This window comes from Vulpes lagopus, chromosome 1 (assembly GCF_018345385.1).
Source record: "Vulpes lagopus strain Blue_001 chromosome 1, ASM1834538v1, whole genome shotgun sequence".
Lineage (NCBI taxonomy): Eukaryota > Metazoa > Chordata > Mammalia > Carnivora > Canidae > Vulpes > Vulpes lagopus.
Window position 1 is genome coordinate 183,971,070 of NC_054824.1, and position 275,499 is coordinate 184,246,568.

A 275,499-nucleotide genomic window follows, 5' to 3' on the forward strand; every position below is an offset into this window, starting at 1 on the left:
CCCTACAGCAGTTTTTAAATCCCATTTCTGCCTCTCCCCTTCTACGGCACCAGCTCTACCTGCCACCTCTTCATCCTCCTGTCCCGTGTGTTTCAGATGCAAACTACCAAATCCGTATCCCTCCGTAGCTCTCTCCGTGCGAATGATCCTACACCACCATCTCTTTGGAGCTGGGTGCACGTCTTACTTTTAGCCTCTCCAGCTCCCCTCCTCGAGGATGACGGAGGAAAACCTGGGGTGATGAATGAATGACCTTTGGGATGACGGAGTGTGAAGTTACCTTTCTGCTAAGCTTTGGCCTCTTTACCTGTCCTTCCAAATCCTTAGGAACATTTCTTTGTAAAAAGATAGGAACCTAGACTCAAAGCCCTGGGGATTTTTGTTCTCCTTGCCCATCACTTCGGTTTTCGTGGTCTCCTTTTGCCAGCTGCTCCAGTGCCCAGGTGTGGTGGCCACAGTGGATGAGGCCACGGCCCGCGTCCTGGCAGGCTGGTTCCAGTATGAGGAGCCCAGCACGGTGAAGCTGTTGCTGCAGGTGGTGGGGATCTTTGCAAAGCACGGGAACATGGTGAGGTGGGGCGGGGGCCGGAGGTGTGCCCCCAAGAGATCTTGTCACGCAGGGAAGCAACCGGAAGGTCCGGAGGTCCCGGGTGTCATCATAGACATAGTGGGGTGGACCCACTCTTGGGGTCAGACAGAGAGAGCCCTCCGGAAGCCAGTCCTCTGGACACAGGGGTCAAGGACTTGAGCCGTTCAAGCTCGCGCTCGGTCCCGGGAGAGGAAAGAGAAGGTGTCTCCGTGGGTCATTTCAGGGTCGAGGCCAAGCCAGTTCCCAGATCCCGGGCCATCCAGGCGTCCTAGAGACCGGCGGCATCACCAGGGATGCTAGAGGCCACGGCGAGGAGAGCTTCTGGGGGTAGCGGGAGGAGGGCTCTCCTCTGTCTCCTCCCCTTTTCCCACGAGGACAGAAGGGCCTCCTGAGTAGCCCCGTCCGACTGCCGCCCGCTTCTGGGCTGGTCCCGGCCCCAGGATGACCACGTGGGGCCCAGGTCGGGCTGGCCCTCATGTGTGTGGATCCGCTTGAACGCCCGCCCGTCTCCTGAGCCGCCCTCGCCCTGCAGGTGCGACAGCTCCGCATCCTGCAGCCCTACGTGCTCAACTGCTGCTACTCCCTGGACAGCGACATTGTGATGGAGACCTTCGCGCTGCTCAGGTGTCTCATGGAGCACCTCACCTGGCAGCACTCCTCCTCCTTCCTCATTCAGCTCACCTTCACGCTGGGGCCCTTCTTTGAGGAGGTGAAGCCCTCCGAGGGGTCATTCCCCTCTCCGGGCATCCAAGGGAGCTGGGCGGAATTGTGCCGAGAGGCCCTGGTAGCCTGAACGGGATGCCAGTCGGTAGAGGACTGTGTACGTCCTCCCGCTGACGGCTGTAAAGGGCAGGGGACGCCGCGACAGCAGACGACGGTGACAAGGGAGCAGGGGGCACCGTGGGGCGGGTGGTGTACATGGGGAGCCGGGGCCACTGCCCCTACGGGGAGGACAGAGGTGGACGTGTCCTCCCTGGGTGCGTGTCTTCTCACCAGGAGCCCGACCACCTGCGCTTGCTGGCCTTTGAGATCTACAGGGCTCTCTTGGCCAAGGTCAGGAGGACGGTGCTTGTCTTCCCCTTGAAGCACCAGGTCTTCAACCTGACAGTCCTCCTCGTGCTCCACCTGGAGGATGTGAATGCCAGCGTGGCTCAGGTGAGAGGCCCCGGGGCCTGCGCTTCCGTCTCCAGTCGTCGCGGGAGGTGAACGCGGGCAGGTGTTAAGTACGAAGGAAGGGGCTGTGGCAAGACCGGGGGATGCAGGAGGAGTCGCTTTGTCGCTGGCCTTGGAGGTGGCAGTGAGGAGCCAGCTGTGACCAGAGGCTCGCAGCAGGGTTTTCTGCCCCTGCTGGCTCTCTCCAGTCGGCCGCCAGCCCACGGTGCGACGCCGTGGGTGGGAAGGCTCCAAGGAGGAGGATCCTAGCGTGGGCACAGTGCCTCTCCCTGGCCCTCGGCCCTTGGCGCCATGGCCTTCCCTTCTGCACTGAATTGAGAGCCCCCCATGCCCCCCAGCAGCGAGGTTCCCATGAGGCAGCGTCATGGGCAGGACAGAGCCTGGAACGGGCCCGTGTTCTGGGGGCCCGGGGGCGTGAGCTGCAGCCCGGAGCTTGTCACAGGACGGGGGTTCCCGATGAGCCTCCTCGGGTGGCAGGGCCCCTGAAGCCGCTGGCAGCCCGCCATGGCTCGGGGTGTTGCCTTTGTGGGGTGGAGCCCGTGAGGTATGGTCCAGAGGGGCCCCCCGTTGGTGTGTGGGAGGCCACGTGGCGGGTGCATGCGGCTGGGAGGTGGCCGCGTTCGTGGCTCTGACTCTCCTGGTGCCGCGGCCGCCGGGTGTCCCGACCGCTCCTGAGTGGGAACCAGGGTGGCACAGCCCAGCTGCCTAGAGGCCCCGCCTGTCTGTCTTCTCAGCCCCGGGTCCCTCCAGCTCCTCCAGGCCCAGACTCCGCGCCATTCGTGTCCCTCTTGGCGCCGCTCCGAGTCTACTCCAGTCCTCCCGTGACGTCCCGCGCTGAGCCCTCGTGTCCCTCCAGGTCTGCCGGTCTGCCCTGTGCCACACGGCCGCCGTCCTGCGCTGGTCAAGGCTCAGAGTGGTGTTTGCCGAGAAGGACGTGTGGACCATCCTCCGAGCGCTGGTAAGGCGGCGCGGACTCCCGGCTCCGCGGCTACGGGGGCGGTCGGGGGGCAGCCCGCGTCGTGGCCCGCGCCGTCTGGGGGCTGCGACAGCTGCAGCTCCCTGAGCACCGAGACCGCTTCCTCCTGCCCGTGGCTCCCTAAGCTGGGGGCCGGGCCCACGACCGACCGGACACATTCAGAGTGCGGCGGTGAGCGCTGAAGGAGACGGCGTCCTTCATAGCACTAGGGGGTGCCCGGCCCAGTCTGGGAGTTGACGAAGGCTTCCTGGAGGCGGTGTCATCTGGGAAGGCGGGACGCGGAAAGCAGGCTATCCCTGAGGCAAAGAGAAGGGATCAGTGGTGCGGGCCGAGGCTGAGAGGGTGGAGAACCAACTGACGGAGTCTACGGAATGGAGCGGCCTCAGTGTGGCCGGATTTTTTTACTTTGTTAAGAAAGGCAGGAAATCCCGACTTTCGGTGAAATTTACCACATTTTCTCGGCAGATAATTTACGTTGTTTAAAACATCGTGCGGAGCAAATGCAAAATCTCTGCAGGCTGGTTTTGGCTTCGGAACTGGAGGTGTGCAGGCTTGGTGGGGGCGGCAAGCGGGAGCTGGGGCCGCACTGTGCGCCGAGGGTTCGGGCACAATCAGCAGCAGGACTTGATGCCGTCGGCATCCGGAGCCACCGAAGTGCTCTAAGCCAGGGGGTCCCACGGTTGGATGATGGGTTCAGAGAGGCCGCCTGGATGCAGCCTGAGGAGATGTTCACAAGGGGCAGGACGGGGGCCGTGGCTGAGAGGGTCCAGCGAGAGGAGACGAGGTGACGACGACAAAGACACGGAGGCTCGGCGGGGACTGGAGAGCTAGCTGATGTGGGGTGTGAAGGGAAAGGTCAGCTCCGGGTCTCTGAGCTGGGTGAGAGCTGGTGTCACAGCCGGGGTCAGGAATGCAGAGCGGGAGACGGGTGTGGGGGGAGGATGGCGCCTTGATTTTGTCCCTGTGGAGTTCGTAGTGCTTGGGAGACCTCTCCCATCGGAAGTCGATCTCATCACCGAGCGGTGCTGGGGATACGGGTTTGTGGACACTGGGCCCACGGCTGAGTGGTAGACGGGAGCTGCGAGCGGGTCATCTAAGGGAATGGTGCAGAGGGAGAGGGGTGTGGCTGGACATCGGGATCCCAGGCCACATCGGTTCCAAGCATCCCACGAAGGAGGCTAGGAAAGGAAACCAGGCCAAGACACGGCAACAAGAGGACAGGGGGCCGGTGGTCACTGAGGAGGGAGACGTTTCAGGAGCGATGCGTGGTCATTGGACAATAGCACGAGTCCAGGGACATAAAGACTGGATGTGCCTGTTGGGTTTGGGCCGTGGAAGCCACGTCTAGGTCAGCGGGACGGTGCCAGCAGGCCAGGGTGGGTGCAAGATTCGAGGGTTTCTCAGGGGGAGATGAGCAGTGAGCGGGGCTCCGTCCACACCCGCTTCGACCGGAGCCGTCTCACTTCTGTTGGTTCAAAATATCAGGTTTCTGGTTAGGACTTTGATTTGAAGAAAGGATTTTCTACCAGTTTGACCAGCCGCAGGATGTAGCCTCTTCATTTAAGAACTCGGGCTGCAGGGGGCGTCTGGGGGGCTCTGTGGTTGAGCGGCTGCCTTCAGCTCAGGGCCTGATCCCCGGGGCCCTGGGATCCCTCTCCCTCTGCCTGTGTCTCTGCCTCTCTCTCTCTCTCTGTCTCATGAATAAATAAATAAAATCTTAAAAAAAAAAAAAAAAAAGAACTCGGGCTGTAGTGCAAAGGGGGAGCAGGAGAGTCTCCGGGAAGGAAATGCAGGGGATGCGGTTAGGTCTTTGCAAAAGGCAGAGCGTGTCATCCCCCGAACCTTCTAGGGAGGGACCTGGATGAATGCAGAACCGGCTGCATGCCAAGGCAGGGAAAGGTGTTGGGACATTTCATGACATTTCACGACATTAATCACAAGCGGCCCTGCAGGCTCTGTTCAATAGGATGGCGTAGACACGACTGGTTCTGCTGCAGCCGAGGGCAAATGACCTCGAGATTGAAGGTTTTAAGCCAAGACATAAACAAATCGTAGTGAAACAACCGGGTTCACTCCCCTGTGGTTGGGAGTCGGAGGGAAGAGATGGGCGCGCAGAAGATTGGGGTAGATCTCTTCAAGTTTCGTGCCTCCCCGAGGGAAAGGGAGCTCCCTGTCGATCCAGGAAGGCTTCGTAGGGGAAACGAGACTTCAGGAGCTGCGGTGGGAGCGGATGGAGATGTAGAATTTTTAAAAAATTGTTATTTTTTAAAGGCATCTCTGTACCGATGGGGGAGGGCTCAGATTCATGACCCCAAGATCAAAGGGTCACATGCTCCACCAACGAGCCGGCCAGGCACCCCCAGAACGTTCGGAGGGGGGTTTGCACTGGGGAGCTGGGTCCCGGCCGAGCGGGGCAGGACGGCGCAGGGGGCGTCTTACCTACTCCAGCTCCTCCTCCTACAGCTGCAGCAGGAGGCAAGCAAAGCCCTTTGGTTCCTGAAGCAGTGTGTGACTCTCTTCAAGAGCCCCCAGGCCGCCATCCGCCAGACAGCAGTGCGGTTTGCAGGTACCCCCGGCCCTCCTCTGGGAGCCACCGTGTCCTTGAACCGCCCGAAGACCCGGGACGCGAGGCTCCATCGGAGGGTGGAGGGGCCCCCGTGGAGCCCCCAGGGCGGCTCCTGCGACGATCCACGTATTCTCCACCCTTCCCTCGGCCTCCACCTGGCCCCCACCCCGCAGAGGCTCCGGGTTGGGTGACCCTTCCTACAGCAGAATGGGCCGGGTCCCGGCAGGCCAGGCCAGCAAAGCTCCCCAGGGGCGGGGGGTCGGGTGTGGATGCCGCAGCTCACAGGCTGGTGAGGCCTGCTTCACGCCACCCCGAGGAAGAGCAGAGGGGTACGCGCCCCTCCCCTGCCCAGTGTGCTGGTGGCCGCTGGAGAAGCAGGGGAGGTAATTTCCACGTGTGGGAAAAGTCTAGACAAGGCCGGTTAGGGGGTGCGGAAGACAGGAACAAGGAGGTGTGTATTCTGGGAAGAGACGCGAGAGCAGGTGCAGCCCGTGTCCTGAGGTCCTTCGGGGGGCCCCTGAGGCGCTCTGTGTGCTCCTGTAGGCCAGATCATCCAGACCCTGGACGCCGAGGCCGATGACATTGAGGAAGTATGCACAGGTGAGTGGCAACCGGTCGCTGCCCCTCACATCGGGAAGGGTGCTGGTGCTGGCGGGCCACCGGGACGGCTCCCGCTACACGGCCCCGTAGTGTCCACGCGTCCCCCGGGACTCGCCAGCCGGCACCTAGCCCTTCCCTCCCCTCTGCCCCCCTCGAGCTGCGGGCCCCGGTGTGCTGACTGCCTGGCTTGGCAGGTGAGGCCTTCGCTCTCAGCTCTTCTCCGCGGGCAGAAGCGGGCGGAGGGGCCCCAAAGGGTTGGTGGGCCGTGCAGGGCGGGGGCAGCTCCCGATGCCGGGCGGTGCGGCGTCCCCCTGTGCCCGAGCCGTGCACCCAGCGGGAGGCTTCCGAAGCTGCCGGTCCCCAGCCTGTCCCCTGTGCCGCTGGCCGGGCCCCAACCATTCCTCATCAAAGCTCCTTAGCGGTCCCCATGTTGCAGCCCTAAAGAACATGCAGGAGGACCCTGACCCCATGGTCAGCTGCCTCGCCACTCAGACCCTCTACATCCTGGAAGCCAAGGAGAAGCTGCTGGCCAACACCTCGACCTCCTGCTTCTGCGGGCGGAGGGCTCGGAAGAGCTACTCCTGAGCCTGCATCCCTGGGGCCTGGCCAGGCAGCTGCGACCGTGACATGACGGCCGCTGTGACAGTGGGGCCAGGCCCCCAGAAAACGACGTGTGCCCCTCACAGCCTTGTAATAAAAGGAAGAGGCACGAATTTCTGTGGAGTAGGTGCTGCCTGCCTTTGCACCGAGGTCTGTGGGGCCGAGCCATTCACCGGAGCTGCGTCCCCGCGGCAGCCACCCGGTCCCGGTGGCTCTGTCCCACGTAGACAGGTGATCAGAGGCCCGTGCACCGAGGCATTTGAACATCAGCTCCAACTGGAGCTGGGGGGACGGGGATGCTGGGACACGCGAGGCGTCTAGACCCCAGCTGTACCTGCAGGGCTCCCGGCGGCGAGCGCGGGTCTAAGCAGGGCGGCGACTTTAGTAAAGGGCATCTGTCAGCTCATGACGCATCCCGGGAGAGCAGAGAGCTTGGGAACCACCCTCAGGAACGGGGCGGCCCTGCAAAAACAGCAGTGTGGCTGCGCGAGGGGTGACAACAGCCCAGGTGACGACACTCCAGCCTGAGTATTGGGAGCTCGGCCACCGTTTGTCCCAAGAGCCAGATGTTCGTCCTCCCATTGCGAGGGTTGAGCGGGGTGAGGACCATCTCCCGGGGCTCCAGTTGGAACGGATCCGACCCAGGGCCCTAAGCTTATCCTCAGGTCTGTGCGGGATCGGGATCGTGTGCTGCTCCCCACCCCCACCCCCACGCACCCTGGAGTCACCTGTCACCCCTGACCTGCCAGGCCCCAGAGCCCTGGGGGCAACGACAGCAACCCGATGTCCTAAAATGCAGGCTCCCCTGAGGTCAAACCTGCTCTGAGCGGGGCGCGGGAGCTCAGGCCACAGTGGAGCAGATGCTCAGGTGTGGCCTCCTCTGTCACCTGCATCCAAGCACCCAGGGCACGCGGGGCTCCCCCGTCGCTCGCCCTCTCCACCCCCACCTGCCTCCCTCTCCGAGGGCCCAATCTCCTCAAGCAGCATCGCCGCCTGGTGCCGAGGGGCGTCACTAGGTCCTGCTCACAAACCAGCCTCCCAGGCAGTAAAGCCCACGCGTGTCTGCACGGGCAGGGGCTCCCCTCGCGCCTTCCCCCGGCCTGGGCTCTGGGTCCCACGCCAGCGACCGCCAGCAGCTGCTGGGGCCTCGCCAGCTCGTCCTCTTACCGATGGAGGTGAACGGGGATTGGCCCAAGACAGCCGTGTGCCAAGGGCCCTTCCCTGCCCTCGGAAGCACCATGGGGTCGAAGATGCTGGTGTAGGACGCGCTGCAGAGACTGTTCCGGTGCCCGCACAGATCGCTCCCCTCATGTTGGTCAAGCCCAGCTGAGGGGCACGATGGGAAGAGACCACATGGGGGAAGCAACTGAAGTCCGTGGGGCCATCTCTGGCCTGTCCTGATCCGGGGGTGGGGGGGGGATCGTGGCCACCTGCTGGCGTCTCTGGGCCTCGGTTCCTCTCCTCTGTAAACCGAGGGTCGGAAAAACCTGTCCCTGATGACGATGCCACCCAGGTTGACAATGAATGGCCCCCAGCGGCTTCGGAGAGGTGCCATTACACCCCAAGTACTATTTCTCTCCTTCACGCTCCTGTTTCCAAATTTCCTATAATAAGCAGATGCTATTGTTATAATTGGGAAGGAAAACCAAATCCTGCAAAAGAACAAAAGAACGATGTCCCTTAACCTGGTGTTGCTGCCTCCCTACCCCTCAGGGCTTTGGCACCCTCAAGACACAGCGTGACCTGAGTTTGCAAAAGCCACCTTGTGTGGCAAGCCCTCTGCAGGGCACGGGGAGGGGCAGGGCCGCCGGGTGGGGCCGGTCGGTTCCAGGGCCCGGTTCCTGGCAACGTGGGTGGCTCCCGGGTCCCCACTTTCTGGTTTTACCCACACCCCCCCAGGCCTGCAGCTGGCCACACCCGTCACTTGGCACCGTCCACAGTGGACTCTGGGGGGGCGTCCGATGCAGAGGGGCCGTGGGGAGCCAGGGTGGGACCAGGTGGGAGGGTGGGGCAGAGAGCGTGGGTGGGGCATGGGAAAGGCTGGTCAGCCAGCCCGAACCAGCCGCCCTTAGAAGACACCCCGCTTCCCAGGGCAGGGAGGCCCCAGCCCCTGCTGGAGAGCCTTGGGGGGATGACGGCGACTCCTCGCACCTGTGTCCCCCACCTGAGGCTCAGGGTCCCCGTGCACTTGCCAAGACCAGCAGCCTCTTGGGTAGAAGCTCCCTTGGGAGGGGCCTCCCACCTCCCACCCACGAGGACTCCTGCTCTGACAGACCCATAGTCATTAAAAATGTTTTCTTGGGCAGCCCGGGTGGCTTGCTTTAGCGCTGCCTTCAGCCCAGGGTGTGACCCCAGGGTCCTGGGATCGAGTCCCCTGTCGGGCTCCCTACATGGAGCCTGCTTCTCCCTCTGCCTGTGTCTCTGCCTCTCTCTGGTCTCTCATGAATAAATGAATAAAATCTTTAAAAAAATAAAATAAAATAAAAATGTTTTCTTGAGAGAGGCGCCTGCCAAACTGGATACTTGCACGCAGCTAACAGCCACGGGCCGCACGGGGGCCTCGGGGACGCACTGGATTCTGAATGAAGCAAAATCTAAAATTATGTGGGAGACCTGGATTCCTGAAAAGCAGGGCTAAGAGGCCAAGTATACCGAGTTCTGAGCAGGAGAGCAGCTCAGCTGTCCAGGAACAGGCCTGCGGTTCCAGGGCCACGAGCACATGGTAGGTTTGCTTGCATCCTCCTAGACCTATTTTTTTTTTTAATTTAAATTCAATTTGCCAACATACAGTGCAAGACCCAGTGCTCACCCCGTCCCGTGCCCTCCTCGCGCCCGTCACCCAGTCACCACCCCCCCACACCTTGTGCAGCCCTTTGAGTGTTTCCTGGAGCTCTTACACTTACTTATGTTGAAAATAATGGGATGCATAGGCGGAGACATTTTTAGGGCCTTAGGGGAAGAAAAGGAATATGAGGTTTTTAAAGACTGAAAAGCACTGATCTAGAAACAAAACCCCAGACGGCCGTGGAGCTCTTTTCCCATCTGAGCTTCCCATATTTCTGTCTTCTCTTCACAAGTGGCAAGGGAATGGACTGGGTCTGGTGTGCAGCACGGTGTCCTCCAGGCTCTAGAAGAGGCACCTGCTCTGTCCGTGAAAGGAAGCGGGTGCCGTGCTTGGGCGGGTCTCAAGGTCCAGCCCCAGCTCCGTCCCTACTAGCGCTGCCCCTGGACACGGCACGTCCTCGCCGAGACGTCCCCCATTTCAGAAATGAGACTACGACCTATCACACGGGGGGTGGGGAGTGAAGACCCTTCCCCAAAATGCCTGAAATAGTGCCCGGAATACAGTGGGTGCTCAGTAAGTGCTGGTGCCCTCCCCAGCTAACGTGCCCGTCCCGGGAGACAACACACAGGGTCAGCGGGGGACGCAGCGCTCTCAACTCTGCTCTGTAACTGAGCAAGCCCCAGACTCGGAGCCCGGGAAACTCTCACCAGGCCGGCCCCCCGCCCCAGAGCCCTGTCCCCCCCACCCCCACCCTGCCCCAGAGCCCTGCCCCCCCACCCACCCCCCACCCTGCCCCAGAGCCCTGCCCCCCCACCCGCCCCCCACCCTGCCCCAGAGCCCTGCCCCCCCCCCACCCCCCACCCTGCCCCAGAGCCCTGCCTCCCCACCCCCCAGAGGAGGGCCACCAGCCCAAGGCCGGCAGCTCTCAGGGTCGCACCACGACCCACGATGGTCATTCGGGTTTTATTTAGGACAACTTAGAACACACACACATCCGGTCTAGGAACAGAAATGTACAGCATGAGGCTTAAATAACTTTCGTACACTATGTACAGTCATCAGCAGAGGTACAAAACATATGTACAACTTGTGCTAGCCGCGTAGCGAGGAGGGCGTCAGCCGGGTGAGACCCCGCAGCCTGGGCAGGGGGTGACCCCTAGAAAAGAGCTGGTGGCAGGGCAGGGCCCTGATTCACTTCGGGGGTCTTCTCTGACCGTCGGCTCCTCTTGGAGTTGTTCCTACTTCCCTGCAAAGCCCTCGGGACGAGGCCTGGGGGCCCACCGGGGCGCTGGGCTGGGCGGGGGTGGGGGTGGGACGAGGACGCCCCGGGAAACAGAGCTGTCCTCGTAGGTTCTGTCCTGGGCGTAGGGCTGGGGGCCCGGGAGCCCGAGGGCAAGGCCAGGCCCAGGAGGCCTGTGGGGCTACAGCCTGGGCCGGGCCGCTGGGCAGATTCCTGTCTGGGTCGGCAAACGGGCCGCGGCGGGGCCACTCGGGGGAGGTGACTCGCCGCTCTCCCGCAGCAGCACCCCAGGCGCAGGCTGGGGCCCGCAGCCGGGGGGGGGGGGGGGTGCCCCAAGGGGCGGGAAGAGAGCAGGGCCTCCCTGAATCCCAGCGGCGGCCGCCTACGTGGCCACCACCGTGGGGGGGGCGTGAGAGTCGCAGCGACAGTCTGCCCTCTACGGTGGTTTTGTGCTTCAATGGTCCTCCGCCCGGCGACACCGCCCCGGGGAGGCATCAGGGCCACCCAAAGGGGCCACCCCGCCACCCCAGGCTGAAGCCGCCGTCCAGACGGCTCCCGGAGCCACGGGGTCCCTCCCGAGGGCCTGGACGGGGCACCCGGGCCACCTCAAGGCCTGGGCGTGCCTCTCCTCGGCGATGCCCAGGCCGCGGCAGGTGCCACCTCGGGGACGCGATCACAGCCCAGGGCCCAGCCGAGGCACCTGCCGGCTGGGGTGTGCTGACGGCGCTGGCCACACGCAAGTCGCCGATGGGCAAAAAGCCAAGGACGACGAGCCGCGGGCGCAGGACAGGCCGTGCTGGGCCGGGTCTGCGCGAGGAGCTGCCTCCCCAGAGCGGGGGTGTCCGGTGGGACCAGCCCGGCCCCGCCACCCGCCACCGCCACCGCCGCGGCCTTGCCGTCTGTGCTCGAATCACAACCGTTTTGTGCTTCCGACCTTGAGGATGCCGGGGGCCCGCCCCCTCACCGTGTCCCTGGGCGTCCCTGTCCCGACCCCAGCGCAGGACGCAGGGGCGCGGGGCTCCTGGAGCGCAGCTTCTGGAAGAGCTCGGGGCTCCCGAGGGACTTCAAGTTCAGAGTCCAAGGTAGTGGCCCGGACAGCGGAGCCGGCCCGCCGTGAGGTAGCTGCCCCGTCGGACCTCCCGCAGGCCGGGCACCTCTCGCTGGCATCGCCGTGCGACCCCCGGGGGCCCGGCCGCCGCGTCCTGGGTCTCGCAGTCTGTGAACAGTCACGCACACGGGGTCTGTCTTACAGGTGTGGGGGGGGGCGAGGCGGCTGCTCCCACGGGGGCCGAGGAGCGGCGAGCACCCCGCAGGGCTGGGAGGTGGCCTGGCCGGCGCAGGCGACTGTCCCCGGGTGCAGGAGGCCAGGCCTCCAGGCTGGTCCGACTCCACCGCCGGGTGCCAGGGGCCACAGCACAGCGTTCTCAGCCTCGGGGGCAGCTCCGAGCCGGGGGTGGGGCGGGGGCTTCCCGCCGGGCCCAGCAGGGACAGGCACGGAGGACACACAGAGCTACCCCCCGAAGGCCCCCAAGTCACTGAACATCTCAGAACACAGGTGGGCTCCTGGCCCCCCGGACGGGGACAGGACGGGGACGGGACGGGGACAGGAAGCACAAGGGCGGGCAAGGGCTGGGAGAACACGGGTGGGGCGGGGCGGGGGGCGCCGAGACTCCTCCCGAGGCCCGGCCTGTGAATGCAGAATTGCCCCAACAGGGGGCACGGGCAGGCGGCTCTCCCCGCACCCCGGGCCGAGGCCTGCGCCCCAAGCGAAAGGAAACTCCAGGGACTCCTTCGTCACCGCCATCCGGCGGGGAGGGCCCGCGGCCCCGTGCCAGCTTTAAGGCTTGAAAATGTGTCTCCTGAATAACCAGAGAGAAAGCGGCCGGAAGGACCCCTGCTCTGTCGGGGCTGAACATCCAGGGGAGCCGGGGGGAGGCTGGGCCGTCCGCACCGTCCCGGCCACCTCCCGGCAGACTCGATCCTCTGAGCTGCTTCCTACGTGGCCCCAACAGGACTCGGGGAGGGGGGTCGCCCCGGGCCCCGGGGTGCAGCTCCCCCGCCTCCGAGGGGCAGCGGGCACATGTGGTGCCGCGGGCACGGCTGCTGTAAGGCTGCCCGGCCCGGGGTGGACGAAGGCACTGAAGCGTCAGGCGGCCGAGAGGTCGGGGGGCAGCGGGACGGTCCCTGGGGGCAGGGCTGGGGAGGCCCGAGCTGCGAAGCCAACAGAGGAGGGGGCCCCGGAGGGCTGGCAGGGCTGTTCCCTTTGGGACTCCCGGCCCCCCCAGCCCCCCGCGAGTGCTGAGGGAAAGAACATCCGGGGAGAAACTTCAAGTCAGTTTCCAGGAGGCAACAGCAAAAACCAAAAATTAAAAAAATAATAATAATAAATTAAATAGCTGAAGTGTTTCTGACCATCTCCCCCAAGGAATTTTTTTTAGCAGCTCAACCTCGGCCCCATCAGAAAGGGACCCCAAGGAGTTGCCGGGGTCAACTGGGGGTGGCTGTTGGTGGCCAAGGGGCTAAGGGTCAGCTGCAGGGCCCAGCTGCCTACACCTGGTTTCCGTGGTTACCTGAGGACTATCGTTTTGGGCTCAGAGGCAGGTGCAGTGGCTCCAGAGGCTGGACGAGGGGATGTAGGGGGAGGCCTGTTCTGTCGGGAGGGGCATAGCAGGGGCTGGGCTGCCTCCCCTCTGCTACGGGTCGCCAGCCCTGGGCCAGAGGCTTAAGGACGCAGGAGAAAATGTGGCCAGAGGGACGGCGAGGGGAGCCCCGGGGGCTGCGGGGAGAGAAATGAGAGGGGGAATGAATGCCCTTTGGCTTCACAGCTTAAATTCCTCCCCAACCTCCTTCTCTCCCCAAGAGGCAGGGGAGGGCCCAGGGGAAGAGCATCCGTAGGAAGGTCAGGGGAGAGGCCGGAGCAGGAGAGCGGCCTCGCCAATGCCCACACCCTGTGTCCCCAGGGCTGGGGGCCCCGTCAGACCACAGCTCCCCTCTGTGCTGTCCAGGCTCCGGGGGGGCCGAGGGTCTGGGGGCCGTCCTCGGAAAGGCAGCCAGGGTGAGGACTGCTGTGTGCTCCTAGGGTGGGCCACCGGGCAACCGCCGTACGCTCCAGAACTTCACCGTCAGGTCACTGGGGTGGAGGACAAGGGGGACCGGTCAGCTCTTGCAGGGGGCCCGGCTGGCTACCCCCAAAAGTCAAGGATGGGCCAGAGCCTCCAAACTCCCCAAGTGCGGCTGGGCCAAGGGGCAAGCATCGCTGGGGATGACGGGCAGGCCGCAGGGGTGCAGGGCTGGCTGCTGGGCAGAGGGAGAGGGCCTGCGGTCTCTAAGCCGCCAACGCAATTCTCGTCGTGGGTTTTCGTTGGTGGGTTTTGTTTTGTCCAGGCCTGGACGCTCCCCCTCTGCCTTCGGCCACCTGGCACCCCTCTCCTGGGGAAGAGGGCGGGTCCATCCCCCTCGTCATGCTCGGAAGAGGGTGGGAGGAAGAGGGGCAGGCGGGCATTCACTCCGGGCCAGGCAGGGCATGGAGGGAGCGTAGGGAGGAGGAGCAAAATAATCTCATACCGTTGAGAAGCAGCTCAGACCGAGGCGGAGAAAGAGAGGGAAGAGGAAAGAGGGGAGGATGACAGAGGAGACGGGAGGGGGTCAGGGCAGGGTGGTGGCTCGGCCCTTTATGGCCAGGACTCGGCGAGGAAGGCAGGGGGTGAGTCCGGGGACGTAATTCCACACCTTTACCCGGCAGTCACTGTTGGGGGAGAGAGGCAGACAGGCAGAGAGAGAGGAGAGGCAGGAGGAGACGGGGAGGGGGCGCGGAAAAGGAAGAGACCCCTCTGAGGGGCTCCCCCGTGGGCCGGGGGCCTGGGCGTCCCCTGGGTGGGGACGAGGGCTGGGGCGGGGCAGGGGCGGGTCCAGGGGCGGCGGGGCTGTCTGTGGTCTGAGCTTGGCGGGCGGACGGAGGGACGGACAGGGGGCAGGATGCCAGGCCGGGGGCTGCGGTGTGAGCGGCAGGAAGGGCCTGCAGACAAGGGGGCGAGGCCTGGCCCGGACCCAGCACCCTGCGGCTCCCCCGCCCCTCGCGGGCACTCCTGGAACGGTGGGCGCCGGGGCCTCTGCTCGGCCGGCCAAGCCCGTGGGGACACCTGGAGGGCCCCGAGGCGCCCCAGGGAGAGGGCCGGGGAGCCCGCGCCGACCCCCCTCCCGGCACCCACCTGGAGGCGGTGAAGATGTGCTTGGCGTTGGTGCAGATGGCGTTGATGGGGCTGTCGTGGCCCCTGATCTCGCCGATGGGCGTGAAGTTATCCACGTTCCAGACCTTGATGACGCCCGCGCGGCAGGCGCTCAGCAGCATGGGGCGGCCGGGGACAAAGGCCAAGGCGCACACCCAGTCCTTGTGCGCATTGGGGATTTGCTGTGGAGGAGCCGCGCGCGTGAGGCCTGGGGCTGCTGGGGGGAGGCCGGCGGGGGACGCCGCGTGGGGACAGCTGCCGGGCTTCCCTCTGGGAGGCGGCCCACCCCGGCCCCACGCAAACTGAGATCCTGCACTGGCGGAGAAGCCTCCCGCCCTCCCAGGTGGATGCTCCAGGAAAGGGGACACGGGGATGGAGACTTTGAGTCAAACCCCGCGGCTAAGAGCAGCCCCCTCCCTGAGAGCAGCTGCAGGAGGTGCAGGGGAGGCTGCGGGGGAGGCTGCGGGGGAGCAGGGCACTGGACACACGGGCATGACGGTGGGGAACAGGCCGGCGGGGGGAGCTCCAGGACCCCGGGTCCCCAAGGCCCTGCCTGGACTGAGGCCTGGCCTCACCCCCCCCACCCCTCCCCTTCCGCCCACCGCACCTGGATGAGCTCCTGCTGCTCCAGGTCCCACTTCTTGATGCCATTGTCCCGGGAGCCACTGAACAGGATGTCTCCCTGGATGGCCAAACACTCGATGCCATCGTAGTGCGGGGGCTCGAAGTTGTGGGTGGGCCCTATGGTGCCCGTCGCACACTCCCCCAACTCGAACATCTGCGGGAGGAAAGGCCGGTAGGGAGGGCCCGAGGGAGGCAGAGGGGAGCCGGGCCGCCCGCCCACTCCACGCAGCAGCCCCGTGGGCCCCGGCGCCTGGCCCAGGAGGGGCTCCTGGAGGGGCCACCGCTTCTTCCAGGACGGCGGAGTCCGAAGCCTGGGTCCTGACCCTCCCCAAGGGGCCGGGGGCAGACTGGCCTATGTTAACAGCTCAACGTGCAGCTCATATGGAAAAACATGGGTCTGGGCTGGGAACCTCCTTTTAAGTTTCTTTTTAATAAATAAAGCACTACTTGTATTTGGAATATGGACATTATAATGCCCGCCACCCGGTTTCTCGGCTTCCCGGTTTCTGACTGTGGACGTAGGGTCTTCAATGACACAATCGGGGAGCAAACAAAACTCGTGTTGTCTGGTATCCTTTGTGTTTTGCTCGCCTTCCATCATTGTAGTAGGTACAGGGCAACCTGTTCAGTGGGTTTTCCCTCATTTCTGTGGCTGCTACTCCGCCCTTCGATGCTGAGGTCACTAAGTTCTTCACCATTTACCAAAATACGGCTGCAGTGTCCTTTCTGCACGCAGCTCCTCCCTCTTTGGGGTGCCTCCCTCAGCGTGAATCTCCCCAAGGCTCCCGAGGCCCGGGGGTGGGTGGGGGGAGGGCAGGAGACACGCAGAGAACGCTCCCCGCCCCAGGCCCCGAGGGAGGTACCTTGACGTAGTGGTCCTTGGAGCCGGTCACCACCAGGTCGTGCTGGCTGGCGGTCTGGGTGACCGTCAGGCACATCACGGGGCCGATGTGGCCAGTCAGCTTGCCCACCGGCTGGAACCTGCGTGGGGAGAGGCCGGGCCGTGGGGGGACGCCGATCGGAGGGAGCCCGGGGTGGGTGCATGGCTGGGGATCGTGTGCCCCGGACGAGCTGGCCTGGCCAGGGCGCTGTCTGCTGCCCCGGGGGCCTCGAGGTCAAGGGGCCCCGAGAGGTGAGCCCCGGCACCCCCCACCACGCCCTCCCGCGTCCCCCGCACCTGCTGAGCTCCCAGATGCGGACGGCGTTGCCCGAGGCGGCGTACAGCATGGTGCCCGAAGGGCTCAGGGCGATCTGGTTGATCTGGTGCTCGCCCTGCGCGCTGGTGATGGCGCGCGTGGACGTGGCCGCACAGGCGTCCCCGGAGCTCACCTGGCCCGACGACCTGCGCAAGCCAGGAAGGCGAGGTCAGAGAGCAACGCGTCCGTCCGCGCGGCCAGGGGACCGACCAGGCCTCGCTCAGGCCGGCCCGGTAGCCCCGTTCTTCCAGGAAGCCTTCCCTGACTGCCGAGAGGCCCAAAGCCCCTCCTGCAAGTGTGGGCTCGGACCGGGGACAGAGGAAGGCGGGAGTGCTGCTCCCGGGCCAGCGCCGGTGTCCCTGATCCCGACCTGGGCATGCGACTTCCCGCCCCGTTTCCACCTCTGCGAAAAGAGGTGGTCATTTCCCTTCTGTTCGCTCTGCTTCTTTGGTTTTCTTTCGCTTTTTATTTTTTTGCTTTAAAAAAAAAAAAACTACTCTTCTAGAGCAGTTGTAGCATCACAGCAGAATCGAGGGGACGGTTTCCCACATCGCCCTATCTCCCACCTGGTGGCTGGTGACACACGGTCATTATGCTCTCAGGGGAGCTTCACTGCCCTGAAAATCCCCCGTGTTTACTCCTTTTTAAGGAGCAAGTTAACAGATGCAGCTCATGATGGAAACATCAGGATGAAGCACGGTTTCGGCCGGGAAACCGTTTCATTTTGCGGGGCCCTTGCCTCACTGTTGTCTGTCTGCCTCACACGGTCAGGATCAGGGATGAGGACCAGCTCGGGGGCCCATCTAGACAGATGGGGGGCCAGCGAGCCCTGGGAGTGGGTGGCCGCACACCGGCCCCACGCTGGCTCCCCTTTGGGACTCACAGGGGGACACCCAGGATGTGCCAGGGCCAGGGCCTGGGAGCTGAGATGAAGCAGGGGGCCAAGCAGGCCACAGGCTGACCCAGGCTGCTGCCCTGGATGCCGCCCCCCAGCCCCGGGATCCCACCTTGTCCCTCAGAGTCCGGTCGGATCCCATAAGGGCCTCTGTGCCCACGTGGCCCGCCTGGGCGATAATCCTGAGTAGGTCACCTGGGCTGGGCCTTGGTGCCCAGCCCACCCCTGCGAGCCAGCTCGGCGAGCACCTACGTGAGGGTCCGAATGCACTTGGCCGAGTCCCGGATGTCCCACACCTTGATGTAGGAGGTCGACACGGAGAACACAAGCCCGGAGTGGCTGCAGTACTTGATGGACACCACGTTGTTGGGGTGGCCCTTGAGGGCCGCGATCTCCTGGCCCGTGACCAAGTTCCACATCTTACAGCTGCGGTCTGCGGGGGACAGGGAGGGAACCACGGGAGGGCAGATGCCGGTTAGCGGGGGCCGCGGGGGTCGGGAGAGACAGTCCGGGGGCATCTAGAGGGAGCAGCCCCAGGTCCGAGGGAGGGAAAGACGCGCTCGGGGGTCCTCAGGCGCTGCGCGCAGAGAAACCCAGGAGAGGAGTCGGTTAGAACTCCAGAGCCGGGGCTTCTCAGGCAAACTGGGTACAGACTCAGGGCGCCCCGGCTACCACGGAACCTTCAGCCTTTGCTGTCTGTCCCCACAACTGCTAATCGCTGGCACAGTCGGTGGACGCACGGCCAGCACATGCTACGGGGGAGACTTGGAATCACAGATCCGCCCAGATGCACAACTCGGCCCCCTGCGCCAGGCCAGTACAGCTAGCACGGCCTCTGTCAGCACGTCTACGGGAGAGCCGTTCTTCCTGCAGGTAAAACATTTCTGATTTTGTTGCTGAGATTAAGTCATCATGACTTTGTGGAGTCCTGCTCCAGATCACAGGGGTTTCTCGGCTACAGGGGCTGGAGTGGATGGCGGTGGGCAGTGGGCAGTGGGTGGGAGGGTAGGAGCGCTGGGGGGGCTACGAGTGTTGGGGGGGTAGGAGCGTTGAGGGGGTAGGAGCACTGAGGGTAGGAGTGTTGGGGGGTAGGAGCGTTGAGGGGCTATGAGTGTTGGGGGGTAGAAGCACTGGGGGGTAGGAGAGTTGTGGGGGTTGGAGCGTTGGGGGCATAGGAGTGTTGAGGAGGTAGGAGTGTTGGGGGGTAGAAGCATTGAGGGGGTAGGAGCACTGGGGGTAGGAGCGTTGGGGGGTTGGGTTGGAGCTTTGGGGGTAGAAGCATTGGGAGGCAGGAGCATTGGGGGGTTGGAGTGTTGGGGGTGCTGGAGCATTAAGGGGGTAGGACTGTTGTGGGGTAGGAGCATTGGGGGTTAGGAGTGTTGGGGGGCTAGGAGCATTGGGGTAGGAGTGTAGGGGGGCAGGGGCACCAGGGGTAGGAGTGTCGGGGGCAGGGTGGGGTGTCGGGGGGACAGGGGCATCAGGGGCAGGGGAGTGGGGGCGCAGGAGCATGAGGGGTAGGAGCGTCAGGGGGCAGGGGCGTCGGGTGGGTCAGGCGTCAGGGGGGCACGGGTGTTGTGGGGCAGGAGTGTGGGGCGATAGGATCATTGGGGGTGTAGGGGTGTTAGGGGTTAGGGGTGTCAGGGGGCAGGGGTGGCAGGGTGGCAGGGGCGTCGGGGGGCAGGGGTGTCGGGGGTCAAGGGTGGGGGGGGCAGGGATGTCGGGGCAGCAGGGACGTCAGGGGGCAGGGGCATCGGAGGTCAGGGGTGGGGGGGGCAGGGGAGTCAGGGGGGTCAGGGGTGTAGGGGGGGCGTCGGGGGTCAGGGGCATTGGGGGTCAGGGGCGTCGGGGGGTCAGGGGTGTGGGGGGCAGGGGCATTGGGGGGGTCAGGGGCGTTGGGCGTCAGGGGTGTGGGGGGGCAGGGGCGTTGGGGGGGTCAGGGGTGTGGGGGCGCAGAGGCATCGGGGGTCAGGGGTGTGGGGGGGGCAGGGGCGTCGGAGGGGCAGGGGCGTCGGGTGCCGGGATGAGCACACAGGCTGGGGCACCTGAGAAGCTCCCTGAGGTTTCGAGGGAGGTGGGCAAGGGAGCGCTGGATGAGCCACAGGGGCAGCTAAGGGACGTCGTGCGGGCGCCCAAGATGGGGAGCGTGGAGCCACGCAGGAGCCGCGAGACAGGGTGGCGAGCACCCTGACCCCACATCCTGGCGCGGGGCTGGTGTTTTCCCCTCCGCAGCCGCTCCGCCAGGGCAGCGGGGTGCGTGGGAGAGCCTGACCCCCCCAGGCGGGCTCCACCCACCTTTGGATCCCGTGAACAGCAGCTCATCCGTGGCGTCCAGGCAGAGGATGGGCTTGGTGTGGCCCTCGGCCATGGAGACGCACTGCAGCGGGGCCGTCCTCGCACCCTTGGCTCCTCCGACGGGGGTGATGATGCCCCTTCCCGGGAGAGAGGGAGAGAGGACACACCTGTCAGCCGGGAGACCGAGGCCAGGCCGAGGCAGGGAAGGGGACAGGACAGACGGGGGACTAATCCAGAGAGCCGGCCAGATGCCGTGACGTCAGAGGGCTGGAAGGGTCTGCGCCGGCGGGGAGGGCCTGTCTGGACAAGAACCTGTCAGTCACCACCCGAGCGTTCCTGGGGAGCAAGCCGCGTGCTGGGCACAGCGGGCAGGAGGGGGCTCGCCCCCCGATGTTGGCCTGACCCAGAGCCCGAGGCAGGAATGCGCGGGGGCCCCAGCCGGGCAGGGCACAGGCCCGAGGGCCGCGCTGGCTCCTGCAGGGAGCCAGGACGCCGGGTGCCCCCTCCAAGCACCTCGGTGCCCATATAAGCCTGTGGGTGACTTCCGGGGCAGGCGGGGACCCACACGTGCACACCCACGGGCCCCTTTGGGACCCGTTAGACCCGTGACTGTCGTTTACAAAGGCCCAAATCCCTTTCGGGACCACCCCCCCACCATGCTCAGCTCTGAGTTAGGGATGTCTAGGGCCCCCGGAGGCATGAAGCCGTCTACACCTGCGGAAGCACCTCCTTGCCGCCCACGGACACTCTGGGCGGGAGAATGAGGCTTGTCTTCAGCAAGCAGGGGGGTTTGTTACACCGGCCTCCTGGAGGTTCCGGGGAGCGATCTTTTCTGGGTGAGGGGCCCTGGCCGGACTATGTGCAGGTCTGAAAATGTGTCCTCGTTCTTTGCCGGAGACAATGCTGCTCCCGACAGTGACGCTGTGGCCTGTGGTCTGCTGAAATGACCAGCGTGGCACCCACGGGGCTTCTCACGGCCCCATGGACTCAGCCGGGGCCCCCGCAAGGGCTGACAGGGCCAGCCGCCCGCTAGATGTCACATGCACGTGAACTGCCCCCAGGCTGCCCCAGCTCCCCGCTCTGACACTGCTCTGGGCCCAGCCGTGCGTCTGCAGGAAAAGCCCAGGCGGCGGTGGCAAGCATAGCCCCAGGTAACCCTCCTCGTTGGGGGAGGCTGGGGGGTGTCTAGCTTCCGGAGGCGGCAGTGCCTTGCTCCCCACCAGGCAGGGTTGCAAAAACGTCACCGGCCGGGCCAGGAGGCGCGGGGAGCGGTGGGCACTCTGGGAGAGCTGGGGGGGGCCTGAGCCCAGCACGGACCACCTGCCCCTCGGGAGCCCAGGCCCACCGGGTCCCAGGACATGTTCCTCGTCATGGGGTGCTGTGCTGTGGCTGGGGAGGTGGCCCTCTGGTCATCCCAGCAGCTGGGAAGGGTCCGCGAGCCGAGAGAGGCGGGCGGCAGGCCCCAGCCTACCCCGGGCTCATCTAGAGGAGCCGAGCAGCCCCCCGCCGCCCTGCCAGCTGGGCCCCGCGGGCCCCCACGCCGCGGTCCACGGCCCTGCCCCTCACCCAACCCCTCGGCAGGGCTCGGGGTCCCAGCCCCGGCACCCCCCAGGCTCCCATGCTCTCCCCCTCCCTGCCCAGGTGACAAGGAGAAGAGAACAGCGCCTGTGGCAAGCAGCTGTGCGCCCCTCCCCAAGCCCCCAGCTCCAGCCGGGCCGGGGCCTGGCCGCCGTGAGGCCCGCGGCCACCCCGAGAGCGAGGAACCATGGGGGGGGGAGGCAGGCAGGGGGGGCCGCATGCTGAGGACACAGGTGTGCAGGCGGGAGGGGCGGTGCAGCGGGGGCACAGGGGGGACAGCAGAGAGTGGGAGCTGGGGCCAAGACGGGAGACATTCTGTGTGTACCTCAGGACCTCCGACAAAGAGGAGTCGCTGTCATCAGACCTGGGGAGGGCAGAAAATTAGCTGGATTAGGGGACAGAGGAAAACACACGAAGGGAGGCAGAGGCAGCAGCAGCTGGGAGGTCAGAGGGCGGGTTATTCTCTTCAGGGGCAGCGGGAAGAGGCGGGGGTGGGGTGGGGTGGGGTGGGGTCGGGACAGGGCGCTGAGGGGCAGCAGGAGAGGAGGGGGCGGGCCGCACGGGTTCCCCCGGCCGACAGGGCAGGGGCGAGGAGGGGGCCGCGGGAGATACGGGAGGGCCGGCCCCAGTCTCAGGAGAGACGTCTCAGGTCGTGGGCCGCGGCGGGTTCCAAGCCCCTGGCCGCCCCCTCGTACAAGCTGGGGGCACCCTGCCTGCCCCCCGCAATGCCCCTACGTGCCTGAGGCCTAGGAAGCCACGCCTGCGCCTACCCTTCCCTGGGGGCTGGCTGCTTCCAGCGATTCCCCGGGATCTACTTATTTGCAAAGCCCACTGTCCCCAGCAAGCCCCCTGGGAGGTACCCTACGGGCCCCCAGACCCGGCCCCGGGATAGGACCGAGGTCCGTAAGCCCACGAGGCTGGAACGGCCAGAGCGCCACCTCAAGGCTTCTGGGGAAGGGGCCTGTGCTTTGCAAGGGTCTGGTGGGCGGGCGGCACGCTGGGTGGCGAGCTCCAGGTGCGGCGCCCTCCTCCCCAGGTGGGCACTGAGCCAAGGTGGGTCTGAGGAAGGGGCAGTATTTGACCCAGGGAGAGACGTTTCGCTTGGGGGAAGGGCTGCTGTCAGGTACCAGGTGCAACAACGAGCACCTTCTAGCCTGGGCCCCCCGAAACGACAGCACTGCACGCCTCCCCCCGCCAGGGTAGAGAGAGACGCCGTGGGGGAGCCAAGAGAGGAGCCCTCTCCGAGGCTGCAGAGTGGGAGAGGCCCGAGTGGGTCCAGGGAGGAGCACGTGCGGGACGGGATCCCCGCTGTCCCGACAGTCCCACTGGGGGGACACAGGAGGGAGCAGTCAGGGGCGCCCGGGCTCAGGGCCCAGGTCCTGCACTTTCTAGGTGAATGTCCTCGGGCCTCCTGAGGCCTCATTTCCTCCTCTGTAAACGGGGAAGGCAGTCGTCGTGGCTGACGTGGAGCCCACACGAGCCACGTACGGAAGCAGGTGCACAGCGAGGTGCCTTCCGGAGGCGCGGGCTGCTGGAAGCCCCGCTGACGCTCCGCGGGCACAGCAGCCCCACGGGAGCCGTGATCGTGGGCTGCGAGCTTCCTGCCGCGTGAAGGCAATGGGGGGGCCTCGGAGCGCGTGGGGCAGGAAGGGAGCAGCTGAGGGAAGGGGCTTCAGGAAGGATCCAGGAGCCAAGGAAGCAGCAGGGGAGGATTCAAGGCGCAGTTCCGGGGAGTCCCTGGGGGGCCTGAGCTGCACGGACCTCCCCCCGACTGCCCCCATCCCTGTGCCTCCTGAGGTCCCAGCATGCTGGGGCGGGGGGGGGGGGGGGGAGGGTGCACAGTTAGAGCAGAAAAGGCAGAGATGCCGGGGAGGCGCTCCAGAGCCTCGTCCCTCAGAGAGGCTGGACGGCGTGGTTCGGGGCGCCGGCTGCCCCAGGAGCAGCCCACCTCGTCAGCACCCCCCCGGCCCACCCTGGCTCTTACTTGTCCAGTGCTGACCCCTGGCTCTGATTACTGGTGAGACGAGAGAAGACGTTGCGGTCGTTGCGGGGCCGGGTAGGAGGGGATGAAGGGGGCGTGAACCCGTCCGTGGACCTGGTGAGCGGGACAGAGCAGCATCCGTCAGGGGTCAGGGAGTGTTGCCGCTGCCCGCGGGCTCCCACGGGGCGGGGGGGGGTAGGGCCGGGCAGCCACGAGGAGGAGCCGGATGCCACACCTGGGAATTCATTCACCTGCTCGGACCGCCTACCAGGAATCCCAAATTAACTCTCTCAGGGCTTTGGGGGTCACTCCCAGACCCTGAGCGGAACAGCGGAAAATTCGAGTCCCCAAATGCACAATCTCCCAGCGGAGGTCAAATGAGGCGAACCTCTGCCTTCCTGCCCTCCCGCTGTCAGCAAGCGGCCTTCCTGTGGTCTATTTAGGGCCACGTTTTTTGCATCTTTGTGCTTTTCGCCGGTGATTCGCTGTTTAAAACGCCCCCAAAGCCTAGCGCGGCAGGGCCGCCTGGCACACGTGTAAGCACGTGAGGGCCGTGACGCGTCTTATGGAGAAAACACGTGGGTCAGAAGAGCCTCATTCAGGTGTGAGCCACCGTGCTGTGGGCTGGGGGTTCAGTGTTCGCGAGTCCACGGTATATATTAACCGAGGAGTCTCGGGACAGAAACACGCACAAAAGACAGTTCTGTGTCGACGGGCTGGCGCAGAGCCCCCGGGAACCTGACTCCGACAAGCCCGGGAGCTGGTCCGTATCTGCTCGCTCAGTGTTCACAGCGACTTGACAGAAGGCAGGTGCCGCGAACATGACGACCGACCGCATCACGAGGGGAGAGCGGAGGCGTCACGGCGCCGGCCCGCTCCAGGCGCGCACGCCCCTCTCTTTGGGAAGCTGACATTAGGTTTGGCCTAGATCCCCCCTTCCTTTGATGAGTCTTCACGAGCGCGACCTAAGTCCCTCAGACTGCAGCTCAGGTGTGTTCTCTCAGTTGGCGGGTGAAGAGACGGTCTGTGAGGCCCCAAGTACACAGACATCCATGCAGCGCCTCCCCACCAAAGGCCCCCACCCCGAGCCACTGGCCCGGGCATCTGCCCAGGCTTTGGGCTTTGGGGGCTGGGAGCTCGAGCAAGTCCCCCTGTCTCCTACCACGTCGGGATGCAACAGGTCATCCTGAGCCCCGGCTCTTCTACTACTTAGTTGTGTGGCCTGGAGAAAGCCATCGAACCTCTCTGAAAATGAAGTGTACAGACCTGATGACCCTGGAGGCATCTGGTGATCTGCAGACGCGCTGCGGGCCCCCATCCTACGGCGGCTGACCACTTAGAGCTTTGTCCGCCTTCCGCAACCATCTCCCGGCATTTCTTTAAACATCTACACTCCTCTTACACGGCAAGAACTTAGAAAGGGCCGAGGCCTCCCAAGGAGCCACGGTCACAAAGAGGAGCTGAAGCACATCGGTACGAGGACTAGTTTAAGCCACTACAAAGCCACCAGCGTTGAGCCCCCGTCCGCCAAGGGCGTCTGGCAGCGGGCTGAGCCGTCCAGGTCAAGATGCTAACGGAGATGGCCTCCCGAGCCCACACCCGACAGGATGGGGAAGGGGCCGCTGCGGGGAAGCGGAATGACCCTAGTGAGACTGGCCCAGATTGCAGTACGCACGATGACCTACAGGGTGGAGCATCCCAGCGATCCCTGCACCCCAGGACGAAACGAGTCGCCGAAACTCTGAAACGTGCTCTCACCTAATGGGCTGCCCTCGGTCATACGACTTCCTTCGGGTCAGAGGGGAGGTCTCCGTGCCTCGAGACTGCCGGGGGCTAGAACAGAAGGCTCCAGTGAGGCCCAGACCTAAGGCCCTGCCCGCCCTCCCCCACACCTGGCTCCCTCCTCCTTACAAGGTACTGCCCCTCGTGGGCAGGCTGATGGTTCGCGAGACCTTGTCCCGGTAGTAGGGGTCTCGGACGGAGAAGCCCACTCCGTCTTCTTTGATCTCAACGAGGGAGGCCAGGGACTTGGTGATGTTCTTGGTGGAGATGTCCAGCGGGGGACCCAGGCACTCGGCCGACACGGCCTTCATTTGGGCAGACAGCTTGGGCTCACCCTGGGAATGGAAGGACTGGGGTGAACCAACCTGCCCGGACATCAAGGGGAAGCCAGGGGAATTGTAATGAAGGAAGTGATGCCTCTTGGCCTACGGTAGAGCCACCGACGGAAGACCCAGGCGGAGAGCACCCAGAGGCATCTCTCAGGGCTTCTGGAGAAGCCAAAGCAGCTAAGACGGTTTTACTACCCTTATCCACACTCTGCAAACACAGAATGCCCAGACTGACCTTTTTGCTGGTCACCACCGGTCGGTCTGTCCAAAAACTATGCACAGTCCGCTGTTCCCAGCATGCAGCCCCCCCCTTCCCTGTTTCATAAATCCTGATCTTGGTTCAGACGACTAACAGATCATCCGGGGGGTGAACTACCGCACTGCTGATTCCCATACTGTTGAGTCCATAATCTGCATGCCTCGAGGCCTGGACTTACTCGTGGACTCAGCACATGAGGCAAAGTCTTAGGTGGGGGACGGGGAGATTTCTGAAAGCAGGGCCTCTGGCTCTGGTCCCATCACCAGGCAGTGACTCCAGCCATTTCTCCCGCCTTCCCCCCACCTCAAGAACAATGGGCGATGACTGGATATACATGTGGGCACCTCCCAATTCCAACCAGGGCAGCTCCATCCTAGCTGGAGGATGCTGGGGAGGGCAGAGGCCCAGGACGGCGGACACCAGGCTGTGGGGAGTCCGGCCCCGCTGCGGCCCTGCGGTCTGCCTTCCCGTGGTGCTCACCTTGAGCTTGAAGTCGTCGTGGCTGGTGGAACCTTTCATGGTGAAGGACTGGGAGAAGCTAAGGAAGAAGCAGAGGGAGTTCAGGATGCTGAGAGCCTGGGCCCTGGCTCCCCGAGCCTTACACTCGTGGGTTCCACAGAGCCCCCAGACCTAGGCTTAGCTCTGGAACCCCATGCCCCTCCCTGGCCCCGGCCCCAGGTTCATGCTGTAAGCCGACCTCTCGCTCTCGACTTGGACACTCACCTCCCCTCGGAGAACTCGGAGATCTCCTCATCGGTGCTGGCGTAGCCATTCTCTGTGGGAGGCAGGAGGGAGGAGGGTTGAGAGGGTCCAACAGAGCGAGGGGAGAGGGGACGGCCTCCCTCCCACATCTCACCCACGGGGACCGGATGGGGGCTCTGAGGGGGTCCTGGGGAGGTGAGGGTCCCCCTAGGGTGGGAGCTGGGGAGCCTGGGAGGAGCCAGGAGCTCCGAGGCCTAGGCCACAGGTGCCATACCCTGCTGCACGTTGTAGATGAGGGCCTGCAGCTCAGGGTGTGCCTCCGCCTTCTCTCGCAGGGCATCCAGGAGCAGGTGGTTCTGGGAGGAACCCGCTATGTCTGTCTGCCTCAGCCGCCCCTCCAGCAGCCGGATCTGGGCCTCCTTCTGTGCCACTTGTAGCCCCTGAGGGCAGGGAGGCAGGCCTGGGGTTACCCTCCCCAGCCTGGGGCTGTAGGCACCCTCATCACCAGCCTCCACATCCTGCGCCCAAGACACTACGGGGGGGGGCCCTCCTGTACATCACCCTCGCACCCACCCCAGGGTGGCAGAGGATGGAGGCGCCTGTGAGCCTGGGACTGCACCCCGGGGGTGAGCGGCTGGCCCACCTTGTCGATGGATGCCTTGAGGAAGTTGTCCAGCAGGAGGCGGGCTTCGGCCAGGGAGCAGGAGCTGATGACCACTGATGTGTCCGTGGAGTCCAGCTCCTCCTAGGACGGAGAGGCAGAGACCCTGTCACTGAGGCTGCCCCCGGCCCGCATCTCTCCTGCCTCCGCCCAGGCCAGGCCCGCTGGGCACCTTGGTCTCCTCCAGCTGCACGATGGTGGCCTGGCAGTCGGTGATGCTGTCGTTGATATAGTCGATGTTGGCCGCCAGCACCTCGATCTCCTCCGCCAGCTCCTGCAGCCCCTTCTCCTCCTCCGGGCTCTCGGCCTGCAGCCGCTCCCGCTTCCTCCGCAGCGCCTCCTGCAGGAGGAACAGCTCCTCCCTTTTCTGCAGGGGAGGGTGACGGAGAGGCCTCAGGTGGCTGCCCAGGCCTGCCCACCGCTCCCCTCGGGCCGGGTCCCCGGGTCCCCCCTGCGCCTCGGGATTCCAGAACGGACACGAGGAGCCGGGTGGAAAGGGGATGAGGCGGTCTGAGGAGCCAGAGAAGGCAGGAGGGCCAGAGCGGAGATGGGACGGAGGCGCAGGCGGGAGCCCCGGGCTCCTCGCGGCCAGGCCCACCTTGATGAGCCGCTCCATGTCAGCCTCTAGGTTGACGATGGTCATCCTCTGCATGACGATGTCAATGATCCTCCGCTCCAGGGACTGCCACTTGAGCCTTGCAGCCTTACTGAAGCTCTGGCTCGCCCCCTTCTTCTGGAACTTCTTTCTGGGAGATAGAGGCAAAGGGAATTGGTTGGGAGCACTCCCTTTCGTAAACATTCTTTTCAGGTTTTCCGTATGTATTTTGTAACTAAACACTGTTAATAAAACACGTTCTTTTGGGGGAAACGCATTTTTAAAATCATTTTATTAACGTTTTTCATCACGATAAGTGTTCTCTTCAGTCCCCATTCCCTGTGTCCCTCATCGCCCCTGCCCACCTGGTTAGGAGCACCCTCCACCCCCGCACCCCTCCCCATCCCCGGAGCTGACGGCCACGGGGACCCTTCACAGGACCACACTTGCCCTGTGCTCGCCTCTCCCCGGTCCCGCCGCCAGGGCCCCACGCCCTCTGCCCACACCGGCCTCACCTGGCAGGACGGGTGCCGTTGACAGCAGGCGCAGGGTGGTCCCCCAGGAAGTGGTTGATTTTGCGGTTCCACTGGCGCACGATGCTGGAGACAGAGCGGGCCCCTGATTCGGCCTCAGAGGAGGTGGTGCTGGCCGACACCTCGGCCCCCGAGTCCAGCATGGGTGGCTTCCGTCCCGCACGCCCGGCCACCCGCTCAGACATGGGCTTGGCCAGGCGCCTCAGCGCTGAGACCTAGGCCCAAGGAGAGGAACCCAGTGAGCAGGGTGCCTGGAACCCATGAAAGGGCCCCAGTTGGGGGGTGCCAGATAGGGCGAGCACAGGGGCTGCTCCGTCCTGGCCCGAGCTTGGGCCTGGGCAAGAGTCAGGGGCTCCCTGTTTGATGTGAAACGAACACAAGACACTTCCTCCACCTTCTTAATTAAGATCTCAGGCCTCTGGGACCAGAGCCTGCAGCCCGGCCCAGGCCTCGGCCCTGCAACAGGCCTCACGCACGCTCTGCTCCGCCGCGTGCAGAGAGCAGGAACAGCCAGAGCCACCGGCGGGACTTGCTCCCTCCCGGCCCCAGGGGGAACTCAAGATGGGCGCAGGGTCTCATCACCTCCTGGGTCTTCCTCCTCAGGACCATTTCCTGCTGCCGCTTCTGGGACTCCAAGGCTCGGATCTGGAACTGCGGGTGAGAGAAGGGGGTGGGGTTCCACGCTTCGGCCCCACGGCCTGGTCTGCCCAGCTCTGGAGGCGAGAGCCTGGCTTTGGGGCTGATTCTCACTCGAGCAGCCAAAACTTATTGATAAGATGGGGGCCTGAGTCTGGGTCCCCTTCCCGGAGGTCGGGGCGCAGGGTGTGCCCTCAGCCTCTTGTCCACACCACGCGTGGCTCTGGCTGCCTGTGACCTGGGCGAGGTCCTGCCTCTCTGGGGCTCGAGGGCCCCCCGGCCCAACACGGAGGACTGCCGTGTTGTGCCCTTCCGGGCCCTGCTGCAAGTGTGACTGTCACCGCTATGGTCGCGGGAGCCAGGGCCCGCCAGGGCTGCCCCTCACCTCCTGTCGCCGCTGCTCCTTCTTGAGCTGAGCAATCTCCCGGTTCCTCTTGGTCTCCACCAGCCGCCGTCGCTGCTGCTCCTCACGCATCTGCTTCATCAGGGCCACCTGGGAGGGGCGGGGTGGTGGGGGTGAGGCGGGGCCCACACCGCCGGGGAGGGCCTGGCTGGGAGGACGGAGCAGCACTGGCGTGGGGCTCAGGGTCTGCCCCTACTCCTGCGTGGGACTTGAGCTGCACCCTCCCGCCGACCTGGGCACCCAGAGGGGGAAGGGGGGTCTCGCTGCTGGCCTGGCTGAGCAGGTGTGACCACTCGGCAAGCTTTACCCCTGCCGCTTGCTCGCGCACGTCACGGCCCCTGGTGGCCCTTTCCCAGAGCCACCGTCCTGTCCTGGGTGTGGTCATTCGAGGACCAGCCCGGGGTCGCGGGAGGCAGGTTATCCCGCCTGGGTGGAGCACTTCTCTCTCTGCCATGGACAGCTGAGCGCCAGGCAGGGCTGAGGGGACGGTCAAGCCACATTCCAGGGCCAGGCTCACACGACAACGGTGTAAGCCACCAGCGCGTATCGAGAATCTGCTCTACTCCAGGCAGCGCTCTTGGGACAGTCATGGGCGGGGAGGCACGGCTGTTCTCATTTTATAAACAAGGAAAGGAACCTCCGGGAGACAAACAAACGACTTGAGAGTCACAAAGCCGATTGGTAAACGGTCAGAATTTGGTCCAGGTCATTTTGCCCCTGAAATCTAGCTCTTACTATAGCCCCCGAGATGCCAGCTGGCCGGCCCAGAGCAAAGCCAGTGGTGAAGCGTGGAGAGCCCGGAAGCTGGGGTGGGCAGAGCTGTGGCAGGTGCACAGAAACACCAGCAGCGTGGCCGGAGACGCCCAACCCGACAGACAGCTGCGCACCCGGGGCCCTGCGTCTGCCCCTCTGGCCACGTCCTGGTGCCCAGAGTGCGACAGTGCAACGTACGCAGCAGGGCCTGAGACACTTCCCAAGTGACAGGGAAATGAGAGTCACGCGGAGATCGGTCCTTCCCCGGCCACTGGACCTCAGATGCGACCAGGAATGTCACCAGCCTGCGCTGCCCTGAGGACAGTCTTGAGACAACGCTGCCTGGAAGGGAGGCTCTAAGGGGGTCAGGCCTGGTGGGGAGGGCTCCTCGCTCGGAGCACAGGCTCTGCAGGGGTGAGTCTACAGAGAAGAGGAGGGCTTGCCGCTGCCGGGTCTTCAGGGTGTTTTCCCAAAGGCCTGGCAACAAGCGCAGCCGCCCAAGCCTGAGCCAGAACTGCGGCCTGCTGGAAGCTGCAGGCGACCTGAGATGTGGTACCCACTGGGGCCAGGCTGGGGCCAGGCTGGGGCCAGGGGTCAGAGGCTCCTGGGGAGGAGTGGTGTCCCCCTAGACGGGGGGTGGGGGGCATCCGCCCAACTTTGCATGCCTCACGTTCCCATGCACAAAGCAGGGAGACGAACAGGACCTGCTACACTCACGCACGTTAGGCAACCAGCCTAGAGCCCGGCGCAGTGAGCATCCCTACGGTGCTAACCGCGGGTATCACTGCCCAGGCAAAGGCTGCCCCCCACCGGGCCCCATAGCTACCCGGGGTCCCACCACAGGGCGCGGGGGTGAGAGCGGCCCTGGAGCTCCTCAGCTGGCAGGACAGGCTGAGTCACGCCACGCGGCTGTGTCTCAAGAAGACCGTCCACACTCGCCGCGATGATTATTTTTTAACACGGTGAGTGGGTTCTAAGAGGACATCGCACAGCCGCCCTCGGCCCCTACCTTGGCCTTCTTCATCTCGGCCACCTCGGCCTGCAACTTCTTCAGCTCCCTCTCGTAGCGGGACTGGTTTTTGAGCAGCCTCGCGTGCTCCTTCTGCGCGGCCTGCAGCTTCTGCAGGTCCCGATTCATCTCCCGCAAGCGCTTCTCGTAATCCGCCTTGATCTTGTTGGCCTTCTCCTCCGTGTAGCACTCCATGGTGCCTGCGGGCGGCAACAGGTGCCTGTCAGCCCCAAGCGCCCCCAGATGCTTCGGGCTTGGAGGGTGGGTGGCGGGGAGCAGGCGCCTGGCTTCTAGTGTCACTGCAGGCCTTGGGGCAAGTCACAGCCCTCTGCGCGCCCGTTTCTTATTATGCAATGAGGGGATCGGACTGGAAGATGCCGAGCTCCCTGCTCCGACAGCCTAGTGGACCTAGACGGGGTGTTTTTATCTCAAGGTCTCTGGGCCCCCCAGGCACCAGCTTCCTACGAGGGTCCCGTGGGTCACTCCTGCTGGCTCGGTTCTGATCCATGACCGGAGGAGGAAAGGACCAGGCCGGCGGGGAGGAAAGAGCTAGTAAGAAGGCAGTGACGCCCGCCAGAGCAGAAGCAATAGGCTGTTCTCTGTCCTTGACCTTTGCTGCCCAAAATGCCAACAGGTGTCTCCATGGAGACGTGTAGCAGACATCTCCGGCTTAACAGGCACAAAACCAGACTTTCAATCTCTGTCGCTGCCCGCAGCCCAGCAGGTTTCCCCATCTCCCAGACGTCACCACCATCCTTCCAGAACCTTGAAGCCTAGAGACATCCTCGGCTCCCCTTGTATCCTCCACCCCATCGATAAAAACTTTTGTCTCTACCTTCAAAATGTGTCCATTACAGGGACAACTCCCCACCACCTCCAGTCTTACCCTCTTTCACTAGGATCTGTTCTTTTCTTTCTTTCTTTTTCTTTCTTTCTTTCTTTTTTTTTTTTTTTAAGATTTTATTCATTTATTCATGACAGACTGAGAGAGAGGCCGAGACACAGGCAGAGGGAGAGGCAGGCTCCCTGCAGGGAGCCCGACGTGGGACTCGATCCCCCACCCCTGGATCACACCCTGGGCCGAAGGCGGCGCCAAGCCACTGGGCCACCCGGGTTGCCCTGTTCTTTTCTTTTAAATTCTTTTCCCTAATGATTCACCAGGATCTCTACTGACAGGTTCCTAACCGGCCTCAAGCCACCACTTTTGTTCCCCCAGCAGCCCCCAATTCTCCCCATGTGCTTTTAAAACCTACATCACCTGGGCAGCCCCGGTGGCTCAGTGGTTTAGCGCAGCCTTCAGCCCGGGGCGTGATCCTGGGGTCCCGAGATCGAGTCCCACATCGGGCTCCCTGCGTGGAGCCTGCTTCTCCCTCTGCCTGTGTCTCTGCCTCTCTCTGTGTGTGTCTCTCATGAATAAATAAATAAAATCTTAAAAAAAAACCTACATCACCTTCCTCCCTCAAAACTCCACACTTGCCCATCTCCCTCAGAGAATAAAGCCACGTCATCATAAGGACGGGCATGACCTGGTCCTGTAGTTCTTCCTTCCGTCATCCCGTCTCCTGCCACTGTCCCCTTTCACTATGTTCTGACCATCTGCCCCTTATCGTCCCAGCAACATGCCAGGCACGATGCTCCCGGCACTGGCTCTCGGCACCTTCTGTTCTCTGCCTGGAGGCTCAGCCTGTGCTCACCCCATGCCCGCCCTCTCTCACCTCCCTCGGGCCTGCTCACGTGTCACATGTCTCCACGACATCCTCTGCGACCACCCTTTATAAAACTCCAATCCTCGGGCGACCTAGCTATCTTACAAATATACCCTACTGCTCCTAATACAGACTGAGGGCAGCCCGGGTGGCCCGGCGGTTTAGTGCCGCCTTCAGCCCAGGGTGTGATCCCGGGGTCCCGGGATCGAGTCCCATATCGGGCTCCTGCAATGGAGCCTGCTTCTCCCCCTGCCTGTGTCTCTGCCTCTCTCTCTCTCTGTGTCTCTCATGAATAAACAAATAAAATCTTAAATAAATAAATAAATAAATAAATAAATAAATAAAACTCCAGTCCTCTCCCCACCACGCCCTGTCCTCCTTCCCTGTTCTGTTTGTTTTTTTTTTCATGCTATTTATCACCATTGGGCACGTTACAGATTCTGCTTACGTATCTTACTTATGTCCATCTCTCCCCACCAGAAGGAGGCAGGGATTTGCTCCCCCACCTCCTCGAGCACCTACGACAACGTCCGCTCTGTGAGATGGAGTCAACAAATGTCTGCTGAGTAAGCGAAGGATCGAATCGGTCCTCGAACGCGTGTGCGCAGAGCAGTGTGAAGACGATAGAATGTGACAAGTCAGGTTGTAAATGGGTTTCAAGGAAAATGCAGGAAAATGCTCAAGGGACTCAATGCAGGAAAAAAACAAAAAAGCTGAGGAGGGTGGTGCCCATGTGCCTAAGGAAATAAAGGGCTCTGATGAATAATAAATGGAAGATTTGGCGTAGAAGTAGACTTAGACACAAGGCCTCGTTGACAGTGGGTCAAAGGGCCCCAGCCCATGCCCAGAAGCCTGGGGTAGGTCCCAAAGGTGCCAGCTGCTGGGCGGGGCCTGCAGGAGCGGAGGGGCCTCGGGGGAAGGTGAGGGCCGGGGGGGGGGGGGCTCACTGAGGTTCTGCAGCACGCGGTCGCGCTCCAGCTGCGTGTCTCGGATCTTGTTCTGCAGCAGGATCAGCTTCTCCTCATACTGGTGCTTGAGAGTCTGCAGCCGCCGCTGGCTGTTCTCCAGCTCATCGATCAGCTTCTGCTTGATCTCGATCTCGCACGTCAGGTCGGCCAGGTCTGCCTGGAAGTTCACCTCTGCGGGTGGGGGTGGTGGTGGGGGTGGGGGGCACAGAGACAGGCTTAGTCCAGGGCCACGGGCTCAGGGCAGGGCGGGGCTGCTGGGGGCTTCCCTGCGGCGAGCCGTGACCGGTCAGTGACCAGAGGCTGCGGGAAATGGTACATCCCAGGGTAGGTAAGGGCCGCCAGGCAGGGGGACACATCAGAAATGCGAGGCGGGGAAGGGGGGGTCTGGGCATCCCAGCAGCCCCGCCGCGCCAGAGCCACAGAGGCCAACGTCTCCGTGTCCTAGATGGCTCGGGACCCAGGCCGGGTGAGGAGGGCGGCGGGGCAGCAATGGCAGCAGGGCACACTGACCCTCTGCCCTGACGGCAGGTGTCCCCATTTGGAGGAGTGGGTGGCGGCTCCAGCCAGACCTGCATTCAAGGCCTGGCTCTGCATCGGCCACGCTGGGGAAAGTCCCTAGACTTCCCTGAGCTTGGGGGAGCTCCGGGCACCTCTGCACAGGGTCGTGGGGAGACCTGGAGGCCCCAGGCCGTGTGGAGGACAGCTCAGCAGCGCCCAGCGGATAACGAGCGCCCCCACCCCTATCGCTGCTACTGTGATTCGTGCAGGGGTCAGGCCTGGAGTTCCAGGCCCTGGACGTGCACATTCACCCTCGCCCGCGGGCACCTGGCTCAGCACCTTCTACCTGGAGGGTCTGCGCAGTCTCTCTGAGCCCCGTGCGAAACGAAAGCCCACCCTGAGCACGTGCCGCTGGGCGTGTCACCCCCCCGCCCCCCGCCCCAGCCTGGCACACGCACCCTTCTCGTCAGGGTCCGAGTCCGAGTCCACCAGGCTCTCCTCACTGCCCGAGTCCTCGTCTTCGTCCTCACGCCCCTCCTCCTCCTCACAGCCACTCTCGTCTCGCTCCTCCTCCTCCTGGGCACCAAGCGCATTAGGGGTGGCCAGGGGGCCCCCTCGCTCAGCCTGGGCCTGGCCTCGGGGGAGAGCCCAGAAGCGGAGGGCGTCTGGACCCGGCCTCAGGGTGTCAAGCGGGCGGGGACTGGAGCAGACCAAGGTCGGCGCCCCTTGCGCCCACCCCTAGTCCCGAAAGTGCCGCCTGCTGCCCCGACAGCCTGGGCAGGGCCCCTCGGGGACAGCCTCCCCCCCAGCCTCGCCCATTCGGGATGAGGTGGGAAACAGGGGAGATCGCCGCGGCTGCCCCCACCCCCGTCGGCCCTACGGGGAGCCCGGGGACCAACTCAACCGGAGGCAGACCCAGCCGCGCCCCTGCTCTGCCCCTGCTCTGCCCCTGCTCTGCCCCCGAGGGGAGGGCACAGGCGCGGTCCTCACCTCCTCAGCCTCGTTCTCGTCCGTCTCCTCACTGTTTTCCTGTTGCAGTTTCGCCCTCTTTTTGAAGGCCTCCTTCTCGGGGCTGCCCAGGGGCAAGGGTAGGCCAGGTCAGCCTCGAGCGCCAGGCAGGGGGCGGTGGGGCCCGACGGAGGAGGGGGCCGGGGACTGCGCAGAGAATCCTCTGGTCCTCTCCGCGCCCATCCCCATGAGCCCTGGGTCAGCCCGTCCCTCCCTGGGGGATGGTGCAGCGTTGCAGGTGGCTGGCTCCCGCCCAGGAGGCTGAGCGGAGGCGCTCGGTGCGCTCCCAAGTGGCCCCCAAGTGGCCCCCAAGTGGCCCCGGGCAGCGCCGCCCAGCGCGGGAGGCGGCGCGCTGCTGGGACCCCCACCCGGCCCTGGCGCACTCGCTCACCTCTTTCTCCGCTGCCTGACCTCCTTCTTCTTGAGCCGCTCCAGGTCCTGCTTGGCCCGGCGGATCACGTCCGAGGCGTCCTCCATGGAGCTGGCCGGGCTGCCCCCGAAGGCCGCGGCAGCCGGAGACGCGCCCAGGGAGTAGGGGCTCCGCGCCGAGGCCCGGGACAGGCTGCGGCGCAGGGACTCATTCATGGCCTCGCTCTCCAGGAGCTTCGTCCTGCGCGGGGTGAAGGGGAGCCAGTGTTGGGGGGGCGGCCCTCGGCCCCCCAGGCCCCGCACGCGCCCAGCCGGGGGCTCACTCACCGCAGCTCCTCGATCTCCCGGATGTAGTTCTGGATCAGAGCGCCAATGGCTTCGTTGCCATCACCTGGAGAGGACAACACGGAGGCTCAGGGACGCTAAGCTCTGCGGCTCGGAACTGGTGGTCTCGTACCACGGCCTCCCAGAGGGGAGCACAGGGGGGCGCCTGGGGGGCTCAGTCGGGAAGCTGCCGCCTTGGGCCCAGGTGGTGACCTCAGGGCCTGGGATGGAGCCCCACATCCTGGCTCCCTGCTCAGCGGGGAGCCTGCTTCTCCCCCTCCCTCCCTGTCTTGTACACATACTCTCTCTCTCAAATAAGTAAATAAATGATTTTATTTTATTTTATTTTTTTAAAGATTTTATTTGTTTATTTATTCATGAGAGACAGAGACACAGGCAGAGGGAGAAGCAGGCTCCACGCAGGGAGCCCAACGTGGGACTCGATCCCGGGTCCCCAGGATCAGGCCCTGGGCGGGAGGCGGTGCTAACCCACTGAGCCCCCCCGGGCTGTCCCAAATAAATTATTTTATTTTATTTTATTTTATTTATTTTATTTTTTAAAAGGTTTTATTTATTCATGATAGACATAGAGAGAGAGAGGCAGAGACACAGGCAGAGGGAGAAGCAGGCTCCATGCAAGGAGCCCGATACAGGACTTGATCCCGGGACTGCAGGATCGTGCCCTGAGCCAAAGGCAGGCGCCAAACCGCTGAGCCACCGAGGGATCCCCCAAATAAATTATTTTAATAAAAAACAGAGGGGAGCACACATGGGCCTTTCCCCGAAAGGAATCTACATCAAGCAAACCCTCGTCCATGTGACAGGTATACGTAAGCACTGGCGGTGACGGCAGGATATCGGAGACTACGAAGCCCAGCCAGCGAGGGCTGCGAGCGGTGTTCACCGTCGTCACCGAGGGAACCCTCTGCAGTTTGCAAGAATGGAGTAGATTTCTACGTTTTCATGATGGAAGGACCTCCAAGGCATAATGCCAAGGGACAGTGGGAAGTCACAGGACAATACATATCATCTCATACGCAGAAAAACAAAGGGCGGCAGGTACTCACACACCTGTGTGCGTACGTACATATGAACACACATTCACACACTCACACTTGGAGCAAAGGAACCGACAAAGGTGTGGGAAATGTGCACGGGGCTACTTCTCAGTAGGGAGGACGTGGAGCGGAGAGTTTAGCGAGAGGGCACTTTAACCTTTACGGTATGCACGCACGTTAAGCAAGGAGGATGCATCATTTATTGCTTGTGGTCATAAAAAAAATGTTTAAAATCAATTGGGGGGGCACCCGGGTGGCTCAGTCAGTTAAGCATCTGACCCCTGATTCTGGCTCAGGTCATGACCTCAGGCTTAGTGTGGAGTCTGCTTCAGATTTTCTTCCTCTCCCTCTGCTGTTACCCCCCACCCCAAAATAAATAAATCTTAAAAAAAAATCAATTGGAAAAAATTCATAAATGCATTGATCTGTGAACTGATTGGCTGGCCCACCCAGCTTGCCTAATATCCTAGGGTGGGTATGGGGAGGTGGGGGGTCCCGAGCTGGCCCGGTGCACCCCGACTCACCGGCCTTGGCCAGGAGCAGGTTGGCTTCCTGGCTCATGAGATGAGTGACGCGGTTGTTGATGGCGTCAATGGCCTCCTGCATGGCCTTCACCCGCAGGCGCAGCGCCCCGTTCTCCTTCTGCAGCATGGCGTTCTCCCGGAACAGGTCGCTGTAGCCCTCGGCACCATCCTCCCCGATCACCCTCTTGCCCTGGGAAGAGGGGCGGGCGGGGGGCAGTCAGGTGCCAGAGCTCACGGTGTGTGGGGGGGTTAACGATGCACCTAGCAGCACCGCCGGTCTCCCCCCGACTCCACGACTTCTAGAACACGGCACCTGTCTCCAGGGCTCTCCCTGACAACCCCAAGTCCAAGTGTCATGACCAGCCATTCCAAGCCTCCCCCAACCCTCCCTTCCCCTACCTTCCCACCGCCCACCTTCGTACTGCCACGAGTGTAACCCAAGGGCCAAAACCCTGCGGGCCCAGGGGGTCGGCACAAATGAGTAAACGAGCCTCAGTACGAGACAACAGGGAGTGGTGGGGACTGGAGCCAACAGAGTCCCAGACTCTGTCTAAAGGGGTCAGCAGCTCCGCCCTCCCCGGCCAACCTAGTGCTAATGTTAGATCTTGAAATTCTTCAGGAAAGAAATTCCCGGACTTTCAGAAAGGGAGGCAGCTAAGTTGCATTCTTGTAGAACAAAGGGCAAGCCAAGCCCGATCCCACTCACTTGTGCACCAGCTTCACATCGGGGGCCCCTAGCAGCGACCGCCCTTTGCCCTTTGCCTTAGTCTATGGAATTAGACTCTTCCCCAAGAAGCACCCCCGTTCCCCAGCTCCGCTCCTACGTGCCCGGCTTGTTTGCGTCCCCGAATGCCTGCTCCCCTGCTCCGCTTGCTTTGGACGGTATCTCATTCATTTTTCAGGCTCCATATAAAAGGCCCGCTCCTCCATGAGGCCCTCCCTGACTGAGCCCCAGTGGATACGGCAGCTCTGTCCTCCGCCCTGCCCCCGCCACGCTGGCCCCACCAACTACTCTTCTTCTGCACCACAGTCTAGGGGTCTCGTGTGGCCCAGCGTAGCACATCCAGCACACGCGAAACAGGTGGAGCACCGGGCACCCGTCCTGGTCCTGCGCTCGAGCTCGTCCTGGTCCTGCGCTCGAGCTCGTCCTGGTCCTGCGCACGAGCTCGTGCAGGAGAACACCCGCCTCCCCTCCTTCCCCTCAGGGCACCGGCGGGGCGATGCCCCCAGGCGAACCCCGAGTCGCGGGGCGGGTGGGGAGGTGGGGGGAGGCCAGGGAGCTGCATGAGGAGCGCCCGGGGACGCGCTCACCGCCTTGTACTCCATCAGCTCCATCTGCAGGCGCGCGATCTCGGCCCGCAGCGCGCTGATCTGCTGGCTCGTCTTGTCCTGGTTCACCACCACCTTGTTCTTGATGTTGCGGGCCCGGTTGGCGTACTTGAGCGTGTTGAGCGTCTCCATGAAGTCCCGGTCGGAGGGGCTCACGCAGGCGATCATGATGGTCTGGCTGGGGGCGGGGGGGCGGCAGGGGGTGAGGTTCTCGAGGGGCACAGCCAAGCCCCCATAGGCGTCGCTCCGGGTGGAGCTGCTGCTCCCCCCCATTCCCCTCCGGCCTTAATGCCCGGGGGAGCTGGGCGCCCCAGGACACGGCCCCCGGCCCCCTGGCCCCGGGGTGCCTCCCGACAGTGGTAACCCACAGACATGTCCCAGCTCTGTATCTCCTGAGCGGCTCCCCCCCACCACCCCACTTGGCCTCTACGTCTCCCAGCATCTCCCAGCGTCTCCCAGCGGTGCAGACAAGGGAACTGAGTCTGATCACACGGGCCGGAGGTCAGGCGGCCTCTCAAGGCTCCCGCCTCCCAAGCCCACAGCCCGCAGCAGGAAGGCCTCGTCCACAAGGCCCTTGTGAACCAAACCCGCACAGCAGGATCCTCCAGGAGGTTCCTGCCTTCCCTGTCCCACCCCCGGATGTCGGCCTTAGGGTACCTGTTGCCCCCCAGCGAGTCCTGGAGGAGCCGAGTGAGCTTGGAGTCCCTGTAGGGCACGTGGACCACCTTCTTGCTCTGGTCCCCCAAGGCGCTGATCACGTTGCCCAAGGCCAGCTGTGGGAGACAGAGCCCGGGACTCGAGAGGCGCTCGCGGAGAGAGGGAGTCGGGACAAGACAGCCCCCGAGCCAACGGTTCCTGCCTCGATGACCCAGCAGCCCTCAAGCTCCCTGAGCGGGTTTACACGCAGATGTGATCACTTGGTGAAGCCAGGAAATTGGGGGCAAGGGTGAGGGCAAAGGACCAGTGACCTAACAGCAGTGACACACGGGGGCCCCGGCCGGCAGCCAGCAAGAGGCCCAAGGAGGACGGGCCGCCGTGGGCCCGTCGGGTCTGGCAAGGGTCTGAGACTGAGCTGGGCTGGCTGCCGGGGCTGGTGGCCCGCTGTGTGCCTACCAGGCCGCAGTTGATGGAGATGCCCTCCTTGGCCCGCTCGCCGGTGGCCCCCGTCCTCTTCAGCCGCTCGGAGCCAGCCAGGTCCACGAAGTGAAACTTGGCGGTGAGTGTCTCATACTCACTGGTGGGAGCGGTGCCCTCAGGAAGCCCAGTCACCGCCTCGTTCACCTGCAGCAGAAGTTGGCATCTGACTCACCTGGCCCCCGGCCCGCCTCGCCGCGCCTCTGCTCTCAGCCCTTGTGCCTCAGTGATGCTGTCCGGGGGGGTGCAGGCTGCAGGGCGCCTCTCCCCTGGCATGTGAGAGCACGTGACAGTGCGCATCGCGCTTGCACACGCCTGGTTCCCGTTCAACCCTCCCAACCTAGAGGTTACCCCCATTGTACGGGTGGGGAACTGAGACTTAAGAAAAAAGAAAAAGAAAAATCAGTAAGTGGCAGAGGCAAACCCCACACCCAGATTTGCTAGCTTCAGATCCGTGGCTCCTGCCTCCTCTTGCCCTCCTGAGAAGCCCCCCCAGAAGCACTAGCTCCTGGGCCTCCGAGGGCTCCTTACTGGCTCAGGCTGGGTGCACACGCGCATCTGGCACACATGGATGGTGAAGATGGCGTGTGAGCGGGAGCTCTGCACGTTCATCTGGGTGCTGGCCGTGGTGCGGGACAGGGCCCCCTGCTTCAGGCACTGGATCAGCTGGGGAGGGAGGTACAGGTGAGGACACCGGACCGGCCACTGAGCCGCCCCTGCCTGCCCCGGACCTCCAGTGAGTGCTCACCTCCTCCTGGGAATTGATGAGGCGGGAGGTGACACCTGTGGTGTAGATGCCACCATTGCCATCCTCGTGGATCTTGATGTTGGACCTGCGGTGGCGGGCATCAGGGTCACGGGTGCTATCGAACAGGTCAAGGATCTCCTCATTGTAGAGCTGGGGGGCGGGCAGAAACAGCTGCTGGGTGCGTGTGGCACATGGCACAGGGCCCCAGGAGATGGGGGGGGCTTTCCCATGTTTATAAACCAGCTCCGTTCTGCAGATGCGGACACTGAGGACCCGGGAGGCGAATGTGCCGACCCTGGTCCCCTCGGGGTTCTGGATTCTAGGATCTCTCTCCTGAGCAGGAGTGGGGGGCAGATGGGTCCTGGGCAGAACTATAGTGAGGTTGTGCTCCTACTCCCCAAGGAACCTGTGTTCAGCAGCTTTCATCTTGGCAAGGGACTGAGGACAGAAAGGGGACAAGGGGACTCAGGTCCTAGATGTCGATGAGGATGATAGGACCATACTTAGGGCGGAAGCTATTATGTTCCTAAGATGGGAAAAGATGAGGGAGGGGACAGTAGAGGCCGTGCCTTGATCCCATGGTCCCTAGGGGTTGAGGTGATGGAGTGAAAGAGGAAAGTGGCCAGGAGTGCCTGCCCGGGGACCTGGCATCCTGGGGAAGGGCTGGAGAGACCACTGGGGGAGGTGGCCCGGCCGGGAACAGCCACTTTATTTCACATGGTTTCAGCCTTGGAGATTCTTGTGCTTGGAATCCAGGGCAGGGAAAGCTTCACCTGCTGAGGGGCTGGGATATTCCCCAGGCTGGGAGCCAGGGGCTGGGGGCTGGGGGCTGGGGGGCTGGGACCTGGGGCGTGTGCTGGGGGACTGGGGGGCTGGGGGGCTCGGGAGTGTGCTGGGGGCTGGGACCTGGGGCTGGGGGGCTGGGATGTGTGCTGGGGGGCTGGGGGTCTGGGAGGCTGGGGAGTGTCCTGGGGGGCTTGGGGCTGGGAGCTGGGGCATGTGCTGGGAGCTGGGGGGCTGGGGAGTGTGCTGGGGGGCTGGGACCTGAGGCTGTGGGGCTGGGGTGTGTGCTGGGGGGCTGGGGGGCTGGGGAGTGTCCTGGGGGGCTGGGGAGTGTGCTGGGGGTCTGGGAGGCTGGGAGTATCCTGGGGGGCTGGGGGCTGGGAGCTGGGGCATGTGCTGGGGGGCTGGGGGGCTGCGGAGTGTGCTGGGGGGCTGGGAGCTGGGGCTGGGGTGTGTGCTGGGGGCTGGGGGTCTGGGAGGCTGGGGAGTATCCTGGGGGGCTGGGGGCTGGGAGCTGGGGTGTGTGCTGGGGGGCTGCGGAGTGTGCTGGGGGGCTGGGGCTGAGGAGTGTGCTGGGGGAGGGGAGGGCAGCTCCAGCGGTTGCCAGCAGGATCCTGTGGGGGAGGGGCGGGCTGCAGCCCTGACATCCGACATCCGAGGCTTTGATGCCTTAAAGGGACAGAAATACTCCACAGGAAGGGGAAGGGGAAACGGAAGGGACTGGTGCAGACGCGGGTGCCACGGTGTCTGTCTGTCTGTCTGCTTGCCCGTCGGGACAGGCATACTGGCATCATTTAACTCCTTGTGGTTCACCCTTTGGCATGAGTTTTCTAGGAACTGCCCTACTCTTTGGGGATCCCCATGGCAACAGGATAGAGAAAAGGAGAAAACAAAGAGATGGAAAAGCTTCTAGAGATACACAGCGCTGGACGCGCACACCACACACTCCTACACATACACAGAGGCAGTCACTTTATCGGAAGCAAAAGTCCAGGCAGGACAAAGAAAAACTCTCAAGTCTAAAATACAGGGTCCCCGAAGGGGAAAGCAGCCACTCTGAGAGCCCAGGAGGGAGCAATAGTGGTGCCGTGGGCAGGGTGGGCCATGGAACACCTAGAGAGGGCTGGAGCCACATCCTCCTCCAGAGGACAACCTGGGTCCAGTCAGAGCCCAGGGCAGCCCCATACCCGGCAAATGCCCCCGAGCCGGGACAGGGGGTGGCCTACAGGCTGGGGTTTCAGATGCTGAGAACTGAAGCCACCTGCTTCAAGAGCCCTAGAGGCGGAGCCTGGGAAGTCAGGCATTCCTGAGAGTGAGACGTATCCAGATGCACCTGTTTTCTTAGAGACCCTTCTGAGAGATGTCTTGATAGGCCAAAGAGTCCCTCCTCTACCCGCCCCCCCCAAAGTCCCCAGATGCCAAAATCCTGGCCTTGGCACGCAGACACGCTCCCAGAGAGAGGCAGGACCAGTTGCAAAAAAAGAAAAGAAAAAAAAAAGGCTCCTTCTGGAGGAACTCCATGTGCTGACGTCAGAGGGTCAGGAAGGACGTCGGCCAGAAAGGGATAGGACAGGCTGCTCTGAGGCTGGGGAGCACCCTCAGAGGCCAGAGGATGGGCAAGACCCAGAGTTCTCACTGTGTGCCAGGCACATGCTTCCGTGCCAGCTGCAGAAACCCGAAAGGAAACAGATACCACAGCCTTTGTGCAGAGGTGACATGACGTGGCCGAGGTCACCCGGCTAACGAGTGTGTCAGAGCTGACAATCAGTCAGGGTTTGAAGAGATCTTAACGGTCCTCGTTGACTCAGCCCTTCTCTCCAGAGTGTCCCACCAAGGGGTCTGCTAGTCTTGCCTGGATATTCCAGCAGCAGGACACTCGTCAGCTGCAGACGCTGCCATGGCTCCCCTAGGCCCATGCCACTGTCCAGGGACAAGCCCAACCTCCTGCCACCCCCGCACCCGCCAAGGTCCCAGTACCTCTAGGAACTGAGCGCTGACTTTGAACTCAGGCCCAGCCACACCCTGCTCCTGTGCCCGCCGCTTGCGCTCAGCAATGCCCCCAAAGAGGTGTGCGATGGCCCTGGGAATGATGCCCTGCTCCTCCTCTGACGTCGCCGTGTCGAAGCCGGTGCCCATGGTGTATGTCTTCCCGGCCCCTGTCTGCATCGGCGGAGATGGAAGGTGGCTGTTAGCACCCTCCAGGGGGCACCAGCAAGGCCTGGACCCCGGGCCAGGCCCAATTCCCCTGCCATTTGCCTCCCAGACTGGGTCATCCGCCCCTCCTGGTCCCAAAGCCACACCCTGGAGAAGCCCCTGGGGTGGACAGCCTCCCTGGGGTCACCAGCAGTGTGGCGGTGGTGGTGGCAGCGGCACGCTCCACCTCAGGTGTTCCGAAGGGGCGGACACGCTCTCCCACCAGACCGGGAGACCAAGGCTGCAGGGCCGTGGGGGGAGGCGGGCGGCCTACCTGCCCGTAGGCCAGCACCGTGGCATTGTAGCCCTCGAAGCAGCCCTCGATGAGCTTGCTCACGCAGGTCGAGTAGATCTGTTCCTGCCAGGTGTCCAGGTCGAAGACAAAGTCATAGGTGAAGGCCTTGTCCTTCCCCAGAAGGACCTGGGGCTCCCCGGGGGTGACAGAGGTGCAGATGTGACAGCCCTCAATCTTCTCCTTTGACAGTTGGGGCCGAATCCTGCTCGGGAGGGGACAGCCCTGGGTCAGACCCGCGGCACCTGCAGACCCCGCGGGCCAAGCTTCCACTGCCTGCCCCCTCCCGCCCCCCCAAGCTGGAAGACAAGGAAAGCAGCTCAGGAGCCTCCCCAGAGGACCAAGGCAACTTTTGTAACGACACAATAATAATGACAACCGTAGTCCTAATATCTACTCCCGCAGACATTTATCGAGCAGTTGCCAGCATCCATCAAGCGCCCCACCCATCGACTGTGACAAAAGTAGTTCACGGGGACGAATGCAGGTCCTCTTCACTGTGAGTCTGTGGGGTACGTATTATTTGCCTAATTTTACAGATGAGATAACGGAGGCCGAGAGAGCCACAGTGACTCGCTTGGGGTTGTAGTGTGGGACGTGACGGGGCCAGACCCGGGTCTGCTGTCAAAGTGCACGCTCCTGATTGCACGGAGAGCCCTAGAGGTCAGTGTCCCCAGATGGGGAAGAGAAGGCAGCTTGCCCCCTTTTGGGAGGTGAGGCCCAGGCCCCTGCCCCCCCAGCATCCTCCCGCTGCGGAGCCCCCCTTAGATGCTGCAGCTCGGGGTCCTCCCCAGGACCCAGGGGGCCAGCCCGCGCCCCCCCCCCCCAGGCCTGGAGGGCAGGCACGTCTAGAAGGAGGGGCTGCAGCCCAGATCCCGCTGGGCTCCCTTCCGAGGGGAAGAAAAGTGGCAGCAGTGGGGGCCAGCCTGGGGGCCAACCACAGTAGGGCTACCTCCATCCAGCCACCCTTCTCCCTCTTCTAAGCAACCCCAGCAGGGTCCCCATGGCAACCAAGTGTGCAGGGCGAGCATGCGCTGTGGGGACAGGAAAGCACTTCCCAACCGCCAAAGGGGGGAGGTAGGCACTAAAGCTCCTGGGCTCCCGCAGGCCAGCCCTATGGGCCAGGCGCTCACAATGAGCTGCTTGTCGGGCTCCCTTCCCCAAAGCCAACATTTACCAAGAGAAGAAAAGAGCGAGGGGGCCCGGCCAGCATGCATCCAGGGCCCAGGGGCACCCAGCCACGGAGCCAGGGCCACCAAGTCGCCATCCTGTCCGTCTGGGGCTGCCCCAGCCCCCAAGGCCCACTCGGGGCTGCAGGCCAGCGGAGGTGTTCCAGAGCCCGTGGCCTGCGAGAGAGCGAGCCGGGGGGAGCTGGGCGGGGTGTGGGGTGGCGAGCCTCACGGGCCACGGCCACGCCGTACACGCCGGGTAGCCCGGGTTCCTTCAGGAGTGATTGCCCTCGGGTGTCAGCAGGTCCTCCAGGGCAGCGGCTCTCCCCAGCCAGGCTGACGGGAATGGAAGGGCAGCACCCTCACCCCCCACCCACCCCCCGCCTGGCTGGTGCAGCTCAGGGCGAAATCAGAACCCAGCTTCTCAGCGTCCCCCCCCCGCCCCCCCCCCAGCTGGTTTCTGACCCGGAAGGGAGCCGCTGATCCTTGCTCACCCTCCCCGGACCTGCAGACCAGAACCTCGACCCGCCAGCAAGAGGGGGCGCGGCAAGCGGGCCGCAGTCCTCCTACCTCGGCCACCAGCTCAGCTCGGCAAGTGACACAAGGTCGTACTTGCGAATGTCAGGGAGGGATAGGCACGGGCTACACCAGGTCCCGGACGGCGGCTGCGCGAGTGGTGCCCTCCCCGCGTGTGGACGAGGCATGAGGTGGCACCCGGGCCACCGAGGGGAGCAAGGGGAGTGTGTGCCCGGCCGCTGCGGGAGGAAGGCCAGGCTGGGGGGGGGCAAGAAGGGCTCCTCCAGCTGCAACCCGGGGGGGCGGGGGCACCAGGGAGGAGGAGGAGGCTGGAGCTCTGGGCCTGTGGGGCCCAGGACCGCAGACGTACTGCCCGGGGAGTCCAGCGGCTCCCAGGTGAGCCAAGGGGCTGGCCCGGGCGGCGCTGGGGAGCCTCCAGCACTGCCGGCGAGCACGAGCACCGACTCCGGAAGACACCCTCCCTACCATGTGGGCTGCTTGTGATAGGATTTCTGGATCCAATTCAAATACCATTTAATTACCCCAGGCAGATGGCAATGCTGCTGATTGGAGGAAATCGAATCAGGATCCCTGGAGACAGAGGGAACCAGGGAGGGGGAGCAGCAGCCTTGCCTGTCAGAGCGCATCAGTGAGAGGGGCAGCCTCTCCTTCAACAACGAGCCCCAAGAGCACGAGGGGGTCGGGGTTGGGGTGGGAGAGAGCTCACAGAAGAGCAGTCTGGGAGAGAGGATGTAGAAGAGGGGCTCCAGGGTTTTAGGGTCCGGTCAGGCATTCACCCTGGGCCCCCCGTCCTGGGATGTGAGACCCAGCGCATGTTGGCGCAGGGGTCCTCTGAGGTCAGAGGGAGCCAGCCAGGCCCGGGCTGGCCCATCCTAAGCACCGGGGTGTTTTCAGGGTACAGAGGGGTGAGCAACGTGACCCCGAGTTATGGGGACCTGGGAAACAGAGGATGCGGGTTCAGGGAGAGTCACTAATTCCCAAAGCAACGACCCGCACGAGGAGGAGAGTGTGAGTCCCTGGAAGGGGACTTGAATGAGTAACTAGAGGTAGAAGACCGAGGGAATTCAGGTTTCAGGTGTGCTTTCCATGTGCTAGCGGGGCCAGGCACCCGCCACGACCTCACTAGGTGATGCAGCGAGCTAGGCACGTTGATGGCCACTTTCCAGAGGAGAGAGCTGAGGCTTGGGGTGGTTAAGTCCCACGCACACAGTAAGGTCACGAAGGTCGGCCTCAGTTCCTGCTCGCCGGGCCACGAAGCCTACAGGCTCTCCTGCTTCTCCCGCTACCTCCTGCCTGGGAAGCTCTCCATCCCCAAATCGACAGATAAGCTTCCTCCCACAAAACCACCATCGGAGCCAGGAAGGCGCCCTGGAAGCAATCCTGCTACATCTGTCCTGCGCGTGTCCCGGGCCGGACACCCGGCTGGCCCTGCCCTGGGGCTTGCCATCCGGCAGGGGCAGGGGCAGGGGCAGGGAGCGTGTCCCAGCTATCCTGGGGCTCACTGCCCACCACCCTCCGCCCAGTGCAGCCTTCAAACCCACACTCCACAGGTAGGGGACCAGACAGCCGACTTGATGTCGGGGCGGGTGGGGGGGGCCCTCAACGAACCTCTGCCCCCACCCTCTTCTGCTCCGTGAGCCACTGCTTCTCCCGTGTCCTCTAGATGATCTCTTCCCAGTGTTGACTTTCTAAGAACTGCATCACCTTCCCCTCTGGCAGCCTCCTCTCCTGGCCCCACCCCGGTGAGGTCACTTCTGTAGGCCACCCTCCAAGCAGCAGCGGCCCAGCCCGCAGACAGATTAGGGGAAGGAGATGGCTTCCTGCTTCCCGTTAACCTTAATGCAGAGCAGAGCGGCAGGGGGCACCTGGGGGGGGCTCAGGGGTTGAGCCTTGGGCTCAGGGCATGACCCCCGGGTCCCGGGTTCGAGTCCCCGAGTCCCGAGTCCTGCATCGGGCTCCCCGCATGGAGCCTGCTTCTCCCTCTGCCTGTGTCTCTGCCTCTCTCTGGGTCTCTGGTGGATACATAAATCTTTAAAAAAAAAAAAAAAGCAGGGTGGCAGGGAGGGGAGCCAGTCACAACCAGGTTTCTTTCTGGGGGCATGGGAGGTGGGGTCAGGGCTGGAAACCGGGTTCTGGGGTCTTGCAAGGAAACCACAGAACCCCGGGAGCTGGGGACCCGGTCCAGGACTACGCCGAGGTATTCGCCACCAGTGCCAAGCGTAATGGGGTGTGAAAAGACTCGGTAATCAAGACAGATTATAATTTAATGTAATCTTTGAAAAACTCAAATCGCAAACTATGGCCCGCGGGCCGGCGACGCATTTCAGCAGTGGTTTTGGGGGCCACACATCCGGAGTCACTTGGGTGCCGGGACCTCCGGAATCTCACCCGGGGACGCGTCACCCCGAGCCCGGCCGGAGACGTCTGCCTCGGTCCCTCCAGCCGCGGGCGGGGAGGCCTGGGCTCCCGGAACCTGTGGACAGGACAGAGCCCGGCTCTGTGCACTTGGCACCGCGGGCGCCGCGCAGAGGGAGGCCCGGGCCTTTCAGAGGCAGGATCTGGCACCGCGGCCCCAGCTTCCTCCGCTCACAATTGAGCGGCAGCGGGTGTGATGTGGGGGTTATTTTACTATCCCCCCACCCCGCCCCTGCCGGGGAAGCAGTGGGCACCAGGCCAAGGGACCTGCAGTGGCTTGGCTTCCCCGCCCAGCCCCATCGCTGCCCCCCTGTCGCTGTCCCCCCCCTCCGCAGGGGAGGTTCATGTCCCATGGTGGCTCGGCCTCCCTGCCCCGGCACCCCCCCCACCCCCCCACCCCCCCCCCACCCCCCCCCCCCGTCACTGCACCCTACCCCTTGGGACACAGGCCCCCGCAAAACCCAAGCCCTGAGAGCAGCTGAGCTCAGCAGTTCTCCTCTCCTGGGGAAGTGGGGAAGATGGGGCAAAGGGGGAGGGGGACGCAGAGAGAGAGCCGCTACCCACGGCTCAGGGCTGGGGGCTGGGGGGCTGGGGGCTGGGGGCGTGGGGGGATGGGGTAGCTCCCTCACCCCGCCCCTTCCTCAGTGATCTCACACTACCCAGGGGCTGGGCCCAGTGACCTTGGCCTCCTAAGGGTTGGCCCAGCACCTCAGGTGGAACCGGCTCCTAACCTGTCCCCCAACCTGTCCCCCGCCCCAGTTAGTTAGGAGCTCACGGGGCTCTTCCTATTTGAAGAGTCTTGTCACTAAGAGGCAACAAGCTGGGAGAGTAAAATAACCAAGCACGAGCCGTTCCCGAGTCCTGGAAAATTCTTAGAACTATAATAACACGGTCTGTGATCCCTGACGCCTGTCCTTGCGAGCACCTGGAGCCCCCTCACATCTCTGCGCACTGGGCTCCCCCACTGGGGAACAGCCCCTCGCTGGGCGACCGAGGCTGCCCTCTGCCCTCTTCGCTGGACCCTATGCGGCCAAGCGCCGCTTGTTACATCACGACGCGAATCCCTTCCTTCTAAGGTGCTGTTTTTGCTCCTAACTTACAAATGAGAGTTCAGAGGAAGTCAACCGGGCTCAAGGTCACATAGGTAATAAATAGCAAGGTCATCTAGGGAGACTGCCTTTCCTGGCCATCGGCCCCAGGGGTTCAGTCCAGGAGAGCCGGGGAGAGCTCGAGGGCACACACAGCTGCCCACCCGTGAGCAATGTGCCCGCTGGGACTTCCGGGCTGGGAGGCACCCTCACCAGGCTCTCCCTCCAAGGCTTTGAGAAGAACCAGGGACTTGGACTGGAATTACCCCTCCGGCGGCCAAAATGACTAACCTAACAAATGCCTTGGGGGAAGCCCCAGGGGGTATAAGCCTATCTGCTCTTTTTTCTTTTCTACAGGACCCTTCGTGCCTTGATGGGCTCCTGGAAAGGGGCCTCAGAGGATAGTGGAACAGCCCCAAAGAGAAACAGTAATGGGGAGGCTCATCGCTGGCCCCCAGGTGTGCTGCCCCAGGCCGGAGGTGGCCAGATGCCATGACCTCCCTTCCAGCCGGCCCCAAGGGGTTTGCAGGGCAGCAGGGCTCACCTGGAGCTGAGCTGTTGTATGGAAGTGCATGGCGGGGTGGTTGGGGGGCAGGGCAGGGGACACAGAGAGGAGCCTCATGACCTCCAGCTGGCCTGACTCAGAGTCACTTAGGCCAGTGACCCTCCTCCAGGGACCAGCTCTTCCTCCCCAGTGACAGAGCCAGATCAAAGGGGAACTCCGCTATGGCAGGAGGGATTTAGATAAGCTAGCAAAAAGAACTTCCTGCCTGCGAAGATCTCGGATCTGGGTAAGCCCAGGAAAGGGGAGCCCGGGAGTCTGCAGAATCCTTTTGCTCAGAAATCATAGCCACCGATACCACTCTTGCTTCTTCTGTGCATCCTGCACTCCGCGGCCTTGTCTGATCAGGGCCATACCTACCTCACATCTTCTGGGAACCTACGCGTCAAGCTCATTCACACACATGGACACGCGTCATGCGTCCTGACAAGCCCAGGAAGCAAGGGGCATCTCCCCCATTTTACGGAGGCTGGGGAAGCTGAACTCTCACCAGCCCGAAGTCGCACAATTCACAAGAGTGGAAATGAAATGCAAGCCAAACCCGGCCCTGCCCAATCCGGCCGCGTTGTGGCCCGAGCGGCCCTGCGCCGGGGCAGGAGAGAGTCTGGCCTGGAGTAAAACGATCCCCTCGATCCCCTCGGAGGATCCCTGGATGGATCCTGCCCACGGCTGCCGGCAGCGCCCCGAGCACTCTGTTGGGAAAGCATTTTTCCCGTTTTGTGGAGTTGAGAGAGCCCAGGCCTGGAGCATGGAGAAGCGTGGAGCCAAGAAGCCGGGAGGCTGCCTCCCTGCCCCGGGAAGGGGAAGGCGGCTCTCCTCTGCAGCAGAAAGAGGGCGTCCACACCCCCACCCTAATGAGCATCCTCTCCTCCTCCTCCCCGTGGCAGCCTGCCAGCTCTGGGGAAGGCGGCTGGAAGCAAAATCCCTGCTCTCTCAGGGGAGTCTGGCTCCCAGACACCCGGGGGCTTTTAGCTGACTTAGCCCAGAGAGGCATCTTCCCATAGATGCCTCTCCAGAACAGGGCGGTGAGACCCAATTTGGGGGGCTGGCTCTTTCAGCCGCAGGGATTCGGAGCGGGGAGCCACCGGAGACCTGTGATTGCCAGAGGGGCGTGCAGCCCTGTCACTGGACCTTCTCAGGGCCTCGCATACCCTCCCCCAGCACAGTCCTCCTGAGACTGCCTTCAAGGAAAAGACCCGGGCTGGCTCAGAACCCCCAAACAAGGAGGCTTTGTACTGTGGGGTCAGAAAGCATGGGTTTATGAGGCCCTAGCAGAACTGGTGGAATGGGTCAGTCAACGCTCTGTGCTTGACTTCTGCCCTCAAACATGTTCCCAAGTGCACAGGGAGAGGGTGCAGACCCTCCAAGACAACCTAGGGGAAGCCTTAGGGGTGTCAACTCAGGGCACCTGGCCTTCCACCCCTCTTCCCCCCTCAGATGCCCTTGACCTTTCTCTTTCAGTTTATCCAAGTCCTGGCCAGTAGCTTCTGAGTAGCCACCAGGGACAGGAAGTCCGACAGGAGAGGGAACCTAGGGTAGGGTCTTGTTCGTGGCCCCTAGGCCATCAGGGTCTCCCCTGTGCCCCAGGACACCCCCTAGCGAGGCTGAAACCAGGCTCAGGAGGAAGCAGGAGGCCCGGCGGAGTGCAGGGAGGTGGCGGAGGCTGGGGAGCGGAGACGCTAGGAGAAGCTAAGGGAGGGGGCCGGGCCCCGTCCCAAGCTGGAAGGCGCGCAGGCCTGGCTGTGAGCAGGAGCTTCCCGAGCCCTCGCTGGACTCTGCTGCAGGGAGCCTGGGAAGAGCGCGAGCCTGGCTCGGAAGCACAGCTCAGCTGCGCTGCAGCACGGCCCTCCCGTCCCACTGGCTTCTCGGGGCAGCTGGCAGGGGTTTCCCATGACCTCCCAGGAGACGGGAGACTGTGCAGTGGGGCCGAGCGGGGAGCGCCCAGAGCTGTGACGGCATGTGCATCATGCGGGGACGGCTCAGTGGGAACTGGGCCCCGGGGACGCTCCCCTGCTGAGGAATGCAGAGCAACAGGCGGCCTGCCTCCAAGCAGCTGGCCCCGGCAAAGCCAGCGAGCCTCTCCCTGCACACTGGCCCCGGCCCCTGGTCCTCCGTCCTCTGTCCTCTGTCCCCATCGCCAAGCTCTCCTCTGCACACCTGGACTCCAGTCTCAGGTGAAAGGACCAGCGGCCTCCACCATGCTCTGATGGTGGGCTTCCACCCAGCAAGGCGGACAGGATAGGGACGCAGGTATTTGGGGATGGGGGACATGGCACTGCCTCCCTTCCACACCCCCAAGCAGCCAGAGGTGAGAGAGGGACTGTTCCAGGCGTCAGGACACTGCCACCTGCCACGGGGCTTCACAGCCCCCACAAGCTCCACCACCCCAGCCTCGAGGGATGGAGGGATAGCTCGCTGGAGCCTGGCTCCCCTCCCAGGGCAGGGAAGCGTCCTCTCCTCCCCAGCCTAGTGGCCTCTCAGTGCCCCCTCCAGCTTTCCTCAACAGGCTGCTATGTCTAGAGGGCAAAAGGAGAGGTGGGGACCCAGGACACCCGGGGCCTGCCCTATAGCTGGTGTGGGGGCCGTCGGGATGGAAGAGGAGACTCAGCTACCCCCCACCCCCCAGCTTCCTTTCCTAGGGAGTGGCAAGATGGAACTCGGGCAGGAAAACAAATTCCTGGGGGCAGGAAAACAAATTCCTGGGACAGTGGCGTGGATCTAAGGAAAGAGTGAACAGTTGGACTTCTACGCAGCCAGACGGGGAGAGCTCCCCAACCCGAGAGCCAACGGCCCCAAGGAGGAGCTAGGACCACGGAGGGGACCGCAGCCCCTTGCTAAGCAACCCCAGAAAGGGACATTTAGACACATCTCCCCTCTGCGGAGCATCCCCGCTCTGCGTGGCACCCGACGCCTTCCTGAGTACTTCTCGCACGCACGTTGCTGTTCTGGGGACCAGGGCGGGGTGGCATGTGGAGAAACTGAGGCAGAGAGACTCTCACAGCAAAGAGCTACTTAGAGCGGCACTGGGGTGGTTTAGAGCAGTCTGAGGAGCACGTGCTCGGAGGGAGAGAGCCCTGGGTTCAGATCCAAACTCCTCCATGTACGGGCTGTGGGCGTTTGCTCCTCCGTACAGTGGGAATAACCCCACTTAGCTGGTGGGGCTCCGGTGGGGTAGAGTGGGACGGCGTAGGCAGGCTGCCTGGCACAGGGCAAGGGTTCAAGAGGTAACAGTGCTCAGCCACCCCCTAGTTCAGTCTTCTTTGTATCTGGGCATGCTTTGTGCTATAAAGAAGTGGAAGGAAGGAAGGAAGGAAGGAAGGAAGGAAGGAAGGAAGGAAGGAAGGGAGGAAGGGAGGAAAGGAAAGGAAAGGAAAGGAAGGGAAGGAGGGAGGGAGGGAAGGAAGGGAGGGAAGAAGGGAGGGAAGGAAGGGAAGGGAAGGAAGGGAAGGAGGGAGGGAAGTAAGGAGGGAGGGAAGGAGGGAAGGAAGGAGGGAAGGAGCTTAGCTGGAGAGGAACCTTCGACCCTTCGTTGTATCTGACCTCACTGCGCCCCACACCAGACACACCCCTCAGGCACACTAAGTTAGGGCTTATTTCTCAAGCATTTTATTCCCCTCAAGCCTTTAGGGGCCCTATGGCTTCTGCTCCCTCCGAACCGCTGCTCTGTGACAACAGGCGTCCGGCCCGCTCTGCGCCGGGTGAACCGAGGCCCAGAGGACGAGCAGACAGGAGGCCCCACGACGCAGCCAGTGGGCGAACCGCACTGGCCCCAGGCCTGCCCTCGCCCCGGAGCTGTAAGAGCAAGGGTGCCGGGCTCCTGTCACCTCTGCCACTTCCTCAGCCCCCGCCCCGCCCCGTCCCGTCCCCCCCCCCCCCCCCCCCCCCCCCCCCCGAGGGTTTCAAGGCTGAGCCCAATTGGCTTGGGGCTGGCGGGCAGGCAGGCTGGGTGGTGGCAGGGTTTCCGGGGCCTGTGCTTACTACACTCCACTTCCGTGTGATGACATAAGTCCTCTTTCTGCAGCAGGAGGCCACCACCGGGACTCTCGGGCCTGGGGAGGGCCTGTCTGGGCCTCGGTTTTCCCACACCTGGAAACCGGGGAGCACGGGACACCACTGGCATTTGTTTGGCCCTGGCTGGCCTTGGGCTCCCAGAGGATGGGCCTCGGAAGGCACCCCCACCCCCACCCTCGCACGGTCCTTTTCTATCCTCTCCAGTCTCTTTGCCCCGAGCCACCAAGTCTTTTGATTCAAAATTTAGACAGACGTTGACCAAGATCGCCGAGTGGCCAGAGGCTCTGGAAATAACTACAGCTGGAGAACCCAGATGAGCGGGGGCAGGGGTAGGATCTAACACTGTCCGTGGGGAGCCCCTCCGTCCTCTTCCCGCCGCTGCTCGCCCCTGGAGTGTCCACGGATAGATGTGGGACCTGTAGAGGGACTGCCCCACCCCAGCCAACTAAAGGATGGAAGCTTCGGGAAACCAGGCAAAGATATCGGGGCCAGGGGTTAGGCCCCACTGAGGGCTCCCCTCGTGGCAGGGATTCAGAAGTGGGGGCTTGAAAGGGTCTTAAAGAAACGTACCATGTGACTTGGCTTCCTTCCCCAATTTCGCCTTTGCCAACTTGCATTTCTTAGCAGCCACCCCTTCCCCTTCTACCCCCATCAATCAGGCCTGTGTTGCAGCCCAGGGCAGGGCACAGCTCAGCCTCACCTCTCCCAGGCATCGTCCCCCTGCCCCCCACCCATCCCCAGGTAGAGAGAGGCTGGTTCTAGGCCAGCCTTGGGCCCAGGGAGCTGAGTCCCTACCTACAGGGGATTAATGGATAAAGGGATCACAGGGCAGGACGGACAGGGGCTGGCCTGGGAATCTCAGAGCAAAGGCAACTAGCCCGGGTTCAGGGGGCAGGTGGGCCAGACTGCAGGGAGGCCTGGGGTAGTGCTTTTGGGGTCTGCTGGTGCCTAGACCTTCTCCCCTTATCTCACAGCCCCAGGTTCTGAAAGTTTCCTCCCCTGGCTCTCTCCCAGCCCCCGCTGGCCTGTGGAGATTTGCACACGGCCAGCTTTGATCCTCTTCCCAAGGAGATTATAGGGCCAGGAGCCCTGAGCCTGGCACTGCTCACCTAGTCTAACAGTTCCTGCCAGGACCTCCCCACTCACACAGGCGTGCATGTGCACATGCGACACACGCACACGCACACACACACACACACACACCCCAAACCAAGTCTGTCTCACTCCTGGCCCCCTTGTCCCAAGAGTTGGACCCAAGACTCGCCATTTTATTCTCATGGGAACTCAGACAGCACTTGAGTTAGATACAAGAAAGCACTTCCAGGAAGTCAGACAGCTGAACCTGGCACCAGTTGGGCCCTTGACAGCTCCAAAGCCCCGGCCTTTCCCAACTCCCATACTCTAGCCTGCCACCCAGTCCTTTAGGTGGGACAAGTGACTCCTGGAGACGGGGTGGGGGGTTGACGGGATCCAAAAGCATGGGGGGCTCTCCCCTACAGCTCCTCAGTGGCACCATCTGCTCCCTGTCCCGACCCCAGCCCTAGTCTGGCCCTATTCTCAGCTCTTTGATTAGAAACTGGGTTCTGTCCAGGCATTGTCTGCCTTCCACGGCCGGCTGCCCATTGAGGTCTGGCGTGTGCCAGGCTGGGCGCTCAGGCTGGAGTGGGAGGGGACAAGTGGGCTGGGCGCTCACCTTCCAGAGGCCCCCTAAGGCCTGGCTCTCCTGATGTTCAAATCTACCCACCCCTCCATCCGAGATCAGCAACTGGAGGCAAGGAGGGGGGGGGGCATGTGGATGCTACTAGAGCAGTCTGAGTGGGAGGCAGAGATGATACCCATCACCCCCAAAGAGCTGGGTGCCGTGGGCAGGCACAAGCCCTTCTCCGGAATGGGGCTCAGAAACCTTCTGCTGGTCGTGCTAAGAAGGCAACACCAGCTTTTCCTCACTCCTCTGCACAAAGTGCCAATCCTATGGGGTTTTCCCACACTTTACTATGCCCCAGTCTAGCCGGGGGAGGCTTGGCGGTAGTAGAAGGGGCTTTCTTTGGCTCCCTCCTGTAAGATGGAGTCTAAAGGAAAACCCTCAGGGGAGGAGCGAGCACCCTAAGTCCCTTCCTTCCCAGCCCTGCCTGGTTCACAGTGACTGGGGCCTGGGTCATTTCCCTTTTATGAGGTACTTGGACTCTCCCGGGCTGCTGCAGATGTCATATTTACATTTCTCACTACCCCCACCCACCCACCCACCACCACTTGTACCTCCCTCCCTCGACCTCCACAGGATCCTGCTGCAATGTCAGCCCCAGCAGCAGCCTGGCCCCGCCCCGGCCAGCCCACCAGGCACCTGCTCGGCTCCTCTTTGTCTCTCTGGCTGCTCAGGGCCAGAAAGGCTGTGTTCAAGTGATGCTGAGGCTGCACGATGCCTGGGTGGGAGGCACCTCAATCTCTCTTCCTGGACCCCAGAGCTGCAACCAAATGCCCACTCCTCCTCTCTGGGCTGCAGAGGACTGGCCAGATGCCTGGGGGGGGGGGGCATCCGCCCTGGGGCAGGAGGATGAAGCTTTTCCATAGTCATCCCTGGTCCTGTCTAGAGTGACTTCCATGGACTCTTGGAATCTGGGTCACCTACAACCCAGGGAATCCAGAGACCTGTCTCAGAGACCCACCCTAGCCCTGGAGCCAGTACCCCCACCCCCATCAGACGGGGCTGGGGCACAGATGGGTGCATTTCTCCACCACCCCTGCCTTGGTGACCAGTCTCAGACTGGCACGCTCCCGTCGACAGACCCCTCTCAAAGAGGAAAAGCCAAAACAAAAACAGGGAGAGGTGGTGCGGGGCGTAAAGCGCCTCCACCCAACACAAAGGGCTCAACTTTACATGATTTCCTGCCTCACACCTCTGTGTACCCCTCCCTGCAGAAGCCCCCTAGCCTGCTCCTCTCAGTCCCTGCAGGTCCCAGGTGAGACCATGCAACCCCCCCACCTCCATTTTATCTGAGAGCCTGAAGATGAGGTATCAGCGGCACGCCCTCCGACCGGCCCCCTCCGAGGTACAACCTCAGCACCCCGCTTCCTCCGTGCCCTGGCCCCATCTCCTCTTGGGACAGGGCCAGGAAGGTTGTCTCCAAAAGCCCTAAGTGCCCACAGCAGGCCAAGGCACCGGCCGGCCCTTCCATTCGTCCCTGCACTCAATCCATCTTTGTCTGCAGAACCGGATCCGGGCCGGGCGTGCTGCCTTCCTAGCCCACCCGGGAGCAGGGAGCTGGCCCACTGGGGCGGACTGGGGTGGACTGGGGTGGACTGGGGTGGACTGGGGTGGACTGGGGGCAATCACCCCCTCCTCCTCCATACCCCAGCATGAGACAGCAGCCCCAAGGGGAGGCAAAGAGGAAACACACAGACGCTCCGGCCTGGGCCAGGGCTGGGGCTGGGTGTGAAATACCGGATTTCCTTGTTTATTCGATTTTCTGATCATTAAGGGCTCCCAGGAGGGGCCCGAAATTACCACCCCAACAAAGCCAGCTTCCAGCAGCCCGCGGGCCGCGCATCTCCCGAGGCAGCCGCCCCGCTCCCTGGAGCCGGCTGCGCGGTGCAACGCGGCCCCACGCCCACGCGAGACAAAGCCCCGCGCGCGGTGCACGGCCCTACCTGACGGCCACCTTGACGCAGCAGTCCCCCTGGCCGGCCATGGTCCTCTGGCTGCGGGGTCCGCGCGCGGATCAGGGGCGGGGGCCCGGGGGCCCGAGCCCCGGGCTGCGGCTGCGGCTGCGGCTGCGGCTGCGGCTGCGGGAGGCGGGGGCGCGGGCACGGCTGGCGGGCTCTGCCGCGGCGGCCGGAGGGGGCATGCTCGCGGGGGGCGAGCGCAGGGGCTCAGCCGCGGCCGGGGCAGGCCCCCCGGGGCTCGGCCCGCGCGCCTCCTCGCGCCATCGGGCGGCGGCGCGCAGCTCCCCACGGCGCGGACACGCGCGCACACACCTCCCGCCCTGCAGCCGCCTCCCGCCGCAGCGCGAACAAAGGGGGCGGGGGCCCGCCCGGCCAGGCCCCGCCCCCGGCCCCGCCCCTCCGCGGCTCGGCCAATCGGAGGCCGGGGCAGCGGCAGGGGGCGTGGCCTGGGCCTTTAAAGGGCCCTCTTGGCTCGCGGCCACGCTCGCTGGGGGGGCCGGCGGGATGCGAGCGTCGCGGAGCAGGAGGAGGAGGAGGAGGAGGAGGAGGAGGAGGAGGAGGGCGCAGGAGCCCCCGCCCCGCCCCCGCCCCGCCCCCGCCCCGGAGTCGCCGACCTCAGCCTCGATGGCACCTCCGTCTCGTGAATGAGGCCACTGGGTCGCAGAGAGGGGGCACTCCCCAAGGTCACGCCGGCTGGGTGGCTAAGCGAGGGGGGAAGACCCCAGGTCCCCCCCCCACCCCCCCACCTCCGGGCGGAGCCCCGAGCTCCAACGCATCGCGCAGCGATTAGCGGTTTATATTTCGAAAGCGCCTGGGAAGCTTCCCTTCTGATTTATAGCAGAATTTGTCACCTTTTACTGAAGGAGATTCTTGCTGGTGACTAAGGAACATTATCCGGCCCCCCCCCCCCTCCACCCGGCCGCGTTTTAAAGTTCGTCTTTGGGTTGATTCCTGGCTATAGGCTCCTCGCCCTGATGGGCCCCTCCCTGTGCTGCACCGAGGAGGCTCCGTTGACCTTTATGACCCACAGATGACCCTTGGGGCCTGGCTCACGCCCCGTTGTGGCCCTGGGGGGCAGAGGGTCAGGGTTGGAGGCCGGAGCTGCCCAGGGAGACCGGAGAACAAAGGGGGCGCTGGAGGCTGGAGCCGGGAGGGCGCTTGGGTACAGAGGCTGGAGGGGCGAGGGGCGGGGTGGGGGGAAGGGGACCGAGCAGTACAGCTGCCTTTGCATGGATATAAACGACAAGGGGGAGCCCTGGAGCCTTTAGACACAGGGCAGAGATGGAGAAGAGCAGTGCTCTGAGAAGTGGCAATTCCCTCTCCACTCCACCCTCCCTCCCCCTGAGCCCAGACACCTTCTCCCTGCCCCGCCCCCCAACTCCCAACATTGGGGCCATTCACAGGGCCCTCACCCGCCGGCCCTCCCTTCCCACACTCCAAACAGCTCCCTCCCCTGGAAGGAGCCCAAGAGGAGGACCCAGCTGCAGCTCCAGATGTGGATGATGCTCCCTGGGGGAGGGGGAAGGGGACTCAGACTCCAAGCCTCTTGCATCACCCTCCAGGGATGATGAAACTATGTCAGAGATTTTGGCAAGGGTGTGGGGTAGGGTCTGAGGACTTATCTGTTGGTGGCATCCTCCTCCCTTCCCTCCCCTCCTCACCCCCACGGATAACCGCTCCATCCAGTAGTCCAGATCGCTGCTAGCCTCAAACCAGAACAATGATCACTTCAAGGGCAAATTTCAAGGGCAAATCAACATCGCTCCCCCCCCCAACCTGATGGAAAACAGGGCACCACCAGCCGTGCCCCAAGGGTGGAGGAGGAGAGGCAGGCAGGCAGGCAGGCAGGCGGCACAGCTGGGATCCTGCACCTTTTATTAGCATTTGAACCTAGAGGAAGCTCTCTGGGGGCCAGTGGGTCACCCCTCCCAGAGCAGCAGGCCTGTGGAGTGTTGAGTCAGATGCTGGACACTCTCTCCCCATCTTCCAACCAAATAAGGGATGGGGAGGCAACTAACATTTAGGGACCACCTATGAGAACCGGATCCGGGCCGGGCGTGCTGCCTTCCTAGCCCGCCGGAGAGCAGGGAGCTGGCCGGCTGGGGTGGACTGGAGATGGAGCCCTATGAGAACCAGGTGTTTTACATGCAGAGTCTCATTTCATTCTCCTAGCCTTGTGAACTGGGCCTTATTATTTCAGTTTTGCAGGGATGGAGGATGAGTCTCACCCAGCACATAAGCGACAGACCCAGGATTTGGACTCACAGCGTCTTGTTCCAGACTTCCCAGATCACCTCTAGGCAGCTGCCCCAGGGGAGGACGATGGGCTGACCCAGGCTTTCCCTTCAGGTCTAGCCCTCCTGGATGGTGGTGCTGCATTTTTTGCAAAACTGCTCTCACGAGAAAAAAAAGAAAAAGAACTGCTCTCACGCCCACCAGAGGCTTGACTTGACTTCTCTGGGGCTCATCTCCCGCTTCCTGTCTCTAGGAGGTCCCCCCTGACTTCCGAGAGTAGGTGACCCTTCTGACTCACAGCTTCACTGCTGGGAAATGGCGCCAGAGCTGCTGCACCAACCTCCCCCACCCCCCATCCCTCCAGGCTAAAAGATGTTGAGCCAGGAGGAGCAGGGAGGCACTGGGGGCTGGAAACTCAGGCCACCTCAGCCGCTCTGTCCTGGGTCCCCAGGGAGCAGCAGGGCAGCAGCGCCCAGAGGTGAGGCCGGCAACTGGGCACAGAGGTCAGAGGGGGATCCACGATGTAGCAGGAAGAGGCTTAAGCTGTGACTCGGGAAGATTTAGGTTAGATGGGTCACAGGACGCTGGGGACCGTGCTGTCCCTGCCCTCTCAGCTCAGCCTCTACTTCCTCTCCCTGGTTTGTTCCTTCCCACTCCTTCCCACCCCTTCCCACTGCTTCTCCCTCCTCCCCTCTCCCTCCTCCCCTCCTCCCCTCGGCTCTTTCCTTCCCAACCCTGAAGTTAATCTTGCCTATATGCCTGTCTCCCCCAAACCCCACCCCTCTCCTCTCTGCCCGACAGAAACAGGCAAACACATGTGCACTCTACCCGGGTTTGGCCCCGAGTCCCCCAGTTGGATAGGGGTTTGGGCCCCGGTTCTTGTCCTGAGCTGGGGCCTTTTCCCACCAGGTGTCTAGGGGCCTCCATCATTTCTCTTGACAGGAGCCGTGGGCGTCTGGGCAGATGGGAACGTGGGGGAGCTGAGGAGGACCCTCTCCGAGGCAAGAAGCTCCCACTCCTGTAGTTAAAATACTGCAGCAGCAACTCAAGGAAGCCATCTGGCCCGGATCTCTCAGGCACGGCCTAGCTCTCCACTGGCGACCCTCGAGTGACAAATCAGTACACCGAAGAGATGCCCTGAGGCTCTGGAGAAATGTCTCCAGAGGTGGCCTGCACCACCTGCACCACCTCTTGAGTCCTGATCCCTTTTATCTCCTTTAGGGTTAGCACCAAGCATTGGCATTTGCAGAAACTATCTGGGCACCGTCCTGAAGTTCTGGGGGTGGAAAATAGAGAGTTCTGGACCTCCGGTCCTAACGGCCGGCCCCACCCCGGCAGCTGTGCTTGGGTCCATGGGAGATCAGGCATCAGCCCATCCTGCCGGCCAACGGTCCAGCCACACACCGCCCAGTGCCCACCTGGAGATAGAGCCCAGCTCTGCCTGCCAACGGGAGCTCAGAATCCCAGAGAGGGGCTACTGGGTGCAGATTCAGAGGTCTGAGCTCAGCCTGACTTCCTCTGTTACAGAAGGAGGCAGACTTCGCCTTAGAGGCAACCAGACTTCGTTATAAATAGCAGGGAGAGAGAGAACTGCTGTGGATTATAAACACCCTGTCAGTCCTAAAAAAAAACCCAACTATTTTTGGTTCCAAATGTTAATGACAGTTTAATTAATACTCCACATAACCTCAGACATGGGCTTTCCATCCACTTTCTACTTTCCCATGCTTCCCAGAGGCAGGAGGAGCAGGTGTGGACGAATTCTCAACGTCACAGAGCCCGAACGTTGAGAAGAACCCTAAGATCATCCAGTTTTACAGCTTCATTTTCAGGTGAGGGAACTGAGGCCCAGACGGGTAAAGATACTTGTCCACGGTTGCACAGTAAGCTACTGAGCAGGGACCAAAAGCAGGGTCCCCTGAGTCCCAGAGCAGGCAGCTCCCACAACGGCATGGAGGGACCCAGAGGCTAACCACTCAAGACTGGGCTGCATGTGAGGTTATGATTCGGATAAAAGCTAAGACTGTGCAAAATAACCAGAGGCAGGGATGCCTGGGGGGCTCGGCGGTCGACCGTCTACCTTGGGCTCAGGACCAAGGGATCGAGTCCCCCATCGGGGTCCCCGCAGGGAGCCTGCTTCTCCCTCTGCCTGTGTCTCTGCCTCTCTCTGCGTGTCTCTCATGAATAGATAAATAAGATCTTAAAACAAAACAAAACAAAACAAAACAAAACAAAACAAAACAAAACAAAACAAAAAAACAGAGACGGCCTGGAAGCCCGAGTGTGGCGCTCTGAGTCAGAGATGTGGGTTCAGATGCGGCGCCGCCACTCACTAGCTGTGCAACCCTTGGTGAGTCCCGGAGCTACTGCAAACATCCGCTCCCCCACCTCAAAATGAGGGTAATCCTACTCGCCTCATCTCAGGACTTGGACGAGGGGGAAGTAAGGTAACCTGGACCGAGCACCCAGTACGGTGCTCGGCACTGCGCAGGTAGTCCTGTCCCTCCCGTGGCCCGTGGATTCTCCGCCCCCTCTTAAGCGGGCCTCGGTCCTCGAAGTGGACATGAAGGTCTAAGATGAGAGTGGATGAGGCTGGTGTGAACAAGGTGATGCGGTGTGGCTGGCCTCCGTGCTCGCCGGTGGTCCAGGCAGGTGACCCAGGCAGGTGATCCAGGCAGGTGCCTCTGCTGGCCGCTCCGTGGGGAGGCCGGGGGCGGGGCAAGTGTTTGCAGATGCAGGACGCAGGATCCCTTCTGTCCACAAACACTCCTGCTCTCGGCCTCGCTGGTGGTTACCTGGAGGGCATCCGAGCTTCATTTTCCTCACCCCATGTGCTACCCTGGGCCGAGGATGTTACGTAAGATTTCTCGTGTAATCCTCACGTCTAATCCTCACGGCGATCTCTAAGTAAGTACCGGCATTGTCCCCATTTTGCAGAAGAGGAAATGGGCTCGAGGTCACTTGGCTAGGGTAGCAGTCATCAGTGCCGTGCACCAAATACGTCCGGCTCTCTGCCTTCTGTCACAAGGCAGGACTGCGCGTCCTCTGATGTCAGCTGTGGACGTGTGACCGACTTTGGCCAGGGGCACGTGGGCAAAAGTGACCCGTATCACGTCTAGGTGGAAGCTTTATGAGCTTCCGGCGCCCTCACACCGCTTCAGGTTGTTTGTCGGGTTTGAGTGAGAAATAAACTTTTATTGTGTTAAGCCGCTCAAATTATGGGCTTGGCCTGGCCTAGCCTAGTCGGTAAAGGGGCAGAGCCAGAATTCAGACCCCAAAGGGCCCAAGGGCCTCCCAGGACTCCACCCGCCTGCCCAGGACACACGAAGCCCCTTGTGGATTCTGATCTGACCACTTGTGGGGCCGCAGAAAGGGCCCTGCAGCCTCTCGGCCTCCGCTTATCTCTACTCCCTATGATTTGACTTAAGATTTTTTCCACGTTTCCAAATTGTTGGGGCCCACGTGAGCATGGCTCCATGTCAACCCCTTGGGGGCCCAGGGTCTTGTGGCAGCCGTGCTGAGCCAGCCCTTGGGAGTCCTCAGGAGCCACTCTGAGAAGTAATTAGAAAAAAACCCCAAGGGACTTCGGGTGCTGCTGCCTGTCGCTTGCCTAGGAAACCGTCCTCAAGTCTGATATCAGGATGTATCTGTGGGACCCCCAGCTCCGAGCTCCTAGAAGAAGCCGACTGGGGGTCACATGGATCCCCTCGCCACTCCCCTGTCTGATCCTTGTGCTGGGCATCGTGTAAATGCCGCAGCCCCATACTGTCACGTAGGCCTCATGACGCAGGAACCGTTATCAACCCCGTATTAACAAAGGACATCAAGACTTGCCCAAGGTCACGCCACGCGTGATGGAGCAGGACTCAGAGCCACCCAAGCAAGCCGGATTCCGGTTTCATCTTGTGTTGGGTTACAGTGAAGAGTGAAGACGGGTCCTAGGGCATCTTTGGCGGCTGCTGAGCTGAGTGAGCAGAGCCCCCGAGAGGCCACCTGCTTCACAGGGTCACACAGTGACTGGCACACGGGTGTTCACAGAGAATTTATTTGTCCTGGCTCCAGACTGGAAACAACCCAAATGTGCATCAACAATGGGGGGTGGGGGGTGGGGGTGCGGAGAGGAGGGAGGCAGGGGCCGGGAACAGAGCTGGGAGGGACGGCGGTGTGGGGGGGCACTAATAGGCATCAGGAAATTCGGGGGTGCTGGTCGATCTGTCATCTTGATGGTGGCGTTCCTTCCGCGGCTGTGTATGCGTCCTTCAGAAACGGTCGAATGGGGCCCCTGGAATCCGTGCGGTTTGTTACATATTAATGATAACTCAATGAACTGTTCTTAAAAGGCAACTTGTTCCAACTTCTTTGCTCAAACAAGGATGCAGAGCACCTTGCCTGGGTCCCGGGGACAAAGAAGGAACAGGAGTCCCGGCCACCTGGAGGGAGAGCTCACTGCCCTGCCTCATGTGGCCTGTGGGCTCGGTGAGGCTCCCGTCTCCCCCAGAAGGGACAGTGGGGGGGATTAGGGAGCTTGGAGAGGGGAAGGACACGCGAAAGGAGAGGGAGCAAGCAGGGAGCCGAGCTGGCAAAGCCAAAGGGGGGCGGGAAACAAAAGAGAGGACCAGGGGGCACCTGGGGGGCTCAGTGTTGAGCGCCTGCCTCCGGCTCAGGGTGGGATCCCCAGGTCCTGGGATCGAGTCCTGCATCGGGCCCCCTGCTGGGAGCCTGCTTCTCCCTCTGCCTGTGTCTCTGCCTCTCTCCCTATGTGTCTCATGGATAAATACATAAAATCTTTTAAAAGAGAGAGAGAGAGAGAGAGAGATGCCTGGGTGGTTCAACAGTTGAGCATGTGCCTTTGGCTCAGAGTGTGATCCTGGGGTCCTGGGATCGAGTCCCACACCAGGCTCCTCTCAAGGAGCCTGCCTCTCCCTCTGCCTGTGTCTCTGCCTCTCTCTCTCTCTCTCTCTCTCTCTCTGTGTTTCTCATGAATAAATAAAATCTTAAAAAAAAATAAAAATAAAAAAATTAAAAAAGAGAGAGAGAGATGACCAGGAAGGAGGAAGGAAGGGGGCAGAGCTCCTGCCCCAAACCTGGTGGTGAGGAGGGGGCCTCTGAGGCAGTCCTGGCCAGGACCCCAGAGAAGCCACGTCCTCTTGCTTCAGATGCGACCCCGTAGGTGCCTTCCCTAAGCCCCACCCTCCCCTAGGAGCCAGTGATTTCCAGTCTCCAGGGATGCATCATTTCCGTGGATTTTAATAGATATTTGCTACAGCCAGACCCTGCAGAGCAAAATGCCAGCAAACAAACATTTAACACTTTAAAAATAGGAGGGGATGGCGGGGGCGGGGGGGCAGGTGTTGGGGACTTGCGGGGAGAGGTGGTAGGGGGAGATCACACAGGATCAACCTCTGAAGGGCACTTTTACAAAAATACATCAGATTGAGAATTTTATGGGGCGGTAGTGAGTGCCTCCCCCCAGGCTGTGCGCGTGTGTGCACGTGTGTGCACGCGTATGCATGAGTGTGCCGAGTCTCAGGGGGTGGTTTTCAGAGAATTTCAAAGGCCCTTTGACCGTGACAGCCTCCGTTGGCCTGAGGTGACATAATCTTTTGAAAACTCCATCCCCCCCAGCCATGTACTTCCTGACACCTGTCCGGTTGGCAGAGGGACGCTCCGCCTCCAGGAGAGGATGCAGAGAGCACGCAAAGAACTTTTTCCTCCTCTTTAAGTTCCACACCAGGTTGGAGGCTCCAAAGAAGAGTTAGAAGTCAGGACGCAAATCTGAATGACCTCAGAGGGAGAGGCTACAATCTGTCTCCCCACCCCAGCCCCACGATGATGACGACGAGGGCTGGCCAAGCGGATCCAGGAGGAGATGGGGGTGGGGGTGAGACTCCAGGCCCGGAGGCCCGGACATGAGGCACCTGGAGAGTCGGCCTCCCATAGTGGCCAGCGCCAGGGCAGCAGGACCCCCTGGCAGACGGCTCCTGAGGGTCGCTGTGCTGAAGGCCCACCTGCCCTCTGAGCCATGACAGGTGCTGGGAGCCCCGTCCACCTCCGTCTGCCCCAGAACAGCCCCGCTCAGCGCTCAGGACGGGATCCACCTGAGTGAGCCTTCATCCCCGCCACACCGATTTGTGTAAACTGCCCAGAGCAGGTGGGTGGGGTCTCTGCACCCCCTTCACCAGGGGCACTGGTGGTACTGGGATGCCCCGGGGCAGTGGGGAGCCCACCCTCGTTATAGTAGGTTACATGGTATAAAATTGCTGTTTTATAGGCAAAAGGGATGGGATGTCCCTAACCTCAAATGACGCTGCTTGGCAGTTGACGGGTGTGCTGTCCTGACTTCACCCGTCCTCCTCCCTCCTCACTCCTCCCTCCTCCCTCCTGCCTCCCTCCCTTCCTTCCTTCCTTTGCTCCTTGCTGGGGATACACACTTGATAAACTCACTGTCCTTGAGGGACTCTCAGGAGAAAAAAACCAGCTCTAACCGCCTAGCCACCCTACAGGGTAATAAAAGCCCTAATAAGAGTTCACACTCACTCACAAGGGCACTAGGGGAGAGGCGAGGGCAGGATGGGGGGGCAGGCCATGGGGAAGGCGCAGGGCGGCCTGGGCCAGCAGGGGCTGCGCCGTGGCAGGCTGGGGGAGCCTTGGGCCAGGTCCGCGAGGGGTTGAGGTGGGATGAGGTGGGGACTGGGGGCTGGGGCCTTGTCGGATCCCAGCGATGCGAGACGTCAGCGGCTGGATGTGTCCCCTCCACTTCACTGCGCGGCAGGTGAGGAGGGCAAGGGCGCCGGCCTTTTAAAAATGAGATGCACCTGCGAGCGGTGCTGCCCCCAGGCCAGGCCTTGGACCCTTGGGCCCTTGTACCTGCACAGTGCGGGGGTGGGGTGGGGTGGGGGGGTGGGGGTGGGGGTGGGGGGATGGGGGGGTGCGGCCCCTCCTGGCTCCTCCGCTGGCTCTTCTCAGTCCTGGTTTTCTTCCTCTGGCTGGAGAGCGCCTCTGCCCTACAAGCTGTTGGCCCCACGATGGGTTCTTGGGATCTGAAGCCAGACAAAGGGGGACAAGGCCAGCCCTGGGTGGGCAGGGCCTTCCCTGGCGGCTTCTCTGGGAGGCGGGAGTGGCCTCTCCACCACGGGCTGTCCTCTCCGTCCTGGAGGCCTGCGGGGGTTGCCGTCTGAGGCTGAGCCCCCCGGCTGCGGGCACTCGGCCTTCCATGGGGCCCAGGACGCCCTAAGCCCAGCGCCCACCCGGAAGGGCCTGCCCGCTCGCTGGAACCAAAGCAGCAGCTTCTTACCAAGGGCCGGGGCTTTACGCGGTCGCCTCCCCACCTTCGACACCCTGGAGGTGGGACTTCACCTTTCACAGAAGGAGGAGCGGAAGCTTGAGAGGACTGTGACCTGCCTGGAGGCTGGAGCCTGGGACCCAGGTGCCCGAGGCTGCGCCCTGGAACACGCTGCGGAGGGTGCCATGCGCTTCCTTCACGGACCCCTCAGCCCTCCCTGCCCCGACCACGTCCCACTAGGCCCCAACAGCCACAGCCACCCTCACTGGTTTTGCAGGGGGCCTCCCGCTGCGCTTCCCACAGCCTAGTCCGCTGCCGGCTGTGGCCCTGTGCCCTCCTCCCTGTGCCCTCCTCCTCCCGCCGCTTCTGGGGGGCCCCAGGTCTGCAAAGGGACAGGCAGGGACAAGTAGGGGGGCCAGCACACGCACACGCTGCCGCTGGCCGGGCCCGCAGGGACAGAAGGTGCCCCCCTGGGGCTCTGTCAGAGGGCCCGGCTCCCCGCACACGGCCTGCTCCCCTTGGCTCCCGCCTCAGCCCTCCTCCTTCCACACTGTTCCTTCCAGGTTTTATCGAGCAGCCCCGCAGCAGCTCAGTAGGGCTGAGGTGAAGACCCGCTGTTGCCCTGGAGGCACAGCGCCTCCTCCCTGCCTCCAGGGCCTCCACAGACAGCCAAGGGGAGGCTGCAGAACCCAGGGGGTGCCCGGGCCGTGAGCGGGTGAGGGGAAGGCCGTGCTTCTGCCCCTTTCCCTGCATGTGTTGAGCAGCTGTGGAATCACTGGGCTGCGTGGAAAGGTGCTCAGCTCTGGGGGGTAACTTTGAACAAGGTGGACCCGCTCCTGGCTCCGTGATGCAAGCCCCTGGTGTGGGTTGATCCCCAGTCCCCGCCCCACTGGGGGGAAAGGCACCCGTGTTTCCAGGCCAGGCTCAGGGGGCTGGTCAGGGAGGGCTCGCTGCAGGAACCAGTGGCGAAGCTGAGATTTGAAAGACGACTCGGGAGGGATCCGTGGGTCTGAGGGTTCATGTGGTTTTGCAGAGACAGCGGTGGAGCAGTGAGAGGTGAGGGCAGCTCCCCCTGAGGGGCCTGCAGGACAGCTGGACAGCTAGGGGCCCCGTGTGAAGGTGGGGGGGAGCGGGTAAGCAGAGGCAAGGGCTTAGTATGATATTCTGAGGGTTTCGGGGTGCCTTCAAGGCTTGTAAGCAAGGGAAGACAGAGGGGAAGAGAGGAGGGGAAGACAGGAGGGCAGTTCGGAAGCTTTTGCCATAGAAGGTGCATAACACGGGGCCTCTTGGTGGCTCAGTCTGCCTTTAGCTCAGGTCTTGATCTCGGGGTCCTGGGATCGAGCCCTGCAGCCTGGAGAGGGGGTGGTCCCTGCTCATCGGGGAGCCTGCTTCTCCTTCTCCCTCTGACCCTCCCACCCACTCCCTGTACTCTCTGTCTCTCTCAAATAAATAAATCAAAATCAAAAAAAAAAAAAAAAGGAAGAAAAAGGGGCCTGAAATATTGATTGAACATGTCAGGAAAGTCATTGTGGACATGAAGACAGGCTTGGGAACCACTTAGGTGGGTGAGACCATGGGGGAAGCTGGGAGCCCAGGATGCACCAGAGGTCTGGTTTGAACAAGGTGGGAGGGGGGGTTCCTGGCGATCAGCAACCTATGGGGAAGGGACAGTGAGGCTGAATTTGGACACGATGCACTTTGGGCACAGGTAGGACATACGTGAGGACTTGTCGGGGAGAAGGACACGGAGATGCGAGTTTCGCTGTAGCCATATGGCCATGGGAATCATGAACGCCGCCGCCGACGCAGCTGAGAGCGAGTGGCTGAGAGCATCCAGGGACGCTTCCCAAGAGGAAGAGGGATCAAGGACACCGAGCCCTGAGGAATCGCCCCACAGGGAGAGGTAGCTGGGCCAGGTGAGCACTCACAGGGAAGCCTTGGTTGGGAGCACTTGAAAGGTAGGGGGGATTTGGGAGAGCCAGGGGTGCAGGCAGGTCAGGAAGGAGAGAGGGGTAAGTCCTACCTAATGCTGCCTAGAAGTCAAGGAAGATAAAGACTCAGGGCCCCCTGGATGGGCAACAAGGTTGTGGGAGACACTGGTGAACGTGGGGCAGAAGGCAGGCTGCGTGGGGATGAGAAATGGGAGCTAAGATGGAAATGTGGATGAGGAGACACCTCAGGGAAGAAGTCCGGTGTTCAGGATCGCACTAGATAGATAGACCGGCCTCAGGCAGGTGGACAGGACGCCTGCAAGGACACGTTAAGGTGGAAACACCTGGAATGTTACCCACAGATAGAGGGAGGACAGGGCGAGGGGGAGACGCGAGACGGGTGGAATCGGGAAACTGGCTGGAGGAGGTCCCAGGCTTCCACGGGGTCAGGGCAGGAGGAGGTGAGCAAGAGACCAAGGCCACCACGTTGGTCAGTCTGGTAAGAGGAGCTGGGTGGGCAGGACGGGGGTGGGGAGCCCCATGGTGGCTTCTGTTTCTCCGTGGAGGAGGACAGCAGGCTGTCAAGGGGAAGAGGGGGAAGCGCTGGTGTTGAGGTTTGGGGAGGGAGTTACAGTCATCCGGGGCCTCAGATGTGCAGGTCCCCACGGCCTGGGGCCCAGCTGGGGCTGTGCAGGGGACTGCGGGGCATCCCTGGTCACCGTGGCCCAAGCCAGCACTGGGCAAGCTCCTCCCAGGAGTGGCAAGGGGAGGGAAGAGCATCCAGGGAAAGGCACGGCTGGGACTCCACAGGCCTCACTCCAGCCTCCGTGGCCCCGTGAGCACAGGCACCCCGTGCCACCCCCTGGGCCTCCCCTGCAGCATCCTTAAAACCCCCTTTAAATACTTAAAAAAGCCCCACCTCTCAAGGCTGGGACGAGGACGAAATGGACTGCAGTGGACATGCCCCGAATGTAGGACATAGGACGTAGGACGAGGGGAGCGTCTGGCTGCCGCCTGGGAGCCCCCTGGTCAGTCTTGTTGCTCCTCCCTCCTGTCTGGTGTGGAAAAGAGGAGCCTGGGAGCTGCAGGTCTTTGATATGCGGGGGCACAGGGATCTAAGGCCCATGTCAGCAGTGGACTCTGGCCAAGAAGGTCGGCTGTGGCCGTGACCTGGGATGTGGGGCCGTGGCTTGTAAGGCCACCAGGCCTTCCTGGGCTACGGGGCCCCAACCAGTGGAAGCGGCCACCGACTTCCAGGAGCATCCACATATTCTCCATGACGGGCCCCTCTTCCCCCTGGGCCCAGGCTCCCAAGCCCACCATGAGCGGGGCTCCTGGGAAATAGAATGGGGAAGAGGGAAGAATAAGGAGAAGAAGAGTAGGACAAGTTTCACCCCCGCCCCCAAAAGAAAAAGACAAGCAGGGGCCAGGTGCCAACGTCCTGGGCCTGGAGACTTTAATGTCCCGCTGGCGGGAGTGGCCCTCCGCCAGACACACTGGCAGGGCCTGGCCCTGTTTGAATGACATTAGAAGCTCCATCCAGCCGGGCCTCTTGCTGGTGGGGGGAGGGCCTGTCCACCCGCCTCCTCCTGAGCACCCCTGCTCAGCCGGGGCCGCCGGGAGCCTTCTGGGCCCAGCACCCCCTCCCTCTCCGGTGGTCATGGCAGCCCTAAGCCACGCTGCTGCGGCGTGGGCCTTCACTGCCTGGGGGGCACCAGGGTCTCCCGGGAGCCCAGATGCAGGTCAAGGCTGCCCAGCGAGGACCCGGGGCTCTGGCGTCCCAGCGCACTGGCCCGGCCCTCTGGGGACTCTTGGTTCTTGAGCAGCTCTGTTGCCGCCACCTCCACGTCCTCGGGTTCCATCCGGCAGGCGTCTGCCAGGGCCTGGCCCGTCGCCATGACGAAGCTGACATCGGCTGCCAAGGTGTCCAGGCCTCCTCGGACCAGAGCCTGCGGGAGGATGAAGGCGGGGTGGGCCCTCCCGGGGAGCGGGCGCGGGGGCCGCCTCTCCTGGCCAGCCCGGGCCACCCCCGAGTGCAGCCCATGCTCCGTCCCGTCGCCCCCCTCACCTCTCGAACCAGCCGGGCCGTAGCTGGGGTCGGGCACCTGCAGCTACTCTCCGTGGGCCTCCTGCTGGGGGGCGCTCCCTGAGGCAGAGACCCCGGCGGGGGGCAACTCCGCTCCTCGGGCAGGGGACGCTCCGGCCCGGCACACTGCTCCGAACGCACGAAAGCAAAGACCCAAGGGGATGCTGGAGCCCACTGGCATCCAGGGAAACTCCAGCTCTTCAGAGGAAGCCCGAGCCAAGGCCCACGGGGAGGGCACGAGCCAGCAGCCCGGCCGTCCCGTTGCTAACGGCAAAGTGGCACCCTTCCTCCCTGGAGACTTCCTTCCCAGGCCTCTGCCCCGTTACCTGGCAGGGGGCGGGAGACGCCTGGGGTCTGGGCATTTCTCTCTGGGTCCACTGTCCTTTCAGCTTTTCCACACAGGGCCTGCCGTGGGGTCCTGTGGGCAAGATGCCGCAAGGGCAAGAGGGGCTGCTGACGGCCGCCAGGGACCCCGAGTCCACAGGGCTCTGCTCAGCCCGGCAGCCAGGCCCCGAGAGCTCGCGGAGGGCCGCGGAGGGCCTCAGGGCGGTGGGAGGAGCAACGGGGGGGGTGTGCACACTCTGAGACCCAGCCACCCCTGGGCCGGGCAGGACCCTGCGCTGTCGCCTTGCACGCACGCCCCCCCGGGCAGCAGGGCCCTCCTGTCCACTGAACTCGAGCATCCTCCAGGCTCCTGGTCACACCCAGCAGTCTGAGGCCTGCTGGGACACTGCCACCATCTCTGAGGGGCCCGGGCCCAAGGGGTCAGTGTGTCCCGGGGTGGTCCTTCGGGATGGGTGGGGTGCAAGTTTCCTGGCGTGCCCCCTTCCCACCTCACTCAGGTACCTAGAGGGCACCTCTGTCCTCTGCCTGGATGAGGAGGGGGCCCTGACGACTCGTCCATCCCAGCCCAGCTGGCTCCCATCACGACGGGCGCCCAAGCCTCAAGTGTAAGAAGAGAGCGAGGCTCCCCAGGCCTCTCTGGGGGGAAGGCTCAGCTTGTAGGGTGCACAGGAAAGACTGACCCAGGACCCTCCGGGGTTGGCCCAAGGCTCCTCCTCTGGCAGCAGGCGGCTCTGGCTCTCCTGGGATCTCCCTCTCGTAGCGGATGCTGAAAGGGAAGCCAGGCTGGTGAGCCAGAGCAGGCCTGCGTCTCCCGCCATCCTGCCCTCTGTGCTCCCAGGCATCCTTCCCCTCCGGGTCTGGACCCGTCGTGGGTGTCGTCTTGACTCCAGGGCTGCTGCTCCCACCGCTCTCTGCCCAGCCGGTCCCGGCTCTCTTAGAGAAACAAGGCAAATACATCCCCTCCTCCTCTCCTTTGCTCGACGGATGCCCTTCCCTGTACCCTTCCCACATTCTGTTCATCTTCCGAGGCCCAGCCTCACAGCCCCTAGGACGCTGGCTCTCAACCTCGGTGGCACGCTGGGTCAGCTGGGGAGCTTTAAACACTAGCAGTGGGTGCGTCCCATCCCCGGAGTCTGCGGTGAGGCCCCCGGGAACTGCAATTTTGGAAGCTCCCTAGATGCTCTAGTGCTCAGTGGAGGCTGAGAAACATTGCTTAGCCCTCTTCTAGGCCTTTCCAGCACCTGGTGATCAATACTTCTGCATTCCCAGGGCACCTGCTCTTTGTGATTATTTGGTCGCAGTCACATCACAGGACAACATCTCCCAGAGGACGACAGTCCTTTCAGGGTGGGGCTCAGGACTGATGCCTCTGTGTTCCCAGAGCACCTGGCACCACGGGGTCCCGGGGCACAGGTGCCCTTCCAGCCCTGTGGGTCTCTGAGGGGAAGGGGGTGCAGGCAGCCCCGGCCGCGGGGAGTAGGGGCTCGCCGGTGTCCGCCCTGTCCTGCCCGTGTCTGACGGCGCGTGACTCTTGCCCTTGCAGGTCTCAGAGGCCTCCCGCCACCTGGCCTCCTCTCTAGAACAGAAGCTCTGCTTGCACCTCCGTCCACAGGAGCTGGTTTACGAGAAGCTCCCCCACGCATCCTGCTGTTTTTCACGATACTCATAATCACAGAGTATGTTTCGTCTACAGCTCAGGCTGGGAGAGAGAGGGCCCGCTCGGCAGTGAGATCTCCCCGGAACCCAACTGCAACAGCTCAGCTTTAATCTTCACAGTTTTTCACACCAGCGCCCTCTTCCTAACCTACTTCGTTCCGTAGGTCCCAGCCCCTAGACCGGCGGCAGAGGAAGGAGAGGAACCCAGGGCATTTGTGCCGCTGCTGCTCTCTGCCGGCCAGAGGAGTCTCTGCAGTCCAGGCCTAGCCTCTTGCACTTAGGTGCAGGATGGATGGATCCAGAAGGACACAAAGGCAGCCAAGCCAAAGACAGTCTGTGCATTTTAGGATGCCCCATCCAAGAGAGCCTGGAACCCCCTAGCCATGTTTTCCCAGCCCGACCCCAGTACCTCGCCATCCAAAGCTGGCCGTTGCTGCCCCTACCTGGAAAACACCTGGCTGTTGCTATGGTCACTGTTGTCATGGGCAACGTTGGCATTGGCATTGTTGGTATTGGCACGAGCAAGGGGGTTGGTTCTAGGATCTTGAGGGAAATCCTCCAAGAAGACGGGTGATTCCAGCTCTTCCATCTCTATCTCAGCAAACTGGAGGGGTCTTTGGTTGGCCATGACAGGGGGCAGGGAGTTGGTCCTTTCCAGGAAGTTGTCCACCTGGCCAAAGAGGCCTCCGGTCCTCTAGGGGCAAGGAGGAGAGTGTCAGGGCTGGGGACAGTGACTGGGGGATGAGAGCTGAGCATGCACGAGGACTGCCCTCCTGGGAACGAGTGATGGATTAGAAGACAAATCCCGTAAGGCCAGAGGAGAATGGACTGGGCTATAGGGTCAGAGAAGAGATCATCCCCCTTCAATGAGTTCTCAGCTGAGTGAGGTAGACAGGACGCATCTAGGGAACTACACAGGAGACACAGACATCCAGATAGGGAAATCCCTTCTCATGGAAAGAACACCGGATTGGGAGTCTGGGGACCCCCTAGTTCCAGTCCCACCTCTAAAACTAACTTGCTGAGTGATATTGGATATCTCATATCATCTCTTTGGGCTGCCATCTCCTCAGGGATAACCCAAAAAGTTTTAACTCATTGGTCTTAAAGACCTTTCGGTTCCATAGTGTCGTAAAAAACACCAGACAGAGCTAAGGATTGAGGACCAGTGTAACTGGAAGCAGGCAGGGCATGGGGTGATGAAGGGATTCCAAGAGGTGAATGCCGACCGGGGCTTAAGGGGTGGTGAGGACAGGCGTGAGGCTTGGTGGAGGGAGGGAGGAGGGTACGATTGTATTTGACAACTGCAGCAGGTTGGGTCGTTGACCCTGAGTCCCAAGAGATGTGGGCTGTGGGTGTCTTTGGTTTCCAAATTCCCCATCTATAGGGCTGGGCTCCTGGCCCTTGTTTCTCTGGGCGGTTGCTGCTCCCTGTGCCTAGAACACGTGGCACGGTCACAGCCTTCACTCACCCGGAATATCCCTTCCTCCATCGCAGCCTCCACCATGGCTCTCTCCAGCTCCTCTTCAGCTGTCAGGTCTCCTGAGATGGTACGGCGGATCTCTGGGGCTGCCTCTTCCTCAATGGTCCGCAGTCCAGCCTGGGGACAGAGGCTCAGTGACCCCTCCAGTCTAGTAGGGGAGACCACACTGCTTCCCACGGCCTCGCTCTTTTCTAGCCCCAGCTCCAGCCCCACTCTCTCCGGGATATTCAATGTCCCAGGGCTCCCCGAGGCCAGCAGGTCCTGCTCTGACCCCTGGCATGGTCCAAACCCTAATGGCTCCCAAGGAGTCTTCTCTCAACCTCATGGGTGATTTTACACCCTCCCGGGCCTCCAGGTAGAAAGATCTTTTTACTCAGCACAGTCTTCTAGACAAGTGATCTCTTTTGACTGGTCATGCCATTAATATAATTTTTTGAGTTGACCGAAGCAATGGGACGATTTAAGACCAGCGTCATTTGACAGCAATGAGAACACAGCATCATTTCTGTCCGAGACGTGTGTCCTAAATGTATCACGAGGAAACATGACATGAACTCAGACTGTAGGATCCTGGTGATAATCTTCAAAAGGGTCAAGGTCATGTCAAGAAAAGCTGGGGAACTATTCTGGATGGAAGAGTCTAAAGGGAAATAAAAACTAAACGCTTTGCGTGAACCCGGATTGGATCCTCTTCCTACGAGGGACGTTACTGGGACAGCTGGTGCAATTCATATGAGGCCCGAGGATTTCATGATAGGAAAGTCCCAACGTTAATTTCCTGACTCTGGGGCTTGCCTTGCCCAGAATCATGGTCATGTAGGAGAATTATGGAGAATGTTCTGGGTTGATAGAACATTATGTTGGGAATTACTCTCAAATGGTTCCCAAAAAAAGGTGTTTGTCTTACACATGCAAATTCTAAACCCGTGAGATTATTTTAAAGCAAAAACTGCAACTGAAATACGTTTTTGAGCACACAGCCCAAGTGCATGTATATTTTTGAATTAACACCAAAAAAACAGAAATAAAAAACAGAAGAGGTGAAACAAAGTTCTAAATTTCTTTGCACACCAGGGGATCATTTTAAGGGCTCAAATCTCTCTTTCGAACAAATCCCGTTTCTTTTGGTCCTATTATCTAGAGATGGAGGAGCACCTGGCTCTTCTCCTCTCACCCTGGCTCCCTCCTTCCCTCTGTGCCTCCATCACTGGCCTTCAAGGACATGGAGAGGGAGCTGGAGCCTGGGGACCTGGCTCAGTGGAGTCCCTTGGAGTTCAGGGTGGGCTTACCTGGATCTGTATGGTGTCCTTCTTGGGCCGATACCCGTAATATTCTTCCTGGCGCTTCATGAACTTCCGGAAGTGCTCCTGGATGAGAAACGTGGCGTAGAACTTCCCTACAGTCACCTCATCATCTGCAGAGGAGCCAACAAGGGATGTCCTGAGGGTGGGCGAGAGTCTGCCCCGGGTTCCGAGTGGGAGCCAGGGGTGGGCAGGACCAGGCCAATCAGGACTCTCCTCTCCTTGCTGACTTGGACAGTGGGCGCTTTGCATGCTAAGGCTGGTTCCTGCCCTGATGGCCAGCCTGGGGTCTATCCAAGGTATTTACAAAGGGTTGGGGGCCATTCTCAGATTCCCACGGGGCTTCCCGGAGCAGTCCCTGGTCCCCTTTGCTCAGCTGCTCCGGGACTCTGGTCTCCCAAAGCAGTACCCACCTCCTATTGGAGGAATGACCTGGTCCAGGAGCTTCATGCTGGTTCTCTTCCAGATCTTCTTGATTATGGCCCTCAGCTCCTCGTTGGCCTGCTCAAAGTTACCTGGGGGCAAGGGACGGGCAGAGGCGGCCCTAAAGTCCCCCAGCCCAAGTCAACGGCACTTGACAAAGCCACCTAGGCTTCTCCGAACACCTCCCTCCACAAATACTGCCTGAGCTTTTGTTTGTGTGGTGCGTGGGTTTTGGCAGCTGCTGTGCTAAGCACCGGCAATGGCAGGGGGTAGGGGGGCATCACCGTAGCCCTGGGGCCGCACAACCCCGGGGCCGTGTGGCCACTCTCCACGAGCCTTGGCTTCCCGTGGTCGCAGTGGCTGCCTTTGTGGGCTGTCTACGGCCCCCCCCCCCCGCCCCATGATCCTTTCCAAGGACCCCCAGGCAGCCGTCCTGCTGCCGACCTCGGTCCCTCCAACCCTGCCCTTGGCCCTCCTCTCCTCGCCCCCCAAGGGAGCCTGCCCTGTGGCCCCTCTGATGCCTTCGGGACGGCTCTGAGATGGCCCAGCCCTCGGTGAGGGCCCGGAACACGCCCAGGACCCCGCGGCTGCTCCCCGCTCCCTGCTCCCAGCAGCCCCAGGCTTCCGGCTCTGGGCTGGGTACCGGGGCCAGGGGAGCTGGGCGCGGCCTGCCCGGGGCAGCATGGGGGGCCCTCTGCTCGGGGGGGGCCCACCCCTGCGCTGTGCTGCTCCGGCCCCAGGCAGACCCCTAGGGAAGCTCCGAGCCAGCCTTGTCCTCCTCCACTCTTCCTCTGAGGATCCGCGTGGGCCCGGGTGCACCCCCGGGGACAAGGGGCGCGGCCGCCCAGCCAGCCCTCACCTTCCGTCTTGATCTTGAGGGCCGTGCGGACCAGCGCGAAGAGCGTGGCGTTGAAGGTGACGGTGCCGTCGCTGTTCAAGGGCATGTTCATGCCCACCAGCCGCTGTGAGGGGAGCGCAGGGCCGCGCTGCAGACCGGGAGGGGCTGGGCCGGGGCTGGGGTGCGGGGGATTCGGGACGCCCTCGGCGAGGGGACGCGTGGGGACTCCAGGCCCTCAGCCAGGGACCCGGGCCCGGGAGCGGACGGCTTGAAAATGACTCCTCGGTGGGCCTCAGCCGCCCCCAAGGGCCCCAGGCCCCGCCTTGCTCGGGGGCAGCGCTGGTTACCTTGCAGGCCACCCGGTGTGGGCAGAACTTGCCAAAGCCCAGGGGGGGCTGGATGCGTCTCAGCAGCGTCACCACATCCAGGTGTTTGATTCTGCCCCTGCGGGGGGACACACAGCCGAGGGTCCCTGCAGCCCCCAGACCTCGTCCCGCTCAGAGCAGGGCCCAAGGGGGGCAGCCAGGCCGCACGGGACGCTGCCTATTTACTAAGCGGGTTTGGGAAGTAGAAGCTGAGCCCCCTCTTGAAAGAAGGAACAATGTTTGGGTTCATAGGTTGGTGCGAGGGTTAAATGAGATGTCGTACGCAGTGCACAGCGCCTGACACCGGGCCAACATCCGTCAAATATGAATTGTTACCTCTTTAGAAAGAAAGTAAAGCAATAGCGCTTCCCCAGGTTTAACCCCCAGGCGAACGCCCCGGGGACGAGCTCAACAGGCAATGCGGATCCTGATTCGGTGGGTCTGGGGTGGGCCGGGTGGCTCTGGGTCTCGGTCAAGCTAGGACGCTGTTGGTGGGTGGCCTACAGCTCCGGTCAGCCAGGGCCTGCCGACGTACTGGGTTCCTTGCTCCTGGATGGTCCCAGCAGAAGCTGGACGACCATTTCCCAGGAAAGCCAAGGGGTTTTCAGCCCTGGGGGGCTTCAAGGGTGGGCTCCCTTCCAACCCTAAGAGACTCCCAATTTTCTGATCTGCGACCTCAGATAATACAGGGAGAAGAAGCCCACTCATTCTTGTGAAGCTGGAGAGGGACTCCCGATAGGACAGTAGGGCGGGGTGGAGGATGGAAGAGGGGACAGCTGCGGGGGGCCCTACACAGAGCTGGTGCAGACCGGACTCACTTGGCTTCCGGGTCATACTCTGCCCAAATGGCCTTGAATTCATCCAGGTGATGAGGGCCCAGGATGGACCAGTCCCGCGTGAGGTAGTCAAAGTTGTCCATGATGACAGCTACGAAGAGGTTGATGATCTGCAAGAGGAGAACCGAGGGCTCCCACCGTGGAAAAGCAGGGGATGATGGGAGTAGGGTGGGGGCTGGGAGGTGTCTACTGGGCAAGGGGGCCAGAGCGCCCTCCTACCTGGGCCCTTCACTGCAGCCCTTCTGAACCACCTATGTCTCCCCCAAGTCCCTCCGTGTCACACCCCCGTGCTCCTGCACAGTCAGTGCCTTCTGCCAGGGACCTGGGTGCTCGTCCTTTAAAACCCAGCTCAAGGGGTCCCTGGGTGGCTCAGTGGTTGAGCGTCTGCCTCGGGCCCAGGGTGTGACCCCCGGGTCCCAGGATCGAGTCCGGCATTGTGCTTCCTGCATGGAGCCTGCTTCTCTCCCCTGCCTGTGTCTCTGCCTCTCTCTCTGTGTCTCTCATGGATAAATAAATAACATCTTAAAAAATAAAAAAAATAAAACCGAGCTCCAGCGCCTGCAATCTCAGCCTCTTGCCCCCTCCCTAGAGACATGATCCCCCTCAGTGTCCCACCGGGCCGGCCCCATTACTGCTCTTGCCTTTTCTGTGTAGAGCGAGTGCCCCTTTGAGCGGCAAGACTGGCTTGCACGGACTCCCCCAGGTACCCAGGGGGCTCCTTCAGGGCCACGTGGGGTCTTAGCGTGTTGCCGCCCTCTGCACTGAGCCCAGGGCCGCACGGGCGCTCACCCAGCAGTTTTGACCACATACAGGAAGGAAAAAAGAGTGAAGGAAGGACAGACCCATGGATGCCACTGGCTCTTTGCCTTGCACAAGGACAGACAGCCGTCCCGGAGTCTCAGAACCGTCTGTGCTGTTTCCAACCCCATAGGGACGCACCCCCTCAGTGGGGCCACCTTCTCTTCAGATGGATAGGGAGGGGCAGGTGGCTTTATTGGGAGCCCCTATCCGTTTAGGACAGAGCCCCACTCTGGTTCTTTTGGTTTCTAATCGCTAGCCAACCCCCTGGAGCATGATAAAGCCCTCAAAGCCGGGCGCCACCCAGGATGACCGGAACGAGGGCCCATCTAAGCGGAGTGTCCCGTCTCCTGCGTCCCCCAGGCCAATCCCCGAGACACAAGCCGAGCGGGAAGGGGAGGGCGGACCCCCCGGGGGCCGGCTCACCAGGAAGGCGCACAGCATGTAGAAGCTGATGAAATAGTAGTAGGCGAAGTTGGTGCCGCACGTGTACTCCTCGCTCGGGGCGTAGTCTGACTCGGGGTCGCACAACTTGCCGTAGCTGCAGGCCAGCAGGATCTCCTGCCACGCCTCCCCTGTCGCACACCTGGACGGCACAGGGTCCCGGTGGCCTGTCCGCTCTCGGGGGGTGCCCCCAAGCCCCTCCGCACACATCCCCGTCCCCTGCCCGCCCCCGAAGGAGGCAGTGCAGGTCCCTGGGTTCACCAAGCAGCTCCGAGTGAGGCGGCCCTCAGTTTCCCCTCTGTGCCGCGGCTCCACTGCTCCCTACGGGGCACTAGGAGTAGGAGCTAAACTATAGGAAAGCGGTTTCTTAGCTGCAGGGACAAAGTCAACCCATGCCTCATGTCACCAGTGGGGGACCGCAAGGGAGGGCTGTGCCACCCATCGCCCCCGAGAAGGGATGTGGGGCCCTGGCTCCTCTTCAGGGAGATGCGGTCGGGGCAACACGCCATACCCCACGTGGGGACCTGTGACGTCATTTTGGAGCCCGGGGGGGGGGGCAAAATGAAGATGTGGGGCCACTTGTTCGAAAATGATTTTAAAAATGGCATCGGTTGGGGTGCCTGGGTGGTGCCTCAGTTAGCGTCTGCCTCCGGCTCGGGTCATGATCCCGGGGTCCTGGGATCGAGCCCAGCATCGGGCTCCCTGCTCCACGGGGACCCTGCCCCTCCCTCTCCCTGTCTTGTGCTCTCTCTCTCCCTCTGTCAAATAAATAAATAAATAAAATGTTTTTTAAAAATGGCATTGGGTGCAGAATGGTGAGCACAGCTGACTTCCATGAGCGATGGGACATTTCGAGGCTGCACAGGCCACAGGGCCAGGAAGGGGACCCCACCTGCAGGGCCTTGGGGGGTGGGGGGGTGGGGACGGGGTGGGGGCAGCCGGAGACGCTACCTGAAGAGCAGTAACACAGCTTGTGGGAAGGTCTGGAAGTTGTTGTTCCGGTTTATCTGGGTCCCGTCCACCATGGCGATCTTCCCAAACATCTGCGAATCACCGAAGGCTCCCACCGCGGCACCTGGACCAGCGTCCCCTCCGCCCAGGCCCCGCCATCCTCTCCCACCTGCCCTGCTCCCCTCCTTCCCCCCTCCTGCCTCCAAACCCCCTTCACCGAAGGCCACGGTCGACCCGAAGCCAAATTAATTGGATTATTTTCAAGGCTGGGTGAAGCTCTTCCCATCAAGCCAAAGGAAAGCAGGGCGGACAGGCTTTCCAGCACAAGCCAGCTTAGGGACTCAGCCTGGGGAGTGGGGGAGAGGCTGGCCAGAGGGTCGACTGAGACCACCTGAGGCTCTTATCGGGTGGCCCCTGCTGTCCACCGCGCCCTGGGTTGCTCCCAGCTGACCAGCTGCAGCCCCCGGGGGTAGGGCACCCATGTCCTTCCCGTCGTGCCTCTGACACCTGGGTAGCCAGGACGGGGAGGGTCTGGCCTCCATGCTGAGGAGGCCTCCCTGGGGTCTGCAGACACCCCCCTCTCACTTGGCCAAGATCCCTCCCTGACCTGGGCCCACCTGCCACTCACCTGCATGCCGATGACGGCATAGATGAAGAAGAGCATGACGATGAGCAGAGCCACGTAGGGCAGGGCCTGGGGGCGAGGAGGGAGGGTCACCTTCCTGCCCCCCTCGGCCCCGAGCTCACTGCGCCCTGTGGTCACCCCGGGGCGCTACCCTGGGCCAACCCAGGGGTGAGTCCAGGCCCTCAAGCCCCTCTAGGCCACAGTGGGGACTGGCCGGGACCCCGGGCCAGGTGGGCTGGGCAGACACACCTGAAAGGACTTGATGAACGTCCACAGGAGAGTGCGGACTCCCTCTGCCCGGCTCAGCAGCTTGATCAGCCTCATGACCCGGAACAGGCGGAAGAAGGCGCTGGAGATGCGGGCGCTCTCGTCTGGGTCCTGCGGGCCAGCAGCCCCAGAGGTCAGTCTGGAGGTGGCCCCTGGGAGGGGTTGGGAGCGGGCGGGGCGGGAGGGGCGACGTGTGTGTGTTGGGGCCGTGTCCCTGGTGGGGGGCCAGCCCCGCTCGTGGCCCCTGCTGCGCACCAGCGCCCCATCATCCTCGGGCCCGGGAGGGAGGTGGGCCAGGCGGGCCGCAGGCCCCTTCTCAGGAGAGGCAGCCGCGGGGGAGGCTGCAGCCAGGCCCCTGCCTGCCCTTCGGGGGCTCCTGCCTCCTCTCACCTCCTCAAGCTGCCACTGAGCGGAGGACACTTTCAAGGCAGTCGCCCTGGAGCGAGGCTGCTGTGTCACCGTCTATTGAACACGGCCACCCGCCCCCCAGCACGTGGCTGTCCTAAGCCAGGCGAGCCTCGCCCTCGACACCCGGATAACCCTGGGAGGGGAGAGCCCCGCCAGGCTTCCCGCGTCCCCAAAGACCTCGTGCCAGCGAACTGTCACTGAGGTCCTGCACCGGCCAGCAGTCGCGGTGCTCGCTGGGCGCTCCCATCTGGGCAGAGGGGGCCAGCGAGACCCCTCACCCCCTGTCCCACGGTATCCATGCACCTTCGGCCCCGCAGCCCCGCCCCCGCCCTCGGCCGGACCCTCCGGGGAGCCTGCTCTAGGGAAGGAAGCCTCGGTGCCGGCCCCCCATGCAAGCCATGGCCAGGCGAGAGCATGCAGGCTGCAGGGCGGAGAGCTGGCGGGCGTGCTGGGCAGGCTCATGCAGCCCGGAATTACAACGTTCCCGCAGCCTCCACCCAGGCAATACAGTCCTCCGCTGGAGGCCAGGAAAGTCTGTGGAGAGAAGAGACCAGGGGAGGGGCAAGGGAGGGGAGGGGAGAGGAGGGACACAGGGGGAGGGGGCGGGTGAGGACAGGTGTCAGAAAGGACACACAGAAGAGTTAAAAGAGAGAAAAAGAGCGGCAGGGGATCGAGACCCCGAGGGGCTGCCAACCGGGGGCGGGTGGGGGGTGTGAGGACGAAGCTGTAGGGGCGGTGAGGCAACAGGCTGGGGGCAAGGGAGCACGAAGAGGAGGGAAGACCAGACGGGGACAGGTCCCTGCCGTGTGCGGGACGTGCCCACAAGGCCCGGGGCTCGGGTTCCTCCCGTGTCTGGATTAGGTGGTGCTGGGGGCGTCCCTGGGGGCCCGCTCATCACTCACACCCCTGCACCCCTGGGTCCAGGGAGCCCGCCAGCCCCTGCGCCCCCGAGGCCCTCAGAGAGGTCTGGGGCCCCCACCGCAGCTGTTTCTCCAGCACCCCCGGCCCTCGAGCGTGGCCGAGGCCTCCCCCCGGTGCCCAGGCTCCTAGGTCCGGTGTTGCCAGTGCAAGAGCGTCCCTGTTTCTGGTGACTCTGAGCTTCTCCCCTGGGCTGCCTCTCAGGAGAGACCTTAGTTCGGGAGTCGCGGGACAGGGGACGTCACTGCTCTGTCTTCCAGCTGTTTGTGGGTCGACTGGTTCCCGGGACACCGGCTTCCCCACCAAGCAACACCGTCTTGGGGCAGCTTTCCCCGGGGCCGCTGCTTCCCAGGCCCGCCGGCATTATCAGAACCACGCGGAGAACTTACTAGATTCCTTCGCTGGGTCCCCACCCAGGCCAGTTAAGTCAGCTTCTGGGGCGGGGTGGGGGTGGGGGTGGGGGGCGGCTTCCAGACCTTTAAGTGCATCCCAGGTGATTTTAATATGCGGCCCAGGATGACAACCAGTGTCATAGCCCTGACGGCCAGGACGGCCGCGTCTGAGTCACGGCGGAAACAGAATCAAACCAGAAACTCATTGCCTCATGGGTACCAGCCACATTCCAAGTGACCGTGTGCACGGGGGCGTCTGGAGGCCACTGTCCTGGACGGGGCAGGTTCCTGCCGTCGCCGAAAATGCTACCCGAGTGTGGCCCCTACTCAGCTCCCCGCGACCATAAACCAATATTTAAACTGTAAAGCCCTAAGGTGACTTCAGGGAAGCGTCGCTGGTACACCTGCTTCTACAAATCGACTGACGACCGACAGCCTCTGGGGCCTCCACCAACAAAGAGGTGTTTTGATGGATCCAGGCCTCCCCCGCACAGACCTCAAGCCTCTGCAGGTTTGGGCTGTTTATGTGCGTTCTCTCTTCTAACTGAGCTTTCCGGCCACGGGGCCTTCGGGATGCTCTTCCCCAGTGGAAGCTGGACGTCCACGGGAGTACGGGACACCCACGAACCCACCCGGGCTGGGCTGGTTTCGCCAGGACCCGCCCTCGCGGGATCGGAGCGACGGGTCTTTCCGTGGCCTCGGGGTGAAGAGGACTCCCAGGCCAGGCCCTCCCCGGACTCAGCCCGGCAGCCAAAGCCCCGGAAGGTACTGCTCCCGCCAGGGCTCAGAGCCTAAGGGAATCCCAGGCTGAGGGCCCCTTGCTCTCGGGTCCAGACTTTGCCTCAGCCATACCCCCGGCTGCCCCCACCTCCCTGCCCCCTTTCAGGCGTCCCCAGGGCCACCCCCCCACCTCTCCACCCACCATGGGGACGTGGGGATCGCCCCTGGCCTGGCTGGGTCTGAAGCGCCCATCATCATCATCGGGCAGCGGGCAGCTCAGAAGGCAGCCTACACCCAGGCGAGGCCTCCGGCTTTGGGGCTCGGCCCCAGCCCCCGCCCCCGACCAGAAGCCCGTGTGGCCGGCGTGGGCAGCTCAGAAGGCTGGGTGCTCTTCACGGCGCCCCTCCCGCGATACAATTCTCGGATCTCTTCCTCCCTGCCCCGTGCCCCCCTCTTTCACTCCGCAGTGACCCCCCGCCCCCCGCAGCTTCAAATCTGCTGGCCTCCAAAGATCTCCAACGTGGGGACCCCTCTGGCTGCACCCCCTTGCTGCCCTCAGTGCTGTTCCTCACCCCCCGGGCACTCACGCCCCTACCCCACTCCTCCTGGTCCAGCTCCTGGGGCCACACGCCTCCCCGCCCAGCCTGGGCCCTCGTGTGCCCCTTTCCACAGCGCCCTCAATGCCCTTGCTCTGCCCCAGGCCGCTCCACCCCGTGTGCCAGCCTCAGGACCACGCCCGGTGTCCGGTTTCCTCCCGCAGGCTCCCGGGGTCACCGAGCATGACTCCAGGGTGAACCTGAGCTCACTAGGCGCCCCCAGACCCCGTCGTTCTTCCTGCGATGAGCTCATCACCTCGGTATTCCTCGCGGGCCAGTGCCCGTCCTCGTCCTCGAGGGTGACACCCCTCGAGCCACCCCCGTGGCTGCCCGGGACGAACCCCTCGTCCCTCCTCCCAGCCCCTGCTCCCTTGCGCCCTTCACCGTCCGTGCGGCCTCTGCTGACGCTCTTCCCCTTCCCGTGGTCTGACTCGTGTCCTTCGCTGTCGCCCCCGAACATGGCCCTTTCCTCCACAATCTTCTCTCTCGCGCTACGAGTTTCTGCGCCTGCGCTGTCCGTCGTCTCACTTTCCCTAAATTAATCAACACGCGCCACTGCCCAGCAGCTACCTCTGCTGAACGCCTTGCACAAGCTCCTTTCCTGTGCTCACGCCCATTTCCCCCCACTTTCTGCTCACTGCTCCATCCTAATAAGTGGCTTCAACCCCACAGGCTACCGATGTGTCACCCTGCTCGCGGAGGGCTTCCAAATCGCAAACCGAGTGGCCTTGCTGCCTTGAAGTCTGTGGGATCGCAACCCCTTGGCAGCTGGCTCCCCCCCTGCACCCCTCCCTGGGCTCCGACCATCCCCTCCACACATCGGGGTCCAGCCCCTGCAGATGCAGCTGCTCGATGCAGAGTGACCCTGGGCTCCCCTCCTGCATTTCCAACGACTCGCTACCCATTCCCGCCCGTGCACCCGGCCGCCAACCCACAGCCTCGGGGAGTGCGTCCCCCCCAGCGTTTCCATTTGGGAGCTACTGAGCCACCTTGGACTCCTTCCTTCCTGCGGCCCCCGGTCGCCGTCACCAAACCCTGTTGCCCCCGAGCTTTTCTGTTCCTCTCCTGCCACCAGAGCTCCGACTCTCATTGCTTTATGCCCGCTGGCTTTGCGTCCCCTCTTGCTACCGCGGAGGGACTGCGGCTTTCTTGCTCCAGCTTCTCCCCTGGGACACGGGTCCTAAGCCCTTTCGTTTATTCAAAGACTTTGCTCCTGTAGCTACTTCCTCACTACCCGACATTTGCAGAGCCTGAGGATATGCTGCCGTTTCTCGAGTCTTCAAGCCCCCTCCCCTGCGGCCCGCCCCAGCTACTGTCCTGTCTCTCTCAGCAACAAGACACCTCCAAGGAACTGTGCCTCTTTGCATTCTTTGCTCCCCCTCCCTGGTCTGCGGCAACTGGGCATTCCTCCCCCTAATTCCTACCAAGGTCCCCGTTGATCGCCCCATTGCCAAAATCAAGTCAACGTCCAGTTCTCCTTGACTCGTCTGCTCTCCTTGATCTCAGGGCACCAATCTCCTTCGCTTCCCGGGCCTCCCAGACTTTGGGCCCCTCTCTCTGGATACCCCCTCCCTTCTCAGCAGATGTCGTCCATCCTTCAAGATTTTATTTATTTATTTTTTAAACATTTTTTTAAAAGATTTTATTTATTTATTCACGAGAGACACACACAGAGAGAGAGAGAGAGAGAGAGGCAGAGACACAGGCAGAGGGAGAAGCAGGCTCCATGCAGGGAGCCCGACGTGGGACTCGATCCCGGAACCCGGGGTCACGCCCTGGGCTGAAGGCGGCGCTAAACCGCTGAGCCCCCCCGGGCTGCCCCCTTCAATACTTTAAATACTATCTTCAAATCCGTACCTACCGCCTGCCCTAGGCCCTGAGCTCCAGACTCAAATCCCAGCCTACTTGGTGTCTCCATCCGGACACCTTGTAAGCCTCCTAAATTCCCATGCCTAAAACAGAAACCTTGGTTTCTGCCCCACGCCTGCTTTTCCAGCAGTTTCCATTTCTCAGTAAAGGGCAGCTCGACGGCTTGGACAAAAATCCTTGTAGTCACCCTCAATCTGTTTTCTCTCTCTCACTCTAAAACTCAAGGCCATGTGCAAATTCTGTTAGCTCAACCTCCAAACGGGTTGGATGTGCCCCGACCCTTGCTAGGTCCACAGCAGCCCCCGTCACCTGTCATGGGTGATCATGCACCGCCCTCCCTGAGGACGCCTTGTGTCCCCCACAACTTGCTCTCGACACAGCAGCAGCCAGAGGGATCCTTTCAGAACGAAAACAGACCAGATTTCAGCCCTCGGAACGGCTCTCCTCTCTCTCAGAATAAAACACAAGCCCGTAACCACGGCGTCCGAGGGCCTAAGTGACGTGGCCACCACCTTCTGTCTCTGACCTCACCTCCACCCTTCCCCACTCCAGCCACAAGGGCCTCCTGCTATTCCGCAACCTCTGGGCCTTTGCATTCACGCGTGTTTCTCTCTACGATGCTCTCCCCCTTGCTTTATTTAGGTTGTCGCCCAAATACAATTTTTAAAAAGGATTTTATTTATTTATTTGGGAGAGAGGGCAGAGTTAGAGAGAGAGAGAGAGAAGGAGGGAGGGAGGGAGAGCACAAGTGGTGGGGGAGGGGTGGGGCGGAGGGAGAAGCAGGCTCCCCCCTGAGCAGGGAGCCCAGTGCAGGGCCTGATCCTAGGGCCCCGGGATCATGACCTGAGCTGAAGGCAGACGCTTCACCGACTGAGCCGCCCAGGCCCCCCTCAGGTATCATCTCGACACCAACCTCCCTTCTAAGCTTTTATCCTGCTTTATTTTTCTCTGCGATGCCCACGGGGCATACCTGCCTGTTAGACATTTTTTATTGTCGGTTTGCCCCCATGTTCCTTGCTGTGTCTCCAGCATGGGTACAAGGTGCTTGATAAGTATTAGGTGGCAGTTAAACACACGACTCACTCCCTAGCTGGGGCCCCTCATTCTCGTCATTCTTACCGCCTGCCCCTTGCACCCAGGTTGACTTTTTAGAAGAACAGCTTTAATCCTTGTACTGCCCTGATCAAAAACCTCCTGTGACTTCCCATTGCCTGCTACAGAGAGTTCAAGGCCCACTCCGCTCTCCTTACCTCTCCAGCCGTACCTCCGCCCGCCCCCCACCGCCCCCCACATGCTCACACGCTTCTGCTAGCCCAGGCCTCTCAGTGCCCGGAATCTTCCATCATTCATCTCCTGCTCCATGCCTCTCCCACAGCTGCCCTGCCTGGGGTGCTTGCTCTTCCTCCGATCCCCAGCTCCCCCTCCTTCAGTTTGGACCACCTCCAGGAAGCCTTCCCTGACCGCTCCACCCTGAAAGACCTCTCCCTTCCACAACAGCCCTTGCCGTGGACAGCCTGGCACATGCATTACGTCCGCCCGGAATCTGAGTTATTTGTCCGCTCTGTGGGCCTGTGGCTCCCGTCATGGCCATCTTTGTAAACCCCCGGGGCACCATGCTGCACACACAGTGGGTGCCCCACACGTTCCCAGGGACTGAACAAGTGCTTGCACCCCGCCCCAGCGGTGGCTCTGTTTGCCTGGTACTCACATCAATCTCACTGAGGATGACGTCAATGATGCTGCCGATGACAATCAAGAAGTCGAACACGTTCCATGGGTCTCCAAAATAGCCCTGGGAAGGACGGTGATGGGAGAACCAGGGGGTGAGCTCTAGCGGGGAGAAGCATTGGTGGCCAGCAGAAGGCGGTGGTCCCCGGGTGAGGTAATGCAGACCCATCAAGCCAGGCCAAGGCGGGGTGTGCATGGCGCTACCTTCCATTAGTGCTCCTGAGAGCCCACTCACCCCGCTAGCCCCCCCCCCCCGGCTCTGCATGATGTGGTTGGAGGGGAGCGAGAGAACAGCTGAGAACTCAGATTTGGGGTCCTGGGTCGGGTGGGGGACTCTTTCATCCTCCCCAGCTCGAAGCCCTGTCTGGGGCGTCATAGTGTGGACCTGCCAGGGCGTGGCTGGGCTGGGCTGGGCTGGGCTGGATTGGACGGGGCTGGATTGGGGTGGGAGTGGACTGGGGGACCAAAGACACAGCAAAAAACTCCCCCAGCCCTGGGCCTCTTCTTCAGAAGCTTAAGGGGAGGCAGGGAACATGGGATACGTTCCACAAAGGGCACGGGGAAGAGGCAGCCTGAATAGCTTCATGTCCTGTGTCTGAAGGTGGAGGTAGGCAAAGGGCGAGCACGGTGCCAGATGAAGGGGGCCCCCACGAGAGCGGGTGGGGGTGCTCCATGAGCAGGCCCCCACGCCCCAGCACTCACCCTGGCCTTGAATGCCATGAGTTTGAGGACCATCTCCAGGGTGAAGATGATGGTGAAGGCCACGTTGAGGATATCTGAGATGTGGTTCATCTCCTCTGACTGGTTGTAGTGCTGTGGGGGGTGGTGGGGGGCAGGAGACGGGTCTGGAAGGGCCCAGCTTCCCCGCCCTGCAGGCTGTGGTTCAGAGATCCGCGCTCTTCCAGGCTGCCCCCAGCATCTTCCTCAGGCTTCCTGCTCACTTTTTATTTATTTATTTATATTTATTTATTATTTTTTTTCCTGCTCACTTTTTAAAATAATCTCAGAATACGAGGCGCCTGCTGGGGCCAGCCCCTGAACTCCACCAAGTCTGATGGATCCTCCTTTCCCGCAAAGAGACAGTAAAAGGAGGAGGAGAGGGTCGTGCTGAGCACGCTGGTCTACACGGGGGCCACAAGGCCAGAGCTCACTTCCAGATCTGTCATGGGATGACCAGGAGGGCAGGCCCCCCAGCAGAGCTCTGGCTGGGACAGGCTCCATCTGGTCATCTGAGCTCAGGACTCGGAGAGAAGATCGCTGGCTCTACAGCGGCTATTATCACCAGCCGCAGGTGCACAGGTGGGCCTCCGAGCTCACCTAGCTGACCCCATCTGCACTCTGCCCCCCGCCCCGTGACGGCGAGGGAGTCGAGTGAGAGCCACAGCCCCCTTGCCCCACCACCGGGATCCTCCTTCAACCTACTTCCTTACACCGTTTGCTAAGGATCTCTTAGTTTTTTGGGAAGTTGGTGAAATCCCACTTAACTCCCCAAAACCTTCCCAGGTAGTTCAGAAGGATCTGGTGGCTGCCCCCACCCGGCCCTGTCTTGGCAGGACCGTCCAGGTTAGACCCAGACTTGAGCCACTGCTCTTGATGCTCTGTATGACTTGGGCCTGCTGCTCTGCCATTGCGCTTCCACGTCCTCATCACCTGGCCATAGAGCCCCGCGGTTGGGTGCGTCTGAGGCGCCTCGGGCCAGGGAGCGTCGCCCGCAATTCTATTTATACAGGCCTGATGGGATCTGATGCTTAATTAAGGTCTGCTAACGCCGCTGCTGATTATGATATTGTCTATAATGTATGCTCAACTCCCAGGAGACACCTGTTCTGTGAATATTAAGCCCATTTTTCTGGAGGCTGGAGCCAAAATTCCAACCAACTCAATCACCCACATTTGCAACAGCAGAACATAAGCCGAGGAGGCACTTTCTACTTCCTACGCTGCCTCGTCCTTCTGCTTAGCCGTCTCCTGTTTACAGAACCGCGCAGCTATTTGTAGGGGCGAGCTCCGCCTTAATAACCATTGGGTGCCGGGCAGCAAGGCCTGGGACCAGTGTAGTCCTCTGTCCCCCGCAGCACCTCACCGCACAGCGCCCGGCACAGCAGGGGTCTCGGGGGAAGGAGACAGGAACCCTGCCCCCCCCTGCCCTGGGCCATCAGGCCTTGGGCCACGAGGCCCTTGTCTCCCGGGGGCCCTTACCTGCATGCCCAGGCAGATGGTGTTGAGCATGATGAGGGCAAACATCAGGTATTCGAAGTAGGAGGAGGTGACAACGTACCACACCTGGTACTGGTATGGATTTTTGGGGATATAGCATCTCAGCGGGCGGGCCTTCAGGGCGTACTGCACGCACTGGCGCTGCGACACGACACCACAGGGCCGGTCAGCTCTGAGGAGGGCCCGCCCTTGCTCCCACGCCCCCCTGCACGGGCTTGAGGGCACCCCACGCTGTCCTGCTCGGCCAGGAGCAGCTGTGGCCGGGAGCTCGGGGCTCACGGGCTCTGCTGGCCTGTTCGGGGGAATGAGCTCCCCCAGCCCATTTCCATCATGGCTCTCGCCCCACCCAGGTCTCTGAGGGGCTTTCTCTGGGCATCACGGGGTCCCACGAACAGACGGCCACACCACCCCCTGGTGCTGCTTCATGGTGGGGATGGGTTGGAGATGGGGAGAGTGTTGGAGGCTGGGTCTGGGCATGCGATGGAAGGTCTGGGGTCATCCTCGGCCACACTGGCCACAGCCCAGGGCTCAAGCTGGCGGAAGGCCCGCGGGGGCTCTGCTCCCCACCTCGGCCCAGGCACCTGGTTCTTGTCCAGCTCACAGTTCTTGTACTCAGTCTCCCCCTGCTCCTGGAAGGTGACAATGACGAAGCCCACGAAGATGTTCATCATGAAGAAGGCAATGAGGATGATGTAGATGATGAAGAAGACGGCCATCTCCACTCGGTTGTTGTAGACGGGGCCCATGTCCTCCTTGTAGGAGTCTATGGCCTGGTAGAGTAGCCTGGAGGCGGGCAGAGAAAAGGCTGGGCTGATGGGGGTGCTGAGGCAGGCAGCCCGGCCAGGCAGGGTGGGCTTTATCCCGGTGGGCGCGGGGAGCCGAGGGAGCTTTCTGAGCCGTCGAGCCACAGGACAGAGGCTGGCACAGGTCCTGCGAAGGGCCTGCCTCCCCCCGGGATGCCTCACCCACCCTCATCAATCAGTGGGGCTCCCCATACGGGCCGAGGCCTACACCTGTCGGGGGGCCGTAGTGTCCGTGGCCCCCGGTCAGGATGTCTTTGGAGTGGCCAGAGAGCAGACTAGTCCTCCAACCCTCCGAGCCGGTGGGCCGTGGAGCGCTCACCACGGGCCCGGCACAGAGCAGCAAGGGCCGCAGACGGGCAAGACGGCTGCCGGGCACCGCCCCGACCCTGCGGGTGTTGGGCCCAGGCCCAGCCCTCACTCACTGGGGCCATCCCTCAAAGGTGGACACTGTGAAGAGTGACATCATGGCGGAGAGCACGTTGTCAAAGTGGAAGTCGCTGTGTATCCACTGGCGGGGACGCAGCTCCATCTGCGTGGGGTCCCCGTCCTTGTACACGTAGTAATAGCCCCTGAGGTGGGGACGGGCGGTCACTCACTGTGCGTGGCCAGGCTGCCTCCTCCCCACCCGCGTCCCCTGGGCCCCGGGCCGTGGGCACAGGAAAAGAGAAGGCCGAGGCCGGGGACCGAGGAGACACTGCTGGGTCCTCCCTCAGCGCAGCTACGCAAGGCAAGGCCCTTCAGAGCATCCTCCCGGGCCTCGGGGCTCAGGCTCCCAGGTCCCCCTCACGCAGGGCCCCGTCCCGGGCCGTCCCCCGTGCGCCCTCGCCAGCGGTGCTCAGCCCACCTGCACTCCTGCTCTGTCATCTTGGATAAGTCATTGCAGCTGAAGAACTTCCCCTGCGCCCGAGGAGGGAGGGAGAGAGGGAGGGACACACATCGTCATGGAAACAGGACTGGGGCTAGGGACCCAACAGTGGAGCGGAGGGAAGGGGGGCGGAAGGAGGAGGAAATAGGAATCGCTTGGCTCTGCTCCTCCCTCAGGGCGCCTGTCCCCCCACTGCTCTAGGAGCCCTCTTGGGGCCTCCCCGCTGTAGACGGAGAAGAAGGGTGGCCCCAACCTCCTTGTCCTGCCCGTGGGGTGGCCACGGGGCTGCTGTGGGGACAAGAGCTACAGCGCTGGAGCCCGACGGGGCCGCGGCGGTGCGAACTGTCCCGGAGGGGACCAGGGGTCCCGCACGCCCCTGCCCGAGGGCCTGAGAGGCGGGCGCCGTGCCCCCCAACACCGATTTCAGCCAGGGCAGTCTCTCGTCTACACCACGTGCTGGGCACCCGCAGAGGGTTTGTCTGAACAAGAGTTGACTGCTAGGTCTCCACGGGCCAAATTGAGTTTGAGGCCCCGGAACGTGGCCGGGTTCCCTCAGAGGCCCACGGAGGGAACTGCCCCGGCCCAGGACGCGCCCGTGGGAGGCACAGCAGCCCCTCGTGGTTGCGGGGCGGTGCCGTCCGCATCCCCTTCCAGGTGCCAGAGCAGAGGGGCTGGGGGGCAGGTGCCGCTGGGGCAGGAGCCGGGGTCCACGCAGCGGCTGCCGCTGGGCAGGTCTCCGGGCTCTTGAATGCGGGAAGCAAACTCCTGACGTAACGTGGGACGTACGCGAGGAGCGTCCACGGTGCAACGCGTGCATCTTGTCCCTGATGTTGGAGCATTACTGGAAGGGGCAGTACCTGGGGGTCCTCCGGCCAGAGACCGAAGCACAGGGGGCGTGTGGGGGCTGAGGGGCGGCTGCTCTTGCTTGGACGGGACACGGCAGCCCAAAGAAGGGGCCGCTTCCCCATTCCTGCAGGGAGCGTGTCCTGAGGGCCACCAAATGCCAGGCCCAGGCCCAGGCCGGGGTCGGGGCGAGTCAGACACAGACTCTGCCCTCAGGAGAACCCAGGGCCCCTGGCCTGACGGGGTGGGGGGGCGGGGGGGCGGAGGAAGGGGCCAGCCCTGTGCTGGCGCCGGGAGGTCACACGCAGGGCACGGGCAGCCCGGTTCAGAGGCTGAGCTCTCAGCCCCCACGCGGTTTCCTAGGTGATGCCCCGTCCACTTCTCCAGGACAGGACCCAGCGGGTCCAGGGAGCCCCACCCTGTCTCCCCAAAGCCTGCTCCCTGCCCACAGGGAGGGACTTGGGGGGTTTGCTCAGCCTTAGCAGGGACCCCGGCTCAAAGAAAAGGCCCCGTAAGGGTTGTTGAACCACTGAGTGTCCTTAAGACGGTGCATGGCCTAAGTCTGGCGGCTGTGACCTCGCCATGGGTACAGGGGCAGGAGCAGATGGGGTCCTGAGAGGCAGTGTCAAGAGGGTGGGCTGTAGTCAGACACGATTTCCACGTGGAAGGCAGGGGCATCCGGGGATCGGCTGGGAGGGAGGGGACACCCTTGCAGGGCTGACTCCTGCAGAGGGACTGCGAGCCGCGTGCCCCCAGGGACGTGGGAGCAGAAGGAGGCGGCTCCGGGGGTAGGTTGGCGGCATCCCTCCCTCAGAAGCTCCTGGTAGAGACGAATGATGCCAGACAAGCAGCCGGAGCTGCGGAGGAGCCCAGCTGACTGAAGAAAGGGGAGGGCATGGGGCTGGGGGGGGAGCAGGTTTTGGGCAGGCCTGGGGGGTGGGGGGCGGGGGCGCTCACAGGCCCCGTCCTCACCGGGACGCCTTAGAGAGCCCGGAGGACAGCAGGTGCCACGGCCCTGGTGGTGGGCAGAGCCAGGGCCTGGAGGGGCGTCACTGAGGCCACCTCCAGACCCCGGATGGCCCGGCCTCACAACTCCGGGCCCTCGAGGGCCACTGTCGTCCCGGGTTTGGGTTTGGGGCTCCCTTTGCTTGGGGTGGGGCCTGACGGCGGCGGCAGGTGGGGAGGGTGGAGGGGGGGCCGGGGGGGGCTCACCTTGAAGAGCTGGACGCCGATGCAGGCGAACATGAACTGCAGGAGGGTGGTGACCAGGACGATGTTCCCGATCGTGCGGATGGCCACGAACACGCACTGCACCACGTGCTGCGGGGGGAGCGGGCACCGTGGGGGGGCTGCCCAGCCCTCCCCCCACGCCCCGAGGCCCCGCTCCTGGGGCCCCACCTACGCCGCTCACCTTCAGCCCCTTGGCTCTGTTGATGGCCCGCAGGGGTCGGAGCACCCTGAGCACCCTCAGGATTTTCACCACGGAGATGGCGCTGGACCTGGGGAGGCGGGCGCGGGTGCTGAGGGTGAGCCTGCTGCCGTCCACACCGCCGGCTCCCCGGGCGCCCTCGGCACCGTGAGGGACCCCTCCCCAGCCACAGGCCCCGTTTCTCCCCGCAGACTGGGGGCTCCCCCGTGCTCCCCACGGGCCACCCCGCCACTGCCTTGCCCTCTGCCTCCCCTCCCGCCTTCCAGGACACTGCTCGGCCCACGTAGCACGTCACTCAGTCCAGTTGGTGACACCCCAGGGGACCCTGGGCCCCCTCAGCGCCCCGAGAACCGCCCCCTTGCAGCTCGGCGCCCACCGACAAGCCGTGGGTGGGACTCCGTGGGGGGGCCCAGGCCCTGGCACTGCTCACTCAAGTCCCATGGAGATGAGGGACACGGCCACCACCACCAGGTCCAGGATGTTGAAGTAGTTGCGGCAGAAGGAGCCCTTGTGCAGGAAGGCGCCGTAGGTGGTCATCTGCGGGGAGAGGCGGCGTCCTGGGTGGGGGCCTCGGCAGCAGGTGAGCCCCCCGGAGGACGGAGGGCCTCTGGAAGGAGCGGCCGCCTCAGTCAGCCCCGAAGACGGTGTCCGTCCCTCCTTCCGCTGCGGCTCGTGCTCCGGGCTCTGCTTCCAGCTTTGCTCGTCTCCGCGGGTGCCGGGGCGCCCAGGCCCCTCCCGGGGCCGCACACCGGGGAGCCCCGGCCCCCTCTGCCCCGCACCGCGCGCTACAACTCCTCCTCCTCCTCCTCCCTGGGAAGCTCCTTCAGGAGTCCCCTCGCCCGAGGCCTGCTGAGTCAGGCTGAGCAACCCGCTGTCACCTGTCCTCCTCGCACCGGAGGCCGTCCCCGGCCCGACCCCTCCTGTCCCCGTCCCGCAGCTTCCTCCTGTGCCCAGTCATAATCTCCCAGGCCCTTTGCACAAACACATTCTGCCCTTGAAGTCTGAGGAGCTTGGAGCCTTTCCTGGCGTTCAGGGTGATTCCATCTCAACTCGCCCTCCTGCCTCTGAGGCCAGGCCTCCTGTGCGACCTGTGCTGCGTCCCCACCCAAAGGGACCCCTTTCTCCTCTTGGAGCCCATCCCGGACACCCTCTCACAATGCACGTGCCATTGTTCCGTCCTCCTGGACTGCTCCTGCTGTCTCTCAACCTCAAGGCCTAACTCGAATGCCACCACCTCCAGGAAGCCCTCCTGGACCTCAGGGAAGCCACCATCCCTCTGCGCAACTGCTTTAGCAGTCAAGGGCCCTGAAATAAGGAGCCCTTGTGATTTCCCGTAGCAGCCTACTCTGGGCTACTCCTCCTGCAAAGCTCCTCTCCCCTTCCTCCTCCGTGAAGGTGAGGGCACCGTGACACGGTGGTGTGAGCTCAGTGTGTCCGCCTGACAACGGGAGAGCAGCGACGTGCTGCGGGTCAGGGGTGCGAGGGCCGGGACGGGGCGGAGCTGCCAGAAACCCACGGGGGCCAAAGGCCCTTCCCTGGGGACGCCCGGAGAGAGGCCTTCCGGCCATGTGTCAGGAAGGCCCAGGAACAGTCACAGCTCCGGGGTCTGTTCCGCGGCTGACTGTGCCTCCCCCTGGAGGAAAGGTGCCGAGGCTTCCTAGAAGGGACCGTGCGCACCGCGAGGTGCCGGGCGGGGGGGGGGGGGTGCGCAGGCTGCCGTTGGCTGTGCCTCCTGTCTCCACTCCCACCTGCTCACCTGCTGGCCCCAGCTTAGGAGCAACAACCCCATCTGCTCTCCCGGCTCTGCCGAGTCTTTCCCTGCTGCTCCCTGCCTTCCTCTCCCTTCCCTCCTCCCCGGCACCCAGCCTCCGAGTGAGAGCCTCCTGTGTAAGTGGGAACCCCAACCACACTTGAGGTGCGGTTTCCTGGCCTGTAGACACTGCTCACCCGGGCTGTCCTACAGCCTTCACTTACCTTGAGGACAATCTCCACAGTGAAAACAGAGGTGAAAGCGATGTCAAAATACCCAAGGATCTGGTGACAGGGCAGGGGGGGCAGAGGTCGGTGAGAAGAAGGGCCAAATAATATCATTATTATCTTAAACACCATCCTCACCACCATCACCTCCATCACCATCACCACCACCATCACTATCACCACCACCACCACCACCATCATCACTATCACCACCATCGCCACCACCATCACCATCACCACCATCACTACCACCATCATCATCACCATCACCTCCATCACTATCACCATCACCAACATCATCACCACTGCCATCATCACCACCACCACCACCACCACCATCACTATCACCACCACCACCACCATCACCACCACCATCGTCATCACCATCACCACCACCACCAGCACCACCACCATCACCACCATCACCACCACCACCACCATCATCACTACCACCATCACCACTACCACCACCACCATCACTACCACCATCACCATCACCACCACCATCACTATCACCACCATCACCACCACCACCACCATCACTATCATCACCATCATCCTCTCACTATCACCATTATCACTACCACCACCACCACCACCACCACCATCACTACCACCATCATCACCACCATCACTATCACCACCATCACTACCACCACCATCACCATCACTACCATCACCATCACCACCATCACCATCACCACCACCACCATCACTATCACCATCACCATCACCACCACCATCACCACCACCATCCCTATCACCACCACTATCACCACCACCACCATCATCACTACCACCACCACCACCATCACTATCATCACCATCACCACTACTACTACCACCACCACCATCATCACCACTATCACCACCACCATTACTACCACCACCATCACTATCACCACCACCACCATCATCACTATCATCACCATCACCACCACCATCACCACTACTACCACCATCACCACCATCATCATCATCATTAAAACTAGGCAGCAAGAGCCTATCTGTGCTGCACGCTATGACAACACTGTAGAGGAGTGGATTTGGCAGTGTTGGCCCTCCAGGGACTTAGACTCTAAGAGACTCTGATGCCTACGGCCACTTAGAGCATACATTGGGCACCAGAGTGAGGTGTGAGGGAGGCTGAGACCTGGGGGGTGCTGAGCTGGCAGGGGGCACGGGTCTGCCCTCACCTGATTCCTCACGGACTCAGCCCGGATGGGGTCCTCAGCGGCCAGGGCGGCGCTGCTGAGCAGGATGAAGAGCAGGATGAAGTTGGTGAACCAGGTAGCATTGACAATGCGGTGGCACAGGACACGGATCCTGCGGGGGGACAGAGAGGGAGGATCAGGACGGCTGTGAGCTCTTGGGCATTCAGGCCTCCTCAGCCTCTGACCGGCAGGGACACACCGGAGCCCCCTCCTGGGTCAGCGGGACGGATGGCCTGCCTCTGATGGGCCTGCGTCTGATGGCCCACCCCTCCGTGTGTCCCCGCAGCCTTCACCCCTCTCCCCCCAAACCCCTCCCACCACCCGCTCCAGGACGCCTCCTCCTCCTGCATCCCGTGGTTTCCAGCCAGAGGAGCACGGTAGGCGGCCCCCCGTCTGTGAGGCGGGCAGGTGGGCCCCATGAACACTATCGTCTGTATATTTTGAAGGTGCAAGACTGAAGCCAGTAAGGACGGCCCTTTTTGAGAGCGCCCTCAATCAGTCACCCTGCTCGGCAGCCAAGGGGCCACCCACTTGTTGGTGGGGCTGAAGATGAAGAAGGAGCTGGCTTCTGGAATGGGCACTGCCTTCTCTTTCAGCTGCAGCTCAGCCAGGGGCCGTGGTCGGGGGCTCACTGGGATCTCAGGCTCGTCTTCTTCATCATCGCCTGTGGGGACGGGAGAGAGAGACGTCGGGGGTGTCTTTATAGACCTTATCCCCCCGGGCTTCTGTGCTCTGAAGGCGGCCACGAACCCCGGGCCAGCGAGGGACGGTGCAGCAGGCTGATGCCGGACGCAAGGACGTCCGCAGAGGCCAGCCCGGGCACCTCCCTTTCCCCTTAGGTTTGAACTGTCAGGGAGCACTGTCGGTCCCCGAATCCTCCAGAAGTGGGGCCAGCAGCCGCGTCAAGGAGCCTTGCTGTTTCATCGTCTGTCCCAGGGCTGGACTCACACCGTCTCGGGGGCTCACAGCTGGGAAGGGGAGGGGGGACCCCGCCTCGGGTGACCCCTGAGCTCTGCCCCCAGCTTGCTGTGCCTGCTAGGCAAGCCCCGTCCTTCCTGGCCTCCGCTCCCCAATTTGTGAAATCGATTAGGGGCAGGGGGCTGCTGGAATAAGTAGACGCTGCTTCCTCTCCTGGGCTAGGATTCTAGAAATAGTCATTCCAGGGAGGAACTGCCAGCCTGGAAGACGGAAAATCAATATTCCTGGAGCTTCAGCCGGTCCCCAGTAGGGAGGCAGATCCCGGGGTGGGAGGGGTCGAAGCGGAAGAGATGGACCGTCTAGGCTCATCGGCTAGGTCCCCGGGCCTCGCGAGACAGCCCACGACCTGAGGTCCTCAGCTGGGGGCGGGGGGCAGGGTCTGGTGATCAGACTGGAGGCCACTGTGCCCCTCACTGTGCCAGTCTCGCCCAGCCCCTTGCTGCCCTCACCCCGTAGCCACCTCGCCCTACCCCTACTGGCCCCTTGACGGAGCTCCTGGGGGAAGCCAACACAGAGCCCGCGGACCGAGCCATCTCCACAGTGTCTGTCTGCACCAGCCCCCAGCGTCCCCCTTCTCCCTCCTTACACCCAGCATCCTGATGGGCGCTTCCCGCCTTGCCGGGGCTACCAAGGACCCCAGAACGCAGTTTATGCTTAAAGGCAGAAGCAGTTCATTCTTGGAGTTAGTACAACTGCTTTCTCTGTCCCCTGGTCTATACGCCCGTTTTGTTACTTCCGCCGTCCGTATCTTTGGTCCCAAAGCCATTTGCAGTCATCTTTGGAAAGAAGCAGGATGAACATACCCAACCTCCTTGGTCAGAACTCTTCCAGCTGCCCGCAGCCCCTCTACCCTCTGCCCTCCCCCTTCTCTCCAACCCGTCCCCCTTTCCTCATCGACAGCGCCAGTTCTCTGGGTCAGCCACGCTCATCCGCTAGGTGATGGTCGTTAGATGGAACAGCTTGACAGGAGTGTTGGTAAAACCCAAATACTCCTTTCTGGCGGACTTCTGCAGAAATATTATTAGTTCTGTCTCTATCTGCTCCGTTCTCCCCACATGTCACATTGTCAAATCCTTTCGTGTGCTCATTCATTCTACTGATGGGGCCTATGCTGTGCCCTTTGGAGCATGAAGTGTCCCCCAGGAGATTAGTAAGAGTCACTGGGGCAGGGGCGCCCCGGGGGGCTCAGTGGTTGAGCATCTGCCTTGGGCCTAGGGCCTGATCCTGGAGTCCCTCCTCCCCGCATGGAGCCTGCTTCTCCCTCTACCTGTGTCTCTGCCTCTCTCTCTCTGTCTCTCATGAATAAAAAAATAAAATCTTAAAAAAAAAATAAAAGGAGTCACTGGGGCGAACAGATGCAAATCAGCTGATTCCACAAATAGCCGTGAAATTGCACCAGTGACCCAGGGCTCCGAGGACCAGTGGGGGAGCTAAGAGAGAACCCCAGGGCTTTTGGGCTCCAGGGCCCTCCCAGTGGCTTTTTCGCCTTCATCCGGCAGCCTGGTTCTGCTCTCCCAGGGCCCCCCTTGGCACGACGGACGGCTTTCTGCGGCAGCCACTGGTTACTTGCATTTGCGAGACGCTTGTAGTTTATCTGTGGCTGCGTGTTGCCCTCCCGCCCGCCCTCCCCTCGTCTCGTCGTCTCGATTTACCCGCAGTGCAAGTCACAGTCGCGTATCCATCCCCGTATCAGTCCAGCCCCCAGCCCCGCCAGACGCCGGGTGGTGAGTGACCTGCCCATCTCGCACGCCACGCGGACAGACCCGTGCCCCCCCGGGGTGTACTCTGTGTGGCCAGCACGGAAAATCTGGAAGTGGAGTCCTCAGCACCGAAGTAGCTAACTGGCCCTCAGCAAACACTGGCTGGATTCAGTGAAAGTAGAATGTGTCGTGTGTTGTAGGGCGAGGCAGGCCGGCAGGCGGCTTACACGCATGACTAGGTCCCAAGGGATGTCTCTGTGACCCCGTCATGGCAGGGCCCAGGTGTCGGGGACAAGAGAAACCACCCCCAGCGTACACCCGGGCAGTCCCAGGACCCTCACCTGGGAAGTCAGCCGAGGGGTAAGGATCCTTCACTTCGTTGACATTCGATTCAAACTCATCGATCTTCAGCTGTGGGAAGGAACGCGACAGAGACAGAGACATGAAGGCAAAGCTGCCGCTGCCGCTCACTGAGCGCTTACTGGAGGGTCGGTGGGGTCCGGTCGGCGGTCGCTCAGGCCTCCCGCCAGCCTGGGGACAGGCAACGTCAGGATCATCCCCCTCCCCCCCCTTTTTTTAGGATCATCCCCTTTTTACAGATGAGAGGCCAGGCCCGGGAAGGTCAGACGAGCTGCCAAGACCTCAGCCGGGCACCTCCGGCTTGGTCCTCGGGGGCCCCGCTCCCCGACTCATCGGCCTCTGCTTCCTCAGCTTCCAGGAGGGCTGAGCGGGGCCAGGCGGCCGAGCAGGGAGTGGTGAGAAGCCAGCCTGGGCCTCGCTGGAACAAGGGACGTCAGGTGGGGCGGGGGCCCCTTGACGGGGGTGGGAAGCTGGGATTCTGAGCAATTGCGGTCCCCAGACTGGGGCCACCGTGCCTCTCACCACAAAGGATTCCTTGTGGGAGTGTGGCCATTGGCTTTCTCCCTAGTGGAGCCGGAGGCCCTCACCTGGCCGATAACCAGGCCGATAGCCCGTCTCCACCTCCCTCCCCACCCACCCACCAGCACCCTAAGGCGTGGGGGTGACCCAGAGGACTCGCAGAGTCCCTCCCCAGCCTGCCTCTGAGATACCGCTCACGGTAGGCTCACCTTGGCGGTGGTAGGGATGCCCTCACCCTTGGGTTTCTGCTCTGGCTTCTTGGCCATCACGGACTTCTCCTCCTCTGACTTATCTGGGAGACCCCTGAGTTAAACAACAAAAACAAAAACAAAACAAGGAGCCCACAGTGGAGACCTAACTAGAAAGTTCTCAGGGACCCGCTTAGCCTGATACCAGGCATCCTCAGGAGGGTCTCACGCCCAGGGCTCAGGGGCTGGGTGGAGGATGGAACGGTGCGGGCCCCATAGGGAAGGGCTGTGGGCCTGGGTGGGCGGGGTGGGCTGAAATCCTGCCACCCCCCACGGGGTGCCCTGCCCCGGGGTGCCCGGCTCTGCGTCATGGCGCGTCCTGAGGTCTGTGGGGAGGCTGACGGCCTCCAGTGCCGCACCCAGGGACACCTCGTGGGACTTCAGGGCGGGTGTCCCTGCGGTGACCCTGGGCTCAGCAGGCCCCTCCCCGCGGGCAGCACTCACTTGGACATCTTCCTGCGCTTTCTCTCCTCCGCCTTGGCCTTCTGGGCAGAAGTCAGGCTCTCTGCCTCCGCCAGGTTGTCCACGGCGATGGCCAGGAAGACGTTGAGCAGGATATCTGAGGGCGTCTGGCTAAGGAGTCTTGGGTGGTGGATGAAGAGAAGCCTCTGGGGTCGCCGCCCCCCGTCCCCGGGCGCTGGCAGGACTTAAGCCTCGGTGGCCTTGTTGGCGGGCCTCTTGCTGGAGTTAGTCCATGGGGCAGCGCGGGCCCGGGACGCGGGCAGCACCCTGAGGGGGGGCCCACTCGCGCGGGGTGCCCGGGGGCCTCCAGCACCTTGCATTCCCCGGGGGGCTCCGTCAGGGAGGGCCCTGAGCGCGGGTGCACTGCTTCCTTCCTCCCCGCTGCCAGCTCGCCAGGCGCCTGGGGCGCGGACCTCAGAACCTTCGGGCTCGTCTGCCCCCCCACCCCACCTGCCTGCTCCCCGTCTGCCTCCCAGTCCCCCTTAGGCCTTCGGACCAGGCCGCCCGGCACCTGCAGGCCCCACAGCCAAGCCTCGTCCTGCCCCTGCCCGCTCCAGGGGAGGCCCTCCGGCCGTCACCAGTCACCTTGTGCTCCCCGAACCTCCCTGGCCTTCTCGAACTCTCCCGGCGCTTGCTGTTCGCCACGTGCCAGCCCCCACCTCCACCCTGAGTCTGGGGGCTCCCTTGCGGCCAGAGGGCCTTGGCCGGGTGCGTGGGTGCCCCGGGCCCTCTCCCGCCCCTCCCGCCGCTCTTTGCCAGGCCCCCCCACTCCGGGGGATACAGTTGCCACAGACGAACAGAATGATGAAATAAATGCACACGAGCACCCCCGGGTAGGACGGGCCGCCGTAGGCCATGATCCCGCTGTACATCATGGAGTTCCAGTCCTCGCCCGTCAGGACCTGGGGGGACGGCGCAGCGGCTTAGAGGGACCCCGGCCCACCAGGCCCCTGGGCCTCTCTCTGCACCCGCGGCCCTCCCTGCTCTCCCCGTGGAACCCCTCCCAGGCTTGGGCACCTCACCGTGGCCTCTCCAGGGCCAGGGGGGTCGACCCTGGGCTCTGGTGTGATGCTGGGGTAACCGGGCTGCGCCCACCCAGGCCTCCCGGCACCCCAGCCCCAGGGTCCCACACAGAGGGGCGCTTCTCTGCTCTCCGCTAGGGGGGCTGCCCCGCGAGGCCCAGGCTCCGAGGCCGCAGGTAAGTCACAGCGTGACTCTGGGTGGCCTCCAGGGAGCGCCGGCCGAGCCGGGTCTGCTGGGGAACATCTCGCCGTCTAATCCTGTGCTCAGGGACCAGAGCAGGGATGGGGCCAGAGCAGGCCCTGGGCTCCCTCGTGCAGTCTCAGCCTGCCGGGGCCAGCGCGCTGCCCGTGGGTCCCGGGGACAGAGACAAACAGGACACACGGGGCACAGCTCCCAGCCCTCAGGAGGGTGGAGGGGGAAGCCCAGGGGAAGGGGCCCGGAGAGGGGCCTCAAACTCCAGCCAGCAGGTGAGAGAAGGCTTCCCGGAGGAGGCGATGCCTGCCTGATCCTGAAGGAGCAGAAGCGGGCGGAGCCGCCGCAGCCCGGCCTACCTGGAAGACGCTGATGAGGGCCTGCGGGAAGTTGTCAAAGTTGCTGCGCCGCACCTCGGTGTCCTCGAAGTCATACCTGCCCCCGAAGAGCTGCATGCCCAGCAGGGCGAAGATGATGATGAAGAGGAAGAGCAGCAGCAGCAGGGAGGCGATGGAGCGGATGGAGTTGAGCAGGGACGCCACCAGGTTGCTCAGGGACGTCCAGTACCTGAGGGCGGAGGCCGAGGTGCAGAGGAGCCTCCGAGCTCCGGACACCTGGGGCAACGCTCCAGCCCGCGGGGCGCAGAGAGAGCAGGGGGGGGGACTGGGGGGCCTGGGGTGGGGGGCCTGGGGTGGGGGGCCTCGGGGGGCCCAGGTTCGTGCCACACCCCTGCTCTCCCGTCCCTCCAGCACTTCTCCTGCTTTGTCATTTCATGTTCCTTAGAACCACAGCCAGTCCCACCACTGGGCTGCAGGCCCCACGAGAGTAAGGGCCACTTCTCTCCCACGCCCTCCGCACCCCTGCACCTAGCACAGCCCCGGCGCGGCAGGTGCCCCATAAACCCGGGCACCAGGGAGCCCGCCTCTGCTCTGTCAGCAGCGCCTCCCTCCTTATTCTTCGTCCGTGTCCTCACTTCCATCCCCAGTTGGTGCGACTTCTCCTTCCCTCTCATCCTCCTCCCCCTGCTCCCCCTCCTCCCCCTGCTCCTCCTCCCCCCCCTGCTCCCTCTCCTTCCCCTCCCAAGCTCGGCCCCTCTCCATGCCCCCTGCATCCCTGCCCTGCCACAGGATGGTGAGATGTAAGGGAGAAAAAATAAAGGAGTGAGGGCAAAGGGGAAGGTCATTTCCCTTGAGGACGGAAGTCCTGGGCCAGAGGCCTCCATGAGCTTGCCCAGCCGCTGAGCCCAACCCCGACCCGGGGGCATGTGCCCCGCACGCTGTCCCCTGTCCCCCTGCATGCTATCTCCCTGCACCCTGCCCCCACTCCCTGCCCCCTGACCCCCTGTCCTCTATCCCCCTGTCCCTGCCCCCTGCCCCCCTGCCCCCTGTCCCGCCCGGAGCCCCAGGCCCCCCCACCCCGCCCGCTCTCACTTGGTGATCTTGAAGATCCTCAGGAGGCGGATGCAGCGCAGCACGGAGATGCCCAGGGGGCTCATGGCGCCCGATTCCACGAGCAGGATCTCCAGGAGGCCGCTGCACACCACGAAGCAGTCGAAGCGGTTGAAGATGGACATGAAGTACTGGCGCAGGCCCAGCCCGTACATCTTCATCAGCATCTCGACGGTGAAGAGCGCCAGCAGCACCCGGTTGGCCACGTCTGCAGGGCGGGCGGGTGGGTGGCCCAGCCTCAGCCCCCTCTTCCCCCACCTCCGGCCCCTGCCTCGGCCAGGCCCTCCGCTCAGGACTCCCTCGCCCCGTTTCCAAAACATCGCCCCTTTCCCCTCTTGACCGACGTCAGCGAATCCCCGTGCGTTTCTGCCCGTGGCGGGAGCGCTGCCGCAGACTTCTCGACAGCTCCACCAGGCCATACGCAGCAAGTGTGTTTTACTGCTTTTGGTTTCACTGAATTCAGCTCTGCCGCTCTCACGACTGCCCGAGTCCGTCTCCCTGGGAGGGGCACCCTCCACCTACCTAAAGCCCGCCTGCCTGCCCACGCTCTGCCCACCCAGCCCACCCCTCCCCACTGCGTGAAGTCCACGGTCAGGGATCCCTTCTCCTTCCTGTGTGTTTGACTGCTCCTGTCAACTGGATTCGCCCATCACCACTTTTCAATCCCACTTCCCCGTAGCCCCCGCCCTAGCTCTCCTCCCCATCACAACCAAACTTCCCAGAGACTTACCTACCTGACCCCCTTCACTTCCTCCGACGCTGCCCTGCCCCATTGGCCCTTCAGCTCATACCTAACCGGATCCACCTGATCACTCCACCAACAAGCTCCCTCAGGTCACCAATGACTTCAGGTCACTAAACCCAATGAGCATTTCAGCCCTCGCTTCTCCTGACCTCCCCAGGAGCACTGGGTACTGTTGACCAGCCTCGCCTTCTCAAATACTCTCTTCCCTTAGCTTCTGTGACACCACATCCTTCTGGATTTCCTCTACTTCTGCTTCTCCCAAGCTTCCTCTGCAGGTGCAGTTCTTTACCTAATCACTGGATGCTGACCTTGAGCTGTATACTTAGTACATGCAATCCCCTGGTGTGGTCTGGTGATGTCTTCCAAGACCGTAGCTTCAGTGGCCACCTCCGCCAATGACTCCCAGATTTTAATTCTTCAGCTCAGACCTCTCCACTGAGTTCCTGACCTATTTTTCCATCTGCCTCCTGGACATTCCCACTGGGATATCTCAAAGGTCCCTCAAACTCAACATGCCCAAGATTAAGTTGGTGAGTACTGCCCATCCTCCTCTACCCCCAAATATACCCAGCCGCTGCTTGTCTTCCCCCCATAAGTGGCATGACCCACCCACTTAACTGCAGGAACCTCGAATCTCTGACTCTTTTTTGTGGGCTGTGTTCACACCTTATCCACATTTGGTCACTGACGATGCATCCAAGGGGCCCTCAAGAAGATGGGTGGCAATGAGTGCACACACGCATCTGGTCGATTGCGTTTTTTCCTATCCCCTTCTCGTAGAAAAGGACAATCTTATTTTCTAGTTATATTCCTTTTTTTTGTCTTTTTCATCATTTTAAACAGTGTCTATTGTACTGTTTTAGCACCTCAGGCTCCTGGGGTTGCTAACTGCCATCGGTTGTGCCTGATAATTCTTTCTTAGGGTGGCCTCTTCCTTGTTTGGTTTGTGATTGTTGTATTGTGAGCTCATCTTTGGGAAACACTTTTCCCTGCAGGAATTCTGTAGGCCCCGGGTTGTGAAGCATCACTAAAGAGTGGCTTTTGTTTGCTTCTGCTGGGCCTCCTACTGCAGGGGTTTCACTTGCCTGTGACTGGTTTTTTGTGTTACTGTCTTTGCTTAGGATCCCTACACCATGTGGACAGTGCCAGCTGGACCTCATACTTATACAGGGTAGAGATTGGATTTCGATTTTTCACCAGAGTTTTTCCTTATTCCCAGAGCCTCCGGTGGGGATGAACTTCCACATTCCTTTCCTGTGGCCCAGTGTGAGGAGACTCTTGCTTCCCTTACATAGGGGTAGCCCGAGGCTCTGGATCTAGGCCAGTGGTCAGTTCCTCACCTCACCCGGGCTGTGGGCCCTGTGTCCTCTCCCTTCATTGGCATTAAGAACCCAACCAACACCCTTTAGGGTCTAGCTCTAGGTCTAGAATGTTCCTGGAAGTCAGCTCATGAGCTCAGTGCTCCTGCTTTCAGTGGCTTCCTCATTTCTGCCACCCAGGGACTTCCTTGGCTCTCTTTGAAATACTGTCATTATGGCTGGGGTAGCATTGCTACGTGTCTGTGGTGGGGAGGCCACTTACTTTGGTCCACTCGTCTCCCTGTTCTCTTAGTCTCTGTCTTTTTACAGTCCAGAGCTCCACATGCAGAGGAACATCTACCCTGGGGATGAGGTTGACTTGCCTTCCACCAAAACTGATCTTCCAGAAACTCAGGTCTGGTCATGTTATATTTGTCCTGACAACTTTTCACTAGCTCCTCGTCACCTAAAGTTTAAAGTCCCAACACTTTACCCAAGTATTTCAGGGCCTCTCTGTGCGACTCTTAGTCACATAGGAAGTCCTTATAGATCCCTGAATTCACCATACCGTTCTGTAGCTTCGCCTTGTTGCCCACACTGTTCTTTCTGTGGGAGTCCTCCCCTCCCTTTCACTGCTTGGGGGCATGTCTGCGTATTCCTTAGGATCCTCAGAGCTTCAACAGTTCCTCCCCTGGAATCCTTCTCTTGCTCCCTCATATGTGCCTCTGTTGTCACCCTCCCTCTATGGACTTGACATCATTTGTTAGCATCTGTCTTCTCCTCTGGCTAAGTTCGTTCCTGGAAGGCCAGGGCAGTATATTCATTCTCTCTGCATCCCGAGTCCTTTCTCCACGCCCTACATATGGCATGCATGCAATAAATAGTCAGTGAAAGATTGCTGTTCGATTGGGTCGAATTTGAACTCAAATGCTTGGAGTTCTAGGTCGCAGGTCAACCCTGTGCTCAGGACCCGAAATGGCAATCACTCCCCAGACACCCGGGCTTCCCGACGAATTGATGTTATCGCCCCTTGATAATGCCATGAGGACCAAAGCACGACCAGCCTATGATTTCTAGAAAACAATGTGATTAGCTACTGGACGTCTTCTGTGAAACCTGAGGGGCTCCTGCTGGCTTTGGCCACTGGCCACGTCTGGCTTCCCCCTGCTCTGTCTCACCTTGCAAGTGGGTCAGCCACAGAGGCTGGTTGTGGTGCTCTGAGGCGATAGACAGGGTGTTGAGGGCGACGACCAGGATCACCAGCCAGTAGAAGACCCTGGACTTGATCACATCATGGCACTTCCAGCGAAAGATCCGGTTCCACTGCCTCCAGTGGCGGCTGGGAGACGAGACACGGGAGGACGGAGGCAAAGAGCTGCTTTACTCTGAGCCCCCGCCTTTCTGGGGCTGCTTTCCGAGGGACCCCAGCTACCGAGTCTGCAACCCCAGGGACGCCGAGGGCGGTTGCTGCAGGCCACTGCTCTACGACCTTGCCTCTTACTAGCGAGGGTCCTCCTCTTGCAGAGGAGAGTGATGATGACGCCGCTCAGAGGCACCGCGGCACGATGCTCGGCGCAGGGCAGGCCTACTACAGGCGCCCCATGCACTTTAATCTTGATTTACAGCCCACGGGCGGGGAGGGGGCTCCGTGTGGCTCATTAGAAAAGCAATTCTGCACTGGATTAATCGTATCTGGCGCTGGTGAGGGTGCGCGGAGAGGGCACTGCTACCGTCATCGCGCCCTGCTTGGAGAACACTTTGGCAGCACGGACCAAGGTTTAAAATTATACACCCTTTGACCCAGCAATTCCATTTCTAGGACTCGGCCTGGTGGAAATGGTCATCCTTATGCGCACCTGTTCCTGCGGCGCCTTTTGTGCTGCCGAAAACTGCAAAGATTAATATTTTATGCTGTATTCATACTGCGGAATACTTTACACCCAAAGGCGACGCCACACGAAGGTGTGAGAGCCGTCCAGCCGTGAAAAGGCACGGAGGAAACTTAAATGTCTGTCGCCACGTGGAAGAAACAAGTCTGAAAAGGCTACATGGTGTATGATTCCAAGTAGATGACATTCCGGAAAAGGCAAAGCTATGGAGACGGTAAAAAGATCGGTTGTTCGTTGCTAGGGGATGTGGGGAGGGATGAGTAGGCACAGAAGAGAGGATTTCTAGGACAGTGAAAACACTCTGCAGGATGTTCTAATGACGAATCCGTGTCACCACACATTTGTCCAAGCCTGTGGAGTGTGTAGCACCAAGAGTGAGCCCCGAGGTAAACCGAGGCTCTCTGGCGGCGGTTGATTAACGGGCTGTGCCTGTGAGGTGGCCGGGGGATACGAGAAATCTCTGTGCCTTCTGTTCAATCCTGCCATGAACCAAAAGCTGCTCTAAAAAAATCGAAGTCTTAAAAGAAGGACGTGTGTGTAGGTACAGAGTCGCCCTCAACAGATAAATTTAGATTAAAAACACAAGTTACTAGATGCTATGTATATCCTATTCAAGGATTCATCAAATATCTGGCAGCGCGTCCCGTATGCTGGGCACGCTCTGGGTTCTGTAGGGACGGTAGTCGGCAGAGAGAACCCTGTCATGTAGAAAGCCGAGAAAACAAAAAACCTGGTGGGTGGGTGTGTGCGTGTGAGATAAACCCAGTGCAAGGGTCTTGGAGGAACACACATCTGTTACCATGGTTACCTCTTTGGAGGGCAATGGGGACCTTCATCTTCTCTTTGATGTAGTTCTCTATTGTTTGATCTTTCAAAAATCACAATTATGTATGAATTTGTTAAAGGAGGCAGCCAACCAAGCAAACACATCTTCCTCTTGAGCCTGGAGCGTCCCCTTGTCTCCAAATTCCGGGGGCGGCCAGCCTCGTTCCTGCAGACCTCTCCGCGCTACCTCCTTGTAGCACACGCCTTCCCGCTTCCCAAGCAGAGGTTTCCAGAACTAATTAGCCCACGCACTCTGCTCCAATCACAGGGTGGCAGCCCGGTTCTCTCCTTGCCCCCGGGCAGGTCCCACCGTGTAACTGGGTCATCGGCTGAGTGCCCTCCGATTGCACGGAGGGATGCGGAACGTGACTTAAAGCCAGCAGATGGGCTCTAACGGTGCGTGGGCAACAGCAAACGGGTTCCAACTCCGGATCTCAGGGAGTTCTGAGGCCGGGAAGACCCTGGGGAGAAGAGCAGATACTCACACGAACTGGATGATTTTGTTCAGGCCCTCGATTTCGTACAGGCTCTCTGTGTCGGAGCCTCCTTCATCCAAAGACAGCTTCCCTGGGAACAAGAGAGAAGGATGGACCGGCCTTCCGGGTCCTGCGCTGGGCACACGAGGGAGAGGGGCCGCTGACTGCAGACACCCGTGACGGTGGCCCCCGGGCGGGCCTGGACCCCGTGCACTTTCCCGAGACGCCCAAGAAAGAGCCCACAGCTGCGGGCGGTTAGGGGCTGGCAGCATGGTACCTCGTACCTCGGCCCCCTGGATGCCATCCTTTCCAGGCGGAAGGCTCTAGGCAAGTCACCGACCCTCTAAGGGCCTGAGTTTTCTCACTTGTAGATGGCAACCTTAGCCCTGCTCCAGGGGCCTCCCAGGCCCCGGGAGGTTACCTGAGCCCCCTCCTGGAGCCCTCCCCTGGGGGGCAGCTCAGGGGCTGGGAGGGCATGCGGACCATGCCTTTGGGCCCCAAACCTTCTCTCAAGTCCTCGACGTCCATGACCTCGCCCTGTGTGATCCAGCTCATGTAGCCGCGGAGGTCCTCCTCCAGCTGCTGCTTCTCCCGGAGCTTCTGGAAGGTTCCCCTGGACTTGGCTTTCTCCCGCTCCTTAGTGAATTCCCTGACAGGCAACAGGGGAGATGGGGGAGGGAGGAGAAAAAGAGAAGGAGGTGGAGGAGGACTGGGCTGCCCAAGGGCAGGGAGCACACATTCTGGGGCTGGGGGTGCCCCTGCCTTCTGGGGAGGGGTCGCCTGGGGTCCAGGTGGCCTTCCGGGTGACAGGGGCAGCTCCTCCCGCGCCCCCTCACCACGCCCACCTTCAGGAGCAGCTTGGAGCGCGGCCTGCCTTTCCCACTGCTCCCGTCCTCCCTCTGATACCTCGCCTCCCTGTCCCGGCTCGCCAGTCCGCTGCCCTCACGTCAGCCTCGGAGCCTCGCATCTCCCCTGCTGCCCTGGCCCGTGAGGCTGCCCTAGGAATGTAGCTGTGCTCACGGACCTAAGGCCCGGGGGACATTCTCCGGAGTCTTAGAAGAAACCGGTGGCAGGATCAGAAGGAAGGGACTGGAGGGCCGGAGGGGGGGTCTTCGGGGACAAGCGGGGCCGCCCTCGGCCACTGAGCAGGTGGAGAGAGAGTGAGACTCTCGCATAGTTACTGGCTGTGCCACGGGAGCCTCGGCCTCAGCTCTGGGCTCGGGCACCAGGGCCCCTCTGCCTCTGCCCGCCGTGGATCCTTGGAAGTCCCACGGAACCTATGGGCACCTCTGCAAAATAGTGTTGAAAATACACAGAACTGGGCAGCCCGGGTGGCTCAGCAGTTTAGCTCTGCCTTCAGCCCAGGGCGTGATCTGGGAGACCCGGGATCGAGTCCTGCATCAGGCTCCCTGCATGGGCCTGCTTCTCCCTCTGCCTGTGCCTCTGCCTCTCTCTCCCTCTCTCTCTCATGAATGAATAAATAAGTAAATAAAATCTTTAACAAAAAATACACAGAACTAGACAAAGGAATCCATCATATTAGAATACAGTTACTAAAATATAAAGAAACTGGGATAAAGTCACCCGCGTGCTTCCTATTAATTCCGTAACTAGCAGGGTCCCGTTGCAGACCGAACAGCTGCAAAGTCGCGATGACTATGAGCTAGATCTGCCTTAATCGTAGTGTTTCGTGTGGTTTCTACTGGGACAAGTCACAGGCGGCACTAACAGCACCACTGTGGCATGTTGTAAGCAAACGCTAAATTTCAGAGTTAATAAGAAAAAGAAAGACGAGTGTTTCTTCTTCAAGTTCACGGGCCCCCTGAGTTCTGTCCACGTGCTGCCTGGAGGGAAGTTTCTGGGCTGGGGTGACGGGGTGATGGCACCGGGGAGGGGGTGGAGGGCGCCTCTAGACTGCCCACGGCAGCTGGGGGAGCCGTCCCGGAGAGACCAGCTGTCGCCCACGGTGCCCAGTCGTACGCGGCGTTCTGCGTGCTTTCTACGCCTTAGCCCGGGGAGTCCTCCCAACAACCTATGAGATTATTCCCATTTTATAGACGTGGACCCTGAGGCGTGGAGACGTTAGGTAATTGGGCGCAGGTCAGGCAGTGCAAGGATTTAAGCTCCCAAGTGAGCTCCCGAGTCCGAAAGCCTCACCTGAAGGCTACCCTGGCTCCTAATGCCAAGCCTCAGCTCATGCAGCTCGGGGGGGGGGGGGGGGGCTGGGATCTCAGGGGCTTCACTCAGAGGGGGTGTGAATGCAGAGGGACAGAGGGGGAATGATGGGAGGATGCTTGAGGACAAGGGAGAAAGGGTTAAAAACGAAGGGGCTCCTACCCGCTCCTAGCTCTGCCTTGCGAACCCGGGAGCTGCTCTTGGCAAAGGGCACACGCGGACGCTCTAACACCCCGCTCGTCCTCCCCCTCTCGCTCCTCTTCCTTCTCTCTGTCCTACTCTTCTCACTCTCCCTCTTTCTCTCTTCCTGTTTCTCTCCCCCGGGCACCCCCCACCTACCCCCTCGCCGCCCCTTCTCCCTCCCACCCTGCAGCCCTCTCCTCCTCTCCCCTTCGTCCCTCTCCTCCCAGCAGCTTGTGAACTTTCTTACCCGCTCAGGACACCCAGCACCAGGTTGAGAATGAAGAAGGATCCCAGCAGAATGAGGGTGACAAAATAGATCCAGGGCCACTCGTTCCCGATGGCATCGTTGACCTGGGCCAGACAGAGGTGTGAGTCCCAGCCACGGGGCCGAGGGTGCGGGTCCCCCTGCGGACTCCATGCACTCATGCTCCACCTGGCCCTGGGGGACGAGGAGAGAGGCCACCTGGGCCCAGTGAGGGGACCTTCCTCCCCCCGGAGACGTAGGACCTGGAGTTGGAAGGACTCTCAAAACAGGCCTTGCTAACCGTCCACTTGGCCCAGACAAGACCGACCCGTTTCGCCCTCCAGTCATCGCCTCCCTGGCTGGAGTCTCTCTTCCACTCTCTCTCCAGTTGGTTTCTTTACAGCTAAGATTTTTCCAAGTAGAAGAAACACTAAAAAGTCTTGGCCTGAGCTTGGCCAGCTCCTTCGTGAACAAGCTCTGTGACCCTAGACAAGCCACCTAACATCTCTGAGCATTATCTCATCTGTCTGTGGGGATAATGCCACGCACTTGCCCCTCGTAGGCTTGTAGTAGCGGTGAAACGACACATGTGACAGCCCTTTGAAATGTTTGATAATTTGCTCCCATAATATGAGCTTACACGAACTATTCATACTAATCCTTTATGTTTGCTAAGCATCTGACAGTTTGACGACAACCTTTCCCTCAACAGGCGGTGTCACGTTGTGGTTACGGGCTCTGGGATCAGAGCCAGACGGATTAAGGGTTCAATTCCTGGGTTGAACTCTTGAATTGCTCCCTAGCTCCATAGCTGTGGGCAACTCCCTGAACCTCTCTGAGCCTCAGTTTACTCATCTGTAAAGTGGGAACGATGCCTACCACGGTTGGAGGATTAAATAAGACACGCAGCCTAGCTCCAGATAGCACCAAATACACAATATACTCCAACAAGAAAACGGATATAGCATTGCCCGTGCTGCGGGCACCACCACACTTCAGTTAACCTGCCTAGTAACCATCATAACTACCCTATGATGGGGGTAGTATTTTTATTTTATAGATGAGAAAACTGATATCTAAGAATATTTATATGGGGAGGCAGTCTTGCCCAGGGACAAAAAGAGACTCAAAGGGCCCTTCGTCCCTCAGGAAATCTGAGATTCTAGGTCATCGGGAGTGAGTCACTCAAGGGCAGGCTTAGGGAAAAATTAGAAATTGAGACCAGAACCCAGGGAGCTCCTGGTTTCCATTCCTCACCCACTTCGTAGGCCCTGCACAGACACCTTACACCTTAGGGGCTGCCCAAAGGATGCTGGGACACACTCCTGGGGACCAGAAGGGGGCCAAGCCCCCTGTGTCGGTTTGCCCGGGGAAGGGTGAGAAGGAGCAGGGGCTACTAGAGGCAGCGACTGTCAGGCCCCATCCCTGCCCCTGGTGAGCCTGCGGATGGAGGGAGGTGGCTTTGCAGCCACGGGGCCAGACCCACCCAGTAGAGGACATCGGTCCACCCCTCCATGGTGATGCACTGGTACACGGTGAGCATCGAGAAGCCAAAGTTGTCGAAGTGAGTGATGCCGTGGTTGGGCCCTGGCCAGCCACCCCGACACTCGCTGCCATTGATGGTGCATGGGCGCCCCGAGCCCGTCCTGGCGCAGGGCGAGGGCTTCTCGTTCTCTACCGTGGCCACGATATCTGGAGGCAGAAGGCCGTGGGAGAGTCAGGTGAGAGGAGTAGGTGGACGGGGCGGAGGGGGGGGAACAGAGTGGTCTGCAACCACTGAGTAACAGGTCTAGAGCATGCACAGCTGGAAAGGCGAAGGGGTGCTCGCCCCGGAGCATCTCATGCTAGAAGGAGCCCTCTTGGGCCCACGGGCCTGGCGGTGGACATCCGCAGGCAGCCGTGATCATGTCTCAGGCCCCGGGGCCTCATGGGAGGGCTGGCTTCAGGGATCCCTGGCCTATGAAGTGCCACCTATGTAGCAGGTGCAATGTGAATGTCATGTCTCCCCACGGAGCTTTAAAAAAGAGGCAGCCGTCTGGCCGGGGCGGAGGCGTGGGGCGGGCCCCGTGTGCTCGGACTTGCGCTCTTTCTGGGAGCTGACATGGGTGAGCCCCAGCACTCCCGAGACAAGCTGCACAAGACACGAAGCTTTGGGAGCAGGGTCTGCTCTTAGCAGGCGTTCCCAGCAGGCCGCAGTCCCCTCTGTGTCCCCGACGGTGCTCTCATTGTCTCTAAAACCCTCCAGTTTGGATGACATCTTGGATCCCCTTTTATCTTAGGATGTTTTCGTCCCCTACTGTATTCACAGACTAGATCAGCTCATCAGAGCTGGAAGGCCCCACCTTACCCAGATGTACCGTGTTGACTCGGTCGTCTGGAGACGGGACAGGAGAACATCGACGGTTCTGAGCCCTGAGTGGGTCCCTGACCCGTCAAGTCAGGTCCTCCCATCCCAGAAAGGTTTTAGAGCACCACTGGCCGGCACTGGTCAAGAACGCCTGAGAACACCAGATGAGACCTCCAAATTTGGTTTGAAGGTTGTGATGGGAAACCTCCTCCTCTCTGGGTCCGTAACGCTCATTATAGGACCCAGATTGTTACAGGAACAGGAGGAGGCTGAGCCGGGAGAGGGACTAGGAATGGAACCACCAAAAGCTCTATCACAGTGCACTGTCTTGAGCCTTGTGTTGTTGCCTGTCCCCTTGTCAGGGGGCCTGGGGCGGTGAGGCGTCTCCTGAGATACTACAGATATCGGTGGTTTTGTCCATCCCGGGTTATTCTGGTGAGTCAGATTCTGGGCTTTTGGTAGAAGTCCCACCTCTTTCTTGTGCCAAGTCCAATTCCTGTAGGCCCCGTAGAAGTCACGCTCTACCCGAGACAGACTGACACGGCCAGCTTGCAGCAGTGAGTCTTGGAGTGTGGGCAGGGCACCCACCTGGTCAGAATTATTTTTAATAAGGATGCCAAGACATTGTTTCATCTCCCCATCTTTCCACGAATGCAGAGTGGAGTTTGCTAGAGCCTACGTGACATGCGATTTCACGATAGGCTGAACACAGGCGTAGCTCTGAGAACCCAGCAGATCCTAGTAGGCCAAGGCAGTAAGAGATTTAGATAAAATGCAAGGCAGTGCCATGCTTCTCACAAAATGGCCTTGGTTTGGGAGAATATAGTTATTTTTTGCAAGATACGTTATTCATGTTCATAAGTAATGGGCTTATCGCTGTTCTTAAAGATGAGTATTATGACATTTTCCTCAGTTGTCATATCTAATACCATAAATATCAGTGTATAAAACCCACAGCAACACAAGCTCTTTAGGGTCCTTAATAATTTTAAGAGTGTAAAGAGTCCTGAGGCAGATAGTTTGAGAACTGTCGTTTTGGAAGACTTGGCTCAAGTTCATTCCAGCTTCAAGATGTGTTGTTATCTCTGATAACCCTAACCCTGGGGCTCTCGGGTGCTTTCTTGAGATCCCCTTTAAACACTGCTCTGTGGGCCCCTACTCAGACCAAGGCCATAACGATGGCTGCCGAGCAAAGGACAAATAGAAATCCAGGCTTGTCATGAGCCCGCATCTCCATGCACAGCTGGCCCCAAAAGCCCAAGGATACCCCGTTTATCTGGGGTGGGAGCGCTCAGAGCAAGCTAGGGCCCAGGCTTCGGCCCTCGTCCCCTGATCACCGACCCTGGCAGACCCATTTCCTTGTCCAAGAGAGACCCATTCCCCAGGTTAACAGGTGTGGGAAGCGGCAACCCCTCTCTGGGCCTTCCTCACGGCTGCAGTAGCTGACCCTTCTGAGTTGTCCTAGGGCCACGCCCCCTCTCCAGTCCCCTGGGAGCTCACCTGTCCCAATGAAGTAGCAGGTCTTGTGCATCTTGCCCTTGAAGAGCTCCAGCCCGATGATGGCGTAGATGATGACCATAAAGAGGACGAGCAGGGCGATGTGGAACAGGGGCAGCATGGCCTTGAAGATGGAGTTGAGGACCACCTGCAGGCCTGCAGAGCAGGGAGGAGAAAAGAGGAGTCATCTCCCCTCTTGGTCTCCTGGCCCTCCCGCTCTCTATATCCTGGGAAGCCTCCAGAACACCGAGGTTGGAGTGGGGAGGACCCAGAATTGCACAAGGGAACAGGTTGCAAGAGGAGGAGGGGCGTCTGCAGGGACACTGGCACCCACTCGGCACCCCTGACACCAGCCGGAGGGGTCTGAGCACACGGAAGGCTCTCAGGGCCTTGACGTCCAGGCCGGCCCCTTTGCTGCTCATCGGGGCTGTGTTGCTTTGGATGACGTTAACCTGTTCCAGAATCACGGTGAAAACCCTAGAGTGGAGAAGAGGGAGAGAAGAGGGCCCAGTGGTCAGATAAGCCACTGTTCCATGGGGTCTGGGGCCCCGTGTCCCATCTGTGCTCAGGGGACCTGCGGGAAGGCCAAGGGGAGAGGTGACAACTTTCATCAACCACTAACTCGGATTTGGTGACGCCTGTCAGGAAGATTTTATTAGAAAAGATTCTGAGGCCAACCTCGGACTCAGTGAAGAGTGGACCCATCTGAGACGTCTCCTGGGTGCCCAAGGGGGGTGAGGCCCACGTGCCACAGGCACCCCCGGCCTGGGTGCTGAGTGTGCCCCACGGGGGCACTTGCACTCAGTGGGGACCCAGAGCAGGAAGCCCGGAGCCGGCTCCCCGCAGCTTTCCTCGCGTCTCTCCTGCCCCTCTGCTCGGTCTCTCAATTTACCCAAAGCCCCGCTGTCCTTTGAAGTCCATCTCCAACCCTCCTTCATGAATCCTTCCTTTGACAGCTCAGCCCCGGGACGCTCTGCGTGCCCAACAATGGTGCACTGTGTGGCGGCGTGTCCCCGCACTCCGTTGTTCCGTGTCCACTAGTGTTGGCCTCCCACCAGGGCAGTTCATTAAGAGCGAGGCTGATTCACAGAACTGCTCTCCCCAGCGCCGAGCCAGCGCCGCCTAATTAGCAAATAATCAGCATCGTGTCTACTGAATCAAAGGGGCGTAGTGGGTAAGTGGCAGCCGCTGGAGCCGGCGTCCCTGGCACTGCCGCGGGCTCGCTCCGTGACCTTGGGCCCCGTGCTTGACCTCTCTGCGCCTTAGCCTCCTTAAGTGGGGAAGATTGAGATTGTGGAAAAAACTAAATGAGTTGTTACGTGTAAAACATAGTAAGTGCTTGATAAATGCTCCTGTGAGGGGTGCCTGGGGGGCTCAGTGGCCGAGCGTCTGCCTTCGGGGTCCGGGATCGAGTCCCGCATTGGGCTCCCCGCAGGGAGCCTGCTTCTCGCTCTGCCTGTGTCCCCGCCTCTCTCTGGGTCTCTCGTGAATATATAATAAATACAATCTTTAAAAAATACTAATAAATGCTCCTGTTATAATCAGGTGGGGGTTGCTATGTTATGGCCTGAACTGTGTGCCCCTCAAATTCATATGCTGGAGTCCTCACTGAGCTCAGAACCTCACAATGTGGGTGTAACGGGGTCTTTCTAAAGATTTAAGTTAAAAGGAGGCTGTGAGGGTCGACCCCAATCCAGTCCCACTGGTGTCATCGGAAGAAGAGGAAATTTGCGCCAAGAGGCCCCCGGGGTGTGAGGCCACGTGGTCGCGGGGGGCAGGCACCCACCGCTCCAGGCCTCGGGAGGAACCACGCCTGGGAACACGGATCTGGGGCCTGCAGCCCCGCCACTGGGAGGGGGCACAGCGCTGTTGTCCGGCCGCCCGCTCGGGACCCTGCTGGGGCCGCCTCCCCGCGGGCAGATCGGGGTTTCCAAATACCCGTCTTTGTGAACCCGAATAGCAGGGCCTCAGCACGGGCCCGCGGAATGGATGAGCCGTGGGTAAAGGCTGAGAAAGGCGCGACGGTGCGGCTCCCACCCGCGGGTGACGGGAAGTGCACCTGCCCCGCCGCCTCTGTGCAGCCCCGGCCAGAGTGTGCCCCGGGTCGGCGCCCCGACCTCACCCCCCGCCCCGGCCTCACCCCAGGAAGACGATGATGAAGTCCAGCACGTTCCAGCCGCTGCGCAGGTAGGCATCCTGGTGGAAGAGGAAGCCGTAGGCGATGATCTTCATGGCCGCTTCGATGGAGAAAACAATGAGGAAGAAATACTCCAGCTTCTCCTGCGGAACAAACAGTCGCACCTGAGCTCGGGCGCCTGGAGCCCCTCACCCTCCCCGGGGCACACTGCTCCTCAGGGCACCTGCCTCAGGACATTGGCACCGCCGCGCTCTGCCTGGAATTCCTCTGCTCCCGTCGCCCACGCGCCCCACGCGCCCCGCCCTGCCGCCTCCCGCCCTCCCCACGGGGCTGCACTCAGCAGTCGCCCCCCACCCAGGCCTTCCCTGGCCCCACAGGTACAACTGGAGTGACCTCGGGCACTTTCTGATTCTCTTGTGTTTCCGCTGGTCATCTCAGCGCTTATTCCAGCTGAAAACACCCTATATGTTTCCCTCTTGTTCCCTATCTCACTCACTTGAATACAAACTCCATAAAGTGTGTGGATTCTTGTCATTTATTTCTTTTGTTTTTAATAATTTTTTTTTAGGGACGCCTGGGTGGCTCAGCAGTTGAGCGTCTGCCTTCGGCTCAGGGTGTGACCCCGGGGTCCCAGGATCGAGTCCCGCATCGGGCTCCCCCTGCCTCTCCCTCTCCCTGTGTCTCTGCCTCTCTCTGGGTCTCTTACAAATAAATTAATAAGATCTTTAAAAAAATTTTAAATATGTTATTTATTTGAAGGAGAGCAAAAGCAAGAGAGCCCACAGAGGGAGAGGGAGGAGCAGACTCGCCCACTGAGCGGAGAGCTGGATGCGGGGCTCGAACCCAGGACCCTGAGATCAGGACCTGAGCCCTCCAGGCGCCCTGTTCATTCCCTGCGTTACCGTCCCTCCAGGGCCTAGGATGGGGTGACTACATGAACGGCCTGGGCGGCCCTCAAGCGAAGGCCCCAGGTGGCCTCTGGTTTGGGCTCCTTTCACCCCGCACCACCCCGCGGCGGAGAGGGGAGCGCTGCTCAGACCCCAGAAGGCCCGCCGGCGGATGTCACCAGGGTCTTCCCGTCAGCTCCCCCTGCGGTCCCCGCCGCCCCACGCCCGCTGCCTGCGCAGCCACTGGAAGGGCAGCGAGGTCATCGCGCAGGGAGGCCCGGGCCCCCAGGGGCGGAAGAGGCCCCGTGGCTAAGGGCTGGGGGGGTCGGCGCAGCCCGGCCTGCAGAAGGCATCGCGGGCCCCTCTGGGGTCGCCCGGTGCCCTGGTCCCCTGCGCCGCCCTTCCCCCTCCTGGGGCAGGAGAGCATTTCCAGCCTGAAGGCTGAGTCCCCTCTGCCAGGACTCTCCAGGCTGAAGAGCTCTCCTTGCAGTCACCTGAACCCCAGCCTGGTGGCTTCCGAGAGCCTTGCACCCCGTCCCCCCCCTTCCTAAACAAGCCAGGCTCCCCGGGGGGGCGGGCGTCTGGCCAGCCGGCTGGCCGCACGGGGCTGCAGCCCTGCATGACCTGGGGAGGCACAGAGAGCCGTCGGGTGGCCCCCCGCAGTCGCAACCCGGGCCCCATGCCCACCCCAAGCCGCCATCACCATCAGTCACCGCCACCCACCCCCAGGAGAACCCACGCCCCCGCCAGGGCCTCACCACCAGCACCCGTGGAGGCATAACTGGTGCTAGGCCCTCATAGTTCCTACGTCGTGGATGGACCCAGATCGGGAAACGGGCCACCCTACTGATGATGGGGAAGACAATCTACTTTTACTTCCAAATGGTAAGTGTGGGAAGCAAGGGAAGACGTGGCCAAGTGGCCCGTTGGAGAGGTTATGGCCCTAGAAACCTCCCAGCTTGTCATTGCCCCTGAGGCCACTCTCAGCCTCAGTCCTGACCCCTCCCGCCAGTTTGCAATCCCGAAGCCCCCTCTTCCTTCAGAGAATGTGTGGTCACAACGCCAACCACAGCGCTCTACTAAGGGGCCTGCTTTGCTTTGGTTGTTTTAAGATTTATGTATTTATTAGGGAGAGAGGGAGAGAGCGAGAGCGCACGAGCAGGGGGAGGGCACAGGGAGAGGGAGAGCATCCCCGAGCCCACTCCCGCTGGCCGAGGAGCCCAACGCCACAACCTGAGCTGAAACCGAGAATCAGATGCTTGGACGACGGAGCCACCCAGGGGCCCTGACGGGCCTGCTGATGGGACTTGTGCTTAACGACCGTGAGGCAGGAATCGTGGGGCCCTGGGCCCCGGGGAGCTGCGAGGGCCAGTGTGAGCACGTCCCGTCAGCGCAGGGGGAGGCTGTCCTAGGAGTGGGCTGGGCCCCTCCCGTCCTGGGCGGGCGGCTTCCTGGGCCTCCAGCGCCCAGTGAGGGAAAGGTGTCGGGGGGGGGGGGCGGGGTGCGGGGGGAGTCACATCTTTACGCGGCTGCACCCCAGGGGCCCGATGGTTGGAGTGCGGTTGAGGGAGGGGAAACCAGGGCCGAAAATAGTTGCCGCGCTCAGAGGCCGGGCGGCCGGCCACGTCCCGGGAGGGCTGCATGCACCTGCCCCTGCCCGTCTGGCCGCCAGACCCGGAGGGAGCGCCGGGCACTGCCGTGTGCGCCTGGAATGTTCTTCCCAGGTGACCTCTTGGCTCACCGTCTTCCTTCTTGAGGATCTCAATTCAAATGCCTCCTTATCGCGGGGCCCCCCTGACGCCCCGGCCCCTTGCCCCTGTCTGTCTCCTTGCCCTGCTTTGCTTCCCCCTGCAGCACTGATCACCGCCTGCTGCCCCTTATGATTCTTTCTTTCTCTGAACCCTTTCCCTTGCCCTGAATATCAGGCCCAGGAGAGCGGGGTCTTGGCGGGGTCACCGCTGTGTCACCTGCACCCAGACTGGTGCCCACCGCACCGCCGTGGTGAGCAGGTGAACGAACCCGTGTCCTCAGCGCGCTGCTTCTCGAGGGTCCGCCCGGATATCTGCTGTGATCGCTCTGAGACAAGGCCGGGCCTGGAGGGGAAGCTTCTGGAAACTGCTACAGCCATTCGCCTCAGCTTCCAAGCGTGTGGGTGGACGACGGGCTCAGTTTGCACGTGGCGAGTCTCACAGGCCCCCAAGCTGGGATGTGGCCTCACCACGTCGGACCCCCTGCCCGTCCGCAGTGGGTCGCAAACTGAAAGCAACACACAAATCTTTGCCCACATGTCAACCGAGAATCCCTGCTCTACGGCATATCATGCGGCCTGGTACACAGCGAGCGCTCGGGAGATGTTTGTTGAGTGAATGAATAAAAAAAAAAACAGTCAAAAATCATCATTGTCTCTCATGCGGCGTTATTTATTTATTATTTATATTATTATTATTATTTAAAGATTTTATTTATTTATTCATAAGAGACCCAGAGAGAGAGGCAGAGACCCAGGCAGAGGGAGAAGCAGGCTCCCTGCGGGGAGCCCGATGCGGGACTCGATCCCGGGACCCTGAGGTCACGCCCTGAGCCCAAGGCAGATGCTCAACCCCGGAGCCTCCCAGGCATCCCTCGTGCAGCGTAATTTAAAGGGAGGTGATGACACTACATTTATAATGTGAAATACAGTGAAATGCGTATCTGGTGCTGACCCCTGCTAATGGCACAGAGCCCCTAGAGCACTTGGCGTCTTTTGTTCTGTGAATGCGGCCGTGACTTGTGGAACTCTCCTGAGGTTGGGGACTAGTCACCGGAGGAGCCACCCCTGTAGTTAGAAGGTTGAAACGTGGGGCGCCTGGGTGGCTCCATCGGTTGAGCATCTGCCTTGGGCTCGGGTCATGATCCCAGGGATCCCGGGCTGGAGCTCCAGGTGTCGGGCTCCCTGCTCAGCGGGGACGGGGATGCTGCTTCTCCCTCCCCTCCCTGCTCGTGCTCTCTCTCACTATCTCCATCTCTCTCCCTCTCAAATGGATAAAGATCCTAAAAAAATAAAAGGTTGGGGGTTTTGGGTCCCCCCCCTTAACCTCCAGGGAGGGGCGAGGGGCTAAAGGCTGACTCAGTCACCAATGGCCAATGATCTGATCGATGGTGCCTGCGCGATAAAGCCTCGTGAGACCCGCAAGGACAAGGGCCAGAGGGTTTCTGGGTTGGTGAACAGTGGAGACGCAGGGGAGTGGTGCCCTCAGCAAGCCTGGAAACCTCGCGCCCTGTCCCCGCCCGCCGACCTTGAGGGCAAGGTGTGCCTGTCTGCCATCTGGCCGCTCCTGGAGCCAGTGGTGTAGCAGGGGAAACGTTTCCTGAGCTCTGAGCCACGCTAGCGAGTTAATCAAGCCCAAGAGGAAGGGCCCTGGAACCTCCCCCCACGGCCCACCAGTGGGGGCGCACAGAACCGCCTGGGCTCCTATGGGCACCTGAGGCCGTGGCGAGAGGCGGCGGGGGCAGGGAGGGGGCGGGTTGGTGTCAATCCTGCAGGACTGAGCCCTTAACCCGCGAGATTGGATGTTCTGTCTGCGTAGACAGAGTCAGAATCTATTTGAACTGTCAGACACCCAGGCAGTGTGAGAGCTTCGCCCGCTGGGTGGGGAAGCCGCCCACATGCTCCTTGGGACTGGGCGCAGAACCGATACAGGTGTAGCCTCGGGTCTCTATTCCTAAGAAAGGGACACGACCCCCAGGCTCTGAACCAGGGTGGGGGAGGTAGCTCTGATCCCCTGACTGTCCTGACCTCATGGGGGGACCCCGAGCCCGTCTGACTTGGTGAGATGAGCTTTGTTAGCAGCCTCAAGGCCTGCATTGCCGCGCGGCCCCTTCCACCCACGGGAGTCGTTGTGTCTCCACAGACAGACCTCTCACCGGGCTCCCGGGGGCCCCATGGGCCGGGGAGGGCGGCCTGGTGCCCGGCCCCGACCCGCAGGCCCTGCACCTGCTCCTGGGGGCGTTAGAGCCAGACACTCCCAAAGTCCTGGGCTGAAAGTGGGGGTGGGGCTGACTGCGCTCCCCTCGCCCTCCTACGGCCTCTATTTTCGGGCTGTCTTCCGGCCATGAGGGTCACCCTGTCCTGGCTCGGGGCTGCTCCTCCCGGGGCAGGTCCTGGGCGGTGGGGGCAGAGGGCAGGAGCTGGCTGGCCCCTGTCTGGGCCGCAGGGGCAGGAACCCCTCCTCCTCGCCATCCTCACCCCAACACTGCAGCCTGCGGGAAGGGAAAGCCGGGCTGGATTCGGCCTCCCAGGCCCCCAGCGCCCCCACCTCTCCGCCCAGGGCTCAGGAAGCAGCTGAGCAGCCGAGGGCAGCGCCCACAGCCCACAGACGGCCCGTGGCTAAGAGGACCACATCCTCCTGTCCCTGGGCCCCTGGACCTGGTCTCCTTCCTTAGGGTCAACTCCTTGGGATCTGTTAGGATGCACATCCTATACTTGTTAACTCTTTAAGGCACATTCGCTTCAAGGAGGGAGCCCAGGGCCAGCAGAGGGCTCGGGCTGGGGGTGGCCCAAGGGCATCCCCACCTCCCCCACACGGTTGCTCATGCTTCGGGGCCTCCAGGCGGGCTGGCTGGGTGGGGCTATTATGAGGTCGGTTCATAACCTTCGTGATTGTTTCCTCCTGGCTTCCTCCCCTTTCCTGCTCCCTTGGGCACCCGGCAGTGCTGGGGAGGTTTGTGCCAGGGCCCCAGGCCTTTGTTTTCTAAAGCCTTGAACCCAGGATGCCTGGGGGTGCTCAGTGGTTTGTTGAGCATCTGTCTCCAGCTCAGGGCGTGATCCCCGGGGTCCCGGGATGGAGTCCCGCATTGGGATCCCCGCAGGGAGCCTGCTTCTCCCTCTGCCTATCTCTGCCTCTCTCTGTGTCTCTCATGAATAAATAAATCAAAATCTTAATTAATTAAAATTAAAATAAAGCCTTGACTCCACCAGGTGGAAACAGGTTGAAGAAAGAGGGCTTAACAGAGGGCTTAACAGATTCGCCCCAGGGTTGGGAGGCCTCTAGGGTAGATCTGCTGTGGGGTCTGCTCCCTCATTTTGCCCTAAAGATGTAGCAGGGGCTGAGAGGGGCCCCGGGGGCGAGGGGGCAGCTTGCCAAGGATTCCTGCACCTTCGACTTTGCATGGAGACAGTGGAGGGGGGGCCTGAGGGGACCGAGACACAGGAGCCATGTGGCCTCATCCAGGGAGGACAGAGCACCAGTGACCCCAGGCCCTTAGCGCTGCCGGAGCCCCGGGACGGGTGCTGGGAGTGCCAGGGCAACTGTAGCCGAGGTTCTCCCCATCCAGAGGGACATGGGCTCAGAATCAAGATAAAGTTGATTTCTAGGAAAAAGAATGATGTTGCCCGAGCACCTGGACGTGGAGGACGGGCCGTGCCGCGCAGCCCTTCCTCCTTCCCGGGTGAGGAGAGCGGGGCTTCCGAGGGGTGCGGGGTGCCCGTGGCCAGCAGGCCTGTCCCGCCCGCCCTGGCTGCATCCACAGCTCTGCTCCTGCGCCCGCCTGGCGGCCACACCATTCCCGGGGTATCCTGGGCCCTGGCGTCCCTCCCCATGGCCACCTCAGCCTCCACGTTTGGAAAGTGACCCGCGGCGGGATGAGGCACGCGGCTATGTTTAGCCCGACGGACTGGCACCGGGATGGAGGTCCCTGGCCCGGCACCTGCCCGCCCTGCGCTCCCCAGGCCTCCCCAGCAGGACTGGGAATCTGCCTTCCCGAGGGGCCGCGCCGGGCCGGGGCCGGGGCGCGGGGTGCCCCAGCCAGGAGGGCAACGGCCGCTGAGGTGGGTACAGCACCCACGCACGTGCCAGGGCCTGTTCGAGCCACTTGCGTCCATTCAGGTCTCACGTCACCCGCGAGCAAGAGCACCGAGGGGCTGCGGGGGTTCTCTGGGGCCGCACCCCGGCGGGAAGCCGGACACGCAGTGAGGGTCCACAGGGTGTCAGGCCCTGCCCGCCCCACCCCGGCCTCCCCACGGCTGGGGGCTGGGACGCTGGGCAGGCAGGGAAGGGAAAGAACGGCGCCGACTCCCATGTGCCAGCCGGGCACGGTGTCACCGTCCTCCTCCACGTGAGCCTTCCCAAAGGGTGGCTCCCGCGGCCCGAGAGCGCACGGAGGCGCCGAGGGCTCAGGAGGCTGCCTGCCGGCAGACGTGCACGTTGGAGGCAGGGTTGTCCGACGGGAAAGCCCCGAGTCCCCACGACCCCCCAAAGTCCGCGTAGCTTGGACAGGGCGTCCAGGGGCGCTTCGAGGCCTCCGTGGCCCCCTGCCCCTCTGTGACTGCGCTGCCCCGTGCGAGGGGCGCAGATGAGCGCGGGGCCGGCTAGGCCCCCGGAGCGGGAGCTGAGGCCCTGCGGGGGGAGAGGCCAGGCTCCCAGGGAGGCGGGAAGGCAGGCTTTCCTTCCACGTGGCCGGCGCCTGTAGGGTGGGAGACCCAGGCTCCTACACCGGCGCCCGGCAGGTCCCGGATCTCCCTAGCGGAGGCCCGAGCTGGGGCCCGTCTGAGGCCAGGGCCTCCCCAGATGCTGAGGCTAGCGGGCGGCGGGCCGCAGGAGGCGGCGGGCACATTCCAGACCCTATAAAAAGCCAAGTGCCCTGGATGCCAGAGGCTTAGGCTGCAGCCTTGTGCAGAGGGCCGCGCGGGAACCTGAACCCCAGGAATGTCCTGGGGCCTGGCCGAGTCTGCTGACACGGGAGGGCCGGCAGGGCGGGCGCAGCTCTCCCAGCGCCGGGGTGGGGAGCCGGGGACCAGCTGAGAGGCTGAATCCCGCCGGCCTGGCCCTGCCCCTCCCGGGCGGCACTGGGGCCCACCTGACCCGTGTGCCAAAAAGCATCCAGAACTTAGAACGTAGGCGAAGGGAGGTCACCGTTTCCTTATGATGTCGCGCGAGAGCATTTTATAAAAGGCCTGGCCAAGGACCATGTCCTTACCTGGGGCTAAGTTTATCAGCCTCACCCTTATTCTCATTTCAGGCTGGAGAATTCTCTGTTGGTGGGAGGGGGCCGTCCTGTGCTTGGCGGGTGTCGAGCAGCATCCTGGGCTTCCAGCTACTGGACGCCAGCAGTGTGGACACGGTCCCGACCAGCTTCCCAACATCGCTAAACGCCCCTTCCCTCCCCGGCCGTGGAAAACCACTGACCTGCGGGAAGACCTGTTCAAGTCTCAGGGTCCCGTCGAGATGCAAGCGCTGGGAAAGACAACCCCGACAGGCCACCGCTGCATTGCCCCGAGGGACAGCGGCCGGCTTGGTGTCTCCCCTCGTGATCTTACATCCATCCTTTGTCCCTCCAACATCATACACTTCTCTGTTCCTCCAATTCTCTTCGAATCAGCTTTCCCCTCCTGCCTGTCCTCTTAGCAGATGCGTTCGGTGCGGACGCGCGTTCCTTCTCTATTTTAATCAGAGTCAGGTCTGCACTGTTTGAGAAGCGTACTTTGACACCAGGCAGCTTTGAGGACGAAGGGAGACAGTGTAGACAAAGCAATCAACTCCCCGTCTGTGCCCAACAGTTAGTAACTGATCCTCGTGGCCTTTCCACACGGGTTCCCTCAGGCTGATGGAGGCCGGAATGACGACCGTCCCAAGTCCCCTTTAACTGAGTCAGGGGTACCCCCTGGGGGCAGCGGCCCTGCAGACCTCAGGGAGCGAGGGCTGGCTTGGGAGGGTCTTGGTCTGGGGTGGGGGCTAAGGCCCTGGGTGCTGGTCTTGGCTTCCAACGGCCCTGGGGCATCTCACTGCCCTTTGGCCGGCCCCCGTGGTGACTCGGTGTCTGCTCCATTTCCCTGCTTCTCTGACAGACGGTCCCCCTCGTGAGCTGCACCCCCAGCCTTCACCCTCCTGGGACAATTCTGGGACAGGGGTGTGTGAGACACAGGCCTCCCAAGCCTAAGGCAGGCTTCTTTCTTGGGCGATGGAGCCCAGCCCAGGTAGAGGCTGAGCCTGGACGCTCTGAGCGTCCGTGCTGGTCTGGGCAGCCAGCAGCTTCACTATCAGGGGAAGGCACCGGTACAGGGAGGGGCTGGGGTCTGCTCGCGGGGTCGCCATCCTCTCCTGGTACCAGGAAAACCACATCAGGATGCCCAACACAGGGTACAGGCCTGCCCACGAAGCCGGCGGGGCCTGTGCGGTGGTTTAACCTCTCTGTGCCTCAGTTTACGCTTCTGTAAAAATGAGAAAAATAATACTACCTGCCTTGTGGGCAATTAATGACATAATGCATGTGATAGAGCGTTAGAATAGAACCAGCACAATTGTGAGTGCTCAACAGTTGGTGATGGGAGGAGGAGGAGGAGGTGGAGGAGGAAGAGGAGGAGGAGAAGGAGGAGAAGGAGGAGAATTTGCTGGAGGATGGGGTGGGGGTCGGGGGGTGGCCAGGAAGGCCATTCAGATAAGTTGGATGTTTCAAGGAGTGAAAATGAAAAATCAGAGAAATCGGGGACAGATCGTGCGTGGGGTGAAGATGGATTTTTTTTATCTGGTGCCTTTTGGTCATGCTCTGTGCTGGGGGCTTTGTGACTCTGGAGCCCGCCCTGAGGCGCTGCGGTCCCTGCATAATGGAACGGCTTATGTGGATAGAGGGGGCACCCCAGCACTGAGGGCTTGGCTCCTCCTGTAGCTTCTCTGAAGCGAACGGTGTCATCCGCATCTTCCAAGGGACAGGACTGAGGGCGCGGAGATGTCACTAGCGTGTCCACGACCACACAGCCAGCGTTCGAGCGGGCCCGGACTCCGCAGCACACCTGTGAGTCCAGAGCCCACGGTTACCCAGCATCCGGCTTCCCCACCCCGGGGTGCTCCCGGCTGGCAGGGCTCCGCGTCCCCGCCCTGCTCCTGCCCGGCTCTCCCCCGCCGCGTCCCTCCAGGGCGCCCCTGCCCGCTCGGAGCCCCGCGTCCTCTGTGCGGGGCGGACCCCGGACGGGCAGGGTCGGGGGGGGCTCAGCACCGGGCCGTCACCTGCAGCAGACGCTGAGCAGGGAGCACAGAGGGCTCCCGGGGGCACCCAGACCTGGCAGGGGCGTGTGCTCCTCCGACGGCCGTCGGGGCTTCTTCCCCACAGGCCAGGGTACTGGCCGCATCCCGACTCTGCGCGCCCGGCAGCTGCCGGAGCCTTTCCTGGCCCCGACCCGCCCTGCCTCCTCCCTGTCACCCATCAGCCACTTGCCTGGTGGCCGCCCACACGGCATCCCAACGTGAGGGGGGCGGAGAGCCCTGCACCCTCCTCCCTCCACAGCCTGCCTTCCCCTCCCCCTCACCGCCTGTCTTGGTAAGTGATCCCCCTCCTGCTCTGTCACCCACGCTGACACCGCCACCGGCGTCATCCTTGCCTTCTTCCCCTCCCCCACGCCTCCGTCCCCACGGCGGGTCCCCTGGGCCGCCTCCCCACTGTCTCTCAACGTCATCCTGTCACCCATCACGCCTCAGTTCCGGCCTCCCATTGCTGCCTGGACAACTTCACGGCCCCCCCCACCCCGCTCTCCCCGCCTCCCCCCTCCCCCTTCCCAGGCCACCCTCTATCTACCCGGTTCCAAGGCCCGGACTCCTTTCTCAACCTCCTGCCTCCAGCACTTTGCTCGCGGGGCTCCCCCCGGCGGCTTCTACAACCTCTCCCCTGGTGCCCCAACCTGCCCTCCGGGACCAGCTACAGAATCGATGGACCCAGTACCAAATGAAAAATTGTTCAAAAAAGTAGGAAATAAGTACCATGAAAGGTATTGAAATATAAAGCTTTTCCTTTCTCAACCTGCCGTGGTGTTTTTTTATCACCTATTTAGTGTTGTGCGGGGCATGTGCAGACCCTCACGGGCACCCCGTCCCCCTTCATGACCCGCCCCACACTCACTCCACCCCTATCCAGCAGCCAGACATCCTGACCCTTGGCTACAGGTGGGGAAGTGGAGGCAGGCATCTCCCATCCCATCGGCTTCTGCCTCCAGCCGAGGTGGACAGGCAGCGTATCGTAGCCTTGGCTCCGGGGGACCCCAAGTACCTGGCTGGGGGATGAGCCTCAGGCTCCACCCGGCAATCACTCACTGAGTGGCTGTGGTCCTGTCGGCCCAGGGCGGGGACAGCCACTGCCATGCCCTGACCCACGCGTACCCAACCCTGACCCTGGCCCAGGGCACCAGCGGGGGAGACTGAGCAGCGTCTGTCCTTCGAGGTGGGGGCTGGAAGGAGGTGGCCGAGGGGGAAACCGTGAGTGAGCCATGGCTCCATGCTACTGGCACATGTCCCATTATTGTCCCATTGGTCTTCACCCACAAAGTAAGGATTCAAAGATGAAATCATTTCAGTTTTCAGTACTGTAATCACAGACCATTAAGGCCCACGCGTGGGGCCCTCCTGAGTGCAGGCCCCAGAGGGACTGTAGGGGTCACGAGCCCATGAGGTTGGCCTTGTCCTCATCCTTCACACCTCAGGGGGAACATCTCACCCTCTGGGAAGGACTAGGTCCTCCTCCAGGGCAATATCATAGCGTCCCAAACCTTCCCATTTTAACTACATGTGTAATTGGTTTAATTATAATTACGTATTTAATTGGTTTAATTAACTAAGCCCTGTGAGGATCGGAACTATGTCTGTTTGGAACCCAATTATGTCCCCAGCATGGGCCTGGGACACAATAGGCACTAAATAAATATTTATTGAATGAATGAGAAAGTTAATGAAGAATGGGTTCCTGGGCCTCCCTTAAAAACTATGGGTTATTTTGCATGACCTGAAAGTGCCTCCTCACCTTTCTCAGATACTACAAAGCAGCCAGTAGGGTAAGAGAGAGATAAATGTCGGGTCTCCCCTCCTTCTGGTCTAACTCCCCTCATTTCCCTCCTGCTGGATTGTATGGAGGGAGCATGTCACTGGCTAGCGGGAAGGAAGCGGCGGCTGCTGGCAGCTGGCTCCGAGACCCTTGAGGTGCCCCTGGGCTCTCTGGGCTCCCCCCAAGGGCCCCACGAGGATCCCTCACTGATTATGCTAACAGTCTGTCCAACTTTGACGTTTGCGGTGATATTCACCGCTTTGGGACGGCTTCCGGTCAGGTTTTCCCCTCCCAGGAAACTCATCGTCCTGTGCCTGTGGGCCTAGGCCTTCCCCAGGGCCTTGCGAGCCAGCCCGGAAGCTAAGGGCAAGTACCCAGGACCCGCGAAAGTTCCATTTTGTTTCAGTGGAAGACGACAGACCCAGTAAAGTGTCATTCAACGCCCCCCAGGGGGCGATTCCTTTTGAAAGGAGCCAACCTAAGGCGTTGAAATGGAACGAAGGCCCCGAAATACAAAACCCTGGAGACTGGGCTGGACCCAGAGCCCTCGTGGATTCAGGGACATGGAATCCGAGGCCTGTCTGAGGCTCAGCAACCCCCCCGCCCCCCGCCCCGCCAAAGCCGCGGCTGTAGGGGCCCTGCCCACAGTTCATCTCGCTCTCCTTCCGCACTCAGGAGCTCACAGTTTTTTCTGTTTATAGCCTAACACACACTTTAAAATCCCAGCTTCTTAGCAGCTCAAGATAGATTCCCATGGAAACCGGCATAAAGGAGAAGCAAAGATAAATACCTTTTTTTCAGGCCCCGGATGCATGTTAATTGGTCTCCCCCCTCCCACCCCTGTGGTGCAAATGCAGGAAAAAGCCAGCTGAGATGGTGGGCCCATTGTCCTGTCCCCCGGGGCCTGGACAGCACATGCCTGAGAGCACTGTTTCTAGGAGGGCTTCCCCTGGAGTCCTCGCGCTGTCACCGTGTTGGCAACGGCCGTCACAAGGGCAGGTCCTAAAGTCAGAGAGGCCTGAGTCGGAGACCCTCTTGCAGGACTTGCATGGGGCGAGGGGGTGACCCTGGGCAAAGTACTCAAACTCTCTGAGCCTCAGTTTCCTTCTCTTTTACACGGATTTAATGGTGTTGCCTCCCGGGGGTAGTTATGAGGATTAAATAAGACAATAACGTAAAATATTTAGCACAGAACCTGGCGCCTTGGAAACGGTCACCGTGTTTACTAGGATCTAGCTGCTGGGTCGGGTCAGCGCTTCGCCTGCGTGGGGCTCGGGCTCCTCATCTGGAAACCAGCGAGGCGGGGAGGGGATGGGACCACGTGATCCCAGGGATCCCTTCCAGGCCTGGCATTTTGTGGTCTGTGTCCCCGTTATTGGTGATGGGGCGCAGAGAGCGAGGCACAGAGAGCGAGGCACAGAGCTCTAAAACACGCGCTCTCTGGGAATTCCTAGATCCCACTCTCCCAGGAGGCCAGTTCCTTCTGGACCGTGTCCAGGAAAGGGAAAGCAGCAGTCCGCCTCCCTCGCTCGGTAGCTGACCTTACAAGCCTCGCTTCCCGCATGTCAGATGGCGCCGCTCTACAGGGTGGCTGTGAGCTCTTTCTGAGCTCAGTCTCATAGGTGCTTAGCACGGTGCCCAGGCCCAGTCTCATAGGTGCTTAGCACGGTGCCCGGGCCCAGTCTCATAGGTGCTTAGCACGGTGCCCGGGCCCAGTCTCATAGGTGCTTAGCACGGTGCCCGGGCCCAGTCTCATAGGTGCTTAGCACGGTGCCCGGGCCCAGTCTCATAGGTGCTTAGCACGGTGCCTGGGCCCAGTCTCATAGGTGCTTAGCACAGTGCCCGGGCCCAGTCTCATAGGTGCTTAGCACGGTGCCCGGGCCCAGTCTCATCAGGTGCTTAGCACGGTGCCCGGGCCCAGTCTCATAGGTGCTTAGCACAGTGCCCGGGCCCAGTCTCACAGGTGCTTAGCACAGTGCCCGGGCCCAGTCTCACAGGTGCTTAGCACGGTGCCCGGGCCCAGTCTCATAGGTGCTTGGCACGGTGCCTGGGCCCAGTCAGACAGAATCCAGAATTAGCCAGTTTACCTTGCAGAGCTGAGGAGTCACTCGGCCAGCCCTGCAGGTAAGTCGGAAGCTCTGGTACTACCACCAGCAAGCAGCCCCCCAGGGGGCCTCCCCCGGCCGGGGCTGCAGGCCCGCACGAGGCGCGTAGGAGGACCTATCTTACCAGGCCAAGGTTGAGAGTGTTGTTGTCGTCTTCCGGCATGGGCAGGTACACAGCCAGAGCCACGCAGTTGGCAAAGATGGTGAGCAAGATGATTGTCTCGAAGGGTCTGGTGTCAGGGTCAAGGAGAGCCCTCGAGTGAGTCGTGGGGTTGGGACAGGCAGAGGGTGGCACGGTACACACCGGGGGCCCACGCTGCTCCTCCCCGCTCCCCTGCGGGGTCTCCCCAGGAACAGCTAACTTGGCTCAGCGGTGATGGGAGTGCGAAGCTCGGGTCCTGGCTCGGGGCTGCTCAGCTGTAGGGGCCCTGAGGTCTCACTGGTCCAGGCCCTGCCCATCCCCAGCCCTGCCTGCCCTGCTCCTGGGGGCCGTGACTTTCTGAGGATCTCGCCAGACGACTTGGGGGACTCAGAGAAATGGCAAGGGATGCGGGGGGCTGAGCATCCGCGGGAACAGGACCGGGAAAGGGTAAGCTGCGGGTGGAGCCTGAACCCCCCAGCCCAAGGAGGAACGCATATGAGGCGACGAGTCAGCCGCCCACCCTGCCCCTCCCCAGCCGTGCTCACAGGCCGGGGTGTGCACCGCACACCTGCACACGCCTCCCTCCCAGGCACACGTGCCCCTCACAGTCGCTCCCCAGGGCCACCCCCGGGCCCTGTTCCTTGTGCGTGAGCAGTGTCCATGCATCCATGGGCCGAGCCATTGGACAGCGGCGGGTGGTGGGGACAGGCTGCGGGGTGGGAGGCACACTGTGCAGAAGGTCTGGGCTTGTACCCCTTCCTCTTCCACCCAGTGATTTCGAAGAGCTGGGCCGCGGGGCAGAGGCCTGCCGAGGAGAAGTTGCAGAGGAGCAGAGCACGGAGAAGCCACCCGGGGAAACCCGATCCCACAGGCCCGACGGAGGCAGCGGTGCAGCTGTGGGGAACAGGGCTGACTCTGCCCCCAGCTATTCCAATGGGTCCCCTGGTTTTCTCATCCTCCCAGTGATCCCGTATTCCCCTTTCTTCTAGGGAACAGCTGGTGGGAGCCCAGTCTTCCAGAACCCTAGAGAAATATTTCAAATATTCCTGACCTCTCTCTGAGAAGACGCTTGACACAGCCCCTCCCCCTAATCGCCTTCCTCCCTTCCCCAAATAACCCAGATATTTTCATCCTTCTTCCTCTCAGAGCTAGTGCAAACGGAGAAAGGGACTGCTGGTGCCTGTCCCCAGGGTGGTATGTGTGGGCGAAGACCGCCCGGCGTCTGGGCCCGCGCCCCCCCGGAGCCCGTCACAGCAGCCCTTTGTCCCAGGCCTTGTCTCCCTGGACTCCATCCCCAGCTGGACTCCCCTCACTCACCGGCAAGCTCTGCCCTCACACCCTCCCGTCAAGGGGGACAGTTGTCTTGCAGAGGCCCCTGCCTCTTTCTCTCCCCTCCTGTATCAAAAGGAGACTGTTGCCTCAGACCCCTCAGTGGAGCCCCCGGTAATGGGATTTGGGGACACCTGCGGACCCTCCTCCGTGACGCATCGGGCCCCTTCTGCAGATGGCTGTCACCAGGCCTCGGGCCCAGCACTCTCAGGCCTCGGTGGCTCCGCTCCTCCCGCTGTCCCTGTCCCCCTCGGCCGCAGCCTTCCTTCCTGAGCAGCCCCCGGCCCCCAGCTCGGTGATCCGTGACCCTGCCCCCTCCCTGTCCCTGATGCCCTGCGGGTCCTGAAGGATACTTCCATTCCACGATGTTGATGCAGGCCTTCCTCAGGGGGTTCTGCAGGGTCAAGCAGAACAGGGCCCGGGGCGGCCTCGGCAGGATCTCTGGGACCGGCTTCTTGGGCTGTTTCTTCCTCAGGCCCTCGTCCTGGGGCGAGGACGGCTCCATGGCTCCCCTGGCAGTCCTGCTGCCCTCGCCTCCCTGCGTCCCCAGTGCCCCCGCCGTGGGGACTGGGCCAGTGGGGCCAAGCGAGCCCTGCTGAGCCAGCCCGGGGGCGGGGGCAGGAGGATTACTGTCCCCGCTCCCAGCAAGTAAAATTAGCCTCCGCTGGCTCCCCGCTGCTGGCTCCCCGCTGCCTGCCCGGCTCCGAGGCCAGGCAGCTGTCATTCCCTCCCAGCCCGGCCAGTGACAGCCCAGCATGTCCCTGAGGACATTGGTAGGGGGTGGCGGAAGGAGCGTCCCATGGGCCTGGGATGGGGGCAGCAGGAGACAGGACGGGAGGCTTCAAGCCTGGGGCCACAGAGAGTTCAGGAAGGGGGTGGCCTCAAACTGCAGACGGGCTCCCCTGTGCCAAGACTCGCTGCCCCCACTCCCTGGCCCCATGACACCCCCCCGAGAAGGTGCTGGGTGGCCTCGTTCAGCACCCTACCCCACAGCCCCATCCGTCCCCGGACCTGCGGCCGGCTACCAGGCCAGACCCCCCCACCCATGCCCACCGCACGGCAGGGAAAGCTAACCCCTCCTCAGAAGAATCTTGAACGAGCACACTTCAGGCCCAGCACCCGCCACACGGTGCAGCGACCGTGTGCCTTGTACCCTGTCTCAGCCCCTGCAGCGCCTAACGGGACAGGGGCGGGGGCTTGACCCGGGACTGCGGCCCTCCCCGCCCCACTAGGTACACGAAACTCTCCATAAAGGTCAGTGGGACGCAGAGCTAACAGCGCCCCACAGCCTCAGCAAGGGCCTGAGCTGTGGGTGGGAGTCTCCAGGGGCATCGGGGAGTGAGGTAGACGACATCTGGGATCACAAAACTCAGCAAATCTTTTATTTAGGCTCTTGGTACAAACAGTGCCCCATGGTCCCACCGCCCACAGAGGGGACACAGTCTGAGGGGAGACACGCAGTCCTCGAGCGACCGGGAGGGAAAAAGGATGAAAAGTCTACATGGGGGTGGGGGTGGGGGTGGGATGGGGGGCTAGGGGTCGCGGTGGGTGATCGCCCCCATCAGGAAAGCCAGAGGCACCACCAGGCACACACACACACACGGCCTCTCCCGGGTCAGAGCTGGGTGGAGTGCAGCCTGGCCTCCTGGCTCCATGGGGCGTCTGGGCTCCTTGGGGGCGGGGGCCGGCGGCAAGCAAGCTCCCAGGGCCCACTCTAGTTAGTATCTGAGGCCATCTCAGGCCATCTGGGGTCATCTTGGGGACAGCAAGGGCCTGGCTCATCCAAACCAAAGACCTCTGGCCTCCGGAGGGAGTCGCAGATGCGGGGCTGCACCTGCGGCGGGGCTGCACCTGCTGCGGGGCTGCACTTGCAGTGGGGCTGCACCTGCTGCAGGGCTGCACTTGCAGTGGGGCTGCACCTGCGGCGGGGCTGCACCTGCTGTGGGGCTGCACCTGCTGTGGGGCTGCACCTGCGGTGGGGCTGCACCTGCGGCGGGGCTGCACCTGCCACGGCGCTGCACCCGCCATGGCGCTGCACCTGCGGTGGGGCTGCACCTGCGGTGGCGCTGCACCTGCTGCGGGGCTGCACCTGCGGCGGGGCTGCACCTGCTGTGGGGCTGCACCTGCGGCGGGGCTGCACCTGCCACGGCGCTGCACCCGCCATGGCGCTGCACCTGCTGCGGGGCTGCACCTGCGGCGGGGCTGCACCTGCAGTGGGGCTGCACCTGCTGCGGGGCTGCACCTGCGGCGGGGCTGCACCTGCTGCGGGGCTGCACCTGCGGCGGGGCTGCACCTGCAGTGGGGCTGCACCTGCTGCGGGGCTGCACCTGCTGCGGCGCTGCACCTGCGGCGGGGCTGCACCTGCGGCGCCCGAGGTGGGAGGTTGGAGCTGGGCGAGGGCCCCCTTGTCCTCCCCCCGGGGCTGGGGGGTGGCGCGCAATCCGCAGCGGGGCTCCGACGTGAGGTTCCGCAGCGCGGGGCGGGGCCGTCCTCGGTTGCCCGCCTGGGGCCTGCGTCCTGGGGCCTGCGGCAGCGGTGCCCTCTGTCCCCCTCCCCGCCCCTCGCCCCCCCCCCCCGTGGCCAGGCTCCCTCGGGAGTGGGGCGGCCCCCGCGGGCCCCCCGCCCGGCCGGTCAGTGGCTGGACTCCTCCGACTCAAAGAAGGGCGAGGAGGAGAAGCAGGGGCCCTCGGAGGCCTGGGGCGCGCCGTCGGGCGCGGGGGCGGGCGCGGGCGCGGGGGCGGCGCTGAGCAGCTCCTGCAGGTACTTGATGTAGCGGATGGCGGCGCGCAGGGTCTCCACCTTGCTGAGCCGCTTCTCGGCCAGGGCGCCGGGCAGGTGGCCCCGCAGGCGCGCGTAGCCCTCGTTGACGCAGCGGACCCGCTGCCGCTCGCGCTCGTTGCGCTTCTGGATGAAGGCGGGCTCGAAGGGGCAGTCGTAGCCCCCGAGGGCGCCGGGGAAGGGCACGCAGGGCAGCACGGCCGCGTAGGCCTCGTAGGCCTGGAAGCAGCGCGGCTCGGCGCCCGGGCACAGCAGCAGGGGCACGCGGCCCAGGGGCTCGGCGGGCGGGGCGCGCGGCGCGGGGGGCTCGGCGGGCGGGGGCGCGCGGCTCGGGGGCGCCCGGGGACCCCGCTCCACCAGGCCGCGCTCCACCAGGCCGCGCTCCACCAGGCCCCGCTCCACCAGGCCGCGCTCCACCAGGCCCCGCTCCACCAGGCCGCGCTCCACCAGGCCGCGCTCCACCAGGCCGCGCTCCACCAGGCCGCGCTCCACCAGGCCCCGCTCCACCAGGCCCCGCTCCACCAGCGCGCCGCGGAAGGCGCTGTGCATCCCCGCCCCGACTCCGACTGGGCGCCCGGGGTCTGCGCGGTCCCCACGCGGGCCGCGTCACATCGCGGGGGCGCTCAGGCCTTCCCTCCGCCCCTTGGCGCGGCCTCCGAGGTCCCCCCGACGGCGGGCATGGCTCGGGCCTAGCGCGGCTCCTGGCACAGGCTCAGCGGGCACCGTGGCCTGCAGCGCTCCGGGGACCCCTGCGCTCTCCCGCGGCGCCCATGGGCGGGGGGCGGCAGGCCTCGGCGCCCCACCTGCTCCTGGGCGCAGCATGGGCGCCTCCCCCGGGCGCTAACCCTGGGGCGTCATCCTGGGGGCCGCCGGCGCTGGGTGCTTCGGGGTGCGGGGGGCGTCCCCCAGCTGCCCGGGGCCGCAGACGGATGTGAGGGGTCCCCGCTCAGCTCAGGGCAGCGTTTCTAAAAAAAAAGAGGAGAGTGAACATATGAGTCAGGAGCGGCTTGTAGGACGGGCTCCCCGTGCCACCCCCACCCTCCACGGGGCTCGTGGAACAGGGGAGGCCGAGTGGCCGCCCGCTGACCAGGTCAGGCCTAGAGCGCGGTTCAGACCTGTGTTCGCGGTGGGGGCCTCTCTGCGTCCTGGTTTCCACGTGTGGAGCTAATTGAACATCCCTCGCAGGAGAGTAATAACATGTGAGAATCGAATGAGAAAATAAATATGCCCCAAAAGGCCTCCTGGTCCCGGCCTATAAGACCTGCCCAATCAGCCCTGGTGCCGCAGCAGGTTGGCGCCGCCTGCAGCCTGGGGTGTGATCCTGGAGACCCGGGATCGAGTCCCGCATCGGGCTCCCTGCATGGAGCCTGCTTCTCCCTCTGCCTGTGTCTCTGCCTCTCTCCCTCTCAAACCTGCCCAATGACCCTACCATATAGCAATCGCTCTACTAGGTATTTACCCAAAGAGCACAAAGATACTAGTTCAAGGGGGTCCATGCCCCCCAAGGTTTACAGCAGCACGCTCTACGCTCTACAACTGCCAAATCATGGAAGCTGCCCAAGTGTCCGCTGGTAGATGAATGGATAAGGAAGAGGGGGTGTATATACACAGTGGAATAGCCTCAGCCATAAAACAGAATGAGATCTTGCCATCTGCGACACGGGTGGAGCTAGAGAGTAATACGCTAAGTGACATAAGTCAGAAGGACAAATACCGTATGATTTCACTCGTGTGGAATTCAAGAAACAAACGAGCGCAGGGAAAAAAGAGAGAAAGGCAAACCAAGAAAGCGACTCTTGACTATGGAACACAAGTGCTGGCTCCCAGAGCGGAGGTCGGGGGAGATGGGGGCAGCAGGTGAGGGATTAAGGACAGCACCTGTGACGAACGCCTTGTATCGTACGGAGGTGTTGAGTCGCTACGTTGTACACCTGAAACTGGAATCACACTTGTGTTAAGTAACTGGAATTTAAATAAAAACTTTTTTTTTAAAGGGCCTGATGACGTCGTTTCCTCTGAGAGTGGGGATCAATCTCATGAAGGATACCTTCCAGGACCTTCCATCTAAGGGGCTCAAAGGCTGCTTATGGGGCTAGCCCGGTGGCCACCACACGTCCACCAAGGGGTTCTCTTTACTGAAGGAAATGAATCGCATTCCAAAGACTCAGGTGTTGCTGGGACTTCAAAGCCCCTTGGCTGGCGGGGCAGCAGCAATGGCCAAAGCGTCTGCACCCCGGTGCACGTGGATCCGGGGGGCACCCTCCAGCCAGGCCTGGGCTTCTCCTTCATGACGCTTAACGGAAATGTCTGCTCTCCCACCTCTGCGCTGAGGCTGGCTCAGCTCCTGGCCTGTGGCAGATGCTGCACAAATGCTTGTTGAATAACTGGATGGGGGGCTGGGCGGAGGGGCCTTGTCCGGGCCCTTCCCGGGCTCTGCGAAGCTGCCACTCCCGAAACAAGTGGCCCGTGCGAATTTAAGTGCCGCCAACCCTCATCACATGTGGCCAGCGGATTCAGCCTGGGCGGAATTTCCTCCCAGCATTCTCTCAGGCCCTGTTCGCCCCTCTTGTGTGTGTCCCCGGTGTCCGACACATGCCATCTTAGCACTTGTCATGCTACTCTAGCATCGTCCTCCTCCTCATGGCAGATGCGGGAAGGAGCAAGAGCTGTACCCGCACGGGGAGAGATGGCGCGGCAACAGGCCTCGGACACTGAGCAAGGCCTTTATTTTTTCCTTAAGACTTTATTTATGTGACAGAAGGAGAGCACAAGTAGAGTGGCCGGCAAAGGCAGAGGGAGAAGCAGGCTCTGAGCCTGATGTGGGGCTCGATCCCAGAACCCCGGGGATCATGACCTAAGCCCAAGGCAGACGCTCAACCGACTGGGCCCCCAGGGGTCCCTGGGCGAGGCCTTTCTATGAGACAGAAAGGGGCTAGCTCTGTCCCTGATGGGGGGCAGGGGGGTGGTGACTCACTCCTGGGGGCGTCCCGTCTGCACTTTCCCATTTTTGTGCTGCATCGGGTCCCCGCTCTGTCCCCAGCTAGCTCTGCCCTCTGTGCTGAACGAAAGAGAACCCCGGGAAATATCAATAGCGATTCTAAGCGTCATGGAGACTTGCATGGGCTTTGGAAAGTAGAAGCAAAGGTGCCAGACACCAGGACAAATTCGCATATCCCTCCCCTGCCCAGCAGCCTTTCAGGGCTCCCAATGGTTTTGAGGGAAGGTTCTAGAAAATCTCCTTTCCAACAGACCCTCAGCTCCATCAGGACCAGCCTCCTGTCACTCTCTGATCGTTCCTGACCTCACTCCTCGGCTCCTACTGACTGGTGTTGGGACGCTTTTCACAGCTTTTCTGATTTTCCCCTGTTCCTGCCGAGCCTTGAGGGAGGCCCCGCCGTGCTGACTGCCTGAGCTGAGCAGCTCCCCGCGTGGACGATCAGGGCTGTGCCTTCCGAGTCTTCGCGTCTTCGACCAGACTGTAAGCCACCCGAGGGCAGGCCTCGGCCTTTCACTCTTAGGCGACCCCTCTGCCCCGGCCCGTGTTGGGTACGTCACAGTGCTGAAAGTCATTTGCTAGCAGCGCCTCATTTTCGTAAAAACTTGGGATCCAGACTGTACTGTCCCCTATGACCCCCGTCTTTCCAAATTGGATTTAATCATTCAAATTTAATGTGATAGAGGTCAGAAGTGTATTTATATCTAATGATGATTTTAGCAAATATAACTTAATATCTGTGTTGACTCAATACTCAATACTTATTTTCCAGACATACTGTTTCCATTTCTTCACAAAACTATTCAGCAGAGGGACCAACAAGAAGCCTCCTAGCTTGATGGTCCTCGAGCCACTTCTCTCTCTGCTGTCAGGGAAGAGCTGCTAGCCTGGCAGGGAGCCTAGGTGGGGACACACCTGCAGGTACATTGTCTTCTACTTCTGCCATCGAACCCCCCAGCCCAGACCAGAAGCCGAGGGACACAGCGGGGTAGGTTATCACCAAGAATCAGGGGGCCGTTCGCCCAACACATGTTTACCCGAGGGCCTGGGGTACATGAGGGGCCGCTCTGGGCACCGGGATAGAGCCCCGGTGGGGGGGAAAAACACTGCTGTGAAATGTAATGATAATGATAATTCTAGCTGTTATTCATTATTTATGATGTGCAAGACACCGTGCTACTCACGTTCCATGGATCATCCCACTTAGCTCCTACACCATTCTCCTGAGGTCGACGCTAAAATGACCCAGTTTTACAGGTGAGGAATCTGAGGTTCATAAAAGTTAAGGTATTGGTCCGAGTTTCCACAGTTAGTAGCTTCATACACCAGCAAATGCTCCACGACCATGCCCTTCTTCAGCCCTCTTCCCTCCCCCAGGGTGTCTCCCTACTGCTTTGCATTTGGGCACCAAGATGCGAGGGGCTGGCTCTGACCTAACACAGGATCTTTTTTTTTTTTTATAAAGATTTTATTTATTTATTCATGAGAGACACACAGAGAGAGGCAGAGACACAGGCAGAGGGAGAAGCAGGCTCCACGCAGGGAGCCCGATGCGGGACTCGATCCCGGGACCCCGGGGTCACAGCCTGGGCCCAAGGCAGACACTCAACCACTGAGCCACCTGGGCATCCCCCTAATACAGGATCTTATTGAATTATGAATCCTGTTGGAGGGCTGTCCTCGTGCAGATTTGAATAATGGTGCCGTGACGGAGCACCGGCTCTGGTGACAGAGCTTCCGCAGGTCACCTTGCTCCCCCTTGGGAAGGGGACTCCCCCTTGAGGATAGTCTCGGGAGGGTGGCCTAGGGGAGCTCTGCGGGTAGGAAGGCGAGAATTGGGATGTAACCAGGGGCGCCTGTGGTTGAGCATCTGCCTCCAGCCCAGAGCGTGACCCCGGGGTCCTGGGATCAAGTCCCCCATCGTGCTCCCTGCATGGAGCCTGCTTCTCCCTCTGCCTGTGTCTCTGCCTCTCTCTGCGTCTCTCATGAATTGATAAATGAAATTAAAAAAAAATAATTGGGATGTAATCAGACTGAGTCAAGCACCAAGAGCTGACTCCGGCGGGGAACCTGCTAAGACCCCCGTTGCCTGAGCTTAGACACCCTGAGTAGCTTAGACACCCTGGCTCGCTGGTCCCGGGGCTGAGCAGGACCATCTGTGAACAGTGTCACCGTGTGGCGGTGAGGAGCGATGGCAGTCGCTGCGGGTGCAATTCAAGCTCCGGGGCCTCCTGAGTGTGGAAGTGTGAACTAACTCCCCCTTAGGACTCCCCCGGGAACTGCGTGTCTGGACCTTTTGGAAACTAGGAGGAAAGGAAGCCCCTCCCCAGTGAAGAGTCCCCCGCTTTCCTGTTAACATGCACTAATCCATGAGTTTGTGGATCACTTTGCATCCCTTCACTTTCATCCTATACACGTACGTAAAGTGCATCTAATCAAGCATAGTTTTTTTTTTTTTTAACGGAAAATAGCACACTGTGCCAGTATCAGGCAACTGGTGCGAGAGGGGTGTGCTGGGAAGTGTGGGAACTGCCCCCCGCCCCCCGCACATCAGCCAATGACCGTTGGCAGGGTCAAGTCCAACCAACCCACAGAGCGCTTTACTTAGCCACAAAATAGCACCTGTGGGCAAGACTGTCCACTTTTCCAAGGGGCCCTGGCTCCTCTCCGGGACGGAGGCACACCTGTGGGTGGCGACCCCCCCCCGCCCCGTTCCTCCTGGCGCTGCTCCACCCTGGTTCTGTTCCACCCTGGCACGGCGGAGCACACGTGCTCCGTGAGACGCACCTGACCCTCTTCCATGAAGCTCGCCTGGTGATGCAGGCCGCTGACCTCCCCGGGTAGGACCACGATGTGTTCGCCCCATTCCCCGTGCAGCCGCTTTGTTGGGGGCCGGCTGTCATCAAGGTTTACACAGAAAACTCCATAACCCGGACTCCGGCTTGCAACAGAATGAGCTACCAGTGAGGGTGTCCTGGGCTCCCTTCCCGAAGTCTCGCTGCTCCTAACTGGGCAGCACGAAGCATTTGCCCCACCAGGGTTATTAGCTCCTGGTTGTCCCAGGCTGCCAGGCGCTCTAAGGCCACAATACCCCGCGGTGGCACATTATTATAACGTCCTGCTGATAGTTTCATCCCCTGCTGCCCTCAAACTGGGAGGGTTTATAAGGAAACCAAGTGCTCAAAATGACAGAGTGGGGCGCCTGGCTGACTCAGATTCGGTAGGTGGAGTGCGCAGCTCTTGGTCTCGGGTGGTGCTTTTGAGCCCCTCGTTAGGTGCAGAGATTCGTTAATTTAAAAAGATGTTTTTTTAAAATGACAGAACAAATTGTCTTTGTGCCATCATCTTACATATCCCCCAGGCTCCAGGAAGGTGGTCGAGAAAACTTGTCCCCGCCAACCCCGAACGCTCCACGGTCAGGTACTTTGAGAAACGCAGGCCCCTTTATTCCCTTTCTTGGAGATTCCCGGGGTCCATGAGCATCCGGAGAAAGGCCTGCAGTTAAGAAAGCTGTTGTTGCCTGACTCAGACATTCCCAAAGGGACCTCAGAACACTTCTTTTTTCCCTCCAGGCTGCTAACATCTAATAGAATACATTTTAGGGAATGCTACCTTCAATCTTCAGGATAAATATGTGCTTTTTCTTTTTTTAAGTAAGAAATGTCATAACCTCCCTTGGGAGTGTGGTTTGTCATCGCCCCTAACTCTTCCTAGGAGGATAACCCTTCTGCTCCCACCGTATTCACAACAGCACCCCCGACTATGCATGTACCGTACAGAATCGCTTCAGAGTCCTGGTGAGATCTCACTGGATCCGACCAAGGAGGGGGGCAGCCAGGCCTGTGACCACACGCCTCTGTAGTCCCTTTGGAGGGGGACAAACTGCTTTCTCCTCTGGGCAGGAGCAGACCCTGTGCAGGCTGATTGCAGCCCCTCTGGCCACGCGGCCTGCACTGGCCGAGGCAGGGGTGCAGCGGCCTCAGCCCCAGAGTGGCCCCACCCCACGCTGCCCACCTTGCCATCCTTCCTGCCTCAGGCTTTGGAAAGCTCTGGTGGCTCCCAGGCAACCTGTCTGCAGCACTTGCAGCAAGAGAACAGCATTGTGGAGCTTGGGGCTGGGGTGCCCCGGCATGGTGTCACTCTGCTGAGCATCTTGAAGAAGAGAAGGAGAAGGAGAAGGAGAAGAGAAGAAGAAGAAGAAGAAAAGGAGAAAAGAAAAGAAGAGGAAGAAGAGGAGGAGGAAGAGGAAAAAGAAGAAGAGGAAGAAGGAGAAAAGAAAGGAGGGAGGAGGAGGAGGAGGAGGAAAGGAGAGAACTGTAGCCTGATGGGGATTAGTGCCTTCTGGTGTCTGACAGCTCACCGCTCTAGGTCTCTGTCTGCTGTGACCCACTTTGGGTCCCTGTCTGGTGTCACCCACGCTGGGTCCCTGTCTGCTGTGACCTGCTCTGGGTCTCTGTCTGCTGTGACCCGCTTTGGGTCCCTGTCTGGTGTCACCCATGCTGGGTCCCTGTCTGCTGTGACCCGCTCTGGGTCCCTGTCTGCTGTGACCCGCTCTGGGTCCCTGTCTGCTGTGACCCGCTCTGGGTCCCTGTCTGGTGTCACCTGCTCTGGGTCCCTGTCTGCTGTGACCCGCTCTGGGTCCCTGTCTGCTGTGACCTGCTCTGGGTCCCTGTCTGCTGTGACCCGCTCTGGGTCCCTGTCTGCTGTGACCTGCTCTGGGTCCCTGTCTGCTGTGACCTGCTCTGGGTCTCTGTCTGGTGTGACCCGCTCTGGGTCCCTGTCTGGTGTGACCCGCTCTGGGTCCCTGTCTGGTGTGACCCGCTCTGGGTCCCTGTCTGCTGTGACCCGCTCTGGGTCCCTGTCTGGTGTCACCTGCTCTGGGTCCCTGTCTGCTGTGGCCCGCTCTGGGTCCCTGTCTGCTGTGACCTGCTCTGGGTCCCTGTCTGCTGTGACCCGCTCTGGGTCCCTGTCTGCTGTGACCTGCTCTGGGTCCCTGTCTGCTGTGACCTGCTCTGGGTCTCTGTCTGGTGTGACCCGCTCTGGGTCCCTGTCTGGTGTGACCCGCTCTGGGTCCCTGTCTGCTGTGACCCGCTCTGGGTCCCTGTCTGCTGTGACCTGCTCTGGGTCCCTGTCTGCTGTGACCTGCTCTGGGTCTCTGTCTGGTGTGACCCGCTCTGGGTCCCTGTCTGGTGTGACCCGCTCTGGCTCACCGTCTGGCGTCACCTGCACCCCTCACACTCCGATGCACAGAACGGGAAGCTGGGGCTCCGAGAGGTGCACAGAGCTGCTCAGCTTGGGTGCAGTTTACCAGCTTTGGGTCAGGTTGACACGTCAGAACCTTCTCGGCGGGGCAGGGGCCCCCAGCTTTTTGGTAGGAGGATGCTCATTACAGGATCTCGAGGGCGCCAGGGTCAAGTGAGGGGCTTGGTCCTTCCTAGTCCCGTGGACCACACCCCGGCCGTGCTGGGGAGTCGCGAGGAGAAAGATGTTCATGGAGGCAGCTGCCCGCACCCCCCAGGAAGGGGCTCGGCCTCCCCAGAGCGCCCCCCACCCGGGAGCTCCAGAGAGAGGCCCCTGGACATGGATGCGCGGGGACCACGCCCTGTTGCCTGCCCCGCTCCAGTTACCCATCTCTACGGTCACGAGCCGCCCTTTCCTGACCTGTCAGGGGAGGGCAGGGAAGGAGGTCATGGTGTGAGGCAGGTGGCACTCGTGGCATGGGGTGACCGGGAGCTGGTCAGGAAGGCAGGGCAACCTTGGGAAGAGCATCCAGAAGCTCTAAGATCCTGGGACGCAGCTGCAGAAGGCCCTGGGGGTGCGAGCTGCAACTGCACACAGCGCCCCACCTGGCGCCCCCACCCCCCACCGGCCACCTCCGTCCTGACGGGATGCAGGCCGGAAACTCTACTCTCAGGGCTTGAGCTTTTGCACCAGCCCTTGAAGACAAGGGTAACTGAATTCACAGAGCTCTCTGGTTGAGTGGATGTCACTGCGTGTCGCATCCCCCCCCCCTCCCCGGGCATCTCTGAGCGCCTTCCGGGAAGCCGGCTGCGGGCTGGGCCCAGCACAGGACAGCCGCGCCGTGTCCCCCGTGTGGTGGAGGAAGGCAGGAGGGACTGCGTGCTAGTGTCACACCCTGAGCCCTTTCCTACCCGGGAGTCAGCCGCAGCGGTCGCCCGAGTTCCAGGCCAGGACAGCTCTGAGAGGTTGGGCACCTGCCCAGGCGACATCTGAGAGTCCCCCACAGGGGTTTGGGCCCCAGCAGGCCCGGCCCCCCGAAGTAGGGAGGAATCCCAGCAGGGAGGCCAGCGCGGAGTCGGACAAGGGGAAGACCCCATCGGAGGTGGCGGAAGGGGAAGGCGCGGTGCCACGGCCTCAGTCCCGTCCCCACCTCCCACAGCGGACCTGCACAGGGAACGTGGGCCCCGCCTGGCCGCCCACCCGATGGGTAAGTTCTGTAAGGTCGCTTTGGTTTTTTTTTTTTTTTTTTGTAAAGTCGCTTTGTGAGCCACAAAGCTCCAGACAGATGTAGAAGGATAATCATTAGGAAAGGCCGTTTTAGGGGCGCCCGGGGGGCTCAGGGGCTGAGCATCTGCCTCCGGCTCAGGGCGTGACCCCGGAGTCCCAGGATCAAGTCCCGCATCGGACTCCCTGCATGGAGCCTGCTTCTCCCTCTGCCTGTGTCTCTGCCTCTCTCTCTCTCTCTCTCTGTCTCATGAATAAATAAATAAAATCTTTAAAAAGAGAGAGAGAGAGAGAGAGAGAGAGAGAGGCCATCTGAAAGGAAGCGGCCGCCAGCCGGGCGCCGTGTGTGCGCCGCTGCGGGCAGGCTGAGCGCCGAGGGCTCAGAAGATCGCAGCCAACGCTGGGGGCAAGAGCCATCCTCCCGCTTTGTCACCAAGGGACCTGCTGGATCGGCCTCCAGGACACTGAGCCGCTGAGAGCTCGGAGTTCGGAGCACGGCCGGACAGAGAAGAAACGCTCGCTCGTGTGGGAGGTCTCCTCCTTGTGGGCCGCCGTGCTCAGCGACACCGACACGTGTGCTTGCTTGCACACGCGCGTGCACACACGGCCGGAGACTCAGTCCACACCACACGGCCGGTCCGGTTATGCTCCTTGTTCGGCAGGGAGGGAACTGAAGCCCAGAGAGGGGAAGCGACTTCCCTAGGGTCGCACCGCTGCTGAGAGGGGCTACCCCGGCGTCGAAGAGAGGGGCGTACCCCTCGGGGGGCCGAGGCTTGGCTCCCTGCCCAGAGAATTCAAAAGCCACAAGGACCCCCAGTCATTGCTGCTTCTAGCGCACGCCCCGCCCTCGCCGCCGGCTGTCCTGACCCCCCAGGGTGGGGGGTGGGGGGACAACACCCGGCCTAGCAGCCAGGGCATGCGGACTCCTGCGGATCCAAAGCCACCGATGAGCGCTCACGAGGCTTCGTGGACAAACGTCACCGACAGGGAAAGCGGCTCCTTTCCCATAGCCCTCGAGAGGGTGTGAGGAGCACCAGCTCCCAGGGTCCCTGAGCCTCGGGGTGGGGGTGCGGGGGTGTCGGGGTTGCAGGAGGGCAGCTGGGGAATGAAGGGCGGGGGAAGGGCCCTGGCCAGAACCTCGGTGGGAGCCCAGGCTTTAACCTGCTTCCGAACCCCAGTTACTCCGATCCCTGTTCCGAGCGCTGCCTGCACGGGGAAGGTGCTCGAGACGTTGTGGACTCTCGCCACGCCTCAGTGCCCCTTGCAAAGGCAAAAGTGAGGAGGGGAAATCATTCCACGGATGCCGTGGAGACACGGGGAGCATAACCCGGCGACTGCTCGTGCAGAAGAGCTGGGACGTGGGAGCGGAGCTGCGCCTGCACTGTCGGCGGCCGGGGACGCGGACGAGGGCCCCCGGAGGATGCACCGGCCCGTCCCTGCGCCTCCTGCCCCGGGCCCAGCGCCACCCTCAGGCACAGCCCTAGCTTTGAGGCCCAGATCGTTGCCCACCCGGGGAATGGAGGAGAAAGAGACTGTGGCGCCCTTGGCCTACCCTTGTAGGCAGGGGGTATTTCACGGGTAAAAAAAATCCCTTTGGGGCCACAGAACACAAGCCTGAGGGTTCCCGAGGCCCCTGCAGGTCACGGACTCGGAGAGTTTGGAGGTGAGAAGCGACTTCCCGCCACAGGGCTCGGGGACGAGGTGGCAGGGAGGCGGGGTGCCGCACGAAGGGGATCTCATGGCCATCAGGGTGGCCCTGCCGGGAGGGTGTTTCCCCCCCACCCCCCAGGGATGAAACCGGGCGGTGGGGGGATGGGCCCCGTCTTCTCCCTGCCCTGCCCAGACCTTCCGCTGGGGGCTTGGTCCCAGCGGCTCCCTGAGCGCAGTCGCTGGGGTCCTCGGGCCTCCCCGTCGTTCGCGCCCTCAGCACCCACCAGACGTGAGCGGTGCCTTCTGCATCTTGTCAAACCCTGGCGTGGGGTCGGGGCCCCGGGCTGACTGTGGGGCCGGCCCACCTGGCTTGGCATCCCTGCGGAGAGCTGGGGCGCTTGGTTCTATTCTCTGTCTCTAGGCAGGGACGGCGGGGACGGCGGAGACAGCAGGGACAGAGGGGATGGTGGGGCGCTTGCTCCCCAGCGTCAGCGCCGCTGTCCCAGAGGTTCTGGGGCCCCGGGGGAGGGCGTCCCTGGGTGCCTCGCCCCGTCCTGTGCCCCGCCGACCCCCCGGCCCTGAAGGTCCTCGGCACACGCTGCCCCCCCACCTCCGGCCTGACCCACTTCTCCACAGCAGCCTCTGGCTTCTCCCCGCGCCGCCGGGTCACCCCCTCGGGGCACGGTGGCCGCTGCCTGGCCAGTCCTCCGACGCAGCTCCTCCTCTGGGAGCGCGTGGGGTCGGTCCTTGTCCACGGAGACTCCCTGGCCCTCCCGCTCTTTCTCCTCCCCTGCACCCTGGTCTGCCTGTCGATGCCCCGTGAGCCATCGTGGGTGTGGGGACGCTCGCTCTCCCGGGTTGTCCTCTCACCTTGCCGTTGAGCTCGCCGCATGTCTGTGCTCGGTCCCTCACGGAGCGAGGCAGACGGAGCCTCAGGTGCACCCGGTGCTGCTCCCGACACCCAGGGGGTGGCCCAGGAGCGGCCTGAAGGTGGAGGGAGGCGCCCTTCGGTGGCTGAGGACGTGGGCACACACGAGTGGTGCCCGCGTGACCCGCAGACCGCCACGGGGACAGACAGACTGCTGTGGGGATGGACAGACCACTGTGGGGATGGACAGACCGCCACGGGGACGGACAGACCATCATGGGGACAGACAGACTGCTGTGGGGACGGACACGCCGCCACAGGGACAGACACCCCGCCACAGGGGTGGACAGATCTCCCCAGGGACGGACAGACAGCTGTGGGGACTAATGGACCTCCGTGAGGACGGACACACTGCCGCGGGGACAGACACACTGCGGTGGGGACGCAGGCGCCCCCGGCCACGTCTACTCTGCCCCCCGCGGGCGCCGGAGCCCCCAGACAGAGCCCGGGCCTGAAGATCAGAGCTGCTCCGCGCGAGCCGCTTCCTGTGGCAGCAGGATACGCAGCAGAGGAACCGGCGGGAGGAAATGCCGCGTTTTAACGGGGACAGATTCTTGGCTCGCTTCACGGGGCCGGGGGCTGCGACTTGCTGGGCACCTCTCGTGTGCCGGCAGCCTGTGGAACTGTGGAATCCACCTCCCCCCCCCCCCCCCCCGTGGTAAAGTTTCTTCCCTGGGTTGCAGCTGGGGAAACTGAGGCTCGGAGAGCTTCCGTGAGATCACGTCTCCGGGAAATAGGACCAACCGACAGCGACAGAGCAACAGCACATTACGTGCGACCTCCCCCGTGCTCGTCCCGCTGCAAGCCCGTCTCCGGTTCTGGCGGCGGGGCTGCGAGCCGGAGCTACTGGCCCACTGCACAGGGGACAGGACGGAGACCCGGAGAAGCCGCTGGGCGGCGGCCACACAGCCCCTCGGTGCCGCAGGCCGCCTGCCCGGGGCCGCGCCCTCACCTGCCCTGCACCGCCTGCAGCTCCCTCGCTCCCACGCTCCCACAGGACCGAGCCCTCCACTGCCCATACCCTTCCCGTTTTAGCTGCTTTCCAGGAGACACCCCCGCCCCCGCCGGGTTCTGCCCAGAACACCCACATTTAGTGTCCGGCACTGGGCGGACCGCAGTGGCGGGGGACGCTCCCAAGATCAAGTCCACGGGACAACGCCCAGTTGGTGGCAAAGCCCTTGGCAGCACAGCTAACCCCGCCTGCTCCGTCGGAGATGGGTGCCCTAGCCCCAGCCGGCAGGTGGCTGGGCCCCGCGGTCCCTCGGGCTGGGGAGGAAAGTCGTCGGGGGAGACTAAGCCCCGGGGATAGTCCGGCCTCACTCCTCCAGGCCCCGCGGGCGGGTGGGGGACGGCACTGTTTTAGGACAAAACTCAGACGCACCCCCAGCCCCCAGCTTTGCACATTACCTCTCTGGGGAGCACTCCTCCAGCCGCTCCTGGGCCTTCGGGGGACCCGCGGGGCCGCCCACCTGCCCGCCGTGCCTCCCGCAGCCTCCGGCCGCTTCCCTGCCACAGCACCAGGAGCCAGGTACGCGTCCGATTAAGCTTCAAAAGGCGACACACCCAGAAGGGGAGGGAGGAGGGCGGTGGGGGTAGGGGTGGGGGGCTCCTCTGATCCCGGATCCACTCCCGAGGAGGGGAGAGGGCCACTCTTGGCCTCTGTGATTGGCTGCCCTGAGTCCAAGCCCAGAGCGCAGCTGCCATGGAGCCAGGGGGGAGCGGAGGTGCTGGCCCTCCGGGGAGGCTCCCAGAGCCGCTAAGTGGGAACCTGTGCGGCAGGAGGGACTTGAGTTAGGAAACCCCTCCCGGATGTGCGGGCGCAGGCCCCGGGTGGGCGTGGGCCCAGGAGTGTCTCCCCTGGGTGGGGGTGGCCTATGCTTAGGGGAAGACGGCCCTCGCCCTGGAGGGGCTTTACGATGCCATTGCGGGGGGGGGGGGGGGGGAGGTGCTGTGGCGCTCCAGGGGTGCTGCTGGGATGGACGGCCCTGGGGTGCGGTGCTCGGGCCCAGGTGCAAGCTTGGGAGGAGCCTCCGTCCCACGTCCCCCCTTCAACCAGGGGGAGACCGAAGCCTAGGGAGCTGGGGGTTGACGGGTATCAGGGCTGAAGGTGCCTTAGAGGGTGACTGAGCCTTCCGGGCCCCCAGCGCCCCGTCTGTACCGACGATTTTGCTGATGTTTTCTTCGCACGCATGAGCGTCCTCGCTCCTCACTTGGCCTCGGCACCAATTTCCTCGAAATCACCGAGTTGACGTGCTGATTGTGTCTCTCCCCCTCACACGAAACTAGCTGCGCAACCACTAAAAGGAAAGCGCTCCTCGGGGGACCCCTGCAAGCGCCCTGCCCGCGGGGACGGGCACCTGGGGCCTCGGTGGGCTGGGCCTCGCTGTCACCCAGAGCCAGGGCGGGACGGGGACAGGGACGGGCCGGGAAGCTGGCCGCCCCGCCGCAGCAACGGGAGGACCCTTTGCTCCGAGCTTGGCTCCGTGCCTGGGGAGCAGAGACGTGGCTGCCCGAGGGAGCCACCAAATCGTCACGGGAGCTTCAGGAGTGGGATTCAGGGGAGGGCCCGGGGTTTCCTAGAGCTTTTTCCTTTTTTTTTTTTTTTTTTCTCTGTCTAGGATTTTATTAGACTGCTTTTTCCCCCAATATACCTGTTTTGGAAGAGTGAGACAAAAAGGCACGAACTCACATTAAATTAACAAGGTAATCTAATCAGTTCTACAAAGTGTATTTTGTAAAAGAAGTAGCACTAGGAACGAACCAAAATAAGTCAGGGAGTCCTGGCAGGGACTGTAAGAGAACTTGGGAAGATATACACATGCCCACAATACTGACCCTGTCCCTGACCTCTCTCTGTGAGAAGGCCAGACCCCAGCACCGCCCCTCCTTACCCCTTACAGAGGCGCTGCTGCTTCAAACTGCGACTCCGACACTGGAAATCTGATGGAAGCAGCTGGTCTGAAGGGGCATAGCACAACCTCAGGTACTACCCCTGGAGTTGAGCCTTTCATCATAAACCTCTCTGGGTGCTAGTCAGTGCTAGTCAGGATGTGGGTGAGAAGGTAAGGGGGATACTTAAGCCAATACTGTTGCTCAGCAGCAATACTATCCGTGGGGATAGAAGAAACCAGGGATACCCCTCCTTATATTCCTGTGGGCTGGAGCCCCAGATCCAGCTGACCTCAGGAAATTCTAGCTCTGCTCATGTGGATGCTTTCAAATGGGGGCAACAGATGGAGATGGGAGAAGCCAGAGAAAAGCCAGATAAAAAGCAAGCCCCCACCAGAGTTGGAGTGGTATGTGTGGATCTCAGAGAACAGCTGAAGCAAGGAGACTTAGCACTTGCTGACCCTCAAACCACATAACTGGTTAGAACATCACAGTTCATTTCTCCCAGGTTATCCCCCTTTGAACTTAGTTGATGAATGAAGAAGGGAACACTTTAAGCACAAATATAATTATACCTAATAGAGAGCTTGTAGGAAAACATTTACATTTTTTTTCCTTACGTGCCAGGATTGTCCCAAGTGTTTTATACACATTAACCATATTCCCTACACCAGCCCCATGAAGCCGGTAACTACCCCCGTTGCACAGTGAGGAAACACGGGCACAGAGGCTTTCAAATGTACTCAGACTTGCCTGCTAGTAGGTGGCAGGGTTAGCATTTGCACCCAGGCCTAGAGTTTGTGCTTTTTATTTTTTTATTTTTATTTTATTTATTTTTTTTTAAAGAATTTTATTTTATTTTATTTATGATAGTCACAGAGAGAGAGAGAGAGGCAGAGACACAGGCAGAGGGAGGAGAAACAGGTTCCATGCACCGGGAGCCTGACGTGGGATTCGATCCCGGGTCTCCAGGATCGCTCCCTGGGCCAAAGGAAGGCGCCAAACCGCTGCGCCACCCAGGGATCCCCAGTTTGTGCTTTAAAAAAAAAAAAATTATTTACTTATTCATGAGAGACACAGCGAGAGAGGCAGAGACACAGGCCGAGGGAGAAGAGAGGAGCCGGATGCAGGACTCGATCCCAGGACCCTGGGATCACGCCCTGAGCTGAAGGCAGATGCTCAATCGCTGAGCCCCCCACGTGGCCGGAGTTCCTGCTGATAACTGCCTGCTCCACTTGCTTTACCAAGTGGAGGACTGGTCTTGCAGGGAGATTCCAGTCCAGCCCCTCCAGCCGTCTCGGGCGGAGCACATACCACGGGCTAGGCCCCGGGCCACGGTACCATTAGAGGAGGGGACTGGCTCAGAGGGGCCAAGGGCTGGCCGAAGAAGCCGGGTCCATTCCAGCACCTCGGCCCGCACTCCCACCACCCACCCTGCTGGCTCCCTGGTGTCGGAGTCACCTGTGCGTAGAAGGCAGACGCTCAGAAATAGCAATGCAGAGGCCTAGGCACCCCCTTCCGCCCCTTTGACCGATGGCTCCAAGCTCTGCGTCCTCCTCGGTCCCCCAGGGCAAGTTAGCAGTCGGAGTGGGTGAGAAGCCTGAGTCCGCTTCCCCCAGTGCCTCCTGCCTGGGGCCCAGAGCCTCGGGGGCAGCTTAGGATGAGCCACGTGGCTGGCCCCTGTGGCCCCATACCCACCTAGGTGAGTGCACCTGTGGAGGGCCCTTCAGATCCTCCCTACCAGCGGCCCCATCCGGCAACTGCCAGTTTGTTCTGGGGCTAAACGCTGGGGTCCAGGCAAATCATGGCTTCAAGACTTACAGGCCTCAAGCTTAGGAAACAGGGGAGCCCTCTATGGTGCTGAGGGAGGGAAGTGGCATGATCCTGAGAGAAATGTTGAAGGTGTGAACTGGGGAGTGGTAGGTGGTACGGGCGGAGAAGGGGACAGGCTCCTGAATTACAGTTTGACCTTTGCACAACGTGGGGGTCATAGGCCCTTACCCCCGGTGCAGCTGAAAATCCGCATATAACTTTCGACTCCCCTAAAACTTAGCTAGATAATTGCTATTGATTGAGAGCCTTACTGATGACATAAAGAGTTGACTAACATGTATTTGGCATGTTATATGTAGCACATCCTGTATTGCCACTATAAAGTAAGCTGGAGAAAGAAAATATTAGGAAGATCACAACGAAAAGACACTGGTAGGACGGTGCTGTAAGAAAATCCACATACAGGTGAGCCCGTGCAGTCCAAACTGTTGCTTTGAGCGTCAGCTGTACTTGGAAGTCAAGAAGTTGGGACTTTTTGAGTGACTGGGCCTAAGCACTGCAGAAAAAGGAAGAATCAAGAATTGAATGACCTCTGGGTTTCTGGCTTGAACAAGTTGGTGGGCGGGAGAACCATCAACTCAGATAACGAATATAAAAGCCAATTAAAGGTGAGCTTAATCTTGGACGTGCGTATTTTGACAGGTTTGAGGCACCCAATGGGAGGGTCCGGCTGAGAGCCAGGCGGACGAGCCTGGAGCTCCGGGGTTGGGTCTGGGCTGGGACAGAGTCTAGAGTCAGTATCAGAAAATCGCAAAGAACGGACTTTCAGGGAAAGTACTTAGATATTAAGTACTAGGTTGAGCCATGGAAGCCTGAGAAACAGCAAATAGGGAGACGTGAAGGGATGGCCAGAAAGGGCAGGGGGGACCGCAGAGGCAAGGTCCCGGAAGTCAAGTGGAGAATTCCATGGAGGAGGAAGGATCACACACCAGAGGGGCGGGAAGGTAAGAACCAAGGACATGGCAACTAGTCATCAACGACCCTGCCCCAGAGGGCTTGGGGTCTAGGACCGGAAGGGAAGGTGGAGGGAGTGTAGTAGAGTCCGCGGTGGTCGGAGGTGGACAAGGGGCCCGTGAAGTTTCTTTGTAGGGCAGGAGACCTGAACCTGTTAATAGGCTGAGAAGGACCAGGGGACAGGGCGAGGCTGGGAGACCCTAGAGGTCCCAGGAAGAAGGGGGTGGGTGAGTCGGCTTAGAACAGGGGGGACGCACTAACCAGAGCGCAGCAAGGAGGCCAAGAGAAGTAGGAGGAGAAACGCGCAGAGGCAGATAAGCAAGTGTGGAGATCACATCTACCTGCCTTGGTTTTCTTGAAGTAGGAAGGTAAGATTTGGTAGGGTTGGGGGGGGGGGAGGGCAAATAGAGGAAGGTTGCCCAGTGACCTCCAGAAAGAGCGAGGTGCAAGGATGGCGCCCCCGCCCCTACAGGGAGGGAGGAGAGGGGTGGAAACCGCAAACCCCTAGTCCCTCCTAGGAGAGCAGAGCTGCCCAGGACGGCTGGGGGCTTGAGGGTGAGCCGTAGGGAGGATGCGAGGGAACAAGAGCACGCGCCAGAGGGAGTGGGTCCGAGGGAGGCGTGGAGACTCCATGGCCTCTCCCGGTCCTTTCCCTGTGCCACTTCCCTTTGAGCCACACAGGCACCGGCGCTAGCCTCAAGCGGCGGTGACCAGCTCTGAGGCTCGAGTCCCAGGGCCCAGCCCAACGGTGTCTTGCAGGCGGGTCCGACCCATCACAGAACAGCATGTCTGGTGGGTTAGACGGGGGTGGGGGGGGGGGTGGGGGGGGGGGGGACACAGGGCTCCTGAGCCCACGGACGTTCAGGTCTCTCCAGGGGGACGGGATGGAGTCGCTTCTCATCTTCTCCATCCCGGGCCGCGCGGGCCTTCATCCCTGCACCAGGTCTCCCTCTGCTGGGCTCCCTGTTCTCTCGTCATCCACAGGTGACGTGCACCCCGGAATAGTCGTCTAAAAATCGACTTCGTGTAGCTGTTTGGCTACTACTTGAATTCTTAGGTAGAGTGAACGGTCACCCTGATTTTTTACATTAATTTATCTTCATATGCTTGGCTTATTCTGAGGACAGCTGCTTGCTTCGTATCAGGTCTTTAAAACCACCAAGGACTGGGTGGGTCATCTGTGGGGCTTAACCAAGACTCAGGCGCGAGCGCACAAGGTTTCCTCCAGTTGGCGCGGTTTAGCGGTGACCCAGCAGCGTCAGGCACCAATTTGTGGACTGGTTTGTTCTCAATGACACACCCATCTGCCCACCTTTGAAAAGACCCAATTTTGCCTGCCTTTAAAAAAAAATCATTATTTTAAAGATTGTATTTGAGAGAGAGACAGAGCATGTGTGTGCACGGGGCGGGGGGGAGGGGTGGGAGCAGCAGACTCCCCACTGAGCAGGGACCCCGGTGTGGGGCCCTCGGGGGCTTGATCCCAAGACCACGAGGTCACGACCTGAGCCGAAGGCAGCCACTTAGCTGACTGAGCCACCCAGACGGCCCCGTGCGCCTCCTGAAGCACGAGCATCCCCGCCGTGAAAGAATCACAACCGAATTGCCGAGCGGGCACCGCCAGGCGAGCGAAGGGGGCAGACGCACAGCTGCCAGGCCGGCTCCTCCGCCCGGACTCCATCCGTGGCACACGTAGCACCTGCCAACCCCCCGTAAACGTTCACGCTGGCCCGGCCCTTCTGCGCAGGATCCCAGAATCGTTCTGGGCCCTTCCCAGGCGTGGCCCTTGCTTGCTTCCGAGGCCGACTCCCAAGTGTCTGCAGTTCTTCTCCGGAGCCCCATCTGCACGTCAACCACTGCCGCCCCCGTCCCCTTTAGAACTGGGCTTTGGACTGGGGCAAGGGAAATGCCCACCTCCTCCCGTTGTCCTCCCGGCCCCTACCTCTCACCGACAACCCAGCAGGGGCTCCACACAGGCTGCTTAACACCCGTTTGCTCGCACAACCCCAGAGGGCAGCAACTTCAGTTCGCTCCAGCTGGTCCCTCTGGGCGTGTGCTGGGACAGGGTGGAGGGCATGGCCCGTGACGGCGCACACACCTGCGTCTCCCTGCTGCCCCAGCCCTCTGAGTAGCCGCGGGTTTTCGTTAGGGAAAACTTTCGGGTTTTGCAGTGAGCACTTTTTACTTTATCTGTGAAGATGCCGACACTGGGCACCGTTCAGAGTCTCCCACAAAGATGAAGCACAACGTCTCAGGGTCATTCCCGGGGGCCAGTGGACAGAGCTTGTGAGGAGCCCGTCCCTCTCCCCAGACCCCCCCCCCCCCCGTGGGCCCTACCACAGCCACCCAGTCGGTCTGGGCCCTGGTGCTCAGCCGGACCTATCGGGGTTGTTCTCTGGTCCCCTCCCTGGGATGCAGTGAAACACTAAGCTCTCTAGATCTCCTGAAGTCTAGAAAGTGGGAGAAATAAGACAGTTTAATGATGGCTTCCTTGGTTTACAGACAACAGGACAAACGTTTCTCTCCATGCACGGGTGCAATGAAATGAGGCGAGTGGCAATCCCAGGACAGGAGCCATGGAACTCAGAGCCACTGCTCAGCCTCTCAGTCGCGTGGTCCCACCAAGTGTCGGCTCAGCAGCGGCAGACACGGGGAGGTGGGGATGGCCTGGCCTCCAGGGGCGGGAGTGAGGGGCCAGGTGCCGCAGGAAGCGAGGGGCGCGGCACTGCCCCGTGCTGGTGGGAGAGTGTGGGGGAGGGGCGGGGAGCCAAGCGCCCGGGTGGGCCCCGACCACAGGGAGCAGCTCGGTGGCATCAGCTGTCCCACCAGAGCTACCCTGGGGACCGGAACCAGGCTGCGCTGTGGGGAAGGCAGCCGTAAGAGCCACGCAGAGGAGGAGCACATGCTGACTGCCTTCCTCCTGCGCACGGAGCTCCCGGTGACCCAGCTGCACCTGGCAAGGGGAAGAGCGCTCCCGAGATCTGGAGCCTCCCGAGATCTGGAGCCGGAAGGCGGGAAGGGTGAAGGAAGGGGGTGCAGACTGCCCCAATCCAGAGGCCACCTGCAGGGTCGCCGCCCCCTCCCCTCGAGCCCAAAGCCTTGAGCAGGGACCCCACCACTCTTCCCAGATTCAACCAGCTAAGGAGAGGGAGAGGGAAGAAGGCCTCGGGCTTCTCAAGAGAAGTCCTGGGGGGGGGGGACGGTACTGGGGGGGGCAGCCCCAGGAGCTGGAAGCCGTGGGTCCTGGTCCTTGAGCCCAAGCTCGCCGGCCCGTCTAGCTGAGCATCTTGTGCCGATCGAAGACCGTCTTCCGCTGCTCCTGCACCTGCAGCTTCCACCGCTGCTGAGCGCCCTCCACCCGCTCCAGGACGGTGTTTGCTCGAGGGCCCCCAAGGGAGGTGGCAGCTGCCATAGAGCGAGCATCCTGTAGGGGGGAGAAAAGGGGGAGAAGAGTCAGTACCGAGGGCCAGGGCGGGGCCCTGAAACCCCACACAGAAAGGATGCCCTGGGGCAAACCCCAAGGCTGAGCTCCCCCACGTGGGAGGCTGGGGGCGCCGCTCAGCATCCTCAGCATCCGGAGACCGAGTAGGGTGGGGCCTGGGGTCGGGGCTGCGGGACGAGTGCCATCTGGGGCCCCAGTGACCACGAGGCCGCACCCCACTGGCCTATTTCCGACCCTCAGGGTGAATACTGAGTTGCGGCCTCAGGACCTCACTAGGTCAGCGCAGAGGCCCTGGCGCCATCCGTGGCTTCAGGGAAGGCATCTGTGCGCCCCAGGGCACCCCGGAACGCCTCCAGCCTGCCAGCCACTGCCCAGGGACAGCAGGAAGGCCCAGCACGAGGGCCTGGCTGCCCTGAGCCAGCGGCACGTGTGTGCCACGGGGAACATGGGCCCACTGTCCCCGGGAAGGAACGGATGTCCCTCACTTCTGCCCGAAGGGAGTCGGGCAGGGATGGAACCTCGGGGTCCACTCCCGGCACTCCCAGCCCGGAGCCTGCCTGGCCCACTGCCCGCGGACAGGCCAGGGTAGCTCAGCAATTCTCCGTGTGCCCCATGGAGCCCCTTCCCCTCTGCCCGCGGAACCGCTTCTGTTGTCAGAGGCAGCAGCTCCCCTAATTACCACCTCTCTGCCTCTGAAGCTCCGGAGCCCGTGCATTTCCTGCGGGACCCCAACCTGATCTTTGGGGGGAATTAGAGCCGAGGGCCAGGCCCACACCCCCGTGGGGATTTCCTCCCTCGCTCTCCCTGCCTCTCATCTCCTGCCACACATCTCTTAAGGGATTAGCGCACCTCTCTAAGCCCAGAGCCGCCCAGTAAATGCAACTTTGCTTCTAATGCCCCGCGCTGGCACGGCTTCTGTCGCCCTGCAGCTGCCAGGCTGGGGAGCCGGGAGGGGCGGTGAGGCGAGAGTAGGGGAGAGCAAGCTGGCAGGTACAGAGAGGTGGCCGGCTAGGGGTGAGGCTGGGGGGTAGCGCAGGGCTGCAGCGAGCTCTGAGTCGCTGTCTCATGAGGGCCACTGCCTCCCGGGGAGCCCCGGGCCAGGACCCCCCCAGGACGGCTTCCCGGTCCGCCCAGCTGGGGATGGCGGTGGTGACACTGGGGACGCGGGTGCAGGCAGGGAGCACACCGAGCCCAAGGTCAGGACTCTTGGGTTCGGGGCTTGGGCCCCCAGGAGATCTGGCTCGGAGCCCAGCCGGGAGCTGGGACAGAGGCACGGCCTCAGCCACCGAGTGGCTTTAGGTCCCTGGACAAGTGGCTATTTCTGCAAACGTGAGCTGAATAAAGCCGGTCTTAGATGGTTTTGACTGTCCTGTCGGCAGGAATTGCAAGTACCCGATGACCCAGTGCGTGTGCACAGTCACGTGCACACACACGTAAGAGAACCGTCGTGTAAGACACTTGGCCTGAGGCCGCTGATGTCCCCTGCTCTGCGAAGTATTTAAAACGCCGGTCGTGACTCACTACACTGATTTCACGACTTGACGGCTGGTGACCGACGCTTTGAAAAACATGGTTCGGGGTTCAGGAGATGGGAGTGTCGAGGTGAAGCAAAGCGCCCCGTGTGAAGCTCCTCGCACGCTGGCCTTCACGGACGAGGAGCCCGAGAAGCGTCCCCGGCTCCTCCTCCCCTGGTGGCTCAGCTCCGTGGTTCAGAGCGCCGTGGCGTCAAACGCACCTGCTCCGCACCTTGGCTCCGACGCCTCCTGGAAGCGACCCTGGGCAAAGCTAGCTCGTCGTCTGAGCCTACGTCCCTGCCGTAGGACGGGGACCGCAAGAGCGGCCTCTCAGCGAGACACCCGAGCGGAGCCTTCCGCAGCGCCGGGCCGATGGCAAGCGCTCGACTCGCAGCAGCAATTAGTCGCATCAGGGGCCAGCTCGGGTCCACCAGGCGGGAGAAAGGGGGAGACAGCTGGCAGCCTGCTGCCGCCGGGAGCTGCCCCGGAGAAGCTACCACGGTCGATTCCCCTCCTTCCTGGCTCGGCTGCGCCCCTGGGCACTACAGGGGGCCAAGGACAGGCCCCGGGGCGGGCGGCCGTGTAGACGCGGCAGGCACTTAAGACCCACCGGGGCCCAGCACTGTCCTGGCTTCAGGACCGAAGGGCCTTGTTCTCCCCCCGCCTCTCATCTGGTCCCCAGTGCCAGGCTGAGCCCCGGGGGCAGGCCTGGAGGGACGCGCCAGCCTCAGCCCTGCGTCTCCCGACGGCTCGGCAGCTCCAGGGAGCACCTTGAGGAGGGGAAGGCAGAGGAAGCCAAGAGCAGAGCATTAAGGAACACGCCGGAGTTCACCGCAGGACCACAGATCATTTGTTTCCCCTTCATGTAAAGTCTTAACAAGCAGCTCCTAAGTGGGGGAAAGCTGCTGCTGAGAGGCTCCGTGTTTCCACTGCTAATAGTCCGATTAAAAGGTATTAAAGCTTCCACGTGTGTTCTAGAGGCGGCCCGGAGTGGGGCCTCATCCTTTCCTGCTCCGCCGCGGGACGGCAGCTGGAGGCGCGGGAGAAATCACACCGTCCCTGCCCCGTCCCTCTGAGGCAGGGTCTCCGGGGACGGCAGGGACGCAGGACGGCAGCCAGGAGGGGGGAGGCACCTGGGTCCCGGTGGGAGCCCCGGGGGGGGGTGCCCCGTGGGACCAGGCCGGCGTGACGATGTCACCGTGTGCTGGGGGCTCTGCTGAGGACTTTACGCGGATCACCCGCAGGCTTGGGCTTACGGGGTAACGTCACTTCCGCTGCAGACAAGGAAACCGAGGCCACGCGAGACGAGCCATGTGGTGGCTGCGCTCTGCTGGGTGCTCCTGCGGCGCTGGCTGCTCAAAGAAGCAAGCTGGTATCTCTCCACGGGGCCAGACTGAGCACCACGCGCCTGCAGAGGCCCCGGGAATCGGGGACTTCGAGCCAGGCCCTCCTCCTGTCTGGCCTGGGAGGCCCCAAAAGCTGGTGCGCACAGGCCAGAGCGGACAACACCGTCAAGGGGCCCAGATGCACAGGCTCTGGTTCAGAGACAGCCCTGGGCGGGGCCGAAGTCCCTCTGATGACAAGGGGACCGAGGACAGGAATGCCCACCCCCGCGGCGCTGTCTCCGACCAGGTCACACGGCTGCGAACGGCCCGGGTGCCAAGCCCCTCACAAAGGGGGCTCCATGGCCTCCGTCAGTTTTCCAAGCGTAACCCCAATCCGTCCTGCTGGAGCCCACCCCACTGCTTCTCTGCTGCAGAGCTCTCCGTGCCTCCCCCACGCTGTCAGCCACCTCGCTGGGGCCCCCAACACCATGCGCCCCACGCAGAAACCCAGCCCGCTGCCCCGGCCCTGCAGCCACCCAGGCCCACGTGGGGCCCTCACGGCCAGGACTCTGCTCCTGCTGCCCCAGGCCTTCCCTCCAGCAATCATCAGGCTGCTGATGTGCTCAGAGCCTGCAGACACCGCTCGTGCTTCAGGACGAGCAAACCCTCGTCAAGCGGACACACGCGTCATCACGACGACACTGAGGTCAGAACGAGTAACAGCCGTTCCCGACGGAGGATGCGCCGGGAGGTCGTGCGCCACGGCTACTGGACGGCACACCGGACCCCAGCCCCGAGCTCTGCCTCCATAGCCCAGCTCCCAAGGACAGTGCTGGATGCTCGACAAACGGCCACGGAACCGCAGTCGTCTGTCCGTCCCCAGGGAACCGTCCCCATCAGCGCGTCCTCTGCAAGGTTCTCCGGCAGCCTCCTGGGGCGAGGGGTCAGCCCAAGCGCGGCCCGACCACCACGGGGCCCTGGGCCTTCCCGTCCCCGTGTCCCCCCGTGCCCCGGCCACCTGGGGTTCCCCTCGCGTCCCTCTTGCACTGGGGCCTCGGACTGTACCCACCCCCGTGGGGGAGGCTTCTGAGGACCCTCAGAGCTCGGGGCCACGCTGCGGGGAGCAGAGACACGCAGCCTCACGGAAACCCTTCCTCTCTCTCTTCAAAGGGGGCCAAACCCGTACATCTAACAAGCTCTGTTTGCTGTTTCTGTCCCAGCAAACATGCTTGCTTCCTCCTTTCAAAGGGCGTCTGAGCCCGGGGATTAGGCCTAATGCCGCCGGAATCCCAGGGGAGGCAGCCTGGGCAATCAGGGCCCACCGAGGCCTGCCAGCACTTTCAAAGGGAACACGACAGGCTTTCATCTCCCTCCTGGGGCGCTGGGGCCGGGGCTGTGGGGGAGGCCTCCCTTCCTCTTCCAGACCTCTCGCCCCAGGGCAGGAGAGCTCCTGGCTACAGGAATTGGGGGAATGGAGCCGAGCGCCCCCAAACCTGGGAAGTGAGCCAATCCCCAGATCTCCTCTCTGATTGGATCCCAGGCATGGGGCGGGGGCCCTGGAGCCTCCTCCTCAAGGTCATGGAGCTGCAGGGGCCTGGGCTGACACTTAAGGGACCTGATAGGTCCCGTCCTTTCTTCCTTTGGGAGGGAAGGCCAAATCCCTCACCCAGCGGAGACCCCATCCTGCTTGTTTCCTTCTTAAGGGAAATGCTCCGCAGACACTCATGAACCCAGAGACGCAGCCTCAGCCCCGGCTCTGCTGCTGCTTGGCCAGAGGCCAGGTGGCCGAGGGACCTGCTCTCCCAGCCCCACCCCCGTGTCCCCACGTGCACTAAGCGACGGGGGTCAGCAGGGCACCCCTCGCCGTCCACGACTCGGGGCACCGGGTATCTGGAGAGACGAGATCTCCAGTCTCCTATGCATCCTCCGAAGACCGCCTCTGCCAGGAAGCCTTCCTTCCCAGACTAACAGGAGGCAAAGTCCCCAGCCCCTGCCTAACAAAGAGCTTCCGAGAGCACCAGCTTTCCCCCCACTGCCCATCTCCTAAAACCTCGTCTGGCCTTTATGGCCACGGCTCATTCACTTGGTTTGGGCTCCGTCTTGGGGCTTCAAGCCCCGAAGGCAGTCAGGAGGTCTGAAGTCTACACGGCGCCACCCGCGGGATTTGGGAGGCCAGTGGGAAGAAGAGAAGCCGTGTTTATGGGAGAAAAACGGAGCTGCTGACCCCCCGGGGAGGGAGGACCTAGAACACCCAAGTTGGGGACAGCACAGAGAGTCAGGAGGTGAGGGGGTGGGGCGCCAGGGCACATGCTGGGACTCGGGGGCGGTGTGTGCAGACCCGCTCACAGCTGCCCTGAGGTGCTCCCTTAGCCACCCTCCTGTACCCAGGAGCTGCACTCTGCACCCCCACTCCCCCGGAGCCTCTGGTCAGGGCATCAGAGACGGAACACCTTGTAGTACCTTCTAGAACGTCGGGGTAGGAGGTGAGGGGGTGTCATCCACCCCATCTCTGTCTCCTGGCAGGAAATCTCCCCTACGGTGTACAGCACGGGTGGGCTTGCCAGCTTCAGTGGGGGAGCCGCCTAAGACACCCCACTGCCCCCGCAGACCCCCACGACACACGGCCGGAAGGCACCTCCCCGTAGGACAGCCCTCCTTCCTACTCGGCCAAAATCTGCACCCAGGGACTGTCCACCCTTGGGTTCGGGACCTGCTCTCAGGCACTGGTGACCAAATCGAACCCCCGCCCCCGCCCCCATAAAGCCCCCCACACAAGCAGAGGCAGCTGGGACGTAAGCCTCAGAGTGGGAAGCACCCAGGTCACCTGGGCGAGAGGGGCCCGGGCCCAGCCCCAGCGATGGAGGCCACCCTCCCCTCTGGCACCACATCCAGGACGGCAGGAGACGCAGCAAGGCCATGCCCGAGAGCCACGCATTCCAGAGGAGTCGCCGCGCGCGGGCTGTGTAATCACGGGGCTGCATCTCTCAATTACTCCCCCAGCCAGGACTGCAATTACCACATTACCCCTAATCACCGAGTGTTTATTAGCGATGCTCCTCCCCATCAGAGCTGCTATTACTGCACATTAATAACCAGGTAGGCACGCGAGGTTTCCTCTTGAACACAGACCACCCAACTGCCAGCGCCACCACCTCTCGGGCCCCAGCTCCAAGGGGCGAGGCTCATCCTCTCTGCTCCCCCTTTGGCCAAACTTGTGTCAGCAGGAGCCTGGGGGCAGGCTGGGGAGGGCCCGGGCACAAACCCAGGAGAAGCAGCGGGGCCGTGGATGGTCAGGCCTCCCTCCTTCTCCGGCCTCGTCGTCTCGCTTACGCCGGCCCAGACTCACGACGCCCGATGGCTGCACGCTGAGACGGGAGCCCGGACCCTGTTGGTGGGGGGCCTGGCCGTTCCCACCTGCTGCCCGGGGTCCACATGCTCAGTGCTGACCGCCGGGGGGCAGCTGAGCCGATGTCCGGCCATTTCTGGCAACCCAAGCACACTGGCTCCCTCGGAAGCCGTTCTCCACCGTGTCGTCCGGCGGATGACATCCTTCCCACGTGTTAAATCTCCCTCTCAACTCCCCGCTGTGGGTCCTTTGCCCCTGGCCTCACCGGCGGGCAGACGAAACACCCGAAGGCTGCTGTCACGTACCTCCTCCAGTTTTGGCTTTTTTTTTTTTTTCCCCCAAGCTAAGCATCTCCCAGTGTCTTTAACTTCGCCCAGGACATGCTGAGATGCGCCACCCTAAAAGCCCCTCGGTACCCGTGCTGGTTCACTCGCTCCATCCGTTTCCTTCCCGCAGCAGACTGGTCCGTGCTTTCCACAACTGCCCGGAGCCTGGGCTCAGGGTAAAGCACGGCGGGGAGGCCTGGCCTGCCCTTGGGTACCCCCGGCCTGGCAGCGGTGCTCTCCCAGGATGGCAGAGCTCTGGGCACCCGGCGGGGGGCCGCCCACCCTGGCCAGCTGCACACGCTTGCTGCCTCTCCTCCACCCAGCTCTGGCCCACTCGGGGCGTCCTCTGCAGGGCACCCGAAACCCTTTAGCACGGGGACAGATGGCGGAGGGTGACGGTGGCTGCCGGGCATGCAGGGCCCGGCCCGAGCTCCACCAGCCCTGACCAGGGGGGTCTGTGAGCTGCCCGGCAGCAGTGGCTCCCCATCTTCCACATCTAATGAAGTGGAAACTCCTTAGCCTGACACCGGAGGCCAGTAACTGTGCGGCCTAAAGCTGCGGGCCGGCTCTGCTTGCCGCCATTCCTACGTGCTTACCCCAGCCCCGAAACGCTCCAGGTCCCTCAAGCACCTCAGTCCCCGCAGGCTCTTAAAATCCGGCTTTTCCCTTAAAGTGCCCGGGTTGTGCTCTGCACCGAGCGGGCGCTCAACAGAGGTCTACAGAGTCCCAACCCGCTCTCTGCAAGCCCACCGCCAACTCGACACCAGTGTCCGAGTCACCAGGACACCACGTGGAGCGTGTTTGCATGTGACCAGCCCTGGTGGGTGGGCTCCCCTCAGCCCAGGGAGGCACGAATGGGAACACCCGGGCCCCCGGTGCATGCATGGGGGCGGCCTGATGCCAGACAACAGGCAAAGCGCAGAGCCAGCTCCTGCTTCACCTGCAAGTGCAGAGGGCAGCTCCCTGCTGAGGGAAGCTCCGGGGTCCGGGGGGGGGGGGCGGTGTGTGGGCCACCGAACAGGAGAAAAGCAAACTGGCGCGTGGGGGGATGGGGATGCAGACCCCGCCTGGGCCCCCACGTGTGGGCAAAGCTCGGGGCAGAGCTCGGGCAGGGCCCTGGCGCCCAGGAACCTGCTTACCTCATTCTCCTCTTCATTGCGCAGCTGCTCGGTGTAGGCGTCCGGCTTTCGAATGAGAGGGTCCACCAGCATCAGGAAGGCCATGTAGAGCAAGAGGGCCCCCACCACTGACAGGTAGATGACAATGATGACCTGGGGGAGAGAGCCAGCTTGCCCTGTAACTGACACCCGGGGGCCAGGACGGCCATGCACATTCAGAGGCAGGGGCTGTCTCGGGAGCTGCGGGCTTGGAGGGAAAGACAGCGGGGACGGGGCCCTATTCCACATATTTAGCAGCTTTGCCCTAAACTGGGGGGATCCCCTAAGAACAGCAGGCACAAAAACAACAGATAATAAAGGAAGATGTCTGGATCCTGCCACCCCAAGGTGCCCCCAGGGTTGGGGAGTGGGGAAACGGGACCCACCTGGCTCTAAGAAAGGGTGGAAAGCAATCGGGCACAAGGGAGGAATAAGGAAGAACCGGCTGGTGAGGCCTGAGGCTGAGACCCGGGGCACGACGAGGGCGCACTGCCCACGGCCAAGGGCGGGATGGACAGGTGGGGAGCTCCGGTCCGGAGAGGGCACGCCAGTGGGTGGGGGGACAGGCTGGCAGGGTGTGTGCTGCTGGCTGGAGGCCACAGCCCCCCATCAGTCGCCCGCACGGGGCAGGATGACAACATCCCGAGTCCCTCACACACGGAGAGCCTCACAAGCTGGAGTGACTTCTGTTTTCCAGGAGAGACACATTCAGCGAGGCGAATTCAGGGCTCCCCAGAGTGGAGCTCTGGGCATCCGAGTCAGGACGCCCCAAGACACTCAGCAGCCACGGGCCCTGTAACGGCGTCACCCCTACGCCTCTGTGCCTGGACCTCAGGAGCACCTTCGCTCGCGTCTGAACGCCCGCTGGGCGGCCAGTACTCCCCCGACGGAGAACCACGAGCCTGAACCACTCAGCCTAGGTCCCAAGGTTGGCAAATGGTAGAGACGTAACCTGAACTCAGATTCACTGACTCTGGCTCACATGCTCTCTCTACTTCCACGACGCCTGGGCGTCACTGGCTTCTGATCCCCTACCTTGACCCCAAATGAGACCGTGATTATGGATAAAAGAAGGAAACCTTGGGACTTTCGGGTCAAAGCCCAGCTCAGTCAAAGGTCAAGTTCCACTGGACCAACTTCCTCCCTGACTGGAGCAGTAGCATCCGAGCCCCTTTAAACAGGTGAATGGTTAGACCTCTTGGCCGTACCCTGGGAAGGGCAAGGGGACTGGAGGCGGAGTCTCTAGGAGGCTGAAGCTGGGGCCTGGGGGCCTCCCAGGGAGGAGGACTGGAGGGAAATCTGAGGATTAGGAAGTGTGTCTGATGAGGTCCCTGCGTCGGGAAGTCCCTTTCTGCCAAGTAGGGAAGGCGACACCTGGCTGAGCATCCAGTCTCCGCCATCTGGTCCCCAGAGCGGGGGGGCCCTGGAGCACGTTCAGAGCAGGAGAAAGACGCTCCGGGAGGGGCTGGCTCAGGCGGGAGGATAAAAGCAGTTGAGTGTGCACAGCTCGACGGGGCGAGGACTGACAAGTGGGGGACAGAAAGGCGAGGCCGCGGAGGACCACAGGACAGGGAAGGAGCGGCCGGCCCCCCGGGTCTGGGCAGGACGGCAGCAGGGAGCTTCCCCTCCCCTCCTGAGCCTCAGAGGCAGAACCTGACGGACCAGGCAGTGTCGTTAAACTCAGTTCCTTTCTCGATGCTATTTCTACTCTCCATGGGACCAGCAGAAGTAGCTTAGAACCTGGCCGGGAAGAGCGAGCAATCGGTACGTGGGGCCTGGCCCAGGAGCTGGAAGCCGGACTAGGAGACCCGGGGAGCTCTGGGTGGCCCAGCCTCTGCTGCAGTGAGCCGTGGTCCTGCGGAGCCTGCTAGTGGCAGAGGAAAGGACCAGGCCCCTGCCCCGCTCGCTATGACGGTGACCACGTCTACCACTTCTCTCCTGAACTCGCCCAACGGCCTGTGAGAACGGGGTTCGGGGCGCAAGCCCCTCCTGCCAGGCCCCACCTCGCAGACACCCAGCCCTGGCCCACAGCTCTCGGGGTGGGGGTTTCAGGGGTCTGAGGTCACCGTGGAGGCTCAGTTAGACGGGTTCTTCTGGGAGGGCGGGCTTACTGCTCTATGGGCAGCACCCTGCACGGCGCCCAAAACTGAAAAGGCACCTCAGAGAGGCTAACTGAACAAAAGGAAGAAAGAAGGGGGAAACTGGAAAGAACAGGAGGAAAAAAGTGACGTGAAGCCCCTGTCCCAGGTTCCCAGCGCCACCTCCCAGCCCCGTGTAATGGGAGCCACTGGACAGATGGAGAGGACACAGCCGGCTCCAAGAGGTGTGGGACGCTGGGGTGACTAGGCCGGCCCAGAGGCCAGTCCCACAGCCACTTGGAATGTTCCAGAACACAGCAAAAGACTGTGGGTGCCCGGCAGCCAGGAGTGGGTGGGCCCGCCCCGCCCCCCGAGGCCCGGGCTACCTTGATGGTGGTGGTGCTGCGCTCCTCGTACTTGCACTCGCACAGCAGGCAGTAGGCCTCCACGTCGTGCCCGGGCACCGGCATGGGCTCCACCACGTGCAGGCAGTTGCTGCAACAGAGACAGATGAGGCGGTGAGCGTGGGGGTGGGGGTGGGCAGAGGCGAGGGTGCGCCTGGGGCCGGGGGCACCTTAAAGCGCCAGGTGGGCAGAGCCCTTTCCCAGCACCTGTCCGGGGCCCACCCCGGCCAGCTCTCCGCCCAAACGTCTGCCCTCGGCGGCCTCCTTGTGTCAGGCTACGCCCCCCAGCGCACGGGCTCATCCCGCCCAAGGGTTCCCACGGCAGAGCTGGTGGGGCCAAGCCTGGGGTCTCGGGCCTGAATCCCTAGTGAGAACCGCCCCACAGCACGGCTCCAGCCGGCTGCCCACTACCCACCACAGAGCGGCCCACAGGGACCACGCACCCCTCGTCCACCCTTCCGCTGTCTGCCCCAGCTCCCCGGTCCCGGGGTCTGGGTCCCCCACGGCAGGGAGCACCCCTACCACCCCCGCCGCTGACCAGGTCCTAACGTGGCCATCACCTCGACACAGCCTGTTCCTCTCACCTGTGAACCCACCAAATGCCACTGATTTTACCTCCTTAAAAATTTCGAAGACAAAAAAAAAAAAAAAAAAAAAAAAATTTCGAAGACACAGCTTCTCTATGGGGTCCATGCGTGTCCTAGCTGAAGGTCTCACCACTCTGCCCCGGACCGGGGACCCAGCCTCCCCACCGGGCCTGTGCCAGTTCCCCACCGGGCAGCCAAGCGGTGTCAGCAGAGGGAAAGTCAGTCACCTCACCCCCCGGCCCCCCAAAGCCTACAGCTGGTCAGTCCCTCTACAGGCCTCTATGGTGAGGACAACCGAGCTGCTCCCCGCGGGTACGTACGGCTGCACCTCACGCCACGGCTGCTTACCTGTCCAGCTCTGTCCCTGCCCCTCGACACCCACTCCCCGTCCTCCAGCTGACCTTCTGGACTCTTCTCTGAAAGGGCCACGCTCCCCTCCCTGACACAACTCTCGCCTTCTGCCAGCAGCACGGCTTTGCCCCCTGCCCTCTCCATGCCCTCAATCCTACGCGTCCTTCGAGATCCAGTCCAAAGATCTGACCTGTCCCCACGGCAGCCAGCTCCCCACGCTCATCTCTATCACAGCACTGACCTCACGCACTGTAATCCCACCTTTATGCGTTCAGTCTCCCCCGAGCGGATGCTAAGGTTCTTGAGGACAGAGGCCGTCTCCATATTCCCAGCACCCAGCGCACTGCTGGGAGAGCACGGCTCCCTGAATAAGGGACTGCCACAGGAGCCCCACACTGTCCTAACGTGCCCACCTGGCCCCCAGGAGCCCCACACTGTCCTAACACGCCCACCTGGCCCCCAGGAGCCCCACACTGTCCTAACAACACGCCCACCTGGCCCCCAGGAGCCCCACACTGTCCTAAAAACACGCCCACCTGGCCCCCAGGAGCCCCACACTGTCCTAACAACACGCCCACCTGGCCCCCAGGAGCCCCACACTGTCCTAACAACACGCCCACCTGGCCCCCAGGAGCCCCACTGTCCTAACAACACGCCCACCTGGCCCCCAGGAGCCCCACACTGTCCTAACAACACGCCCACCTGGCCCCCAGGAGCCCCACACTGTCCTAACAACACGCCCACCTGCCCCGGACACCCACTCCACACCGCCCTCCACAGGGCCCTCGACTGTCCTAACACCACGCCCCCTCCCACACAACCCCCACTGTCCTAACAACAGCACGCTGGCCCCCGTGCCCCCATGTCCCCAACAACACGCCCACTCTGCCCCAGAGCCCACTGTCCAACAGACACGCCCACCTGGCCCCAGGAGCCCACACTGTCCTAACACACACGCCCATCTGGCCCCCAAGCCCCACACTGTCCTAACAACACGCCCACCTGCCCAGGGCCCCACACTGTCCTAACACGCCACCTGGCAGGAGCACACTGTCCTAACAACACGCCCATGCCCAGGAGCCCCACACTGCTAACAACCGCCACCTGGCCCCAGGAGCCCCACACTGTCCTAACACGCCCACCTGGCCCCAGGAGCCCCACACTGTCCTAAAACACTGCCCACCTGGCCCCCAGGAGCCCCACACTGTCCTAACACACCCACCTGGCCCCCAGGAGCCCCACACTGTCCTAACAACACGCCCACCTGGCCCCCAGGAGCCCCACACTGTCCTAACAACACGCCCACCTGGCCCCCAGGAGCCCCACACTGTCCTAAAACACGCCCACCTGGCCCACAGGAGCCCCACACTGTCCTAAAAACACGCCCACCTGGCCCCCAGGAGCCCCACACTGTCCTAAAAACACGCCCACCTGGCCCCCAGGAGCCCCACTGTCCTAACAACACGCCCACCTGGCCCCCAGGAGCCCCACACTGTCCTAACAACACGCCCACCTGGCCTACCTTTACCTAAAAGTGCTCCCAAGTATGGAGCATGACAGATCCCAGGCCCCATAGTTAAAGAGGGGGAAACAAGCTCAGGAAGGCAACGTGGCCATCACCAGCACCACGAGGTCTGGACCCAATCCCAACCCTCGTCCTTACATCTGACACTCAGGCTCGGCGAGGCCTGTGACTACGCTCAGCTCCTTACCTGGGCCTCCTGATGGGCCCAGCCTCCCTCAGGAGGCCCTCAACCCGTACAGTCCACGGATCACGGTAAGCAGGTGACCTCGAGATGCACCTTTTCACGACCACCGGGGAAAGTCAAACACACTCCAGGTTCGCAGAGGCAAACCAGGCCTCGCGCCGCACGCAGAGCCAGGTCTGGGGCCCTCTGGGCCTGGGCTCTCCTCTGGGATCCGTGGGCTGTACCACACGACCTTTAAGGCCCCTCCAGCTCTGACGGGAATCCCGCAAGAGTGAAGCGTAGCTCTCTGAGACCAACCAGGCCCGTTCTGAGCCATCCCAGGGTCCTTCGAGACTCAGGCTGGGTTTCCGGCAGAGGCATCAAAGATGTGTGATGTGAAGATCAGGTGTTGAAATAAAAAGGAGGTGTCCTCTAAAAGCCTCTGCTGCCCTTAGAAAATCCAGTATGTAGCACACGTGATTTCCCTAAACCCCTGGGGACTCCAGTCTCACCTGGGGGAACAACTTCAACACTTCACTCCTTGCTCGCGAGTGGGTCTTCCTCCACCGTAACTACGCTGCCGTTTCCAGACCCCACACGCCACCGCCTCTGGGAGGGGCCGAGGGACGAGGCCGGGTTCACACACAGCGGCTCCGGGACCTTCTCTTCTCCAGGAAGTCCCTACAAGGCCTCTGAGGACCAGATGCCTCCCTTTCTGAGCCACACGGGGTCCGGGTTTGGAAGGTCACTCCAACGCTGCAGCGGGGTGTGTGCACTCCCCACTAGGCCAAGCGAGGTGGGGTGTCAGGGGCCGCTGGGAGGGGCCAACCCAGGTTCTTCCAATTGGAATCCTGCTACTCCCGGGAACAGGCTGGAGAAGGGTGGTTAGGGGAAGGGTAAGTGAAACGCTGCAACCTTTCTGCTGCCTCTGGCCTCTTAAGAGTCGGTGCAACCCCACACGGGATCTTGCTCTCTAAGGATTTCACGTACCTCTCTGGGACCAGTGGTGTCAAGGGAGAGGGCTACAGAGAAAGATGAGCAGGGTTCAATTCTCCGCTCTCCTACGCACTCCGTGATCATACGTCATTTCTTTATCCCCTCTGGATCTCGGCTCCTCGTTTATAAATGGAGGCTGAGCTCGATCAGTGCCTTGCAGGCCGGGTTCCCTAGGGTACCCCAGGAACCTCCGTGCGAGAAGGTGGGTGGAGGGAGGGGCGGAGGGATGGGTCTCTGACTATTTTGCACGTCGTGCTTCCAGAACACATTCTGTCTACAGAAAGGTTCAATTTTTAGGAGCTGGGAAGACGCCGAACTAACGTACGTGGTTCCTTCCCGCTCCGGGGCTGCCTCTGTAACGTCCTCCGGGCTGACCCACCGACGGACACGGTTGTTAGGGTTCCTGCCCTCCTACAGGCAGGTGGCTAGGAACTCCCAGCACTAGAGCGCGGAGTGTGAGGCCTGGGGCTCAGACGCATCTGGCTTCACTCTGCACGAGGCCGCACATATTCCCCCACAGGGCACAGCCTTAGGGACACAACTGACCTCCACTGGCCCCAGCCTCGGTGCTGAAGACACAGATCCAGCCCCGCCCCACTGCCCTACCCAACCCGTGTCGACCCCTGTGGCGGGGGAGGGGTGTCACCAATGTAGCCTCTGCTCCAAGAATCCTGCCCAGCCTCAGTTCCCACCTACCGCCCTTAACGGAAATGTCTCGAGGTTCTCAATTTAGGATTGTTCATTAGGCAATCCCCTAATTCTGACTTCTAAGGAGAAGATAAACGATAAGAAAAGATACGGGGCGGTCACAGGGGCCCCTCCCAGGACCTTTGTGAATCCATCAGGATGACTGAAGCCAGAGGGAAACAGTCTACGCCGTGGGAGGAGCTCAAGTTTTCCGGGGCCGTGGTGTAAGTCTTACGATGATGATCTATGCACGCGCACACGCACATGCACACGCACACTAATTTAATACTCAAAACAGCGCCACCCGCTTACGGAGGAGAAACACTGAGGTATGCTGGACATTAAGTCATTTGTCACACCATGAACAAGGGGCCAACCCGGATTTGCAGCCACCCAGGCCGGATCCCAAGTCTACACGTCTCACTCGCGAGCCTCTCGGAAAATCACTCAATCTTAGAACCGGAGAAGTTCAAAACTCCCAAATGCTGCTCTGAATCAACTGCATCGAAATCACCGAAGGAACTTTAAGAAAACGTTACTCCCGCCCCCCACCCCTGCTCCCCGATATTTACTGAATCCAAATCCGGACGGGAGGAAATTGAGTATGTACAGCACGGGGACTACAGTTAACAACGCTACGTTAGACACTTGAAAACTGTGAAGACAGAGTAGATCTTCAATGTTCTTAACACACGCACACACACACACACACACATGCGGTCATTATATAAGGTGACGGAGGTATTCATTAACCTTATTGTGGTGACGTTTCACAATACGTATGTGCATCAAATCATCAACCTTACATAGAGTGCTATGCCTAGTGGATCTCAGTAAAGCTGGGAAGAAAGAAAACAATAAAACCCCCAAATCTGGGGGGCAGGTGGTGCTGGGAATCTGTGTTTTCTCAAAGCCCACTTGATGATGCTAATGCAACAGCCAAGCAGATGCCTGAACTGGACACCCCCTCCCTGTGAGGCAAATCCCTTCTAAGGGGCCCTTAGCAAACAACCACCCCACCTGCGTGCTGATCCCTCCAAGGATGGGGCTTCTCAGCTCCCCAAAACAATCTGGATTAGAAATACTTCCTCGGCTCACACTTAAATCTGTTTCCCTGAAGCTACCCCTTAAAGCTGTTTCTATTGGTTCCAATTCTGGACCACAAAACCGCATTGAACCTAACTGGTTCCCACTCCCATGTGCCCCACCTCCCAGAGCATGCCAGCCCTGCTCCTGGTCTTTGTCAGCCACCAGATGTCCCCAACCACTCTCCTTTTTGAGCCTCCCTTAAGCCACTCCTTCTAGGGCACTATGTTGTAACTTCCCTTCTCCTTTCTCTGAATGAATCTGTGCTTCTTTCTTTTCTTTTCTCTTTTTTTTTTTTCTTCTTTTTTAAAAGGAAGCATCCAGAAATGAATTCAGGACTACAGGAGTATAACTAAAATTTCCTCTTTGGGTTTTAGTCTCTGCAATTATACAAAGGAAACACTACCTCTTCCCCCTGCCTTCCAAGGTGTTAATGAGACTGGTACCGAATCACACCCATTAGGGAGCTCTGCAAAAGCTCTCCACACACCAGAGGTCCCATAGTATGTGGGCATAGCACTTACCTCTCCCAATTTCTCTGCTACCCTTTTGCATTATTAATAAACACCCAAATCAAAGCAAAATAACAAAATCCACTTCTCTGACCAGGAACCCCTTAGCTAGAATTCAAGACATCTGGGCCTTATTCCCAACCGGCTGTGTGACCACGGACGAGACAGTCCTTTGTAGGCTCCAGGAGGAATGAGTGAGCAAGCTTATCCCCCAGGGATCTAAGAGCCCCAGTAAACGCTTGTAACTTCTGCTAGTTGTAGCAGCCATGAGCCAGCCTGTACAGTGCCTTACCAGTCCTTCTGTGACACATTCTGGTTGTAAATGTGCCCACTGATGTTTCTATATGGTGGACAGATGCATTTGCAACGGATATCTTCAGAGCTCTGGAAGAGAAAGCGCAGGGTAGGCAGGTAGGCACGTAGGCAGGGCCCTGGGGCTCAGGTTCTAGCAGGACTTCCAACTTTGAATTCCCCGTTCCATACATGAATGCTCTTGACCGACCCTTCCCATCCCCAAGTTCAGCAAGGAATGACTTCTGCAAAAAAGGATGCTACGATCACAGGACCCTCAAAACAGAAACTGCCCAGGTGGGAAGTGAGGCCTACAGAAAACCGTGTGGGGCTGCCATTCCCTAGCAGGGTGCTTGGGAGCTGGGGTGTGTGTGGCCAGCAAAGTGACAGCCCGCTGTACTCTGGACCCCACACCTGCTGTGTGCACCTTGGCCCCGGAATCTTGATGGTTGAGCCCCCCTCCCATCTCCAAATTCCTAGGTTAGGACTGGGGGAAGGCAGAGGGCAGGGGTGAACAAGAACAAAACGCATCATTTCCACGGGAATCCCCAAGCAACCCCTTAAAAAAGTTCTTCCTCTCTGAAATGGGTAAGAGACAAACAACAACAACTCGACTATTTCCACCTCATTCCAGTCGGGAATTCCCCAGAGGGGCTGGAAGCAAACCCTCAGACTCAATCTTACATAAGGCCTTGGTGACCTTCAGAGTTCCAAATTCCTTAGAGCTACCCAAGCCCAGCTCCGGGTCATGCACCGCTAGAGAATGGCAATTTCTCAGGAGTCCCAGGCGCTGAGGTTGGTCACTCTGGGTAAGGGAAACCTCCAGCTGTGCAAGAGGCTTTCCCAGGACAGGAGCACTGTCCACTCGCTAGGCTCCTTGAGTGTCCTTAGTAGGTAGTGGTAGGCTTTGTAACCAGCCCTGCTTACCCAGGAGCAGGGGGAGGGGGCGGGGGGGGGGGGGGGGACTCCTCCAAATGCAAACTCCCTGGGCTGCCTCCATCCAGGGGCGTGCTCAGGGCTCCACCCCTCTCCCGCGCCACCCCTGGGAGGCCTGCAGCCCCGAGCAGGGCCCACACAGGACGGCCAGGCCCGGTCCGCAGGCAGGGGGTCGCGCCCCAGGTGCTGCAGGCGCCCCCCTCACCTTGTTGGCTTGAGCTGGGGACAACAGCAGGCAGGCGACCACGGCCACCAAACACAGGAGCTTCATGCTGACCGGGCCTGGGGGGCCGGGCGGGCCGACACCTGCGGGAGACAGAGGGAGGGAGTGGGGCTGCCTCCCGCCCCGGCCCCCGCCTCCCCTCGCCCCTGCGGCGGCCCCGCGTCCCCAGGACCAGGCCCGGCCCCTCGCAGCCGCCCCGCCGCGCTCTGCTGCCCGGGCCCGGGGATCGCTCGGGGCACGCAGGACCCCACCTCGCCAGGGGCCTCGGGCCGGGCTGCGCCCCCGCGCGCCCCCGAGATGCCCCCGCACCGCTCCCCGGGCGCGCTGCCCACCTGCGAGCCCTGCCGCCGCCGCCGCCGCCGCCCCGGAGAGCCCCGCCCCCTCCCGGAAAGCCCCGCCCCCTCCCGGCCCCCATTGGCCGCCCGAGCCGCCTCTCAGCCCGAGGGGCGGGGCCCACTCCGCCGCGGGGCCCGGGCTCCCGCGCAAGGGACCGGGGCGCATTTCTCCGACCCGACCAGGCAAGAAAAGGGAGCGTCGGCCCGCCCGGCAGACGCGGGGAGCGGCCTTCCTTGGCGCCGGCCTGTGCAGCGCCCGCGGCTCGCCCCGGCCCTCCTCGTCTCGCAGACCTGGGGGCCGCAGGGCCCGGGCTGGATCCATCTTGTTGGTGTTTTGTAGAGAAAGCACTTTGGACGCGATGAGCTGGAGCCAACAGCAAAGCCCTTAGAATCCCGATGCAGGGCTTTGTCCTCGCTCACCGTCTGGGAATGTTAGGGATGCGCATCTCTGCTGCACAGGACGCCACCAGGCTCCACCTCCACCCCCCCCTCCAGCGCCCGGAGGAGGAGGGGAGGCCGCGGTGGCGGGGAGGTGGTGGGCTGGGCCTGGCTTAGCGGTCTCCCTGCCCCAGGGCGCTCTGGACCTGCAGACTGGGGCGAGGTGTGCAAGGCCAGGATGGGGGGTGGGGAGCGGAAGGTTGGGGAGCATGGAGGGTGTGCAAGTCCAGGATGGGGCGTGGGGAGCGGAAGGTTGGGGAGCACGGAGGGTGTGCAAGGCCAGGATGGGGCGTGGGGAGCGGAAGGTTGGGGAGCACGGAGGGTGTGCAAGGCCAGGATGGGGCGTGGGGAGCGGAAGGTTGGGGAGCACGGAGGGTGTGCAAGGCCAGGATGGGGCGTGGGGAGCGGAAGGTTGGGGAGCACGGAGGGTGTGCAAGGCCAGGATGGGGCGTGGGGAGCGGAAGGCTGGGGAGCACGGAGGGTGTGCAAGGCCAGGATGGGGCGTGGGGAGTGGAAGGTTGGGGAGCACGGAGGGTGTGCAAGGCCAGGATGGGGCGTGGGGAGCGGAAGGCTGGGGAGCACGGAGGGTGTGCAAGGCCAGGATGGGGCGTGGGGAGCGGAAGGTTGGGGAGCACGGAGGGTGTGCAAGGCCAGGATGGGGCGTGGGGAGCGGAAGGCTGGGGAGCACGGAGGGTGTGCAAGGCCAGGATGGGGCGTGGGGAGCGGAAGGTTGGGGAGCACGGAGGGTGTGCAAGGCCAGGATGGGGCGTGGGGAGTGGAAGGTTGGGGAGCACGGAGGGTGTGCAAGGCCAGGATGGGGCGTGGGGAGCGGAAGGTTGGGGAGCACGGAGGGTGTGCAAGGCCAGGATGGGGCGTGGGGAGTGGAAGGTTGGGGAGCACGGAGGGTGTGCAAGGCCAGGATGGGGCGTGGGGAGCAGAAGGTTGGGGAGCACAGAGGGAAGTCGGCTGCCAGGAGCAGAGGGGAACGGCTTGCCAGCCCTGAAGGGAACAGGAGCCACCTGAGTGCAGGGCACCAGGGCCACAGGGAGGACACCTGGGCTTTGGGCCTGGCTTTGCCGCTAAGCAGGTATGTTACTCTGGAAAAGCCACCTCCCCTTTCTGGGCCTCAGTTTCCTTATCTGTAAAATTAGTTGGTAGGCCACTAAGGTCCCTTTCAACTTTGAAGTTTTGGGATTCCTGGGAGCAGCTTGATACGGCGCCCACTGGATAGCCCCGCTCTGGCTGCAGCAGGCAGAACCAAGCCCCTCCCGGCACCGTGGGCCTGGCAGGCTCCTGGTGGGGAGGCCTTTGCATTTGTTTCTCCTACCAGGTCTGATGCCTCCTTAATTCTCACCCCCTGGCTGACCACCCTACCCTCTGTGGGTGCTTGGGAAATGTCTGCTAAACAGAACTGGGGAGAATTGAGTTAAACCTCATCGGACAGCCGGCAAGAGGCACAATGGTGTGACGAAGTCATGGCTCAACGACTACAGCACGGATCCCGGTTCCCCCCTTCCTAGGTGTGAGGATTCGGGTGCTTGGCTTATCCTCTAAGGGAGCTTCGGTTTCCGTATCCATAAAATGGGGCTGATATCACCTACTCTCAGGGTTGTGATGAGGGTGTAATGAGTCCATGTTGGCAAAGCACCGGGAACGTGACTAGCCCAAGGAGGGCGAGGGATCTGTAGATGGAGATGGTAGGTCATTCTGGGGTCAGAGTGTCTGCTTCGGTGAGTAGGGACAGGAGGCAGGGACAGGAGGCCTGCCACATGGGGGTAGAAAGGACACTTCAGACACTGGAAAAATACCCTCTGACTCCCAATTTCTCTCTTATGTGGAGGTGGCGATGAAAGCAATGGAGCCGAGCCTGTCACCTCCAAGGCGTGCCCTTCTGACACCCAACACGAAAGGTGCCCAATGCTAAATTCACTGTTTTGCTCATCTGATGGAAGCCAGGCCTTCATCATCCTGCTTCTCTCAGGCCCCAGATTCTGGTGTCCAATTATCTTTGATTCCGCATCTCCTGTCTCCACATCTAGTCTGTCTAGGTGTCCCCGGGGGGCAGCTATCATCCCCCCCCCCTGTATCCTGCCACAGCCAGCACCCTGCTCCCTGAAATATGCTCCCTTCCGCTGTGCTCCTGCTTCCATCCCGTCTTCCTCCAACCCTGTTTTCAGCACGTTGCTCCTTGCTCGGTAGTCCCTGGTAGCACCCTGTCGCCTCAGATCCAGACACGCCACCCGGCATCCGAGCCCTGGTCACCATTTTCACCCTCCCCTACTCCGTCTCTTCTCTGGTTACTCCCCACCAGCCGTCTTTCCTGTGTTTGACTTTGCTCACACCAGTCCTCCCATAGGATGTCCTCACCCCCTCAGCCCTGCCAATTCTTACCCTTCATTTCTTTTTTTCTTTCTTTTTTTTAATTGGTGTTCAATTTGCCAACATATAGAATAACACCCAGTGCTCATCCCGTCAAGTGCCCCCCTCAGTGCCGCCACACAGTCACCCCCACCCCCGCCCACCTCCCCTTCCACCACCCCTAGTTCGTTTCCCCGAGTTAGGAATCTCTCATGTCCTGTCTCCCTCACTGATATTTTCACTCATTTTCTCTTCTTTCCCCTTTATTCCCTTTCACTATTTTTTATATCCCCCAAATGAATGAGACCATATAATGTTTGTCCTTCTCCGATTGACTGAAGCATCATACCCTCCAGGTCCATCCACGTCGAAGCACATGGTGGGTATTTGTCATTTCAAAAGGCAGAGGAATATTCCATTGTAAACATAGACCACAGCTTCTCTATCCATCATCTTTCGATGGGCACCGAGGCTCCTTCCACAGTGTGGCTATTGTGGACATTGCTGCTAGAAACATTACCCTTCATTTCTTTCCAAACCTCTGCCCCGAGGGCTTCTTTCCCAGAAACTTTTCCCGGGGAGCTCTCGTTGACCCATTCGCACGCTTCCTGCCTGTGCCCTGTGACTAAGAACCAGACTGTTGAGATGAGTCTGAACCTATTTATTCAATTCAATTCCACCAAATGTGCCAAGCACTGTCAAGATGCCCCAGAGGACACAACAGACAAGCCGCATGTGAACCCTGCTTTCAAGAAGTGTAGAAATCATATGGTTGGGGGATGTAACTTCAAATAGAAAGTGATGTGTCCTAGAAGAGTTGTCCCCCCTCAGAATGTTTTTGGGCACTATATGCCAGGCAGTGTGCTAGTTGCCAGGGATGTGTCAGTAAACAAGACCGACCCCGTCCCTGCTCTCACGGACCTCGAAGCGTATTACAGGAAAATGACAAATCAACAAGTAATGACAATTCCAGGTACGGTGGGGAAGATCTGCAGGGCTGCTGGGAAACCTAGACCAAGGGCCAGAGGAGCCCAGAATGGTAGCGAAGAGGCTTGGAAGTTAGTGGGGGCTACTTGAGCTGGCGCAGGGTGGTAGGCAGAAGAGTGGCCCTGCCCAAAACGTCCACATCCTAATCCCTAGAACCTGTGAATAGATTACCTTCCATGGCAAAAGGGATTTTACAGATGTAGTTAAATGAAGTTCGTGGGGATGGGGAAAGTAGCCTGGATTATTCAGATGAGCCAAATCTAATTAGAACGAGCCCTTAAAAAAGGGAAGCCTTTTCTGGTTGTGATGAGAGATAGAGACGTGACAATGGAAGCAGGGTCAGAGGAATTGAAGACAGCAGGGGCCACGAGCCAAGGAATGAGGGCAACGTCCAGAAGCTGGGAAGGGCAAGGATCAGAATCTCGCCCCCCTTGCCCCTGCCCCAGAGCCTCCAGAAGGAACTTCATTTTAATTCAGTGACAGGTGTGTGGACTTCTGACCTACAGAACTGTGAGATAATAAATCTGTGTTGTTTGAAGCCACCAAATTCATGGTAATTCGTTGCAATAGAAATGAATAGAAAACTAATACAGCCAGGAGGGTGGTCAAGATTTGGAACAGAATTCAGGAGCAGGTTGACAGTGGGGAAGAACATTCCAAGGGGAGGGGGAGTAGGAAGAGCAAAGAGATGGTACCGGGAACATACATGTAGGGGAGGAGCAAATGGTTAAGTTTGGCTCAAACAGGGCAAGTGGATGGGAAGGGAGGGCAGAAAGATAAACCAGGGCCAGAACTTCATGACAGCAGAGGATCCATGTGAGCCAGGGAATGACCCCAGGGCCCTGGCTTGGGGTTCCCACAGGGCTAGGACCAGGCAACCTCAGGAATGTGCTGCCTCCAGCAGAGGAGGCTGAATGGAGCTCTGAGCTTCCTGCTGCCTCCTCCTGGGACTATCCATCCTGCATCTTGCTCTCCACTCCCAGATTTGAAGCTCTGGGACTTAGACCACAGCCCAGACCCTTGGATTCCCTCTCTGGTGCCTGCCTTTACCCCAACAACCCTAATAGCAGTTGGCCTGAAAAGGCCAGGTCTTGTATCTGTGCCAGAGCTGAAGGTCTGGGGTCCTCCTGGGGATGCTTGGTTCTCCTGAGGAGGGACTTGTCATCACCCCCAAACGGTGCCTGCTATCCCTGACGTCGCTGCCCCTGCTCTTTCTCTATGCCCCAGCAAAGCTTATCTGTCCAGTGCCTTTTAGCTCAAGCTCCCACGAAATGATTAACTGCCTAATTCATGCGCCGGCACCCGTGCTCTAGTCCCACCAGGGAATAGCTACAACGAAAGCATCATCCAACCTAAGCAGAGAGTGAAGCTCAAGGGCTAGAATTCAGATACTTGTAACAGGCTCTAAGGGACAGTGATTTGCAGTACAGGCAAGCCCTTGACCTACCTAATAGGAAGTCATCACTCTACCCGTAGATGGCGGGTCAGGGGCCCAGGGATGTCCTTGAGATGATGTGGGCACCATCCTCAGATACCCTGGGTATGTCCGCTGTCTCTGACCACAGCAGGATTTTTCAGGCATCAGGGGGCACAGAGCTGAAGGCAGAGGGTACCCAGCATAGAGTCGACTCTCCCAGCTTGGCATCAGCCTGGACACGTGTACTCTTTTTTATCTGGGTCCCCAAAGTGGCCTTTGCACAGACAGGCTGCTCTCCCACAACCGACTGGCTAAGATGACTCTTAGCCAAAGAACGATTGTATTTAATTGAATACAACTCCGAATGGAAGCATTATTCTCTCTAAAGTGTAATACATGACATAGACGTTGCCTAGTCACACGCGTATGTAGTACACGTACACACGTTTAAATTTAAAAATTTAAATTCTGGACCCGCTTTATGCCAGTCCGTCCTTCTACCAGCAGTTATTAATCAGGCACCATTATGCGTGTGATCTTGCACTAAGTGGCGCCTTTCCCTCTGCTGTGTGTTTCTTGGCTCACCTTCTTCCACTGTGAGTCCTCTCCCGGCTACGGGCTTGCCGGCACCGCAGAAGTAGGGAACAACAGTTCACTCTGGGATTCAGTTTTCTTAACCACATCACGTACCTTGGGTTCTGTTTGATCAGCTCACAAAAGTACATTAGGCAGGATGGGGTTTAGGTAAGTCCCTGGGCCCAGAAGTCATAAGATCTGGGTTCCAGTTTGAACTCACTCATGTCCAAGCACTAGCCCTCTAGGGCCTCAGTTTCTCCCTAAGAGGATTTGTTTGGAATGGTGGCTCTAAATCTTTTTTGGTCTCACGTCCTGTGGAATAATAAGAAATTTATATATTGGGGATGCCCGGGGGTCTCAGTGGTTGGGCCTCTGCCTTCGGCTCAGGGCGTGATCCCAGAGTCCCAGGATCGAGTCCCACGTTGCCTCCCTGCATGGAGCCTGCTTCTCCCTCTGCCTGTGTCTCTGCCTCTCTCTCTGTGTGTCTCTCATGAATAAATAAATAAAATCTTAAAAAAAAAAAAAAAAAAAAGAAATCTATATATTGGTCTCTGCCATGGTTCCTGACACAGAATTCCTAAAATCCTCTAATTTTCGGAATGACAGCAATATCTGGCATACACTCCTAAACCCTCGGGAATTCCTGGCTGATGGGAGCATCTTTTGTTCTAATAAAGTGACTCTTCCTGGGCTCCTGGGTGAGGGCTGATGACTAGGAAGGCCAAGCCAGGAGCGCCTGGGTGGCTCACGTGGTTAAGCATCTGCCCTTGGCTCATGGTCATGATCTCAAGGACCTGGGACTGAGTCCCGAGTCTCCCTCTGTCCTTCACTCCGCTCATGCTCTCTCATTCTCTCTCTCTCAAAATAAGTAAATAAAGTCTTAATTTTTTTTTTTTTTTTTTGAAGGAAGACCAAGCCAGGATCAGAAGTTTGGAACTTTGGGCCTCATGCCCTATCTTCTGCAGTGGGAAGAGGGGCTGGAGAATGAGTTAATAATTGATCGTGCCTGCACGACGAAGCCTCCATAAAAATCTCAAAGTGTAGGGTTCAGAGAACCTCTGAGTTCCTGAACACATGGAGGTACTGGGAGGGAGATGTGCCTGAGAAGACCGGGAAACTGCGCCCGTTCCTCACCTCGCCCTCCGCATCTCTGCCATCTGGCTGTTCCTGAGTCGTGTCCTGTGCTACTACTCTACGAATGAAAGTGCAAATTATTGAACCCAAGAAGGGGGCCAGGGGAACCCCGATTTACAGCTGGCCGGTTGGAAGCACAGGTAAAAATAGGTGACTCGCAACTGGCATCTGAACTAGGGGGAGGGGGACAGTCTTGTGGGACTGAGGCCCCGACCTGTGGGCTCTGCACTAGTTCTGAATACAGTCAGAATTGAATTGAATTGAATTGTGGGATGCCCAGCTGATGTCACGGGACTGCTTGACATGGGCAAAACCCACACGTCTGGCGTCAGAAGTGTTGATGTGTGAGTGTGAGCAGAGAAGGGGAAACAGGGGTTTTCCCCTATTTTCATATCCCCTTTACACTTAATATTACCGAGGACCCCAAAGGGCGTTAGGCGATCCTATCCATCAGTATTAAAACGAAAACTGAGAAATTTTAAAAACAATGTATTTGTTTTAAAATAACAATAATAAAGTCATCGTGTCCATAAACATCTTTTGATGTAAAAAAAATCCCCTGTATTAAAAAAAAAAACAAAAAGTGAGAAGAATGGTATTGTTTTTTGCTTAATCTCCTTAATGTTTGGTTTAATAGAAGACAGCTGGATTCTCACATCTGCATTCAATCAGTCGTGAATTATGTGCCAGCTCTTGTCGTCTGCCTCCGGGAAACCTCCCTGTATGCCTGGAAGAAAATGAGACTGGAAAAGATGATGAGGAAAATAGCTTGACCTTGCAATTGCCCTGAGCCTTGGGAGCCCACATGGTCCTCAGACCACGCTTTGAAAACTGCCGGCTTAGAAGACCCTGATATTTCCACCAGATATGACACTCGCTGGTCTTTCTGAGAATGCTCCGTGCCAGTGTTTTTCAAAATAGACCTCAGGGAATCACACTCCCAGGAATAATTTCATGGGATGTTCCTGTATGTGGGGAAATGTGGTTTCTGTGAGTAAAGGAGTTTGAGAAGCCTTAGTTTAAAGTAAGTTATGTGGATGTATTTTACTGCACGACTTTTTAGGTGCTTCACTATGATAATACTTGTTATGAGTCTCTTTTAAAAAATACTACTGTGTATAGGACGTCCCCCATGGTGTTAGCCAGAAACTCTTTTTTTTTTTTTTTTTCCTCGAGAAGCAACTTTACAGACTAGTGTAACAAGGGACATAATTTGGGAAATGCTGCTCTAGTGACTTCTGGGTACTTTTTCCAAGTTTTAACAGATCAGATTCTATCAGGAATCCATTTTTCTCTGAATAAAATTCTGTAGGCACACTTTTTGGTTCTTTTAATGCAGAGATTTTATGATAGTCGTTTCTAGGGCTAAGAGAACCTTGGGTTGCTAAAAATTTGGCCTCTAGATAAGTTGCTGAAAATTAAATAGGAAGAAAATTAGCAATTATATTAATAGTAATATATATACATGTACATGTTGAGCGAATGAATAAGGAGCATTTCTTGATCATCTTCTATATGCCAACATTTTTGAAAACATAGCAGTCAAGACTGTGGTATCCGTGGAGTGACAGACACATAGATCAGTGGAACAGAATAGAGAATCCAGGAATAGACCCACATTGATTTTTGACGGAAGTTTGCAAAGCAATTCAGTGGAAGAAAGATAGCCTTGTCAACCAATGATGCTGAAACAACTGGACACCCATAAGCAAAACAATGCATCTTGACTAAAGTCTCACACTTTATTAAAAAATTACTCAAAATGGATCATGAACCGGGGCACCTGGCTGGCTTAGCTGGTGGAGCATCTGACTCTTGATCTCGGGGTCATGAGTTCAAGCCCCACCTTTGGGTATAGAGATTACTTTTAAAAAGTGGATCATGGGCTTAAATGTAAAATTTTTAGGAAATCTGTAAATTTTTAGGAAAATCTGTAAAATTTTTAGGAAAAAGTTCATAAGAGAGAATTATTAAAATCTAGGTCTAACCAAAAACATTCTTACATTTGGATAGTTGGACAGAAAGCACAGTCCATAAAAGAAAAAAAAAGAAGTCAGACTTTGTAAAAATTAAAAACAGTTGCTCTGCTAAAGACTGTTGACAGGATGAAGAGAAAAATATTTGCAAATCACATGTGTGACAAAGGATTAGGATCTAGAATATATAAAGAACTTTCAAAACTCAGTAGTAAAAAAAATAAAATCAGAAAATGGGCAAAAGACATAGAGAGACATTTCACTGAAGAGAACACACAGAAGGCAAATAAAAACATGGAAAAATATTCAGCATTGCTAGCCATTTGGGAAATGCAAATTAACACCACAAGGCAATATCTCTATTTACCTGTAAGAATGGCTAAATTAAAAAAAAAAAAACAAAAAAAAACAGTGACAACACCAAATGCCAGTGAAGATGTGTAGAAATTGGGTCGCTCATACATTGCTGGTGGGAAGGTAAAATGTTACAGCTCTCTGGAAAAGAGTCTGGCAGTTTCTTTTAAAATTAAATCCAGAGCCCTCATGAGACTCTAGACAATTATACTCCTGGACATTTAACCTAGAGAAATGAAGACTTAGGTTCACAAAATCTATACGTAAATGTTTATGGCATCTTTGTTGAAAGTAGCCCCAAACTGGGAGCAGCCCAGATGTTTTTCACTGGGTCAATGGTTAACCAACTGTGGTACCTCCAGACCGTGGAATACTGCTCAGCAGTAAGAAGGAATGAACCCTCGATACACACAACAACCTGGATGAATCTCAGGGAATTATGTTGAATTTAAAAAGCCAATTCGAAAAGGTTATATACTTTATGATTCCATTTATACAACGTTCTTAAAATGGCAAAATTATAGAAATGGGGGAAAGAATGAAGAGGTTTCCAGGTATGGAGGAGGGAGTGTTGGTGGCCGGCAGGTGAATATGACTCCAAAAGGGCAACACCATCCTTGCGGTGACGGAAATGTTCTGTGTCTTGACTGTATCAATGTTAATATCCTGTTTGTGACGTTGCACTATTATTGTTTTACAAGATGCTATCAAATGGGGGGACCTGAGTAATGAGTATAGGTAAGTTTTGTATGTTAGTTCTTTAACTACTTGTTAATCTATAATTATCTCTAAATAGAAAGTTAAACTTAAAAAAAATTACCTGGATGTCTCAGTGGTTGAGCGTCTGCCTTCAGCTCAGGGCGTGATCCCGGTGTCCTGGGATCGAGTCCTGCATTGGGTTCCCTGCATGGAGTCTGCTTCTCCCTCTGCCTGTGTCTCTGCCTCTCTCTGTGTGTCTTTTGCAAATAAATAAATGAAATCTTAAAAAAAAATTACCTGAATTGGTCAAGATACAAACTCAAATTTGCTTAAATTATAAGCCAACCCATATCATGGGGCTAATCCATGTCACGTTACTAATACTGGACTGGTTTTGACTTAGAAAAATGACAATTTCATACCGGTCAACCTAATACAACAGCAATGTATTGGTTCACGTAAGTGGGGAGTTCGTGTATTGAACCAGTTTCATTCAGGCACAAACGATCAAAGGATATCTCCAGGCCTCTGTCACTCTCTCCATCTCTGACTCTGCTTTCCTACATGAATTGGCTTTATTCTTAGGATCATTCCACACAATTGGAAAAATGCTGCTAATGACCATGGGCCTACATCTTCATGACTGTAGGCATCAAAGAAAAAGTGACCTTATCTACGTGCATAAATGTGACAAATATCAGGGAAGACTAATTGGATTTGCTTGGGTCACAAGTTGATCCATCAACCAATCGTTGTGGCCATGGTGGCAATTAACTCTGACTGTCCAGCCTGGTCATTCACTCTTCTCTATAGGGGGGACTCTGTGATCAACTCTATCAGGACCAATGGGATACCAAGCAGGCAAAATGACAGATGTCTACTCTTCTATCTAAGTCAATGGATGGATGGATGGATGGATGGCAAGGAAATAACAAATATATGCACTCATGTTTATTGTTTGTTTTTCACAGGGGAGTAAGGGAAGGACTATGCATAATTTATTTTATTCTAAAAGTAAATTTCTCTGTTTAAAGTTTTTCTTTACTAAGCATAGATCGCATTTTATTCCTTTTTTGAGGGAAAAAATATATATTCATTACTACCAGGGTACATTTATGAAAGACTGAGGTCTAGGATGGGTGAAGTCTGCCAAAAATTCTAATACTCAAAAGGCTCTTTTATGAAGCCATGTTTGTAACTTAGAGATGGAGGAAGGGGTGAGCCTGCTGCTTGGGTCGCAGTGCGTAATGCTCACGGTGAAGAGAGAGGAGAGGGAGCAGGACTTGAGATAGTGTTTTATGTCTGTAGATTCTGCCAAAGGCAATTGTCTTTTTATATGAACAGCAGCCCAAGATGGGTACAGTGATTACAACAGGTTACTCTCAGCCATTCTTCCCCAAATCACATCCCTGGCCTTCACAATTTTTTCTTGGTACATTTAGTAATCAGTTTTGTTTTTGTTAAACTCAATTTAAGACAATTTAATTTTTTTTTAAGCTTTAATGTCCTGGCTGCCTTGTCTCCTAATGCATCTGTGCTGTAAGGGAAGTTCAGTGAAACAGTCCCAACAGGGACCTGCTCCCGGTACATGATTTATTACTTAATGACCAGCATGTGGAGGGTTATTTGGTTGTCTAGACAGCTAGAGGAGGATCGCATGAGTTGTAAATGTACAATTTGTATAGTCAGAAGAACAATAACTTATAGGTTGATTATATCTTAATAAGGCCTCTGACTCCATTGTCTTGCTAAGGACTCTCTTTCCACTGGCATTCAAAAGGGAGACAAAAAAACCCCATCCTGCCAAATATTTTGTTTTTTCGTTGAATTTCTTTTAATGAAGATCTAACAAATCTATAGTAAAGTACCTAAAGTGTACAGCTCAATCAATTTTTTACTATGTCAGACACTCAGGCCTGGGAGTCAGGACCTGTCAGCGGTCCCTGTCCCCTGCTCTACTGTTAAAACTCTGTATGATTAAAGGCGGCATGTCCCCTCCCCTGAATTTCAGTTGCCCCAACCATAAGGCGACAGTATTAAACTGGGCCGGTGTTTCACAAAGCGCGGTGTGCATATGTAAGATGATTCGAAGTATCCCTGGAAGAATGTGTTTTTGCTTCGGTCGGTTTGCAGTTTCTTTTTTAAACTTCCATATGGAGTTCTACTTCACGTACAATAAAACGCACAAATTTTTATTGAACAGTTCAGCGAATTTTTACCCAGGTACACAACATACAGCGCATATAAACCATTTCCAACTCCTCCAAAAGTTCTCTGGGCCCTACCCCAGTCACCATGCATCCCCTGGCTCCCACGGTAACCAGCACGCTGAGTTCCGTCAATATGAACTGGGTTTTTTGGCCTGTTCTTGAACATCCCGTAATTAAATCACGCAGTATCTACTCTTCATCTCTGCCTGGCCATTTTGCCCACCACAATATCTGTGAAAACCACCCACGTTGTCGCATGTGGTAGTAGTTCACCCCTTTGCACTGCCAAACATTATTCCATTGGATGAATATACCACGACTCCTTCATCTCATTGCAGTAGGCATTTGGATTATTTCTAGTTTGGGGCTATTGTGAACACAGTTGCTATTCCTCTAAATGTCTTTTGGTGGATATATGTACTCATCTCTCTTGGGTGTGTTCCTAGGAGTCAGATTGCTGAGTAATAGAGCGCTCAAATATTCAACTTTTGTTTTGAAAACTGGATGTACCGGTGTCCACTCCAACAGCGTATGAGAGTTGCAGGTGACCTGCACTGTTGCCAACACTCTGCATTATTACATAAAATCTTCTATGAATATAAGGAGGTGCATTGGGGATCCCGGGGTGGCGCAGCGGTTTGGCGCCTGCCTTTGGCCCAGGGCGCGATCCTGGAGACCCGGGATCGAATCCCACATCGGGCTTCCGGTGCATGGAGCCTGCTTCTCCCTCGGCCTGTGTCTCTGCCATTCTCTCTCTCTGTGACTATCATAAATAAATAAAAAATTAAAAAAAAAAGGAGGTGCATTGGTTTGGGGGGGGCGTGAAATAGAGATCTCAAATGTTTTCAGATTTTTGTGGGAAATTTGTAACTCCAAGGTGGGTTTTTAGTGCCCTGGTAAACACACCTCCAGAGGAAGGAATTTAGAGGGGACACATTTGGGTAAAGAGCTTGGATGAAGAAAGAGCACATGCTTAGCCAACGGCAGAGACCACAAAGCGGTGTGTTAGGTGTGGAGGTGGAGTGGGGAACAGGGTCCAAGAAAAGGCAATATTTTGGAGGATAAGAGTCAGAGTCCGGAAGATCTTGTAACACTGTAATGAAGGCTGGATCTGTTTCCCACTTACACAGATACGGGATGGGAGAGATATGTAACATTCCCAAGGATATGTCAGCACTTTACACTAATGCAGTGTAAAGTGACTGACAAATTCATTTGACTCAGGCCGAATTAGCAGATGTTAAGACTTAAGAAGTCCTCTTGATTAGAAGAGAGAATTTTATCTTTGCTCTGCTCTGTACCAGGAGCCCGCTTCTGGGGCATTCTGTTCCGTTTCAGAGACACGTGCTATGAGGAGCACAGACAGGATGCATTTCAGGGCACAGTGCCCAGCATGTTGGAGAACTCGAAACCCTGCCACACAAGGAACAGATGTAGGAAGTGGGACATTGTTCTGGGAAAGAGAAATCTCAGTGATATGATAGCTGTCTTCAGCCATCTGAGGGCATGTCATGTGGAGGATGAATAGAATTCATACTGCATGACTCCAAAAGGTCAACGCCAACGGAGAAAACTTTCAGGTTGGTATCAGGAAGGATGTTTACCAAGGTTGGTTAAAGGAGGAAGAGGCTGCCTGGAGAGACTGTCCTGCTATCACCAAGGGTGTCCACATATCTTTTGGTTGGCTACTTGCTGAAGCTACCTGAGAGGGAATTTAAGGATCTGATGAAAAGTTTGACAAATGACTCTAAGTTCCCTTTTAGCTCTGAGATCCCATGAGTCTGGCATGGGTGACTTTGGATTTCCTGGAACCTCAAAACAGGGGATGAGTTAAGGATTCTTCAGCACCAATCATATTTCCATGTGAGTTGCTTCCCATAAGCACTCGGTGGGGAATTATGCCCGCTCCCACTCATTAGCTGCGACTCTGACAGTTAGGGGGCTCTGGTGGTAAGCAACAGAACCTGATTGGATACCCTAAGGGAAAAGGGAGTTTGTCGGAAAGAAGAGGAAAACCTAGAGAATCGGGCAGAGAGCTGAAGAATAAGGCATGAAGCGGGCAGAAACTAGCGCATCCTCTCATAGCTTCGCCACAGGGTGAAATGGCAGCCGAGGGCCCCCGCCCCGCTCCTTGGCCCTACTCAGTGTTCCAAGTCCAGAAGGGGAGAGTGCCACCGACCTAATTAGGTCTTACACCTGCCCCTTGTCAAGAGAACTCAAGAAACATTGACGGTCAGCCCAAGGAAGTGTCCCAAGATGAAATCAGAAGGTATTATCAGAAGGGGCAAACAGGAGTGTCCCCTGCTTACGTCACCCCTTCCTCTCCTACTCAGGACAGCGCATCAGAGCCCCGGAGAGCATTTGATACGTTAGGAGCGGAACAACCTCCAACCTACTCTACTCTATCTTTAAAAGGGAAAGATGCACCCATCTGGACGCTTACATTTTTACGAGGAGCACATGTGACACGTACCACAACTGTGTGATGAAAAACCAGAAACCTAAGAACATGACTCCCCCGGGGAGCCAGGCAAGCCGATGGGCTTGTGCATCAACAAACAGGTATCGGATGCCTACGATGTGTCAAGCGCTGTACTAGACACCAACACTTATTAAGCCGGTGCAAAAATGGAAAGGTTAAATATTTATCCTGCGTGAACGCAAAGGGCGAGGGCGAGGGCAGGGCGTCGGGCTCCGCGGCCCGGGTGGCCAAGGAGGATCCATTTCAGGCCGGGCCCGGGGCCCTCCCGCCGCCGCCGGCCAATCGCCGGCCACCCCAGCCCATGGCCCTCGCCCTTGGGAGGAGGAGGCGACACCCCCGGGATGAGGACATTTCGGTCCGGCCAGCAGCTGTCACCCGAGAAAGATTGAGATCTGCCCTCCAGGCGACAAGGCCTGTTGTACCCGAGACAGGCACAGCTCAGATTCCCTCCCTGGGATGATTAACCCCCGGGAAAAATGTGACAAATCCCCGGGCATCCGCCCTCCAGCCTGATGCCCTCCAGCCTGCGGCTCCCTGGCTTCGACCTTTCCCAGCCGGGCGGAGCCTGGAAGCTTCCAGGGAGTAATGTGGTGGGGGTGGGGGTGGGGGTGCACCCTCTCGGGGTGCAGGTGGGCACGCTGGAGACACGCCCGGGGGAGGCGGTGCCCAGCCCAGGCCGAGGTCAGAGACAGTGAGCCCGGCCGGTGGGGGTGCGCGGGCGCTTGGCTGAGCCCCGAGGTCACAAGGTCACTCGTCCTGCCATTGCCCACGGGGTGGGGGGCCGGCCCGGATCTGGAGGCGTGGCGGCACGGGAGACACTAATCCGCAATTTCTGCGCCTAATCACTTCAGACAGGAGAGATTAAGCACCTGCACCTCAGGCTGCACTCACAGCTGGAAGGGCTGTGACCTTAGAGGCTTTCAGCTCGGCTGTCAGGGGCCCGGGCCAGCGCCTCCCAGGGAGAGACCGCGCAGCGCCCCCCACGCCGATCCCTGAGCTGGACGCGCTCCAGACCGCAGCATCTCCCGGGACCTCAGTTTTCACACCAGTTCAGTGGGTTGACATAACCCTGGTGCATGTCACCGCCTTTTAAGAACAAAAGATAGAACCCAGAGAGTATTTGAAAGTTAAAACACGACAGAAGTCTATGGATCTCCCCGACCTCTCTGGCATGCGAGTTTGGTCACCAAAGAACACCGATTTAATTTTTTTTTTCCCCTTAGTCTCTAATCCACTTGAGGGAAATCAGCCTCAAAGCTTGGAGAGATGAGGGTAGGAGGCGGGTTGCAGGGCGATGGTGGGGCAAGGGCTGCTTGCTTGTGCAGGGATTCTTTCACGGGACGAAGGAACCAAAGGACAGCCTGGCTTCTGACTTTTGTAAAGATTCCTGTGATCTTACCGATCTGCTTAATAGAGCAGGAGGCCACTGTTTTAAAAGATAAAGAGACTGAGGTCCAGACAGGGGAAGTGACTTGCCCAAGGACACCCAGGTGTTGGCCTGAATCAGCTCTGGAATTTCTTTTTTGTTTTTTTAAGATTTTTATTTATTTATTCGTGATAGTCATAGAGAGAGAGAGAGGCAGAGACACAGGCAGAGGGAGAAGCAGGCTCCCTGCAGGGAGCCCAACGTGGGACTCCATCCCAGCACCCCGGGATCACGCCCTGAGCCAAAGGCAGACACTTTACCACTGAGCCACCCAGGCGCCCCAGCTCTGGAATTTCTTTGCAGCTTGTGAAACTAGCTTCCCTGACCCCGGACCTCAGCCTTGCCTTTCCCTAATCTTCAGGTTTTAGGATTGGGACCTTTCCCCCAAAGGGTTTGTGGGGTTGTTTTTCCGTGATTGCAAAGCATCTTAAACTGCCCCCATAGAGCTGTTTTCTGACCCTGTCTCTCAAGCGGAGGCAGGAGGTTCCAAGGGTTAAAGAGTACTCCCTGGTGTGGCATTCAGCAGAGGTGAGATGTTCACAAGCACTTGCTCAGTTTACAACTTGCTGTTAATAGAGGCCATTAATCACAGCCAACTGCAGCTGGCTCCGCCTGGGGCAGGGATGGCTCACCATCCCTGGGCGGGGCAGGCGGCCGCAGTACACAGGGGGGGCCTCCTTCACTCACCCCTGAGGCCCAGAAATCTGTCCTGGGAAGGAGGCAGTGGGGTAAACGCTCCCATCATGGTGACACTAGCACATACCATTGGTGACCTGCTCTTTCCAGCTGAGTGTCCCAAATGCCCAACCTGAGTCAAATGCCTGACACGGTGTCTGGCACACGTTATACTTAATGAGTACATTTAAAGAGTCTGGTATTTGGAAGGCCTTGCCCCAAAACAGGGGAGAGGGAGGGAGAAATTTGGGCGGTTTCAACTGCCATCTGGGGGGCAGAAACCTGCTGTGATTCATCTCTAGGCAGGTAGAAGCTGCTGCTGGGTATGTAGCTCATGGACAGAGTTTTCCTTGCAAGGAGGCAGTGGGGTGGGACACTACCCAGGTCGGGCTCAAGATGGGAGCTTCAGGGGCATCTGGGTGGCTCAGCCAGTTACGCGTCTGCCTTTGGCTCAGGTCATGATCTTGGGGTCCTGGGATGGAGCCTGAGTCAGGCTTCCTGCTCAGCAGGGAGTCTGCCTCTCCCTCTCCCTCTGTTCCCTGCCCCTGCACTTGTGCGCTCTCTCTCTCAAATAAATAAATAAAAATCTTAAAAAAAAAATGTGACCTTCATGTCTCAGAGCTTGCTTCTCTTTCTATGGCTTCTGGTGGGGCCCACACGGCTGTGGCTCTGAGTCCTGGACATCCATGACGTCTCTAACTGAGGACTCTGGACCCTGTTGGATTTACTCAAGATCAGAATTCTAGTGGACTAGGTCTAGGTAGGCCTCCTAACAGAGTCCTAGGTGCGCAGTGCTGAGGAGGGAGGAAGGCCCCCTATCATGTTCCAGAATGTTCTACCCCAGTTTTAGATTGTGTGCTGGAGCCAAACACTGAATCATCAAGAGCCAACGGTACTGTTAGGCTTCTTGAGGTCTAAATCAGAGAAAGTATCTGTTGTCTTTTGCCAACCACTTATTTTAATGCTAAAGCCTAGAACAAGGGCAAGTGAATGTGAGGGAAGAGATTTAAATAAAGGATTTCATAGCTCGATCGAGTCCAGCGGCCACCATGTTTGTGGAACTACCCTATGCCTTACATATTATTCAAATATCACCTCGCTTAGAACTCCCAACAACCCCATTTTGCAAGTGTGGAAACAGAGGTGCAGAGAGATGAAATTACTTGACCAAGGTCACAGCCAGGAAGTGTCAGAACTGGATTTGACACCTGGGCTACCAGGCTCCAGAGTCAATGCTCTCACCCACCCAGAAAGGATGGAAAGAACCTTCCAGTGGTGTGGTTGAGACTCAGATGTTGAGACTCCGATGTCACACACTCGCTAGATTCCGCCTTCAGCCCAGTGCGTGCAGCGCTCCCTGGAGAAGGGGGAGAGCGGGATGACCTCTGGAGGCCCTTCCAGACAAGCAGGCCTCCAGCTCTCTCCGGAGTATTCCTCCCTCTTGGACTTCACGTGCTCCTCTTTCTGTCCAGTTCAACAGGCTGGTCCGGGTCTCCTGATTGAGTTCAGCTGTCGCTGTGGGACCAGGAGAGCAGCGTGCAAACCCCTGCAGGATTAGGGGTGCTGATGAGGCGGCCACCAGAGACCAGCATCACTTGACAGGCCTCTCTCTTTCCCCGGTCACAGGGTTGAGCCTGGAGCCCTCTTGGCCGCCCTGGCCTCCCTGTGACCCAGCCCTTCTGGTTGCCATCCCCCCTTCTCTCACAGCTGCTGTTTTTGTAATTTTTTTGCCAGACCCTCCAAGCTCACCCTCTGTCACCTGGTGGCGGCTCACAGAGAAGGCCGAAAGGTTCAGAGGCCACTTCCTGCCTCTCCGCAGGAGAGTCCCTCCTCCATGCCCGCCTGAGAGCTCTCGTCACAAGTCTCCGTGGGAAATTCTTCGTGTTGTCAACACGTCTCAGCACCGACGACGTGGTGAGGCCAGGGCATATGCTGAGATGGAATTTCTGGGGTCAGGCTTCCGGGAATCTGTTGGGGGCACACACAAAGGCTGAAAGCATTCGGTCCCTCTAGCGCAGGGGTCTGCAAGGGGCCAGGGAGTGAGGATTGCGCAGGCCCCACGAGGTCTGCTGCAGCTTCTCAGTTCTGCTGTCGAAACACAACAGCACTTGGAGAGGAGAAGCGAACAGGTGTGGCTGTTTCCAATAAGACGTTAATGACAACGACAGGCTGTGGGCTATAACTTGCCGACCCCTGATGGAAGGCAGCGGAGGGCAGCTTGTGCGTGGCTGGGGCGCACCCAGCCCTCCAGGAGCGGGGAGCCCTCCCCCACACCCCCCGCCAAGGCCGTGGGTAGACAGAGGCGGAGGGAGAGCACTGACCGAGCCTGGAAGGGGCTGCCTCAGGAGCCAGGAGCCCCCAGGCCTTCTGAGCGCTGTATTCAGTCCCCCGCCTGCAGAGACTGCAGAGATGGCCTTCGTCCCGCCCGAGGAGTCCCCACAGCCCTAGCCTCGCTGTCACCTGCCGCTGGAGCTGGAGCGGCCCGAGGCTGATGCACTAGTGAGAAAACCCAAAGCGCATCCTTGCGGGCGTATAGGGCTGGGGAGATGTTCCCGTCTGGGAGCCGGGGCTCAGTGGCCTCTGGGAAGCCCTTGGTGGGGACGGGCCTTGAGGAACCGTCTCGGATGGACCCGAATTCTCAGTGTCCCTTGAGGACCTCGCTTCCCTCTTCCCTCACCCCTACACCTCTCCCCTGCTGCTCGCTCTACCTGGGACACTCGCTCCCCACCTGCCTCACTTAGCCTGCTCGCCTGCCAGCTTCCCAGGAAGCCTGCTCAGGTTGCTCCTGCTCCCCAAGCCTGGGCTGGGCTCGCCACCTGCGCTCCGGTCAAACCCCGAGGGTCCCCGAAGTCCCCTTACCGCACAGCCTTTATGGTGCTTCACGGTGACGGCCGGCTCGCGTGGGTCCTTGCTAGAAGGTAGGCAAGGCCGAGAGCTCTGTGCGGGCAGGGCCCCAACCCCGGGCACCTGGCACGAGACCTGCCGGGGCGACACTCGTACAGGAGCAGGTCAACTAAATACCTAGCAAAGGAACAACTTCACCCACGTCACGGGCCGCGCTTCCCCTTCACCGTTGGGGGAATCCGTGTGTCCGTCACATTCTCTATAAGCTTCCCAAGGAGCTTGCGGGAGCCGAGTCCTTTCCTGTGGTCCTAGAACCGGTCTTTCTCCTTCAGCTTGTGTGTCCGTTAACTGAGTCCGGACACACGTGCGTCCCATGTTCGAGAGGTGTTTGAACAGAGGCAGACGCTCGCCTTAGCGGCCTTCCTGCGGGGGAAGGGATGGGGGAATGTTCTCCGGCCTGGAAGGGAAACAGCCTCTCTTCCTCCGTGCTGAGTGCCCTCTTAGTTCCCTGTAAAGGTTTCCTTTTTATAAACAGGAAGGTGCCTGTTCATGGGGAGGGGGGGGGGGAATTGAGCGAAGGAACTCTGGAGGGGGTGAATGTTTACCTCCGGAGCAGTTTGAGGGGTTTTCTTTTGAAAGGGGAGCTTCTGAGCTCAGGTTTTCTCCAGAAAACTCCAACGTGATTGGGACCAGGATTTGCACACCACTAGAGATTTACTGCAACACCCGCCCGCCCCACCAGCCGGGGGAAAGGGGCCAGGCTCGCAGTCTGGGGTTCTGATAACACCCCTTGGGCCCAGCAGCTGTCTCCCAAGGAGCAGGAACTTGCCAGATATCACCACACCAACCTTCCCAATTTCCCCCAAATGGAGGAAGAGACAGAGATGGATATTACGAGGCCAGGAAAACCAGGACACAGATTGAAGAACATCAGGTCAGAAAGGCAGTGAGAGTTTGAATCCAGGTGGCAGCCCACCCTCCCTTCCCCACACCCCCACTCCTCCCATCATGGCCCTTGGGGTGCTGCGGGCTGCAGGCCGGTGGGCGAGGAGCTGGACTGACTGGCACAACTTCCTGCGGTGGGAGAGGCGGCCAGGAATGGAAGAAGGGGAGGAGGAAGAGAGATGTTTCCATCCCGATGGTTTTCTCACGTCCATGCCCACCTCCCCGCAACTTTTTGGAAACCTGTTCTGCTCTCCCCCACTTTGCTTTAGGGCTAGCCCTTGGGCCGTGCCAGGCCTGTGCCTGGGGAGTTGCTACCTCTCTTGATTTCAGGATTTTGTGCCTTCAATGGGATAACTTCTGAGGTGTTCTCGGGGGGCAACTGGCACGAGCCTGCCTGGCAGCTTGGCCAAGCCTTGGTTACGAGCGAGTCATGTCTACGGGATAGTAAAAATAGACAACAAACGGACGGCTCTTTCTACTCTTGGCCTTTTGCCTCTGCTCTCGCGCCTCTGGGGGTCCCGTGAGACTTGATTTTCCCAGATTCCCTTTGACTCCCCAACTCCTTGCCATAGGACACCTGCCCTCCCCACTCCAGGTTGTTCTAGGTTCTTCTCACCTCCTCTTCTCACCAGAGAGCGCCTCTGGCAGGAAAGCTGACAAAGCAATTAACAGCCTGGACAGCTCATTAAATACTAGAGCTGAGAGGTGCTAAATTTTCTCCAACTGCTCAAGGGCAACCGCCTGTAGGTCGTTCAATAGGCAAGATCTGTTTCAAGTGCTGGTCGGGGAGCTTAACCCCAGCACCTGCGGTCCTGACCCAGCCGCCCTCCTGCCATCCCGCGCCCAGGCCCTGGCCTCGGCTGCCGCATGGAGTCACCTGTGCGCCGTATGCTTCGCCCGCTCAGGTCTCTGCTTTAAGGAGCCCATCTCCTGGCAAAGCGCCCGAGGCTGAGTAATTCCTGGGCAGCACCCAGGATGGGGTGGTATGGGGATAGCCAGGGGGAGGACGAGACGTCGTCCTCTCCTGGGGGACTTCGCAAAGATTGTGTACAAATACGCAGAGGGAGAAGTGGGGGGGCAAGAAGGACACACAGGCCCCGTCCTTGGCAAACCTCCTCGTGTTTGTGTGATGCTAGAAGGGCAGCAGGTGCAGGGGAGGGCACGAGGGAGAGGGGAGAGGAGGACTTAACCGGGGAAGGTTTGTGGTCTCCAACAAGCTTTGAACAATGCTTGACAGAAAGAAAGAGATTCAGACTCAGGGGAGATTAAGTGACCTCAAAACAAGGCTCAGGCAGCAGAGGGGGCCTTTGATTGGAAGGACTAGAATAAAGTCCTTGGAGGTATAGGGGCTGGGATAAAATTACAGCCCCACGAAAATGTAGATCTGACCTAGGAGAAGAATGAGCCAGAAAGGCTTCACATTTCAGGGAAGGACTTAGGATCATAAGACCCCTTGCCTGGTGCCCGAGGGCCTGGTGCCTGTTGTGTGCCTGCTGTGAGCACCCTCATGCACGGTGGACAATCCAATATGTGGATTCTTCTCTGGGTAGGGCCCTGGAAGCAGCAAGTCACGTGCACACGTGTCCTGCAGGTGCCGAGGGGAGCTGGGTGTGAAGAGTGAGGGGAGAGGGAGCGTGTGAACTCGTGTGAATGGCCACGGAGGACAGTGGCCAGAGGGGATGACCCTGGCACCATGCGGAAGGATCACTAATTTGAAAGAAGATTGTTTGGAATGTCAGACGGAAGAGGGGCAGCGCTGGACCTCTGGGTCCCCTTCCCGGGAAGCCCCCTTCCTGCCTTTGCCTTCAGATTCCCACCACGGCTCCCTCCCTGCTTCTCCTTACAGCTCAAGCATCCCGGGCCATGCACCTCTGCATGCACCGCCCTCCTCCCTCACCTCTGTCCCTCCCTCGTCTCCTCCACCCACCATCCCCTTCGACCCCGCCCCAGAGCTGCGGCCTACAGAAGGGGCAGACCTTTGGCCTTGGCACCCAAGGAGGAGCACAGCCCCCGCCCCATGGAGTGCAGGGTTCCTGCAGTGAAGGCCATCCCCACCTTGCCCCTGGCCCCATATAGCTGGTGGGCTGATCTCAGAGGAGCACGTGCGTAGCCCTGCAACTCTACTGGAAGGTCCATCCCTCCTCCTTCCTCTTGGCACATTCTCCCATCGCCCGCTCCTTCTCTCTGGCCTTGCGATTGCTGAGCGCATCTCTTTCCACTGCCTCTACCATCCCCTTCAGCCCCTTCAGCTGGTGCCTGCAACCCTCCTGGCTTCAGAGGACGGGTGGGCAAGAGGTCAGAGGGTGGGCAAGCGGCCATCTGCTCAGGGGCACAACAGGCAAAGGTTGTCAAGAAGATGCCCCGGTTTCCTCCATTCCTCCCTCAAGTATTGGTGAATTGGGCTCAACACAGGAATTCCATCAACGAAGAAAACAAACATATGGTTGGTTCATGCTCCACAGAGCCTTCAGTCTAGCAGAATAATGCTTAACAATAACTGCTCAAATATAAAATGATAAACTGTGACGTCAGGAGATCCTGCACCTACAGGTGCATCCAGAATCTGACCACCCCCACCCACAGCTCCACTGCTGCAGGATGCTCCGGGGCATCTTCATCTCACTGGATTATTACAGGGGCCGCTCGTCTGGTCTCCTCTCTTCCACCTTTGTCCCCCTGCAGTCTGTTTCCAACCCAGCAGCCAGAGTGGTCCTTTCAACATGTGAGCCAGATCTTGTGATCCCTCTACTAAGAACACCGCAGCGGCCGCCCATCTTAGAGAAAAAGACTAGTCGTTATCATGGCCAATGGCCCCGTATGATTAATGACCCCCCACCTCTCTGATAAAATCTCCTTCCACTTTCTCTCTGCTCAAGCCAGTCCAGGCTAACAGCCTCCAGATAGTAAAAGTGATATTTAAATCTGGGTGTGTCTGATTCAAGAGTCCATGACCCTCCACTAACAACATTATCATCCCTTTTTTACAAATGAGGAAACAAATGTTCAATAAGACTAAGATGAGGCTGGAGTCACATGACTAAGAATCCTATCACTGCAGATTGTATCTGTCGTTATCTGCATAATTGCACATCCAGGATGGACCCCCTACCACTTCTCGCAGAAGATAAGTGTCCACCAGTGCAGACCAGGAAACAATCCCATTGGCAATTCAAGTCACTTCCACTGTACCAAATTCCCCTCAATTTTTAGTTCTATTGAGCTGTGGCCTTGGTCCTTCCAGCATAAGATCATTTTAAAATGGTCTCAGAAAATCAGCCAGGAAATGAAAAGTTTTCTTCCTTTAAATTCTCATGCTACCCACAATGCAAGGATAGTTTTTATCCCCATAGTTTTTGTAAATAAAGCTGAAGCGGTACCCAGGAAGTTTGAGATCGAATCATCTGGTCCAGAGCCTCCTTTGGAGAGGTCCCCAGGGCCTGGTGCAGGAGAAGCCAGGGAAATCCTTCACTCTATCTATGGTCAGTGGACTTGCCGTAGGGGAACAGAGGAAAGCCCATCAGACAGGGTAACCCTGGAGACAACCAAGAGGCTCAGGGCACCATCTCCCACTCATGTGAGTCAGATCACAACCATGCAAAGAGAAGAAATGGGCAAGAGGGTCCCGGAGAACTTTCTCTAGGATAGAGATGAACACCAGGATTACCATCTCCAGGATGGACACAAGACTGGACCAAGAAGGGACCCTCAGGCTCCTGGATCCATGGAGCCATCATGCTGGTGCTCTGGCAAGTGGTTCCTGATTGAGTTCCTCCAGGGGCACAAAGCAGTCACCAGGCAATAAATCCCTCTTCCGCCCTGAGCATTAATGAGAGCCAGCCGGCTCCTGTCAATCTCCAGGAGCAAGCATCTAACAACCTAGGCTGACAGGTGGCCCCCTGGGATACGGTCTATAGTGGAGCCCAGGGACTGCCCGGGGCATTTTCCAGAATTAACTGCAGGGAGGGTGGGAGGTGTGAGAGCCCCAGAAAAAGGAAGTGGGGACGTGAAGGGGAGGCACCCAATCTGGGTCCCAAGGTCTCTTGATGCAGGCTGGGCTTTTAGAAGGAACAGCACCAGAAGGTGTCACTGAGCTGAACCAGCCAAAGGGCTTTGTCACCTTTCCTAGCGACTGCGCAGCAGAAGTCCTCTGGTAGGATTCGAGCTTCCTTTTTCTCTTTTTCTCTCTTCTCGGTCTTCCTCCCACCCTCCCTCCGTCTCTCCTGCGCTCTCTCTCTCTCTCTCTCTCTCTCTCTGTGTCTTTTCTGATTCTCCAGGAGGAAGTTCCACAGGGGCAACTGGACAGGGTGGCCGTCAAGTGGACCTGATCTCTCTCGTTTTATAAATCAGAAGCCCACGTTTTGAGGGGCAAAGAGGCTTGTCTGCCTGGCTCCACTCCCGGCTGTGCCACCGTGTCAGGTAAGGCTCACTCCGTGACCTAAACTCACTTCACCTCTCAACGTCTCAGGTCTCCTCTCTGTAAAATGGGGATAAGATAGCTGTGAGGTCGAAGGTGTCCATGGGTGTAAGAGCCCGGGGCGGGGTGGGGGGGGGTCTGGCATCAAGTCAAGGGTCTGGGTTGCTTACTGACTCCTGGAGAAAGTCTTCACGTCCATCATTAGATTACTGATTACTCCATCACTCACCGGACTCGGGCAGCAGCTCACTCCTCCTGGAATGTTGAATTTTATCTTTGGAAAGGGAAACCGAACATTTATTTGGAGCCACGTTTGAGAAATGAAACGAGTGAGGATCAAAGATTTGATGTTTATCTAAAATAACATCTCACTCACAGGGTTGGCTTTTCCACCCTTCGTGGAGACAAACACCTTGTGTCAACACCAAACGAACAATTCTTATAAGCTGAGAATTCTCGCTCTTACTATATGATGACTAATGTCCTTCTCTACTCAATGGCTATTTCCTGTTGCTGTTCTACTCTTTGAGAATACTTAATTACTTGATGGAGTTTTTAACACTTTGCATCTCAAATTCTGGTTGGGTAGCCTGAGCCCCTGATTGTTTTCTTTTCTTTTTCTTTCTTTTTCTTTTTCTTTCTTTCTTTCTTTTTCTTCTTTCTTTCTTTCTTTCTTTCTTTTTTTCTTTTCTTTTCTTTTCTTTGATTGTTCTTTCTGAACCAAAACCAATAAAGAGAAGTCAGTTTTGACTGTCGACTGTGGCTCATTTATGTCTTCAAACATCTCCATCTATGCCCAGAATTGGGCAGGAAAATGGCTTTGATGACTGTAAGAGTTTGGTAATGATGTGGTTAGGGCTGAGACAGGACAGGTCAGTCTGTTAATCCTACATCCCGACTCTCAGCCGTCAGCCCCTAACTTTGAGGCTATGACCGACCACGTTGTGAGAAACCACCTATATTGGTTGTGTAATTCCCAGTGAGTCCCACTCCCGTCTTGAATTGCACTGTTCCCTTTGGTTTGGGACCTCTCCCTTCCTTATCTTCCAGTTTTATTACCCAGAACCACGATAGGCATCTCCCTGTCTGTCCGTTATCTCGGTTATGCAGGAGTCTCCACACACGCCCACTTAAAATCAAGTAGTGGTGGAGAGTTGCTTGTCGCTCCCCAACTGGAGTCAGGTAAATTATTTGTAGATTCTCTGGCAGCACTGGGGGGCATTCACCCAACAGATGAATGCCAAGCACTGTTCTCAACTCCGGAAACAAAACAGAATCTCTCTCATGGGGTTTCTGTTTCAAAATGAGGAGAGAACCAATAAGCAAATATATAGATTGGACCAATTCAGTCTGGATAAATACTAGCTTCTCTGCACTGGATAATGAGAGAGGTTCAAAGCAGTGATGAGGAGTCAGCTGGGCAGAGGCAAGAGCCTGCACGAACACCTCCCTGCAATCCACAGTGGAAAGAGTAAAAGTAAACGTGCTAACGAAGTGCCAGTATTACCAAGTGCCCATGGCTCAGTCGCCCATTCCTTCTCCATCATGGAGAGCTGCGGTCGGAGCCAACCACAATGACAGGCACCGCCTACTGGTGACCTGACAATGAGAGTCTCTGGGCTGGGGCTGTGCCTCTGCCACTGAGTGTGGAAGGCCTGGGCTACCTCTCCATCAGAGGATGAGCCCCCAGAGGGCGGGAACAGTCTCCTCTCCAGTCCCCAGGGGAGGGCCCTGTCTTCAGGGTTTCCTAAGCAGGCGAGTGACAGGCACCTTTGCATCCCATGGCTGCAGCTCTCAAGGCCTTAAAAGTGCGCAGCAGGCCCCAGCCTCGCTCTCTGCCCGGCCCTCGGCCTGGCCCCTGCCTGTGGTGCTCTGCTTTGGCAGGGGGCCCCAGGGCCAAGCCACGGGGCGGGGATGGGGTTTCAGCCTGAACTTTACTACCAGCTGCATGTGGCCGGGCTGCTGGGAACTTGGGAAGTTGATGCCAGAGCAAGGATAGCTGATCTCAGAGAAGGCGCCATACTGCCCTTGGAACCCGGGGCAGGGGGATTGCGTCATAGGGTCTCATCCCCATGGTACTGGTCTCAGCTGGCCAGCGGGAGCGGAGGTTCCCAGGGACAAGTCATATCCCCTCTGGGCCTCGATTTCCATCTTAGGCAAAGCAGTCCGTGAGACTGAGCTTGCCCTGGGTATGAATCCAGGCTCAGGCCCAGGGGTTGGGAGGCCCTGTCCCTGCCCTTGGAAGCCCCTAGTCTGATGTGGGAGACACAGCCCCACTCCTGGGGAGTGCCAGTCTAATGGGGGAGATAGGTCCCAGCTTCAGATTTTTTTTTTTCTGTTCCAATCTAACTAATACGCAACACCCAAGAGCTCCTCCTAAAACACAAATAATTATTTCTCCTAAAAGCCTCTTACGGCTCCTCATGCACCCCAAAATAAAGCCCAAACTCCCCTGCAAGGCACGAAAAGCACTTTACAACCTCCCTGGGTGTGAGGCCTGCAGGGCAGGTGGGCCTTTAGGTGAAGGTGAGGGCCCTGCCACAAAGCTGCAGGGGAACGGGGAGCGGAGCCCTCTCCGGGGGCACCGTGGGTGTGGTGCGGGAAGGTGTCCTGGGAGGAGAGACTCGCTCGGCCTTTGCAAAGCTCTGGGACTGGAGGGAGGCAGAATCTGTGTCCCTAGGACCGGCCTGAGGCACGAAGGCCCAGCTGAATTAATGTGGTCCCCAGACATGTCACTGAATACATATATAACGGGAGGGCAGGAAAGGGGCCTGTTCTAACGGGGGGGGGGGGGGGGGGGGGCGGGGGCCAGAAGGACCTGGTGCTGGAAGGACCGAGCCAGAAGGTCAGGTGAAGGGCATCGGTTGGTAGAAAGGTCTCGGGCACCGCGAGGAGCTCAGTGGGTGAGGGCAGGCTCCTGGCGCAGCATGCAGTTGCCGTCAGGCTTGGCCCCAATGACAAGAGCCTGAGTCAGGCTGACCTGCGGGCCTCCCGGGGTTCTTGGGGCTCCCGACGCACCCACCCCATCAGTCTCCCGTCCCAGCCCAAGGCGGCTGGCTCCTCTGCTCCACCTCCTCGCTGCCTGCTGGACTCAGTTTCTCCACCTGGGGGGTGGGCAGTCTGACAGAGCACTGGCCCAGATTCCAGGAATCAGGACGGTCTCCCCGTCCCCCCTTTTGCCAGCGTGACGCCCCTGCGGCGAGGCCCGCCGTGGTCAGGGCCCCGAACGCCACGAGGGCTCTAGGGAAAGATGGTAGGAGGCGTCTCCTTTCCAATCGGCTTGCCACCTCCTCCCGCAAGGGCTGTCGCCGGGGGTGGGGGGGGGGTGGGGGGGGCAGCCAAGGACTCGGGGCTGGGGCGACTTGCTGGGAGTTGGGAGGACTGGTGAGGGGTGACACAGAGCCTTTTCTGAACCCCACAGACTCCCCGCCCCTCCTGGCTCCTGCCCTGGGCAAAGCCCCACCCGGGCGGTGGCAGGTGCTTTGAAGGCCTCCAGGGTTACCTCCCAGTGAGCTTTCCACGCGGTCATGGGAGAGACACTGATAGGAATGAACGAGATACTCCTTTTATATTTTTTAAAAAAGATTTTATTCATTTATTCATGAGTGGTACAGGGGGAGAGAGAGAGAGAGGGGGGCAGAGACAGAGGCAGAGGGAGAAGCAGGCTCCATGCAGGGAGCCCGACGTGGGACTCGATCCAGGGTCCCCAGGATCACACCCCGGGCTGAAGGCGGTGCTACACCACTGAGCCACCCGGGCTGCCCTCCTTTTATATTTTGAAAGCACAAATCGTGTTCATCCCCAGATCACGTTACCGATAGGGCACCGAGAATTAGTCATTTTTACGAACCCTGTAATAATCTGTAAAGAGCATGATTACCTTGCACGGCACTTTGTGTCTATGGGTTAAGAAGATTAAGTAGCTGAATATAAGTATTTAAAATATACTACTCATATTTTAGTCCTGTTTTATTATTTTCTTCTTTTAAAAAAGATACCAGAGGGGCACCTGGATGGCTCAGTGGTTGAGTGTCTGCCTTGGGCCCAGGGTGTGACCCCGGAGTCCTGGGATGGAGTCCCACATTGGGTTCCCCACAGGGAGCCTGCTTCTCCCTCTGCCTGTGTCTCTGCCTCTCTCTCTCTCTCTGTGTCTCTCATAAATAAATAAATAAATAAAATCTTTAAAAAAAAATACAGAAGGCTCAAAAATTGCAAGTGGTTGCGCCCTTCTCAACGTCTGAGAGGCCCTGGTCTATCTTTTGAAGATAAGAGGTTCATGGTCCAAAGAATGCAGCCATGAAAGCTGCAAAGTGTTAGATTATATTTAATTTTTAAAGTTCTGAATTGCTGGGCCAGGAGGCAGAAGTGTGATGGCGTCAGAGGGCCTGCTTGACATTCCTACCCGGTCATTTCCTAGCTGTGTGACTGTGACGCTGGTGTCAGGCCGTTCTTAGCCTCGGCTTACTTATCTGTAAAATGGACATAATAAGGATCTACATCCTAGGGCTGTTATGTGGCTAAGCAAAACAACCCATATAATGATGTCACGCAGGATCTCGGGACCCCATGTGTGCCGTAATTTGCTGTGATTTGATGACAGCAGTCGGTGCCTCTGTAACACAGAGGCAGCTGTATGAAAACGCAGCCCGAGGAAGCAGAGCAGGTTCGCCTCCGCGAGCAGGACTTGTTTCTTCGCCTCCTCACCATCTGACTGATAGCTCAGCGAAGCCGCTTTCTGGAATGACTTGGCAATTGGGACTTCTCCCCAGTTCACCGCCTTTTGACAGGTCACGCTCCTCTCCATTAACAACTAGTAATGTGTGGACCTACCCTGCCTCCCTCCTTTGCAGAGAGGAGCCCTGAGGCCGGGAGAGAAGCCCATCTCCGGAAAGGAGGGAGGCAGAGTAGATCCACAGATTGCTAGTTGTGAGGACTGCAGATTTAAGAGTTAATACAAAGATCTAGAAGAATGTCTGACACGTAGCAAGAGCTCTGTAAGAGTCCGGTACTGCTGCTGGCATTGTGTTGTTGCTGGATGCTCTCAAAGGTCCTGTCCAGCTCTGATCTTCTGGAAGGTTCTGCATGGCCCCAGTAGACCAATGCCCATTGTGGCCTAAAGCCTCCTGGAAACTGGAGCGGGGACTCCTCCTGCCCTCTGTTCCCTGGGGGTCCAGAGGGCCCCCTTCTGTGACCCTCAGGTCAGCGGGGTCTCCTGGGCTGGACACTTTCAGATGAGAGGCTTAGCTCCTGACACACATTTCTGATGATGAAAGCTGGCTTTGCAAGCATGAAATTGCCCTTTGGGTCTCTAAGATCTTCGTTTCCACAGGGCACATTTGCTACCTGCAGGTGCATGAGAAAGACATGAACTAAGGCTGACCCGTAGGCTGGGCTAGAGGCAGGAAGGCTTGAGGGCCAGGCAGGCAGCTGTGCAGGGGTGGCGGCGGGGGGAGGGGGGTCTGAGAGTTGCTGACGAAAGGGCAGCACTGAGTGTACCCCAGGGAGGCTGCTGTGAAGCACAGGGAATGGTACTGTGTGTCCCCACCCCACACTCTCAGTTCCATCTTCCTGGGCCAGGACTGGGAAATAGATTCTTGGGCCCTAGCTCTAAGCTCAGAAATGGGTCAAAATTCCTGAAGTCGTCCCCACAGGGCAGCAGGCAGCCTTCTACCTTTTCAGAGAGTCCAGCTCTGTCAGTGACATTGTGTGTGTGTCTTTGAGCAGAGCCATGCCCTCCCAATCCATCTACCTGGACCTCCGTGGGAACAGGAGAGGACATGGTCCCATGGAGAAAGTCTTCAGGGACACTTGCCCAGCTGGAGCAGAGCTGTTTTGCACACCAACACATAGAGGCCGTAGCAGTCTGTAAATGAATTCGAATTCTCTCCCGAGTCACATGAAATGACCCTGCTTTCCAAGTATGCAAGGCCTTGCCATGGAACCCACTCAGCAAGTCACAGGGCTCTAGAAGATTCAGATTGGCCAGGATCTCATGGATCATCCCACCCGACCCATGCATGCCATGGGGAGCAAGGGGGCCCCTAGAGGGAGGCCTGTATGGGGCCCAAGCCTCTTGGCTCCTGCCATACAATAATGCATTTCCCTCTTGTGGGGACAAGGAAGCAATCACAAATTGTGATCATTTCACTACCCAAAGTCTTTGAGCCCTTCCCATAAGTCACTGTAAAAGAATGAATATGCACAATCCCTGCATATTCATGACATGGATATTCCCCTAATAACGAAGGCCCAAATTCATCCCTGTAGCTCCCAAAGAAAAAGTCTATGAGAAGGTATAATAAGGTCACATCATGGAGACACGTAGTGTGAACATTTTACCACTGGATACAATCTGGGCCCCGGGGAAGATCACTGGGCAACAGAAAACTACTGTTGGCCTGAGTGGTAGGTAGCCAGAAAATTCCCTCAAGGGGCTGTCTTGTCACCCCCTTTGTTACCTGCTTCCAATCACAAGAAGCAACACCGTGTCTGGCCTAGGATCTTTCATACCATTGAGGATTCTCACCTTCAGGCGGATGCCTCAACATGCCGGGCACAGCTATATATTATTGGGCATTCCATTTCATAAAGCATAAAGGATTTAAAAAAAACAGAGGATAGAAGATGAATGAAAGCCCTTTCATGCTTGGAGTCCTGAAATTTCCATCTTATTGCAGTGAGAGGGATGCAAGGATGGTACAAGGCAGAGCAGGGAGGCATGACGACTGTGGTCTTCTCGCCATCCCCAGGCCTCAGGGAAGAAACTACCAGCTACCTGGAGGGCCATGGAGGCACCTAATACGCTGAAGGGCTGTGTATGGGCCATGTTCCCAGCCTCCCTCTTCCCCTCCTGGGACGCTGGAGCATTGCGGCTCAGAAGGCCCCCTGGAGCCCAGGGCCCTATCATCAGAAAGAACACCTTGGCTTTATTGGACCAGGCTCCTGGGAGCTGAACTCCTGCCTCCCACTTCCACTCTCCCCCATTCCTTTCTACCTGCACCAGAGGGAGTTTCTAAAACTGCAAACTGGATCCTGTCTCTCTTTCAACTTAAATAAACCTCAGTAGCCCTTAGGACAGAGATCAAAATTCTCCAACGGCTTCTCAAGCCCACCTGTCCACACGCTGCGCTCACGGCCTCCCGCCCCAGGGCTCCCAGCTCCAGCTCTACCGGCCCTCTACTGGTTCCCTCGGAGCACAGGCTGCAGTTCGTAGAACTGGCTAGTCGGCCCGCGTCTGACCCGTTAGACTGCAAGCTCCAGGAGAAGGAGGCCTGGTCCTTCGCTTCCCTTCCTTTATGTTCCCAGCACCAGACCCAGGACCCGACACAGGGCAGGTGTTCAACACCAGCCTCTGACACCTAGGGTGAGAGACACAGGGGAACACACAAATAGATGCACACGCGCACACACACCCACACTTGTGCATGCACACACCCCAGAGTGGAAGGGGTCAAGCACCTCCCTTCTCAGAACACAGCGGAGGTGGCTCCGACACAACTGGCAGTGTGCTCGTGTGCCAATGAGTCCGTGTAAGTGTCCAGGGGTCTCCCTTTGAAGCCGACCGGGTGACCCTCTCATCTCATCTCCTGAGCTTTGCTTCCCCTTCACTCTCCTTAAGAAAATCTATTAGCAGCTATCCTGTCCCCACTTCCCATCTTCCATCCACACGTCCTCAAAAACCCAACCACCTGCCTGCCACCTTCAGGCCCCAGCCCGGGGCGCCGAGCCCCCGCCCCCCTGCTATCCCGAGAAAGCTCACCTTCCCCGAGAAGGCCTCCGGGCTGCACGGCTTCCAGGGTCTCCTCCTGCCCCACTCTCGCAGGAGAGTGCACCCCCACAGTAGAGCCTTTGGGATCTTGCTCTTCTGTGTGGTTCCCAAAACCTGTTGCCTGTTTGCTGCCGCTCTGGGTTGTGATTCCCAAGAGGGCAGCGGCTTTATGTATTTGTGTGACTTATGATGTCAAGGGTCTCAAGGGATCAGCTTAGCTGCAAAATTAGGGCTTTGGATGAAGTACCCCATCCCTGCTAAAAAGGGTCATCTAAATGAGGCGACGTGGAGCAAACTTAACCACGCCAATCTAGTTAAGAGCTCCCAGCTTTGCAAACCGAGGAGCTGGATGAGCTAATGTCACAGGACCCTTCCATCTCTGACCTCCTCTGAGGCTAGGGCATTAGCCGCCGCCGAGGGGGGCTGTCCTGCCAAGCCTGGGCTGGAGCAGGAGGCGGGAGGCGGGCAGTGGGAGGGGCCGAGGAGCCTGGGGAGTCCGCGGTGACCTACATCTGCTCCCGCACTGCCCGTCCACCAGCAGTCCATTCAGAGCCCCCGGCAGTGTGCGGCAGCGGGAACAGGGAGGAGGGAGCACTCAGGAGGCTGGACGTGGGCAGGGCACCCAGGTAAGTGGGCACCGTGCACCCGGCTCCCACCCGGGGCAGAGCAGGGCAGAAGGAGAGATGCGGGAATGCTCTCTAACCTCTCTACTCAGGAAGGGGCAGCGGGGGGCATGAGGCGCAGCCCCATGGGTGCACGCACAGTACCCTCTAAATGACTCCAGGATATTTGGGAGAGACAATTTCAGCGAGTCCTGTCCAGTGGTTCCGTCCTGGCTCGGGTCTTCCAGGCACAGTTTGGCTTAGCGTGTGGAAGGATGACCAGGTTAGACACCTGGCTAGCCGTCCAGAATAAGGACCTCCGGCCTGGGACTTGATCCATCTTGATTAATAACCTGGTCGAAGCAGTTGAGACAAACCCCACTCGGCTCTTCCTGCCTCAACTCTACCAGTTTGGAAGGGGGGGCAGCAGCTGCCCGGAGGGGCAGGTGGGGCGGGGGCCGGGGGCCTGGGGGCCTGGGGGCCTGGGGGGACCGGGACCACTGCCCGGGGCGCCAGGGCCCAGAGTCGTGGCTGGACAGGCTGAGTGAGGACAAGGCTGCTGTTTGGTACTGAGAAAAATTGGGATTTCTTCTCAAAAGAGGGAAGGAACCATGAGGAGAGAATTCACTTCCTTCCGGCTCCCTCTGATGGAGACCACATCCCCCTACCCTCCAAGCCTCCAACCCTCCAACCCACCCATCTCTCACCTGCTGGTCACTAACCTGGCCCCGGATCTGGCTTCCTGAAGAGAGCGGAGGTCTGGGGGGCAAGGTGGCTTCACATCAGGCCCCTAAATTCCTGTCTGGAGTGCTTCTCTGTCCCTTCTCAGCTGGGGCCTGTGGGCACAAGGGGGGAGGAGCAGCGGGGTGGGCAGTGCGCTTCAGGAGTGGGGGGGGGGGCAGGCGGGGCGCCTGAGAGCCACGAGGCTGGGAGGACGACCAAGGGGACAGCCAGGTGTCAGGCTAAGTTCCAAGTCACTGCAGGTGCCCAGGACCTGCGGGGGGGTGGGATGCAGCCTCCTGCAGGCCTCCCACAGGCCCCCACGGACCTCGCAGCCCCCCGGCAGTCCCTGCGAACTCCAGAGCCCCTGCAGGTCCTCTGCAGACCCCCGCAGGCTCCCGTGGACCCCAGAGCCCCACCGGAGGCCCCCGCAGGCCCCTCCACCTCCCTCCAACCCCCTGCAGTCCCCTCCAGCCCCCTGCAGCCCTCCACAGTCTCCGCAGCCCTCCGCAGCACCCCCGCAGCCCCCTCCAGCCCCCCGCAGCCCCCTGCAGCCCTCCGCAGCCCCCTCCAGCCCCCTGCAGCCCCCTGCAGCCCTCCGCAGCCCCCTCCAGCCCCCTGCAGCCCCCTGCAGCCCTCCGCAGCCCCCTCCAGCCCCCTGCAGCCCCCTGCAGCCCTCTCCAGCCCCCCGCAGCCCCCCGCAGCTCCCCCCGCAGTCCTCTCCAGCCCCCCGCAGCCCCCGGCAGGCCCCGCCGCAGTCCCCTGCAGCCCTCCGCAGACCCCCGCGGGCCCCCCGCAGCCCCCCACAGCCCCCTCCAGCCCCCCGCAGCCCCCGGCAGGCCCCGCCACAATCCCCTCCAGCCCCCTCCAGCCCCCCGCAGCCCCCCCGCAAACCCTGCCGCAGCCCCCTCCAGCCCCCTGCAGCCCTCCGCAGACCCCCGCAGCCCCCTCCAGCCCCCCGCAGCCCCCGGCAGGCCCCGCCACAATCCCCTCCAGTCCCCTCCAGCCCCCTCCAGCCCCCCGCAGCCCCCGGCAGGCCCCGCCACAATCCCCTCCAGCCCCCTCCAGCCCCCTGCAGCCCTCCGCATCCTCCCGCAGCCTCCACAGACCCCCGCAGTCCCCTCCAGCCCCCCGCAGCCCTCCCGCAGACCCTGCCGCAGCCCCCTCCAGCCCCCTGCAGCCCTCCGCAGCTCCCCCCGCAGTCCTCTCCAGCCCCCCGCAGCCCCCGGCAGGCCCCGCCGCAGTCCCCTGCAGCCCTCCGCAGACCCCCGCAGCCCCCTCCAGCCCCCCGTAGCCCCCGGCAGGCCCCGCCACAATCCCCTCCAGCCCCCTCCAGGCCCCTGCAGCCCTCCGCAGCCCCCCGCAGTCCCCTCCAGCCCCCTACAGCCCTCCGCAGGCCTCCGCAGCCCCCCGCAGTCCTCTCCAGCCCCCCGCAGCCCCCGGCAGGCCCCGCCACAATCCCCTCCAGCCCCCTCCAGCCCCCTCCAGCCCCCTGCAGCCCTCCGCAGCCCCCCGCAGCTTCTACAGCCCCCGCAGCCCCCCGTGGGCCCCCACCCGCGTGGTCAGCTGCCGTCTCCCGGGGGGGCTCCCCGTGGCCACCCGCCACCGCCGCCGCGCAGCCCGCCGGTGACCGCCCCAGAACGCGGCTGGCGCGCCTGGCATTCCAGCGCCCGGGGCGGCCGTGGGGGCCACCTGGGGCGGGCGGTGGGGCGGGCGGTGGCAGCGGGTGGGCGGTTGTGAAACCCGTGGGGTGGGGGCAGGTGCTCTCCTGTGACCCCGTCCGGAACACGAGGCTCCCGGGCAGCCAACCCGGCCTCAAAATGGAAGCCGCTGGCCTTGGGCCCGCAGGATGGGCCCGGGATGCAGGCGCGCGGGGCCCAGGCTGCAGGGCCCTGCGCTCACCTGACGCCGTAACTCACGGGCCGCCCGAGGGGCAGATGGATTTATGAGGCGCCTGCCAGGCCGCGCAGGCAGCGGGAGCAGCCAGCGAGGGGATTTCCCCAGACCTGGTGATAGAAGGGTCCCAGTTGGTTGCCGGCGGGGGCAGAGCCTCGGGCGCTGCTGGGCCGCCCGAGCTGGGGCAGAGCCAAGGCCCCACACATCCCTGGAAAGCCGCCCCCCGCCCCCCGGAGGCCGCTGCACATGGCTGAGCATCCCCAGGCTGGGGAGGCTGAGCCCCAGCCGCCGGGGGCCCTGGGGCCCGGGGACTCCCCGAAGGCCACCACCCGCACAGGTGGCAGGTTCCGCCCCGGGAGCTCGGTGACCCGGGAAGGGTGCAAGCAGGCACCCACCCACCCTGCCCTGTGTCCCGGAAGCCGGCTTTGCCCGGTGTGACTCGCGGGACCCCATTTAGTGCCGCGGGTGGGGTTAGATGGCTGCGCCCAGCTCCCCTGCCAGAGACGGGCCGGGCACCGACGGGGCGGGCACGGTGGGAAGAGCGGCCTGCACCTCCCTCAGCCGTTCTATCTCTGTCCCCAGGAGATCAGCTGCGGCGCCCAGTAACGGAGGAGAGACCTGCACCATGGCAGGTGAGAGACGAGCTGACCCCCTCCCTGGCGCTTCCAATGGAGGGGGGGGCGAGGGAAGGAGACGGCTCAGAGATTTGCAGAACTCACCCATATCTTTGTTTTTTCCAGTCGTAACTGTGGGTTCTACCTTGTTTTCCTAAACGAAGCGTGCACAGCCCCCCGCGGAGCCCCTTCCCATTCTCCTTTCTCCAGCTTGACCGCCCTGACGCTGCCAGGCCCTGGAGCCCCCTGCCTACTGCCCAGGGGCTCCATTCACACTGCCTGATTCCACTAGAAAGTCGCAAAGCCCCGCTCACGGGCAGGAGCTCTGAGACACAATCCTGCCCAGTGGTGGGATAGTGAGGGGGGGGGCACATTCCTTGGGTGCATGTGCGTCAGGGCTCCATTGTGTTCAAGGGCCACCCTTGAGGAAGAGTAGGGAGGGCTCATCTCGCTTTCCCCCACCGTCTCCAGGGAAGCCCGCCAAGAAGTCTTCCCTTCATGGGGTGAGCATCCGGCAGCTGGTGGACGAGATCCCCGAAGGCTGCAGCACACCAGACTTCCAGCAGAAGCCCGTCCCCATGGCGCTGCAGGAGGGTGAGCCCCGGGAGGGCAGCTGCTGAGGGTGTCACAGCCTGCCCCCAGCCCCCACGCCCAGCACCAGGCCACACCGTGTCTCCCTCTGTTTGGGGGGTGCCTCCTGCGCGGGTCCCCAGAAGGGCCAGGGACCTGAGGGGCAGAACGGGCGTGGGGAGTGAAGACGTACTATGATATGCTGAAGCAAGAAAGATCCGGGAACCAGGGTGGGCGATGCGAACTGGGGAGCAGGAGAGGTGGTGGTGTTCCCTCACCCCCTCCTCTCTCCCGGCCTCCGAGCAGCCGCTGTAGACACTGTTAAAATGAGGTTCATTTGGGCCGCGTGAGAAAAGTGCCCAGGAAAGTAATGGGAGCAAAGGCCTCTGGGGGAAGGAGTGAGAATTGGGCATTCTTTCCCCATCACGGGTTCCTACAGCACCTTTCAGTTGACGTCATCCTGGTATAAAAGAAAGCACGGAGCCTTATTTTTCTAAGTCTGACTCTATGTCCCCACTCAACGAGGTCATGAGAGATTGTCTGTCATCACTGGGAAGGGCCCTTGGGTCTTAACTGCGCTGCTCCCAGTGGAGGGGTTGCTGGTGGGAGCCCAGCCTTCCATGCCTTCCATGCCAAAGATGGGGCTTGGGCTCTTTTGTGAGGCTGGAACCCTGTGTCTCAGGATCATCCCGCCTTGAGGGTAGACATGGGACCCCCCCCCCAAAGGTGCATCCCCTTCCCAGTCTTGGGAGAGTCCTTTAGACTCCTCCCTCACCCACTTGCAGAGAAACGCACCCGTCCACCCCAAGCCCTGCCTGCCTCTCCTTCCACCATGGGCAGTCCACCCGCATCTTGGCCTCAAGGAGCCCACACTCCGCGATGTAGAGGCCAGGCGGGGATTTGTCTTTGGGTGCTTGATAACTGCTGCTCGCCGCCTGGCATCGTACGAGTCCTTCAGTCAGGGCACCAGGGCCTGTCACCCTTCTTGGAACGGGCAGTTGGAATGCCGAGAGCCGCGAAAACAACACGTTAAAGCCTCAGTAAAGCACACGGTTGGGCCTGCCCAAGCCGCCAATCCTTTGACCGCCTTTTTCCTACCACAGGGAAAAATGCCATCCTTCGGGCCGTGGTGTGCGGGGAGCCCAGACCAGAGGTTCACTGGGAGAGCACCCAAGGGGCCCTCAGCAACTCTAGCAAGTACCAGATCTCGTCCGCCCCTGGCAGCAAGGAGCACGTGCTACAGGTCAGATCTGCAGCTCTCCCCTGACCCAGGTCTGCGTGTCTCTCCCTGTCCCCTTGAAGGTCCCCTTGGTGGCCTCCAACAGCCCAGAGCAGTAGGAGATGTTCCCAGTTGGGGTTGAGTGCACTCAGCGATGTCCTGTGGCTTCAGGTGCCCGAGCCAGGGGTGGGCCTAGCGGGCGTGCAGGTACCTCTGCTGACAACCTGACAGGTGGAGAGGCCGGAGCTTACGGACTCAAGCTCTGGAGTCTGACTTCTGGCATAGGAAGCCACCTTGGCCCTGGAGAGTTCCTTCCTTCTCCGTACTTCTGTTTCCTCATCTGTTACATGGGGGAGAACAACAGTACTCGCTTTACGGTGTCATGAATATGAGAAGTTTATGTAGAGTCCAGCCAGCGCCTGCGCTCTAGTGAGCGCTCCGTCCACGCTGGCCGGTTTGGCAATAGTTAGAGCTACCGGTCACTGAGCACCTACTATGTGCTGGGCCTGGTCCTCGGGCTAAACATTTGACAGAGATTATATGATTACTCCTGACCATCCACTTCTTTTCGAGGCATCATTACCCCCACCTTATAAGGAGCTAAGGTTCAGAGAGGTAGTTTCCCCGAGGTCCCCTAGCCCGTAACACATGGCAGATTGAGAGAGATTGTCTCTCATCTCTCGTGGATAGATAGTAACGTGGGCCACGAGGATATGCAGGCCCAGGCCCATCTGACCCGAAAAAGCCAGCTCTTTCTGCTACATCCCGTTGCCTCTGCTGTTGAAGAGCCCCCTCGTCCCCACGTTGTCCCGCTACCTGCCAATGGTACACCTGCTCTCTGTCATGATCCAGCTTTTTGTTTTGGGGTCTGACTTTCTTGACGAAGACCGTGAGCTCTACAAGGAGAAGGCTGCGTCTTACTCATCTGGATAAACCTCTCGCCGTGTTTTAGCAAGTGGAGGAAGGGGGGGTGCTAGTCCTGTTCCCCTGGCCTTGGCCCCCCTGCAGATCAACAAGCTGACGGGCGAGGACACCGACCTGTACCGCTGTACCGCAGTGAACGTGTACGGAGAGGCCACGTGCGCCACCAGGCTCCTGGTGATCGAAGGTGGGCTCGTCCCCCTGCCGTCCTCCTGTCTCATCGCTGCTTGGGGTGCTGACCCTGGCTTTCTCCTCAGAGAGCCCTCAGAGGCCCCAGAGGCTGGGCAGCCGGTGAGGTGAAAGGAGAGAGGGACAGCAAGGCTGCTGTCCTACCCGGTGCCAGGGCCCTTGGCTTCAGCCACTTACATGCCAACTCTGCATGTGGTTTAAAAGCCGCACACTCAGCAGATGCCCCGCTGCAGATGCTCTGAATGATATTCTCTTAACCCCGTGGAATGAGGGCAGGACCTGGAGCTTGGTTTCTGGTCCTGAACCTTCTGCTAACTGCTTCAGTGGCTTCGTTTTCTTCTCTGGGTCCCGGTTTCTCCAAGGTACAAAGGATACTTGGTACAGGCCCCCGTGGGAGGGGGCAGACAGGTAGTAGGAAGGCCAGATCCTTTCCCAGACATGTGTGGGGCGGGGGGTTGTTTGTCTGTTTTGGCTTGCACCGTGTTTCCAGATTTTAAATTAATTGTTGACATGCGATAACGGGAAGGTACACGTCTCTTGAGAAAAGCAAATCTAGTCCTTCAATTGGTTATGCTTTTGCCCACGAGTAACAGAAAACCCTACTACGAATAGCCCAGGAAATAAAGACACTTGGTTATGTCACATGATAAGAGTCCTAGGTTGGAGTCCAAGGCTCAAGCTGCAGCTCAGGGCTGTCACGGGACAGCCAGGCTCTTCCTGTCGCACCGCGCTGCCACCTGAAGACGTTGGCTCGTAGCCTCATGGTCATAAGACGGCCGCTGCAGATCCAAACTGAATCCACCTGCAAAGGGGGGGGGGGAGAAGGGGAAATAGGTGGCCCCAGGTACATCTGGGCCTTTTACCAAGAAAGCAAAAGCTTTCCCAGAAACTCCTTGGAGACCTGCACTTACATCTCATTGGCCAGACCATGTCACACAGCCACTCCTGGTGGCAAGGGAAGCTGGGAAGGCAAGTACCAGCCAGCCACGGTCACGGTGCTCATTCTGCTACCCCCTGCCCTGCAGACCTGTCAGGGGGCCCCCTCCGCGTGCGATGATAACCAGGTCAGCTCCACCTTGGTCATGCTAGGGCTCTGGGTATCAAAGCCTGTGATGCACAGACCCTCTGCCCTGCTCATCACTCTTGCTGAGCTCTTGCCCTTGTGGACAGTCGGGCGGACCGGGCCCTGGCACTCCGCTGGTTCTCAGGAAGGCCATCAGCATGTCTCACTTCTCTCCCTATCTGTCCACATGAATTCCCTCCTCCTCCCGATGGTCCAGTTGGCTTTCGGAAGAGTCGGAAGAGGCACAAGGAAACCCAGGAGGGTAGGTGGAAGGGTTGCCAGACATCTTCTTGGGCTTGGGGAATGGGCTACTCCTCACCTGGGGCTCCCTACTTGACCAAGCCCCTACCAGCACCTTATGGATCATCACAGCTTGGTTGTCAGCCATGGACCACAGCTCCTCCGATTGCCCAGCCCATCCCCACTGCTGCAGAAAAGCCCTGCATTAGCCTGTTGGAATCCCACCTGGGCTTGGGGCCTCATTCCTGCTCTTTTTCTAGACTTCAAGAAGGAGCTGTTGGACTGCCGAAGTCTCCTGAAGAGGAGGTGGGTCTGGGCCTGTCCAGGAGTAGGGCTGAAGGGTCCCCAGCTACATCCATGAGCCAGCAGGGCTCAGCTCTCCCGTCCACCGGCTAGGAAGCTAGACTGCAGGTAGCCAAGGGGAAGAAGGAAGAGAGCTGACCTGGTGGTTCTGTTGCCTTTAAGCTCTATGTCCTTGAATTAATCATCTCTCCTCTCTGGGTGGAGATTTACTCATATGTAAAATGGGGTGCTCCACCGGGACGGTGATGTTTTTTTACAGTGTTAAACTAACAGAATAATCTGCACACCATCCTTCTCAAAAATCCACAATACAAGGTATTAGGAGCAGAGTTTCTCCTCTGGAAGTTTGCACTGTGGGGCAAAGGAGACCCCTGCCCATCTCTGGGTCCATCGTGTCCCAACAGTGGTCAGTCCCAGAGCCCAGACCCCCCGTCCCTTTCTTCTAGTGCAGAAGCTCCCCACAGCCTCTTTGGTGGGGGGGTGCCGGGCCCAAGGGACCAGCCCCTGGGGCTCCCCTGGCCTCTGACCTGCCCACCCTGCTCCCCAGGGCCCCGCCTCCCAAGAAGAAGGTGGACCTGCAGCAGGTGTGGCAGCTTCTGATGACAGCCGACCGCAAGGACTACGAGCGGATCTGCCTGAAGTACGGCATCGTGGACTTCCGGGGGATGCTGCGCAAGCTGCAGGAGATGCGCAAGGAGCACGAGGACAAGGTGGCAAAGGTACCCTCGCCCGGGCCGCAGCCCTGGAGCGCGGCCTAGCTCGGGGCCTGCCCTCGTCCAGCTCCCGGGCTGTGTGTGGCCGAGGACCCAGGCCCTCCAGTCAACGTTTTGGCTCTGAAATCTGGCTCGGATCCTTACTAACCCCTGGGGCATTGGGAAAGTTAGGGCCTCCCCATCTTGGTCTCCTTGTATGTAAAATGGGTGTTATCGTTGTACCTGCCTCTTAGGATTAGTGAGACGATGAACGAGAGAATGTACTTGAAGCGCTTAGCCTCGCGCCTGTCCCCTGGCAAGGGCTTCCCGTCAGCTGTCATCATCCCCAGGCCTTGGATACCTGTATTATTTCTAAAGGCTTCCAGCGGAGGGGATCTCACAGTTGCCCGCTTATCCCAGTGTCCTAGAAACTGTATAGGAAGTTCCTTCCCGGGTCTAACCTAACTAGTCTAATTTGTCTAATTAGTCTAATTTGTCTTCTGGAGATGCAAAACAACGAGTGTTCATCATCTTGAAAATAGTATCTTACCACCTTGAAGGTGGCTCATCCAACGTCCCGGGACTCAGTTTTCTGTCCTCCGAGCTTTCTCACTGCCTTAACATAGGGCTTTGCGCACTTTAGGGGCTCAACTAATTTTTGTTGGCTGGAACAGCGTATGAACAGAAAGGCCCTGCCATGTTCTCAGAGAACCCGGACACCTGGGGCTCTTTCCCACTTGGCTTCCTGACCTGATGTCTCATCTTGGAAAATTTCTTCCCACCTGTATAATGGGCAAATGCATGCTTGAGTGGGACCTGGGGACCTGGGCTCTGAGGGTTTGGGGTGCCCCGAAGAGAGAGCTCAAAGAGCCCCCCGGTGGGGTTGTCTTCCCTAGTACGTTAATGCCGTCTCCAACCTGAGACACATCAGGGTCAGCAAGGAGGGCGTGGCAACATTCGATCTGGAGCTGGATCTCAAGTATTCCGGGAGCAACATTTACCTGTGTAAGGTGAGGCAGGAGGAGTCATTGAGGAGGGAGGGATCGGGGTGCAGGGACGCTGCAGGGATGCTGCAGGTCCCGGGGTTGTCGGGGGGAGCTGTGGGTCCTGTGGATTCCCCTCTGGGAGCAACTCAAATACACCCATGGTGAGTCCTGTGTCCCCTGGAGTTCCTGGATGGAGTGAGGTCCAACTTGGTGTAGACATTTCAGAGTCCTCTCACCTCTCATGGAGCAACCAGGTTCTCTAGCCAGGTAGGGGGTGGGGGGCGGGGGGTGGGTGGGAGAAAGTGCACCCCCCCCCGCATCCGTTTCTTTGCCCTAGCTGGTCCTGCTGCCTGGCCTGGTCTTCCCCAATACCCACACGGCTAATCCCCTGACCACCCCGTGGTGACACTGCCAGTCCCCCAAGCCCCATCCTGCGTTCCGGACTCTGTATCCTCCTCTCTCTTTCCTTCCCCACCCCCTAATTCTATCCCTTTCTAATCTACGTTATTTTATCTGCTTGTGATATTTCTCATTTGTCTGTGTCCCTTGTAGAATTTTAGCTCCCTGGGGAGGGGGGTGGCAGGAATCTTTGTTTTAGTCCCTGATGTCCCCAAGTACCTAAAGCAGTGCCCGGCCCACAGTAGGCAACCGAGGGTTATTGCTCATCTCCAGCAAGTGGCAAATCTGTCCGGGCAGGGCTCTAGCTGACGTGGCGTGGGCGTGGATTACCGGGTCTCCTAGAGGCCCGAAGACACCTGATAGGGCACAACTCTCCTGTTCCCTCGACAATGAATGTGCTGGGGACCCGGGGCCCTTGGTGTTGCCTCCCTGCCCCCTTGGGAACCCCCCGGGGCTGCTTGGGTGGTTGCTCTATTCCGTCTGAGCTGAGGTCTCCCTCTCAGGTGTCTCTTGTGTGACACCTGCAGGTGATTTACTCCATGTAAGAGCCAGGGGCACTCCCAGGGCACGGATGCCTTCACGCACACTCCGTGCTCTCAAGGCCTCTGAGCCCTGCTCTCTGCCCCAGCCCCCGACCCCCTCCTCAGCCCCTGTGGGGTTCCAGCAATATGTTGTCTGGTGCCTGGGTCCGTGGGAGAAACCTGCCCGAGTGGGGTTGGGGCAGGAGGTGCCGGGGACCCATTGCAGCTCTGAACCCCCGTCTTCCTTTCTGGGTCTCAGGATGGTGAGATGGTCCCCTACAGCTTTGACAACCAGGCCAAGCACTCCCTGCGGCGGCTGGGGAAGCGCTACCAATTCCAGATCCGGGACCTGCACCTCGAGGATGCTGGCATTTACCAGGTCAAGGTGGAGGATGTGCAAATCTTCTCCACCGAACTGGATGCTAGCGGTGGGTGCCCCCTCCCCGCCCAGGGGAGAAGTTAGAGTGGGGATCCGTTAGGAGTGGGGCCCATGGGTGCCATGGCGGGGTGGAGCTAAACGTGATATGCACCCCCCCCCCCAAGACTGTAAGGGAGAGGAATGCACAGCCGGGCGCTTACAGTGAAATGATCTCTGCTTTCCCAAAGTCTTGGTCCGAGGTCGGTGCTCTCTTGGTGCTGAGCTGGGCTGCCCCAGTTCCAGCCCCAGCGTACAATGTCCCAGCCACGGCCCTTCGGAGCCACCAATCATGTCCACATTGGGTCCTTTCGGATGCAGACTCTCACCTCCCACACTCCCCAGCAAGAAGCTCCACCCAGGTGCTCGGGGGGCCGCGCGGACCCCTTCCCTCCCTGCCTCCCGTGCGCCCTCCCCACCTGGGTCCCGGCCCGTCCTCTCTCATTGAGCTCTGTCCCATTGCCGCAAGTGTTACCCCCACCCCAGAGCACTTGCCCGCTCCAGAGCCCTCCTGGGAGGACAGGCCGGGGAAGCAAGCTTTGAGCAGTCGGGATGTAAAGAACATGGTTCCAAATCAAGGTTGGGGAAGAAGGAGGGCATGAGATCTCCAGGCCTGGAACGCCCGCCCGGACGGGGCTTTGAGGGGCCGAGAAATGACGTGGGTCGAGGGGAGAGGGACAAGGGCTTTGGAGTCAGCCGTCCCGGGAGGGGGCCCTGACCGGGCTGCCCGTTGGTCGGGGCAGGCCGGGTTTCCTTACTTGGGGAAGGGAAGAGCATTACCTGTGTTGGCGGTGGTCAGAGGACCGAGGAGAGACGTGCGCGGCGCCGCGGCCGTCGGCGTGTTGGTTTCCTTCACGTCCCCGTCTCGGCCCCAGACATCATCTCTGGGTTTAGGATTAGAGACTTCCAGAGCTGAGGACAGGCTCACTGCTCATAACCTCACCATCACCTCCCGCTTTATGCTGGGAAGTGTCACCTGGGGGGGAGGTGGCCTGCCCAAGGTGGCACAGGAGGTTTGTGGCTGAGCCGGTCAGGACCTGGGCCTCTGAGCTCCCCGCCCCGCTGTGTCAGGTCACGCCGTGCCAGGCTGCCAAGCTGACGCCCCCGTTCCCGCTTCCCCGACAGCCATCCCCTCCAGAGTGGTGGTCCCGCTGGCTGAGGCCCACTGTGAAGAGCAGGGTGATGCTGTCTTCGAGTGCACTCTCTCCAGCCCCTGCCCCCACGCCGCCTGGAGCTTCCGGCACCGGCCGCTCCAGCCCAGCGACAGATACGAAGTGTCTGTGTCCCCCGACGAGCTGACCCACCGGCTGGTGGTAAGGGGAGTCCGTGTCTCAGACATGGGCCCCTACTCGCTGAGCACTGGGTTCCACGGCTCTAGCGCCTGGCTGGTGGTTGGAGGTGGTGAGTGGTTCATCCCTCTGTCTTTCCCTGTCGGTACCAAGGCAAGACTCAGGGCCGGGGCGGGGGGGGGGGGGGGGGCACGAAAGAGGCCAGGGCCAGGGGCTTCCTTGGGCCAGTCATTCGCTTGAGATGATTCTTCCCTCTGAGGATGAGAAAGGCTCCTGAGACCTGTCCCTGCCCCACTGCGATGCTGTCCTCCTCCGGGACGTGTGCTCCGCGGGGCTTCTGCGACTCCTCTGTGGGCGCAGATCCGAGGGCCTGAGGGTCCTGGCCAGGGCTTGGCCCAGGTTCAGTAGGACAAGAAGTCCCTGGGTCAGGCCAAAGAGCTCCCTCAAACCCCCCTGGGGATTTGGGCTCAAGGTGATCCCAGGCACCTGTAAAGTGGGCATTTGTAAGGCAGACGGTGGGGCACACAGACCTTTTAAAAATCATGCAACTGGTCACGGCGGTTTGATAACCTCGTGAGTTTTAGGTTATGTATTTTTCTCCAAAAGTACTTACGAGCCACATAGTGGGGCAGGGTGGTTGTGGGTACAGGGCTGGGGGAGGTGCTGATAGGATTCGTCTATCAGTGGGCTGGCACGCCCTGGCTTCCTTCTGAGATGGTCAGCTTTGCTCTACTGGGGAAACTAAGGGTCATGCAAAGCAGTTGGGGTCAGACAGGTGCCTTGGCCTGATTTAACGGGTCTTTTCTTTTGTCTCTCTATGGGGGCATTGACCTCTCACCAAAGCTGGAAAGGATAAAAGCCTTCTGACCACAAGGGCTGACCATCAGCGGCAAGCACGAGGGGCCCGGGCCTCAGAAGCAGGAGATTCCAGAAGCATCAGTGGCGAGGGAGGGGAACTCAGAGAGCAGGGTCCCCTGGAGGGCTACCTCAATGGGGCCGGACCTGCTTCTGGGCTGCCACTCACAGCTGGCCCCGAGACAGGTGGCCTCGGTGGACATGGCTACTCCCTGATAGGGAGTGATGGGACAGATGGCTCAGCCTGGGGCCCTGGGCAGGCCAGAAAGGGCTTTCTGGAAGCAGAGGGAGGCATGGCCACTCCCTCTGGGGAAAATCAGCTCCACGCAGAGGGAGGCTGGGGCCGAAGCCTTCCCGGGAGCCCCTATCTACAGGGAGAGGGCCTGGGATCAGGGTGGGGCCTCGTGGAAGGTCAACAGCAAGATCTTGGCAGAGACAGTGATGGGGACAGAGGCGGGAGGCTGGCAGGAGGCTGGGAGGCCGAGTCCAGGCACCCTCAGGTGGGAGGACTGCAGAGCAGCGGGGAAGGAAAGGAGTCCAGAGAGGACCATGGGAGTCCCCTGCACAGGCATGGCCAGGACCGACTCTGCAGTGCTCCTTTGGGACCTGGGAGAGGAGAGACAGCCCCGAGGGGATCCCGGTCTGGTCCTGGGGGCTCTTGGTCAGAAGAAGAAGTGATGGAGATTTTGCCTGCAGGGAGCCTGGGTGAGGTGGAGGGAGGGGGGGACCTGAGCAGGGAAAGACAGAGAGGAGCCACAAGGACAGTGTGGGGCAGTGGGACCGGCCCGGGGGGAGCTGGGGACAGCAGTGGGCCAGGTGGTCCTGGGGCCCGGGCGTATCCCGGAGAGAGAGCTTCTAGCTCCAAGATAGGCCCAGGCCCTGCGTCCTGGGGCCCTCGGGCAGGCAGAGGTGCTGATGATGGGGAAGCAGGGGGCTTGTGGGAGCCCGAGGAATCCCGAGGGCAGAGATCTGTAGGAAAGAACTCCCAGGAGCCCTCACAGCCTGGTAGCAGAAAGTTCTTCCTGGGACAAGGGGGGCCTGAGGCCAAAGCTGAGGAGTGGCTACAGGCAGCCGATCAAGGCCCAGGGAGGTCAGCGGGCGGGAGGGATGGCTACCAGAGCAGCCCTGTAGGCCCAGGAGGCCCCGGGGGCTGGGAAAGGGGCCTACAGGGGCTCGGGGGAAGGGAAGGCCAGGAGACAGCGGGGGGCTGGGGCGAGGCAGGGGGTGGCTCTGGAAGCTTCCAGTATTCCCAAGGCTGGCCAGCAGGGCAGCGGGGAGCAGCGGGTGCTGGAAGAATGGAGGCTGAGAGCACAGGTCCTTGGGATGACACAGGGGCCAGCCTCAGCAAAAGCGGGGCCCCCCACCGGCCTGGCATGTTGGGGTCTGGAGAAGGGCAAGGTGGGGTGGGTGGTGCCCAGGAGGCTGGACTGATGGGGTCTGGTCAGGGGGTGGATAGCAGAGGCCACAGGCCAGTTGGGTCTCCAAGCCTGGGGGCTCTGGGGGCTGGGGAGGCCCTAGGAGACCCCGGACTGAGAGGTCCAGGGGCAATGGGCTCTGGGCCAGATTTCTGGAACAGATCAGGGACGCCCAGAGGGAAAAGAGGTGAGACAGGCTATGATGAGGACAGCTTAGGGGGCCCAGGAGGGATGGAATCGAGGTTTGGCGACGGCTTCGGGTACGCTGGACGAACAGGCCCTGAAAACCGCGCTGGCTACGGCGGTGCCTCGGCCGTGTCGGGGGAAGTGGGATCTGCCGATGGCACGGGTCGTGGGGTTGCCTCTGGGGCACCTGGGGGAACAGAGTCTGAGGAAGGGGGTGGTTACAGGCATGGCTCGGGGGTGCCTGGCGGAACGTGGTCTGGAAAGAAAGACAGTGATGGGCCTGCAGTAAGAGGGTCGGGGAGGTTTGCTCGTCTCCAGAGTGGCTCAGGTGGCCCTGACAGAGGGCCCGCGGGTGACGCCGGGATGCCCGTGGAGGCCGAGGCTGCCTCCAGAGGCCCGGGGGAGGGCGGCCCCCGGGGAAGGCATCATTCCAGGGGTGGCCTAGGGAGTCCCGGCGCAGCGGGGTCTGCGGATGGAGGTGGCTATGGGGTCTCTGCAACAACGGAGGCCTTTGGGGAGGGACACGCGGAGGCAGAATCGGGGGTCTCTGGAAGAATAAGGCCTGGGAGTCAGCCTGGAGACTATGGAGACTTCAGAGCCTCAGGGGCCTCTGGAAAAGGAGGCCACGAGCATGGCTCTGGGGAAGCAGGAGCCACGGATCCGAGGTACCTGAAGGCCGGAGGCGACGGGAATGATGGGGTTGGGAGCAGGGACCTTGGCACTAGGGCCTCTGCCGCTGGAGCCGGTCATTGGGGTGGTACCAGGTTCCCCGGGGCACTCGCTCCTCGTGCTGGGGACGGTTCTGGGAGCCAGGGGCCTTATGGGTCTGCTGACACGCTAGGCTACGGCGGGCCAGGAATTCAAGGGCCTCAGCAAGTAGGAAGCGGAACAGCTTATAGAGGAGGGTCTAAAGGGCTTGGGTCTGGGGGGCTGGGGCCAGCGGGGGAGGCAGGCTTTAGAGACAGCTCAGGAGACCGTGGGGGAAGGGGTTCAGGCGCCGAGGTAGGTTATAAGGCTGGTATTGGGGTTTCTGGGGGAATGGGATCAGTAGACGAGGTAGACCATAGGAAGGCTTGGGGAACTCCAGAGAGAATGGGCTCAGGGGGGGAAGCAGGTCACAGGGATGGTTTGGGGGGTCCTGGGAGAACTGGGCCAGGGGGTGAAATAGGTGATAAGGATGGCTTGGGGGGTCTTGGGAGAATGGGGATGGGCGGTGAGGCAGGTTATGGGGATGGTTTGGGGGGTCCTGGGAGAATAGGGAAGGGGGGTAAGGCAGGTGATGGGGATGGTTTGGGGGGTCCTGGGAGAAGGGGGATGGGGGGTGAAGCAGGTTATGGAGATGGTTTCGGGGGTCCTGGGAGAATGGGGTCAGGGGGTGAGGCAGGTTATAAGGATGGTTTGGGGGGTCCTGGGAGAATGGGGATGGGGGGTGAAGCAGGTTATGGGGATGGTTTCGGGGGTCCTGGGAGAATGGGGTCAGGGGGTGAGGCAGATTATAAGGATGGTTTGGGGGGTCCTGGAAGAACGGGATCAGGGGATGAGGCAGGTTATGGGGATGGTTTGGGGGGTCCTGGGAGAATAGGGAAGGGGGGTGAGGCAGGTTATAAGGATAGTTTAGGGGGTCCTGGGAGAAGGGGGATGGGGGGTGAGGCAGGTGATGGGGATGGTTTGGGGGGTCCTGGGAGAAGGGGGATGGGGGGTGAAGCAAGTTATGGGGATGGTTTTGGGGGTCCTGGGAGAATGGGGATGGGGGGTGAAGCAGGTTATGGAGATGGTTTCGGGGCTCCTGGGAGAATGGGGTCAGGGGGTGAGGCAGGTTATAAGGATGGTTTGGGGGGTCCTGGGAGAATGGGGATGGGGGGTGAGGCAGGTTATAAGGATAGTTTGGGGGGTCCTGGGAGAATGGGGATGGGGGGTGAAGCAGGTTATGGGGATGGTTTCGGGGGTCCTGGGAGAATGGGGTCAGGGGGTGAAGCAGGTTATAAGGATGGTTTGGGGGATCCTGGGAGAATGGGGATGGGGGGTGAGGCAGGTTATAAGGATAGTTTGGGGGGTCCTGGGAGAATGGGGATGGGGGGTGAAGCAGGTTATGGGGATGGTTTCGGGGGTCCTGGGAGAGAGGGGGTGGCGGGTGAAGCAGGTTATAAAGATGGTTTGGAGGGTCCTGGGAGAATGGGGTCAGGGACTGAAGCCGGCTATGGAGATGGCATGGGGGGTCCTGGAAGAATGGGGATGGGCAGTGAGGGAGGTTCTAAGGATGGTTTGGGGGGTCCTGGGAGAATGGGGTCAGGGACTGAAGCCGGCTATGGGGATGGTATGGGGGGTCCTGGAAGAATGGGGATGGGCAGTGAGGGAGGTTATAAGGATGGTTTGGGGGGTCCTGGGAGAATGGGAGTAGAGGGTAAGGCAGGTTATGGGGATGGTTTGGGGGGTCCTGGGAGAATGGGGATGGGGGGTGAGTCAGGTTATAAGGATGGTTTGGGGGGTCCTGGGAGCATGGGGTCAGGGGCTGAGGTAGGCTATGGAGATGGTTTGGGGGGTTCTGGGAGAATGGGAGTAGGGGGTAAGGCAGGTTCTAAGGATGGTTTGGGGGGTCCTGGGAGAATGGGGATGGGGGGTGGGGCAGGTTATAAGGATGGTTTGGGGGGTCCTGGGAGCATGGGGTCAGGGGCTGAGGTAGGCTATGGAGATGGTTTGGGGGGTTCTGGGAGAATGGGGCCAGGGGCTGAAGCCGGCTATGGGGATGGTATGGGGGGTCCTGGGAGAATGGGGCCAGGGGCTGAAGCTGGCTATGGGGATGGTTTAGGGGGTCCTGGGAGAATTGGGTCAGAGGGAGCGGCAGGTTCTAAGGATGGTTTGGGGGGTCCTGGGAGAATGGGGATGGGCAGTGCGGCAGGTTATAAGGATGGTTTGAGGGGTCCTGGGAGAATGGGGTCAGGGACTGAAGCCGGCTATGGGGATGGTATGGGGGGTCCTGGGAGAACGGGGATGGGCAGTGAGGCAGGTTCTAAGGATGGTTTGGGGGGTCCTGGGAGAATGGGGTCAGGGGCTGAAGCCGGCTATGGGGATGGTATGGGGGGTCCTGGGAGAATGGGGATGGGCAGTGAGGCAGGTTATAAGGATGGTTTGGGGGGTCCTGGGAGAATGGGGTCAGGGGCTGAAGCCGGCTATGGGGATGGTATGGGGGGTCCTGGGAGAATGGGGATGGGCAGTGAGGCAGGTTCTAAGGATGGTTTGTGGGGTCCTGGGAGAATGGGGCCAGGGGCTGAAGCCGGCTATGGGGATGGTATGGGGGGTCCTGGGAGAATGGGGATGGGCAGTGAGGCAGGTTCTAAGGATGGTTTGGGGGGTCCTGGGAGAATGGGGTCAGGGACTGAAGCCGGCTATGGGGATGGTATGGGGGGTCCTGGGAGAATGGGGATGGGCAGTGAGGCAGGTTATAAGGATGGTTTCGGGGGTCCTGGGAGAATGGGGTCAGGGACTGAAGCCGGCTATGGAGATGGTATGGGGGGTCCTGGGAGAATGGGGATGGGCAGTGAGGCAGGTTCTAAGGATGGTTTGGGGAGTCCTGGGAGAATGGGGTCAGGGACTGAAGCCGGCTATGGGGATGGTATGGGGGGTCCTGGGAGAATGGGGATGGGCAGTGAGGCAGGTTATAAGGATGGTTTGGGGGGTCCTGGGAGAATGGGGTCAGGGACTGAAGCCAGGTATGGAGATGGTATGGGGGGTCCTGGGAGAATTGGGTCAGAGGGAGCGGCTGGTTCTAAGGATGGTTTGGGGGGTCCTGGGAGAATGGGGCCAGGGGCTGAAGCCGGCTATGGGGATGGTTTAGGGGGTCCTGGGAGAATTGGGTCAGAGGGAGCGGCAGGTTCTAAGGATGGTTTGGGGGGTCCTGGGAGAATGGGGCCAGGGGCTGAAGCCGGCTATGGGGATGGTATGGGGGGTCCTGGGAGAATGGGAATAAAGGGTGAGGCAGGTTCTAAGGATGGTTTGGGGGGTCCTGGGAGAATGGGGTCAGGGGCTGAAGCTGGCTATGGGGATGGTTTAGGGGGTCCTGGGAGAATGGGGATGGGGAGTGAGGCAGGTTATAAGGGTGGTTTGGCGGGTCCTGGGAGAATCGGGTCCGGGGGTGAGGCAGGTTATGGGGATGGCTTGGGGGATTCTCAGGTAATTGGGTCAGGGAGTGAAGCAGGCTATAGGGATGGTTTGGGGCCTGCTAGGGGACTGGGGTCAGGAAGTGAGGCAGATTATATGGGAGGCTCAGGAGGACCTGAAGAAATAGGGTCAGAAGGTGAGGTGGGTTACAGAGATGGGTCAGGGAAGTTCGGAGTAACAGGCACACAGGCTGGAGTGGGATATAAGGGTGGACCCAGAAGCCAGGAAGCCACAGGGCACGGGTCAAAGTACTGGACAGCATCAGAGGGGTCTGATGGTGGCACAAGCGCCAAGGATGGTTCAGAGAAGGCCAGAGGAATGGGGCCCGTGAAAGGGTCAGCACCCGGAATGGGCTCTAGGATGGCTGGAACGCCGGGCACTGCAGATGGCACAACATGCAGGGACAGCCCAAGGGGCCCAGACGTGCTGGGGGTTCAAGGAGGGCCACAGATTCTTTCAGATGGGCAGGACTCCAAGAAGGGTCTCGGGGGCTCCGGAACCTCAGGGGTTCCTGAGGCGGTGGGGGCTGTTGGCTCTGTGGGAAAATCAGGAGTCAGAGAGTGGCAAGGTGCTGCTGGGACCCCAGGATCTCGTGGGGACAGAGAGGCTCCCAGCAGGGAGGGCAGGTCTGCAGACAAGGCAGGTGGTTCGAGGGCTCCTGGGTTTCTCGACGGTCAGGGGGCAGTAGAGGGCGAGACCTGGGCAGGGGCAGCTGCTCTGGAATCTGGACATGAGCAGGACTTCGGGAAAGCAGGCCCAGGGACAGCAGACAGGGGTAGAGCAGCTGGCCCCAGGGGACTGGCACCTCAGGGGGAGGTGGGAGGCAGAGGGATGGGAGCGACACGGGGGGACTCAGTGGGTACAGGCCAGGTTCTGGACAGCAGCTGGATGCCTGGGGAAGGTTCTGCTGGTGGGCGAAGGGCAAGCCACACTGGGGTCCCAGGCGAGGAAGACCAGGGGTTGGGCCCAGGCAGCACAGGTGCCGGGAGTCAGGCCCCAGGCTCTAGAGCTTCCAGATCTCTGCAAGAGAAAGATGCCACTTTCAGCGGGATCCAGGAAGGGCCAGAGGGCTCCAGGGGCAGGAAAGGTGCTCTGGGCCAAGAAGGGGCTGCCGGGTGTCAAGGCCCACGGTTCCTGGATAGCAAAGGTTCAGGTCCTGGAAGGGGCAGGTCTACTGGCCCAGGGGACACAGGCGTCCTGGATAAGAGGGATTCTAGTGACAGGGAGAATGGCCTCCCCCGAAAACCTGGGGATCTAGGACCTCAGGGAGCCTGGAATGGCCTCGATGGTACTTTTGGCAGAAAGGACTCTATGGACAGGTCAGGGGGCGTCCAGAGCCTGGACTTTCAGCTAGACAAAGGACAAAGAGGAGATAGAGGGTCCCTGGGGCATCAGGGGTCCCTGGGGCATCACAGATCCTTTGGGGCTGAGAATGACAAGGCCCAGGGTCCTGGGGCTCTGGAGGGACATGAGGGATGGGGAGCAGGAGAGTCAGGCGGGTCCGACAGGAGGCCTGGCCAGCTCAGGAGCTGGTCTCAAAGAGAGACAGAGGTGGAGGCTGGAACAGCCAAGAGAAGGGGAGCAGAGGAGGCCAGAGGCCCGGGGCAGCCGCTGTGGGGAGAGGACAGAGAGAGCCGAGGAGTGACTCTGCCCGGAGACCGCAGCTGGGAGCCCCCGACTCACCTTGGCAGCAGGAGAGGTGGCCTGGAGGGCAGGTCAGACATCTCTGGCCAGGGGAGGGACGCCACCCTGAGTCCCAGATCCAGATCCAAGCCTGGCACTGGCGGTTTCTCCACGGAGGCCCGAGGTGGGTATCTCCCAGGGGAAAGGCTCCAGTCGGGGGAGTCGGGGGGACTGGGATGACTGGGTCGAGCAGCCTCGTCCTCCTTGTACAGGTGGGCGCCAGGCCGCGCGAGGCTCAGGGGTCTCTGGGTCTCGCAGAGGGCGGGGGGAGGGGGCCTTCATCCGCTCCGCACCCCGGGGTCCTCTGCACCAGCTGAAACCCTGCTGAGCAAATGGAGGGGCTGGTTCTGCGGGCAGGACGTGGGCGCTTCCCCGGGCACGGTGCAGGCCACGGTCTGGGGGGGCCCTGGGGAAGTCCCCGGACCCCACACTCCCTCTGTGTCTCCAGGCCCCCTGGGCCACTTCTCTCGGGGCCTGACTGACACGGAAGTGCAGCACGGGGCGCCTGCCGTGCTCTCCTGCACCCTCACCCGCGACCTGGGCCCCGGGGCCTGGTTTAAAGATGGAGTCAAGGTACTGCCCCCTGCCCTGCTCCCCGGGGTGCATGGGGGGCTGGGTGGGGAGAAGGGGGTCAGGGGTGGGGGAGGGGCTCGGGGTCGGGCCCTAAAGCAGCGAAGAGTAGGGGGTCGGGGCTTTGTGAGAAAGTTCTCGTCCTTCATTTTACTGAAGCCCCGACCGCGGGGGAAGCCTAAGTAGCCGGGGTAGGTGTGTAGCGGGTGTGCCCCCCACTCGCCCCCCAGCCCCCTCCTGTGCCCCCCATCAAAAATGCATGTCCTGTCCCAACACCTGTTGGAATCTACTGTCCTTCGAGGTGTCATACGGCCGCCACCTCCGCGCTCCCCCTGTCCCCGCACGTCCTCCCAGGAGGGTGGGCGTCACGGGGGTCGGAGCACGGGCCCTGGCGCCCCGCGGGACGGGCTCCCCAGCTGTGCGGCTTGCGGGTGGGCGCAGAACGGCACTGCCCCTGGCTGGGCCACGTCCCCCACCTGCTGTGTCCCCGGCTGTTCCCGGCCCACCCGTTAGGGCCTGGGCAGAGCCAGGTGACGGGCTCCTCCGTGCCCTTGGTTGGCAGCTCGGCTCCCAGGACGGAGTCACCTTTGAGGAAGAAGGTCTCACGCGCAGGCTCCGCATTCCCCGTGCGGAGGGGACTCAGGCGGGGAAGTACGCCTTCGTGGCCGGCAGCCAGCGGAGCGAGGCCACCCTGCGTGTCCACGGTGAGGCCTCCTGCTCCAAGGGCCCCAACCCCAGGCCTCCCACCCCAGGCGCCATAACCCCAGGCCTCTGCCCCAGGTGCCCCGCCCCAGGCCTCCTGCTCCAAGGGCCCCAACCCCAGGCCTCCCACCCCAGGCGCCATAACCCCAGGCCTCTGCCCCAGGTGCCCCGCCCCAGGTCCCCCAACCCCAGGCCTCTGCCCCAAGTGCCCCAACCCCAGGCCTCTGCCCCAGGTGCCCCGCCCCCTCCAACCCCCCCCCCCCCCAGCTGTGGGCTCACCAGCTCTGGGTGCCTAATCTTATCCTCAGTCCCGGAAGGTGATTTGAGAAAGCCAACCCCCTCCTCCCTAGTCCCTGTCAGGAAGTCCTGGGGGGGTGGCGGGGGTCCAGCCCTGGTCCCTCCTGCTGCAGGTGAAGCCCACTCAGGCCCTGGTTGGTCCTCCTGGCGGGGGGCGTCTTTGCTTTCAGCCTGTGCTTCCTTCTCTGGGTCCACTTGCTCCCCCCCCCCCCCCGCACAGAGCCCCGCTGCCTTTGACTCCCCTGCCTGCTGTGTCTCTAGATCGCCCTGTCATCGCTCCTGACGTGACAGAGAGCCTGAGAGAGCCACTGGTGGTCAAGGCCGGGAAGCCGGTGACCATGAAGATCCCCTTCCAGAGCCACCTCCCAGTCCAGGCTGCCTGGAAAAAGGATGGGGTGGAGATGGCTGGCGGCGGCGGCAGGGGGCCCCAGGTGGCCCTGGGGGACGGCTTCACCCGGCTGTGCCTCCCCAGCGCCGGCAGGAAGGACAGCGGCCGGTACAGCGTGACGCTGAGCAGTGATGGAGGCTCCGCGCGGGCGGAGGTCACCCTGCAGGTTATAGGTGCCAGCCCCAGCCTTCTCCCCGCGGAGGGTGCCCCCCTGCTCCACCCCTCACGCACATGCTGCTGACGGTCCCAGCCTCAGGAGAGGAGCTAACACACAGGGCCCGCGGGACTGGTGGGGGTGGGATGGGGTCCCCAGCCTTGAGGGGCGCCAGCAGCAGCGTAGGACGGCTCGTGGCCAGAGGGCTGAGCGGGTCCCTGGACAGCACAGGGGTGCGTCCCGCGTCGCCTCTGCGGGCACCTGTGTGCAGTTGGGGGCGGAGACCGGGGCACTCCCCAGGTAACCCCGAGGCTCCCGGGCATCCTGCCCCGCGGCAGGCTTACCCGCTGATGAGGGGGGATGTCCAGGACCACCGCCCTCCAGCTCCCTTGACCTCCCTTCTCTTGTGCTCCTCTCGGTGGGCCCCCAGACAAGCCCCAGCCCCCACAAGGTCCCCTCGAGGTACAGGATCGCCACGGGGCTGGTGTCTGCCTCCGCTGGAGGCCCCCGCGGGACGACGGGGGCCAGGCCCTGGAGCGCTACGTGGTGGAGAGGCAGCAAGCTGGCAGGAGCACCTGGCTGAAGGTGGGCGAGCCCCCCGCAGACAGCACCACCTTCACCGATGCCCACGTGGAGCAGGGCAAGAAGTACACCTTCCGAGTGCGGGCTGTGACCTCTGAGGGGGCTGGGGAGGCCCTGGAGTCCGCGGAGGTGCTGGTGGCCCCTGAGGGTAAGAGGACGGGCCCTGGCCCCAGGCTCTCCACTGCGCAGAGGGCGGGCAGGCCTGCCCCAGACGCTGGGGGTCACTGCGGATGCCCCTACATCAGCTTCCTTTGGGGGTTGGCGGGCGATCAGGAAGCAAGGTTTATGGGCTCTTCTCCCAGCCGTGGCTCTGTGGGAGCAGGGGCGGGCATGTCGGAACCTGGGGGTGCAGCACCGTCCTCCAGCAGGTGCCCTCCATCTGGAGCATCTATCAGAGGACTCGAGCCCAAGGGGCCTCAGGGCTGCCTCTAGGCTCCTGGGCCACTAGCAGAACGCGTCCTAGGGCAGGCGGGCTCAGCCCCCTGGTGCCCCCTGAGCCTCCCCGACAGCGTGGCCGCTCCCAGATGCCCCACTCCCTGTCCCCGGGGACCTCGCCGTGAGCTGGCACTTTTCCCCAGCCGCTGGCTGACCTGCGCCTTCTCTGCCCGCCAGCTCTCCCCAGGCCGCCCTCGGCCCCAGCCATCCAGGCGGCCTCCAGCCAGGGCATCACGCTGACGTGGACGGCACCTCGGGGCCCTGGCAGCGCCCACATCCTGGGCTACCTCATCGAGAAGCGCAAGAAGGGAAGCAACACCTGGACGGCGGTGAATGCCCAGCCGGTGCCTGGTGAGTGGCCCTGAACCGGTGCTCCACGTTGTCCCCGGCTCCAGGGCTTCCCTAGATGACCTGGCTCCAGGGTCCTGTGGCATCTCCATCCCTGACGCCTTTAGTACACGGGGTCTCACCTGGGGGGCTTCGCCCCTCGGGACATTTGGCAATCGCCTGGCAGGGTCTGGCTGTCGTAACTGCGGCCGGCGAGGTGGGGGCAGCGTGAAGAGGCCAGAGATGCTGCTAAACATCCTGCGAGTCACGGGCCACGCCGCTGTCCGCATCCCCGTGGCTCCAAACCAAGAGTGATCTGGCCACAAATGCCAACAGCGCCAGGGTTAGGAAACCCCGGTCTAACCGAGGGGTTGGGATGGAAGCCAGATCTTCCCTTTCTCATCCGTGACATGAGGAGGCGCGTCCCTGTGGTACCAACTTCCCTACAGTTTCCACGTTCTTTCCGGGATGAGCAAGGACTCAGAAAAGTCCAAGCCGATGTTTGCAGGAGAGAGAACAGGTTCGAAGCCCTGAGCACCTTGTCAGGAGGCCGGGTTTCGAGCCAGGGCCGTGCCCCTCAGGACCTCAGGACCTGCGTCTCTGGCAAGACGGTGGTGACCTAAGGGCATTCTCCCAGTGTCCCGTCATCCTGTCTCCTTTATTGATCTACACAGATTTGTAGCAACAGGGATAAGCCTGCAAGGCAGAGAGAGCCGCAGAGGTCAAGGCACCTGTCGGCCTGCCCAGCAAGGTAGCGGCACAGCCCGACCGGGGCTGGGGCCTCTGACGCCCCGAGCCGTGATCTTTTGACCCCGGAGACAACCGAGTCACCCCGACCCGCCCGCCGGGCCGTAGAGAGGATGTGTTAGCCCTGAGCTTGGTCTTCTCCAGAGCTTGGAGGCACGAGCCACCTGCGTGCCCGTCGCCTGGTGCTCCAGGGTGGGCCTAATGCGGGTGGGCTTCCCGCAGAGAGGAGGTGGACGGTGACGGACGTGCGGCAGGGCTGTCAGTACGAGTTCCGGGTCACGGCTGTGTCGCCCGCCGGCCCCGGAGAGCCTGGGCCCCCGTCGGATGCCGTCTTCGCTCGGGACCCCATGAGTAAGTGGAGCACACCCCAGGTGGGGGTGGGGGGAGCTGGGGAGAGCTCTGGAGCCCGTGGGACAGGACGGGGACTGGAGGAGGTGAGGGCCAGCCCTGAAGGAAACGGTCAGGAAGGCCGGAAGGCTTCTGGGCTGAGACCTATTTTCGGGGCCCCGGGGGCTCGAGATCAATAGGCCCAGAGGCCAAGCGGTGGGGATTAGAAGCAGCCCTTCCCAAGGTTACCCACTGTTGGGCCCCTGGGCCCCTCCGTCCTGGAGCTGGCCCACCCGTCCTATCGTATAACCACCCATCCGCCCAAGGGGGGACTTGTCATGACCTCGCCATTGACTCTACACCAGATGTTTGCTCATGACCATCACGATGGCTAACATCGTGCCCGGAAGTAGGTGAATAAATCCCGGCCTCTGCTTCCCTCCCTGCAGTTTCACACATCCAGGCACGGGCGGCTGTCTAAGCCGTGTTGGGAACAGCACAAACAGCGACCTGTGCCCCAAGATGCTTACAGCACCCAGCTCGTGACGTTGGCAGGGCCTACGGGAAAGGGGCCTGTCCTCCTTCGAGCCAAACTTCCCGAATTTGAGTAGAGAATAACATTTCTACAAAATACCTATAAAAAAAAAAAAAAGCCTCATTCCGAGGCAGACGCCTTAGGAAACGCTGCTCTGTGTGCCTGTCTAGAGCCTCTTATCTCACGAGCCCGCTAACGAGGAGCCATCCCGGGGGCGGCACGCTGGATGGGCCACCGGGTCAGCCCCTGGGAGCACCGTTGTCTTCCTCCAGGGCCTGGCGCACTGCGGGTGTCCGGGCCGCTGGAATGGATCCGGCAAACGTAGAACGTTGTACACGTTGAGTGGCTAGACTGGCATCTAAGCTTCAGTCCCAGAAGGGCCAGCGTGTGGGATGGAGGGGGGAAGGCGGACACATGCATTCTACTCCTTGCAAGCGGACCAGCCCCGTCCTAGTTTATCCACCTCTCCCTCCCTTGCTCTTGCCCTTGATGGGGAACGGAGGGAGCAGCAGCAGCAGCAGCGTCCCACAGTAGCCACCCCGGTCGTGACATTTCCTAGACCCTTGCTGCTGAGCATGACCCCAGGACCGGCAGCCTTACTGGGGGCTTCTCAGGAGTGCTGAATGTCAGGCCTCCCCCAGGCCTTCTGAATTAGGATCTGTAGTCTTAACCCAATCCCCGGGCTGATTCATGAACAAATTAAAGTTTGGGAAGACACTGCCCTTGCCTAGATTTAGAAACACCCGGGCAGCGCTTACAAATCCTGCTGCCTGGGCTGCCCCCCACGTCTCCGGGGATGAGACCTAGGCACCGGTGTTTGTAAAGCTCCCCACGTGATTCCGGGGTGCAAGCAGCCTGAGGAGACTCGTCTGCACTTGACAGAGCCGTCTACACACATCACAGCTTTGTTCCCAGCCCCCCGTGGGTGTTACCATCTGTCCCACTCATCAGGTGAAGACTAAGCACGGACGAGTGTCCAAAGGGCAGTCTTGACCAACTTAGAGCTTAGAATCAAAAGATCCAGAATTCTAGTCTTCAGGGATCTTGGAGCCCAGGCAGTCATCAACTTAAGGTGCCAGATCTCAGGAATTACAGAAGGGTCGTCTGGGGGAGTGGGTTGACAGGGGGTGGAGGAGGGGACTGAGTGCGGGAAGCCTTCTGGAGCAGGTGGGCTGGGATCTGTGGTGCCCAGGGGAGGGGGAGGCAGAGTAGAGGCTAGAGTAGGATCTGGTTCCAGGTAGGTGCTTTCGGGAAGTCTAGAGGCAGAAGCCGTGAGCGAAAGAAATTCCCAGCCCCCCACAGGAAAGCTAATGAACAGCCACACTGAGTGGCCTCCCTCCAGAGAGGGCGATGCCATCCCTAACATTCCCACGGTGCCCGGCCAGGAGTCCCTGGGCCCGTGAGGGAGCTGCAAGTCACAGACACGTCGCACACCAGCATCACCTTGAGCTGGGCCCCGCCGGATGCTCAGGATGGGGATGCAGCCCAGGGGTACGTGGTGGAGCTGCGTGGCTCAGATGGTCTGCAGTGGAGCCCGTGCCACCCAGGCACCGTGCCAGTCACCACCTTCACAGTCAAAGGGCTTCGGCCCCAAGAGGGCTACTTCGTAAGGGTGACAGCAGTTAACGACGGGGGCCGCGGCCAGCCCACGGCCCTGGACACAGTAGTGCAAGCCATGCCGGTGACCGGTGAGTGCCATCTCCTCCTTGCTGCAGGCCCTTCCTGAGAGGGACCTCTGAGCCGCAGCCATGCACCTGCTGAGTCAGGATCCCCTTCCCGGGTGTAATGACGCGCTGTTTCCCAAGCAGCCGTGAGGAGCCAGGCGCTGGACCAGGCAGGCCCATTCAGAAACGTTACCTCCTTACGACTCGTGAAAATCCTACGAGGTTGATGTTTGCACCCCCAGTTTCCAGATAGGGAAGCTGAGGTCAAAGGTGCTCTGCCCTGGGTCACACCACTGGCATGTGGCAGAGCCAGGATTTAAAGAGGTGACTCCCTGCAGGATTCTTTGCTGCTTCCCAAGCGTGACCTAAGAAGGTGTAAGTGCTGCTCCGCACCCACGGTTCATGTTCAGAGTAGAGGACACCCAGCTCCCTGTTATCCAAAGATGGATCGTCTTTTCCCTTGGATTTAATTGCTTGGAAGCAGCAGACCTTCGACCCAGGGTGGCCTGGGCCGTCATCCCAACAGGCCCTAGTTGCCATAGTAACAATAAGAGAGGCAAGCGATCCTGGAACCTCGTCCTGGCTCTGCCCCCGACCTGATGTGGTCTCTAGCCTGTCACTTCCTGCCTCACATCAGTGTTTTCTCGCCTGCAAAACCAGAGTCCGACGACTTTTGCACTGTCCTCTGTTCTGGCCCAACCCTCACGGGCCCCTTGAGGGCTTCCCTTCTCAGCTCCCCTTCCTTCCCAGCTAGCACGCGCCCAGCTCCTGCAGCTCCCCCGCTGCGCCCCAGCATTCTCCTCCCAGCTCCCCTCTGCAAATCCTCCCGAGCGCCCACCCCCGCCCTCCGTGGGTCTCTACATCAGCCAGTCTGGCCCAGACACGCCCCTCCAGCTCGGCCTTGTGGGAGCCCCGGGGCTGGGGCCCAAGCGTGGCGGGAGGTGACGCGCCGTCTTCTGTGTTCCAGTCCGTCCCAAGTTCCTCATGGACTCCGGCACAAAGGACTCGCGGACGGTCAGAGCTGGGGACACCGTTCGTGTGCCTATCTCCTTCGAGGTGAGTATTTCTGATGCGGAGTGGGGAGGGGGCCCGCAGCGGCCCAGGGAGCCGGACTCGGCCCTGTGGCTCTCGCTCATCGCTCGCCAGCGGCCCGGGGTGGGACCTAGCAGCTCCCTCGCTCGAGGGACAAATACCTTAACCTCTCCGGGCTCCAACTTCCTGATCCATCAAATGGGGATAATAGTAACTTATCTCCAAGGATTTTTCTGAGGATTCAGGGACTTAATACACAGAGGGCACGTAAGTAGTGCCTGGCATACAGCAGACACCCCGTTTGTGTCATTTATTATTATTATTACTATTATTATTATTATTAAAATCATCATCATCATCTGAGTGGGAACTCCTGGGCGGCGGAGCTTGACTCACTCAGAAGTTACTCTAAATGACCTGTTCTTGACCACGAGACCACACTAAGGGCAGTGATGGGGACGAGAATCGAACACACCCTGAGAGCTCCCCGACCCCGCGCCCTGTGCCTCCCATGTGTCCTTAGATTCTTCCGTCCTCAGAACAATCCTGTGGGCGGAGTGACCGCGGTGTCCCTTGACGCCAGTGCGCCCAGGCCCCGGGGGTCTTGCGGGGAGGGGGGTCTGCTGACTCCCTTTCCTGCTTGCTCCACCCCGCCTCCTGCACCAGCCGCTCTCAAGCGGCCTCTCCCCTGGGATGCCTTCCCCCCACTTACACCCTAGGCCCAGCTCACGTGCATCGCCCCCAGAGCTTCCCCTCCTGACCCCCCTTTGCTCTCCTGTCCCAGGCCGCCCCCATACCTGAGGTCACCTGGCTGAAGGATGGCCTGCCCTTGCCTAAAAGAAATGTGACCTCCACCAAGGAGGGCCTCACCCAGCTGCTGATTCCTGCGGCCAGCCTCTCCGACAGCGGCCTCTACACCGTGGTGCTGAGGAGCCTGCAGGGCGAGGAGGCCACCTACCGCTTCTCCCTCAGGGTGGCAGGTGAGGCCGGCCTGGGCGGGGCTCCCAGCGCCTGCCTGCCCCTCACCCCGTCACCGAGGCGCAGGGCTCCCCCTCCGGCCTGGTCACAGGTCTCAGCTACCCCCTGCTGCCTGGGAATACGCGGTGACTCCGCCACCAGCCCTTCCCAAGCGCTAGAAGAGAGACAGGACAGGCAGAGAGAGGGGGTCTGGGCGGGGTGAGGGGCTGCCCCAGGACCTTAGGGACGGTTACGCCACGGCCTCTCCCCGGAGGAGCTTCTAGGGTACAGACACGATCCAGGGCGAGGTTCCCCCGCTCTAGAGGCGACTGTTGAGCCCCGGGGGACAGTCTGGCTCCCGCTGCCTGCACTTGAGGACCTGGGGGAGGGCCCTGTGGGGTCCCCCCCAAACTCAGCCCCCGTTGCTTTCCCGTGCAGCGTGCCCGAGGGCGCCCGGACCCATCCGCCTGCAGGAGAACGTGCCCGGGACGGTGACGGCCGAGTGGGAGGCCTCCCCGGATGAGGCCGGGGAGGACCCCGTGTACTACGAGGTCCTGATGCGCTCGTCGGCGCGCGGGCGCTGGCAGCAGGCGGCCGACCGCGTGCACACCAACCACTACACCTTCCTGGGCGTGCTCCCCGGCCACGAGTACCACTTCCGGGTGGTGGCCAAGAACGAGCTGGGGGCCAGCCCTCCCTCGGACACCAGCGAGCCCTGGCGCATCCCCCGCCATCGGGGTGAGCTTGGGGGCTGAGGGGTGGCCCGCGTGTCGCTGGCACCTTGACCAGCCAGCGGCCGGGACCTGCGGCCCTGCCCACCCTGCAGGGCGGCCCTGACCCGGGTTGGGGGGGGGATCTGGAGACAGCAGAGGGCTGTGGGGTCCGCCTGTCCAGGGCGCCTGCCTTTGGGTGGGGTCTCAGGTGAGCGGCAGGCCGGACGGCAAGGAGGTTGATGTTTCTCTGAAAACCAAGCGTATTTTACAGTCAAATAGATGTGGGCCTTCAAAACAGTCACTGGGAAAGGCGGATTATAAAACGGAATGTATGATTCCATATTTCTAAAACACCAAGATGTCTGGAAGGCTCCACCCCTAAAGGTCAGCTCTGGTCATTGACAGGCAGGGAAGTGAGGCTTGGTTTTTATTCCTTCCCCTTCGGACTTTCTTACACAGTCTGGCCACAGTGAAGTGGGTGTTAGCTTGTAGTGAAAAAAAAAAAATCCAAAATGTATTATAAGAAAAGGATAAAAAAGTGAGTTGAACCACGGGAGCTAAATTTACAGGTAAGATTGAGGCAGAAAGTCCCAGAAAGTGCTTTGGAACTTTGGAACGAGGAGCTTGCTGCCCGCCGCCCGCCCGGCCGGCCCTTGTCGCCCGCTCACCCTCTCTCTCTCTCACCTGCTCTCCGCCACAGACAAGTTCACGGTGAAGGCTCCAGGCCACCGGGAGCCCGACCTGAACCAGAAGCCCCGCTTCCTGGTGGGCCTGCGGACTCACCTGCTGCCGCAGGGCTGCGAGTGCTGCATGAGCTGCGCCGTGCAGGGCTGGCCCCGGCCCCACGTCACCTGGTTCAAGGACGACCAGAGCCTGGCGGGCCACCCCACAGCGTACAGCACCGACGTGCTGGGCGTGTGCTCCCTCGTCATCCCCAGCGTCTCCCTCAGGGACGGCGGCCAGTACAAGGCCGTGGCCGAGAACGCACTGGGCCAGGCCGTCAGCACCGCCACCCTCATCGTCGTGGGTCGTGAGGAGGAGGAGGAGGAGGAGGAGGAAGGCGGGTCGGAGGAGTAGCCCCCTGCCTGGGAGCCCTCCCGGTGCCCTCAGGGTGGTCGGCCCGGAGGTCGGGATACCGAGGTCCTCTAGCCGCCGGGGCGCTACAGCAACTCTGTGACTTAAGCTGGACGGCGCTCGCCCTCCTGGCCCCGTGATTTGCCCACCTGCAAGGTGCAACGTCGCCCTAGACGGCGGAGCACCGGCTCTCGGCCTGCGGGACCGTGTATGCGCCCCCCCGCCCCCCCAGGCCCCCGGGCAGCCCGCGGCTCCTCTCACGACGGGGGACGAAGGGCCTGTGTTACACCTTCGGGAACCGCAGACCCCGACGGGAGTGCTCGGGAGGCCCCGCTGGCTTCCCTACCGCTAGTGCCCTCGTCAGTACAGCAGTAACACTTGTCAGTAAGAGGACGCTTTCCTTGATAGTAACTAAACACCTTGTATTTTGAGTAGAGAACAAAGTCAACATTTTAAATTATTCAGAGTTGACCTTTGTGGAAAAATCGGGTTCACCAACCGGAGCCCCTTTTCTGTCTGCAGCACCTAGGCCAGGGGCCCCGGGAGCCACTCCGTAAGTGCCCCCGTGTGTGCACACACCTAGTCCTGTGTTTGGGGGTGGTCGTCAGGGAAGGAACTTGCCGAGCTCGGCGAGCACGCGGGGTCTCTGCATTTGAAGCCACGGCGCCTGCTGGCGGAGCCCCTGGGCCGACCTCGTTGCTGTGTGAGCTTCACCACGGGCCGGGGGTGGGAGGGCAGCGGCTCCCCCAGGACCGGCCGGACAGCCTGGGGCTCTGTGTGTCGCAGGATCAAGCTCCCAGTGTCACCTCCCCCGGGGGTGGCCCCACCTGGCTCCACAGCCATGGCACAAGGACAGATCCCCAAAACCTCCCTCCTGACACCTGCACTGGCCCAGAGAGCCAGTCCTAACAGATGGGGGACACCTGGGGAAGATGGGGGCCATTCAGCCTCTCCACCCCAAGCCAGGTCCCTGGACAGATGACGGTGAACCTCCTCCACTCTCACCGCGTGGTGCCTTTCTTCTCCACTTCGGGACACCCAGAGACAACCTGTCTGCAAGAGGGAGGCCAAGTCCTCATTTTCTGGACGCGGGTTCCCAGAGGGAGAGCAGAAAGAGCTGGGCCTGCCGTGAACAGAGGAGGGAGGAACGAGGAGGTCACCTGCGTGAGGGCCAGGGCATCAGGGGGTGCAGGGGGGCTGTTTTCTGTGCTTTTCGCCATTAAAACATTAGGCTAACGTGAGCCTGTCATTTGCGAGTTGGTGTGTTGGAGGCAGAGCCTTCGTTCCAGGCCCGGCTGGGAGGACGGGTGGGTTCTGCGCCTCAGCTTCCCAGGGCGGAGAATCAGGGTGGGGTTAGAGGGTCTGCGTGGTGGAGAGACCTCCCCTCACTCCTCACCCACGTGCCCCACGCTCCTCCGGCCAAAATCCTGTGAGCTACAGAGCAAGAGGCTTTCCTGGTGTCATCGTGTGGGGAACACGGAGCCAGGGCTGCACAGAGCCGCCCTTTGCCTGTCCCTCCCGGGGCCGGGAAGAGTCTGCACTGGGGAAATCCTACTCCAGGATGTGACCTGGGGCCCCTGTCGGAAGGTGCTGAGAGAAACCCCCAAGTGCATGGGGATTTGTGTCTCTCGTTCAGGGCTCTGTGGGTCCCTCCTCACCTTCTCCACGGTCCCTGCTGCCCTGTGTCACACACAGGATGGGTTGCCTCCCTTTGCACAGAAGGGCCTCGACGTGGCCTCCCGCAGAAGCTCTCACCCTCCCTCATTCTCCAGACACGGGTCCTGAACCTCGCAGGCTCCCAGGAAACACTCCAGAGTTCCTGGGGGTGAGAAGGAAGGAGGGAGCCCCAGGGAGGCTGAGCCCCATCCTGTCCCGGGGGGCAGGTGGGTCGGCCCCAAGGCCCAGCAGGTGGCCCGACAGCTCTGCTTTGCACTCCCAGTGCTGGGCTCCAGCCTGGGCTTCCCCATCTCCTCTCACGCCCAACTGCGGATCAGATGCAGGGGGAGGGATGAGAGGGGGGATGCCCAAGACACCTTCCTGAGGCTTGGGAATACGAAAGCCGGGGAAAGCTTTCCGGATCCGAGAGAGAATCCAAAATAGACGGAGGGCCTCCAGAGGCAGGGGCATGGACTAGATGACTTTGTACAGGCCACGGTCCTCTCCTGCCCCCACCGGGGGAACCTGCGAGAGCTGTTTCCCTTGGGTTTTCTCCTTTGCCATCTTTGCCTTGCTGCGGCAGCAGGCCGAACCGGGGCCATGAGCAAAGAAAGAAGTTCTTAGAAACTGAGGCAGTGGCTGGACACCTCGGCCTGTAGCAACTGTTCTCCTGAGGACTTTTTCTGCTGTAGGGTCCTGCAGTCGGCGGGGAGGGCAGGGCTTCAGCCCAGTCCACAGAGCATCAGCATTACAGGAGAAGAGGGGCTTTGCACAGGGGATGACCCAGGGCCTGTGGCCCCGAACAGGGATAAGCCAAGAGCCCTTTCTGCATTTCTAAGGGCCGAGTGCGGGTCTGACCTTCCAAGAAGGTACAAGGACAAAAGCCCCTAACTCCTGATGGCTTCTCAAGGTCACAGATTTTCGAGCTGTGTTCACTTATAACCCATCAGTATTTAATACTGTCAATTTCCCCTTAAACACTGTTTTAACTGTATCCACAGGCTTTGATACACATCTTCGTTTGCATTCAGTTCGAGTTATCTCCTAACTTACGTTATGATTTCTTCATTGCCCCGTGGATTACTTAGAACTGTGCTGTGTGATTGTGAAAGGGGAGATTTTCTTGACTTCTGCTTAATTCTACTGCAGTTAGGTAACACACTATTATGATTTTATCTTTTTATTTTTTATTTTTTTATTTATTTATTTTTTGTAAGATTTTATCTTTTTAAAATCTAATGAAAGGTGTTTCATGGCCCCAAATATGGTCTATTGTGTAAAATATTGCCTGTGCACTGGAAAGGATGTGCACTCTGCTGTCGCGGGGGGAGTGTTACGTAAATGTCGATTACGTGGAGTTGGTTGATGGTGCTCGAACCTTCTACATCCTTACTGATTTTCTTTCCATTTGTTCTTTCGATTGCTGAAAATGGAGTGTTGACATAGCCAACAAAATTATGGATTTGTCCAGGGTGTATACTACATATCTTTAATTTGTCACAGTTACATTCAAATAACATGCCTCTTCCCATCCAGAGCAAGAACCCCACCTTGCATTTTCTCCTCTCATCTGGGCTGCCATGCCTTTCCCCTCTACATAAGTTATAAACCCCAAATACATGATTATTTCTGCTTTAAAAACTCAATTGTCTTTTAAAGATACATATATATATTTAAATATTTTACTTATTTATTCATGAGAGACACAGAGAGAGAGGCAGAGACACAGGCAGAGGGAGCTGCAGGTTCCCTGCAGGGATCCTGATGTGGGACTCGATCCCGGGACCCTGGGGTCATGACCTGAGCCAGAGGCAGATGCTCAACCACTGAGCCACCCACGTGCCTTTAAAGATATTTTTAATAAGGAAAAAAAAGTTTACATTTACCATTTGCCACGCTCTCTATTCCTTCCTGTAGATCCAGGTTTCCATTTGGCATCATCTTGCTTCCGCCTAAAGAACTTCTTTGAACATTTCTTGTACTGCAGGTTCTTGACAGTGCATTTTCTCAGCTACTATTCATGGGGGAAGAAGTTGTTACTTCTCCTCCATTTTTGTCAGAGCCTACGAGAGAGATTTTTATTCAATGTTTTATTCTATAAATGTTCACAGAAAAGCTGAAATATTTATACGGTGACCTGTATGCCCATCGCCTGGATTCAACAATTGGCATAGCTGTGTCTGCTTTGTCACGTATCTAACCACCGACACACCTCTCTATTCACCCATAAATCCATCCTATTGGCTTTTTAAAAATACATTTCAAAGTAGGTTACAAACAGGGAGTACGCTTCACACCTGACCGCCTCGGCTGGATGGAAGACTTTTGTCAGGTGCAGGATTTGGCCACGAGGGGGCTGCCAAGTGCCATCAAAAGCCAAAAGCTGTAGAAGGTCTAAGAGTCCACACTCCTGAAAGTGTCCTGTTCTGGGGAAGGTCCAAGGAAGAGGTTCTACAAAGTGTAAATGGCATCATTTAGAAGGAGAGACTCCATCTGCAATGAGCAAGAAGACTGGAACACCTTTTATCTCTACCCTCAGAACCCTCCTCCTCTTTTTACAGTTATTTTAACTGTAAAAAAGAGAAAATACATCATTGACCACTTTCTTTTAGGTGATTTGTGCTATTAAAGATAGCGGTTCTTTAGATCAGAATCTCAAAAATCTTGATGAAGTCAGGGTGTTATATTTAGGGAAATGAGCTGATAAAATGAATTAAATGTTAATTTAATTTGATTTACTGATTATTACTCTCCCTGAGGGCAGAGATGTAGTTTATCCCTTATCCCCAGCATGTAGATAGAACTCAGGCACGTACTAGTGCTCACTAAATATTTACTGAGATAATGAGTGAATTCAAGTACTTAATTCCAAATACAATAACCATACATTGAATGTTATTACCGATAAAAATTAAAACAAATCTACTTTTAAGTGTAATAGGATTCAAAATAGTTATGTAATATAACAGCTACTGTTACATTGCAAAACGGAAAAAGTTCTAAAATGTTCTAAAAAGTTCCAGAAATCCTGAGCAGTCCACTAAGTTTTCTGAGGGCGAGGGGGAGAGAGAGCTGTTGTGTGTTACAAAAATAAGTCTTAAAAAAATGAAAGCATAGATTTTCCCCTGGAAAACTGTTTCCCCTGGAAAACGGTTTCCACATGTGCCCCAGGAGATTCAGCTTAAGCCAACACTGCATTATCCCAATCATTAATTTTTGGAAAAAAAAATTTGGGGTCGTCTAGAATCCTAGGGTGGCAGTTCTCTGTTTCCATTCCAATGTTCCGGAGATGTCACTGTTATTTTTTGACTTCCAGCTTTGTTGAGAAGTCAGCTATCATTTTTATCTGTGTCCCTGTACGTGTGCATCTGTTTCCTCTCCGACTGGAATATCAATTCTGTGGAAGCAGGGACTGGCCCTTATCCATTCCTGGATCCTCCTCTCCTCACTCAGTCTGTGGCTTGTAGAGAGCTCAAATATGTATTGATTATTCCTCGAGATGTTAATGTCTCTTCCAATTTCTCAAAAGGCCCACACACAGAGACTCACCCACACACATATCTTTTCTTCTCTCGACTCAATTAATAAAAATTAAAGAAGGGGGGACTAGGAGGCAATCATACAGAATTGGAAGTAAATGCCTGATTTAAATGTGACCTCCAGCCGTACCGAACTGAGGCCATTGACCTAATTCTATGGGGATGGGGAGAAAGACTTTATCTGAACAAATTAAAAATGAAAGACATAGTGTTACTTACAACAAATAATGACTTTTTCAATAAGTAAGGAAATGGTGCTTGGATAACTAATAAACTATTCAGGAAAAGGTAAGTCAAGGCTTACCTCATACACCAAAATACATTTTCAATGAACTAAAGAGACAGTAATAGAGCATGCATGTAAAAACAGTAGGAAAAATAATGAGTTGTTATCCATTTCGTCTTGGTGCTGGAAAAAAATACTTGCTAAGCCTTCATCAAAGATTAAAACTTTGTATAGAGTTGATTATATAACAAAACAATTTTGAGTTTTCAAAAGACCATACACAAAGTTAAAAGGCAAATGGCAAAATAGTTTTAAAATTTTACAGCACAGGGGCCCTGGGATGGCTTGGTCGGTTAGGAGTCTGACACTTGGTTTCAGATAAAGTCGTGAGGTTGAGCCCCACTTTGGGCTCTGCACTCAGCACGATGTCCCCTTGAGATTCTTTCTCCCTCTCCCTCTGCCCCACCCACTGGTATGTGCTCTCTCACTCTCAAATAAATAAAGAAATAAAACTTTAAAAAATTTACAGCATATATGACAGTTAAAAATTTTAACAATAGAGTTCTTATAAATCAATAAGAAAAATACACTGTAATAGGCAATTGCACAAAAATGGAACAGGTAGTTTATTTTAAAAATATGAAGCAGACTTTACAATTACATGACAATTACTACCTCTCAATTTAGCAAGCATTAAAAAGAATTATCTAGGGCACCTGGGTGGCTCAGCCAGTTAATCACCTGCCTTCGGCTCAGGGCATGATCCTAGAGTCCTGGGATTGAGTTCTGAGTCAGGCTCTCCGCTAGGTGGGGAATCTGCTTCTCTACTCTTCCTTGGCTTGTGCACGCTCTCTCCCTCTCTTTCTCTCTCTTACTCACTCTTTCTCTCAAATTAAATAAATAAAAAATTTTAAAGAATTTATTTAGGGGCTCCTGGGTGACTCAGTCAGTTGAGCTTTCAACTCTTGGTTTCAGCTCAGGTCATGATCTTAGAGTCCTGAGATCAAATCCCCCACTGGGTCTCGCACTCAGTGGGAAGTCTACTTGAGATTCTCGCTCTCCCTCTCCTGCCCCTTCTCCTGCTCACATGCACCCTCTCTCTCACACGCATACACTGTTGGTCTATAAGTTGAATTAATATCTCTGCAGAAAAATGAATTAACATGTATCAAAAGCCTTAACATGCATAAACCTCTCAGTGATACAGTAATTTTACCTTTCTGCATTTATTACTATGAGGTCAAAAGAGACTTCTTCAGAAAAACGGAGAATTTTCTATGAACAAAGTGAATAATTTCCATTCTATACTTCAGATAGAAGAAAAATGGTACTAGAAATAAGTTCTGAGATGTACGAAAGAATGATCAGTAAAGATATTTTTATTTTTTTATTTTTTTTAAGATTTTATTTATTTATTCATGAGAGATACAGAGAGAGAGAGAGAGAGAGAGGCAGAGACATAGGCAGAGGAAGAAGCAGGCTCTATGCAGGGAGCCCAATGTGGGACTCGATCCCAGGTCTCCAGGATCAGGCCCTGGGCTGACAGTGGCACTAAACCACTGAGCCACCAGGCTGCCCAGTAAAGATATTTTTAAATATTTGGGTAGGTAAAAACCACTGGCTGCAAGTAATATTAAGCATGATAATATTTAATAAAAGACTACAATCCTGGGAAAAAAAACTAGATGTAATTTGGGAAAGGAGTGATCAGAGATAAAATATAGAAAGATATTTATTATCTTTAAACTTTAAGTGTTTATACAGGGAATAACTAGAGTAAGGCCTAAAATAATACACTCAGAATATATAACTTTCTTTTTTTTTTAAGATATATAACTTTCAAACAAAATACAGAAAGAGAAAAATAACTTCAATCAATCCAAAAGAGGGTAAGTACCAGGGGAGAAGGAGGAAAGGAAGAAGAAGAATGAGAAAAGGTGGGGAGAGGTGGAGGAAGGCAGAGGAGAAACAGAAATACTGGAACAAGTATGAATAAGTAGAAATTATCAATAATCACAAGTAATTTAACTCAAGTGCTCCAGTTAAAAGACAAAGATCATCAGACTGGATTTTTAAAAAACCAGCTATGTCTTCTTTAGTAAAGACACACTTAAATATAGGACCCCAAAAGGTAGAAAGTTGAAGAACAGAGTAAAGATATTCTGAGTAAATACTAGTCAAAACCAAAAAAAAAAAAAAAAACAAAACTAAAACTAAAATAAGCAAATAAAAAATAACCCTTAATATAACTGTATTGGTAACGTATAAAATCTTTAAGAACACCATTATTAATTATAAATAGAATAATTACAAAAGGTTAGAATGTTTACTTCACTAGGAAAATATAACCATTCTGAGCTGGTACGTACCTAAACCCCGAGCCCCCAAATATATTTTAAACATAGCTGCAAAACATCTAAAGCAGGAATTGATAGAATTATTTTTTTAAAAAATAATCATTCTTCTTTCAGCAGTATCAAGCAGGCAAACAAGTAACAAGGATATAGAAGCTATGAATAGCACTATTCATGAGCTTGGTATAATGGATACACATAGGCCATTGTGCCCAACAGATGGACAATAGCATTGTTTTAAGGTACACATGAAACATTTATGAAAATTGCTACATACTAGGCCATGAAGCTAGCCTGAACAAACTTTAAACGAATGGCATCATGTTGACCACACTGACCACAATGCAGTTAAGTTGGAACTCAATAATAAAATATATATATATATATATACAGATATATATATATATATATCTTACACTTGGAAATTTTAAAATACTCTCTTAAACAATTAATGATTAAACAACCACAAAAAGCATAATTGAAAAAAGAAAAATAGAATTAATAATAAAACTGTATATAAAAACTCGTACACTTCAGTGAAGATCAAATGTAGAAGGAAATTATCAGCCTTATGCTTACTCTGAAAGAGAAAAAAAAAAGGCTCAAAATCAACAAGAGGAGGATTCATGTCAGAGATTACCCAGCCTCCTGCAGTTGATAGGATCATGAGGCTGAGTTCTGGGCTATAGTGTATGGGCAGATGAAGTGTAACCAGCTTCTAGATCTAACCCTTAAAACTTCCTTTGTGAGCATCTACTTTCTAGATGCAAAGGATCCTTTGTAGAACCCCCTGGCTCTAGAGCGCAGTGGAGCCAACTGATAAAAGGGACTCAAGCTCCTCAATGACTTTAGGTAGCGCCAGGTCATGCATGCCGGTCCACTGAACTGTGCCACATTAGGCTACTGAGGTTTGGAGGTTGTTATGGCGGTTAGCCCAACCTGACTAATAACACCAAATAACTTTTCAAGAATGAAAGAAAAAAGTAGAATAATGTTTAAAAAGTTAGAAGAAAACAACGAAGGGCAAGAATTAATGAAGTAAACTATAGAGAGGATAATGAAATTCAAAGATTATCTTTTTGCAGTGGTTAATAATATGGACCGACCTTTGTCATGATTAATCATGGGGAAAAAGATATGGCAAAAATAAACACTAAGAGTGAAAAAGGATGCATTACAGGCTGAGCAGAAACAAAGGATACTATTTAAAACTACATGTTAATACATCTGAAAATTTTGATGGAATGTGTGAATTCGTAGAAAAAGATCGTTTACCAAAACAGACTCAAGAAGAGATAGAAAACCTGAATAGTCCTATATCACTGAAAAGAATTCCTTCGGTGGCTAAGCATTTTTTCCCACAGAGAAAACATGGTCCAGCAGTCTGATAGGTGAAAAGTTCTTCCAAGTATTTGAGGAACATTTACAATTTTTAAAACTTCTCCAGATATTAGAAAAAGGAGTTCTCTCCAACTTGGTGAGAGATTAGCCTACACCTGATGCCAGAACCAAAAGGACAGCACAAAGGAGGAAAACTGTAGGCCGGTTTAACTCATTAGCATAGATGCTAAACCCTTCACAAATATTAGCAAACTGAATCCAGCAAGGAGGAAAAACGTTTATACGTCATGACCAAGATAGGTTTATATCAGACTTGCAACATTGGATTCCTCTGAGAAAAATGATTCAGGTAATTCAGCACATTGATAAAATAAAAGAGAAGCCATAAATCATTTCAACAGATGTGCAAGAAGGGTTTGATAACTCAACATCTCTGACCGGTAGGCGAGAAAATACGGACTCTGAGCCAGGCTTCCTGGTTTTGAACGCTGACTGTACCATTAGGAGCTTTGGAACCTTCAGCAAGTAATTCTATCTCTCCAAACTTCATCTGTAAGATGAAGATAATAATCGTACTTTCTTCATACATTTGTTGTGAGGATTAAAATGATTTTATATATGTAAAGCATCTAGAAAAATCCTTGCATGTGGTAATACATGTTCACTCTTATTATATTAGTGATTTTAAAAAATGCTTAGCAAACTAGGAAAAGAAGTAAACGTCCATAATGCATAAAGGGCACCGACAACAACCTGCAGCAAGTATCATAATTAGTGTTGAAATTATTCTCTTTAAAATCTGAAGAAAGATAAAATGCCTGCTGTCATCATTTATAGTTAACATTGTACTGGGGCTCCTAGCCAGTGCAAAAAAAACCAAATAAATCATAATTGCAAAGAAAGAAACAAAGCTAGCATTACTTGCAGACAGCAGGATTGCCTGCATACAAAATGCAAAATAATCTACGAGTTATACAAATCAAGAAGGGAATTTAACGAAAGTTCTGGGTAAAATAAATAATATACAAAAATAATTTGTATTTTCATAAACAGCTACAGTTACATTAGAAAATGTAACTTTAAAAATCGATCATTTAATAAAAATAAAAAAATAAATTTAAAAAAATCGATCATTTAGGGGGCCCTGAGTGGTTCAGCGGTTGGGCATCTGCCTTTGGCTCAGGGCATGACCCCAGTGTCCCGGGATCGAGTCCCACATCCGGCTCCCTAGAGGGAGCCTGCTTTTCCCTCTGCCTGTGTCTCTACTTCCCTCTCTCTCTCTCTCTCTCTGTCTCTCATGAATAAATAAATAAAATCTTTTAAAAAAATAAATGAAAAGAGATCATTTAGAATAGCAATAGACCATTTAAAAATTTCATAAAAACTTTTATGAAATACCTAGGAATAGACCTAACTGATATGCAAAACATAGATGGAGAAATTATAAGATTTCATTGAAAAATTTTGAAAGGCAGAGGTGGGTGGACATACTATGGTCATGGATAGGAAGATAATTTTACCAAGATGTCAGCTCTCCCCAAAGCCACCTCTAATTCAATGCATTTTCAATTAAAAAAAAAATCCCCACAGGGTTTTTCATACAAATTAATAAAGCGATTCTGAAATTTACGTGGATGAACAGAGCTCAAAAACACCCCATTCTTCCTGAAGAAGAATAACAAAGAAGAAAGGAGGAAATTTGCCTTATTGGTATCAAGATTTATTATCTCCAGAGACATTAAAACAGCGTGGTTTGGGTGTATCAATAGACATATAGAAATAGCAGAACAAGTAGACACATGTCTATTTGGAAACTCGATTTATGACGCGGTGGGCATTATAAATCAACAAGAAAGACTCAATTGTCTAATATGTTGTTCTGGGGCTATCGGTTACCCAAGTGAAGTCAAATTGCTACCTTCTACGACATATGAAAATGAGGTCCAGGTTTATTAAAAATGTATATGTCGGTGGTGAAACTATAAATCTTAGAAGATACTGTAGGCAAATGTCCATACCATTTTGAGGTAGGGAAGGATTCCTTACACAAAATGCCAAACACAAAGCCATAAAGGAATAGAGTATCGATTTGACTATGTTAAAAGTAAGGCCTGTGTTTTCATCCAAAGACAACAAAGTGAAAAAAAAAAAAACAAAAAACCAAAGACAACAAAGTGTATGAAAGAATAAGCCGCAAAGTGGGAGAAAGATTTGCTGCACATACATCCGTCAAAGACTCATCGTTCATACTTAGTGTCCATAAAGACCCTTGAAATAATGAGAAAAAGATAAACATTTTAAGAGAAGAACGAGCAAAAGGCACAACCAGACCCCTTCCGGAAGGAGGTAGTGTGAGTATCGGTTCATAAATATCTGGGAAAATGTTCGACTTCCTCTGCGACCCTAAAGCCTAAGGCCTAACCTGCGACACTTAAACACACGATTAACGTCAAACCCACGACTGAGCGACACTTCACCGCGGTGGGACTGGCGAAAATCAGGCCTCTGCTCAGGCGCGGGTAAGACCCGACGCCCGGGATCCGTCCCCCACTGCTGGTCGGGGTGTAGCTGGAGGCGGCGCCGTGAGCGCGTGGGGTTGACCATGGCAGTTGTGTCGGCGACGGTCCCCGGAGAAACAGCGCCAAGAGGATACTCAGAGGTCCGGCCCGCCGTGCGCCGGTGCAAGCGGGGAAAGCCAGCACGGCGGCCCCAGTCCGAACCGGAGCGCCCAGGAGCCGAGAGGGGGGTCAGCGCTGTGCGCCCTGGTCTGCGCCTCGGGGGCATCAGCGGCCACGAGTGGAAGCCGCTTGTCAAGTTTTAAGCAGCGAGCAAATCTGCCTTCCAGGCCCTCGGCGGACCCGGTGGTGCCCACGCGCGGGGAGGACCATCTTCTCTACTCAGGCTACAGAGGCAGGTGCTCGTCTCTTCTGGAACCGCCGGCACCCGCCGCCGCGCACCCGGACGCCGGGTTCTACTGGCTGTCCGGGCATCCCCCGGCTCGGCGGGGACCCCTGGCCACACGGAGAGGATGCCTCTGTCGCAGCCCCGCACGGCCAGGCGTGGGACCCCTAGGGCAGAACTGGCGTCTGCATGGCCTGGAGGAGCGCTGGAGGCAGCCCCGCGGCTCGAACCGTCGCCACAGACTGGACACAGCCCGATACCCACCAAGAGCAGGACAGACGGGAGACGAGAATGAAATGCAATAAAGCCTAGGAGAGGGGTGGCTGAGTGCTGCGTTGGTTCTGGAGCCGGAGCCCGGGGCTTCTGGCGCGGGCTTACGGGGCTTCGGGGGCACAGGGCAGGCTGCCGCCCAAGTTCCCGGAAGCCGCGGGGGGCCGTGGAGAGACTGGCGCAGGGGCTCGGGGCTGGGGAGGAGCAGCAGGTCGGGGTGCGGAGCCCACATGGAGCGGGGACCCCCCCCCCCACTGAGACCGCTCGGCCCTGGGCTCCACCGCGTCCAGGCCCCCGGCTCTGGCCTGCAGGGTCTCGTCCCTTCCCTGGCCACCAGCCTCCGGAAGACCCACCGTGGGTGCCCCGGCTCTGGGGGAAGGAAGTACGGGAGCCCCAAGAGGCTACCCCGGAGCTGGATCGGAGGCTGGGGTGTAACGCAGGGACCCCCAGAGGCAGGCGGGGCTGTCGTGGCTCTGCGGCTGCAGCGGGCAGGAGGTGGTGGGGCCTGGGAGGGCGAGACAGCCAACGGGGCCCCAGGGTGCAGCAGCTCGAGCACAGCTCAGGGGGGACAAGCTACTGTCAGAGGCTGCCACCAGCGGGCCGAGCGCGCCGCACCTAACCTCCCCGCGTCCTGGCCTTGCCCCCAGGGGCTGACGCTGCCGTCCTGCCGCTTGGCCTGGCCCTGAGGAAGGGCGCCCCCTCGCTCGTACCCGGTGGTGGTGGCACCGCGGCCCGCAGGCAGCCTCGCGGCCTGGTGACGGCAGCAGGCCCTGGGGGGGTGGGGAGCGGCTGGGGCCCAGGGGACCTCGTGGGCCGCCTCGCCTCCGCCTGTGGATCTTTCCCTAGCCCCAGAGCCTCCAGGTTTCCCAAGCATGATCCTCATTAATCTCTCCATCCCTTCATCCCGTGGTTCCCAAGCGCTTATTACGTGCCAGGCCCCCGCGGTGCCAGCAGAACAAAACGCGGCCTGTTCCCCGTGGTTGCCCCTGGCCTAGGAGCGCGCTGGCCGGTGACCAGGCAGGTGCACGCCGCTGACTCAGTGGGAGCGTGCAGGTAAGCACAGGTGCCGTGGGAGCACCCAGGGGCCCAGCCCGGGCCGCCGAGACGGGCTTCCTGGAGGGAGCGGCACCTGAACAGCCTGCCCAGGACAAATAGCAACGAGAGTCGGAGGAGGAGCTGCCAGAGGGAGGTGCCGGTGAACAGGGAACAGCGGCGCACGTGGGAGAGAGAACAGGAGTGAAGTCGAATCTTGAGGCTTGGGTGCCGGCTGTCAGCCGAGGGGGGCGGCAGAGAGGGGAGGCAGCACGCTGAGTGCCCCGCTCGCCCAGGGGCTCGGGGACGGGATGGGGCTGGAGGTGGGCCCTCGAGACCTGTCTGTCCCTTACGTCAGGGGAAGGCGGGCGGGGACGCGGTCGCTCCGGGTACGGCGTCAGGGTGGACTCCGAGGTGGAGGTCACAGAGCTGAGGATGTCGCCGGGACGGGCCTCCCTAGTAGGGGCGTGACCAGGAGAGCACCTTGTGCTGGGGGCGCTTCCCGGAGGAGGCGACATTTCGGCCGGGCTTCGATGGGTGAGGGGTCGGCAAAGGAAGAACCCGGACCAAGGCCCAGAAGGGGATGATGCGGCATCCTTGGGGGCCCCTGGGGGTGAATCTGGAGTGGCGGCAGCAGGAGAGGCTCGAGTGCACCCTAAGGGGCTGGGCTCTCATCCTTTGGTCAATTTGTCTTTTGGGGTCGCCCACTGAATGGTTTCCCCAGGAAGGGACCCGGTTCCCATTCCAGCTTGGCCACTTGCTCCTCGTGCAAAGCAGTAACGCAAGCTCGGGCTGCGCCCTCCTGCTGCACCCCTCGAGGACTGGAGGAGATCCTAGATGCAGAAGCTGCAGGCAGGCCGCAGGCCCCGGGGGGTGGGCGCTGCCAGGACAACAGTCCCCCCGCTTCTCCTCGAGCCCCACCCTGAGGGTGAACGGCCGCCTCTTACAGGAGATGCTCGGAGGATGCAGCAGGTGCACCACCCGCTCCATCCTGACCCAGTGGGAAGGGGGTGGGGTCCTCTGAGGGACAGTCTGGCAGCCCCAGGCAGACGGGGGGAGACACAGCATCTCCAGAGCAGGCTCAGGGGAGCCCTGTGCCCCCGTGGGGTCCCACTTTCCAGACACGACATCCAACCCTGAGCAGAGAGTCCTGCTCCTGCCCCAGCCCCCGCCCCCTGGCCCCCAGACCCCAGGCTCCCGCCACGGCAGGTGCAGGCTAGATGCCAGCGGCCTGGGGCACAGCGGCTGCAGCGCGGCCTTCAGAGCCTCGGGCACACACTGGACACCTGCGCGGCAGGGCTGCTCCCCCCTGCCCTCTGTGGCTTCTCCCCGGAGGCAGAGCCCCCCACCTCTGTGCTCCCTGTGCCCCCTGTGCCCTCCTCCCAGAGGCAGGGCCACCTGGACGTGGAGACAGGCCCTGGAGGGCCCCGGGAGCCAGGCGGGAGCCGTCCTGAGAGGCTGCAGAGAAGCTGCCCAGCCTGCGCCTGCGCCTGCGCCTGCCGTCCCTCTGCAAGCCTCGCTTTCCCGCTTTCCCGCTGTCCCGCTTTCCCGGCTGCCATGGGAGCGTCAGAAGGCCTGACCTTCGGGTCTTTAGACTTGCGTGGGGGGGAGCGGGGTGCAGCAACAGCCACAGGCCTCGTTGCTAGGTGTTGCTAGGTCGCTGGGACCGAAGAGGCCCAGGGAGCAGGGGCAGCCGGGACAGTGGGACGCTGGGGAGGGGGCTCTGCTCCTGCCTCTTCCTCCAGAGCCCTCGGATTGCCCCTTCCACCCCCACCCGACGCTGGGAAGTGGGGACCCCTCATTGCCCCGAGACCCTCTCAGGCTCCCAGACCACCGACAGTGGAGGAGCCCCGGGGGACTTCGGGGAGCCCCTCCCCTGTCCGCGCCCCCAAAGTGCCTTCCAGCTCTGTGTTTCTGATGGTCTCAGCCCTGGTGGGGACTGTCTCCCTCCCCCCCACTCCCCTCCCCACTCCCCCCCCAGCCCGGGTTCTGGGTGCATCTCCCTGCCCAGGGGAGGGGAACTGGCCTTAGGCAGCAACAGATCGAGGGGTCCAGCACTTTCCCGGGGATCCCCGTGACATGCACTCCTGGGCACCGGAGGTCAGGCTGGAGTTGGGGTTTGAGGAGACCCCAGGGCAGCGTCTCCTCAAGCCCTGTGTGAAGAGGGGAGGCCCTGCTGCTGCCCCTACACGGACGGGAGTGTCTGGGGACAGGACGACGAGCAGACGCACAGGCGGCCAGGGGCCAGGGGCCGTGCGGGTCGGTGACAAGCGTCGTGTGGGGCCTGACGCTGTGCTCGGGTATTCTCAGGGCTTCTAAGTCTGCAGGGCCTGGGAATAGGTCGGGGTCTGGGTCCTACGGGCCGCCCTGCAGCCTTGCTGGGCTGCGTGGGGGCTAGAGAGCAGAATGTTCTGGGCAGGAGCACTCCACAGGGAGGGGAGCCCGTGCACACCTTCCAGCCCCCGGAAAGGAGCCCACGGAGGCCGCGGGGTGTGGGAGGTGGAGGGCTTCCCGGAGGGGGCAGCGCGGGGCCTGGCAGACAGGGTCGCTCCACCTGGAGAGGCCCGGCTCCGACACACGACACACTCCTCAGTCCCCGACTGCTGGGTGCCGGCGACCCGGAAGGCCCTGGGAAGGCAGCCCGGACCCCGTCCCTGCAGGCTGGCCTCCCGACTCCCCCCGCCCAGGGCGCCACAGCCCGTCCCAGCACCGCTGGGGCTAAATCCAGCTCCCGGGGCTGAGGCTGCAGGTGGCACAGTGTCCGGGAAGCTTCAATCCCATCACCGTCCTGCGCCGGTCACTTGGTAGGTCGGCTCCCCGAGTCCGGCTCCTGCCGTGTACAGAGGAGACCACCCTAGAAGCTGCCGCCCCCCAGGGTGCCGTACCCCTTGGCGCGGCCCTACCCTGTCCTTGGGACGCCCTGTGGTCCAGGCCCGGGACCTGCGCAGCCCCCGACCCAGAGTGAGGCTGTTGCCTCTAAATCCGCTCGCATGCGGGGTGGGGGGGTGCCGAGGGCTGGGGCGGGGAGGTGGCCAGGCCTGGGGGGCCAGCAGAGCACAGGTTGTGAGAAAGGGACGTCCCTCCATGCCTTCCTCCAAGTCCCTGTGTCACCTGGATCACCTGGCCTGCCATCCCACACCTGGCCAGCAGGTAGCACCGCAGGCCTTGCAGCGGGGCTGGAGCCACTTTGAGAGACCGGGTGACAGTCTGGGGTGAGGGAGCAGGATGGGGGGGGGACAGAATGGGGGGGGACAGGATGGGGGGACAAGATGGGGGGCAGGATGGGGGGCAGGATGGGAGGGAAGCTGCACCGGGAGGAGGGGGAGGAGGTGGTGGGCACCAGCAGCCTCTCCTGCCCCGTCTGCTCTCTCCTGGGTCTCTGAGAACATGCTGGAGCCAGGACCCCTGTACTGAGGGGTACACCATCCTGGGTGGCGATGACTCCTTGCCCCGACCCCACCTCTGGCCCCCCTGTCTGTGAGCCTCAGCCTGGCCCCCCTCAGCTTGAGCAGACCCTCAGCCTGGGCCCTCCTGGGGGTCAGAGCCAGGGCCCTGGGTGTCATGGAGAAGAGCTTCTGAGTGGAGGCCAGGAGGCAGGACCCCTGGGGGGTCCCACAGGGCCTGTGGGTGAACAGACGCTGCACGGGTCCTCGGGTGGGGACGGTAGGGAGGACAGTGGGGCCCGGCCGTACACCTCCGTCTCCTGCTGCGCCCTGGGCCTGCTTGGCCTTCTTACCTGTCCTCAGGTGGACTTCTCTTTAGCGCCTTCCCTCCTGGGTACCCCCTCCCCGGCAGGATTCCAGCCTGCTTCCCCCTCTCCCCCTCCTGGACCCTGGAGAGGATGGGGCCAGCGCGGAAGCCAGGCCCACACAGCAGACCCTCCTCTCTTCTTCCTGAGTCCAAAGCTGGGGGTCTCCCTGAGGGCCAAAGGGGGCAGGGGCCGGGCCAGGGTGGAGCCCCCGGGGGCCCAGGCTCCCATGGCCTGCACAGGGCTGCAGGGTGTCCCCTCGAGGACAGGGTACGGCCACAGCCAAGGAAGAATACCTGAGAAAACGGGCACCAGGCCTCACCAGGGGCCCAGACCCAGAGTTGACACTTGGCAGCCTGGTGACATGTCCTCCCCGGACAAGGGGGGGCCGTTTCCCTCCGCCCCTGCCCCCTTGGCCCGAGAGCTGCCTGGTGGCCCAGGAGGGAGGCACCTCAAGGGTGCAGCTTTGCTGTGACAGCTCTGTCGCTCTCCTAGGACACGGCGTCCTGGGTGAGGTGCCTGGGATGTGGGGCAGAGGCTGGGCGCAGGCTCAGGGAGGGTGGGGTCCCCACGGCTTAGGAGACAGGCGCTCCTCCTCAGCACTTGGCTGCATGTGATGCTGCAGGAGCAGCCTGGCTGGGCGCTGCCCGCGAGGCGCTGGGGGGACGGGCCCTCCCGGGGAGCAGTGAGCCTCCCGTCTGCCTTGGGCGATGCTGCGAGCTCCGACTTCCCCCTGCACGGGAGCCTTGGGTCCCCAGCAAAGCCCCAGGCCCTACAGCCGGCTGGAAGCCCTCGCAGCCTGCACACCAGCCCCGAGGGTTCCCGGTGTGCCGACCCCCGCCCCAGGAACCCAGCCCTGTCCCTCTGTCTCCCTCACCGCCTCTCCTCAACCCCACGAACGCTCCCCACGCCCAGGGCCCGTCCTCCAGCCTCGGGGTCCCACGGTCACACTCTCGGCTCACGGCCGGACCAGGGGGCGATGCATCCGTGCCGGGAGTGCAGCGGGGGGGCCGCCCCGCCTCAACCGTGTCCTGCTCCGAGGGCTGACGGGGATCCCAGCTGAGGAGCTGTCGTCACCCCCACAGGGCAGGGGCTTGGGGCGCCCCCCCACCTGCTGTCCTACCCCTGCTCCCCTGGCAACATGAGCCAGCACAGCCCATCTGAGTCCGGAAGCTGGGATGTACGCGTGTGCTTGACCTAGGAGCCGCACGGCCTGGGCGCAGCAGGCCTTGGCAGCCCGGGGAGCACAGGGCGGCCGCAGGTGGGTGAGGGGGCCTCATTGCAATGCCCCCCAGGCCCCGGGGAGCCCCTCCCTCTGCCTCTTAGTGCGGGGGAGAGGAAAGGTCCGCAGTTCTGCTGAGCTCACCGTTTTCAAACTCCGTCCTGAGAGGTGTTTTGTTTTTTAAGGATCAGGGAGTTGGCCCAGGTGGCTCGCCCTGGCAGCAGCGCGGGCGCCGCCGCTCTCTCCGAGCCCCTGGAGCTGGGGGCTGCCTGGGGCCCTCTGTTCCTCCTGACGGGACATTGGCTGGGGCAGCTGCTGTGTGATGCCACCGGATGGCAGGGGCTGCTCGGGCCACCGGATGGCAGGGGCTGCTCGGGCCACAGCATGGCAGTTCCTAGAAGCCGGGGATGGGAGGGGACGGGTTTGGCCCAGGGAAGTAGGGCAGCCCTCTTCCCTGGGATGTGGGGCAGAGGCTGGGTGCAGGCTCAGGGAGGGTGCAGGCCCTCGCACCTGTTGGCTGTTTCTTGGCCTGCACCTGGCAGACCCCCGTCCCCCAGACCCAGCCAGGCCCAGGGAGCTGCTGTCACCCAGGAGTCCGCCTACTCCGGAGCCAGGAAAGGTTGCCCCCACCCCGCTGGGAGGCTGGGCCCAGGCGTAGGACACTGGGTGCATGCCCCGCTTACTGGGGGCCCTCCCGCACCCCCAGGTCTGGGGAGGCTGTCCAGGGTGGGGGCTGGCTCAGCAGCCCGCTGCTCCCCTGGCAGCAGCGCCCGCCCCCCCACCAGCCCCTGCGTCACGGGAGCTGTCGGCGCTTGCACCTGGCTTCCCAAGCGATGAGACACGGCTCCCAGCTGCCTCCCCAAGCTGCTGGCGGCTCACGCCCCTCACCCGGGCGGCCGCTGCCCCCGGAGCGTGCCCAGAGCCCCTCCGCCGGGGGCAGTAGGCCTGGGACCCTGGCCCTCTGCAGGGGGGGACCAGCGTGGCTTAGGGCCATGGAGCCGGGCCCCCCGCTTAGGGCTCCTGCCACTTCCCCCAACCAAGCCTTGAGGGCGGGTCTGAGGACCCAAAGGGACCGGGAGTGATCTAGCACGGACCGGGCTGCCGTGTGCATGTCCGTGGGGCCTCGGAGCAAGGCCTGTGCAGAGCAGATTCCGGGAAAAATGTGCACGCGGCGGTGGGTGTGTCGGGGCCTGCGTCCCGGGCAGAGCCTGGGCCTCCCCCTCCAGGCCCCGCTCCAGCCCGAGCCACACCGCCGCCCATGCTGGCCTGTCTCAGGCTGCCCCTGTAAAGCCTGCCAGCCCAATGCCTCGTTGCCCCTCTGAATCTGTGTCTCTCAAGGCATTTTTTGAGGTGTGCTTTATACCCAGTCAAATGCACAGACCTCAAGGGCACATTTGGATGAGTTTTGACACATGTACACAAGTCAAGATACAGCACATGCCCAGCCCCCTGAGAGCTGTGGGCAAGGCCTGTGTCGTGATCACCTTCTGTGTCTCCAGCACCCGGCACCAGTACCTGCTTGTGCGTGGAAACAGGTTCCTGCATTGGCTTGTCTTCCCTGTACATGGGGACCCCTCACACTCTCTCCCTGGTAAAGGTCTCTGGGTGACCTGGTTGTGTCCAGAGCCTTCCTTGGGCTTGGAGTAGCCCCCACGGAGCTCCCAGGATCTGGGCTAAATGCACTCCCCATGGTCTCTTTGCTCCCAGCGTCTGAGCTCCGTCCACCACTCCAGGGTCCCCTCACTCCTCGTGTGGTGCCCGCCTGGGCCTACAGGATCCAGGAGGGTGGGGAGCTGGGGAGCTGACTGCCCGGCCTCTGCTGGGGGGGAACTGGCAGCCGAGGCTTGAGTTCGAGCACTGCCCGGGGAGGCCAGCCCGCTCTGGCCTGGGGAGGCAGCGAGGCTCCAGTGTGAGCAGCCGCCTGCTCCAGAGCCGGAGTTGGCCCCCTTGTAGCCATAACTGCTTTGACTCCAGTACTAGACCGTGTACCTTATTCTTGGCTAAGATCGGGCCGAGGCCTAATTCCCTAATGTATAAAATGAAGAGGTTAAAGAGAAGGGACCTCAACCATTTGCGGCTCCAAAAAAGTCTTTTCGGAAAATGATATTTGAAATCCTAATACACGAAGCAGATAGAAGTGGAGCCACTCAGAATTGGGCACGAGGGGTTCAGAACCCCAGCCACCAAGTAAAGCCCTCCCCGCTTCCCGCAGGAGCTCCAGGTGGCCCCGGCAAGACCCTTGGGCTCCTTTCACACTCTGAAGTCCCTGGTGATAGGGCCCGCTCCGGGCAGAGACACACAGATCCGAGGTCACCCTATGACACCCCTTTACTGTGAAGCAGGGGGTGTGACTCTCCCTCGAGGAGTGAAAAGTGGGAGAGGAAGTGACCAACTATTGATTAAGCACTTACTGTGTGCCTAAGTCTTTATATCCATGACCTCATTGATTTCTCATGACCATCCCACAAAGGGGTGGTTACTACCCCGTTTTACAGACGCACGCTCAGAAAGTACAGAGGAACCTGCCTGGGATTACACAACGGGTTCCCTCCAGGAATGTCGGGTCACGATGAGGAGTCCAGCAGGGTAGAAGAATCCCGGGCCAGATGGTCATCTCTGTTGTGCTGGGAGATTTAAGTCACTCAACAGTCACTCAGCAAACATGCCAGGCATGAGGCAGAGAGTCTGTGTCATGGCAGGAATGGGGGAGTTCTTTGCCCCAGGACTATGGTCACCGGGAAGTTTGACTGTTGTGTTTCCCCATCCTCGGGGCAGCAGAAGATAGGAATGTGGCTTCTTTCAGGCCTTCTGTGACCAGTCAGACGGGCTGCCCTAGGCTGGACGGCCAGTGGCCATGGAGGGGAGTGGGGCCTGGGGCGTGGGCCATCGAGAGTGGCGGGTAGGAAGCTCGGGGATGCTGCTCATTGAGCAAGACAAGCCAGGAGGCAAGAGTCACTTCAGGGGCCCTGGGGGTCTGGGTCTCCAGCTCTTTCCAGAGAAGCATGAAGCCTCCTGAGCACCAAGTGAGTCTGTTGCTCCCCGAAGTGGAAGCTCTGTTAGGGCAGGGGCTGCTCCAGCCCACTTACTGCCCTTCCTGAGGCCTACCTCTGGGCTGCCCCATTAAATGTGGTAAGTAAGGTTGCAGGGAGAAAATATGGGGCTGGATCCTGTTGTTCCCAAATCCCCCCAGGGACAGAGATCCAGAGGGGCCTCTTCTTTGTTCCTCCTCACCCCCATTGCTTCCCCCAGGTGGGAGACCTGCAGAGAGCCGAGTTGGCAGGAATGGGACCGGCAGTGGGGCTGGATGCCTCACCCTTCAGCCTAGAGCTGCTCCTGGGAATGGGGAAGTAGGGCCCCAAGGAATCACACCGGCCGGGGCCTCCCGCATGGACGCTGGCTGAGGTCGGAAGGAAGAACTCGCACTTGTTGCATGAATGGGTGGATGAATAAATGCATATTTTATTGTTTCCTTTGTCCAGACCAGTCTCCTGGCCCCAACCCTCTTTGTGTCTCTAGCTTGAGATCTGCGCTGCCCAGTGCCGCAGCCGGCCACAGCGTGCAGGTCTCAGGCACTTCCCGTGGGCAAGACAAGGCTAAAACAGCTCAATAACCGTTATGTCGATCACATGCTGAAATAATATTTTGGATACATCGTGTCAAACACAATGTATTCTTAAAATTAATTTTGCTTGTCATTTTACTTTTTTGAAATACAATCACTGGAAGAATTTGAATTGCTTATGTGGTCTGCATGGTCTCTGTTGGACAGCCGTGATCTCGATGCGTCTCCTGGTGGTTCCCTGCCCTGCCTGGAGCCCCAGGCTCTGAGCGGCGAACAGCCCAGCGCGGCCCTGCAGGCCTGCCAAGGAGGTCCAATGGTCAGAGGCCCAGTCCTCGTACTAGCCGGGCAGCCTATGGGTGCTGGTGAGGAAACGGCCCAGGAGAACACTTGACGATCCGAGGCCACCAGCTGGAACGCAGATCTGAGTAGGGGTGGGGAGTGGCAAGGAAATCAGCAAGTGTGACACGGAGAAAAGGCCCAGCAACAGGGTCATGTGGCCACCGTGCATCAGGCACATTATCTGTGCCATCCCATTCGATGCTCGTGACATTTTATGGGTAAATAATATTATCTCTATTTTATGTCAGGAAACCGAAGCTGTGACGAGGTTGATGAAGCCAGCCCAGGTCACACGGTTAGTATGTGGCAGAGCCATGATTCAAATAAAATTTATTGGACTTGAAAGCCTGTACTCGTACCCTCTAGCTGGTCTCATGCGGTGGCTTCAGAGTCCTGGAGGTGGGAGTGGGGTTTGCTAATTCCATCCTTGGGAAGGGACGGGTGAGCTTCGAAGGTCAAAGTGATGCTCGGGGTAGGACTGCTCTTCTCAGAGGACAGTCTGAGTCCCTCTGCTACTTGTGGGGAGAGGCTGAACGGCTTCGCCATGGTTGTCCAGCAGTGAGTAGTGGGGCTGGACCTAGAAGCCAAGACTCCCAGGCCATGACTGTCCTGCCATCCAGGTGATGACCAGTTTCAATTGGGCCGCTGAAGCCCAGATACACAAGGCAGCTGGCTCAAAGCAGAGCCCTTGAGTTTCAGATCCCAAGGCCCTGGGCTCTGGGGAAGATGAGGAAGCCCGAGACCATTTTATTGCCACTTGCTATGTAATTAATGACTTAACGACCTTTTGGGCGGCAAAGGAGCCATTTACGGTCTCCGAGAGCATGACCCCAGTTGAGAGCTGAGTCTCCATGCCCTGCAGGTTCAGGTGGGTGGAGTCACCACCCTGACCTTTGCTTGCTTTGTGGCTTCAGTCTTCCTGGCCCCTTCCTCTCCTGGGCCTGGGGCATCTCCGTGGAGGACGCAGCCTAAGCCAGGCACTGCCCACTGCTCCTGGGAGCTGGTCCCTGTGCTCGGCCCTGTGTGTAGTGACATGGGATGGCACTGATCATTGTTCTCTTCTCCCTCCGGTCTCACTGCCCTTATGCTTTGAGGGTACTTCCAGGTGCGTTCACACACACAGTCACACGGTCCTTCCTCGGAGCCTTTGTATGGGACCTTCCTCTCTCTGCCCAGGACACACTGTCCCTCAGAGCTCTGCTCCACTTGCGCCCCGGGGACGCCAGGTCCGAGCACGGCCAGCTGGCTTCTTGGCTGCACTGGAGTCCCCAGTCGACCCCGTGCTTTGTGCCTGTGCTTTGTACTCTGTCTACCACGCTGTTCCCTCGCTTCGTCTGCCTGGTCTGTTTCCTCACCCAAAAACTGGAGACGACACGACCTCCTGCATAGGCCCAGGACGGGTAAGTGAGATAATCCATGATGTGTCCGGAAAAACAGATGCTCTCCGATCCTGCCGTTCTTCAAGGTGTGGCTCTCGAGGCCGACCTCCTCCAAGGAAGCTTCTCCTATCTCCTGCCCATCCTGCCATCAGGGAGGTAGACGGAGGTCACGGAAGGAGCCAGTGCATCCACCCCACGGCAGCCTGAGGCCTACCCCTTCTGCTCTTGGACTGATTTTCGGCCACAGTCACCTTCAGCTTTCCTTCAGCATTTCTAATGCTTGTGAGGATTTCTGCCCAAATGGCATAAGCCTGTTATAAACATTCAAACAGCACAGACATCCGCATAGAAGAAAGTAATCACTCACCCCAGATCCTATCACCCAGAAATAACCAACATAAATACCTGCTGAACATCAGTCCTGACATATCTCTAAGCACAGATACCGATAGAATGGTAGGTAGATGACAGACAAATGGAGATAATTACCAAAGAATGGGATCCTATAGTACGTGCTTTCAAAATATAGAAATGTTAAGTCTACGTGCACTCACATATGACAGGAAATAAAATGAAATATAAAACTGAAAGCAATAAATAAATAAATAAATAAATAAATAAAACGGAAAGCATTAGTTTAGCGCCTGCCTTCGGCCCAGGGCATGATCCTGGAGACCCGGGATCGGGTCCCACGTCGTCGGGCTCCCAGTGTGGAGCCTGCTTTTCCCTCTGCCTGTCTCTCTCTATCTCTCTCTCTCTCTCTCTATCTTTCATGAATAAATAAATAAAATCTTAAAAAAAAAAACTGAAAGCATTTTTGTATCTTGGATAAATGTTTCTTAAGCACAAGAGACACTTATACCCATAAACTGCCTCTTCATATAAAAATATGAGCTATTTTTCAAAATCATTTAAAAAGGTTGTAGTCATTGATTTTTTTTTTTTTTTTAAATCATGCTTTCGTTAGAGACAGAGCGGCTGATTCTGCCAGGAAAGGCGAGATGATAAGCACCCTGCACTTCATCCCTCTGCTCCTCCCATATCCTGATTTTTGTTGCTCACACAATTTTCATTTTGTTGGGAATTTTAAATGCTCATATTCTGCATCTCTATATTTAACTGGATATGATGCTCACCACCCGTCCTTTCTTTGGCTTCTTTACTTTCGAGTTCTTTAGCCAGAATCGTTTGTTGGTTTTCTGCCTCTTATTGTCAGATTTTCACGACAGGCCCTCACATCTGAAGATGTCTGTTACCTATAGATCTTCTTGGTGTAGTGGCTGTGAGTCCTGCTTTCCGTCCCGGATTTTGTGACCATTACTTCCTGGTCTTCTGGCATTAAAAGTGGAGAAGTCAGAGGCTAACCTGTGTTTTCTCTATTGTAATAACTTGGGTTTTGTTTTGTTTTGTTTTTTTTCTCCCTGAATGCCTGAAAAATTCTTTATGCTTTGAAGTTCAGTAACTTAAACAGGATGTGTCTCCGTGTTGACTGTTCATTCAATCTATTTTTTTCTGGTACGCCATATGCCCTTTCTCTCAGTAAACTCCGTCTTCTTTTATTTAAAGGAAAACTTTTCTGTACAATATCCCTAAATATCTTTTCTGTTTCTTTTGTATAGTTCTCTACTGTAGGGATATTAACTATTCTTATATTAATTGATCTTCATGTATTTCTCTTTTTGTCCTCCAAACCTATTACCTTCTCTCTAATTGTTTTTATCTCTTTTTCTTTGCGTTGATTACGATGGGTTCAAGCCTTTCCTTTGTGCCATTCTATTTTTAGCCTTCTGTGTTATTGTTTCTAAATCGTTCATTAGATTAGTAATTGTATTTCGTTCTCACTTTGTTTTCCTAACCCTGCAACCTCTTTTCATCTCATTCAGTTTTATTATTATCTAGCCTTTGAATGTTGTGTTAACATGCTCCCCAAACACGAAACCCTAGTGAGGACTTTGTTTCTGTTTTTAGTTTAGATTTTCTTCCAGAAGGATTCTTCAGCTACATTTTTCATGCTGTGTTCCTTCCTTCCCATCTCCCTGCCCCCATAGCAGATTTTCAGAGTTGCTGTGCTATTTCTTTTTCATATTGCTTATGTTAACATGAGCAGCTCTGTCCACACCCTCTATTAGCTTTGATATAAAACAGATGAATCACATTAGTCTTGTATGGCTCCCTGGATTGCCTCATGCATGTGAATCTTGCTCTCGTGCCTGCGGCGTCCCAGAGACAGGGACCATATTTCATTCCTCCCTGTTCCCTGCTATACTGCTGAATCCCGGCACACACAATTGGATGTCTGAGCTCTGACTAGAATGATGAGGGGTTGGGACTATATTAAGTTCTCAAGTCCTGAAAGAGGTTCTTTTTGGTTTTTGGGGTTTTGTTTTGTTTTGTTTTGTTTTTTAATAATGGCAGAGGATTCTCCATGGCAGTTCTGGAAGTTTATTGGGGACAAAACTACAGAAAATGTGTTTAAATGACTGCGAGAGAAATTGAGGTTATTCAGAAAACATAGCCTGCTAAGTTCCAAGAGTTTGCCTGCCACTAATTAATCTTACATGAGCATAAATCTTGGGGTTATTTCAGTGTAGGGAGGGATTTTGCTTATCCCATCTTCCCTAGGTGCAGAGTTTTCTTTGCAAAGTTCCTCCACCCAGATCCACCCTGTCGGGAAAGGCTTTCTTGAATAATTCCAACAAAAGCCACCATTTATTAAATACCTACTCTGTGCCAGGCACTTTACACTCACCTTTACATGTAATCCTCTCAAAACTATCCTGCAAGTTAGTTTTTGTTAGTTTCCTTTTATAGATGAGAAAACTGAAGTTCAGAGAAGTTAGGTAACTAGGCCAAGGACACAGCCTGGTGAACTTCTGAGACAAGAGCACAAAGCCATCCAGTCCAGCCCCAAAGTCTGTGCTTGTCTCCTGCCTCCCAAGTTGGCTTCCAAGAAGTGTGAGTAGGTTTAGAAGAGGCAAGAGAAATACGATGGGACTTGGAAGACAGAAATCAAACAGATGTTCTAGGAAATAGAAACAGAAAGGATGAAATGGCAGAGTTAGAGTGAGTGAAGGACCTGGGTAGAGGCCCAAAGGAATTGAAAGCAGGAACTCCCATGGATATTTGCACACCCACGCTTAAAGTCACGTTATCCACAATCCAAAAGGTGGAAGCAACTCACCTGTCCATCCACGGACACATGGATAAACAAAAGGTAGTATATACGTGGAATAGTATTCAGCCTTAGTAAGGAAGGAAATTCCAACACCTGCTCCAACATGGATGAACCTGAAGACATTATGCTAAGTGAAATGAGCCAGTAGCAAAAGAACAAATATTGTAGGATCCACTTACAGGACCTAGAAGAGTCAAATTGGTAGAGACAGGCAGTAGAAGGGTGGTTGCCCGGGGTGAGGGGGAAAGGGAGCTAGTGTTTAACGGGCACAGAGTTTCTGTTTGGGATGATGAAGTGGTCCTGGAGATGGATGATGATGATGGTTACACAGCAACGTGATGCACTTACTGCCATTGATCTGAGCATTTTAAAATGGTTCAAGTGGCAAATTTCACGTTATGTATATTTTATTACAATTTTTAAAATGTACACAAAATATTAGCTGGGCCTAAATGACAAGAGGAGTCTATGGACTGACCAGAGGCCTGCGCTGAACCTTAGGAACCCTGCTCCATTTTCCTCTTTCTGCTGGTACACGACCACCTCCTTGGCAGCCGCCCGTCTCTGTGAGAAGCCCGTCTTCCCTACAGAGTCCTGATCCCGCAGCCTCAGCAGTGGAAGGTCCAAGATTGGGTCACGGAGAGCCAATCCGCGTCTGCTGCGATCTGACCGGCAGAGCTGTTCCTTTCAGATGGGAGGCTTTGGGGCGAGAAGGGCCTAACAAGTCACCTGGTCCTTCCTCCCATCACTGTCAGACTCCCCTGTACCACCCTGTACCCCCAAGCCTGGATCCCAGGATGATTCATGACTCACAGAGCTTTATTCCCAGGGAAGTGTCCGCAGGAAGCGTCTGGCAGAGGGTGGACACTGGCTGTGAGCCAGAGAGCGTGTGGCGTCACCAGTAAATGGGGGTGCGGGCATCATTGTTTTGATTCTCCAGGGACCAGGCCCCTCCCCTGCTCAAAACAGTCCACTGTTAGTTGTCATGGATCCCAACAGGAGGCCACTTCCAGGCCACGGACATCAGGGGCCAGGAGTCCACCGAGACGCTCACTTCTCCCGGCCTTCTCTCCTCCGTGTCTCTGGCACCCTGGGCTTCTCTGCTTGCTGGTCTACACGGTGGACACGTGCCTCCGCGCCACCCAGAGCGCCCACTGTCAGGGCCACTATGTTTGGAGCAGTGGAGGTGAGGCTGCGGCAAGCGGTCGGGCCCAGGGCAGAGCCACATCACGCCTTAGCAGCAGGGTGCCCGGGCCCCCGCTGCTGCTCTGCCCCCGTGTGAACTGGAGGAGGGGGAACCGTCCTCACAAAAGGGCCGGAACTGCCACGGTCCCAATACTCTCCCGTGACTCCTGGGTGCCGCTGTGTGGCACATGAGAACTCTCAAGAGATGCCCAGCTCCACCTCCACCCCCGTCTCTCCAGACCGCTCCCGCAGCCCTGTCCTTCCGTGCTCTTTCTGCCTACAAAAAGCAGAGTAAGGAAGAAGCGGTGCTGAGTCCCAAACCAGTCGCTCCGGCTCCCAGTCTCAGCCGTTCCTCTAGCTCTGGCTGCTGGGGGTTTTGTGTGTCATCTTGTTGCTGGGTTTCAAATCTCTCCTCATGTAATCCCGGGCTTTTTTTCCCTTCCTTTCCCTGTAGTTCTTCTGTAATTAGGCAAATCCAGAAGGCTTATTGCCCAGGGGAGAATATAGAAAAGGGGATGATGTAAAGATGCTTCCACCCAACCGGAGGAGAAAGGAGAAAACCCTTCCGTGGCCTGGGAGGGGGAGCGGGGCAGGGAGACATGAAAGTCCTGCCCTCCTCCCCACCTTCAGGTTCAGACAGGGGAGGGAAGAAGTGCAGGTCAGGGCCGCGAACACCCAGGGAGGTTTGGTGGGGATCGCCACGCCATGCCGGAGCCTTGCTCTTAGCTTCTTAACACAGAGGCCTCGAAAATTGCAAGCCTGTCGGGGAAGCCTAGTGATCCCACGGGACCACATCTGAAAAGGGGTAGGACAGCCGATTACGGAGGACCCAGGGAGGCATCTAGAGAGCTGGCCCGGTGTTCTTGCCCTGGCTCCCTACCGCCTCCATGAGGCATGGGGCTCATCCAGAAGGTCCTGCCAAAGGATCTCGGAGTGTTGACCGGCAGGCTTGCCCGGAGTCACCACTGGAGTGGGCAAAGCGGCCCAAGGCAGCAGGGTGGCACCTCCAGGCTGGGGTGGGGTTTTCGGCATGGCCAGGGCTCAGAGCATCTTCAGGGCCAGTGGGGCTGGCATAGGATGGGATCCGGGCAGCAGGGGGTTGGCCACACTCCTCAGGAGAAACCCCAGGGCTTCGCCTCGGGCAGGGCAGGGGGATCTGCAAGCTGAGGGCAGTGTGCACACCCTCACTCTCCAGCATCTCACGGGTACCCCTCGAGCACCCTTGAGGTGCACAGGAACAGCCCCGACGGGGAGTTTTGATTCTGACTGGATCACTCTCTCAAATAACTTTGAATAAATACAGAAGAGCTTATAAGTAAGCGCCCCGGTTGCCTTACACGGGCAATTTGGTTTAGTCTCTGTTACTGATTTCCCATCATCATGAGAATCCGAAAGGGGCCTGGGAGTTCCAGAGGCTCAGGTATAGAACAGTAAGGTAGTTTACTTTTTTCCCTTTTTTTGCACACTTGAGTAAATCGCGTAAACATTACGCATTCACAAACCTACAGCTTCACACCTAAAACTAAGGAGTCTCCCGCTCAGGGTCAGGGGCCCCCCAAAGGCCCAGAGCATGGAGCAGCGTGTCTGGCTCCTCACGCGGGCTGGGCCAGGGACCCCGGGGTCCGGGCGCTGGCTGGCAGCAGGCTGCTGCCCCGTGGCCAGTCGGGGTGAGCAGCGCCTCTCCCACGGTCAGGCGACGAGGAGGGGATAATCAGCACAAACAGCAATTAGGGTGATGGTTCTGTTTAGACATAACCAGACTCCACCGCACGGGTCGGGAGAGACCTACCCCGGCCGTCACAGCGCCCACCCTGCAGGGCGCCCAGACTGGGGGACAGGGGTGGGGGGGACACCAAGGAGGGGCGAGGAGAGGAAGAGCCGCTGGGGGCGGGGGGGACCGTTATCCACCCCAGCAGGTCGGCCGGGGCTCTGAGCACCTGCCAGCATCCAGCAGCCTGGGTGCCTCCCACCGACACCCACAAACCTTGTCACCATGGAGACCAAGCACTGCTCCCGCCAAACCCACGCACCTGCCAGCCGCAGGCGGTTTCCCAGGGGAAGTGAAATGCGGATCCCCCAGACCTGAGCCAACTGGCCTCCGTCCAGCCCCGGCGCCCAGCTCCAGGCCTCACTCAGGCTCCCCTCAGCCCCCCGTGGAGACACCGTCTGGGCACCTGGAGGAGCAGGGGGCCCACCTTAGGGCTGCGGGAAGGCACAGAGGTTGGGTGGGACCCTGGGGGACTCTGCTGACTAACTGGACATTTGATCCTGGTCTGGCAGGAGAGGGGGGTCCAAGATAGGAGGGGAAAGAACAGGTGAGGGAGAAGCATCCCCCCCCCCCCACTGTTCCCATCCTGTAGATGGGAGAAGGGCCAAGAGGAGGAATGAGGACCAAGGGCCTTCCCTGCGTGGCTCTTCTGCGCTGTTGCTTCTCTCCAGGATCTTATTTTATTTCATCTGCATGATGAGCCTGAGAGGTCGGTGCTTCCACCCCATCTCACAGGCTCCGGGGAATGAAGCGTCCACCTAACAGGCCCTTAGCCGTGACAGGTGCTGCTCTTCAGCCAAGCCTCTTGGCTCCACATACCAAGTCTTGGTTATAGTTTTGGTGATTCTTTTTTATTTTTTTTATTTTTTAAATTTATTTTTAAAAATATTTATTTATTCATGAGAGACAGAGAGAGAGAGAGAGAGGCAGAGACACAGGCAGAGGGAGAAGCAGGCTCCTGATGCCTGATGCAGGATTTGATCTCAGGACCCTAAAATCATGCCCTGAGCCAAAGGCAGATGCTCAACCACTGAGCCACCCAGGAGTCCCTGGTGATTCTTTTTTAAAAACGTATTTGTACATCACTTCAGAGCTGGCCAAGTGTTCCCGCATAAAACAGGGAGGCTCCTTCTTCCGACAGCACCCCGGGGAAGGCAGGGACACAGACGGTGGCATCTGACAGATCATGCTTAGGTGACCCGCCCTGAGACTTGTGACATCACCTGTGGTCTGAGGACCCACAGCGTCGGCCTCACCTGGCTGCTGGCCAGCAATGCGGAACCTCATCCTCTCCCCACCCTTGTGCCCCCCCGGACCTGCTGGATCAGAATCCACATTTTAACAAGATCCCCAGGTGATTCAATGCACAGTAAGATTTGAGAGGGACTGACTTTGAGCATCTACCCCAACCCCCTCATTTCACAAGCAGGGAAACTGAAACTCAGAGAGGGCAAACGACTTCTGCAAAGCAGCACAGCAAGTCGGCGGCCAAGCCAGGCCCAGGTGGCATGAGGCACTAAGGTACTGGCAGTGCAAATGCTCCTTCCACCTCCCCTTCCATGCGGTGGGGCCCCAGCCCGCTCCCCTGCTCACTACGCTGGGCAGACTGGCTGAGCCCCACGCTGGCCACCTCGAAGAAGGTGCAGCGAATCATGAAGACTTTTCTGAAAAAACAAGAAACTAAGCGTCTTGCTAAACCTGGTAGACGGAAGCAAGGAGAGAACCAGGTGGACCTTCAGAAACAAGTTCCTGCCCAGGAGCCCGGGGCTGGCTGTCTTCCTCCGCAGGACCTCAGTTTACCTGTCTAAAAGGGAGTATCGGGGGCCTCCCAAGGCTCATAAAACTGCTCGAGGTTTCAGAATGAAAGCCCTGTGGAAAGACAAAGTCCCATTATGTGTCCCTGTGTTTAATTGTGGCTGTGTTGCGTTGACTGCCTAAAGACACCCCATTAAGTGGGAAGTATGGAAATGACAGGCCACCAGGGCTGAGGGGTTGGCAGTTACTAGAGGCCGGGCCCTTCCGACTTCCTGGCAGAGGCGTAACTGGCTTCATAAATTCCTCCCGGGGGAGAAGTGACGTCGTCCGAGGCCGCCTCTCTTTTCCCAGAGCCCTTGGTGCACTGATCTGTCCTCTGCACGGAGCGAAACCGAACCAAAAGTCGGTGGCCAAGGGGCCGGAGCAGGGGGGCGAGAGGTGGGCCTCAGGGCGCCGTGCGGTGCCGCTGCGGGAGCTGTGTCCTGCAGGGTGTCCCCCCCCCCCAGCCCAGGGCTGGTCCTGGGTCGCACTCACCACACGCCGAGTGGGTTTGCTCAGGGTGGCTGACGGCTCATGCCCGGGGCCAGAGTCCCCAGTAGGGCCTGTTTCCCCAGAGCGGCCACGCAAGTCACCGAAACAACAGAACTTGTCCCCACAGCCCTGGAAGCCGGAATCCACCCCACGGTCGCTCCAGCCCTGCGCTCCCCGGCCACGCGACGTCACTGGGGCCTCTGCGCTGTCTCAACAGCCACCCCCCTTTCTCCTGGAGGGACACTGTAGGGTGATGTCCTCTCAAGATTCCTTACCTAATTACACTTGCAGGGACCCTTTTTCCAAACAAGTTTGCATTCACAGGTTCTGGGAGTTAGAACACGGACCTAGATTCGGGGAGGAGGCCACCATTCAGCCACTACAGTGTCCCCCAAAGGCTGTGCTTTGGCAGCTTCCTCCTCCGCAGGAGGGGCTTGCGGTACGTGTGATGTGGTGTGGGGTGGAGGAAGAGCACGGGCTGGGGGCCCCAGGAAGTCCTCAGCTCTGCTGTGCACCAGCAGTGACTCGGGCCGAGTCGCTCAGCCTCCGTGAGCCTGAGCCCGGTCTTGTCATCCTTCGGGTGGGGGGACAACAGGGGCCAACACTCCTCTCAAGGAGCGGACGGCCAGATCCCCAGGGGCAAGGGGCAGGAAACCACTTTGTAGAGAGCGAGGCGGTTGTGAAGCACTATCGTGATCCTCCTCGCAAACAGAGGAGAGCAGATGCAAACCCCAGCCAGCCAGCGGGTCATCAAATCATTCAGCCTCTTTGAGTCATCGACTGATTTCCCTTTGCTGTACTAAGAGCAGAAACTCTCCGTCCTGGACTACAGAGCTGCCCTCCACAGCCTGTGGCGTCCAATGTTGCCTGTTTTCCGGAAGGTCTCCACATTCCGTGTCTGCTCTCCCAATTGCCCACCCTCCCCAGGCCCATCCTCACCCAAGTCAGAGTGTGGGAGCGGGAGTTGGGGAGTCACCAGGGGAATCCTGCACTGACCCCTCTTGCCAACCCAATCCCAGGGATTCCTGCTTGGCTGACCAACTTCCAAGACAGGGGGGTGGAAGCAAGAATCCTCTGTCACAGAGGCCCCTCAGGGTCTTTCCTGGGGCAGGAGGGACTCCCAGGGCAGACCGTCACTGTCCAAGACCAGCAGATGCCAGCGTGTCTACAGACCCCTTCGGAAAGGAGTGAGGGGTACCGATTCCCCCAGCCTAGCCACCCTGCCTTTCCCCTTCAGCAACTGTGGCGCCAGTGGACAGCTAAGGCCTGAGACGGTTGGAGGGTCCAGGTGTCCGGTGACCCCACAATTCCTCAAGAGCGCTTCGCCAAATTGGGCCTGGATGCAGCCCCGACTCCAGCGGGGCCTAAAGTCAAGGCCTCTGGTAAGATACGACCTGGAAAGAGGGAGGGGTAGGTGGGAGCAGAAAAGTGCCGAAAGGGGTGTCTGGTCACAGGGATGTCATCACAGAGGATGCGGGTGGAATGCAGATCGACCAGACAAACGTTTACTGAGCCATTGCAGTACCCGAGGCCCTGCGGTAGGCCTGCTGGTGATGCAAAGAGCGTACCGTGTTCCTGGAGGGGAAGCACGCTGTGCTAAGGGGCACCAGAGAAGTACAAATTACACCAAAAGTTGGGAGGGGGGGAAGGGAGGACTTTTGGCCCAAAACATCTGGAGAGCCAGTGGGGGGAGGTGGGAACATCTGGCATGGGCTAGGTGGGCAGGAGTACGAGGGGACTGGATGGGCAGAGATGAAACAGCAGGCTGCCGGGCAGAGGGAGCCAGCATGAGTGACGCGTCGCGCGGCTCCTAACTCAGGTCCCGCGAGTGGCAGCCACAGACCTGGGAGTGGCCGCGGCCCTCCTGAGCACAGACCTGGGAGACACCTGGCCCACAGCTCATGACTGGTGCTCCCAATAAGGAGGCAGCGGGCTGGGCTGTTCACGGGAGGCCCTGGCCACGGGGCAATGGCGACCGGAGGCTCTGCCTCTCAGCAGGTTCTCGGCCTGGCCCAAGGGCCTGGAGCGCCAGGGCTCCCCATCAGTGCCCATCCATAGCCTGGCAGGCTGCTGGCCCAGCAGCTCAGAGCAGGAACACTGTCGGGGTGCCAGCTGCCCTAGGTGTGGCTGCCCTGCCTGTGGGCGCGGGCGGGTGACTCATCAAATTACCATCGAGGCTGTGCGAGACTGGGGTTGGGGCTGGGCAGGTGACTGTGAGACAGAGATGGGTTGCATGGCTGCCCAGCTTTTTGGGCACACACCCCACGCGGCTGCCAGCTTTGTGGCTCCCACAGCCTTTCCCTGGCTGCTGCCCTGCCTCCCAAGTGCTATCGATTCTCCCAGCATGGGGCAGAAGGAGTGGCACCTCCAGGAAACGCCACTTCCTGGGCTCCTCTCCTGCCGTGGCCTCCCTTCAAAGCTCAGGCCTATCACCCAGTCTCCTACCCCCATTCTTCCCCAAAGGGAGGAAGGGACCGTGCCCCGTGGGGGGAGGGGAGCAGGGCCCATACGCCCAGGCCTTCACAGAGCCACGTCTCTGTGCCTCTGTGCACTTGGCTGCCTCTTCTGACAAATCAAGGGGCCAGAGCAGACGGTCTCCGAGGTCCCCTCCACCTCTGAAGTTCTGATGTTTCCAAGGGCAATCGCGGCAAAGCCACACCTAGACCGCAGTACTGCGCCAGGAGGGGAGGAGAGATGGGGGCGATGGGAGAGAGGTCGAGCAGAGCCTGCACGGAGGCATGGCCCAGCTCCCAGGAGTGGGGGGAACGTGCGCCTCTGAGATGGAGGAGAGGCCCGCGCTGGGAACCCGACGGGAGTGTAAAGCGGGGAGCGGAAGAGGGCAGCCACATAAAAGGCCAGAGCTGCTGCGGGAGGAAGGAAGGAAGGAAGGAAGGAAATTCTGTTTATTATTACACACCTGCAGGTACCAAGCACTGTGCTATTTCATGTCGCTTTATGGCCCTAAGAACTGAGAGGTCAGTGTCATTAACCTCATGTTACAAATAAAGAAACTGAGGTACGAGAGGTTAAGTGGCTTGTTCGAGGCCACACAGCTAACAGTTCCAAAGCTGGGGTGCAGAACTTGCTCTGTTCACTGCAAAGCCCCCTCCTTGTTTTTGCTGGGGTGCGTCCCAGGAAGGCCCTGGGGCCTCTGCTCAGGTGGCTTCTGCTCCTGCAGAGAGCGGAGCCCCCCCCCCCCCCCCGCCCCGCCCCGCCCCGGGGCCTTCCCTAGTCCTGCCAAGGGTTTGCAAAACAGCAGCGCGGGCCTTGGGGGAGAGGCCAGGTGGAAAGGCAGGTCCCAGGACGCTGGCGTCGGGAGCACACAACTGGAATCTGGGGTTGGCAGAGGGGTGGGATGTGGAGCAAATCCAGTGCTGACAGCAGCCAGTTGGGACACGGCTTGTTACTCATCACCTTCCCTCCGCTCGGGCCGCGCCTCCACCCACCGCGCCCAGAGACCCGGACCGTGAGTTTTGGCCCGTGGGGCGGCGAGGTGCACGCCCCGGCCTCGCCCGCAGGGCCGGCCCCGCCCGCCCCGGCCCCCCCCCCCCCCCGCCCTGCTCTCCCGGCCTCCGCACCCGCCCTCCCTGCTCCCCGGCTCCCAGTCGGGCCGCCAGCCCGTCCTCCTCCTCCCGGGCACCTGCCCCTGCTCCCCGCTGCGGACCCACCATCCAGCGCCACCTGCCTCGATCCGCCAATCAGGCTGCGGCCAGGGGTGGGCGGGGCCAACCAGGCTGAGATCGGGGGTGGGCGGGGCCAACCAGGCTGAGATCAGGGGTGGGCGGGGCCGACCAGGCTGTGGCCAGGAGTAGGCGGGGCCAACCAGGCTCAGATCGGGGTGGGCGGGGCCAACCAGGCTGCGGCCAGGGGTGGGCGGGGCCAACCAGGCTGAGATCAGGGGTGGGCGGGGCCGACCAGGCTGTGGCCAGGAGTAGGCGGGGCCAACCAGGCTGAGATCAGGGGTGGGCGGGGTCAATCAGGCTGTGGTCAGGGGTGGGCGGAGCCAACCTGGCTGCAGCCAGGGGTGGGCGGGGCCTCCGCCATCAGGTCCCCTCTGTCCCTTTCCCCTGAGTCCCTGTCCAGGCCCGGGAGGCTCTGGGGCACCCTCTGTACCTTTCAGGCACAGGGCCCTGTACAAGGGATCTGTGGCAAAACCCCCCCCGGGTGTCATCAGGTCACGCGAGGACTCAGGTGGACCTTCCCGTCCTTTCCTGCCCGGGGCCCCCAAGGACAGCGAGGGGCCAGGCCTCTGAAAGAGCTCCCTGGAGCCCCGTCCATTCACACGCTTGGGAAGATGGCTTCCGGGATTGGTTTCCCCCAAGGTGACCGGGACAGGGCCAAGTTTCCCTGCGCTGTCACAGGGCTGCACGTGCATTCCGAGAGTCCCTACCTGCAGAGGATGACAGCCCTC

General features: G+C 59.8%; 5 protein-coding genes and 2 long non-coding RNA genes across 21 annotated transcripts; 2 read left to right on the plus strand and 5 right to left on the minus strand.

Moving 5' to 3' along the window:
- Window positions 1-10,236: 10,236 nt before the first annotated feature.
- KIF21B (kinesin family member 21B) lies at window positions 10,237-57,680 on the minus strand. Of its 4 annotated transcripts, XR_005988381.1 has the most exons (36): window positions 57,345-57,680; window positions 43,900-44,122; window positions 43,410-43,592; window positions 40,650-40,799; window positions 40,433-40,567; window positions 39,881-40,048; window positions 39,425-39,540; window positions 38,750-38,945; window positions 37,439-37,628; window positions 35,860-35,923; window positions 35,555-35,773; window positions 35,146-35,227; window positions 34,614-34,731; window positions 33,637-33,828; window positions 30,984-31,183; window positions 29,204-29,311; window positions 28,765-28,833; window positions 28,165-28,397; window positions 27,653-27,800; window positions 27,227-27,421; window positions 27,037-27,138; window positions 26,668-26,833; window positions 26,415-26,466; window positions 26,172-26,229; window positions 25,233-25,438; window positions 25,080-25,154; window positions 23,325-23,435; window positions 21,666-21,704; window positions 19,763-19,899; window positions 17,723-17,903; window positions 16,557-16,721; window positions 16,243-16,360; window positions 15,363-15,533; window positions 14,738-14,937; window positions 14,094-14,274; window positions 10,237-13,659 (listed from the first exon to the last, which is right to left on the minus strand). XR_005988381.1 is itself a non-coding variant. In XM_041758771.1 (35 exons), the coding sequence occupies exons 1-35, from the start codon at window positions 57,383-57,385 to the stop codon at window positions 13,605-13,607; spliced, it is 4,866 nt and encodes a 1,621-aa protein (XP_041614705.1). In that variant the 5' UTR covers window positions 57,386-57,680; the 3' UTR covers window positions 10,237-13,604. The 4 variants fall into 4 exon arrangements, 2 of the variants coding, with proteins under 2 accessions (XP_041614705.1, XP_041614715.1); XR_005988383.1 differs by lacking the exon at window positions 21,666-21,704; XM_041758771.1 differs by lacking the exon at window positions 14,094-14,274.
- A 12,566-nt stretch (window positions 57,681-70,246) lies between these two features.
- CACNA1S (calcium voltage-gated channel subunit alpha1 S) lies at window positions 70,247-133,770 on the minus strand. 2 transcript variants are annotated; one of them, XM_041758738.1, is made up of 44 exons: window positions 133,546-133,770; window positions 131,846-131,951; window positions 117,954-118,093; window positions 116,148-116,290; window positions 115,817-115,969; window positions 113,456-113,661; window positions 111,973-112,076; window positions 109,871-110,016; window positions 109,377-109,458; window positions 107,356-107,516; window positions 104,117-104,342; window positions 103,046-103,253; window positions 102,253-102,373; window positions 101,454-101,568; window positions 100,971-101,064; window positions 100,224-100,293; window positions 97,736-97,868; window positions 97,187-97,316; window positions 95,988-96,047; window positions 94,444-94,550; window positions 93,996-94,083; window positions 93,797-93,904; window positions 91,721-91,773; window positions 91,299-91,445; window positions 90,655-90,856; window positions 90,056-90,214; window positions 88,559-88,669; window positions 87,837-87,920; window positions 82,111-82,167; window positions 81,208-81,336; window positions 80,962-81,027; window positions 80,334-80,425; window positions 79,365-79,524; window positions 78,123-78,250; window positions 77,287-77,383; window positions 76,961-77,063; window positions 76,092-76,193; window positions 75,667-75,791; window positions 74,366-74,494; window positions 73,338-73,588; window positions 71,919-72,004; window positions 71,220-71,311; window positions 70,876-71,019; window positions 70,247-70,756 (listed from the first exon to the last, which is right to left on the minus strand). In XM_041758738.1, exons 1-44 carry the CDS (start codon window positions 133,695-133,697, stop codon window positions 70,505-70,507), a joined length of 5,622 nt encoding a protein of 1,873 aa, XP_041614672.1. In that variant the 5' UTR covers window positions 133,698-133,770; the 3' UTR covers window positions 70,247-70,504. The 2 variants fall into 2 exon arrangements, with proteins under 2 accessions (XP_041614672.1, XP_041614683.1); XM_041758749.1 differs by lacking the exon at window positions 82,111-82,167.
- Window positions 133,771-135,823: 2,053 nt separating this feature from the next.
- On the minus strand, window positions 135,824-136,519 carry ASCL5 (achaete-scute family bHLH transcription factor 5). The gene is made up of 2 exons (XM_041750115.1): window positions 136,328-136,519; window positions 135,824-136,270 (listed from the first exon to the last, which is right to left on the minus strand). The coding sequence occupies exons 1-2, from the start codon at window positions 136,517-136,519 to the stop codon at window positions 135,824-135,826; spliced, it is 639 nt and encodes a 212-aa protein (XP_041606049.1).
- A 19,620-nt stretch (window positions 136,520-156,139) lies between these two features.
- On the minus strand, window positions 156,140-175,396 carry TMEM9 (transmembrane protein 9). Of its 3 annotated transcripts, none has more exons than XM_041765447.1 (6): window positions 175,257-175,396; window positions 174,613-174,713; window positions 173,473-173,564; window positions 167,256-167,364; window positions 164,774-164,905; window positions 156,140-157,105 (listed from the first exon to the last, which is right to left on the minus strand). In XM_041765447.1, exons 1-6 carry the CDS (start codon window positions 175,285-175,287, stop codon window positions 156,956-156,958), a joined length of 615 nt encoding a protein of 204 aa, XP_041621381.1. In that variant the 5' UTR covers window positions 175,288-175,396; the 3' UTR covers window positions 156,140-156,955. The 3 variants fall into 3 exon arrangements, with proteins under 3 accessions (XP_041621381.1, XP_041621372.1, XP_041621363.1); XM_041765438.1 differs by lacking the exon at window positions 175,257-175,396 and adding an exon at window positions 174,963-175,019; XM_041765429.1 differs by lacking the exon at window positions 175,257-175,396 and adding an exon at window positions 174,882-175,019.
- Window positions 175,397-176,324: 928 nt separating this feature from the next.
- Window positions 176,325-184,260, plus strand: LOC121496800. Its single transcript, XR_005989346.1, has 3 exons — window positions 176,325-176,923; window positions 181,648-182,015; window positions 182,513-184,260. It is a non-coding gene; the product is annotated as an uncharacterized LOC121496800 (long non-coding RNA).
- Window positions 184,261-192,338: 8,078 nt separating this feature from the next.
- Window positions 192,339-208,195, minus strand: LOC121495371. 8 transcript variants are annotated; one of them, XR_005988973.1, is made up of 5 exons: window positions 207,013-208,195; window positions 200,071-200,155; window positions 194,557-194,964; window positions 193,447-193,665; window positions 192,339-193,243 (listed from the first exon to the last, which is right to left on the minus strand). It is a non-coding gene; the product is annotated as an uncharacterized LOC121495371 (long non-coding RNA). The 8 variants fall into 8 exon arrangements; XR_005988976.1 differs by adding an exon at window positions 205,650-205,763 and having other exon boundaries at window positions 193,447-194,964; window positions 207,660-208,192; XR_005988971.1 differs by having other exon boundaries at window positions 193,447-194,964; window positions 207,013-207,258; window positions 207,660-208,192.
- IGFN1 (immunoglobulin like and fibronectin type III domain containing 1) lies at window positions 208,185-240,346 on the plus strand. 2 transcript variants are annotated; one of them, XM_041762737.1, is made up of 24 exons: window positions 208,185-208,294; window positions 211,469-211,518; window positions 211,972-212,094; window positions 213,174-213,313; window positions 214,298-214,397; window positions 215,680-215,724; window positions 215,963-216,008; window positions 216,553-216,724; window positions 217,594-217,707; window positions 218,863-219,031; window positions 220,144-220,416; window positions 221,151-221,200; window positions 228,608-228,725; window positions 229,050-229,174; window positions 229,734-229,875; window positions 230,432-230,731; window positions 231,143-231,442; window positions 231,907-232,080; window positions 233,026-233,154; window positions 235,051-235,353; window positions 236,297-236,385; window positions 237,146-237,341; window positions 237,757-238,056; window positions 238,732-240,346. In XM_041762737.1, exons 2-24 carry the CDS (start codon window positions 211,512-211,514, stop codon window positions 239,106-239,108), a joined length of 3,792 nt encoding a protein of 1,263 aa, XP_041618671.1. In that variant the 5' UTR covers window positions 208,185-208,294; window positions 211,469-211,511; the 3' UTR covers window positions 239,109-240,346. The 2 variants fall into 2 exon arrangements, with proteins under 2 accessions (XP_041618671.1, XP_041618663.1); XM_041762729.1 differs by lacking the exons at window positions 208,185-208,294; window positions 211,469-211,518; window positions 211,972-212,094; ... (7 more) ...; window positions 220,144-220,416; window positions 221,151-221,200 and having other exon boundaries at window positions 224,814-228,725.
- Window positions 240,347-275,499: the final 35,153 nt, after the last annotated feature.

Coding starts and splice junctions, on each gene's coding strand:
- KIF21B (XM_041758771.1), bottom strand. CDS start 57,385: ATGGCCGGCCAGGGGGACTGCTGCGTCAAGGTGGCCGTCAG. Junction 39,541..39,880: donor TCTCCATCAACTGCGGCCTG/GTAGGCACACAG, acceptor TGTCTCCCACAG/CTGGCCTTGGGCAACGTGAT. Junction 34,732..35,145: donor ACGAGAACGAGGCTGAGGAG/GTGAGGACCGCG, acceptor CTTGGTGCCCAG/GAGGAGGAGGAGCGAGACGA.
- CACNA1S (XM_041758738.1), bottom strand. CDS start 133,697: ATGGAGCCGTCCTCGCCCCAGGACGAGGGCCTGAGGAAGAAACAGCCC. Junction 115,970..116,147: donor GCTGGTGTCAGGGGTGCCGA/GTGGGTGCCAGT, acceptor CCTGCTCTGCAG/GCCTGCAGGTGGTCCTCAAC. Junction 110,017..111,972: donor GTGCTGGGTGTCCTGAGCGG/GTAAGAAAGTTC, acceptor GTTGCCTGTCAG/GGAATTCACTAAGGAGCGGG.
- ASCL5 (XM_041750115.1), bottom strand. CDS start 136,519: ATGCACAGCGCCTTCCGCGGCGCGCTGGTGGAGCGGGGCCTGGTGGAG. Junction 136,271..136,327: donor GCCTGGTGGAGCGCGGCCTG/GTGGAGCGGGGT, acceptor GCCGAGCCCCCC/GCGCCGCGCGCCCCGCCCGC.
- TMEM9 (XM_041765447.1), bottom strand. CDS start 175,287: ATGGATCCAGCCCGGGCCCTGCGGCCCCCAG. Junction 167,365..173,472: donor AATGTGTCACAGAAGGACTG/GTAAGGCACTGT, acceptor TCTCTGTTGCAG/CAACTGCCTGCACGTGGTGG. Junction 164,906..167,255: donor GCAGCACCACCACCATCAAG/GTAGCCCGGGCC, acceptor TCTCTCCCCCAG/GTCATCATTGTCATCTACCT.
- IGFN1 (XM_041762729.1), top strand. CDS start 224,828: ATGGGGATGGGGGGTGAAGCAGGTTATGGGGATGGTTTCGGGGGTCCT. Junction 233,155..235,050: donor CTTCGCTCGGGACCCCATGA/GTAAGTGGAGCA, acceptor GTGCCCGGCCAG/GAGTCCCTGGGCCCGTGAGG. Junction 236,386..237,145: donor GTGTGCCTATCTCCTTCGAG/GTGAGTATTTCT, acceptor CTCCTGTCCCAG/GCCGCCCCCATACCTGAGGT.